This window comes from Aulonocara stuartgranti (genome assembly GCF_965226115.1).
Source record: "Aulonocara stuartgranti genome assembly, chromosome: 10".
Taxonomy (NCBI): Eukaryota; Metazoa; Chordata; class Actinopteri; order Cichliformes; family Cichlidae; genus Aulonocara; species Aulonocara stuartgranti.
In genome coordinates this window covers 24,268,197-24,484,792 of record NC_138946.1, presented here as the reverse complement: position 1 = coordinate 24,484,792, position 216,596 = coordinate 24,268,197, and the positions used below count along the sequence as shown (strand labels likewise).

The window sequence follows — 216,596 nt, the reverse complement described above, 5'->3', positions numbered from 1 at the left end:
CGGTTTCATTATCTCTGGTGCTTTTTGCACCCTAGGAGTAGGGTGGTCCTCCATATTTTGTCCCGTTACACTGCATTTGGCACTCTAATCAGCTAAAGGGGTACATGATTTACATTTACGTCAATTCCCCCCTCATGTATCAGCACTCCAGACATAGCCAAGGTCACTTGGCACCCAAATCCAACAGATTGTCAGTTCAGTCTTAGTTATTAGAGTTGTTGTTAATATTTGGTGCTCTTCTGTTCGCCCCTTTCTCTCTTAAACTGAAATGGGATTCATAATGTATTTTCTTACCATCTAATTTATGACAGTCTTATGTAACACAGTGATATTTAACAACACTGTTAACATTGTTAATTATGTTAAACATAATTAACAATTGGACCTGTCTAATCAGATCCTAGCTGGAATTATTGAGGAGCCTGATGGTCTGAAGCATAGATTAGGTGTTATAGATGCAAATGACAGAAAGATATAATAAAAGTTCATGAGATATGAAATGGGACTAATTTCACTCTGATATTTCTGTAGGCATTAAAACTTGTTTGTCGTGTCAGGTCCGTTTTAGGCCAACCTAAGCTAGCATGTCTATCAGAGCTAAAGCCTTGTTTTCCATGGTAACAGTAAGTGCCTCCTGCTGATTAGCTGCACCATGGGACCAAAAAAGAGGAACATGTGTCTCATGTTTGGTGTTCCCTAACAAGTTTGAGAAACAAGGCATGAGAAGGGAGTTTTTGGTGACTACACAGGGAATATACACTGAAAACATTATCAGTCATTTGAGCGTATAACCTACAAGTTAACTGTTGTACTGACCCTCATTAGACCGCGAATCCTTTGCAGCTGAGCTCTGCTGTAACTCTGATGCATTCTCTGCGGGGGGCAAATATTCTCTGCTCGAGTGAGCTAAACAGTTTAAAGGGATTCCTATATATTTTTCAGACTAAAAAAAGTATTCATTTACATAGTGTTCATGGCAAATTAGTCATACTTAACTGTGCCAAGAAGTAGCAGCTTTGAACAATGGATGTGTGTTTTTGTGAATCTGGCTCTGGACACTGCTGTAAGAGAATTAAAGGCAAAGAAAAATATACAACCATCCATTTTCTTTTCTCTCTTGTACTGTGCTCATTACTTCAATAAGCAATGTGTTGCAGGAGATGGATGTTTACTGTGGTAAGGGGTAAGCGAGCAAAGCAACCAGGTCAGCAGCAATTCATTTCTATTATCTATTATTCTGCATAACATTTTTCAGTGTGGGGAATTCTTCTTCCTCAATAAAAATACAAAGAGCTGAAAGAGTTTGTTCAACCCATGTGCTGTCCTCCAAAGCTTTTCTCTGCTTAACAAAATAGAAATAGTTTGCAGCAATGTGAGACAGTAGAAAGCAGAAGTTTGGATTAGCAGGCATTTTATGTCTTTGTCTGAAAATAAAAGAAATAACTGAAATAGCTAAAATTACTTTTCTATCACTAAGTATATTGACCAAAATATTTCAAGGCAAATCTTGCAACTTGGCAAACGTTTTGGTAAAGTCTCTGCAGTTATTGCAGATAATCATTTACTCTGCTGCACGTTCACTCATGTCTTGGGGAACGTGTGTCCTTGAACTGTTATCTTTGGTGTTATAGCATTCAATGATTAAAGAATTACTTATTCTTCAAGTGTTGAGTCTAGAACTTGAAATGTCTCTGTTTGACGGACTCGTATTTCCAGCTCTAAACATGCAACATGTCATATGTACGGTGGCCCTGGGAGGCCAAACGGACTGCAACTTAAAAAAACACCAGCAATACAAAAAATGCTGCAAAAGCACACAAAACACAACGGAAATAGGAAAAACAACAATGGAAATAGGAAAAAAGAAAACAGAAATAGGAAAAAACAGATTTCCAAAAGCACAAGGGAAGTGTTTCCTGGGAGACAATAACCCGACAGACCAGTTGCAGGAACCAAAATATGCTAAGAATTGGGCTGGGAGACACTTAAAAGAAGTGGAGTATCTATTAGTTTTGTGAGGAAAGAAAAGACGAGAGGTAAGTGTGTTAGCCCAACTATTAGCCTAAAAATCCATCATCAGTATTATATGAATCATGATAAAACACACCTACCATTTTTTCAGTTCCGGCAACTGGTCTGTCGGGTTATTGTCTCCCCCAGAAACACTTCCCTTGTGTTTTTTCCTATTTCTGTTTTCTTTTTTCGTATTCCCATTGTCATTTTTTCCTATTTCTGTTGTCGTTTTTCCTATTTCTGTTGTATTTTGTGTGCTTTTGCAGCATTTTTCTTATTGCTGGTGTTTTCTTAAGTTGCAGTCCGTTTGGCCTCTCAGGGCCACCGTACATATGGGTGTTATTCCTGCCTTGACATATTAATGTTCATGGATCAACCCCCATGACTGGTAACAAGCAACTTACCAATCATGCGGGTGATACTAGTGATGGGCGGGGCAACCTTTGTTCATATAGAACTGTGTTTAAAAACAAGTAGTAAGTATTTTAAGTGTCTTAATTAGTATTATTTCTTAATTAGTTTATACAATATAATAAATATATTAGCTTTCTTATTAGCCAAATTTAGGTTACTCATATTGGTTTGTTAGTGATAGTTATTCCAAATATCAGCTAACTTCTTGACTAATGCTAACTGAAAGCTCATTGATCAGCATCATTGTTGATTGTTGTGGAAGTTTTCCATTAAAATAAAGCCTGCAGACGAGCGGTGAGCGGTAGCTAACATTCTTTAATCCAAGCACACAAAGACAACAGACAACCAAGCTTGATGGAGCCCCTGCATGTCCGCGGGACAGACGGTCAGCAGAGTTCTCACTGAGCCTAGCATGGCTCTCAGTTAAATACCTTCTCCAGGAACAAAAGGCAGTACACAGCTGTTTCACACCTTAAGGTTCACACTCCCTTGCTACCTCCCAGAGTCCTCGAAGAGACAAAAGACTCTTCCTGTAGTCTGCTTCCCCCAACTTCCTTACTACGCCCCCACCATTTGTCTTACAGTATGGGTGTCAGACATGTTAAAATCCAGTGGCACCAAGGCATTATACAATAAAATAATGTGATTAATACATAAGTAAAAGAAATTCCTATACATGATCCTGAACCAACATTATTATAGCAACAGTGGAATAGCAGATTGTGATTAGTATGTAACAGCAGTGCTCCCCCTTGTATTAATACAGTGAATTAATTGCAACATATTGAACATTGAATAGAATCATGAATGGCTAGCCTTGAGAGAATGGCTCCCTGTTTATAAAATAAATGCATTTCTTTACGTAGTCCATAAAAATGCTTTATCTTTTAAATTTGGCTAAACCTGCCGATTGTGTAATATATATACTGCTGCTCTGTCCTGGATGAAACATCTTACTTTATGTCTGCCCAGAGTCTCTAGGCAGGCAGTTTTACATTCATCAATATTTGCTTAATATTTCCTAAGTGTATTGAATTGAATGAATCAGCCAGGAGCGGAGGCCCTGGAGGACTGACCCCCGGCTGCCAAGACTGGCAATAGGGACATGGAATGTCACCTCTCTGGTGGGGAAGGAGCATGAGTTAGTGCGTGAGGTTGAGAGGTACCGGCTAGATATAGTCGGGCTCACCTCTACACATGGCTTGGGCTCTGGAACCAGTCTCCTGGAGAGGGGCTGGACTCTGTCTCAGTCTGGAGTTGCCCCTGGTGAGAGGCGGCGGGCTGGGGTGGGTATCCTAATATAGGGGATATTAGGATACCCACCCCAGCCCGCCGCCTCGGCTTGCTGCCGGTACGTTGGGGTTTTTCCCGGTGGACGAGAGGGTTTGTTCCCTGCGCCTTAGGGTCGGGGAACGGGTCCTGACTGTCATCTGCGCTTATGCGCCGAGTGGCAGTTCAGAGTACCCAGCCTTCTTAGAGTCCCTGGGGGGGGTGCTGGAGGGTGCTCCACCTGGAGACTCTGTTGTCCTGCTGGGAGACTTCAATGCTCACGTGGGTAACGACAGCGAGACCTGGAGGGGCGTGATTGGGAGGAACAGCCTCCCTGATCTGAACCCGAGCGGTGCTCTGTTATTGGACTTCTGTGCTAATCACAGTTTGGCCATAACGAACACCCTGTTCGAACATAAGAGTGTCCATAAGTGCACGTGGCACCAGGACGCTCTAGGCCGTAGGTCGATGATCGATTTTGTAATCGTATCAGGAGATCTGCGACCATATGTTCTGGACACTCGGGTAAAGAGAGGGGCTGAGCTGTCAACTGATCACCACCTGGTGGTGAGTTGGATCAGGTGGCGGGGGAAGACGCTGGACAGACCTGGTGCACCTAAACGCGTAGTGAGGGTGTGCTGGGAACGTCTAGCAGAGGCCCCAGTCCGCGAGATCTTCAACGCACACCTCCGGCAGAGCTTCAACAGCATTCCGAGGGAGACTGGGGACATTGAGTCCGAATGGACCATGTTCAGCGTCTCCATTGCCGAAGCTGCTGCATTGAGCTGCGGCCGCAAGGTGGTTGGTGCCTGCCGTGGTGGTAATCCCCGAACCAAATGGTGGACACCAGAGGTGAAGGGAGCCACCAGGCTGAAGAAGGAGTCCTATCGGGCTTGGTTAGCCTGTGGGACTCCGGAGGCAGCCGACAGGTATCGACAGGCCAAGCGGAATGCGGCTCGGGCAGTGGCTGAAGCAAAAACTCGGGTGTGGGAGGAGTTCGGAGAGGCCATGGAAAAAGACTTTCGGACTGCCTCGAAGAGATTCTGGCAAACCGTCAGACGTCTCAGGAGGGGAAAGCGGTGCTCTACCTGCACTGTGTATAGTGCTGGCGGAGCACTGCTGACGTCGACTGAGAAAATTGTCAGGTGGTGGAAGGAATACTTCGAGGACCTCCTTAATCCCACTGACACGTCTTCCGAGGAGGAAGCAGAGTCTGGGGATGAGGGGAATGACCCGCCAATTTCCGGGGGCGAGGTCACTGAGGCAGTTAAACAACTCCTTGGTGGCAGAGCCCCTGGTGTTGATGAGGTCCGCCCCGAGTTCCTGAAGGCTCTGGACGTTGTAGGGCTGTCCTGGTTGACACGCCTCTGCAATGTTGCGTGGAGATCAGGGGCAGTACCTGTGGACTGGCAGACCGGGGTGGTGGTCCCCATCTTTAAGAAAGGGGACTGGAGGGTGTGTTCCAACTACAGGGGATCACGCTCCTCAGCCTCCCTGGGAAAGTCTATGCCAGGGTGCTGGAAAGGAGAGTTCGTCCGTTAGTCGAACCTCGGATACAGGAGGAACAATGCGGTTTTCGTCCTGGTCGCGGAACACTGGACCAGCTCTTTATCCTCTCCAGGATACTTGAGGGTGCATGGGAGTTTGCCCAACCAGTCTACATGTGTTTTGTGGACTTGGAGAAGGCATTCGACCGTGTCCCTCGGGGTGTCCTGTGGGAGGTGTTGCGGGAATATGGGGTGTCTGGCCCATTGCTACGGGCCATTCGATCCCTATACAACCGTTGCAAGAGCTTGGTTCGCATTGCCGGCAATAAGTCGGACTCGTTCCTGGTGGGTAATGGGCTCCGCCAGGGCTGCCCTTTGTCTCCGGTTCTGTTCATAATTTTTATGGACAGGATTTCTAGGCGCAGCCAAGTGGCGGAGGGCTTTCGCTTTGGTGGCCTCTGAATCTCATCTCTGATTTTTGCAGATGATGTGGTTCTGTTGGCTTCATCGGGTGAGGGCCTCCAGCTCGCACTGGAATGGTTCGCAGCCGAGTGTGAAGCAGCGGGAATGAGGATCAGCACCTCCAAATCTGAGGCCATGGTTCTCAGCCGGAAAAGGGTGGAGTGCCCACTCCGGGTCGGGGATGAGTTCCTGCCCCAAGTGGAGGAGTTCAAGTATCTCGGGGTCTTGTTCGCGAGTGATGGGAGAAGGGAGCCGGAGATCGACAGACGGATTGGGGCTGCAGCTGCAGTAATGCGGACGCTGCACCGGTCTGTCGTGGTGAAGAGGGAGCTGAGTGTAAAAGCGAAGCTCTCAATTTACCGGTCGATCTACGTCCCTACCCTCACCTATGGCCACGAGCTGTGGGTAGTGACCGAAAGAACGAGATCGCGGATACAAGCGGCAGAAATGAGCTTCCTCCGAAGGGTGGCTGGCCTCTCCCTTAGAGATAGGGTGAGAAGTTCGGCCATCCGGGAGGGGCTCAGAGTAGAGCAGCTGCTGCTCCACATCGAAAGGAGCCAGCTGAGGTGGTTCGGGCATCTGACAAGGATGCCCCCTGGGCGCCTCCTGGGTGAGGTGTTCCAGGCATGTCCCACCGGGAGGAGGCCCCGGGGCAGACCCAGGACACGCTGGAGAGATTATATCTCTCGGCTGGCCTGGGAACGCCTTGGTATTCCCCCAGATAAGCTGGAGGAGGTGGCTGGGGAGAGGGAGGTCTGGGCCTCTTTGCTTAGGCTGCTGCCCCCGCGACCCGGCCCCGGACAAAGCGGATGAAGATAGATGGATGGATGGATTTATTAAATACCAGCAAGCACTGATAACATTTTCAATACTACAGCTAATTAAAACTTAATACAGTTGCAGTAAAGAGTGACATGAAAAAAATATTTCAGGGAAGAAGTTTGTTCCAGGAGAGAAATACTACTAGCACTCTTTCGACCACTGAAACCAGCTGCCTCTTCTACATGTTGTGCACGTACATTTCTGTTGTGATATTGCAAGCGTGGCATCAAGCTGTTCTGTCATAAAACCTTAAAGGACCAATCAATAAAAATTTACCAAATACTAGCATACTGTGTGCAAAATCTGCTGCCCTTTAAGAAAAACTAAGAAGCATGAACAGTTTTTAATTCTAGTGATGACATATCATGAATACAGCATTGTTTAAATTTACATTAAATGTTTGTTGTTGTTCCATCTTTCATCTCCATTTACCCCTTTTCACTATATCACCATCATGTTCCCTGCTGCACCACCAGCTGACTTGCTGGAGACTGTGGTGATATGTTGCAGTTCACCAATGAAAGAGCATCAAATTAAAATAGGGTGAGTGTTCTCTGTTTGAATTCTAAAGCAGGACAGATTGGTTACAGCCATTCCCCTTGAGGTTCATTAAATATTGCAGCCATTTATTTTGAAGGATGGCAACAAGTCGGTTCCAGGCCTCATCCTGTATTTGTCCATGAGAGCTGTACAGTATGCAGTATGTCTGCAGTTGTCTTCTGTGGATATTTTCACCTATCATACAGCAAAAATCAGAGGTGTAACTAACAATATGAGGATTACCTGTACAACTTGCTACATAATGCATCATATGAGCTTCCAACCTATTTGCACTCACTAACAACCTCTTTGTTAAGGCATTGGTGAATGTATGCATCGTAGCCCTGAACACAACATGAGAATATCCATCACACCACTATTGTAATAATGGAAGAAAGGCATCACAAAGAACTGCTGTCACATCAGCTGTCAGAAAAAAAGAGAGGGAGCAGACTACACAGAAGCTTTCCCTAATTCAGTTTGGATGGTAGGTGCTGATAGCAAAAACAATTACTGTAGCTATGGGAAGTGATTTCACTGAGTGCTCTGGTGCTGCAAGAGCACAAATAGCAAGGAAACAGACCCAGACTGCCACTGCAGATTAGAGTGTACCAATGAATAAGTCCCAGAGTGAACAGGACAGACCAATGAACCCGTGTGGCCACAGTACTATGATGAGTGGGAGCTTTACAGGCAGTAAGAAAGAAAACCTCACCTCTCCATTATAAACTTTCTTGTTCTTTATAAGGCTTATATTTTATAGTCGCATGAACCAGTTTAACACAGTACTTCTTAGTATATTTTAAAGGTAAAAAGACACTGGGTTGTATAAATGCTAAAATACTGAAATGATAACAGTGTAGAAAATTGTAAAAGTGTACAAAAATGCTAAGAACAGCACTCATACACACACTAAAATACCTTCTGCTTTACTGCTGTGCAGCGCTTCCCATCAAAGCTTAGTATTAAAGTCGCACCATGTGTGTGTTGGGCTCCTGTGAGATCACTGAGGGCTGTGGTACTGTAATAAAGAGCCAAAAAGAAATAGGCTGAAGAGGGGAAAGGAAGACACATGAGGAAGCAGAAAAGCTTCTGTGTACTGTGAGAAAGGGAAAAATGGGCCAAGGCTAATCCCCAACTTTACAGCTCAACATATGATTATGTGGTGCTGGAGTAATTGGTTACCAAGTAAAATGCCTTTAAGTCAACGAAATTATGTTATTTCCCTGATTTAACCTTTTTGATTTTACATTTCTTACATTAGCAGACCTGCAGTTCTTTAAACATGGAAGGATCTAGAGATTATGTGAAACCCTTTAAGCATTTAATGAAGAATATTCATAGTTTGGGCCATGAATATCTGGAGTTCAGTGAACTGCCTTTTATTTTATTTTTTTAAGTATGCAAGTGCAGTACAACTTAAAAAGCAAGAACTGTTTTCTGCATTTCTTGCTTCATTAGAAAAAAAAGCATGAAGCACATGTAATAAACTAACTCATAAAAGCCTATTATAATGCAAAATGAAACTTGTGAAACTCAGTCATGCTATGCCAAAGTAATTGAGTAATAGATAAACAATTTAATGACAGAAGAGTTCTTGGTTTTTCCACCATCTGCTATAGAAGTTTCTGTTTTTTTACGAGCAGCATTTCTTTATCATGTAGATAAACTAAGACATACTGTCGAAATTACATTTCTTTTTCTTATATTAAGACATCTCATTTAAAGGTGTAATTAACTTATTTTCACTGATATTTAGCAATTTTTGTGAAAATGTCCAGTAAAAAAAACTGGCAGCAAAACAACAAATAATGGTTTTTGGGCTTTATAGCTCATTTCTTCCTTCATGACCTCTGAGAGAGGGATTTATTTTATAGCTTACCCAATTGGATTTTGTTTAGGTTTAAAGATAGAGGCATGGCTGCTTTGAATAACAGGTGTGCCTTCAAAGGAAACTGTGGCCTGTAGCTTACTTGGATTCATAATGAATTAGCAAAGCATTTATTAAGTACTGGGATGTGATGAGCAAAGACTATGATCATATCAGCACCCAGGATTGAGCCATTAACAAAGCCATAATGCACATGTAATATTTTAGCCTACTAAATAAGGTTCACGTGTGAGTTAACCTTATTATTCTCACAGTACACAGAAGCTTTTCTACTTCCTCATGTGTCTTCCTTTCCCCTCTTCATCCTATTTCTTTTTGGCTCTTTATTACAGTACCACAGCCCTCAGTGATCTCACAGGAGCCCAACACACACATGGTGCGACTTTAATACTAAGCTTTGATGGGAAGTGCTGGGAAGCGCTGCACAGCAGTATAGCAGAAGGTATTTTAGTGTGTGTATGAGTGCTGTTCTTAGCATTTTTGTACACTTTTACAATTTTCTACACCGTTATCATTTCAGTATTTTAGCATTTATACAACCCAGTGTCTTTTTACCTTTAAAATATACTAAGAAGTACTGTGTTAAACTGGTTCATGCGACTATAAAATATAAGCCTTATAAAGAACAAGAAAGTTTACCAAATTTTAAGCACTTTGTATCAATTATCATGAATTGTGAGCTTAAGACCCAAATGCCACCTGATGAAGAACAGAAAGCTACAGGCACATAGTGTGGATACAATAAATAAACATCCAAAAAAAGAAAGGCTGTGAATACAAAAGAATGACAAAAAAAATACTCGCTGTCTCACACAGACACACACACTGAGGACTAATCAAGGGAATAGGACGGTCGGTAACAGGACACAGCTGAACATAATCAAGGAAAATGCCAGATATACAGTAACAGTACAGACAAGACACGAAGTACCAAAGACTACAAAATAAAATAGTAAATTATAAAGTGAGATACTGTATCCAAGGTACTTGACACTCAAGTTCCGAATGGCTTTACTTGAATATCTAATTATGAAAAAGCAGAATACCTAAAGCAAAGTCTTTTCATTGCGTGGCTTCACAATCAACAAGCAATGGCTTTTGTGTGTTCCTAGTATAGACGTGCTACCAAGTCTTTGTTTATTTTCCTTTTGTCATCACAGTCATCAGTGATTTAAAACCTGATCAGTTTAGTATTAAAATTAATATAATTTCAGCTATAATGATTGCAATGATTGTTGCAGTGTTGCAGTTTTTTGTATCCCGCTCTCTGCCAAGTTTAGCTGTATTTCAGGCTTGGGGGGATTGTTCCAGTTAGATAAAAAGAAATGTCTAACACATATTCTGGCATTTGGCAGTTGATGCTTCAGTAATGCTGCTGGGAGAGTCATGCATGCACGGCTACACCTAAGCCACCCTTGTGATGTAAACTATGGGAGGTTTGCTTTTTTCCCCCCCTTTTTTTCTTTTTTTAATGAAATCACACTTTACAGTTTGTGATCGTGTTGCAGATACATGCTGTGGAGTTTGAGCAGCATCCTCCTGCATTATCAAGCTGTGCTCACTGCTCCTGGGACACCAGATGAGAAAGTAAGTGCTCAACAATTCCACAGAGCTTACTGGGGGCTAGAAGTTAAGAAGTAGATTATCCCCACCCTCGGTTATCAAACATGAAGAAATCAACTGATTGCAGCGTTCGCCTTCGCTAAGGTTCAGCTCTCTCATTTTACCACGACATACCTCAGTTGGCATGAGATATTTTTTAAGGAATAAACAACTGAAAAATGTTTTACAGGAACCTTTAATATAAATGTGTTTTCTATCTAATACAGGAAAATTATAAATCAGGCAAAGAAAACAGCTGAACAAGAAGTAAAAATTTAACACTGGACTTCAGAGCATACCGGGAGCTCCTTTATATGGTAACGATATGATCCTGATGCTTTCATTTAAACATATAGTGGCAGCACCCCACCCCTCCTCTGCACAAACACATCCTCCAACCACATACACCCATATTTAGTTTTCAAACTCCACTGCAGTTTATTTCACACCTCAAACATTTAGTAAACAATTAAACAAATACAAGTAATCTGCAATAAATTACAGGTAGTAATAAAATACACTAACAACTCTTTTACGCTACATCTGCACCTACACGGGTATTTTTGAAAACGCAGCTGTTTCTATGTGTTTGGGTCTTTCGTTTACACGTAAACGACGTTTCAAATCACCAAAAACTGGGATTTTTTTTAAACTCTTTTTTTGCGTTTACATGTGGATGAGGAATACAGAGTTCGTCACCCAACATCAAAGGTATGTGCCTTTTTTCACGTCACGCCGCCATGTTATTGTTTACATGAGATGAATTGCATAATGGCAGATAGAGACAAAATACTGTTACTGTTAATCTGACTATCTGCAGGTTTTACACGCTTACATATACACACACAGTTACTGTCCCTCCATTTAGAAAGGCAGAGGCCTCACGGTGTAATCATTAGTGTGGATACTGATTAAGAATCCACAGTATTGTTCTTCTATTCTTTCTTCTATTTAGTGTGAATGCTTGAAAAGCATTCATTTGCAGTTCGGAGGCATAGGTGTGAACATCTTCTGCCCTGATAGCAGCTGGGGGGGACTATTCTCCGCCCGTGAGCACTTTGGAACGGGCAAGGTACCCACGGCAGCACCCGCTGCTTGTTGAGAGTATAAGCGATACCCGCTTTCACGTCAAAAAGTCGTCATAAATAAGTCTCCAATAACACCAGAAAAAGTCGCTAGATTTGTCGCTAGTCGCTTTTTAGAAAAAAAGTCGCTAAGGGGGTCTGAAAACTCGCTAAATATAGCGAGAAAGTCGCTAAGTTGGCAACACTGGTCACAGAGTAGACCCGCTTTTTGTATGCTATTTCCTTTATCACCATTCAACTTAGAAAAACCATTCAAGCACCATTAGATTCCTCTTCTTTTGGAGATGTGTGCTTGTATTTTTCTCATTTTTGGCTGTTATGTTGTTTTTTAAATTATTCAACTTTATTCAACAAAAATTTCCCATGTATTTCAATGGAGAGACCCTTCAAATCCTCATTCAACTTACTCATTTTTAAACTCTTACTACTTCCACATACGTTGACGTAGAGCCACCATTCAAACTTTAAAACGAAGACAAGACATTCAACTATTCAACTTGTATTTATCTTTTCAATATCTATTATACTTTTTCTTCAGTTCCAGTTTAAGTTTCATGATGTTTTTTTTACCCGTTTCAGAGTTTATAATTGTTGTGTATGGGACGGAATGTTGCGGCTAGAATGAGACAGCTCAACTGCTAGAGTGAGAGGAGCAAAAAAATTAATCTTCAAATCTTTTTTAAAACTGCTGCTGTGTCCGCAGCGTTTGCTCTACAGGTATGATTTTATCCTCAAAACGTAGCCATCGCTGTCCTCTTTTATCCAATGTGTTTATTATTGTACTAGGTGTTATGGTTCTTTCGTAAATGTCACCAATGCACAGCCTCCTCCCTCCAACTCTTCCATGGACTCTAATGTTAAAATGGCTCAGAAGGTTAGTTTGAAAATCAGAAGAGCATGGTGTCTTTCCACTGTCACCACGTCCATATAATAAACTTCACAGGCATGAAAACTGAGAATTCAATAGACTAGAAATTGCTGTCGCTCATGGTGAAAGAATTTCGTCAATACGACTTGTACTTTTCATTTGGGAACGATTTGTTTCGGCCTGACTTTTCTGTTCATTTTAAGCAGCAAAAGTGGGCAACTTTAGCAGGCCAATTAAATAGGGTATTCTGATTGGCCTGTTAAATTCAAACTCATTGTTCATTGGTGGATTTTTCTTCCGCACGCAGGTGGTTCAGATCTGGGCATTTGGAGTCAGATGATGACTTTTAGAATCATTTTTTCTGACTGAATGATTAAGACTTACTGCATTTAGCTGTCTGTTTTCCCACATTTCAGTCATTCAGTGATTAAAATAATATGAGGTTTCAATTTTTTTTATGCAGATGTATTCTGACTCTACATTTTCTTTTGTCATTACTCAGCTTTTTCTAATTTACATTGTAAACATGTTCGTCTACTTTTTAACTTTTTCTGTTAGAATGTCAGCTTTCAATAGTTCTGAACTTTTGTTTTCAGGTGAAAATTTCTGTATTTTTCATCTCATTCAACATTTTTAACTTAACATTCAGCAATTATTTCATTTCAGCTCAAAACATTCAGCTATCAGCATCCACACTGCAGTTTCTTCAGAAAATGCATTTTCTAGTTTTACGTGTAGTTGTTTTTTTCCCCCTGTGTAATAATATTCAACATTGCTATCAATACATTTTTCAAAAAAATGCCTCTCTGTGCAAAATGGGTTCAAAAACATAAACAACTGTGGGATACTGTTTGTCCGTGATTTGAACCGGGGGAACAAATTACGGCAGGATCAGCCTGATATTATTTGTATCCCGCTATAACTTTACTGTATAAAAAGCTAACATCTCCAAAATGTCAGGAGTAGTTGGTTATTACAAGAAGTGTTTGTGAACTAAAAATCAAGAATGTGGGATACTATTTGTCCATGATTTGGACAGCCCAGCGCGTGCTCCCGACGCAGGGAAAACCAATTCTGCAGGGGAGACCTACCTTGGCACTTGTGCAGGTGAATCCACAGGGAAGATATGCTTCACTATATTTTCTAGTCTTTGGCTTGGAAGGAAGTTGGTTTGGAAACATATTCAGCTATGCTTCATCTCCTGCTTTGCGTTTGTGCAGGAGCCCCATCAAAAACCTGTCCATTATGCTAGCAGTGTCCAAGCGTTCTTTTTTTTTTTTCCTTTTCATACGGCTCTGCGCCCCCCTAGGGGGCGGGCCCCACACTTTGGGAAGCTCTGGCATAAGGCATCTTGAATCACTGAGAATAGAGTCCATGATAAGTTCAACTAATCTAGACCACAATAGATGAAAGCAAGGATTGCTTTCCTGAGGTCACCAAGGGATAATAAAGGAGAAGGAGAAAGAACGAACCATCCTCTTCATGTTATCATTAAAAAGAGAGAATAGAATGAGCGTTCTTGCGGGTCAGGTCACTGAAGTATCTAGCCTGAAAGCAGCATCACTGAATTAAATCCAATATGAGACCACCTCCTGTCTCTCTCATTTCATTGTGTATTTCACTTTAAGCTCTAAAATAAAAGCCAAATTGATGTTACGTTATAAAACAGATTGAGATCCTGCAGGAAATGTGCAGTTTCAAATTAAAGACAACCATCACTGTGGGGATGAACATTCTCAGCTGGCAGAAAACAAAATTTACACATTATATTCTTCCACACTAACTGCACTGATGTCTGTGGCAAGATCCCTGACAAGCTCTCCCAATTTATACTCTGTTCCACCATCTGCACTGCTGTGCCTAGTGTACCTACAGTATGCTGTCAGATGAAGTGCACTGCAACATGTCAGTTTTTATTCCAAACAGGAGAAAGATGTGTTGGGAGCACACTGTAAGGCAGAAATTCTACCATATGTATTTATTTTTCATATTTCTTATTTTACATGTTTTGTCCTCTGTCAGAAGAACTTACTAAAGTCCCATTTGGAAGACAGTGTGGAACGAAGCTGTGCAGTGCAAAGTCAATCGTTCTTAGTCATCTGTATAGACTAGAAAGACACTGTAGGGCTAGGACAGCTAATGTCTAATGAAAACTAAGCCTGATAACAAGCGCCATGGCCAGGTAAATGTCACAGTGTGGCATTCATGTCAACTAAAGGATCCACATACCAAAGGTATAGTTGTGACATCCTTCACCTGCCAGGCACTCACAAGAGATGTTTTTCTTTTTTATCAAATGTATCTATCCAGCCTAACCCCAGCAGTCCATGTATTTTTTATGATTCAAGTCTGCTGCTTTCCTTTAAGCCACATTTGATGTGGATTCCCAATAACAGCCTACAGCTGTCCTAGTAAGATCTTTCTTTTAGCTAAAAGTAAGTGATCAATATGCTAACATACTCATTCTAAGATAAAAATGTAGGAGTACACAAAGGCACAATGAAATGAGGCACTGGAAGGGATTGTGTTCTGTACATGCCACAGGATATTTGCTACCATCCTCCACATACAACTGAAAATGCTGCAAAACCCCAAATGAGAGACAGCACCTCTTTTTCTGCAATCAAATAGTTTGACTGGTAAGAGTTAAACTTTCTCTATAAAGACGAACTACATGGTCAATTGCGGTCTCTTTCATCTGCAGCAGACCATCCCCAGCGCCTGTTAGCATGCATTTGTAGTTGGAAAAAAAAAAGATGAAAACTGAGGCTCAGTGATATGTGGGACAGTCAAAACAGCAGAAATCAAGACCTCAGTGTCCTCAGAAAGCTTTTGGCAAACAGGGGTCTCACTATAGTATCGGACCATGGCTAAGAATCACACACGGTCTTCTTAATTGCAAGATAAGATCAAACTGATTAATTGTTTGAACTTTGGATCTTGCAGGTCAAACTGTTGTGTTTGAGATTTGTCAAGTGCTACCTTATTGCTTTGGGTATTTAACGTTGCGGTCAGACTGTAAGTTTTGTTGCCATGTGTTGCTGTAGACAACAGGATCAAACAGTGCAACCCTCCAACCCAGCAACTAGAACATGACTTTGTACAAATGTGAACCAGAAGGTGTTATGAAACCACAGGGATCACTGCAATTAAAACTGAAACACTTTCCAAGACATTAAACTATAAATGTGAACCTAGAGTTCTGGGGAACATTTACTGACATCCTCAGAGGTTCATGAATGTTTGTAGAAAATGTTATGCATTGATTTTAGAGTTATTTTAGCGAGATACACCAGTATCAGTAGACAGATAGGCAAACCTTTTTTCTGGAGTGTTAGACCCTTTCTGTGGCTTAAAAAACAGAAGCATTAGGACCAGTACAACCTGACTGTACTTTGCTATTATATAAATTTGTGGTTTGATTTTCTGAACTTTAACTGTACCAACCACTGAAGTAAGCAATAAACTGCATTATGAGGTGCGTAGCCACCCCCACAATTTATATTTTCAACTGTGGAGGAAAAAGTGAAACCTTAACCATCAAAAATAAGAGCAAAAACCAGCCATTTATCCCTTTTTGTTTTCTTGCTTGCCAAATAATGCTGCTTTCAGTGTGGGTTCAAGACCACTCTTGACTGTGTGACTGCGTGAGTGCGTGCCACTGGGAAAACTCCCCACTGTGTTACCTAAGGTAGAGTGTTACTCATTCTCTCCTCCACACAGAATCCGATCAGTAGTGGGGATATCTTCAGGGTGTGAGTCTGAATTTCCCACCTTGATGTCTGAGCTCCATTGTCCCAGTGGTAGGGGTTTAAATGTATAGCAAATCAGCTCACTGCTGTACTCCTACTTTGTGCTCACATCAAACAGTGGGTATTTTGTTTGTATATGTTATTCACAACAGCATCCCACAGTGTGATGGAACAGCCGCCTCATTATCAAAATAGTCATTTATCAAATTCAACATAGGCTCCTTAAATGTCAGGCCATGTGCACATTATCAGTGTGCACAAGTAACAGTAAAAAAACAGATTCTGTTTTCTGGTAATTATCCCTCATGGGAGTTTCGAAAGAGAAATAATAGTTCCGCTGCACTTTGCTATATCCAGATAGTGTTATTGCATGCAAGTTTTTTACTCGGTGCACAGAGTATCTTTGCTCTGTGAAGCAGTGCAATCAGAGAAATTTAAACATTTGGATCCACTAAAATAAAAGAAGCACTCGGGTCAATAGCAATCTAAAGTCCAACAGCAATATAAGCCTTTGTATAATTTAGCAGCTTTGGAGATTTTCACAGCAGACAAAGAAATCTTTATATCAGGACAGAACCAGTGAAACAGAATCTAATACTTAAAAATATATTCTTTGTTAAGAACATAGTTTGTTGGTTTGGATGCTTTTGTTAAACATGTTTATATGTGACTCTACAACCAGAGGTAGGCTATAATTTAGGACAAATATTGGGGGGAAAAAGAGAAACAGGTGCTCTGGCTTCATCTAAAGGTCACAACTTGCATTCACTAGCAACCCAAATGTTCACCATTTAACACAGTGTTAAAAGGTTTCCAGTTATTTTGTAAAGCAAAGCTAACCAGCTCTTGGGATGGCTTTCTCAGTCTTACATGTACGAGGAGGGTATCGAGCTTTTTCACCTTTTTTTTCTATCACTGGTGCTGTTTGTGTATTAATTCTTGTATAGTTTCACTTCTATAATACAGTCCTTTTTTCCCCCTTTTCTTTTTTTTCTCAGTGCTGTCAGAAAATACGCTGCAAAGAAAGTCAAACCTTAATTCTGTTTGGGAATTTGGAAGATTTTTTCCGCAAGTCTTGGCATTCACGACTGTTATTAGACTGGCAACAGGTTAATGTGCAGGTTTCTGTGATTTACTCTAGTCATGTTGCAAGAGATCTTCCTTTGTTAGGTTTGCAAAAGGACACAAAATCCTTACAAGACTTCATAAGACCCCTTTATGACACCTTATGACTATTTTCACTTGTAATATCTTGTCCTTACTTTACATATTATTCTTTTATCTTAGTTAGCGCCTTAGTTTTGCTTAATTTTTTGGGATAGGGTTTTTAGTGTCCTACCTCTCATATTTATACTTTCAAGTGGGCGTCTGTAACAAAGCAATTCCCCCTGGGACTAATAAAGTATTCTGATTCTAAAAACAAATCAGAATCTCGTTGTTGTCATTGTTCATTTTCATATCCATATGTAAACAATAAAAATTGATTAAAAAAATTATGACATTAAAAGCCAAACCCACAAACAGGTGCAGAACTCCAAAGTGTAGAACAATTATTTGGAGTAGGAACAGCGAGTGCTCCCAAGTATAGCTCGGCTTTTTTATTCAAACAGGCAGCACAGGATGACTAAGCCCTTCCATGGAGTTGGTTTTGTTGATTTAATATGCTTCACTGGAAGACGAGCCACAGTCTTGGCTGCACACGAATGCTATCTTCTGTCACACCTATGCATCCTTCTCTGAGACACACAAATGTTTCTCAAACCAGCGCTTCTTTGTATCTCTGTATGTGTGTGTGTGCTAGAAAGTGTTCCCTTTGATAACTGTAACTTTGTCCTTTAGTATGTGCTGAGGCTTTGCTGATGTGCTTTGAGTTGTGACATTTGAATCTGGGCTTAAAGTCACCCAAATTCCTCGGGGTAAAATACAGCACTGCTCACTTTGACACTCAGGGGTGCGCCGAAGACTTAAGGTGGATGTAGACATCAAGCCATATTGTTTCATTGATCATACAGAGAAACCCGGAGCTGACGAGATAATTGCTTCTGTGCCTTTCATTACCGCGCCTCCTCCAGTCATTGTAAAGGTCACGACCCTTCCTGTCAGCCTCTCTTTCCTGCCACGTTGATCAATTCCAGCCATCAGACAGGTTTTATTGATTGTCAGAAAATGGGCAATAATCAATAATTTTATTTTATTTCCTGGAAATAATAATAGTATTCATTAAATTTCTTAAAAGAGCTAACAGTGATTTATGTCGAGGTCATCCATCTTAATAAAAACATCAACTTTCCACCACTCCCACAAACAGAGATGAATGCATTTAGAAATACAATGACTGGTAAATGCATATTATAGCACATTATCTATTCCTGTAAGGCATCCATTGCTCGTGATAAATTTCCTGACTTTGAGTCCCAGATTCAATAAAGTCGTCTCTCTTCCACTTCAGCCACCCGCTTTTCTGTTCTGTATCTGCCTCTGATGATGTCTTTGGCTGCTGATGAAAGGCCCGGCCACATCCACATCTTTTTTAAGATGTAAAGTGTATTCAGCCTTGGCTGCAGGGTCAGGGTGTGTTTTTTGTTTATTTGTTTGTTTAGTTTTTGTCATATTTCTAATTTTTTTCTTCCATATGCCTGATCTAAAGCGTCCGCCTTCCAGTGTAAACAGAAAGCTGAGTGATGGGCAGGATAGCAAGTTGATGTTTTTAATACTCGCGTTTTCCTTTCCCTGGTGGCTGGCCTAACTAATGCCTACTCTATAATTCTTTCTTATTTGCTTTTCCATCTAAAACGCCATAATGATGTATGGTTGTCTCTCATAACACATCAATAATTAATTTCTCTTGGTTTACTTTGAATTACTACATCCTTGCGTAGCTAATGCCAGTGCTGCCAGCGCCAGCTGTATCTACAAAAAGATAGCTCTCATGTGTCTCCCCTTTTTCTAGATAAGCTTCTTTTCCTCTTCATTTTCAGAATTCATAACATTTTCCTACTTAACATGGAAAACCTTGTCTACAACAAGGGATTTGTAGAAAGCAATGTTTGTTAAATAAAAAACTTTCTTTGCCGTGAAACGTTGGAGGGAAAGAATCACGAAAGGAAATCTGTGCAGATAAAACCCTACATTCACGTAATATGGACAAACGAGTTTTGTTAACTTGTAACGAATTCATTTGATTCAAATGAAAGGGTGATGTCAGATCCACGGTGTAATTCAGTGATCTAAAGCTGTTGTGTCAGAATGACTGCTGCAGGAAATAAGAAGTCATTCTTCTGGGTATTCTCCAACACCCAAAATCATGAAAGCATAGCTTCGGCTTCATAAAATCCAAATCACAACTGCAAACTCTTTGAAGCCTATAGAGCTGACTGGCAGGCAGGTTCTCTTTCAGTGATGCTCCATGTAGCTGAAATCATCAGGGCCAGTCTGAAGATGCACATCTAAGAAACAGACACTATGTGAAGTCTACAAGTGAAAGATCAAACCTTATGTTAAGAGAATAAAATAGTGCTCAACATCACAATCTTACTAAGGCTATCCAGTCAGGGTGCATGCATCTGCATCATCAAAAAAGATTAAGAAAAAAAAGTGCAAAATGTACAGCAGGGCTCTAATGTAAGTGGCCTTGCAGCAGACATGCAGAAGGCTAACCGCTACAACGTGCAGACTTTCAAAATTTGGACCCTCTGCGATGTTTGTCCTCCTTCTAAATCTCCCTGATTCATAGAGATTTATAAAATAAAATAAAAACCACTACTCGTAGATTCAAACTCTTTTACCAATTTCACTACTAGATTACGAAGAATGTGTGTCATAATTCTCTCTTGGAATAGAAAGAGACATTTAGAATGCAGCTGCTCTTCCAACATTATTAGAATTTTATGAGCACTGTCAATAGTATTCATCGTTGTATCACTATCACAGTGGCATTCGTACAGAACTGAGCTTTTACTGAATGTCTTTCCTTTAATATTAACATTAAATGTGCATTATTCATCGTGTCCTTATTATTCTATTTGGCAACAGCAGCTTAAACCGAGAGCTAGCAGTTAGGATTGCTGTAGCTACGCAGAAGGAGTTCTGTGTGATCCAGTTTGAACCCTGGGATCTATTATGATACAAGTTTCCTAAAAAAAAATTTTGATATCTTCCAGTAAAATGTCAGGAAAATTATTGCTTTCTAGGAATTTCCACATTCACTTCAAACCATTTCATATTTAAGGAAAGGTTGTTTTTTTTAACTTGAGCATTTAAATCCAAGGATTTATAGAATAATTATTAATTATTAAGATATTTTTCCAAAGCCATGCTTAACAATACTTAGACCTAGTTCATGACTTGTAAAATGGGATTCTGATTGAGTGTTTTTGGTAGTAAAATAAGACTGGAGATGTCCAGTAGTAGCCTTAGCTATTAGTGGTAATAATCAGCGATAATGAATGATTATGGCTGTTTACAGATGTTGTCATATTTAGCTGATTAACCAAATCTCGATTGATTGATTGATTGATTGGTAATTTATTTCAACATGTGAACAATATACAAGTACATTTAGAAAAGAAATGAGAGAAAAAAATATATATATACTATACAAATTACATACAAAAAAAACATTCTGATTAATTTAGTTTTGGATAGTTTTGGAATTGATCTTTTCTACTCTATGAAATTGCTTCGTGTTTTTTGCCTTTTTGCACGTCAGACTTTTGAGGGTTTTGTGAGCACAAAGTGTGTAAACTGAGCGCCAACACAAAAACTCATTTGAGCATTTGTCTCCTGTCAGAATGTCAGAGGTCTGAGATGTAAGTTCGCTCAGCCACTTGAACATTAGTTTCCTCCTTTTGCCACATGCAGCAGTGAACATCCAGACCCTTCTCACAGTGTCGGAGCGTTCCCCAGCAGCTCAGACAGCCTTGGAGATGCTACGTTTTTTGAAGCTTCAGCTAGACACTTCTAGTTATTCCAAATGCAGAAGAAATGCATAAGTGTTCTGGTAGATATGAGGATGACACAGTTCACAGACTCTCTATATTAATTTTGCTTACCACAGCTTTTTTGACATAGGCTGGTCACGCTGTCACACTCATTCTGCCTCCCTTGCATGCCTTGCAGCAACAGCGTAAGAGACTCTGAGTGTTGCTAAGGCTTAGCTGTTGATTGTTTATAACTGAAGAGGTAAGGATGAAGATTTTAGGTGGGTGGGGGGTTAGATTACTAAGTAATATATAATAAAACCAATGTTTCTACAAACTGTTGTGTGAGTCTTTAGTCTGCCTTATGTTGCAGCTTTTGAGCCTGGGTCGTAATAATAACTTCTCATCTAATAAACAGTACATTTGTACATAAATATAAAAATACTTACTGTATCTGTGTATGTATCAGTTAAGCGTTGCTGTATCATGGCAAGTTAGAACAATTCTTTGTAAAATAAAGAGCACAGATTCACTACTGGGAACTCAAGTCAGTCTGATCCAATAGCTCAACTGTGCGGTCTCTGGAGGACTGTTTTTGAGACCAAATATAAACTTCTGTTCTGTGCTCAACAATCAAATAGGCTTCAACACACTTCTGGGACAAGCAATACTTATGTAGTCTCACGAGACCTGTTTTACATATACATCTGGGGACGACTGCGCACGGGCTTCTATTTAAATAAGTTCTTGGCCTTCTTTTCAGCCATCTAATCAAGGACTGATTAAGGACCAGAATACTAAGAAAAATGCGATGAGCTTCAATTAAGGAGTTGATGGAATAGAAAAGCAGCCTGTAGCCCAAGCGCCAGGCACCGGATTGAGAAGCATTGCTGTAGTGCATTTGGCTCTAAGCACCTCTTGTCCTCAGAGCAGCTACACATCTTGTGTAGAAAATGCCAGAGTCCCATCTGGGATTATTTTGAGCTAAATGGTCTGAATTCAGATTGCTGCCGAGTCTTTTATTTGTGCAAGTGGTAGTCATGGCCTCATTATACATTTAAATCTCACCCCAGCAAAGTCACTAACTAAATGAAACTGCAAAACGAATGTGGGCACAGAAAAAAAAATTACTCACACAGCAAACAGGCCCTATCAATGAGGCCTAATGGGAAGCCATGCAACAGTTTTATAGCATAGTGTAAGGGAAAGAAAGTAGGTGGAAACTGGAATTGTAGATGGGCAGCTGGCCATTTGGGCTTCCGTTGCTTCCGTTGCATTTGAGTGCCTTTTTTCTTCTTTAACAGTGGGTCTGTTTTTCACTCCCAAAATACAACTAGAAAATCAGTTCATACCACCACTGAATGTTTGGTGGTAAACTTAATTATCCTCACCGCATGCACACGCAGTGCTCTGATCTCCAGCAGCAGCAGCAGCAACACAGTGTCTTCTCACTCTGCTCTGGAGAGCAGGGCAGACAGCTTTATAATCGTAGTGGGGCCATAAAGAAAAGGAGTAGGAGTAGGAGGTCTGATATTGTGGCTTTATAAATTAAAATAAATTAAAATAAATTAACTTATCATTGATGTGAACTGGTGACTCATGCAGATTTAAGCAGGTTACTTCCCCAAAGCAAACGGAGCCTAATATCCGACAAAACTGTCGACTCCTTGTGCTCTCTGTCACATCTGGAGTCTTGCAAACAGGGTGGAAGAGCTAAGCATGTGTCTATAAGTGTGTTGAGAGGTTTTCCACGAGAAAAGTCGATGATAACTATTTGAAAACGACACAGAATGGCCAAGAGTCTTCCGGACATTTCTACCATAAACAGAAAGAGCAGAAAGGGTACAGAATGGTGCATAGAAATTCACCAGAATGTAGGTAATGAAAAGTCTGATGCTCAAATTGTCCTGGGGGAGGACCTCTTGACCCCCCCTTCCCCCCCACCCCCACACACCACACACACTGAATGTTTCCACCCCAGCGCTCTGACAAAACAAACACACACACGCGTAAACACACACAAACACACCAAAAAAGCTGTTTCTTGCTGGAGATAAGCAAAGCTGCTGAAAGTAAATAGACTGATGGATGATGTGAGGACATATTAATGAAGCAGCAATATCTTTCAGTTAATTGCAGGACTGACAATGATTTGTGTGGCTTGATTTCGAGGCGATGATGCCAGCACTTCCTCAGGAAACAGTCACTCCAGCTGAGGCATCATGCAGCAGTTGGATGTGGTGTTTTGTGTCAAATGTCCATTTATATAGATTCTGCTTTCCATTGGGGTTTTTTTTTTCCTCCCATGAGAATAACACACAGTTCAAGATGAAAACGACCAGGGTGCCATGAGATGCCTGCAAATGTCATCGTCATAGGAGACAGGTCTGCAGAAACACACCACAAGCTGCTGTATTTGATTACTGACAGAGGAGATAGAACAGGAAGTGGCCGGGCGGTGTTGTAGAACCGCCGCAAGACGGGGTGAGCCTTAAATGAAGCGCTGACAGCTTCAATGAAATGCTTGGCACTAAATGGTGAAGGTAATTAACGCTAATAAGGATCAGCTGATGGCAAGTCGATGCGTTCTGTTTCCTGCCCAAACTCGCGGAAGGTTTCATCTCTAAATACCCCGCTTCTTCACATTTAACGCACCACGCACACGCTCCTGCTTTATGAATGGTGATGGAATGGAGTGTTCATTTACTTAAGCAGCTGCTCAAGGATGCCACAAGGGGGCTCCGCACTTGGTTAGTTACAGCGATGATCTAATCTGACAGGGCAATGCACACATCTGCAAGAACACAACACCCTGCTCCATCTTCATGACAGCAAAGCCATCAGGTTCCACAAATCACTTGTTTACCGGAGCCTCTGAAAACCTGTGCACCTGTGGCTCAGACCTGGCTACATATACACACACATCCACACGGCGTAATGAAAAGTGAGCCACCTTTGCCTGAATTTTCAGTATGAGATCATTATTGTAGAAAAAACACAGCATGGAGACTCATATTCGAGAATACGAAATGTCTAAAAGGTCACACTCATTAGGTGCTGGGGGGGGGGGGGGGGGGGGGGGCCAAAGGGTTGGATGTAACAATGAGACAGCTTAACAACATATTCATATTGGCTATGTACATTCACATCCTTCACATGGGATGCTGAGAGCAGACTTTTAGGCCAGCAGCACCTCTTGAGGCACAAGTGCCTCATTCAGGGTGACCCCAGAAGCTGTTGTTATCAAGCAATGAGAGTTACTAAATTGCGACTAAACTATGGACAGTGACTCCTCTTTAAATGACACAAAACATGTCAAATCTATTTTTAAATACACTGTGGTCCTATTTCTGCATACCCCCCCCCCCCCCCCCCCAAAAAAAAGAAAAAAAAGGCTGATTCATCTTTGTCCGACTAATTAAGAAAAGCAGCCCAGACGCACACACACACCTCAGTGTCGGTCTTTCCAGAGTTTATAATTATTAGCTGGAGGACATGATTATGCCGGCTCAAGGAATTTTTGGGGGGAGGGAAATAAAAATATAATATAAAGCACTTGGTAACTGCAGAAAGCATGGAAATGGCACATTGTGCTCAATTCATTTTATCGCCGTGGGAAAGAAGTGAAGCAGATGTGAAATGTTCTCGGCTGGTCCCCTTTTATGCGAGGCGTCGACTCTTACGCGCACATAAAACAAACAAGCTTCCGCGGCTTGTGGCGTCCGTGATGTAGACACCCGAGTGGGGAACGTTATAGCTCTGGGATGCGTGGCTGAGAAGCAGCCTGGATCCTGTACCAGCGCTCTCTCTCCTCAGCTCACATGCTCCTTTGAAGAACTGGCCAGCACCTCTCTCTCTTTCTCCTTCCCCTCGCCCACAGCAGCTCCCAGCAAATCAAGTTTATTACAGCCTCTAATTACAATTACAGTCTCGAAGGGCTTCACAATGAAACAATAAATGAAAATGATAAATGAAAAAGGCACACCACCCCAACCTTAGACCCCCAGTGAGAGCGGGGAGAAAAGCCTTTCAACGAAACCTAATTAGGGACAAGATGCGAGATGCCTTAGGCTGGACCACACAGCGAGGAATTCCCCTCTTTCCAGGAAAGCAGTGGTGGATGTAGTGAAAGTTTGTGTAGTGTATTTCGTTTAAAAAATAATAATAATAACAATTTGCTGACTTGGTGTTGCACTGTTTCCATTTTGCACTGTTGATGTAAGCAACAGATAGTAGATGAAGACTGACAGGAGGCACAATTTGTGGTCTTTTTTATTGACAGAAATACAGAAGTGTGCGGATTTGTACTGTGAACTGTGAAAAAAAAGGTTCTTATATCGCCTGCAGACTTAAAATGCAGGCTTCACTGGCAGGTCACTTGCAGCAGTTTTGTCTGTTCTTGACAGATTTGTGTATGGCACGGCACACCCGGGAGTTGCAGAGTACAAGAGCAGTCTTGTACTATTTGCTGCTGACTGAGCAGAGGTTAGAGGTGGCATTACGCGCCATGCAAAAAGGGCACTTTGTTCAAACAGAGGTTGAGACGTCTTGTGTTCCTACTGCCTTGCCCAGATTTTTCCCATCTCCACTCCTTGATCAGACCACAACACCCCCCCTCCAAGGTCACAGAGTGGGGATGATCTGCTCCCATTTCCTACCACTGCAATGACTCAGATGAGATTGCTGTATCACTGTCAGCAGCAGCTCTTAGGCTTGGCATCTCTTGTCTGTCGCGGTTGGACCTTGGGCACCTGCGTCAGTGCTCAATCCGCCGGAGTAAGTGGGCCCACTCACTGCTGCCTCTCGCCTGGGAGGTTGCTGTGCAATAACTGCACAAGAGGGGCGGTGGGGGGCGGTGTGTGTTTTGGGGGGCTGGGGGGGAGAGCCCCCTTCCAGCTGTCGGGAACATCAGTGACGAGCTGATCAGTTAACAGTGAGCCCTCCCGCAAACATCCACGCGGGATTTGATCAGCGCGACAGATCACCCCTCCTAAACCAGCCCCCGTTCAAGGTTCAAGGTTTGCCCCTCCCGCCCAGCGCCAATCTGAGATGGGCAGAAGGAGGGGGCGGGAAGGTTAGTTTGAAGAGGGCAGAGCTCTGCGAAAGGACGCCGCTTCCCCCCGTTATTTCACCGCTGGATTAAAAAAAAGAAAGAAAGAGAAAAATTATCCAAATCCAGTGGCCGGTAACAGCTGAGGGAGAAATCAGTCGGACCAAACGGCAGAACCTCATCAACTCCAAGGAAAGCCAGGAGTGAGAGAGAGAGAAGACACACACACACAACAGCAGGAACATCATCCTCATTGCTGCTGGTGAGACTGTTGTTATTTTTCTTATTATTAGTCATTACCTCTACTGTGTCTTCTGTGATGCGATTTTTTTTTCCTTCTTCTTCTTCTTGTTAAGATCTCGCACACGTCGCCGGCAGGATAATTGCCGGAGACGGTTGCAAATGGGCTCAGCGGCAATGTTTCATTCACATGCAACAACTGCTGTTTGTGTAGCTACCGCAGTATAATTGATGGTTTAACAGGTCTCCCCTCGCATGCTGAAGTGGAAAAGATGCACGGTGAGGGGGATGCGCGGCTTGCATGCGACTAGCTCTGGCTCTGCTCAACCGCGACGATTTCGCCCGCGAATTAAAGTAGTAAGCAACAAATGTGAGGGGGTTGTTTTTGTGGAGATACACCTGTCACAGGGGTGGTTGAATTTTATTTATTTGTTTGTTTATTTAAAAGCTTAGGTCGACTTCTAAGGACAGTCAAAATAGCAGCACAATGCGACACTACTGCTTGAGCGGCTGTTACTTTCCCTTAATGGGCAATTAGCGGTGAAGACGCGCGAGACGTTTCTGGTAATGATTAAAAAAAAGAAGGGGAAAAAAAGCCGCACCTGCACAGGAACTCCGGGCTCGTGCTTTGACCCCGCGTGCTGGGAATCGTGTTCGGAACGAGCTACCGCAACCTGTGACAAGACTGTTGAGCACAGGCTAACTTAACCTTGGATTAAAAACCGTCTTCCATTAAAGCGAAGGGTCTCAACTCCACCGCCAGTGAAATAAACACCACTGCGGTTTGTCTTTTATTAATATCAGTATTTTTTTTTTCTTTAATTCACCGGGACTGACAAGTTTACCAAAAAAAAAGCAGATTAAGAGATGACGACAGTGGAAAAACAGTTCCATGTGCATGCGCGTTTTTTATTTCTTATTTAAACGATTTTCTTGCTCTTAATCATTTAAATTCGGCGTAGTTGTGTGCTTTTGCCGTAGCGCAACACGAGAGGGAACACGACTATCTCTTTCGTCATCCTCTCTGTCAGTTAGCCACGCGTGGTGTAGCTTATGGAGTGTCAGTGGGCGCACATGCTGAGCGATGTCCAGCTGGAATGATGCAAATGTAATAATGACATGAGCTTCCCAAGTGCACAAGTAAATCCAGCAATCCCAACCCCTCTTTAAAATCATGTGAAATTGGGTCAACACACACAAACAAGACACAATTAGAGAATTTGCATCTCCTGTTTGTTTGCTGCCTGAGACAAGGGTGACAACAAATGGTATCCATGCTGTCAGAGTGCTGAATGGAGTCCCTGACAGGGTAGTCCTTTGGTTCTGATCTTTTCCTTTTTTGTAATAGACAGTGTGGCACCTTTTCAGACATCTGCTCCTGCATGTCTTTTTTTTTTTTAGTGTCATGGTGAAAAGGTTAACAAGCAGGCTCCATATGCAGACACACGTCAGGAAGAGCTGTGGTACACCTGCATGAATCCTTGCATTCATCTTTTCCACGCTTGAATCCAGCCTGTGTCAGAGGCCAGGAGCTGGTTTTAATTGCCAGACCTGGGAGGCGTCGCTCAAGCACAGCACTGAATGGTGCTCATCCTTTCCCTCCCTCACCCTGATGTTGCCACGTTTTTTCAGGCGTTTGCTCCTCTGCAACATCATGCATGAATGTTTTTTTTCTTCCTACCACACCTCATGTTTTGATGTGATGCACAGTCATCCGGCTCTCAGTCTTGCAAGCTACAGGGCTCGTAATGCGATGACGCCCGTGAGTGTGACCACAAGTAAATGACTTTTCTCAGCCAGTTTCTTCATCTGTTGAGACATACGGAGAGAGAGTCTCCGCACACACACAGAACCCTTTTCGCAGTGCATGGGTGTGTGGTGAAAAAGGAAGTAAACTCAGATTTATTGTCCAGCAGGGAATGTGTCAGCCAGAGCAGATTTTGTTTGAAGGAGAAGGTGCTGTCTCATCCGAGAGCTACAGATGGATGTGCCGTGCTTGTGTGAGACTTGTGTGAACCCGTTGCATCTGAAGTGATTAGAGAATCTATTTTGTAATTGCTATTGTTGGGATTCAGCATGCAGATGCAGGCAAATAAAAGACAGAGGCAGACTGTTGCAGGGATTTGCATTATTGTTACTCGAGGCACCGTAAGACGTGATGCAGTAAAAATGCAAAGTATCTTGAGTGATTAGAAAATAAATGGGGGTAATGGCTCCCAGGGAAAAGTAGTATAAGTGTTTATATTTATATATATGTCAGTGTCAGTCACGACCAATAAGCTCTGAGGGGAAATTTTACAGCTTGGCTCCACAGAGTGACAGTGATGATGAGAGGTGGAGCAAAGCAGGACCATGGGAAGGCAGAGCAGGGTTAGCACACAGATTCTGGATGCTCTCCTCATCCCGGAAAAGCCTAATGTTGTTGTTTTGGATGAAGTCAAGAAATGCAGTATGTTGAAGCTGCTGACTTCTTTTGTCTTAACTTTTTTTTTTCTTTGTCTGCATACTTGGAGCTTCCAAGAATTGCACTTGCCTTAGTCTTTTTCCCTTAATGTGAGATCCAATCATTTCCCCATTTCTGTGCACGAGAGACGATTAATCACAGAAGCTCCGTTCACACAGGAATAACGTTACCACCAGACGCCCGCTGATTTATGCTAATTCCCATGATTGTCACTGATTTTCACCCTGCGAGCAGTTGCTCCTTTAAATGTAGTTTATGTTAAAGCCTCCGCCAGTGCGGTGACTTTTATTACTGTATTTTTGGCTGAGACAGAACAGTCCTGACGAGGATGATCATGTGTGGAACGCAAATCCCAGTCATTTATTTAGGAAGTAGAGAACCGCCTGCCAAGGCTGCATAAAGCATTTTCAACAAGTGCATTATGAGCAGAGCAAATTATCATCTGCTGTTTGATAAAAGACTGCAGGAGCCCGAACTGTAGTTGCGCAACGCGCCAACAACAATTCCAACCTTTCTTGTTAGATCATCAGAGGTCAGACTTGATGTTTTATTTTTTGGATGATTTCTTTTTCTTTCAATTGAGCCGTTTTTCATAAAGGCTAAGATAACCTTTAGACGAACATTCAGCATGTTGCAGGATTCGGTACACTTCTATCTTTAATGAATTCATTATTTTTTTCAGTGTTTCCAGCTGAATGGATTTGTACTGGTGGGGTGGGGTGGTGGATATAGATGTACACACAACAAATCAATATAATCAGCTGCCTCTCCAGTGAGTCTCTTATCTTGCGGATGGACTCCACCTCCACCATGTTGGACTGCAGCTGGTGATGATATTCGCCACAGTTCACCCATCTGCTGCAGGTTGGCCTTAAAGTGGCTCTCCAACTATGAGTGGAGGATCGCTATCACCAGCTGCAGTCAAAGATGCTGAAGTTGGAGTATGTTTCTCTGAGGAAATATTCGAATGATATCAGGACAGCGGCAACATCAACCCGGCCAACAAGACAGAGAAAATACTAAAAACACAAAACATTCAAATGAGTGATCTTTAATTTATCTGAGCAGTGTACCCAAATGAAGTCTGTGTCAGGCACACGGTTACTGTTAAATGAAACGTTCTTCAGCTTTGGAGTCTCTATATAATCTGTATGCTGTAATCCCTGAAATAAAATTGTCATTTAGGGACTTGAATGCATAAGAAGCTGAAGGTTGTATAACATATAGCGTCACCTTGCTCTGACTTATTTTCACCCACTCTTCAAAACCCCACGCGTCTTTCACACTGTCAATGACCTTTAAGATTGACAGTCAAATCTTTCAAATGTCAGAATCTTCTAAGAGCCTAAAGCTTCATATTGGGACCGCCTGTTCCTGAGAGGCAGACTGTCTTTGCAGGTCCTGAGATACTCATAAAATGTCAGCGATTGTTATAGACATTCAGGATCTGAAATGGTGTTTAAAGAAGGATACTTTCTTTCTTTATAACTTTAAAAATGCGTGTGTCCGCTAAGAAATTACCTAAGTCATGCATTTATTTCATCATCTATCAGTGGAAGGGATTTAAAGTATTAAATCGGGGCTTTTGATCGAGGCTGGCAGTCGACTAAAAGGTATTTTTGGCTTTTTAAAGCAAAGACATTGAGTAGCCTGATTTTTGGTTATGATCCAGATAAGCTGAGAAACATTGCTTAAAGGTTATTGGCAAAGACGGCAAGTGTACTTTTCATGAATCAAGGTGCTTGGTAAAAAATGCAGTGAAGTGTAATGTGTGCAGAGGGAGTGGAGGCACACGGGCAAAGATTTACATGACTACATAAATTTCTTGCACACTAGTTTTTGTCTCCTGTCGTGCATGTATGGAATTTAAACCACACACTTAGAGACACAGAAATAATTCAGCCCCAGTCATCTCTGCCACAGGTCTGCCTTGATTGCAATTATAAGTGTGATGCTTCAGGTACCGCTTTTGTCACACACGCTTCCATGAAGCTACACCATCAATGCAGCTGTTGCCCTGGTAACATAGTGTTTTCGGCTGAAGATAGTGGGGATTATTGGGAACCAAAGGTCCTGAGGGGTGAGAGAGAGATGCTTTAATTGTCTCTTCTTTATTTCTTTCTTTCTTTTAAGTATTATATTTAAGTATTTGACTATTTTTTTACTGTATCAAGTGGGACTGTGTGTGGAACATCAAGATACAAGAGATCAATGTGAGGGGCATGCATGTTTGTTCATTATTATGTAACATCCTGGTGTTTGCAGCTGTAATTCTACTGGCAGTTCTTTTATGCATATTTTTGACTGAGCTGTTAAATAAAAAATAAAAAATAAAAGCAGAATAATCAAACACACAAGAGCAAGGGCAAAATCTGACTGTGCCCTTTCATCTAGATGGTGCCTGTTGAGTTTGGGCTTTGAACCAATTTAAATGGCTTCATATTATCTACCAAAAATGTGTACGTGCAAATGACCCACAGACGTTTTATCTAACCCTTCGCTGACTCGAGGCTTGGCACTGCCCTTAAGATAACACTTACTGTAGGCCTCAGCTGGAATATTGAATAGCATGGAAAACAGTAGTATTTTATCCTCTCACTTAATTCTTTTGCTTGTGTTTAGTGTGGTAGTAAAATACCTTCGAGTTGCAGAACAAGCAGTTTTAAGATGACATCTTGGGCTTTAAGATACAGCGTGCTTCATTCAGGTGTCACTAAAATTTGATTTATCAAGAATATATAGCCCGACTGATATAAGATTTTTAAAAGTTATACCGATATTTGGTCCTTTAAAAAATCAGATATATCAACTAATACTTAAATAATGCAGTAATGTGTAAGTAATCCAATGACTAGTGTAACAAATGACTTTTTCTGCTGAGTAATTAAGTAATTTATTGCATTAAATGTGGAGTAATATGTAAAACATTATTTAGGTAGCGACTAATCAAAACTCATAACAAAGTTGAAGAGTAAATCTTTACTTATCATCCATTTTCAAAAGTTTTCATGACGTTTTCACACAGCCATCTCACTGTCCAATATACATTATTCTTTTCTGTAGCCTGTCTCTGCCTGTCTCTGTAGCTTGATTTGGTGTGTGTTGCCCTATTGAGGAGACAGTGGCTGTAAGGATCTTTCTTGACTATAATGGAACTGGGTGCCATGTTTTTGTGGTGTTCATAAGTTTTTAAAAAAGAAGCAACAACTGCAGTAATATCTGTTTTTTAGAAATTATGATCAAGGTTCTCAAAAAGTCCACAAACCTTTCCATGGGTGGTTTCATGTGAGAAATATTTTATTTAAATGGAGCTACATCTGGCAGTCAAGCAGAGCTTACACTTAGCTAACATTAAAGCTCAGTCAAAGGAGACACACTCATCATTTACATCCTGTCAGAGTAGTCGAAGCATGAGCATCTTGTCATTGGTTGATGATTGCTTTCTTCTCCAGAGCAATATTGTTTGCAAAAGTGTTGTAGTTCAGTAGTTTATACATGAAAGTACTCACTGCAACTTTGTGGTCTTTTGAGAAACTAGGTCAAGATTTCTAGAAAGAGACGTTGTTGCTGAGTTTTTAAAAATGTAACTTTTTGGTGCTTTGAGCTCCCCAAGCAACTGCCATCACATCCCATTATATCTGTACAACAGATAGACCCAAAACTGGGCAAATTGCAGCGAAACAATCTCGATGGATAAATGGCGCTAAAGGCGAGGGGAAAATATGTAAATCATTTTGGTACCGTGAACTGGCCCTTAAAGACATAGTCTATGCAAAGTACTGTAAAGATTTCTATGTGATTCAAAGCATATTTGCATGCAGACAGTTTGTCTTTTTGCTCTCTGAGACCATAGTGTTTATTGTTTTTTATCACAAGCTGCCAGATGATTGTGTCTGGTTTTATTTAATGTGTGTAGCTTTTGGCCACCTTCATGTCATCTCAACCCACACTGTATTACACCAGGTACCGCACAGTAAAAATGTATTCTTCACAGATTATTTTACATCACTGTTGCATTGCTGTGCGCAAACATAGAGTAGGTGTCATTATAGCTGCTGAAACATATCTTTAAGATGCAAAAGGGGATTTTACAGTTTATATTACAACATAAAGTGTTCCTGTCAACAACTGTGACTATGAGATTTCTCGCCATTCGCCACAGGAAATTTGTTAGTCTAGGTTATAATGCCTGACAAACATAAATGCCTTAAACAAAGGGAGTCATTTAGGGATAAGAAATGCGACATCCTGAGAGCCGTCAAAGCAGCAGGGATGCAAGAAGAATAAATATCAAAGATGATTTTTTTTTTTTTAAGAAAAAAGCTTTAATTGTGACACGATCTTGCTGGAAAGTGGCTCATAAGTTTCGGAGCTCTGACAACAACAGCATGGTCACCTTTAGTCTTTAACCTTGACAGAAAAACTGTCAGGTTGCTCCTGTCTGGAGGATTTCAGGCTGCACACCGAGCCATAAGGCAGCTTAAGTTGAGAGACAAGCCAGGGCTAGGTCATTCAAAGACTACTAAACATTAGGAGCTCTAAAAAAAAAATCTATGCTAAAACAGGCGTCCAGTGAGATGGTAAAACAGAGGGGATGCTCCTGTCCTTTTCACTTTAGTGAAAAGCTTTCAAGCAGCTTAGACAAAGCAGGCGCTGCAATATTAAAGCAGTCATTGTGAGCACTTAAAATGCTATCTAGATATTTGAAAGATCATTTTACTGTGTTTTTTATTGCAGCTATAAATATTCAAAACTTACTGAGAGGCAACAAAAAAGCAAGCATGGATTTTCTAAAATGTTATGGCTTCACAAACACTTTTATCAAGAGACAGTGCCACTTTATTAGATTTTGTATTTGCCCATGAAAGTGCATTGTAGACACAATATACATCAAAAACAAAATCTTTTATATCTCAGGTTTTCGCTGTTTGGTTGCAGCCTGCCACAAGCTTTTATTGATGTGATAGTGCATCTTGCATAAAAAATATATACTACACTAAAAACACTTTTATGAAACCTTTATACAAGAGCCAAAGGAGAGACCTGTGAAGGGTTATTCACTGTGAAACTAGGGCTATACAAACAGCAATCCCAGCTGTCAGCAGTGTCAGTTTGTCCTCTAAGAGTGATGGGAGGGTAGTGATATTTATATAAAACAAAGCCTTTAACACACGATGTGCACAAATGTGAGTAGCAAACCCAACTGTGGAAAAGATGATGAAAAGATGATGTTTTTCTGTAATCAGCAAGAATACCACTGTAATGTCCCTGAGCTGTGGAGTCAGACCTTGGCTTTGCCTCGACACATATCCATGAAAACCGCAGACAGGCAAGGTGACAACTTTGCTGGATTGAGACGCCCACCTTGAATAGGCCTGACTTCTTGCCAAGAATGTGAACACAGTTCCCCTGGGAGGACAGAATGACTTGCTGTGGTGATTCTGTCCTCCTGTAAAACCTGTCGTGAGTGACCCCCAGATAACGTGGTCATTTCTGCTACGTGTTTAAAATAGGAAGAGCTGGCAGTCCTGCAAAGATGCAGTACATTTTCTGTCAGTGGAATTATATAGCTCAATGATTCTGTTGTCTTAACTGGGTGGCACAGTGGTGGAGAGGACACTGTTGCCTCATCCCTGAGGGTTCCTGGTTCAAACCCCACCAGGCTGAGTTTTCTCCTGTTCTCCTTGTGCCTGCAAAGGTTTCTTCCAGGTACAGCTTCCTCTCAAGATATTGTCTAAGCAAATTGGGGCTGTTGATGCATATTCATAGTTTAGCGTCACGTCAGTTAAACTTGTGGGATAGAGTTGGCAGAGGGGTTTGTTAATCAGTTTCAGCTACTTTGGTGTTAATGAAATTAAAAACATGTCCACTAGAGGGGCAACAATGAAATAATCACAAAACAGAAATAGTTTTAAAGATGGAGGCCATTGACATTTTTTCCCTCCACATCTTTTTTGACTGTTCAGACTGTTCTAGTTTTGCACTTGGCTAGGGTCAGTGTAACTACCGGTGGCATAAGGTGATGCCTGGACCGTACAGAGGCTCTACAGGTAGTCTGGCACAATACATGCCATCGCCAGAAGGTTTGGTGTGGCTCCCAGCGAAGTCTCAGACATGGAAGCGATTCCAGGAGATAGACAGTTACTCTAGGAGAGCTGGACAGAAGGTCCTTAACCCATCAGCAGGACTGGAATCTGCTCCTTTGTAGAAAAAGGAACAGGATGAGCACTGTCAGAGCCCTACGCAACAATGTCCAGCAGACCATTGATGTAAATGTGTCTGACAAAAAAAAAATCACAAACATGGTGACTTGAGGGCACAACATCCTCCATTGGTTTCTGTGCTCTCTGCCCAGCATCCTGACGCTCAATTAGCATTCGGTCAGAAAATACAAGACCTGACAGGCCCACCATTGGTGCCCTGTTCTTTTCACAGATAAATGCAGGTTCACCCTGAGCACATGTGACAGACAAAAAAGGGTCCAGAGAGGACGTGGTAACATGACCGGTTTGATGGTGGGACAGTGGTAGTGTGGGAAGGTATATCCATGAAGGGACACAGACCTCTATAGGCTGGGCCACAGCCCTGTGACTGCCATTACATTTTGGGATGTAATCTTGGATCCACTGTCAGTCCCTACACATCCTACCTGGTGCTCTGGGTCCCGGGGTCCTCCTGGTACACGACAGTGCCTGTCCTCTTATGGTGAGTGCAAACAGTTCCTGGAATGGATACCATTGACTAGCCACCAGGCTCACCTGTCCTCAATCCAATAGAACACCTCTGGCACATTATATTTTATTGCCATGAAGTTCTATGAATCACATACTCCAGTGAGCCAAAAGCATCCATATCTAATGTGCTGCTGACCTTTCACATGCTTCCATGTAAAAGGTCAACACGCTGCCTAAGTCTGGACTGAAAAGAGCTCTAAAGGTGCACTGTGTTATCTGGCATCAAGACTGAAGCTACAGAACCTTTTGAGGTCTGTCTTTCCTCGTCATTGTGAATACCAATGCCTATGAACAAGCCCATAACCTCCATAACATACTGCTCCTTTTTGCCAGGTCCTTCCCACACAGTAACCACAGATATACTGGCTATTTTGAGTCATCTAGTCAATCATTAATGTATCGCCTCACCGGTTCTCTCTACCCACAGCTTGCTGTATATTGTAGATTTTAATGCAGAATGTTTATGTTTTTTTAATCTGCATTTTCAAATTTCAGACCTTTTGAGCTATCCTCTTCATAGTTATTAACTGACTATAGTTTCATAATTATTATTGAAACAAAGGCTTCGTCTTTTATTCTATACATTTGTGTATTACACAAGTATTTGAATGACATGACATGCTTATTCAGATGTTAGTCAGGTTTATTACATTTTCAGTAGAAAAGAAATGAGGATGAAGTGAAATTGGAAGCTTGCGTATCATAAAAAAGAATGCCGTCTTTTTCTCTTAATATTGCCCGTTCCTGCCCTCATGAGCTCACTCCTATTTTTATTTTTATTTTTATGTAGTTGACTTGAATTTTACCTGCAACACACACACACACAATAAACTGGAACGGCCCAGTGGTCTGTGTTTAGTGTTGTGTGACGAGTTACGGTCAGAGTTTTCAAGAAGTAAGTCTAAAAGTTTTCAATTATGGATGAGGAAAGCAGGAAAAAAGAGCAGGGGAGCTTTAGTGAATACAAACTCACTGGAAGCCATTGTTGGGAGTTTTGCTGGCCTTGAAGTCTATTCAGAGAGAGGGCACAAAAATAAATTGTATGTACTCAAGATGCACGTCAATTCAAATGCAGCTACTGAGCTATAATTTAAAAAATGCCAAGTAATCAATGCTTACAATTATTGTTTGCCACTTGACTAATTGATTGAATGTTTCTGTGCTTAGCTGGATTTTTCTATTGATGGGTAAATACCACTTTGCAGCAAATGTTTTTTAAGTACTTTTCATGATAAAAGGCTGCTTTTGTGAATTAGATTGCTCAGTGTTGAAAGCAAAAGACTAAAGCGGTGTGACCTTACACGGACTGACTGCAGTAAGCTGCAGTAACCAAATAATGCAGGCAGGAAGGAAGGAGCGGAAAATCACGCTCAATCACGATATCGTTTTTGTTGCGATGGGTTTTTTGAGTGTTATTAAGAATTACACGTAGAAGCTATATTTTATTTTGATGATGTTAGGTAATGTAGACAGAAATAGCGGTGTTTTATACTGTCATTTTCCATAATGCTGATAGTACGATTACTATGTATATCTCAGGTGCATTCTGTGAAGCAGATGAACTTTGAAACATTTACATCTTTGAACTGATAGACGAGTGAAAAGATTAGTCATTGTGAGCGGTGCCTCGGGAATTGGAAGCACTCACAGCTTTGCTGGGAACATTGGCTGCTGTTTATTTTAAGACCAGACTGTAACCTCACAAGTTTACTTTCTATCAGAAAGAAAGAAAAGAAGGCAACCATACAAGTCAGGAAATTACGACCATGGTGCTGTCCAAGATTTATGAAGCTGGTGAAAAACTTTGTTCTTTTTTTGTTTTAGTTAGTTGTGTACATTTTGGGGCCCTGAATAAAGCAAGAGTACAAGGAGTCTTCTTTCTGTATGAAAAAAAAATATATAAGCCTTTTTTAAAAACAGGTTAGCTGTTACTTCTGTTAAGATTAAAGTCCCAGTCAAAGATTATGAAGTGTAGTGATGTTATATGTGATAACTGAGCCCTGTGTAGATGTCCTTGGTGTGCATTAGATAAGTTCTTTTCCAGGACCATTAAAGCCAGTGTTCTTTATGAATTACTTGTATCTGTTATTTAAGTTACATGTTTCAAAGTCAGGATAACTATCTTCTAGTCAGTTGCCATAGCTACATTAACCTCTGGTTTTATCCTAAAACTAAATTCAAGTGATCTAGGCCACATGTAAATTAATGGATGCTTTCTACCTTTGTAACCACAATAATAGTCAACTGTGTGTGTCCAGACTGAAGGTGCTGGAGCCCAACAGTCCACCACTCCATTTGTGCTTGAAATAGTGTAGCTTGAACCATGTTCTACTGAGTCGCATTCACCACTGCTGCAGTCACACTTGTTGTTGTTGTTGTTGTTGTGTTCATCGCAGCCTCTGCCCAACCAGCAAACTCCACCAGAGTGATAACTTGCTGCTCCAGCAGTCAAAGCTGCCGTGATCACAAAATCACCCTCACCAGTTTGCCAGCTTGCGTGGCAGCAGCCTGCACTTACGCCTTCCACAGAAACTCAGTCGCACTTGCCACAGTTGGACTAATGCAGTGACAATCTCAAGCATCCAGATGCACCAAGATGATGTTTTTGGTGAGGTACAGTCAGGGTTGTGCTCACCCCTTGCTGCGTTCAGCATCATTCTCGCCAGAGACGTGCTTACCTCAGCCACAATCGGTCGTGCTCACTGGAGTGCTACTCAGCCTGAGCAGCTGGCGTTATACTCTACATGAGACCGAGCAGCCATAGTCGGAGTCACACTTGCCAGAGGCACCCTCACAGCTGCCATCATTCACACTAAGTGGGATCCTACTGGCCACACAAAAAGCGCCAGTAAACAGCTCATCCACAGAGACTCACAGCAGGGCCCAAAGCAGATTGCAGCTCTGTTCAGATTCACACGCACCTCATCCAGCTGAAGAGAAAAACAGTTATTATCCAGTCCGGGGAAAGACAACATGGAGTGGTAGGGGACACTGGAAATGCTGCGAATAACTTGCTGTACATGCGTTTGTGCACTGTAGCAATGTCTCTGGATCAAAGTTGTCTTTCCATCCATCTGTGTGGTGTAATAAGAAGGCAATGAAACTCAGTGTGCAACTTTAGATTTGTGGGATCCACATTTGCAACGTAAGGCCTTTTTTTGATGCAGCGCATCTGCTCTTGAGATAAGATTTGCTATTTCTTGCAAGCCTGATGTACTCCATGGAAGAACACCATCAGTAATATCTCTCTGTGTCATATGGAGAAATGGGTTGCCAGCTCTTGCCTATGGCAGAGCCAGAGCCTACATAATGTATTCGGCTGACTGACGATAAGTCTAAATACGAATTGCCTATTTAAAATTCAGTCCGATGACGGTGCTTGTTAAATACATTACCATTTGAAATAATATTCTTCTTGCTCACTTGGGTAATCTGTATCAGATTAAGGTAATTATTCAGGTTTCAGTGGAAATTGTTGAGTTTTTAAGATTGCATATTTCTGCAAATACTCATCAAGGTAAAGCGTTGTGACTGATGTTTTATTCCTTTCTTATTTTATAATTAATTCTTTGCAAGATATTAATAGACTTTCTCTAATGTTAAAAATGCTCTTTTCAAATTGAAATTTAGGTCGATCTTAACTGGAACAACAGATCACATTCAATTTATTTCCGCAAATGAAACAACTGTCTCGCCTTTGAAACTATCCCCATTCACTCTGCTGCACATTTATATTGTGTATTGTTATATAATACATCCTTGAATCCTTACAGTATATCCTTGTTTAGGTAGGATACAAAAACAAGAACTCATATTTAACACAATTTAGCACTAAGTGGCAAAGACAAGCCTGTAGAGCTTCAAGGTGAACTGCTGCATGGATTTTTGATTTATGATTCAAATTATTCTGTTGGGCCAGTATAGTGCGTGTACTGAACTCTCCTGCTCTTTGTATGGCTATTACCTGGGAGTGAAACCTTGCATTCCAATTACAGTTGGGCTATATAGCTGTCATGCATGTTAGTAATGACTATAGCTTCTACTTACTCTGAATCTTAACCCTGCCTGTGAGTACTTTCCCTTTCAGTATGATCGATGATACTCTTAAGTTACAAGACTTAGCTCTCAAAAATTATTTTAAAAAACAAAGAAGAGTGGGATTTAATTTGTAAACCTTGCTATGTATGTTCCAAATTGATCTTCTTTTCATTGCAGAAGTCAGTATTTACCTTGAGGTCTATCTCGATATTGGATTCACCACGACCATCTGTCTTTGGCATCTAAATTTGATGACTCAATATAATAATTCAGCTCTATTACGTCATAGCTTTAGCACAGTTTTTCGGACTTGATCCTGAGGACGGGGCATGTACGCTTTCAAAATTTTTGGCAACCAGTTCAATAGACATTTAGCTCCAAATCACAAATGCCAACCTCATGTTTGTGCTTTAGGATTTGTAAGTCATTAGAGTTCATCGTCCGTACAAAATTAGCTCTTTTGACTTGCTGCTGCTGTAGAGGAAATGTCAGAAGATGTGTAAAGTCAGCCTCGCTCCTCTGGGAACACAAATGCCTGTCCAGTATTTCACGTCAATCCATCGGACAGTTATTGAAATATTCTGGTCTGGTCCGGAGCAGCAAATTGTCTGACAAACTGACGCTGCCGCACCGAAAACCCTGCAGCTAGCAGTGAAGAATCCCTGACATGTTAATGCACGGACCGTCTTTCCTACAATAGTGATTCAAAGTGACATACAGAGCATTTGATTGATGGCAATGACATGGAAGACCCACTGGAGAATTAACAGCCCGAGTCGTGTTTTTGCACTCATGCACCTGAAAACATGGAAAGAACCACACAACTCTACGGACAAAATGAAGTTGGACAGATATTTGCGCTGTGCCCTGCTTCTTCAGACCCTGTTTAACTGATGACTTTGGGGGACTATCTGTCAGTCTTATGAATGGTCTTTTATGTTGAAATATTAATGCTGTTGCATTTTCCAGACTCACTTTATGTCCTAGAAAGCTTTGATGTAAGTCAGGGTGCACTAGGTTAATGGACCAACAAATAAATGATTCTGCAGTGGTAACAGACAACTTGTCAGTATTGCTGTCTAAAAGACCAGGTCACGTCCTCTTTTAAAACACCCAGTCGTATTAGGCTCATAAGTAGGCACCTTTCCTTACATAACTAGTCAACTTAATGCTGTCTGAATTTCATTTAGCCTTTGCAGGCTAGGGCCTCTCTCTAGTGAGTGCAAGCCTGTCCAAGACTCACTCTTGTTTCACTTTCCCTCTTCACCTTCTTTGTCTCCTTAGATAATGAGGTTCTTTTTCACAGGTACACCAGTTGTTCCACTAGCTGCTATTTAAGCTACCAAACAAAGCCTACAGAATAAAATAAAAGCACTTACCTCTTCGTGTTTGTGCGTCTTCATTTCCCCAGGTATGTAAAACAGGCTGGTGTAAAAGACTTAAAGCCAAGTCTAAATGCAAGCGATGTCATTATTTTATAGCCATTAGACTGGACAATCCACGTTTATTGTTATAATTAAAAATAAAGCAGAAAAGTTTCCTAGGTGGCACATTGTGACTCGTTTTAGGTGTCGGTGATAGTGACCGTATGATTTCTTTTAACCTTTTTGCGGCAACCAGGCCGTGGGTGCCGTTCAGCCCTTCACCAATTAGTAAAGCACACCTAGCTCGGCAAAATGAAATCCGCTGTGATGTGACAGCAGATTAAAGTAATGGTTCATTAGTGTTTCAGAATGTATTGAAGTAGCACTTGGAAAAAGCATTTTGCATAGTGCCTGAAAACTTCAATATGGTATGGATGGTACAGCTCATTAACAAAACTAGACGGTGTGAAAGTGTGAGAGGCTGAGCTGCTGTTGCTCCTGGCCTCATCTTAAAATTGTCTTGGTAGCCGTATACTTTATTGGATGTGAAAGATAAAAATGAACAGGATTGTGAGCTACTCTGTACAGAGTGATTCCTTGTTCATGATTTATTGTGTTCTGGCTTGCAGCCATTGCTCTTTTGGGAAGCGTATTCGATGGAGCTGTGACTTGGCATCTGACGGTGAACAACTGACTGTTCATAGCTGAGTAATGGATATTCTTTCCTCGAAAGCCTTTTACAGATAATTATTCTGAGTTCATAACATGACCATGAGATTAATCTGATTTCTTCGAATCTTTGATGACAGCTGTTAGCATGGTAATTTTTAATATGGGTTATGGAGAAGAAAAATGAACTTGGATTCATTGTGAAATTTCTTTCAGTGATGAAAGCCTTGAAAGCATCCCCTCCAGGTACCAAGTGTGTTGAGGCTGCTGTGAAATCCAACACTTTAGACGGTAATAAGGTGAGCGAGCGCTGTCTCAATGTATCTGTATCTACTTGTTTTTCGATTTCATTTTCCCCTGAATTTATTGGCAAAGGACCGCGATAAAAGGATTGGTTTGCTCCAACAATCAGACATCGGTGAGGTGCTTAAGAAAATGTATCAAGCGAGCAGCCAGCAGGTTAATCATATAACAATTACTGCCATCCAAACAAGTGGAGCATGCTGTGACATGAATAATGCAGGTTACCCCCACCCCAGGCCAGTTAGCAGGGTGCATCGTCACCTAAATCTGATTTCTCACGTGATAATTTAAATGCAAATGGATTTATAGTAACGAAACTGGGTCCAGACTTTGAGCCTTATTGCTTATTTTTATTAGCCCAGAGTTGCCTCAGGGCAATTTATCTTCTACCGTATACGTTATCTTCCCCATTTCATTATATCTGAATTCACATGTCCTTTCTCTCTGGCGAGCCAGTACATGGCGTATCTATTGCACGCTTTGCCAGGCAACGCTCATTTGTATTCCCATAGCAATGTCACTGTTAACTGATTGGCTAAACATGTCTCACTGTGTTCAGCCTTAGTTCTGTGCAGCAGCATCAATATAGCTTCAGAGTAAGATGACGGCAAATCTATCAGTCCGGCTTTCACGTACATCTAAAGAGATATGTTCTTTTTTCTTACTGCACCGTCAATAATGGCTTCTGCAAGGATGTTTTAATTGAAGTAGAAGACGTACACAGTCTCAGATGTGGACTGCCACCATGATGAAATTGGTTTCTCCATTTTTGCGACTGGACCATTTTTTAAAATTTAGAAATATGTAAGGAAAAGAAAAGGCAGCATTTAAAATAAAGCATTTACACACAAAAAACAGATGATCAAAGTGTCTCCAGCCTAATAGAAATCTACCATTAGTGGGGGAACTCTGTAAACAGTCAATACTTTAAACTGTTCATCTTCTCAATCCTTTCCTTCTGGTGCCTACTTCTTCTGATTGTCAGCCAATTTGATTCGCCTCCTACTGGGCAAAGACTTTGTTCCAGCTGTAATCATAATCCACTGAGGAGATGCAGAACTTGTCACAGTCTGAACTGGGATATTAATTTTCCCTCCATGTGGGGACCTGCTTTGCTGGCCATGTAATGCTTTCAGCTTTGAAGGAATTTTGCCTGCTTAAGCCGTGTGAAAATACTCCATTTGACATCTATTTTCTGCTAAGAATATATTTGTGCTAATGGTCAGAGAAAAAACATCTCTTATTTACAATGAGCAGCACATTTAAAGCTCGCGTGTTTTCGTTTCCAGTAGCATGCAAAAAATTTGTGGCTTTTATTAGGAACTATAAACGATCCAAATGTGGTACTTTCGATGTCTGTTAGTAGATCTAAAATTTGTGCCTCAGACAAAATCTTCTTTTTTTCATCTTGATAAATTAATGCTCAAGGAAATATTAGTTGACAATCAGTCTTCTAGTGATCAAAACATGTAGCATTTCATGCATTTTTGAAAGGACACCAGATGGAAATTTCATTTCTTTATGTGATCTAAAGTTATTTTTTCTCTTAAACAACCTCTGATCTTGGACAAACAGGGACTTGGTTTCGTTATCCCAAAAAGCTTTGTGAAGACTTTTTTCTATTTATTTTATGATGGTGTTAAAACTGCATTAGCAGAAAATTACTTGATTGCTTCTCAACAGCTGACAGCTGGGATAGGCCTCTCCGCAACCCTGAATCGGCTAAGTGGTTAAGAAGATGAATGGCTGGATGGATGACTGATTAACTTTTTCTGTCATTCATATTTTTCTATTATTCACACAAAGCATTTACATCCTCAACGATACCATAGAGGACAGAAATATTTTGCCTTTTGTAAAAAGTAAAAAACATAAACAGATTCTGGACAACATGGCGATAAATATATCTGTGATAGAGCAGACGTATCAGTGAGATTCTATCAAAGGTGCAGAATGGAAATGTCAAGACTCAAGGTCTTCATTCTGGATTGTTCAGGCTTTGAGCTGCACACAGTGTAACAAGGCCAGCGTTAACGCATGTGCACAGGTGGTCAGTGCTAGAAAAGGTAATGCTCTTCACCAGGAGTCCTTGATGAACTCTGACAGATTACACCTACGAGGCAGCCACCCTGTCTCCGGTTTAACATCTGCTTTCCAGTTTTTCAAGCTGTGGCGGCGCTGACTTGTGTGCAGAGCCGCACTAGTTTAGTTATAATTGTAAAAGTCGCACTGATTTACATGATTATTCTATTTATCTGATGAAATCTCTTCCTCCCAGCAGAGTAATGAATGTTATTGCAGGCAAAATTGCCCCATTACAGTATCCTTATAATCATGTTTGATTTCAGCATTTATTTTCTCAGCTCCACTCTTATAATAGGAATTACTTTTACAAATAATTGATAGCGACTGGAAAATATTGTGAATAATGGGATGCTCTCTATGACATATTAGCTTTGTTCGCTTTGCTGGGTTAGAGTGGGAATGCATTTTGTTGAGCTCTGTTGGAATCAAATTCCAGCCATTTCTTTATTGTATGCTTTGCAGATTTAATAAATGGATCTCAAATATAGTCGACTCAGCAGTATTTATAGAGAAGCTGTGCTCCATGTGTGCAAATGTGCTCAACTGGGTAAGCTTTATGCTGCAGATCTTTCCCATTTGTAGCTTGACAGGTGAGAACTTTTGATGGTGTATAGAAATATTGAATCAAGGTGTTAGCCAAATCGGCTTTATTCAGACCGAAGGGACTGTTGGATCAATCTGGCTGTGAATGTATTCTGCTCTCTCACTCTTACATGTGAAAGGGGAAGTAAAAATGGGTCGTAATTGATCAAACTGGCCGGGGAGCGGCCTTATATGGCTCACTGGTGCATTTGAACAGTGCGGTAGCTGCAAGTATGTACAGGAATTTGCACTTTCTCTCACTGTTTTATCACTTGTTTCCTCGAGAGAAGCTAAATCCCATGAAAGCTTTGCCTTGTGGAATATCAAATCTCATTTGATGTCACATGCACGTACTGTCACCACACTGTGTACATTTTATTTCCGAAAAAGTTTCAAGTACTCTCTGAACATCAAATGACAAAGGTTTAAGGGCTGTGACAGTGTTTTGCTTTCAACCACTTTGGTCTCATTTTTTTGGAAGCCAGATATCTGTTTTTCCCTCTCTGCTGTCATGTAAATGTGTGCGCTCGGCATGAAAAGTCCAAATCCGTCTCTATAAAAATAACTCCATCTGTTATATATTTTTTATTATGTCCTTTATGCTAATAAACCACTGATGTCATACATTTTTCTGGCCCTGTTAACATTCAGTCAGGAGAGGATGTTTCCTTAAGTAGAACTCGGTAAAAGCAGGAAGTGAGAGACTTCGATTCCTGCCAAGTTCAGCACTAATAAAACCTCTTCGAAGTCACTTCGCTTTATATTCAGACACGATTAAATATGTTTAGCTTTCATTAAACTGGACCATCAGGCCACTTTAGCTGTTTCACGCCATAATTTTATCATTCCTTTCACCACTTGTGAACAACTCTGCAAATGAGTCAGCCAAGCCTTAGCAGTGAGATGGAAATAACTGAATGAAATATATCGTTCTCTCTCCTCCCTAAAAACAGCAACATAGACTTATTGTCATGTGGCGCTGTGTTCATAATGGATTCATTTTACTCTCATTACATGTCTGTGAGGAAGAAACCCAAATCTTGACAAATTATCTCTGGCGTAACATAATCGTGATGGGTCCCAGTAGAAACTGTTTTGCCTTGCAGCCCAATGCATTGATCATTTGGTTGAGAACAGTCTGATGATCATTATATCACACACAGTCCCAAAGCAGAGAGGAAAATCGTGCTTCTTCCCTTATTAGAGCTCCACCTGTCTGCTTTGTAGAAGGAATCATTTACAATGGTGGTTCCCAGACTTTTTTATTTGTCAGACATGGCCGCAGACAGATGAACTCACTCCACGTTCCAAATAGGTTATTATGAACTGGACCACATATCATTAATACACATAATACATCATTTGCTAGGAATTAATAAAGTATTCTGATTCTGATTGCACAGCAAAGTTTACTCTCAAGCATTTTATGGTTTTTATTTTTGTTTTTCCAGTTTCAAATTTCAGCCATATTTCACAATATCTACGACTGCAGACCTGCTGATGGTTCCAACACCATCATTAAGTTTGCAGATGACACCACGGTGATTGGCCTCATCAGTGACAACGATGAGGCCGCCTACAGGGAGGAGGTGGATCGTCTGGCTGAGTGGTGCGACAGAAACAACCTGCTGCTTAACACCGAGAAGACCAAGGAGCTCATCGTGGACTACAGGAGGAATGCTGACCCACATCCACCCATCCACATTAAGGGGACGGCTGTGGAGCGTGTGAGCAGCTTCAAGTTCCTGGGAGTCCACATCTCCGAGGATCTCACCTGGACGACCAACTGCTCCAAGCTGGTCAAGAAGGCTCACCAGTGCCTCTTCTTCTTGAGGACTCTGAGGAAGAACCACCTGTCCTCAGACATCCTGGTGAACTTCTATCGCTGCACCATCGAGAGCATCCTGACCAACTGTATAACAGTCTGGTACGGGAACTGCTCTGCCTCGGACCGGAAGGCGTTGCAGAGGGTCGTGAAAACTGCCCAGCGCATCGCCGGAGCACCACTTCCTGCCATAAAAGACATCTACAGGAAGCGGTGTCTGAAAAGGGCTGGGAAAATCATCAAAGACCCCAGTCACCCATCACATGGACTCTTCACCCTCCTGCCCTCTGGGAGGCGCTACAGGAGCCTCCGGACTAAGACCACCAGGTACCGGAACAGCTTCTTCCCCACAGCTGTCAGACTCCTGAACTCTGCCTCCTGACATCTGACCCACGTTAACACATGGACTGAACATACACACACCCACAATGGACAATTGTACCCTCAAACACACAATAATAACATGGACTGAACCACCACTCACAACCACTAGCACTTTATAGCCTCTGTAGAAACTATCTACACCCTCACTTATCTTAACTGCACTACTGTATAGCTCTGTGTAAATAATCATTCTGTACATTCGATAATCTTTAATCCTACAACTGTTTACAATTTGCATAGTTCCCATTTCTGTATAGCTGTATATCCCAGATTCTGTAAAGTTATTTATTTCATATTCTGTATAGTTTTTCATATTTATATCCTGTTCATTTCCTGTACATAGCTTGTACTCACTACAGCCTGTACATACTTATAGTTATAGAATATTCACAACATACTTCATACCGTGTACATTATAACATACCATAATAGACCCATTTCTGTAATATACTCACATATCTATATTATTGCTAATATATATTGTAATATATCTATATCACTAAAGCACTTCTGGATGGATGCAAACTGCATTTCGTTGCCCTGTACCTGTGCATGTGCAATGACAATAAAGTTGAATTCTATTCTATTCTATTCTAAAGTTTCACATTTTGCATTTAGCTGGATTCATACTCTCAAGCCACTTAATAGCAAATAATAACCAAAACCCATTTTTCACTGTTCACTGTACTTTTTCAACCATTCATTATATTTTGCAAATACAGTTAATCGTTATTTAGTATTTTAGCTGCCAAAAGAGCATAAATGTTTGAAAGTTTTACCATTAATATTTCAAATGACCACGCTGTTTCAGCTCTTATTTAAGCTAACGCTTTGAACTATTTATCAAGTTATTTTTGCTAACTTTCCAACTGTCTACTAGCATTTGCTATTTGAATTCCTTATCCAGGAGGCTACATTAAGCTACTTAAACACCTGTTGTTTACTTTAAGCTATTTTAGCTGTTCATTTATTTTCTTAATAGCTCAATCACACTACAGCAAAAGTACGTTGGCAGCCTCCTTTCAACTTTGAAAACAGTCACAGACTGAAAGTGAGTGCAGACTTGGTCCCCATTTCCAGAGCAACCATTTCAAAGGCAACAAGATCATGAGTTCATTGCACTTGGTGATATCAGCAGTTGATAACCAGTTAATGTTTTCACTGGTCTGACTGTAGGGAGTTATTTCAGCAAACCAATCGATGTGTTTTTTCTTGATCTTTTCTAATTATTGTTCGTGTTTGTATTCATGTTATTACTATTAATTACCAATGACATGATTGTTTTGTTTCATTACTTTAGGACTGTTTTATTTAGTCAATGATTTGTTTCAAGAGAAAGAAACGTATTCAGTTTCAGTACTTGTGCTTTCTTACGACTCTAAATCTGTGGGTTTCTCTGTATTAACTACACTGAATGAAGCTATTTTCAATTCCTAACTTATCACTCGGTTTTGCAGCTGGGAGTAGCTCCACATGAATGTACGCTTTTAATTCTCTGTGCTTTAATATGATTTTAGACAAACCCCACGATATTAATGTGTCCTGCTATCCTGAACACTAGTGATTCCCTCAACTTTGAAGCAATGAGTCTTTTTTGATGTATGTTGTAAATAATAGACTGCTGGTAGATGCACAGTGCATAATCATTGCATCAAAGCAAATATGACAGGATTTGGGGCTATTTTTAGTTAACAGCCACATGGATTAGATAGCTATAGAGCTGTGCCCTGAATTCAACAATTACTGGAGTGATTGGTATTTATTGGCTGATTTAGATTTCCTGTTTTTATTAAATGTTCCTCGTCGTCCCGGCTGTGCAGTAGCTGCAGCGGTAGTATTTTGCACACCGTGAAATGGCCTGTATAATACATTCAGTTTGAATTTCACTTTCTTTTATGTTTCAACTGGCAGTGTAACTACGAACAATAAACAAATTTGTCTCAGAGTGACATTTCGCTTGTAGGAAACTAGGCCCTGACACTTTTTATTTTACCACCTATTATCACTCAGCATAGTTGCCCATTCAGATAATTCACCTCCTTTGCGTCAAAGGCATTTACAGCCTTTAATTCTGTAAAATGTGATTGCATTATTCATAACATATGCTTTTATCCCCAGGAAAAAAATAGACTGACAGCAGAATTGAAAACAAATGTTAGAAGAGCAGGAAACGGAAAGTGGTTTAGGTCTACTGTCACTTTAGGCGAGCTATTTTTAATTTGCCAACAAAAGCACCATGTCTTTATTCCCCCTCCTTCGTTTTCTCTTTTTCAAGCCCAATCTGAGCCCCAGGGACGGCTGGAGCCCTCATTTACATGACAGGTATTGGTAAATCTGGTGCAGAATTGTATACAGTGAATAGAAGCCAGCCTTTTAGTGCCTGTTTGCCTTTTTTATTGGAAAGGACTTAAGGACACTTAATAAGAGTGATGTCTCGTATGCTTTCTAGATGAATTAACAGATAGATTATGGAGTTTATGGGCTGACTAATGAAAATAATTAGGTCATCTTTTTTTTTTTTTTACGTAGTCATTTGAAATAGTCAATATTCTGTATTTTCATCTTTTTAACTAGAAAATACTTTTTCAGCCACAAATTACAAAGACTACTTGTGGTGAAACCGTGTTATGACTGAGCCTAAGGGCACAGAAATGTCTACATATTTTCAAAAGATTTATTCACCCCGGACATTTGAAGCCTTAAAGATGACACATATGCAGTGATGAGTATGAGTGGAAGTGACTCGAATAGGTGGTAATATATGTCAGGAAATTAGCAATGCAATTTTCAGACAGACGTTAGAAGACAAGGAAATGATACCTCTGGTACCAGAGGGCATCAAGTAGCTTTTATGGGAACATAAAATCTTTAATGGCTAACGAGCCAGGATTATTTTTAACAAAAACACAGCGCAGAAGGGAATGAAAGAGAGAGGCAGAGCCTGGAAACCGAATGTGATGTGTGTAAAGAATAAAACAAAATCTTGCATGGCAGACTGCAGCTTTCTGTTTGACCAGCATTTCTTAAGCACAAGATTGGTATAATTTGACACTGGGTCTTGGCATGGCCTCAAGCATGACATGTGTTGAAATGATTAAAAGTAGCATTTCAGCTGATTTGCATGAACCATGCTCAATTCAAATGGCTACATTTACAATTCACCTCCTAATGTGGCTGCTCAAGTAACCCAGTTTTAGGTGAATTCATGTGAAATAATGAGAGTGCTCTTGAATTCTGGTTCAGTTGTCCTGATAAGATTATGTGATAGGTGGGCATGGAAACATGTTCAGATCCCGTCTCTTTCTTCTTTAAAGAGACCATCAGGATTGCGTTTCCATGTTAGAAAAAAGCCCCACTGTAATATTTCTCATCCAAAGGTATACGTGATGCTTTATTTAACAATGACAGCCACTGGTTTATAACAGAGACTGTAAGCATACATCGATTAGGCATATATGACCACCTTCCTAATATTGTTTTTGGTCCCCCTTTTGCTGCCCTGAGAAGTCGAAGCATAAACTCTACTAGACCACTGGAGGTGTGCTGTGGTGTCTGGCACAAAGATGTTAGTAACAGATCCTTTAAGTCCTGTAAGTTTCAAGGTGGGGCATCTTGTCATCTTAATAGGATTGAGATCTGGGGAATTTGGAGGCCAAGTCAACACCTCAGACTCTTTGTTGTGCTCCTCAGACAATCCCTGAGCCATTCTTGCTTTGTGGCAATGCTAGTGCAAGGTGTTCCCCAGGTAAGCGACGCAGCTGGCGATCCACATGATGTTCTTCCATTTCTCCAGGGGTCACTTCTGATGCTCGTGCTTATTGTTGGCGTTTTCGTCACTGGACAGAGGTCATATAGGCACCCTGTTTGGTCTGCAGTCTCTTCTGCAGGCAACAAACTGTATTCTGACATCTTTCTATCAGACCAGCAGTTTTTGCAGGTCTTCAGCAATTTGAGGTAGTGTAGCTCATTTATTGGACTGGACCACACGGATCAGCCTTTGCTCCACATGTGCATCGGTGAGTCTTGGTCTCCCATGACCCTGTCGCTATTCCTACCTTGGACCACGTTTGATAGATACTGACCACTGCAGACCGGGAACATCCCACAAGAGCTGCAGTGCTACTTATCAAACAGTTTGTTCATTGCAGTTTGCATTGTGATGCGGTCTTAGCTATTTAATCTGACAAGGAAATTGTGAAGGCTTGTCCTAAATGCCACCAGCAGCAACACTGAGGCATCTCTTTATTTGCTACTTCGGGTCTTGGAAAAATTTAGGTGACAAACTGCCAAGAAGCATCAAAGACTGTTTAAAATAATTGCCAATTCTCGCAAGCACAGCTGCCAGTATAAAGACTTAAAGTAGATGTGGATCTTGGCTTATCTTGGTGCTTAGCTACTTCAGTCAATATTAAGACACCCTTATTGAAACGGCTTCACCTCAGCTCCATCGCAGATATAGTGTAGGAAGATAGTCACAGGTTGGAACACTGTTAATGCGACTGCATGTTTGAACACCAGCCCCAGTTGTATTTTTGCATCCACTCATTTGTTTACTCCTCCTGTAATGATCAGTGCTCTAAGGTAACATAGAGATCAGTGATTCCCCTGAGGAAAGGGTTTGATCTTCTCTCTGTACGGTGGCAATGGAGAGGGAGGGCTGAATCTCACAAAAGCATGATGAAAGCCTTGAAATTGCCACACGCCTGCTTCACGTGTGTGCGTGCATTCATGTGACTGCGTGACTGCTGTACCCCAGTCATCGGGCTTCTTGTTTCTCATCTTCTCAGTGTTTTCAGACTGCATTCAGTAGCAGCTTTGCCAATTTTTGAATGCATTCATTTTTAATGCAAGGTAATACCTTTCTGTAAATTGCCCCGCTTCTTATTAGCTGCATTATTAATGACCGTTTTAATTTTAAGATAGCAGTTGTTCTGCATCATAAAGAGAGCGCATATACTGTATAAAGGAAACTGTTTTATGTAGGTGCATGTACTAATATGTTTGTTTGAGTGCAACAGCAAATGCAGAAGATCCTAACATGAAGCAACAAACTGAACATGTGTGTCATGCAGTGAGTGGTAATAATAGCTTGTATGTTTTCAGCATCATTTGTTTTGAGAATATGTATTTAGAATTTTATGAATTTAGTTTCAGTTTAGCTGTAGGTAATAGTTACATAGACATGAAGGCATAAATAAAGGTTAGTTTTTTTACTCTAGCCTAACAGCTGTGGAAAGAGTCACAGTATGTGCGTGATTTCACTATGAAGTTGCGTTTATATAGTGTATATGATGTCCCTCACAGACAGGCCCAGAGAGAAGAGATCTCCATTTTTGAGCTTTTATTTACATGCATATCCAAGTCCTTTATTTGGTTTTTGGATGCAGTTCTTTAGTTGTTGTTCTGGGTTCTTTTCTGACCTCCTGATGGGTCGTGAATGTGCTCTTAGATTAATTTTGGTAGGCCAGCCACTCCTGCAAAGGTTCACCACTATTTTAAGTTCTCCATTTGTGATAATGGCTCTTACTGTGGTTTGCTGAGGTCCGATGACCTTAGAAATGGCTTTATAACCACAGATGATGTCTTTGTTTCCCATCTGTTCCTGAGTTCCTTTAGGCTGTGGTACGATCTGTTTCTTTTTGAGATCTTTAAGCCAGCTTCACTTTGTGAGGCTGTTTAAGTGATTTCTTGATTCCACATGTGTAGCAGTAATCAAACCTGGGTGTGGCTGCTGAAACTGAACTCAGCTTTCCAAAAACGAATTTACTAATCACAGTTACAGTTACTTTTTCAGGTAGATTTGGATGGACTTCTTCCTCCTTTATAAATGAAATCATCATTTGAAGACTGCATTTTGAAACATTAATGTATAAGAAATATGAACAAATCTAAGAAATTAACAGGGGACAAAATCATTTTCACGTCATTGTACATTTCTAGTTTGTGCTGTGTTAAACACTATGGATAAATATAGTTAGACATGTCCTTGTAAAATTGATGTTTGGACATTTTTACAGCAGAATTAATGGGCCTGCTCATTCTGGAAACCATGTGTTTATATACTGTTAATCCAATTATGAACTATTACTTTCAATATCTGCCACCAAAGACATTCATGACAAACAATAAAACAATGAATTGAATTTTAACTAAGCACATGCATCACTTCTTTGTCTACAGATGGGCTTGAGCCCAATAATATCATTCCAGCCAGGTCTCAAATCATAAAGTAAATTGGATGTGGAGTAAGGGATAAAAAAGACATTCAGAAAATTAAATGAATGTTACTGTTGCGATAATAGAATTTCAGTCAATAACAATTCTTGATAAAGTGAAGCATTGTTGCAAACAATTTGCAAACACTTGAAACCTGAGTTGAGTGTTAAACTCTGTTCTCTGCCGTGTTGCACACCTGCAGAACAAGTAGAATATAAACCTGTGGTGGCAAAACAACAAACTAACAAGCTGTCTTTGATAATTACCACAGCAGTCTTTATCTAAACCTCATCACATTTTCCGGCAGATTATTTTAAAGCAAGTTTCTAACAAGTGCAGGTTGCGTGTTCACAGCTGAGCCTATGGAGCTACATTTTAAACTTTGCTGAAGTCAGGAAGATGATGTGACTTCACTGCAGAACCCAAGGGAGGAAGATGAAGGAGAGGATGAAGGCTGCCACAGAGCCGTTTAGGTTATCCTCTCATGCACACAATGTCTTGAAGACGTTTTTCCCCATCCTGTGCCCCACTTAGACTGGCAGCCACAGTTTTACTGCATGGCCTGAGTTCTTCTCCCAGATAGCCAAAACCCTTGGGCAACCATTAATTAGCGCACAGTATGCGAAGTTGTTTATATAGCCTATGCATGCTTGTTAAAGAGATAAGGTCTAATCATTAATTAAAGTAAAGTATATATTAAGTACTAAACCATGCAGTTTACAATAAGCATGTGCTTAAAGGGATTCTGAAGGCTGTATAAACAGTATTATTACTGACTATTGTAGTCAAATAATTATGTAGAAAAAATAATTATTACTGGTTACAATTTCAGTTCCATAAGTGTACATCTTTAGCAAAGAGTCGTGCCTTATTTCATTGTCTGGTGTGCTAACCAGGCTCGTTTTGGATCAGCAAACGGAAACTCAGAGGGGACTGTTTCCAGCACGGAAGAAAATGAAGTCTTTGCTGATGGGGAACAGCTGTCTGTGTTCTTACTCTGTGCACCAGTAAGCTGCAGTTTTGTGTGGTTGGTGCATTAAACTGCAAAACTTCTGCAAGGTTACACATGTATACAAAGAGTGTCTTTTGAGATCACCTGCTGATGCAAGGAGATGCAAAATGCAAAAATACTGTGAAATCTAACTGTTTTTGACACATTTGTCTTCATTGCTGTTCTGTTTTTGTGGTGATGCAAAAGAACCTTATAAGCCCATGTCATTTCAAATCACTAGTGTCCTAAAAGAAATTCTCTATTATGATAAGAAAATAAAGGCGCAGAATAAATGAAGCCAGCTCTCGTAAATAAGTCAGGCCATCCCTGTTAAGCACAGAGGAAATTTATACACATTGCTTTTCTGAGTATTATTTGGACAATGTGTCATTTTTTTCTTCCACACTGATCATTTAAACACTGAGTTGGACATAAAGCGTCTTTTGATTTTAACCCACATAATAGACAGACTCACAGGATTATGTGTTTAAGACTGAAAAACACCATAAATACCATGAATATAACTTATCGAGCACAGGAGAACAGGCAGGTTATTGTTGAGGCTTTGGTGAGTAATTTAAAAGAAAAGCAGTCTTAGGTTTGGTTTGATCAGTAATCAATTCTGTACTTACAGTTGCAAGAAAAATTTTGAACTTTTCACATTTTCACTGAATAAATTGTAATGATTCAAAAGGCAGGCTGGGAAAAATAAGTGAACCTTTGTGCTAAAGCTATTTAAAGTCAGGCATTCAAATTAAGGAGATGAGATTAGAAGTGTGAGTTTTAGAGGTGCCCTGCCCTGTGAATTCAGCCATGCAAAACCCAGTTGCCGAGTCTGCTTTTCTTGAGAAAGAATGACTCGTGCAGCCATGCTTCAATCACGAACGCTCTCATCGCACCTTAGAAGAAGCTGGAAATCCTCCAAAAGCATTTCTAAAGACTTTGGTGTTTCTTTATCCACAATAAGAAAAGCTGTCAACAAATGGATGAAATTCAGTAGAGCTACTAGGTGTGGGCGTCCTACTAAGAGCACACCAAGAGCACACTGTGTAATTTTAAAAGCGTAACAGAAAGAATAGAAAGAATAAACACCTGCAGAAATCTCTACAACTTGCTAAAACATTTGTTCACAGTAGAATCAGTCAATTGCTATTACAAACCTAAAGAAAATATTTTTGCTTGTTGGTGTCGATTGTTGGTGCATCGCATGCAAGAATTTTAAAAAGGAGATTTGGGTTTGTGTCCAAATTGCAAGACAAGCTTTGTCAGTTTAGAAGTATCTTCTCTATTTTCTCAATTTTGCCTCAAGAGCCTTTCTGAAAAGATCAGACAAAAGAGTTCTCCTAAGTGGCCCTCATCAAATACATTCACTGCTATCGTTTTGTTTTTTGGAGTGGGGGAAAAAGGAGGCTTTGCGCACCAACATCAAGAACTAGCCCCAACTGTGAGGCAAGGTGGAGGGAGCAACTTGGTTTGGAGCTGCTTTTTGACCTCAAGGGCTGAACAGTTTGCAATAGACTGTAAAGTAAATTGAATTAAACAGTGTTACAGTGTTACAGAAGTATGTCAGGGCAGTCTGGGACCTACAAATAAAGAAAACCCTAGGCACACAAATAAAGAACCGAATAGTTGAGAAAGAATGGAATTCAGACCAAGACTCCTGAACATAATCCAACTTAGATATTGGGGCATCACCTATGGTAATTCACGTTAATAGAACCTCTGTCACCTAGAATCCATAGTTTTGGGTCCAGTTCAATTTGGATCCCCATTACCCCTGAGATTATTTGAATGGCCCGTCTGCAAAATTCTTCTATCACTGCGCAATTCCACAGCATGTATAGGAGATTGCCATCTGTGACCTTACATCTCAAGCATCTGGGGCAATAATTACTATCAATTTTATGTCGTATGTAAGGGGTCTAATATATCCTATGAAATATGTTAAATTGCATTTGCCTGTTCCAATAAGTGGTGCCACTCTACCTCTTCATAGACATAGTGTCATGGTCCTGGGCCATGTGGGCCCAGTATTCTTAGTTCCTTGTATTTTTGTATTTCGTTCCTTATTTAGACCATGTTTTCTGAGTTGCCCTGTTGTGTTGTTCCCTAAGTGTTTTCCCTTCATGGCTTTTACCCCCTGTGTGCCCCTCTGTGTATCTGTGAGCCCTCGTCTCTCCTTATGTTTTATTCCATGTTTCCCCTGCCCTTTATGTCTAAGTTCTCCCCGTGCTCTCTCTTCCCCCTGTGTGCCCTCTATGTATTTATGAGCCCTCGTCTCCCTTTGTGGTTGTTTCATGTTTCCCCAGCCTGTTATGTCTGTGTTTTCCCCGTGCTCTCTCTCCTCCTGTCTGAACCTCTGTGCCTGTACCCGTCAGTGTTATGTTCACCCCGCCCTGTCTCGTTATGGTTATCTGTGTCACCTGTGTTCCCCGTGTGTTCCCACTTTCCTCGTTAACCCTCTGTGTATTTCTGTCTGCGTCTTCCTCTGTTCGGCGTCGCGTTCTCCCTCATGCCGTGTGTGGTTCTCCCCGTGTCTTCCAGTATATGTTACTTTAGCTTTTCCCAGTTTAGTGTAGTTTCGTATTGCTTTTTGTATCATCGTTATTGTTTATCACTTATCAGCAATAAAGCTGCATTTTGAGTTTATCCCCCGTGTGTGTGAGTCTGCAATTTGGGTCCTCATCCTGCCTGCCACGCGGCCGAAACATGACAGAAGAACGCGACCTCGACATGGACCCAGCGATTCACAACCCCTCCGCTGAGCTCCGTGAGGATCTAATCCACACGGTGGTATATGACTGTCAGAAGTGGTTGACGCTGCCAAGGGGAGGATACCGGGAGATCTTAGCCAGCCGTCTACAGCGGATGGTGTCCGGACTCCCCTGGTTATTCGGCGCGCTACACCCCCGCATCCGGGACTTCCTCGTGTCCACCATGGGCATCCGCCCGGAACTGCCTCTCCGGTGGGAAGAGTCGGAGGACGTTCAGTCCGGTCCGCTGGAGGATTCGCGGCCCGGCTCAGCTCCTCCACCATCCCGGAGAAAACGGCGTTCACGCCGCCTGTTTCAGTTCAGGCCCCAGTAGCTCCAGTGCCGCCTGTTTCAGTTCAGGCCCCAGTAGCTCCAGTGCCGCCTGTTTCAGTTCAGGCCCCAGTAGCTCCAGTGCCGCCTGTTTCAGTTCAGGCCCCAGTAGCTCCAGTGCCGCCTGTAGCGCAGGCTCCAGTAGCTCCTGTAGCCCAGTCCCCGATAGCAGTACGGTCCGCTGGTCAGCTCAACATTCAGCCAGGGGTCTCAGGTCTCTCTGGCTCTACTTCAGCTCCTGCTGGAAGCTCGGATGAGCTCATCCAGGACTCCGCGGCTCCCACGCCGCCATCTACCTCGTCCGCTGGGGGTTCCAGTGAGCCCGGCCAGCACCTCCCTGTCTCCGCTGGAGGGTCCGAGAGGCCCGTTCAGCCTCCTGTCTCCGCTGGAGGGTCCGAGAGGCCCGTTCAGCCTCCTGTCTCCGCTGGAGGGTCCGAGGGGCCCGTTCAGCCTCCTGTCTCCGCTGGAGGGTCCGAGGGGCCCGTTCAGCCTCCTGTCTCCGCTGGAGGGTCCGAGGGGCCCGTTCAGCCTCCTGTCTCCGCTGGAGGGTCCGAGGGGCCCGTTCAGCCTCACGCCGCATCAGCTGGAGGGCCCGAGGAGCCTGTCCAGCCGCCATCTGCGACCGCCTCGTCATCGCCTGGCCCGGCCTCCGAGCCTTCGTCTGCCGCAGCCTCCTCTTCAGAGCCTTCGTCTGCCGCAGCCTCCTCTTCAGAGCCTTCGTCTGCCGCAGCCTCCTCTTCAGAGCCTTCGTCAGCTGCAGCCTCAGAGCCTTCGTCAGCTGCAGCAGCCTCCGAGCCTTCGTCAGCTGCAGCAGCCTCCGAGCCTTCGTCAGCTGCAGCAGCCTCCGAGCCTTCGTCAGCTGCAGCAGCCTCCGAGCCTTCGTCAGCTGCAGCAGCCTCAGAGCCTTCAGCCTGTGCTTCGTCTGGCCCAGCCTCAGCGTCTCCAGCCTGTGCTTCGTCTGGCCCAGCCTCAGCGTCTCCAGCCTGTGCTTCGTCTGGCCCAGCCTCAGCGTCTCCAGCCTGTGCTTCGTCTGGTCCAGCATCCTCATCAGCTGCCTCGTCTGGTCCAGCATCCTCATCAGCTGCCTCGTCTGGTCCAGCATCCTCATCAGCTGCCTCGTCTGGTCCAGCATCCTCATCAGCTGCCTCGTCTGGTCCAGCATCCTCATCAGCTGCCTCGTCTGGTCCAGCATCCTCATCAGCTGCCTCGTCTGGTCCAGCCTCCGAGCCTTCGCCTGGTCCAGCCTCCGAGTCTTCTGCTTCGTCTGCCGCAGCTTCGGCCTGTGCTTCGTCTGCCGCAGCTCCGGCCTGTGCTTCGTCTGGTCCAGCCTCTGAGTCTTCGGCCTGTGCTTCGTCTGGTCCTGTGCCCACCGGGCCATGGCCGGCGCGCCTGACGCTGGAGAGCCGCCGCTGCCTTCCGCGCGGCCGGCCCCCTGAACTGCTCCGTCGTCTCCTTCGCCGCCGCCGCTGCCTTCCGCGCGGCCGGCCCCCTGAACTGCTCCGTCGTCTCCTCCGCCGCCGCCGCTGCTTTCCGCGCGGCCGGCCCCCTGAACTGCTCCGTCGTCTCCTCCGCCGCCGCCGCTGCTTTCCGCGCGGCCGGCCCCCTGAACTGCTCCGTCGTCTCCTCCGCCGCCGCCGCTGCTTTCCGCGCGGCCGGCCCCCTGAACTGCTCCGTCGTCTCCTCCGCCGCCGCCGCTGCCTTCCGCGCGGCCGGCCCCCTGAACTGCTCCGTCGTCTCCTTCGCCGCCGCCGCTGCCTTCCGCACGGCCGGCCTCCGGACCAGCTCTGCCACCTGTGCCACCCGCCTGGTCGGCCCCCCGACCGTGTGACCCGTGAACTCTTGTGCCTGTGGGCTCTGGGTCGGCCCCCTGAACTTTATTTTGACTATGGTCATGTGCTCCTGTGTTTTCTGTTGTTTGTTTTGTTTCCCGTTCTGGTCCCTCCGTCCTGGTCCCCCGCCTCCCGCCCTGGGTGGGTTGTTTTCTGTTTTTGTTTTTGTTTCTCGGGTTTGGGCTGTCGGGAGCCAGCCCTTTAGGGGGGGGTGATGTCATGGTCCTGGGCCATGTGGGCCCAGTATTCTTAGTTCCTTGTATTTTTGTATTTCGTTCCTTATTTAGACCATGTTTTCTGAGTTGCCCTGTTGTGTTGTTCCCTAAGTGTTTTCCCTTCATGGCTTTTACCCCCTGTGTGCCCCTCTGTGTATCTGTGAGCCCTCGTCTCTCCTTATGTTTTATTCCATGTTTCCCCTGCCCTTTATGTCTAAGTTCTCCCCGTGCTCTCTCTTCCCCCTGTGTGCCCTCTATGTATTTATGAGCCCTCGTCTCCCTTTGTGGTTGTTTCATGTTTCCCCAGCCTGTTATGTCTGTGTTTTCCCCGTGCTCTCTCTCCTCCTGTCTGAACCTCTGTGCCTGTACCCGTCAGTGTTATGTTCACCCCGCCCTGTCTCGTTATGGTTATCTGTGTCACCTGTGTTCCCCGTGTGTTCCCACTTTCCTCGTTAACCCTCTGTGTATTTCTGTCTGCGTCTTCCTCTGTTCGGCGTCGCGTTCTCCCTCATGCCGTGTGTGGTTCTCCCCGTGTCTTCCAGTATATGTTACTTTAGCTTTTCCCAGTTTAGTGTAGTTTCGTATTGCTTTTTGTATCATCGTTATTGTTTATCACTTATCAGCAATAAAGCTGCATTTTGAGTTTATCCCCCGTGTGTGTGAGTCTGCAATTTGGGTCCTCATCCTGCCTGCCACGCGGCCGAAACATGACACATAGCCCAGGTCTGTTTTAAAGAGGGCTGTTTAATCATTAAAAGGTTTAAAAAACATTATTATCTGGAGCTTTTAAACAGCTACAAGAAAACACTGATGAGGACGGTTTCTTTTTTTTCTTTTTTTTCATCAGAATTGTTGTCTAAAGGCAAAGAAAGATGCCCAACGGATTTACTTTACCAAATGGACCATTCCAGCCTTGCCGTAATGGTCCATTTGATTCACCTTTTATTGTTTATTTTATTTTCACTTGCTGAATACGGGACAGACTTGACTGGGGGAAAGAAGGGGAGAAAGAAAGAGGGAAAGAGAAACAGCTGAGAAGAGGGACGGGGGAGAAGGGCAAAAAACAAAAACCAACAGAACGGGCAGAGAAAAAAAAATGCATATATCAATCACCTGGGTCACCTGCTGAGAAAGAAAAAAGAAAACAAGCAGAAGAGAACAAGAGTAATAGAATAAACAACATCACAATGATATATGGGAATATGACAGTAAATACTAAATATTAAACATTATTGTGCAGCACATAAGATCAACAGAACACAGTGTGCTTTGAGGTAGGAGCCAAAAAGGGTGTAGTTTGATGAGGACGGTTTCTACTAAAAGAGGTTCTGAGTTACTATATTTAGTCCAGTTGTTTGTGTTATTTCATCATAGCGTAGTCATGTTGTTTGTTTATAATCATGACTTAGATCGGACAACATTTTGTGAGTAATACATTCAGAAGTCTGAGTAATTCAGAATCACATTTATTGGCCAAGTGTGTGCACAAATACAGGGAATTGGGCCTTGTTATTTTCTTTGCTCTCAATGTATTTTGCAGAGTAGACAGACTAGAACAGCATCCATCTATCCATTCTCTTCCGCTTGTTCAATTCGGGGTCGCGGGGGGCTTGGAGCCTATCCCAGCTACCATAGGGAGAAAGGGCTGGATACAGCCTGGACAGGTCGCAATAACAACATGTATAGCATATTTATATTGATATGTGCAGTGGTGCAGAGTGCGAAGATGAAATAAATTATGGAATAAATAAGGAATGGAAAACTGGATATTTTGGTTGAGTCTCCAAACATAACACCATCCACTTATGTCTCCTCTTTCCTTCTGCAGACCTGCGCAGAGACTATGGCTGCTGCACGTTGGAAGCCTCAGTCAGTGGATATTGGCTTTTGGCTCCTCCTGCTCCTCAGCCTCATTCCTGAATGCAGGTACACAAAAATATATATGTCACGCTGTAATGCCCATTCAAGTTCAGTACTCGGGTGTCTGCTGCTGATGTGGGGTTGTTTTTTTAGGACCTGTTTGATCAGGCTCGCTTCTGCAGCCTAACCAACTTTTTTTATTTGCATGGAAAATTTAAGAAATGTATGAAATTAGAATCTTAGTTGTGACTGTCAGATGCAATAACTGTAATGCTGTATGGATTACTGAACCACCTATACATTGCACCTGCTCTGCCATGGGAACCCATGCCATGAAGCTCCCGTTGCACAGTTTTTGTGCTGATGTTAACACCAGAGGAGATTTGTTACTCTGCACTTATTCCGTCCGCAGAGCATTGGCAACTTGTTGAGTCTTCATTTAATTTTCCGTGGTCTGAGTTGCTGTGGTTCCTAAATGCTTCCATTTTGCAATACTACCACTTTGAGATTGTAGTGGAACATCCAGGAAGGCAGAAATTTCACAAAGTGAATGTTGCAACAGTGGCATCATATTACAGCACCCCGCTTGAGTTCAATGAGTTCTTCAGAGCGACTCATTCTTTCCCAAATATTTTTACAGTAAAGGCAGACTGCAAGGCCAGATGCTCAGTTTATTCACCTGTGACAGTGGGACTGAAAACACCTGAATTGAAATGTTAAGAATTATGGCTCAATTCTTGTGTATATAGTTCTGCAAGAGCTTAATAATTCAGTGTATAGAGAAAAACTCATCTTCTTTTGTTCTTGCACATATTGAAGTTTTTGTACCCAAGGACCTCAGAGCACTGTGACTCTTAAAATAGAATACATGACATGTGTCCTCAAGAACAGAACAGACATAAAGTGAGTTATCCTCCCATCTAAATGCACCTAGTGCTGTCTTCACCACTCGTCTAAATTTCACTGACTGCTGAGTTAATTTGCGTTGTGCAGCACAACATAGCTATGATTGTCCATTCACAGCATTTTCACTCCTGCATCCTGTGCATATTTCTTCAGGCTGCGTGTTACGAGTCAGCGAAAAAAGAAAACTCCAGCATGTCTAGGAGTCATTTTAATCATACTCCTTGTAATTTCAAACGCAGAGATTGCACAGGTTGCCTTGTTTGCATTGTTGATAAGGTAGGATGTTATGGCAGGCAGACGCGACGGAGTGTAAATCACTTTAAGATTTTACACGCTAGGAAAGGCTTGCCGAACCTGGAAGAAAGCCGGTCGGGGAAGGAAATCAGAACACTGTGACAGGGATTAGCCCAGTTTGCTTTGTCACTGTGCCACTTGGCTCTTCTTGCTTATTAGGAGCACACAGTGCTTGTAATTACATATATTAAATAGAAATGTGGGACCAGGGGAAGGTGCTGGCCAAGCCTGGCAAGACATCTTTTTACAAGAACCTGTGCCCTGGTCTTAAAGTAGCTTTCAATTCAGCCAGGTTCATACAGTGTATGTAGATCAACAGATCTTTAGTCAGTGATGAACACAGACTAAACTGACTGAAAAAGTGTCCAGACATATAAGACAGAACTTAACTCTAACAGTCAGCTGCACTTGTGCCACATTGTTGTATTTATAAAAAAAAGTTTGACATTTATCTAAATAGATGCAGCAGAACCAGGCAAATTACTTTATTTAAGACATTCTTCTTCTTCATGAAGCTCTGGAGCCTACTTCTTTCAGCCGGCCCAAACACACACGCATGCACACAGTTCTTATTTTGCAAACTTATTGTCTCCAGTAAACAGTGTCTCAGTGACTTCACTGAACGTTTTTCACAGCTGATCTCTGGAGGTGTCACACTACCTCGAGCTAGAGTTTGCATCAAAATTTGTATCCGTACCATAACTCAGTCAAACAGGAGCACGCCGGCGTAACACACATTTTTAGAAAGGGTGTTACCTTTTCTTCTCGAGGTTTTGACTAAACTCCCCTGGTCTTAGAAAACAAGGTGTTCCCTTCATCTGCAGTACTTGGCTAAGACTGATCTAATTTTAAGGTTTACTTCAGTTTAAAAGCATCTGGTGATGGCAGCCATATCTCTATGATCCAAAAGCTCAGGCTGCAGACTATGCTAACGTTTAGTTTCTAACATATCTGATATGAGAGCACATATCCCTTGCATGGCCATCTGGCTTTGAGCACAGCAGCCCTACCCACATGCTGCTGCAGCACTGCCCGAGCAGTCAGAGAAGGTTTTAATGCATGTGCCTGATGTGACACGTGACAGGGACTCACTAAAAATCATCTTCCAGTTATTTCAGACGCAATGTAGCACAGCAGTCTCTGCTTAAAACATTTTTCTTTGGTTTAACTTGTACTACATGAGGCTTCACATTTGCTTATTTGAATAAAGACTTTTTTTATGTGTTGCCTCTCCTGAAATCTAAACCTAAACTGAAAAATGGATTTTTTTGCATCTGAAAGTAAAAGTATATTTTAATTGTCCATCAAACTTTGGGTATAATCCTCAGACCATGAGCTTGCACATGCTCCCAGAATATCTGCATATCAGCAAAGCTGTTTCTCTCTGAGAACTGCCACCTCCCTGATGCCCACTGATGCTATCAACAAGCTCCAAATCGGCTTTACTACAGTTGAAGCAGGAGACTTTCCTAATGGATTAAGGTGTAACAGACAAATCCTCTATATAAGGATCTGTCATTCTGCACATCAACAAATTTCCTCACCCCACACTGAAAGTCAGGGCATGATTAAGCTGTTATTCCCAGCAATCCATGGACCACATATAAATGAGAAGTCTGCATAATGGCGAAGGTCCATCAGTCCTTCAGCTTGCCTCGCTTCCACTCTGCCTTCCACTTATACAGTCAACGCTTAACAAGTGTCGACAGTCAGGCCATCTTGTTGTCTGTTTTGTTTGTAATCTATTGCCAAGCTTCTGGATAACATGGCACATAATCAATAGCTATAAGAATGAAAGTGCTATATGTACACTTTGCCTGTATATTAGCTCTGAAGTTGCCCAGGCTCTGCTGGCTTTGTAAGCTCATCCCACATGAATTATTTACAGCAGGGCAGAGAGGGGCATCACTTTGAGAAGTGACCAGGTCAACAGTTAACATTCTGTTTCAGTGGTGTTGTCAAGGTTAATGTTTCACGGGTCTGGACAAGGGTAAGGTATTCATGGCGGAACTGCTTTCCTGATTGAATGACCAGCCAAATAGTTTCTCAGAGGAGTCAAAAGAAATAGAAAGTCAGAGGTTTGAGAATCTACTTAATGTCAAATCATAGGTTACCTGTCAAGATTTGCCAATTGTATACACCGCGTTTCCTTTCTAATTTGATTTAATTAGTTGGCTTATCAGTTATTTTGGCTTAGCCAGTGTTATAGGGGCCTCAATCATTTGAACAATTGAGTCACTGGTCAAGTGGTCAAAGAGCACACACACACACACACACACAGATCTTTTTTCAATCAAGTTTTTCATTGAACATTAACGTCCTTTTTCACATTCAGGGGATTTTTTTAGTTTGTTTGTTAAGCAACTTAACACTGACCTATGAGCCATTCAAGTTTCGACCATAAAAAGGCACTTATGGGATGAAACAGTGTTGTGTCTACACATAATAGAAAACTTGGCAAAGAACCAATGACGTCTCAGGCACTTTTTACCTGAAGCCTTTTTGCAACACACAAGTTCTTTTCCAATTTCTTTAGCTGAAGCTTTAAAAAGGGGAAAAATAGCAGAGTTTGACATGAAGTAGTAATTCTGCACCAAGCTGATTCCCAGAAGTTGATTTATCTCAGCATGATATGCAGTGCATCCTCCAAAAATATGAGGAAACTGAACAAATGGAGGACAAACAAGTGTCAGGCCAAAAAAAACACAATGTACAGCAGATAAACGGTATCTGAAAGTCATGTTGTTAAGAAATATGAAAAATTCAAGTCTGAAATAAATGGTACAATAAATGGACTGGTCCTTTTAAAACACATTTCTACTCTAGCTGAGTACCGTAATCAAAGCGCTTTATACAGCTTGCGTCATTCACAGAAGTTCTTTTTATCTAACATTCACACTCTGATGGATGCATAGACGAACATTTTGGGGTAAGTATCTTGCCTCCAGGAATACTTCGCATGTAGACGTGAGCAGGCAGGGATTAAACCAGCAACCTTCCAATTAGTAGATGACCTGTTCTACCTCCTGAGCTACAGCCACCAATAGTACTTGACAGGTGTAACTTGGCCTTCTGCAGATCCATCTAACATGCAGAAAAAACCTCATCAAAAGTAGTCTCAGGGGAAGGGTGGCTGTCAAGAAGCCATACTTAAGGAAAGGAAGCAGGGAAAAAATGTATGATAAATTATACAAGAACTAAACTGACAGACAGTGACAGAGGTCTTATGGAGTGATGACTCCAAATTTGAACCTTTTGGTTTAAAATCATTGTCAAAATATGTGGAGGAGGTCAAAAGAGAGGTACAAAAGTGAGTGTCTACAGCTGTAATAGATGTTGAATACAGATTTAGATACAATACATGCTCCGTCATGACAATGATCGCAAACATACTGCCAATGCACTAAAAGCATAGATACATAGATAGAAAAACACACAGTGGATCATCTAGATGGAGAACAGAACAAAAAGCACACAGCATCCAAAGACGAGTTTTGAATGTCCTTCTAGAAGCCTGGGGAACTATTCCTGAAAATCTCTTCACCTAGTTCCAGTTTTCCTAGCAAAATATAAAAAATTAAGGCGTGGCTCAAGAGGGAGAGAGAGAAAATTGCAGGGGCAGGGCTGTAGGTCACTTGGACCACAAACCAGCTCAACCACAAACCGTGCCAAACTGGGTCCTTTAAGAGCACCAGCAAGACGCTAATATAGAACTGAACAGGGATCATGGACAAAATATACAGTTAGATCAGGTACAGCATGAAAGGGAAAAAATTTTATTGATCCGTGCTCTAATTACTTTGAAGTTTCAGTCAATTTTATATTGATATACTGAAGATCTGGTCAATAATGTTCCAAGCAACCAATTAGCTGACATCCCCAGCAGGCATGAATCAAAATGAAGACAGAATAGATTTCCCAGTGTCTGTGCAGCTGGGTGTTAGACACAGACCGCTCATTCCTGAAAATGCACAAATGTTGAAAATAATGTGTGATCCTTGTTAAAATGGCCCCTCAGATATTACCAGTTTATAGACTTGTTGGATTCAATTTTGCTTTTGTTGTTTTAACATAACTCTGTGGGTTCTGTTCCTTTCTTTTTGGGAAAAGCTCTGACTCACTTTCAGTGGAGCACAATCATTTTCAGTGCATCCCATATTTTTTGCCACCAGCAACATCCACCCCCGACCCCTTCTGAAGTTGAGTCTGAGTCAGTAAAGCTATGGATAAACAAGCCGTACAGATTAAAATACTTAAACGTAGCGGTGCCTTTGAAATTGTCACGCCGACTCCAGTGTTGTGAACAAAAGATTGCAATAGGTTTTCATGGACTATATAGACGTAGATATACAAAAAAAAGTGTATAAAAACGTTTTTTTACATCTTATGAGCTAATTTGTATTTTTCATCAAGTGATATGCATCAAAGTTTATTTTTTAGATCATCATCATAACTGCATCTGTGAACTCTGTTCCTCAGAGTACATGGGCTGTTTCAGTTTGAAAGTGATTTTTGTTTTTTTTATTTAGTTATTTTTTATTTTATTTTATTTTACTCTTCATCTGAAAACACAGTAGAAGTATTACAGTTTACATACTGAATTACACATTATTTGCTTGAAATTTAACAAGCAAACAGGTTCAAATAGCTGTTTGGTCAACAGCCAAAGACTTTATACAAGAAGAGCAGCTTTAGGGTTTGGCTACCAGGGGAGAAGTATGTGGAAGTCAAAGGGAAAGATTTTACTGAAAAAAAAAAAAACCTAATGCAAAGAATAGTTTATGGTGAACGAGGCAGGAATAAATAGCAATCGGGAGAAATACATATATACAAAACAAGAGAAATGCAAACAAGACAGGAGGAGCTGGCGATGGCCTCCAGGGATGGCAGAGGGCTTTCTTTACCAGGGCATTTATAATGAGAGGAGATTGAACCTGTCTGTGCCTCCTGAAGTCCATTATGAGTTCTTTTGTTTTAAGCAGAGGTGGGAGCAAGTCATTGTTTTGCAAGTCTCAAGTAAGTCTCAAGTCTTTATCCTCAAGTCTCAAGTCAAGTCTCAAGTAATGTCAGGCAAGTCAGAGTCGAGTCTCAAGTCACTGGTGTAAAAGTCAGAGTCAAGTCACAAGTCTGAAATTTTGAATTTCAAGTCCTTTCGAGTCTTTAAAAAAAAAAAAACGAAAAAATAATGTTGCAGTTATATGCTAAATGTAAATATTAGACCATGTAATTTTTAAATCTGTGTTTTTCTCAACACATGACAAAATAGTGAACTTAGAAAATATACACAAATTGTGAAATTGCACCTCTTTAGAATGCAGCTGAATTAAACCTAGCTCCAAGAATAATTTTCACCGACAGTTCTGAGATAAGCTGCATGTTATTCTTGGATGCGGTTGTAGGACCAGCTTTAAAATCGCATGACAAAAATATCATACATATTAAAAAAAACTGCATCACCAACGTAGCCTGGACAACATTTGCTAGTTAGATGAACTCAGCTATCTCATTGTAGCATATTTATATGCATATTTATAATTATACGGTTCTTGGAGTGAGTGCATACACTCATGAAGTTTAGTAACTTCAGGTCACTGCAACAAGCCCAGGTACAGTTTACCGCCGGATGGGTGCAGGACCTTGAAATGCACCGTGTAGAACGAAAGACCATCGTACCCAGGGCCGGCCCGTGGCATAGGCCGTATAGGCAAATGCTAAGGGCGCTGTCCATCAGGGGGCGCCACGCCAGTGCCACAAATGTTGAAAAAAAAAAAAGTTGGTACTATTATTTCTAAATACAAAAAATAATCCCACGTTAATGAAAATGCAAAGTAAAGCTTATTTAATAGAAATATTATTTGTTACAACATTACACTACACTGCTGATGTAGGGGGGCGCCACCTAAAATCTTGCCTAGGGCGCCAGATTGGTTAGGGCCGTTTCTGATCGTACCTATCATAAGTTTACCAGTCTCACAAATTGTCTTCATAAATACACATTCGTTAACCGTTTATTAATAGGACCTTTGAGCTCAAGGGTAATTAATTAGTAGTGGAAATAATTTCTGGTACGCGTTACAGAAATGTAGCAGTGACAATAATATTGTATGCTGTAATCGTACTGGGCAATTAGTGATACAAAAAACCTGTTTTATCCTGTGAATAAAAGTATATGTTTTTGTCAATGTACCATAATAACAGAAGCGAAACGCAATATTGTGTCAGGACAATTCACTATTTATGCACAATAAATAAAGGAGCATAGCGCGACAATTTCTGTTCAGCGCCAGACTTGCTTGTAACCTATATCACCAATTATGTTAAGAACATACGTATTAACTACTAAAAAACACTGACCTTCGTGTAAATGCTTGGAGCAGACTAACCTGTGAGCTGGAGTGTTCTGGGACGTTATATTTGATCTTTGAATGGCTGCAATCCAGGCCACCCGTCGCGTCTTTGTTACTTCGGAAACATGGCTCGAACAATTTCTCTTCAACGACGTGATCTGATAACAACCGATCTCTTTACCCGTCGGCTTCCCGTGGCTGTCATGCGACCAGCTATTGCAGTTAATAATACAACGGCTTCTTGACATTTTTGTGTTTCTTTTTATCGCTGTGTGACTGATTTCAATTGAAAGCCTGCGTGCGCTAGTACCTCTTGCCGCGAGTTCCCAGAATCCTTTGCGGTTCTACCCCTGAATGACGTCACATTTTCAATCTCTATATAATATGCATGTTAAATTTTATATTTGGGGTGAAATATCAAGTCTTTTCAAGTAAACCGGTTCAAGTCCAATTCAAGTCCCAAGTCATTGGTGTAAAAGTCCAAGTCAAGTCACAAGTCTTAGAACATTTTTTCAAGTCAAGTCTAAAGTCATAAAATTAATGACTCGAGTCTGACTCGAGTCAAAGTCATGTGACTCGAGTCCACACCTCTGGTTTTAAGAACGTTCAGCTTCAGGTTATTTTCTAAGCACCAGTGGGACAAGTTCTCTACCTCCATGTACGATGTCTTATCCCCATCGGAGATGAGCCCACCCACAGTGGTGTCATCGGCATACTTGACAATGACGTTGGTTGGATGGGTTGGTGTACAGTCAGGGCAGACCGATTGAGGCCAGTTGGTTAGGAAGTCCTTGATCCAGGATCAGGTGGCGGGGGGATCTGAAGGTGGTCCAGTTTGGTGGTGAGGATGTCTGTGATATTTCTTTATCACAAAATCAAAGGGAGCACAGTATCTTTTGCTTTCAAATTCAGTTACCACAGAATCATTTTTAATTATCTAAAAATAATTATCAGCAAGCTCATAACTTGCTCACATATTAAGTTTTACTCTCATTAATATTAATGTGATATTTACCTTATAGTAAAACTTAAGCTACGTTCACACTGCAGGCGAAAGTGCATCAAATCCTGCTTTTCTGACCCTATGCGACCCATATCCGATCATGGTATGACAGTTTGAACAGCACAAATCTGATATTTTGAAATCCGATCTGGGTCACTTTCATATGTGGTACTGAATCCGATACATATCTGATGTTTTAGAAAGCGACTGCTGTTTGAATGGTCAACATTAAATCCGTCTTTTACGTCACTGACACAAGACAAAAGGCAATTATCAGCGCCGGAGAAGACAAACAAGAAAGCATGGCGGCGGACACTGGAGACGGAGCGAGTCAGTGGACTTGATTAGCATGTGGGGAGACAGTTCTATTCAAGCTAAACAACTCTGTGTCCATATATGCCTCTGCACGGAGGTAGCAGCCACTACTCCAAACAAAGCCATTGTTAAAGCACGGGCTCTCTTTTTTTCTCAGTGTCCTTTTTTCTCTAATTAATTTGTCAAAATTCTGTCAGTTACGACTGTGCAGAAATCGATAGACTGCTGCAACAACACCTACTAGCTCTGTAGCCACCATTTTTACTTCCGGAAACAGAGTGTGTTGTCTGCGACGTTTTCTTTTGCACATGCGGGGCCGCTCTGAGGGCCATGAACCGTTCACACTAGAGCTGTTTGCTTTCACATTTTATTTGCAGTGTGAACAACCAGACAAAAAAATCGGATTTGATCAAAAAGTTGGAATTGAGCATTAAGGCCTGCAGTGTGAACGTAGCCTTAGTGTTCCTGAAATATTCCTGCAGCTCACTTGAATTTTGGTCTAAACGTGGTAAAAATGTTTAACACAGTCTGCAGAAAGATGAACAAAATACAATGGTGCTACTAGGTCTTATGCATGAGCATCACTATAATGTTTTGGATGAGGTCATGTTGATCTGGAATAAAGTGGAAATATTATTCCAAGGTGCCTTATGTTGTCATTATGCATTACAGTTGTATATTTGGAGAACAGTGTGTGGTTTTTACAAATGCATTTTTGATATGTGGGTTGGACTTGATGCATGAAGACCTTATAAATGTACATATTTTTTCGTGTTTTGAGTCTGTCTTTTCTACGTATTGTAGTGAAATCTGTTTTAACAGCCAACAAGGGGGCAAACAGAATGTGCGTAAGGTGTGTAATATTTAAAATCTTGCATCTATTTACCACTAATAAAGTGCTATTTTTACCACAGCCCTACACCTTCAAGACATCTCAATATGTTGACTGTTTATAAGGCTGATACGATACGACACTTGAAATTGAATTTAAGACGAGAACATCTGTGTGTTCAGTTTTCCGTTCAGTCAGAGCTGTGCACATTTATTCTTGTTATATCACAGGAAAAGATTCATAAAATATGGGAGCCGGTGTCGTTCTGGTTATAATTAGCTATGGGAGACTACATGTCTTTAGGAATTTCTTTTTAAATGACTTGCAGATTTAAATGTGGTCAAGATTTTGTATCCACATGATGGGCTCAATGACTATATGGGAAATTACAGTGACTGGCTAGTTAAAGCTGTGCAGCAGGAAGCAATTTTTCCTTAAAGAGTGAAAAAACACATATTGCTGACTATTAGATTATTAATCGATTACATAGCACTTCCTTCCTTCCTTCAGCTGCAGTTGTACCGGTAGCTTTAGCACATGTGGTGTCGCAGGTGGTGGTGTGATGTACACCACCAGGTTGTCACATCTCATTGAAATCGGCAAGCACAATGTTGCCTGGAAGCTTTAGACAGCATCCAGGTGTGCCAGTTGATCTGGGTTTACAGTCCACTTCCCATTTTTTTTATTTTCTCATTAACCAGCTGGTGCCCATTCTTCAGACGTAACATATTTCTGTACAAATTACTTTGTACAGCAGATGGAAACAGACTTTTTTGTTTTTGTTTTTTAAGCATTAAGCGAAAAGAATAGAGACTTCTTCATAATTCATTTAGAGGGATGGGAATCAAGATCTGGTTCTTATAGAGAATCAGCTGATTTTACTTTGGGTCCCAGGGGAGGAAAATAGTGGCGCAGTTACAGCGTGGATATAGATGCATATAGATATAAATATTTTTATTTGGCTGAATATTTTCTATAACCAAGATATGTACAACTTCTTTTCCTATCACATTCAAGAGCTCATAGTGCAGATTTAACCTACATAGTTATTTAACGTTCTTAACAAATTCAGTAAGTTAATCAACAGAAACTTACTATACAAGTAAGTTTTCATAGTATCTGAAGTACTTTTTTACAGGTGACAATATGCAGCATTTTCAGGCTTGATAACATAGCTCAAACATTATCATTTTATTATTAGCCAAAGCCCCTAACCAGTACCTAGTACCTTAAAGATGACTTAATAGAAAACTAATATGGCTCCAGGTTATTACTAATAGTTAAACAACTAAGGTCAGTATTCCATCAAGGTCATGAAAAGTGTTTAACACTTCAATGTTACTGAACTTTTGAAATTCTTCCTAAAATGTTGTTCAGTGTTGTGGACGTCAACTTTAGCTGCTAATGAGGGGCGGAGCTGTGTGTCTATCTGTCTGCAGTGGTTGTGTGTGAAGTTGTCAACTGGAGGGCGTGAAGAAGTTGTTGGTATAAATACTGCTGCAAATGAGTATCTAATCTGAATTTTTGGTATCAAGTTGTATTTTGTTGTTTGTTTGTTTTTTGGACAATGCTACATTGGGTAGGTCCTCCTTGTGACGCTAGCAGCAGAGTAGGGCTTGTAGGGATCCAACTTGCTTTTTTGTGCACATGCCAAAGGAGCTTGATCGTGCTGCCACCCAGACCAGTTTCTTGAGGAATGATTTTCTGTTGTACCAACCACTCAACTTGGGTTAAAACAGGAACTAAAACAATTATGGGGATTCTTCTATAGTTTTCTGCAGAACATCTCCTCTTTCACAGCTGTTACACTAAATCTGGGATTTACCTAATTTACTACCTGTGCTCCTGGATTGATACATCATAGAAATTCTACACAAATGAGACCAACTTGCTTCCAGCTTCGTGACTTTTGCCCAGCCCACTTGGCTGTTTTATGTGACAGATTGCAAAACTTTGCAGGCACATTGCAAGCCAACATAACTCTAGTGGCATGCTGCAGGCTTTCATGCACAGAAACGGCAAAGATGAGAAAAAAAAACTATGTAATATATCAAACTCCCTGACAGGTGGCATTCTAATGAGATCATCAGGGTCACTTCAGCTGTCAGTGGTTCTAATGTTGGAGTTTATTGGTACAAACACTGAATAAAACAGGACTTGATCGATCTATTAATTGAATACTGAAAAAAAGTACATAATGGATATTTTAATTAATAAAGGTATGATAACGATGATAATCTTTGGGTGTAGCATTATTTCGAAAACTCGCATCACATGTTTAAGTTCAGCCAACATCAGGACATCAATGGCCTCCTTCAGAAAAAAATAATGAGACATTTTTTCATCTTACTCTTAAAGACAAATTAGTTTGATTTTCAAATTAAGAGTCCATGATTTCATTTCTAATTCTCAAATGGACCTGAGTACTGCAGATGTGCGATTGTGCGCATGGATGGTCAGTTGAATGTCCTGGATGTTGCAGTGTAGCTGCTGTGACTGACTCACTGACCACAGGCTTTTACCGCAGGAGCTATTCTGCCAACACCCATGAAAAATGTCACGTCAGATGGTAAATGTTTGCTTCACACATTTACCTTCAACACATGATTGGATATATTGTAATAGATGACACAGTAGTGAATAGTATATACTAGTTCAATAACATTTACATTTTTAGAGGTCGGAAGATGTTTGTTTCTGCTGGAGGCAGCTAAAAACAGAGAGGGGGATATCAAGTTGAAAAGAGAGTAAGGCGGGAGAACATGTGATTCTGAGATGGAAAACGATGAAAGGATAACACTTCTGTCAAGGAAGAGAAAAAGTGCCGTTCCAGTGATTTCACCTCGCCGTCAGATGGAGATACATATGTTGGTCATAAAAGCTGCAAGATTCTGCTGTGTATACTCTTTAAAGATGGATTCCTAATCAGTAAATCATGACAATCTAAGAAACGTAAAAAGAAATAGACACCCATTTCTTTGCTAGAAATTCCATGGATTGCGACATGTATGACCGAGATTTTAGGTGTAGACTTTACTGCAAAGCGTGCTCCCATGAAATTAATTCTCTTGTAGCTGCAATATATTCAGAAAGAAACTGTGAAGTAATTCTGAATTTAAAGGTGGGAATTGTCATCTAGATCCTAGATGGCACCCAAACGCATATCTAGGATTAAAAATAAAATGAAAATGCCATATTTTCTGCACTATAAGGCACACTTAAAGTCCTTTCATTTTCTCAAAAATCGACAGTGCGCCTTATAATCCGGTGCACCTTATGTATGAATTCTGGTTGTGCTTACTGACCTCAAACCGATTTTATGTGGTCAAAAATCTGTCAAAAAATGTTTAGTCTTTCATCTTTCATCTTTACTGAAATGATCAGTGTTGCTGCAGGAGTAACAATTAATTTTAACATCCGTTAACGTTAGCAGGAAGTTAGCTTGCTAGTTTCCACTTAAACATGATATATCATGTTCTGACTGAGAGATTTCTAAAAAAATTAAAAAGTACAGCTCTGCTATCACTTCCAACATAAATAAATACAGAAAACTAAAAAGCAGTGACTTTTGTAGGGTTACTGAAGTTGGGCTAGCTGGTATATAATGATGTGCTACGTGATTGCTAGCGACACAGCTATGTTAGCATAACATAAACACAGTGAAGCTGGAGGATGAAAGCTAGCTTTTTTCCACTTGATAAAAGTTAACATAAGGGTTCACTAAGATAGGAGCAAATGCAATCACATAGCAGGATGCTGTAAACAGACCAAACTTCAGTCAGGAGAACAACTGAAATAATTCATCCACAATACAAGGTTAGTCATTAATATACTACAACAGGGGTCGGCAACCTTTCTGATGACGAGTGCCATCTAAAATTTCCTCAGAAGTCAGTGTGTTATATGATTGCATTAGCAATAAATTTAATAACACTCTATATTAACAGTTACACAATATAGAGAACCACTTTATAGAATTATATTTATTTGCAGATGTTGGCAGCTATCAGCGAAGTTATCAGCTATTTTGAAACAAAAGAAAGACACTTTTTATCCATAACAAGAATTCCATAACAGCAAATGAACTGTACAACAGAAAATGCAAATGCTATTTATGGTCTCCTCACAACAATCATAAGAAAAATAAACTGAGCCAATATGGCATGTTTGTTAATACACTCGGATCTCTGGTCTCCCACTGAGAGACACAGGTCTCCGAGTGTCCAGCATTCAGACGGCTACCTGAAGACACTCATGTGAGAGAAAATCTGCTCACACAGATATGTAGAGCCAAATACTGTCAATAGGGCCTCTGCAATGCTCTGAAGACAGTTAAACTTGTCAGGTAGTGATGTTCAGCAGGTGAAAATGCAAGCTCCATGAGCACACACAGCTGTAGATTCCAGCTGCTTCGATGTTGCATTAACTGGCATTAACTGAGCCAGTTAATGCGAGACAAGTCTAGCTGCTCATTAAAGCTTTCTGGTTTGATCAGAAAATAAAACATTGGTCCATACACCTGAAAGTCCCAAAAACGCATTGTGAATTCTGTCTCGAATCTACAGATGTATCCGTGTATTTCTTCCTTCCCTTATAACTTCCCTTCAACTCATTCATGTCACCTAAAAGGTAAACCTGTTTCTCCATCACCTGTTCAGCTCTGATGATTCAGTAAGGACATCTCCTGGTTTCATCTGCATGTTTCCCTCCCACCTGATAACCAAACCAACATCATGACCAGCAGCTTTTACAGCTGTGGCTCCAGCAAACATCAACTGATACTGGAAATTAATGTTAAATAAATTCTAACAACAGCTGATCAAGCTTAAACGTGCTGCTGTAGTTTAACGCGACCTCCGGCGGTTTCCTCTTTCTGGCGAAAAGTGGGCGATAAACAAACGAGAGAAAAGCCGATCAGCTGATCATTGAACGGTTTCATGATTGAAGTAGAAACAGGAGAGGGAGGGGGAGAGAATGACAGAAGACGAGGCAGCTGTGCAGTGTAAAGACACAGAATAACTCCAGCTTTGTGTCAAGACGAAACGCGTAATATTTTCTCTGAATACGGGACGATTCTGTCTTTTTACGGGACGGTTGGCAACTCTACTAACTAACCTTATGAATAAAATAAAGTTCACTATCAGTAACATCATAGCACCGACCCAGCTGTATAGAAACTCCATCATGCTAGCTAGTACGCAGTACGAGTTATTGTAACTGACTGTAAAAAGTCAGCACAATGAAAATAAACTACCCCTAAACTTGGTTTATATCTGACCCAGATAAACTGCAGGTCATAACCTCTTACCTGAAATTCAGTTCACCTAACACTCGGACCAGCGGCCGCCTCGGGTCTCTCCTCCTCCTGCCTCCCCGGGTCTCTCCTCCTCTTGCCTCCCCTTTCCCTCATCCACCTGCTGGCCTCCACCACTTGCTAATGTTACTGAATCTGTGGAAGCTCCGCGATAGCCACCACCAAACAACTGAGTTATTTTTACACACCGGCCAGCATCTGGCCAATCCACAACCTTTCATTGTTTATACCGTTACAAAAAAAAAAATCATCGGCCCATAAAAACGGAAAATCACCATTGGGCATACCGGGCATTTGCCATTAGCCCAGCTATGGTCGTGCCAGCTGTGGCACGCGCGCCTGGGGTTGCCGACCCCTGTACTACAACAACATGTGAATGGAGCAGCTGCGAAAGAATTTAACGTAATGAATCAATGGTATGGAAGTGGAGGAAACGCATCCAAAATTTGCCGTTTTTTATTCCGCGGGTGCTCTCTAAGTGTAACCCTCAAAAGTTTCGGGAGTCGGCTGCACTTTGGTATACAGATAAGTTCATGGTCGACTCTTTTCCTGTGAATGCAAAATAAGCTCAAACCATAGCCCCTCCACCACCGTGCTTGACAGTTGTAGTGCTGTGTATTATGGCCAAACAGCTGTACTTTGTCTCGCTTGCCTAAAGGACATTGTTCCAGAAGCTTTGTGATTTGTTCAGGTGAATTTTGCAATGGCTGCTACTTACTGTTTTTAATTCCCATGGAAGCAGAAATGATGTGCTTAGACTCCGAGATCTCTCTTTTTCACACGACTGCTGTAATCATGTTTCATAATGAAGACTAATAGTTTGTCAGTTGTTTATGTTTTTTCTTGGAGAGTAATTTGCAAAATCCAGATATTACATATTTTGCAAGCAGAGAGTTAGGGATTAGGGTTACTTAGATGTGAGAGGGTTAAAGTTGTAATTGATATCTTCATTGCTGCTGATGGTGCTGGTAGAGCTTTTGTAATCCCCGATGAAATCAGTAGTGCAGGTGAAACTCTGGGCCTCCAAAGCAGATTGGTGTCGCAACACGTTTCAGATCATATCTCTACGTTAGATAATTTCCTCCTGTTGTAAGGAGTTGTTACACCAAAGCATATATCTATTGTGGTGGCATACTTCCAAATAAAGCATCCAAGGCTTTCCTCTTGCAATGTCTCATCACTACTGGAGTATTAAAGCACGTGTTACTTTAAATTCAGTATGGTATAACCTTGCTGTGGATCTCTGCATGGAGTCCAAATCTGATTAGACTCAAATAGCTGTTATGACAGCAATACTGAACTATGCTGACCTTGCTCTCATTATTTTTGAGATTTCATTTCTCTGGCTTTTCTTTTTCGCTGCAACTCGATCATTTCTGATTAGTCAGTTTTTTGTCTGCGAGCTGAACGGACACCAGAAAGACATTTCTCTGCCCTCTCGCCGACCTTGGTTGTCATGGCACTGAATTAAAGCTAGTTACAGATCAAGGACAACAAGAGAGGCGAAAACTGTTAAATTCCAAGATCAAGTAAGTCAGAGGCTTTTACAGCGATGGACTGGGGAATTCAGACTGTGTGTGGGATGACGAAGCAAGATGAATGTGTGTACTGAATGGAAAGAGGAGCTAGTTTTTCTAAAAATGAGCAACTACTAGCTGAAACATACACCTGCTGTACACTTAAAGAAATTACATATTAATGGTTTTAACTCCTATCATAGTATAATATACGTGTAGCTTTTATTTCTGGTGACAGAAATGTCACATACATACAGTGGGGCAAAAAAGTATTTAGTCAGCCACCGATTGTGCAAGTTCCCCCACCTAAAATGATGACAGAGGTCAGTAATTTGCACCAGAGGTACACTTCAACTGTGAGAGACAGAATGTGAAAAAAAAATCCATGAATTCACATGGTAGGATTTGTAAAGAATTTATTCGTAAATTAGGGTGGAAAATAAGTATTTGGTCACCTCAAACAAGGGAAATCTCTGGCTCTCACAGACCTGTAACGTCTTCTGTAAGAAGCTTTTCTGTCCCCCACTCGTTACCTGTATGAATGGCACCTATTTGAACTCATCATCTGTATAAAAGACACCTGTCCACAGCCTCAAACAGTCAGACTCCAAACTCCGCCATGGCCAAGACCAAAGAGCTTTCGAAGGACACCAGGAAAAGTATTGTAGACCTGCACCAGACTGGGAAGAGTGAATCTACAATAGGCAAGCAGGTTGGTGTGAAAAAATCAACTGTGGGAGCAATCATCAGAAAATGGAAGACATACAAGACCACTGATAATCTCCCTTGATCTGGGGCTCCACGCAAGATCTCATCCCGTGGGGTCAAAATGATCATGAGAACGGTGAGCAAAGATCCCAGAACCACACGGGGGGACCTGGTGAATGACCTGCAGAGAGCTGGGACCAAAGTAACAAAGGTCACCATCAGTAACACACTACAACGGCAGGGAATCAAATCCCGCAGTGCCAGACGTGTTCCGCTGCTGAAGCCAGTGCATGTCCAGGCCCGTCTGAAGTTTGCCAGAGAGCACATGGATGATACAGCAGAGGATTGGGAGAATGTCATGTGGTCAGATGAAACCAAAGTAGAACTTTTGGTAAACTCAACTCGTCGTGTTTGGAGGAAGAAGAATACTGAGTTGCATCCCAAGAACACATACCTACTGTGAAGCATGGGGGTGGAAACATCATGCTACGGGGCTGTTTTTCTGCCAAGGGGACAGGACGACTGATCCGTGTTAAGGACAGAATGAATGGGGCCATGTATCGTGAGATTTTGAGCCAAAACCTCCTTCCATCAGTGAGAACTTTGAAGATGAAATGAGGCTGGTCTTCCAACATGACAATGATCCAAAACACACCACCCGGGCAACAAAGGAGTGGCTCCGTAAGAAGCATTTGAAAGTCCTGGAGTGGCCTAGCCAGTCTCCAGACCTCAACCCCATAGAAAATCTGTGGCGGGAGTTGAAAGCCCGTGTTGCTCGGCGACAGCCCCAAAACATCACTGCTCTCGAGAAGATCTGCATGGAGGAATGGGCCAAAATACCAGCTACTGTGTGTGCAAACCTGGTAAAGACCTATAGTAAACGTTTGACCTCTGTTATTGCCAACAAAGGTTATGTTACAAAGTATTGAGTTGTATTTTTGTTATTGACCAAATACTTATTTTCCACCCTAATTTACGAATAAATTCTTTACAAATCCTACCATGTGGATTCATGGATTTTTTTTTTCACATTCTGTCTCTCACAGTTGAAGTGTACCTCTGGTGCAAATTACTGACCTCTGTCATCATTTTAGGTGGGGGAACTTGCACAATCGGTGGCTGACTAAATACTTTTTTGCCCCACTGTATTTCTGTGCAAATCTGGGACTGCAAACTTCCAAAAATACCGATGACACAGCAACCACAAGAGACAGAACAATTTTCGACAAATCTGATGGTAGTACAGCTGGAAATTAACGTTTTTCAATTGATTTTATTTTCCTCTTCTTGTTCTTCTGTCTGAACAGATTGTGCCACAGTCTCCAACTTTAAGCCTAATGGTAATCAATGGGCTGAGGAGGCTCCAAATTGGCCTGCTCCTGTTTCTTTAGTGTTAAACAGATGTTGGGAAGAATTGCTGGACATGCCTGTCATTAATGCTGAACAATTATTGAAAACCTTTTTCCAAAGGTTTCTTTCACTCTTCTGCTCTGAGTGAAAAACTCAATGTAAATCTCCCGACATCGTATGAAATCTGTAGCAGTTTCTCATAAGTCAATACAGTGATATAAAGCTCAGAGGAAATGTTCCCAGTGGACACATAACCTAAGTTGGCATCTACTCCAAACACACACTAGAAAAGTATGTCCAGTACTAAAAATGTCCCCGAGGTGCCTGCCTTAAAAAGAGTGCCTGGTGTGGCATACTTGGTAAAAGGCCTAGGGGGGGCTAACTGAGAAAATACTGGAGGGACTCCAGCCCAGCTGCCAGGGGAGTGCCTGGAGTTCCTGTGGGAAGAGCGCCATAAGAAACTGCATAGGGAAAGATTCAAGGTTTAGTAGAAAGATGATTGGATGAGATGGACTGTAAGAGGAAAATTTATCAGGCTGCATGGTATAAAAAGTCTAGGAATTTAGCACATAATAAGTCCGACATTCTTATTTCTTTGAATCTTAACCAATGCACTGGATGCACAATATGATCGCACTTATAACTGTAATGATGGTAGGAACTGGTACTTATATAGTATAAATATGTCATTAAAAAAAAAGGTGTTATTGTAAAATGGATTCTTTGTACAGGGAGTGAGTGTGTGCACAACAATTTCACAGCATCTGAAATGATAAGTATCAGGGACCAAGCAGTAAGGCATAAAGGACACAACTGTTTAATTTAAAAAAAAGGGGTTTTATTGACCCCAAAATATGAAAATATATTTAACAAAGCCAAAAAACTTAAACAGGCAGACCAATAAAAGAGGTCAACTCAATAAACTAAACTCAAGATAACAATTAACAAACCCTGAAACAAACATAAGACAAACTGACCTGCTGAAATGACACAGGGGGAACATAAATACTGGTTTAGCTAAACCAAATGACACATACAGGGGGAAAACAAAATGGCTGCCATATAACCAACTAATACAAAACAATTAAACAAACTTGAAACACCCCCCAGGCAATGAAGCATGTGGTGCTATCCAATTAGGCTGTCAGTGGTACTTCAGCCTCCCAGTCCTTTGCCACACCTTTAGCCAGACAGGAGGAGAAGCCAAACCCCAGGTAACTCAAACAAAGAAAGATGTATTAATATAACATAAAACAGAACTTTGACCTTGCAGTGTTAATATGTGTGCACACCATATAAACATTGGAAGGTGCGATGGAAAAATAAATAAATTTAATAAAGAAACAACATTGAACAATAAGTAGAATATATTTAAAGTAGTGACTGCAAAGTAAACTAAAGTGGCGGTGAGGTGTGGAGCTTACCATGTGTGGCTTGCCATCACAATGAGAAAAATGCTCCCAAAGAAAGTGATGGACAACAAGAACACCGTTAGCACGGCCAAAAGGCCTTTTGTCATTCTGATGTGTTTAAACGCCTGTTTATCACATTTTCAAACAGTTTCCACTCCAACAGATTCTGAACTTCTTTGACTAGCTCCTCTCAAACACTTCAACTACAGTGAGTGAAAGATGTGAGAAATCTTGGCCTAGAGGAATGACTGCAGATGAGACATTTGCAGTCGGGCAAAGGTACCGTTTGATATTACCCAAAGCACTTCACCCCCACCCTCCTACTTCAGCTTCTCTCTGGTGCATATTATCTGCTTAAACCAGGCGAGTGGATGACAGAATAAAGATGCAAGCAAAGAAAAATCAGTCACATTGAAAAGGCTATGAATGATACAAGGCAAGGGACAATATACTGCATAATGCCACGCCGGATAATATTATCAATATATTGTTGGTAGATGTGGCAAGAATATGAGTGGGAGGATCTGGTGAGGAAGATTAGTTATAATGTAAAGGTTATCTCATGCATAAATGCAAACTTTAAATTCAAAATTTATTGACAAAAGGCCTGTAGAAATCTCTTCCCATCATGCCTTCTTCCCAGGAAGATGGAAATATTTGTCTTCATATGTTTAAATTAATTAATTAATCAGTCCCTCCCATAGCTGCAGTCAAGAAAAATGATCAGCTTCCAGTATATCTTTTCTCCCAAAGCTCCAAGCAGCTTCACTAATCCCCTCCATTCGATTTGAGTCGCCTTTGGCTCTCAGCGGCAAGACAGCGAGAAGTTCAGCGGGTGCGTCGTCAGGCCACTTTGGATATCAGGATTCTTATCAGTCATCCGGCAGCTCTCACGTCAACTCAGATGGGGTGACGCACATTTGAGATAGAGACAAGGTAGTTGGACGAGGATGCTGTGGCATTTCCTGAGGTGCCCACTTGGAATTCAGACTGTATGAGCAGTAACAGCAGCAGCAACCAAATGCTTAAGAGATTAAAAATTTGTTGGAATGGAAGTTAATCAACGAGACCGTTTGTTTGTTCCTTCCTTTTCTCCTGTTCTATTATCAGGGTTCAACAGCTTTTCAAGCCGCTAACTTTAAAAGGGTGCTCTCGGTAATATACGAATGATGCAGCACTACAATAGGTGCGTCAAATCCACATGTACTGCTTTAATATGAGCTGTAGAGTGCTGCATTTACTGTCCAATATATATTGTAATTCTCCAGTGTACAAGTATGTATTCACTATGTGCACAGGAACAAAAATCATGCCCTTCTTTCTTCATTTAAAAACAATCCAAGGGCACACACTGTTGGGGATTAACATATGAAACACAATTTATGAAGTCCATTGCAAGTACTAGTGTGAAAAGCATTGCACTGTTGTTATTACAATGTAATCTACCAGGAATGAGCATCTATGTGACATCTTTCCAGTTGTTGCCTCCTCCTGTTCCATCAAATGTTAAAGGGGACCCGTTCTGCTCTTTTCCAGCAATATATTTTTTTTATTTTGGGACTCCACTAGAGTAGCTTTGCATAATTTACTTTTAAAGCTGCAGATAGAAAAAGAAAAACCTTTTATTTAACTGATACTGGCCCTTTATGCAGCTCTCTAAAAGATGACTTTCTTCTGATTGACTGACTGCAGAAAAAGAGGCTCCTCTTCCTGCTGCTGTGGAGGTTTCAAACTGTTCCTGGCAACTAATTTGTTTGTTAAGGCAAGATAGATCTATGCTTTCATGCTATTTACACCTAGCTTTTGACCCTATCATCTCAATGTCGCAGCAGAAATCAGACCAACATTTTTCACATCTTCTATCATCCAATTCTGGTGGAATCACTGTGTGAACAGTAGCCTCAGTTTCCTGTTTTTAGCTGACAGGACTGGCAGTTGGGTTTGAATATCAAGACAAGACATTTGTCTTTAAGTGATTTAATGTTGCTTCTACCTCAAAATTCCAGAATAGCTCAGTAGGTATAGTGTTTGCCCCATGATCAGAAGTTCGAGGGTTCAAATCCACTGAACGGCTACCCTGAGGTACCCTTGAGCAAGGTAACGTTTCTACACACTGCTTCCTGGGCTCTGGGGTGAATTTGATGTCTGTGAAATATACAGACAAAAACTTTGGCCGTTAATATCAGCCACGGCCAAAAGTAGAAAAAAATAGTTGGAAAGTAGTTCCTTAGAGCAATTCAATTAGATTTTATTCATACAGCTCCAAAAAACAACAACAGCCACCTTTATATTGCAATACTCGATATTGTAAAGCTAAGACTCAGAGAGAACCCCAACAATCAGACGAACCCCTATGGGCAAGCATTTGGGAATGGTGGGAAGGAAAAACCTGCTACTTTAAATTTTGCCTGTGTTTAATATGAACATCCAGCACTGTAACAGAATCGATGACAGTAAGGAAAAGCAAATAGGTCCATCTATTTTGTATTCTTCAGCGCACTCTGCTTCATTGCTAGACAAGTCACATTCTTGTTAATGAAAAGGCTGGTTTTTTGTTTGTTTTTAAATGGGGTTCAACATGGATTTGGTTTGTTTAGCTGTGTTTAGGTCAAAGCTACTGAGAACCTTCAGGAGAACAAAGCATTTTCAGAGGTGACTCATGCTGCACAAGTGGGTGTAACCTGAAGGTTCAATGAATAAAATCCTCACAATTTTTCCAGCGGCCTCACCTTTCTGACCCTTCTCTCTAATAAAACCACCGAAGCTCATTGCCTCACACTTGAGATTCGCCCCTCACTGTCTTCACAGACATCCTGTTTGAAATGAGGATGCATCACACTGAGGAAGTGACGGGGCGTTTAAGTTGGTGGTAGGTGTATAGCAGTAAATCTTCAAATCCAATCACAACTTTTCTCTAAAATCTGATTTGGTTACCTTTTCCTCTGGCCAGCCCCAATGTAACCTCAGAGCTCCTTTAGCTGGTAATGAAATTCAGTCCCTGTTGTGTGTACAGCGAAGATTTAATCAAATAGTTTGAAACTGCTTTATATATTCAGCATCCTGAGGCTGTGGGATAAAATAACTGGCCCCACAAAACGAGGCAGATCCGTCACCGAGCGAAGCACACATTTGCACACAACAGCACACTTGAACTTTAGCTTCCACAATTACTCCTCTTCACTAAGGTTTATTTGCCATCACTCTGTCAGCTCATGAAGCACCTTCATCTCTTCCTGCCACCCGAACAGCTCTCATTACCGCTCACTTCCCTCCAGCCTCGCTGCTCATTCCACACCTTCTGGCTGCCAGCAGGCACCAGCATGCCCTGGGAGACCAACACTACATCTCTTCCCCAGCCAAGAGTGCAATCCTTCACCTGTCAGACTGGTTCAGTGCACTAACCTTGGATTGGCGCCAGTCCACTCACTCAGTGCATGCCCGTTCCACTAACTCAGACTGCTGGGCCCACACGCATTTTGTTCCCACCACCAGCCCAGCGAGTCTGCTTCTTCTTCTCAGGGTGTCAGTCATCCATGTAAGACGCTAACACTACAGCAGAAAGTGACCACATCGAGGTTAGCTTTCACAAACAATATGGTGTGCCACTAAAAGTATCAAAGGCCTTTGATGTTTAGTCCCTTTCATTTCAGCTGAGGAATATTGGAAATCAGGGATGCCCTTCAGAAATGGGACTAAGTAATAATTAATTAAAGAGACGCCTTTTACAGAACATTGCTAATTAAGAAACTTTCACAGGATAACATTTAAATCCATAGTGTCTACTACAGAAAGTAAACTTCCCAAAAAGTTTATGCATATATGATTAGGTTAGAAACTTGCCCCTCCCTTCCTTCCCTCCCCATCTCCAGCTGCCTCCCTCTTCCCGCTCCACCACAACCACCCACACATGCAGGGCCTTGGAGTAGGGGTATGTCACCAGGGTGCAGAGGAGGCTACCCCCCCCCCCCCCCCCCCCCCCCCGTCCCCTTCTGGCTGCCTCTGCCTCAATTTTATCCCACAACTTAGACATTCACATTACTCACACTCTCATTACACATACATATAGGATCTTGGGGGTGGGCACGATACACGGACTCCAAAGTACCATCAGGGTGTACACCCCACCCCTGGCATCGTTGCCCACCTCTCAATTTTAAATACACGTAGACATTGAGGGCTAGCAGGAGGGACCATGCGCTTACCTGCTGCTCTCTGGCAGGTAGCTCCAAGCCCTCCTGGGTTTTAAATGCACCTTAGAACACACATGCATCAACATTACAATGAGCGGGTGGAGGGAGGTTTGGAGTCTTCTCTCACCCCCATTCTCTGCGACCTGCTGGAGCAGGGGGGCTAGGACTAGGAGGAGGAGTTGGCCGTCCGACTGCGGTCTGGAGTGTGGAGCCTTCCTGCTGCTGCGGAGTCGGGGCGGTCTGCCTCCCCCCACCGCAGGGAAAAGGGAAACACCACCTGGGTCTGGGTGCAGTTCCCCCCTCCAGGGGCGGGGGCACCTAGACCCGGTTTGTAGAGTACGCTTGGGGAGTGTGATCGTGTGTACAACGTCTCTTTATGTCTGTCTCCACGTTGGTTGAGTGTGGAGTAAGTGCATATGAGAGCATGAGGGTGGGAATGGATGTTTGTATCTGTGTGTGCCTGTATGTCTGTGTCTATATGTCAGGTTGGGTGTCAGGCGCCACCTCTCTGGGGACATCTCAGGCCCTCCAAGGTTTGGAGGCCTATCTCCCCCTACCACCACTTCCCCTGCCAGTGGCGGACTCCCTCAGACATCGGTGCGTTGGTGGTTCTTTGTGTCCGGGGATGGGCGTCCAGGTACACACCGGCTCACTCCTTGGCGGCCGCTTATCGGGGCCTGGAGCCTGGGGCTCGCTCGGGCCACTTCGGAGGTGGGGTGCCCCCGGCCTCTCGGCCTGGGGCTCGGTCACTCAGGCGCAGCTGGCTGCCGGCGGAGCTCACGGGCGCGTCACTGCAACTCCCCCTGGCTTCTGCTCCGCGGCTGCTGAGTGAGCCCTCATCTGGGACTCTCCTCAGCTCTTTCTGGGACAGCTGCCCCTCTGTTGGTCTTCCTTGGTCTCTTGTGTTCTGGGGGCCTCTGGATGTGTGAAGTTTTGATCTCCTCCACACCTGCTTCACGCCCTGGAGGACGGGGCTGTGGCCCCCCCACACCCTCTAGCAGATCATTACATGAAGGAACCTTTTTAAAAAAAACAAGCGCATCCATGCTCACAGGTGTACACACGGGTGATCACACCCACAAACTACACCCTTTTTGGCTCCTACCTCAAAGCACACTGTGTTCTGTTGATCTTATGTGCTGCACAATAATGTTTAACATTTAGTATTTACTGTCATATTCCCATATATCATTGTGATGCTGTTTATTCTATTACTCTTGTTCTCTTCTGCTTGCTTTCTTTTTTCTTTCTCAGCAGGTGATCCAGGTGATTGATATATGCATTTTTTTTTTCTCTGCCCGTTCTGTTGGTTTTTGTTTTTTGCCCTTCTCCCCCGTCCCTCTTCTCAGCTGTTTCTCTTTCCCTCTTTCTTTCTCCCCTTCTTTCCCCCAGTCAAGTCTGTCCCGTATTCAGTAAGTGAAAATAAAATAAACAATAAAAGGTGAATCAAATGGACCATTACGGCAAGGCTGGGATGGTCAGTTTGGTAAAGTAAATCCGTTGGGCATCTTTCTTTGCCTTTAGACAACAATTCTGATGGTAAAAGAGCCAAACGGGACAGGCCAAAAAAAAAAAAAAAAAAAAAAAGAAACTTTTCCTTGTGCTCCAGGAGGCAGAATACCCTTGATTTAATACCCGTGTTTATCCCATCTAATGATGCCATCAGAAAATATGCCACCAGCAGCTTGGTTTTAATGCGCTCTCCTGCCTTGTACTGCAACCATGGAAGTGACAAAACAGCCAATTTAAATTCCAAATTAAAGCTTTCTCTGCAAAAGTACTCAGTCAAAATCTAAGCCAAAAATCCAAACTAAATTAAAGTGATTAAATATTATAATTTAGGCTTTAAATATTTTAAAACTATGGTAACACCAACCTCAGGTTAACGGCGTGCACCATTCGCCGCTCCAGTGAGTCGGCGTTTTTGATATCATTAATTTGGTGACAAATGCTGCAGCGTTGGGTTTTTAATTTTAGGGCTGTAAAATGCTTTACTATAATCTGTTTCTGCAACACTGTGTGCTTGCTGCTCCTAAACATCGAGGATAAAGCTCTGCAAAAGTCCATGCAAGTTTGTTTCCTGTCTATAGAAAATAGTCAGTCGTCATCACTTTAACAGGGAGTGTAGTGCTGTTGTGTACAAATATTAATTACTGTCTGGATTTTGAGATATAGCAGCTCACTGTCTGCCTTTTCATGTAAGTGAGCAATTGTGCAGTGTGGGGAAACTGAGACTTTTTGTGGAAAATATGTAGGAATCGGCTATCAAGAGGACCAAAAGCACAGAGTGACTCCTGTTAATGGTTGTTAACAAGTAATCGTTCAGTGTAACACTTCACAGTTCAATTCTTTTTTTAATTTGTGTCATCAAAATAAATAACATAAAAATGGGCTTACACCACCCTTTTAAATAAATAGACAAATGGATATTTTACATGAAAAAAACATGGACTGTACCATTGTCATGTAGGCAGTAATAGACTGCAACTAACAAGTCTTTACTTACATTTCTCTGTCTATTCATTTAACTAGCAGTAGCTAGTCATTGTAACTCAGATATAAGGATCGTTAAATACACAATATATTCAAACCCTCTGCGGTGTGGAAAGAGAGGACATGCTCAAGGTGGGCGCTTTGAAGGTTACTCTGTGTCCTCTCATCAACAATACTTCACTGGCCTTTGGATCCAGTCCACGAGTTAACATTTAATGCCTTAGTGTTGCTGATAAATTAACATGTGTTCAAATGCACATATTACGTCATATTTTCGTCAAGTTAGTGGGTTTAGACACCCCCGGAAACTGGTACAGTCCACTCCCACAGACAAAACAAAGCAAAGACCAGGTGGCGATGTTACAAATGAAGTGAGGCAACCAGGAAAATAAAATGGATAACGAGAATTTCAAATGCATTTTTCATATGGATAATTTTGCAAATTGAACAAAGAACTACAAAGCACAGACGTTTGTTATCCTTTTGAATTGAATACCATTTATCTGCTCCTGTTTCAGGCTCCTGCTGCTGCCATGCCGTTTTCTGCAGCACGATATAACAGAGCCATTGTTAAAGTTAGTTGTAACACCTGTGCTCTTCCTAGATACAAGTCAAGTACCCACTGTGAAAAAGGCCCATTGTTAGCTTAAAGGTCCTGCACACCCACACAGCTGTTTCCACTTATCCTTATTATTAAACCTGCTCAGGCTGGAGAAGAATACAAGCCGAAGCTCCGAGCGCTAGCGCACTGCACCTTTTTTAGAGCAGTCATATCGGTTTCATTTACAGTCACTGCCTCAGTAAATAAAACACGAGCCACTTGTGTTCAATGTCACAAGTGGCTCGTGTTAGTCTGTGTTAGTCACTCATTTGATATGAAAATGGTCAATAAGAATTAAAAAGTACGAGGTCCAACTAATCTTTCCATGTCTTCCTGCAGCCACTAATGAAAATTAATTAATTCTCACAATTCTGTTGCAAACTGATCTGATGATGAATTGGGGCCTTTTACTGATAGTTTTCCGGGCTGTCTTCACACAGCATCGGTAAATATCACTCATCTCATGTTCAAATATTCATAATTCACTTTTAACCATCAAAGTCCAACTTTAGAGTAGCTACACAGAATAATGCGATCAGACATCCTGGAAGTCATTAATAATTAACAGTATTTATATGCTGAGCCTATGACTAATATCAATGTTTAATAAAAGAAAGTATTTGTCAAATTTGGCGTTGACACGAAACTAAGACATACAGCAGTAATTGTTTTTTTCGGGGGTCTTTTTGCTCCTATTGCAACTCCCCCCCCCGAAATTCAAACATCGTGTTATGTGCAGATATAATGGCTGTTTGGTTCTTTGTGCTTCTTTTAAAATTGGATTCATGTGCTTGTGTTGAGATGGTGTGAATAATGAAGGGGGTTGAGGGAGTGAAACACAGCAGCTGGCACGATTATAAAACCTCTGTGTTTCAATAAAAATGATGTCAAATACAGAGGGAATGTCCCATTTCTTTAGTCCTCATCAGTGAATTTAAACAGCTGGCGCCTACTGGAAGAGGTTACAAGAGTGTGTGTTTTTGTGTGTGTGTGTGTCACAGAAAGCGTGTGTGTTTCAGTTAAACATGCAGATGCTACACGCCACACATTTGCTTTGTTTTTTTTCTGAAGTGGATATATGTGCAGCAGATGTTGCTCGAACGGTTTCTTAGCGACTAAGGGGTTCTCATTAATTTTTGAATTTCCATCGGTGCCGTCTGAGAGGCCACAGAGGCTTTTTGTTTGATATATGATTCATGTTAAGTGAGATATCACCTATTGCAGTTAAACTCTTCCCAGCCATTTCTAAAAGCTTTTTTTGTATTTTGGTGTTTTCGGTGTGTCTGAGCTACTTCAAACACACATGCCTGTCCATTTTTGATAAGTTGCGTGAATGGAAAATCCAGAATTATCCAGTATTACTTCATTCAAATATTTATGAGTACACTGTTATGCTGTCATATTTTAATATATTTTTTTGCCAGAGCATAATTATAGAGGTAGGTGCTTATTTGACAGTTGGAATATATCAAAACATGCCCTGCTCGATGGGGTTCAAGTCGTGAGCTTGGAGTTAAAAGGCTCGGTCTCAGTGGAGTGCACTCACAAGTTACGAAGCCTCAAACATCTGACATCATCTGTCTTATCACTTGCCCTCGGTTCTGGAAGTTGCATTCTTTATTATTTTCCATGTTCACCTTGGTGCAGAGGTGGCATTAGGTTTTGATTCTGTCATTTTGATGGACGCGGTTGTAAAAAGAAATCCATTGTAATCAGATTTTGTCTTTTTTTAAAATATTTTTTTAATGGTAAAATGATGAGTCATACTAGAAGAGTCAATTTTGTTACAATAACTAATATACAGCATAGAAAAGAGTGTCCATTTATGAGGGCATGAAAAGGAAAGACGAACAGAAATTCCAGTTGTGTCATGTCAACAAAACGAGAAGAAGATTAATGATTTTTTAAAATCTTGTGCAGTTACAGCAGAAATGCACAAAAACACCACTGTCGTTGTTCAAACAAAACGTGCACTTAGTGAACTCGGTGTACTTGCGCCTGCTTGGCATCATCAAGTCTATCAAGGGAGATTGCTGCAGAGGCAATTTCTTCCATTTTACATTTTTCCTCTGGGTAGACAACTTTTTTGGGCCCTATTTGATTTTATTGTGAAGTCTCAACTCGTCCCTCTGCTGCCACCCTGAATGCTAAAATTACCAGCAGCATTTCAGCACAAGTTTCATAACTGAGGAAGGTTTTCACCCGGGGAAGTGATATGAACCCTCTGAAAGTTTCCGACTTTCTTGGGACTTTCTGAGCATGTGCTGTTAATACTTGGGGGTACAGCCAAACCTGTGAACCTGTCGTGGTCATACAGTTAGTCCCAGGTGCACAACTTTTGTACACAACCTCAGTGAATTTTAAATCAAACAACCAAGATGTGATTGAAGGGCATACTTTCCAGCTTTAATTTAAGGGTTTACAACAAATTAGTAACTGTTTAGTAATTGGAGCCATTTTTACTTGAGCCTCAGGCTCAAAACCAGTCGGACAATTGGCTGTAAGCTGTTTGCTGCCCAAGTGAAACCACTGGTTTCAAACAGCTCTCGAACAAGACATTTCAAAGTTCTGAAAAAAATAAACTCATTGGACAGATAAAACCAAGATGAACTTTTCAACCAGAAGCTGTAAAACTGACAGGACTTCACATTGTAAATGGATACTGACCCAAAGCAATCTGCAAAAACAACCCTAGAGTTTCTCAAGGCAGAGAAATGAGAAATTCTTCAGTGGCCAAGTCAGTTACCTGATCTCAGTCCAATAAAGAGCTTGCTTTTCTGCTGTTAAATACAAAACTGGAGGCCGAAAGAAGCACAAACAAGCAGCAACTGAAGGCAGCTGCAGTAAAGGCCTCGAGGGAGGAAACACAGCATTTGGTGATGTTCAAAATAACAGAAAACAAAGTATGAACCTAACTGTAGACATGGTATGAGACCTCAGTGGAAGATTTTACAGCACATGTTGAATGCTATGTTATTAAAGACACAAATCACTGAGTGCTGCAAGTACTTTTCTCAGTAGTGTTGTGTGAGAGTTATGCAATGTACTGGTAGAAGGCCCCCAGTGTTCTTATTTCAAAATGAGCAGCTTTCAGATGAGTTAAATACTTAAAACACACAAGAGCAACTTGTTTCTGTTTACTGTGAAGTCCAACAAACAATGTTTCAAAGAGTCAATCACAAATAATTGGAAGTGTAATTTGCAGACAGTGGAGGTGTGCCGTCTTTCGCCTCCGGCTCTTCATCTAAGAGCTCACCCCATTAAACTTCTATTACTGTCGTCCATAATTAAAACTGATCCACTGTCAAAAAAGAAAATAAAATGTTATTTCATACATGCATTTTATGCAATAACCATCTTGCTTCATTAGCTTTTCACAGTAAAAGTCACCCAACCCAAATGCTTTCCCTGTGAGGCGCCAACAATTTAACGCAGCCCCCAGTACATGTTAGGAAATCGATTAGTAAACAGTCAAGGTTTCTCTACTAATGCAGAACATAAAAGAAAGTTAAAAGCAATAAAAAACACATTGTAAAAGAAGTGCTAACTGTGCCGCATTACATTACCTTTATAATCAATATAAATACAAAGTTCCCTGTAATATTGATAGCACAGTATCCTTTATATAAACCAGAGGGTTTTAATGTTTAATTTAACACCGAATAAAGTATAACTGGCAGAGTTTACATATTTCAACCTGCCTAATATAAAAACAGCACTTATATTTTGTAAAGCTTTAAAAGCATTTATGCTTGGTGTATTGTACAACATGAGTGCCACTACATTATGGAGGGAATAATCGCTAGAACACGAAGGAACCCTGATGCTTAATTGATATTTTTTATTGCCCACACATGCCCTCATAATGGCCACTTAGCTAAACTGAAGTACTTTGCCCAGATGCCTCAAAATTATGATGCGTTTTGTGTAGGAAGGCCATTTTTAAGATCCCTAACTCCCCGAGCTGATAATAATTACAATTGCATACATTTAAAGAGGTGACCTTCACCCAGTAAGTGTTTTAATGGATAATGCTGTAGCTCCAGTGGACTCTTTATATTGACTTGTTATTTTAGCAGGCATTAAGCTACAGAAAGTCAAGAGAAAACACAGTTTCCCAGTTTTCTGGGATTTCCTTTGAGGATCTTTCACGGAATATACACGATTCGTTTCCTTCCTTACAGAAGTGTGAAGAGCTGCATGTGGAAGAGTGCATGTGGGCATGGAGGGGTGGTTGACGAGGATTACTTTTATATTATAGGTCAGCTCCCAGGGGGATTTTAACTTAAATAAAGATGGTACTCATTAACTCATCACTGTTCCACATATAGTGGCCTTTTCATTTCACTACAGTATTGTTATGTTGGGGATTGTGGGTCGTGTAAATTAATAACTAATGGTTGATAGCATATGATGAATTCTCTAACAAAATGCTGCTGAGTGTTTTCTTTTTGGGAAACAACTCATTACTATAAATGTATTCTTTTTCTAAAAACGGAGAGTCCACCCAGTCGAGACAGTGGGAGATACTAACAAACAGCAGGCTTTCACACTGTTGTACGCAGTGTCAGCATATCAGTGGTTTTGCTAAATCTGACAGCTTTTGTTATTCTTGAACTCCACTTTCTTTTCCTTGTTTTTCCCTGCAGGGCAGTAGTTGGACACAGAGAGCCGTTGCCTGATGACAGTAAAGACAACATCACCATTTTCACCCGAATCTTAGACAGGCTGTTGGATGGATATGACAACAGGCTCCGTCCCGGGTTGGGAGGTAAGCAGTGCTTAGTTCCTAAACAGCTGTACTGATGATGGATACACAAAAATGTTAATCACACTGTAATCCCAAATGCTGAAAATCATTAAATACATTAATTAATCTACTAGGTCCTATGTCATTTCCTTCCTGTTGCGTTAATGAAATGGATTATTTTTGATTAAGTTGAACTTCTTTTGCAGATTAAGTGAGATTAAGTCATTTTACTTATTTTCATACTTTTCTTTCACTGTTGTGGCTTTTTCCCATTAATATTAGTTAATATAGAGTGGGTGTGCTGGGTAAGTTCTGGATTTAAGTAGCAAATTATCATCGTGTTTTGCAGAGTGATGTTTGCTGTGCAAAGACAGAACTTTGATGTAAACCTCAAGCTGTCGTCCTGATGCGTGAATCATTGCGTACAGTAGAATAAAGCGTAACAGTCGCATTTAATTTAAATATCAGGAGTTTATGTTGTTTCATTTCAGAATAGAATTACTTACATCTTCCTAAGGGAGTGGGAAAAAAGTGCTATAGTGCAAAATTTATTAACATAGTTGTGTAATAGAATATGAGTCCTGTTAAAGAAAATGTTGAAGTTGAATTATTGGCGTTTTTGTAATCAAGGGGTGTGTGAAGCATGAATCCATCTATTTAACTTGTGACTTAAATGCATGGGTTACAAGGTGTCAGATATTTATGGCTCTTTAGCCATTATTAGGGTTGGCGAAAAATAATCTTAATTACAGTGGGGCAAAAAAGTATTTAGTCAGCCACCGATTGTGCAAGTTCCCCCACCTAAAATGATGACAGAGGTCAGTAATTTGCACCAGAGGTACACTTCAACTGTGAGAGACAGAATGTGAAAAAAAAAATCAATGAATCCACATGGTAGGATTTGTAAAGAATTTATTCGTAAATCAGGGTGGAAAATAAGTATTTGGTCAATAACAAAAATACAACTCAATACTTTGTAACATAACCTTTGTTGGCAATAACAGAGGTCAAACATTTACTATAGGTCTTTACCAGGTTTGCACACACAGTAGCTGGTATTTTGGCCCATTCCTCCATGCAGATCTTCTCGAGAGCAGTGATGTTTTGGGGCTGTCGCCGAGCAACACGGACTTTCAACTCCCGCCACAGATTTTCTATGGGGTTGAGGTCTGGAGACTGGCTAGGCCACTCCAGGACTTTCAAATGCTTCTTACGGAGCCACTCCTTTGTTGCCCGGGCGGTGTGTTTTGGATCATTGTCATGTTGGAAGACCCAGCCTCGTTTCATCTTCAAAGTTCTCACTGATGGAAGGAGGTTTTGGCTCAAAATCTCACGATACATGGCCCCATTCATTCTGTCCTTAACACGGATCAGTCGTCCTGTCCCCTTGGCAGAAAAACAGCCCCATAGCATGATGTTTCCACCCCCATGCTTCACAGTAGGTATGGTGTTCTTGGGATGCAACTCAGTATTCTTCTTCCTCCAAACACAACGAGTTGAGTTTACCAAAAGTTCTACTTTGGTTTCATCTGACCACATGACATTCTCCCAATCCTCTGCTGTATCATCCATGTGCTCTCTGGCAAACTTCAGACGGGCCTGGACATGCACTGGCTTCAGCAGCGGAACACGTCTGGCACTGCGGGATTTGATTCCCTGCCGTTGTAGTGTGTTACTGATGGTGACCTTTGTTACTTTGGTCCCAGCTCTCTGCAGGTCATTCACCAGGTCCCCCCGTGTGGTTCTGGGATCTTTGCTCACCGTTCTCATGATCATTTTGACCCCACGGGATGAGATCTTGCGTGGAGCCCCAGATCGAGGGAGATTATCAGTGGTCTTGTATGTCTTCCATTTTCTGATGATTGCTCCCACAGTTGATTTTTTTCACACCAAGCTGCTTGCCTATTGTAGATTCACTCTTCCCAGTCTGGTGCAGGTCTACAATACTTTTCCTGGTGTCCTTCCAAAGCTCTTTGGTCTTGGCCATGGCGGAGTTTGGAGTCTGACTGTTTGAGGCTGTGGACAGGTGTCTTTTATACAGATGATGAGTTCAAACAGGTGCCATTCATACAGGTAACGAGTGGGGGACAGAAAAGCTTCTTACAGAAGACGTTACAGGTCTGTGAGAGCCAGAGATTTTCCTTGTTTGAGGTGACCAAATACATATTTTCCACCCTGATTTACGAATAAATTCTTTACAAATCCTACCATGTGGATTCATGGATTTTTTTTTCACATTCTGTCTCTCACAGTTGAAGTGTACCTCTGGTGCAAATTACTGACCTCTGTCATCATTTTAGGTGGGGGAACTTGCACAATCGGTGGCTGACTAAATACTTTTTTGCCCCACTGTATGTCTTTTGACTATGTTTAGTCAAAAGAGCAGGTCTAAGGAGCAGCATTTCTATGCTTCACTGAGGCACTTATTGATCCAACTGAACACTGTGGTTCAGTCCAGATGTATAGGAGACACATTTATTTATAAATAGAATTGATATATATTTTTTCTTTAAAAAAAAACTGTTACATAACTGATATGTGTCATGTTCTACATCTCAAACTGGTGCTTGAGGAAGTGAGTTAGGTGAGGTCGGAAGGCTAATTTGGCCCCTTATCAACACAGTCAGCAGTTGCTGCAGCAGTGCCTGACACATATTTATGAAGGTTATAAACTTCTAAGCCTGTAGCACACTCCTGTTCATCAGCACACATACTTACAGGTGCCATTGGCCCAACATGCACAGGGTGCAGGTTATTTTATATATCCTTATGCAATTTTCATGTTGCTCTTTTCTAAATGTATATATTCAAACAAACTACTGACATTTTCTTTGTGGTGTAAATATCAGATATTAGACTAGTGTAGCTGAAACTTCAATTTTCTTCTCAACTGAAGGTTTTTGGCTTCATGAAACCAAACTGACACTATGCACTGCTAGTGGACAATACGGAGCATTTTTTTTTTTTTTACATCACTCTTGTGGAAAAGTGCGTTCCCTTGGGTGAACATCTTTGTTCAATCATGCCCAAATGGCAAATAAGCACACACGTCAGTGGAAATCCCACTAATTGATGCCATTTCATCCAAATATCCGTGCCCTAAAGGACAACAGCAAGCCCACATGCTCAAACGTGCTTTACCATTTCTCAGCCAGTCAGCTGGAATGTCCAATTCTGCTCTACTGCTTGATTCACATGCCATGAGCATACCTACTGGGCAACAGGCCTACCATGCTGGATGACTCGGGCTCTGTGGCAGTAACCAGGAAAAGGAACCAAACATAGGTTGTTCGTGTTATATTCCCATCTCCAAAGGCAAAACAGATGATCAGGTGTCTCTCTGTACAGAAGTGACTGCCTATAGGTTAAAGCACAATTCTATCAACACCTCTTTACTCACAGTTCTTTAGGAAAATTGTCACTAAGCAAAGCAAATAGTAGGACTGAAGCTGAAATGATTCTGATTGGTTAAAATATGTCAGTTATTTGTATGTAAGTAGGGTGCCATAGCTGTACATATTTCTAAAGTTGCTTTATGCACTGGTGTATCATAGCTTTATTACTTTTTATGAAGGCACAGAATGGGGACCTGTTTGAATTTTTCATATTTGAAATCCTCTTTGATATTTAATAGACAGGAAGGTGGTGACATTTATTATCCTCTTATTTCTTTATTCATCAAAAATATGACAGGAATATATAAAATATATAAATTATAAATTTAACATTTTATGATATATTTTAAAATGTATTTTAAATGTAAAATATTGTAAAACTATTTGACACAGGTTTAAATCTGCAGATTAGATTAGGAGCATCTGGCCTTCACACAGACCAGGCGCCACGCTTTTGTATAGCAGGGACGCTTTAATGTCTAAAGCTGCTGCCTGCACAAGAAGAAAAGCACCAATCTTCCTCCTGCTGGCCACCCCATGCCTTCTGAAAAAACAGTCATGTGGGACCATCTCAGACAAGCAGACTGGGCAGAAACTGGAAAAATGCCATTTCATTTTATTTTCAGCAGCATCTATTAGCTCTGCCCTATGCTCCAGTGCTTTGTTGTAAACAGAAACAGGGCAAATCATTCTGTTCCCCTGCCTATGTCTTCCATGGAAACTGCTGACTTGGTGTTGTGATAATCGTGTATTTGTGAGAGCTATTTGAGTCACAGAAATGATTAATGTGGAAGTGGATCTCCTCCCTTGGGATGGAAAGGGGGGGGTCTTTGCTAAAGGATTAAAGACCTCACCTGTGGGTGGCCATTTAGATCTGGGACACAGTTAGAGCGAGGATCCATTCACTTTTGGAGAAAAGCCTCATCACTCTCTAGTCGTTGCACCACCGGGAGCAGCTATTTGTCTCGCCAGCGGCCCAAGAGCCTGCTTTACACGGTTACCCCAGAGGAGCTGATTCAGCCCACACTGAAGAGGGCAAATTTTGATCTGTCATGACTTTCATCTCATGCCCTACTTAATGCGATGTTAAAATCATTAGTGACGTGTTTGGAAACAATCCTTCCACATCGCATATTTCATATCACAATTAAAGGTCTGCACTAGCATGCCGTATAATGATCAGTGTGATCGGTGTTGCAAATTCAGGAATCATCTATAAATCATTATGACAGAAAAGCAATTATGGGGCTTTTATTGTTACATAACATGCAAGGATGCATGTCATTAAAACTGAAGAAATACATCTTCCTTAAGAATAGACACAGTAGAAAGTCTTATAGAGTTATGACAGAATCAGACTCAGTGTTTGTATGTGTGTGTAACTGCAAAACATGTGTACATTATCTGAGTTAAAAAATGCTTAATGTTAAGCTGCTGCATATTATTCCTGAGCCAGTAGTCCTTTAAGGCTGACTAAAATCATTTTGGGTCAAAAGGGAATCTCATCTCTGAAGATACAGACTTGGGCGTGGCCCAAAGCAAATTTTATGCCTCAGTGGTCAAAAACGAGCTTGAGCCAAACAAATGGTAGTTTTACTGAATGGATAACTTTCAGAAGCATCTGTGAAGCTGCTCGCAGCAACATTTTGCCTCCGAATTGAGGTCAAGGAAGAAGGAAAAAAAACAAACAACAACTCCTGGGCCAAATCCTTAGGACTGTTATAGCCAGTGCTGTGTGTATTTTAGAAAATGTCTTATATTATTGGTGTAGCATTATGTTCTTAAACCAGCAGCCTGTGCTACAAGAACACGGATTTGATGAAATGATCCATAAAGACAGTTTGAATCCAGGTATTAAGCCGTCCAGGAGGACACAAATTCCTCCCTGAGCATGCATAAGTCTTCTGCATTTGTTTTATTTTTTTTCCTTCAAATTGAGATGTTTCTCTAACCGTTTAATACTCTAGGCTTTTTCTAAGGTAGCTTAGTTAAAATCCAACCAGCAAACTTCACTGTCATGCACACAAACAATCAGCTTAACAAAGACAGAGCTCCAGCAATGCTTTTTTTGTGTACAGACTGAGTAATGACCGTAATGTGTTCTGGTCCTCGTTGTCTCTTTTCCTCAGAGAGCGTAACAGAAGTGAGGACAAACATCTATGTCACGAGTTTTGGACCCGTTTCAGACACAGACATGGTGAGTATCAGTTTCCTCAGCTTCCTCCTCACTCTGATCAGAATCATCAAACCTAAGAAGGCTTTCATCCCTTTACCTGTTACTGTTTGGCAGAGGTGCTTAGTGTGGCATTTGGATTGTGTAAGCATCTTTGCTTCAAGGTCCTTGTAGAGGATGTTGGATTTGTTGGTCTTAGCTATTCATGCATTTTTTATTATTATTATTAGTAGTAGTAGTAATGGTTTTGTGTACATATATTTATGTTATATACTAGCAGACAACTTTCGGATGGTGCTTTTCCTTGTCAAAGTGGTCTCCCTGTAAAACACAGCCTTTAAAAGCCTCAGATGACCCTCTTTAAGCAGCAATTGCCTGAGAATTTTTATGCGTTGTCATGAGACCCTGTACAGCATTTGACATATTTGATCATGCAGCTCTAATTGACCACCTTGAGCTCTGGGTTTGTTTCCGAGGCTGAGCACAGAGCTGGCTTGACAGCCTGCATGACATAGCAAGATTAGTGCGTTTTTGCCAAACTTTGAGTGTTTCGGTCTCACTGGAGCTCTGCTTCACTCTGTTCTGGGGCTCTAAGCGTAGCTCCTCTACAGCAGCTTGTGTTCACACTGTCAGACTCGAACGCGAGTCGATGAGGATCTCCTGAGGATGTCATAAACTTGTGTGAAGACGGTTACAGAGGATGTTAAAGGTGAACGGCTTTACTTCCTTAATGGTATATGACAGATGTTCTTTATGTTAACTAACTCAACTGTAGAGTACAGAGACACATAAATATTCATGCTGTCATGGTTAAGTGTGCCGGGTAACAAAGACACAAATAAAATGAGTGGGTGTATATCTGTATATAATTAGATAATGGCTTTTTATTTTATTATTTGAGACTGAGTGGGAGCTGACTTTTGATGGATGCTTGTTTTAAATTCTACGTTTGTTAGACTGGGACTTCTTTTTAAGCCCCTTGGGCTCTCTAGTCCTTTGTTCTGTAACGCATCTTTTTGGGGCAAAAAAGTATTTAGTCAGCCACCGATTGTGCAAGTTCCCCCACTTAAAATGATGACAGAGGTCAGTAATTTGCACCAGAGGTACACTTCAACTGTGAGAGACAGAATGTGAAAAAAAAATCCATGAATTCACATGGTAGGATTTGTAAAGAATTTATTCGTAAATCAGGGTGGAAAATAAGTATTTGGTCACCTCAAACATGGAAAATCTCTGGCCCTCACAGACCTGTAACGTCTTCTGTAAGACGCTTTTCTGTCCCCCACTCGTTACCTGTATGAATGGCACCTGTTTGAACTCATCATCTGTATAAAAGACACCTGTCCACAGCCTCAAACAGTCAGACTCCAAACTCTGCCATGGCCAAGACCAAAGAGCTTTCGAAGGACACCAGGAAAAGTATTGTAGACGTGCACCAGACTGGGAAGAGTGAATCTACAATAGGCAAGCAGCTTGGTGTGAAAAAATCAACTGTGGGAGCAATCATCAGAAAATGGAAGACATACAAGACCACTGATAATCTCCCTCGATCTGGGGCTCCACGCAAGATCTCATCCCGTGGGGTCAAAATGATCATGAGAACGGTGAGTAAAGATCCCAGATTCACACGGGGGGACCTGGCGAATGACCTGCAGAGAGCTGGGACCAAAGTAACAAAGGTCACCATCAGTAACACACTACAACGGCAGGGAATCAAATCCCGCAGTGCCAGACGTGTTCCGCTGCTGAAGCCAGTGCATGTCCAGGCCCGTCTGAAGTTTGCCAGAGAGCACATGGATGATACAGCAGAGGATTGGGAGAATGTCATGTGGTCAGATGAAACCAAAGTAGAACTTTTTGGTATAAACTCAACTCGTCGTGTTTGGAGGAAGAAGAATACTGAGTTGCATCCCAAGAACACCATACCTACTGTGAAGCATGGGGGTGGAAACATCATGCTATGGGGCTGTTTTTCTGCCAAGGGGACAGGACGACTGATCCGTGTTAAGGACAGAATGAATGGGGCCATGTATCGTGAGATTTTGAGCCAAAACCTCCTTCCATCAGTGAGAACTTTGAAGATGAAACGAGGCTGGGTCTTCCAACATGACAATGATCCAAAACACACCGCCCGGGCAACAAAGGAGTGGCTCCGTAAGAAGCATTTGAAAGTCCTGGAGTGGCCTAGCCAGTCTCCAGACCTCAACCCCATAGAAAATCTGTGGCGGGAGTTGAAAGTCCGTGTTGCTCGGCGACGGCCCCAAAACATCACTGCTCTCGAGAAGATCTGCATGGAGGAATGGGCCAAAATACCAGCTACTGTGTGTGCAAACCTGGTAAAGACCTATAGTAAACGTTTGACCTCTGTTATTGCCAACAAAGGTTATGTTACAAAGTATTGAGTTGTATTTTTGTTATTGACCAAATACTTATTTTCCACCCTGATTTACGAATAAATTCTTTACAAATCCTACCATGTGGATTCATGGATTTTTTTTTTTCATATTCTGTCTCTCACAGTTGAAGTGTACCTCTGGTGCAAATTACTGACCTCTGTCATCATTTTAAGTGGGGGAGCTTGCACAATCGGTGGCTGACTAAATACTTTTTTGCCCCACTGTAAATGAAATATAATTAAATGAGATGAAGTAATTAAATGTCAGTATTAGTACACAAAAGAAGAGATTTGTTGGAAGAATCAGAAAATTAATTAATTAGTGAAAAGAAAAAAGAACAAATAGAGGAGGAGACCAGCCAACCGACGACAAAAGAGGTACCGCCATGCAAGTCAGAATTGATATTAGTCTACGTGGTTGGTGGCTTCTTTATTTTCCTATGCTATGGAATCCCTGAGTCAACACACACCTTTCTAATGGCCCAAATCAATCCAAAGTTATTGCGATCATGTGCAGTCAGCTTGCAATCTCAATACTTTAGATTCAAAGACCAGGCCTGCAACCACTTGCAGTCATTCGCTTTCTTTCAAGCAACTTTGGTGTCTCAGGATGGCGATAATCAACAATAAATCTATCTCTCTATCAGTTGAATGGGGTCTGAGATTGATTCAGATGTGTTGGAAATCTGTCCACATTTATAAATTAGACAACAGTTATTTGCAAATGTTTCCAGAGTCGGGACTCAACTGTTTGGAGACCAGTTGCTACCTGTTCAGTAACTCTGCAGTCAACTGTGGTTGTTTCAGCTACTTACTTTTGATTGTCAAATGCGAAAATGTAATGCAATAACTGGGCAGGCACTGGCTTTTGGTAGTCACGAGAAAATTGCCATCCTGTTCTTATTCTACTGTGACTGAGCGATAATCCTGACTTTTAATAATTAGAAATTATTGTAACTGTAATAAATAATTTCATTATATTAGTGTTTAAAATAGGGTTGCCACTGTAGTAATCATGGTAGTTAAATGACTTCTAATCCCAAATTTGATACCTGAAAAGACTACAAATTATTTGTGTATAATGCACTTACCCATTTATATACTGTATAGTGCCGGCATAGTGATGTGTCACTAGTCAAAAAAAGGTTGTGGTCTAATGATGAAAAAACACCTTTCCACATCCAGGGGTAGGTCCAGTTGTTCTTTTTGCTGTAATTTTTTGTTTGTTTGCTTGATTTGTTCTCTTTTAAGCAACAAAATGACAATATACATGGATACATAACAAGGGCAATATATAAATCCATTCACCCATTCGCTTATCCTTTTCAGGGTCGCGGGGGGCGCTGGAGCCTATCCCAGCTGTCATAGGGCGAGACGTGGGGTACACCCTGGACAGGTCGCCAGTCTGTTGCAAGGCGAACACATAGAGACAGACAACCATTCGCACTCACATTCACACCTATGGGCAATTTTGGATTAATCAATTAACCTATCCCCACAAGCTGCATGTCTTTGGATGGTGGGAGGAAGCCGGAGTACCCAGAGGGAATCCACACAAACACGGGGAGAACATGCAAACTCCACACAGAAAGACCCCGGCCTGATGGTGGACTTGAATTCAGGTCCTTCTTGCTGTTGCTGTACCGCAACAGTGCTAACCACCGTGCTGCCCCGCAATATATAAATATTCAGCATATTGATTGGATGTTCAAACAGCGGTCTTTCAACATTTATTTCAACATAATGTGAGCTACAGTGTGAACACACTGCTTATTTGACAGATGAAATGATAGTGTAGCTTCTGATCAAGCACAGTTCATTTCATGAGCTATTTCTATGTCGATCTAAATAAGCATATCCATAAGTATGTGCTCTATGAGCTATGTGACTGTCATGTAAGGCTGATACAACAGCTGTGTCTTTTGTATTTTGCAAACAGTGCTGGCATCATTTCAGTACATGAACATGCTGACAAACTGTTGTAAAGAAGGAACACTCTCACATCAAAATCTTGATAAATCTTCTCTAAACGTCTTGGAAAAGCTTGAGGCTCTTTGTTAACATACTGACTTGGTTATCCATGGCTCCAGTCACACGGGCTTAGAGATCAGAGGCGACAGCCTGGCAACCACCAACTGTTACAGGAATATTCCCCTGCCAGTTGCTGGAGATTGCAGGCAGACATTGTGATATCGATCGCTAATACCCTCAGTTTCACTGAGACCATTCAGGTGCCCCCTGTCAACAACCGATCGCTAGGGAAAAATGTGCATTCCCTGGCCAATTGATGAGTTGTTGCTGAAGGTTGCCGAGTGACAGAGGGTTTTGCACCAAAAACCTCCTTGCCGTTTCCTTGGTTGCTAGCAGTTTGCCACAGTTGTCTTTAGTTTGCATGGAAGACTCATCTGCAAACTCTTGTTTATTAACCACAGAGCAAAAGTGAACATTCATAAAGTGCAGATCTGCTGACAACTCTGTATCTTTCAAACAAAAACTCTAGGCCCATAACTTTTCAATGATCATCAAATTCACATGTAAAATACTGCATTTCCATATGGGACTCGTTCTTTGCATTTTTTTTCTCAACATATCGCAGGCCTTTTGATACACCTGCACTCACAGCCACCTTTTCACACATGCCACATTCCAGCTGCCACAGCTGTACGCAGCCTGCTCCAAATCCAGTGGCAGGCAGTAACTAGCTCGTGAACATAGCATTAAGCAATAAAGGAGACACTTGGCTCATGTGTTGGCAGACACCAAATAAAGTGCTAGAAGAGTTTCCTGGGATCAATGTTCACTATATGGACACAAATAAAACAAAATAAGAGGAAATTTTTATATGTGAATAAGTACCCGTATGCTAACAACTGTGCCATGTCAACTAAAAGTTAATGACATATCAATGTCCCTCCTACAACTAGCCTAAAAAAAGTGATTACTCATTTAATGTTTGCATGTGACACTTGCTGAGTATGATTATTAATATGAGAAAGACAGCTTTGAGAGAAGGGCTCTGTTGCATTAGTACAGAAGACAGTGCTTTCTCTTTTTCAGGACATGTCACCTTTGGGGTCTCTCAGAGCTCAGTTCTAGACCCAGTCTTTTATTCTCTTCACATGCTCCACTTGGCAGTTGCATGAATCAACAGAAAACACCTCGGGACACAGAAGCCCACTTGTGGTAATGCTTTGGTCAGAGCTGCAGTTAGCTAGGTCAGTGCTGGTTCACACACGCTGGCACCTTTGTCTTGCTGTCAGTGTATGTGGAGTAGCAGCGTGGGAAACACAGCATCAACATATTATTATTATTATTTTAATTTCTTCATTTTCTTGTCAGTTTTAGGTCATTACCCAAGAAGGACTCATCTTGGCCCCAGGCTACACTGGGTTTTCTTGCTCCATGAAAGCTGCATAACGGCTCCAAGTACTTCCTTTCAAGATTTTCCACAGCCTAGTCTGAAAAGATGATCAGGCTTAAGCCGTCAAAAGGCATCCCACAATGGAACTGACGTCGAAAGTCAAGTGTCTGAATATCTGCATTGCAAATGTGTTTATAGGACATCTTTTGCATATGTAGTGCCGACGCTCTTTTTGTTCCTCTCGCTTGCTCACATCTTGTCTGTACCAGTGAACTGCTTAAAGTGTTGTGTTTGCATTGTTGTGCATACATTGCAAGGGTCCAGTTCAGATAGCAACTTTTTGGAGATTAACATCTCCTTTTTTTTATACTCCAGTAATCTCCTCCTACACTATCTACTAAATTCTGTCTTCAAAGGTTTTGTGTAGCATTGCATGAATAAAATGTTGGTCATAGATCAGCACTCTGAGCTTTTTCGGTTCCTTTAAGCAGAGGAAGAAATAACACAAGACAAGAGCAACTGCTGTACAAGGAAAATATGTGGATAGTAGGCTGGGTTAAAATCCCCATTGTGCATTTTAATAAGGAGTTGTCTGAAATTGGTGCCTGTCTCCACATCGACGGGTGACTTCTAGGACAAGTGAAGTTGGCGTAGTTTTTCTTTCAAATTTAGAAAATTAGTGCTGTCTTATATATAATCCTATAGGGTGGGTTATTTTATGGTTGTATATTTGAGCTTTGAAGACACTCGTCAGAGCCGACGGTGGCATCTCTAGAGTAGGTTGAGGTCGCGGGATCGTGTTTTCTGGATGATGAGTTTTCAGGCTAACAAGCTGAATGAGCGTGGAGCAGGACAGCCTCTGAGTAGGGCATTGCAGTAAACAGTACTGGGGAAGCAAAAGCCTGAACCATTTTTCTAGGTCAGTTAAAAAAGAGGAAACGGCTAATCTTGGAGGTATTTCAGAGGTGGAGAGAAGCTTTTTGAGGTATTCCCTTGATGTGTTCACACAAGAGAGTTTTGTTTTGTCTACAGCTAACCGCAGTTTAACTGATTACTTTGAGGCAGCTGCAGAGTCACTGAAACAAAAAGGCAAACCAGCTCTATAGGAGCATAAGATATCTTTTGAATTAGCCATTAAAGTATCTTATCGTGCAACGCTGTCTCCTAAAAAAAAGCGTTCTCATACTAGACCTCATTCTTATGTGTATAAGGGGAAACAAACAATTTCAAGAAGAACAATATCACCAAACAAAGTCTCATGAAATCAGATCAGGCAATAGGTTGATGTGGGATCATGAAAAAACAAACACTATACTTGTAGAGATATTTCTCTCCAAACTGTTACAAGAAATTCACAGTCAGAGCACACTCAATGACCTCTTAATCTTATCTTCTGCTGTATACATCCAACTACCGATCTCCGTAACATCAAGTGTCCTAGAAATGTCTGCTCGCCCTGGGGCCACACATTTAGACGTCACTTGTACCCCTTTCCGCCACATCTACCTTTAGTGTCCCATACTGGAAGAAGAGGAACGCTCACATCTGCGTATTCATCGTGCTTGATTCAAATATTAGGCCAGTAGCAGGGCACTTTGTACAGTTGTGTCTGACTAAGAGAAGATTTCTGCACTTTGTCACACTAAGACACAGAATGTAGGTTACGATCTTGATGCTGATCTCTAGTAAGTAGGTTGGTGTGTTTCTCTATCCCGAGCTCCCCCTTTCTCACTCGATCTGGTGGATTTTTTTCTGTCTTTCGTATGTGTCTTTCTCCTGCCCTTTCGGTAAGTCAATGGAGTCACGTCGTATCCACATGCATGCTGTGTCACAGCACATGTACCTGTTTCATGGTGGGATTTGACAGGCCTTTGCTGATGAAATGGGAAGCGATTTAGGCTGTCACATGCACTGTGCTGAGGCTCGGTTTGACAAAGACGGCAGTGATGGCCCGATCTCACCAGGGCTGCAAAATTTTCTGGGGATAAAAATTACTGGGTTATGTGAAAAAATGACAGCCTATATTTGTATGTTTACAATTCAGAAAAAATTTGCTCCAAAAACAAACCCCCTACAAGTTAAAATTCTGGAGAGAACAGATGAATCTTTGTGCTGCTAAAATTTGAAGGTTAACTCCTGGAATCTGTATCAATCATGTTGTCCTTATTCAAGGACTTGCTAACCCAGTTATGCCATTTTTAGAGAATAAACCAAATTTAAATTGGTCATCACCACCACCTTTTATAAAAAAAAAAGTGAAAAAAAAAAACTTTACTCTGAAAATAGAGCTTTTTTCCACTCACTGTACAGGTCATTGTATTCCCCAGTGTCGCGGCATGATTCATGTGTCGGACAGGAACAACTTGAAAGCAGAACAGGAAGACTTTTTTGCAACCTAAAAGCCTATATTTTTCTTCTAATAGCAGCCAGAAGTAAGAAGGCTATAGCATCCTTCATGGGGATGGGAAGTGATAAGAATTTAGCTATTCCAGTTCCATTATCGATATCACTTATTCATTCAATTGCTTATCGGTTCTCACTGGGTTTTCGTTGGCCTCGATGTCACCACACACCATCGCTAAGAAGCATATCCAAGACATTACATTGGTGCAACTTGACAGCATGCTGTGTGGTCAAATCTTTGTGAATGTTGGAGGTATTTCACCTTTTTGTTGTGATCAGCATTAGAGTCATTACTCAAAAAAAGTAATGTATTACAAATATGCCACAGAACAGAACTCTTTAAAGCAATACTCCCAGAATAAAGTTTTCTCTATAAAATGACCCAAAACACAGTCTCATGTGGCTACAGATCTATACACCGAGACAAATCATTATCTGAATGAGGCTACACATATGATCTCTCTCCTCGTATTTAGGTATGAACACAAAGCAAAGACAAAAACCAGTACAAAGAGACTATAAAGTGATCGCCACAGCGATTCACCTTAGAAACATGAATAGGTAGAAACACAGGCTGGAGTCTGACTGCTTATCAGTTTGATACCTGTTGAGGTTTAGGGTCTGCCTGCTGGGCGGGGGTTGGCTCAGCTAACGTTGCTTTGGGTTCTTGTCTAGCTTAGCGTTAGCATGATGTCTGTGCAGATGCTTGCAAAGAGCCAAAGTTGTGTTAGCCGCATAGTGCAATTGTCCCCGATGCACTTTGCACCATAACACTCTTGTTTTTTTGTCCAGTAAAAATAAAAGTAATGTCCATGTTCACGCTGTAGACTGCAACTCTATAGTCGTCCTTCAGCACACAAACTGAAATCAGTTGATTGTAGCGCAAGTGAAAGTGGAACAGATAAGCAGGATCGATAGGCTAGCAGACTACCAATTCCAAGGAATTGAACTACTAACTTGAAACCCCATGATTCCCATCCCTAATCCTAATCCCTTAGCAAGTAAATGGCAGTGGCGGATAGCGTTTTTTTGATTACAAGCAAAACTGTTGTATGGCTTCTATGCTTTTGAGTCTTGCAGCTGCAGCCATCTTCTCTTTTTTTTAAGGGAAATCTAATGTTAAATACTGGAAAAGTTATAAGGAGCTCATTGTATTGTTTGAAATTGTAGTGAGCCGGTAGCACAGGCTTCAGATAGCTCTAAATGTACTGTTCTCATACATTCAGACAGACCCAGAGTATCAAAATTTACTGGATACTTTCCCAAAGTGCTGAAAGTGCCCAAAGTGACAGTGAACACAGCTCAAGGATGGAGATGAGTTGGCACCGGATAGTGAAGGTAGTATCCCTGAGATGTCCAACCATTCTGACACAGAATCTGCCTATGGAACCAGAGCAACGCTTCACCAACGCAGCCCAGAGCAAAGCCACAAACAAGTCATACTTTATGCAATTGATTTTTAAAACATAAATACACGCAAGATGTGAACTTGACCAGTGAAACCTTACTCGAGCTTGTAGGCAGTTATTCCATATTTCTAGATATTTCAGTAATCTAAATATTTTGAATGTTTCTGCACAAAATAGGTTAAATCTGCAGAAAAAAATCTTTGTTTGCACTTATAAAGGATGAGAAAACTGTATTCTGGTCATTTAAAATACCAGAATACTGCAATGCATTACTGATTCAAACATACCTCAGGTTTTAAAAATGAAATATTATTAGTATTACAACAAGTAGCATTAGATTCTGTAATTAAATGTAAATGTGTTCATATAGATTTACATTTAAGTGCTTGGTTGCTTGAGGGTTAAATAGAGGAAAGCTAATCAGCTTCTTTCAAACAGGATGAATTAAGGGACTGCACCAAAGGGCAGTGTAAGATAAATACAGACTAGAACTCAAGGGAAGTTCAAGGATAAAAAAAACATCCATGTTAAAGTAGTACAGCAGAGCCACTATAAATCTAATATAGCAGATCTACTATAATGGTATTCAGTTTTTATACATATGCCACACATCAGTTTACATATATTCCATAGTGTGTCCTGGGGGTGGGCGATAGAAACGATATATAATAGAAACGATATAAATCGTATATCTAAATTTGGCCAACGATAGAGATTTTGACTATATCGCTCTATCGCGATAGCGCATGTTGATGATGTCATCAAGCTGTGCCTGTTTTGGTCGAAAGCATCGCAGCGGTTACAACCATTATCATCTGCAAATTATGGCGGGTGACAGTCATAGCAAAGAGATTAATCACTCTTGAAATAAGGGGAAAGCCAAAAACTGCGCTTCCTCCACTTCCGTAACATTGATTCATTAATGTTGAATTCTCTTGCAGCTGTTCTATTCCCATATTGTTGCAGTATATCAATAACTAACCTCGTATTGTGGATGAATAATCTCAGTTGTTCTCCTGACTGAAGTTTGGCCCGTGTATAGCATCCTGCTATGCGATTGCATTTGTCCCTGACCACCAGAATCCCTCACGTTAACTTTTATTGAGTGGAAAAAAAGTTGGCGTTCATCCTCCAGCTTCACTGTGCTAAAGTTATGCTAACATAGCTGTGTCACTAGCAATCATGTAGCACAACATTATATACCAGGTAGTCCAACTTCAGTAACCCTGCAAACGCCACTGCTGTTTAGTTTTCTGTCTTCATTTATGTTGGAAGTGGTAGCAGAGCTGTACGTTTTAATTATTTTCAAAAAATCTCTCGTTCAGAACATGGTATGAAATGTTTAGGTGTAAACTAGCGAGCTAACTTCCTGTAACTTCTAAAACTTAATTGTCACACCCGACAAAGCAGCAACGCTGATGATTTAATTAAAGATGAAAGAATTTAGACCGTTTTTTAACTCTCAGTGTTCGTTTGACTTTGGGACCTGAAATGGACGGAGTTTTGGACCCAGATTACTCCGCGAAGCTCCTCACTACGGCAGCCGTAATGCTCTGACAATCCATCAAGCAGTGCGGCTTACCAAAGTTGTACTAAAACATTTTTTAACAGATTTCTGCACGCCCAAATCGGTTCAAGGTCAGTAAGCACAACCAGAATTCATACATAAGGCACACTCTCGATTTTTGAGAAAATTAAAGGATTTTAAGTGTGCCTTATAGTGTAGAAAATACGTTATACAGAAGAAAAGAATATATCGTGATATATATGCTTCAAATTATATCGCGATATGAATTTTAGGCCATATAGCCCAGCTCTAGTGTGTCCTTTGTTCTGGCTGCCCCTCCCTGAGCTGGGTTCTGCCGGAGGTTTCTTCCTTTTAAAAAGGAGTTTTTCCTTCCCACTGTTGCCAAGTGCTTGCTCAGAGGGACAGATGTCTGGTTGTTGGGATTTTCCTCTGATATTGTAGGGTCTTACAATATAAAGCACTTCAAGGCAACTGTTGTTGTGATTTGGTGATATATAAATTGAATTGAATATGTTCCATCTAAATCACGTGATTTCCATTGGACACAAGATGGAAACCCTGATCTCTCATAAATCTCTCTTGCATTTTCTACTGCGGACTGTGAAAACACTGTCAGGGGACACTACTTATGCATTTTTTTAACATGCATGGATGGATTTATTCTATTTTTGTAGTAGTGATGATGGATAAACCAAAATTTCCTTTCTAAATGTAATTCATTCATGTTTGCATCACTGCATGCAGCTCCAAACAGTCATAATTTGCTAATGAGTCCCATTTCCATATTTGCTTTTATGTGATTACTGCTACATACTTGACTTTATATTCGTGGAACAAAATGTTCCTATTTGAAGTGTGATGCAGTGAAGTGCTAAAACATGTTTACGGCTCAGAGCTGCAGAAGCTTGTGAGCTCTGACAATAATTGGAGTTGGTATGGGATTCACAACTCAATGCAAGTCTCACGCAGGTTCTACTCTCAGCAGGGAAAGGTGAACAGCAAACAAGAATCCAAGTGAGACAGAATAATTGGCAAGGGGAGAGAGAAAGGCGAAATTGTAATTATTAATCAAGCCTCTGACTGATCGACACGATGCCCACAGAAGAGAAGAACTGGGCCCAAAAGCTGTGTTAATTCTGTATCATTACCACACCAGCGAACCAGTATCTTATCTCTGGGCTGCTGTGCACTGTCAAAAACAAGACATGATGACATATTGTGTACCACGCATAGCATTTCTGCACAGTAAATTGGGGAAACGGCGCTTGTGCACAATATGCTATCTTGTCAGAGGCACTAAATCAAACCTGTCAAACCAGTCTGCTAATCTAAAGAAAAAATGTCTCCAGTTGTAGTCACGAATAACAGTAGCATGGGTTACCGAGTGGAAATTCCCTGGCATAAACGGCTTGTTCAGGTTGCTTGGCTAAAAACTGATTTGATAAAAAGAACTCATTGAAACGAAAAAAAGAAAAGAAAAGAAACAATTTAAAACAAAGCCATAGTGACATTATTACAAGAGGATGTAATAATTAAATGTTTAGAATTTAATGAACTCATTAATTTATGATAAAAGGCTGCATTAATATTCTATCAGATATTAGACACAACCTTCCTGCCATTACCAGAGATCCAGACACTCGATCTCGTTTTTTAACATCTAGACTCATTTAGCCCAGTCTCGTGTACATCCTACCTCAACAACTGTTCATATTTTCCTAATTTCCTTTCATTCCATAATTCACTAATGTGAATTATTTTTTTTACTGCAGTGGCGAGCCCTTCAGTATCTACTGAAATTTCTCAGCCATTAAACCCAACTTGAAAACATTAGAGACCCATTTAGTTGTGGCATGTGAGAGAGTGGCAGAGATTTGGTTTTACCTAATTCATTTTAGTTCATTTGGTTCTGCAGTACCCAAGGCAGAAAAAACATGAACACAAATATGTTCGATTTTATTAAGAGTTGTTCCCATAATGCACTGTGCTCTTTATACGCAACAAATAAAATGAAACCTTATCTGATTTCCCCAGTAAACCTTCTCACAAGATGGTGAAACAGACATACAGTGGGGCAAAAAAGTATTTAGTCAGCCACCGATTGTGCAAGCTCCCCCACCTAAAATGATGACAGAGGTCAGTAATTTGCACCAGAGGTACACTTCAACTGTGAGAGACAGAATATGAAAAAAAAAAATCCATGAATCCACATGGTAGGATTTGTAAAGAATTTATTCGTAAATCAGGGTGGAAAATAAGTATTTGGTCAATAACAAAAATACAACTCAATACTTTGTAACATAACCTTTGTTGGCAATAACAGAGGTCAAACGTTTACTATAGGTCTTTACCAGGTTTGCACACACAGTAGCTGGTATTTTGGCCCATTCCTCCATGCAGATCTTCTCGAGAGCAGTGATGTTTTGGGGCTGTCGCCGAGCAACGCGGACTTTCAACTCCCGCCACAGATTTTCTATGGGGTTGAGGTCTGGAGACTGGCTAGGCCACTCCAGGACTTTCAAATGCTTCTTACGGAGCCACTCCTTTGTTGCCCGGGCGGTGTGTTTTGGATCATTGTCATGTTGGAAGACCCAGCCTCGTTTCATCTTCAAAGTTCTCACTGATGGAAGGAGGTTTTGGCTCAAAATCTCACGATACATGGCCCCATTCATTCTGTCCTTAACACGGATCAGTCGTCCTGTCCCCTTGGCAGAAAAACAGCCCCATAGCATGATGTTTCCACCCCCATGCTTCACAGTAGGTATGGTGTTCTTGGGATGCAACTCAGTATTCTTCTTCCTCCAAACACGACGAGTTGAGTTTATACCAAAAAGTTCTACTTTGGTTTCATCTGACCACATGACATTCTCCCAATCCTCTGCTGTATCATCCATGTGCTCTCTGGCAAACTTCAGACGGGCCTGGACATGCACTGGCTTCAGCAGCGGAACACGTCTGGCACTGCGGGATTTGATTCCCTGCCGTTGTAGTGTGTTACTGATGGTGACCTTTGTTACTTTGGTCCCAGCTCTCTGCAGGTCATTCACCAGGTCCCCCCGTGTGGTTCTGGGATCTTTGCTCACCGTTCTCATGATCATTTTGACCCCACGGGATGAGATCTTGCGTGGAGCCCCAGATCGAGGGAGATTATCAGTGGTCTTGTATGTCTTCCATTTTCTGATGATTGCTCCCACAGTTGATTTTTTTCACACCAAGCTGCTTGCCTATTGTAGATTCACTCTTCCCAGTCTGGTGCAGGTCTACAATACTTTTCCTGGTGTCCTTCGAAAGCTCTTTGGTCTTGGCCATGGCGGAGTTTGGAGTCTGACTGTTTGAGGCTGTGGACAGGTGTCTTTTATACAGATGATGAGTTCAAACAGGTGCCATTCATACAGGTAACGTGTGGGGGACAGAAAAGCTTCTTACAGAAGACGTTACAGGTCTGTGAGAGCCAGAGATTTTCCTTGTTTGAGGTGACCAAATACTTATTTTCCACCCTGATTTACGAATAAATTCTTTACAAATCCTACCATGTGGATTCATGGATATTTTTTTTTTCACATTCTGTTTCTCACAGTTGAAGTGTACCTCTGGTGCAAATTACTGACCTCTGTCATCATTTTAGGTGGGGGAACTTGCACAATCGGTGGCTGACTAAATACTTTTTTGCCCCACTGTAACCCCAGCTGTGCCCTTTGAAGCTTTCACTTCATGAAATTTCATTTTTTTATGGTCTTAGAGGGGTGCAGTCAGGCAGTTTAGGAGGAATTTAATTTACATCTAAGCCCATTAAAAGAGGACATTTATTATCAAACATCTGCAGCTGGTGATAAATCTGTTGATGATATAGTGAGAAAAAAATCAAATGGAAACTGTTTGTACTTACACATCTAACTCAAAAGTCATTATTAGCATTTATTTGGAGTCATCGCTGTGTTTATCAGATCAAAGTCCAGATTTTCTCGCCGTTTAGCCACATTGTGGTCCTTTCACAACATGTGAGAAAAATGTCAGTCTAATCTATCTGTCCATCCCAGCTCGTTGCTATCTTTGGTGAGCAGCGAGGGTACAGAGGCTTCATCAAAGCTCCGTAGCTGAAAATTGCTGCTTCTCGAAACAACTAAGGGCTTGAAAGATAATTTGTGACTTTGTAACTGTGACTGAATCCTTTCATAAAATACACTCACTGGCCACTTTTTTGGGTCCACCTGTCCAACTTCTCTTTAATGCAAATATAATTAGCCATTCACATGGCAGTAAGAGTGCATTTAGGCATGTAATCATGGTCAAGATGACTTTTGGAAGTTCAAACCAAACATCTGAATGGGGAGGAAACAGTATTTAAGTGACTTTGAATGTGACATGGTCGTTGGTGCCATATGGGCTAAACTAAAAATTTCAGAAACTGATGATGTGCTACAATTTTCCCACATATACTGTCTATAGGGTTTACAGAAAATGGTCTGAAAAAGAGAAAATATCCATTAAGTGTCAGTTCTCTGTGCAAAAACACCTTGCTAATTCGAGAGGTCAGAGGAAAATGGTTTTTTAGCTGATATGGAGGCAAAATTAACTCAAATAACTAGTCTTTACAACCAAGGTATGCAGAAGCTAATATGTTACAGCAACAGAAGACCACACCAGTTGCCACTTGTGTATACTAAGAACAGGAAACTATATTTGCGAGTCTCACCAAAATTGGGCAATAGAAGATTTGAAAAGCATGACGAGTCCTGATTTTTTCTGATGAGTCTGAGTCTTGTGACATTCAGTTAGAATTTGGTATAAACAGCAAGAAAGCATGGATCCATCTTGCCTTGTATCAATGATTCAGGCTGTCGGTGATGTAATGTTGTGTGGAACATTTTCCTGCCACCTTTTGGGTGTTTAGTACCAAATCAGCATCATTTGAGTATTGGTGTTGTCCGTTCCTTTATAACCACATTGACAAAGGCGCATTATCCCAGCAGGATAACCCACCATATGACAAAGCTCAGATCACCTTAGATTGGTTTCTTCAACGCGATATTAAGTTTATTTTACTTAAATGACCATCAGATTTATATCCAGTAGTACCTGTGGGATTTAGTGGAACAAGAGATTCATATCATGGGTTACAAACATGCAGCTGGCACATCTGCAGCCACAATCTCTGAGGAATGTTTCTATCACCTTGTGGATTTATGGCATGAAGAAATAAGGCAATTCTGAAAGAAAAGGGGCATTCAGTGAAGTGGCCAGTGAGCTCATCTTAGTTTACTTTAGTCTTGGTTTAATTGTTATTCTAATATTGATTATAGCAGTCATTTACGGTATTTTGTTGTGAAGTACCTTTCTTTAGTTCTTTTTCACATTATGTAATGACTATAATAAGGGTAGCCTTAGATAATTACTTTCTATAGTAATTAAACTGTAACTTCACCCCACTGCTAAATTACAAAAGAACAACAGTCCAAGACTGCACACCCACACAAAGGCTGACTATTCCCTCCACATCATACCTGAACTGAGTTCCTGCTTCCAGAAGTATGTCATCAAGAGAATGTCTCCCATTTTTTCCTGTGTTGCTGCGGTAATTAATCCTACTGAAAATTCATGAACCCAAATTTCAGTCAACTCCAAAAGTAACAGTTTCATGCAAATTGTTTTAGAATTTTTTAATAGATCTGCTCGCAAACAGTGGGCTAAAAATTGGTTGTTGCGGAAAACTACATCTCTATCAATTAGAGTTGTTGCTATATCCCCAATAATGTCAAAAGCAGGGATATTTTTTATTGTTTAGTCAATGCGAGACCAAGAGAGGAGTAAAATGAGTCAAGGAGCCCATCCTGCCAGCTGCTACCTTTGCCAAGTCATCTAAAAGTCTAGGTTAGGGTTAATGTCTAGGGTTAATGTACAGTGATCCTTCTACAGACATCAGAAGTCCAAGTTTAAACTATAGCTCCAAACATCACTCCTGTGAATCGGGAGCCTTGAGGATTAATTGAAAATGAGCGCCGTTTCACAGACCTGCCACTGAAGGGTGGGCAGCTGAAGGAAGTGGACCACCCACCTCTGATTGGTCTCAAGCTGTTGACTTTATGTCAGCACTAGCTTTACAAGGTGACCCTTCATCTGCTCATTTTCAAAACTGAATATCCAACTAGGATTCCAGGGAAATAGATTCAGTCTCAGCTGATAGTGAACAGATTAGAGTACATCCTGTACAGGTCAGCAGTCCTTCACAGGTTATATATACATGTCCACAATACATAACATTTAAAGGCACCTTTTTGTTTTAAGGTGAGCTTATACATCCTGTTGAGGAATTTTCAACCCATAAAATGCAAATCTTTACATTTTTTTTATCAGAGCCCAATCAAATGATTTAATTTACAGCTCAGCATGCTCCACAAATTTTCTTGTAGTCTAGATCCAGTTGCCACTTTTATGATGTCATTGGTTTTTTAACTGCAGCAATAAACATACATCCTTAGCAAATATGTTTTTACAGTTATGGAATTTGTACTTATTTGTGGGCTGTCTGGGTAAAAAAAGGCAGAGCATCTGCACCTTTCACTTTGAATCCATCCAGGGCACATCAATCACCCCAAATATCCATCTTTCTAATAAAGGCAAGATGCCAGCAATCTTGTAAAAATGGTCTGTGTATTATGTGAAGACAAATAATGAATGCAGTTGCAATACTTGTGTCATGTGTTTAAAGGGGTTCTTTAAATTAGAGTTGTTTGCCATAGTTAATCTATTCATGATTCTGACTGCTGTAAAAAAAGATATTTGACAGCCACTGTTGGGTAGACGCTCCGCTCTGTCTCCTCTGTCAAGGAGAAATCAATCACTCAGTCCCTGGAGGAACACCAGCTGGCATCTGAATGGTTTGTGCCATTTGGCCTTGTGGAGATTGACTATACTTTTCCTCACTTCTGTCTTTCAGTCTTCAAATTAATTCCCCATGTTTACAGAAGGTTCTGTCCAAAAGAAACAAACAAATGATGGCTTCACCCCAGCTGGGCCAAGCTCACTATTGTCAGTTTACATCACTGCATGTTTTACACTAATTGAGGCCTGATTTGGCATCTCATAAAGACGTGATTAACATGCATAACAAAAGGATAACCTTGGCGATGGGGATTTAAATGTTTTACTAGGGTTCCTTTTTTGTATGCCAAGATAGAGCAAACTTTCTTAGACTGTGCAGGAAAGTTTTTGTTAAAGATGCACAGGACAGAACAATAAATCAGTGTCATGGTTGCCCTACTGTCCACATGTGTTTGGTCATTAGTCTTTTTTGTGACCTGGAGAGTCCTTTGATGACAGCACTGAGAACTTAATGCATGAAGGAATCAGTCTGACATAATTAATGGGAAAAACAGTTAACGATTTACTTTTTGAACTCTTTAGTAGGTGATTGTGGCTCAAGAGTTGGGCGTTCGTCTTGTAATCGGAAGGTTGCCGGTTCGAGCCCCGGCTCCGACAGTCTCTCGTTGTGTCCTTGTGCAAGACACTTCACCCGTTACCTACTGGTGGTGGTCAGAGGGCCCGGTGGCGCCAGTGTCTGGCAGCCTCGCCTCTGTCAGTGCGCCCCAGGGTGGCTGTGGCTACACTGAAGCTTGCTGTCACCAGTGTGTGAATGGGTGGATGATTGTGTATAGTGTAAAGTGCTTTGGGGTCCTTAGGACCAAGTAAAGCGCTATACAAATACAGACCATTTACCATTTTAAAAAAAGAAAGAACCAGAGACTGCAGTTAATTAATAAATGGGGCAAAGATGAAATAAAGTGATTGAGGGTTGCGCACGTTAGTCACATTCTGGCTTTTATCAGTCTGTGAAGCTCTCTGTGGGCTTTATTTAGAGCACTGCTGTGAGGACAGATGCGATGTAATTATTGTATAGCATTGCAAGTTTGCAGGCCTTTAGGAGGTCAATCGCATCAATTAACAGACATCCATCCTGTGCTGTTTAGAGGAGACCTGTTGCTGTGTTGAATGAAAGCTGCACACCCTCTCCCACTGAGCATGATGGGATCCTGTTGTTAAAACCAATGGGAAATGACTTAATCAAGGTGTCACTCAGGGGGGCAGCCAGTTACAGTTCACAGTACCTGAGCTGTTTCAGCGAACAAGCAAAAAGCTCCAAAATGGCTAGCAACACGTGGACCGTGCCTTTGTTGCGCACTGTTGTGGCATAGCTTCCCCACATCTCACTCTGTTCAAGCTTCAGTTCTCTGTCTGCAAAGCCGCTGTACACAGCTGGCGAGGAAAAGCAGTTGCTAGGACACAAGACCCATTGAATGAATAATGTGAAATAAATTCATTTTGAACAGCTACTTCCCGCATTTGTTTTAGTTTGTTTGGTCTTTCGTGTGTTGGTGACGATGCAGAAATACTGTGCCGCACATTAATAAAACATGAAACAGATGTTCTACAAGCTTTCTCGCTGAGGCTACAACACCTTAAGTGTGAGAGAAACACAACATTGTTAACGGAGCAGTAATCGTGTTACACAAAAAAGGAAATGCACTTTGACTCATTAAAGCAGGAAAAGCAAAAGTGGAAATAAAGGAACAAAAAAGGTGGCTCAACTTAACATCATGTAGCCTTTTTTTTGTATGCTTTCACAAATAAGAGCATCGTAAGGCTTGAATGAGAGCCATGTTCCCAGTTTTGTGAATTGTTGCCTTGCTAACTATTTCTTCAAACTCTCTTCCCATCAGGAGTACACCATCGATGTCTTCTTTCGCCAGAGTTGGAGGGATGAGCGGCTGAAGTTCGATGGGCCCATGCAGGTTTTACCCCTCAACAACCTCCTGGCCAGTAAGATCTGGACTCCTGATACTTTTTTCCACAACGGAAAGAAATCTGTAGCCCACAACATGACAACTCCTAACAAACTGCTACGACTAGTCGACAACGGCACGCTTCTATACACAATGAGGTGAGCATTTTTTGTGGTGATTCGGAGGTCAACACCATCACTTGAAAAAAAAAAATCTGCAGGTGCTGTTTAGTAGATATATTAACCGTCTTAATTTGGCATGAGAGCATCCTTATTTTGACATTCCTAAAAGAAAAAAGAAAACATAATAAAAGATTTCACCCACTGGCACTCAGCACTTTTTACAGCCAGAAGTTCTCCATATGTATGAAAGGGTGACTCGCTTCCTTATAAGCTTATGCTAGGAAGCTTGGGATACAGTTGACTGTGACAGCATTCCTCTCCTATCATTCAGCCTCAAATACACTAACCGGTCGTTAAGTGATGACATGACGAATCCTACTTCTGGGCCTAAAGTAGTCTGTGTTTAATATGGCTTTTGTGTTGTTAACATGTTTAATGTTTTGTATTTTCTTCTATTTAATCTCAAAAAGCTCCTAAAACAGTCAGTGATCACTGTTGACCTCCCTCGGCTTTTATTACCGCTAATCATTTATTTAAGCTCAGTTTTTAAAACCTTAGGATGTAACTACAGCTCAGCACTCACGTTAACTTTTATCGAGTGGAAAAAAAGTTAGCTTGTTTATATTATACTAACATAGCTGTGTCGCTAGCGGTCATGTAGCACATCATTAGCTACAGCTAGCCAAACTTCAGTAACCCTACAAACGTCACTGCTGTTTAGTTTTCTTTCTTCATTTATGTTTGAAGTGATAACAGAGCTGTATGTTTTAATTTGTTTCCAAAACCACGCAGTCAGGACATGCTATATTGTATTTCGATGGAAGCTAGCAAGCTAACTTCCTGCTAACTTCCAACTCCGTTAAATGTCATAAATTCCGTTTTCATGGATGCCTGGATGTTAAACTCAATTGTTACACCTGGTAGAGCAGAACGTTGATCATTTTATTAAAGATGAAAGACTTTAGACAGTTTTTCAACTCTCAGTAATGCCATAGTGATCGACCTGCAGCGGAGTTTAGGCCCAGACACGGCTAGTGACGTCAGACTTAACGACTGGATTATTATTATTAGTTGTAGTAATAGTAGTAGTAGTATTATACACTACCAGTAAAAACTTTTAGAACACCCCAATTTTTCTAATTTTTGACTCATCAAAGTAGCCACCTTTGACAGATATAACAGCTGAACACACCCTTGGCATTCTTTCTACAATAGACATCAAATGTTTTTCAGAAAGTTTTTCATATATCTGTTGCAGAAGTTCTCATAAATGTGTGGCACTTAAAGGTTGCTCTGCTTTCACTCTTCTGTCCTGTTCATCCCAAACGATCTCACTGAGGTTTAAGTCCGGAGACTGTGCTGGCCACTCCATGTTTTCAAGCTTACCATCTTGTTCTTTTTTCCTGAGGTAGTTCTGGCATGTCTTGGACTTAAGTTTTGGATCACTATCTGGCTGTAGGATGAACCCCTGACCAACTAGGTGCAACCAGTGGGTACTGCAGAATTCTGTGGTAGCTGTTTTAGTTTAGTTTCTCACTCTGTACAAGTCACCGACCCTGGATCCAGCAAAACAGCCCCAGACCATCACACCTCCTCCTCCATGTCTGACAGTTGATGCCACACACTGTGGAACCATCCTTTTCGTCTGCTTGATGGCATACTGTTGAACCTTATTTTTTAAATCTGAGCACTTACTTTTGTAACATTTCAAGCTATGCATTGGACTTAAACAACTTGAATCACAATAAATAACTGAAAAAAATGGGGTGTTCTAAAACTTTTGACCAGTAGTTTATGTAGATGGGTTGATTCAAACAAAATTGACCCACCATATGAAAAGGAAAACTATCCATAAAGATCAAAGCCATTTTCTGTATCAGTGTGTAAAAATGCTTCTTAATGTTGTTTTGTTGGACGAATAAAACTCCAGCCTGTGGGCAGTTTTTGCCAGGCCTGTAATGGTTTTTCAAATTCATCATCCTGTATTTAGTCAAGTCAAGCAAAATTCTGTCGCCAATATTAAAACATTTTTAAAAACTTAGTTTTGATTTATAATAAATGGGGTTTTTTAAAGATCATATAGAAGTTACTGGAAGTTACTGTATGTGTCACCATGTCCATGCAAAGTTTGGCCCAATGTTAAGGGTACATAGAGGCATATTTACATAAATATGCTCTAATCATTATATACAGATATTTGAACATGGCAGTCTATTGACTCACTTTCCCAGCTTGCCTCAACTGGCTATTAGAGGAACAGCAGCAATAATAGTCAATATTGAATCATTGAAAACATTTTTCAAGCTGAGAATTTACAAAATTCTCATCCTTCATCAAATGAAATCGGAATGTTTGTCATATTTTTTTCAGTTAGAACATGAACATTTGATAGAAAGAAAATTGGAAACTATAGTCCCGGATTCCAAAGAAAAGTTAGAAGATTATGAGAGAACCTAGTTTAGCTTTTACAAGATGATGTGTGTATATCAGCAAATTCAATAGCTAGAGACATTTTATTTAAAAGCATGAATGCAAACACCGTGGTGGCACTAGGGTGAAAATTAACATCTTAGGAATAAAATTGTGCTTTTTACCTGTCTGTGAGTCAGATAGCTGACTTGCAGCCAGTCTGGCCCATATATGTATCACACGCAGACAGCCGAGTGAATAATACTCACTTGATCAAAGGAGTGTCATTGTGTGTATGTCATGCGTAAAGTACACTGTAAATAGCATCAGCAAGACAGTCATAGTCACTGAATACCATTATGTACTGAATAACAGCAAAAATAATTCTGTGATTGCTTTGGCTGGAAACACTGAACCTGTCGATCAGCATTCACCAGCTTTGCACTAGGCCGTGAAAAGGCTGCAGAAATGTTTTTATGATGCTCGTGCACAAGGTCAGTATAGATTTTTAGGGGTGAAAATGAAATGGTGAAAAAATCATTTTGTGCTCCCACATGAGTAGATCTGATGCTGTGGCAGTTCTGCCAAGGCCAACAAAGATCCCTGAGCTCTGATGTAGTATTACAAGGACTAACATGTTTAAATAAGCAGGGAAATGTATTGTGAGATGATGAAAAAGTTGCATGATTAAGTATGATAATCCTTGGCATCCTTGATAATCCTTAGAGGCCCAAAAGCATTTTTGGAACCAGCTTAGTTGTATTATGGAGCTAAAATAAACACCAGCAAATAAAACTCATTTATAGGAATTCTGTATTTCCCATTGCAATGCTTTTGGGGGGGGGGGGTATGGCATACTTTAATATTATTAACACTATTATACATTAGAGACCTTAATATTATTACATTATATAATATTAGCATTAAAACCATAGTTCCGCAGTGTGCTATTTGTCCTCCCATCATCCCCAAATGGTTGCAGCACATGGCTACCCCTCCTTCCTGTTAAAAGGGAGTTTTTCCTTCCCACTGTCGCCAATTGCACGTTCAAATGTGGTTATTTGATCGTTGGGGTTTTCTCTACATTATTAAAGGGTCTTAACTTAAGAATGTAAAGCACCCTGAGGCGACTGCTGTTGTGATTTGGTGCTATATAAATAAAATGGAAATGAACTGAATAGTTCAAGTAAAAATAGTGTTATTACATAAATCCAAATGTTGTTAACCATCTTTACTGCCTGAATAAAGAAAATAAACACTTACTTCATGCAAATTTACAACTGCATCCCCCTCTATCATTGCAGAGTTGAGCCAAAAAAGTAAAAACACTAAGATCTGGAATTCTAATGTGTGAGCAGTCGGCGAGAGAGATTAACTGTTTTGAACCGCTAAAATGCATGTAGGTGAAAATCTGCGCGCTCAATGTACAGCATCAATAATGTCATGTCTTATATAAAATTCTGTCAAATATATTGATATCTTGCCAAGCCCTAATGAAAAACTGCAAAGTATTCTTTAGACCATCCCTACTTTTACTGACTCTATCATAAAACTCATATCATAAACTTAATATGGAATGTATTTTTGAAAGCACTGGCAAAGAACTTTCTCAATTTTAGGGCTACCTTTCATCTATCTTAAGCTTTGGGTGATTAGTTGAAGGGGATCTGCATGAAAATATTGCTGTGTTATTAGAGGTACTGGAAAACACTCCCAAGGAGAGACTGATACCTTAAATTTCCACATACTGCACAGGTATTAGGCTTTAGAATATAAATCTGTCTCACGGGAAGTTTAGTGCACAGTGCGTCAGCATAGCGCCCCGCTTTGATTGACATTCCTCACTAAACAACTGCTTAAATCCATTTAATCAGCACGTCTACAGGATCTGAACTGACAAATGCTATGAAGGCCTCGGCTCTGCAGGATTGCATCATTATTTCTGAATTTAGAGAGCTGGTATTGTCTGCCAGCGCTGCTGCGGTTATTTTTTGTGAAAGCATTTGTCACTCATTTACAGTTCACCTCATTTTAACTCAACCTCCTTGCTTCTTCTTCGGCATTTCTCTGTCCCTCACTAATATTAATTTGTGAGAAGACTCAGGTGTACTTTTTAAAGAGAGAGAGGTTTATGCAGGTTTATATTTGTCATTAAAAGCTGTTTCAAGAATTTATTGTATGCGAATGTATCATTTACTAAGTGGACTTAACAGCTTAGAGACCACCAAAAACAAATACAACTGTACAGCCGTACTTGGGGATTTACAATGCCAGAAAGCCCTTTCAACACGGCCAAAGCTGAGAAGTAATGCTTCACTTAACACGCTGCTATGTGACTATAAAAGCAACACAATACAAAAGCAATGCTGCTAAGACACAAGTTTTTGTCTTGTCTTTAAACATTTGGTATATTTAGTATATAAAAAACTAAATAAATAGATTGTTTTATATGATCTATAGCTTGCTAGTAGCATGACTCCTGTGTCTCCCCCCCCTTTTCCAGAGTGAAATACATTTTTACTTTAACAAAAGAATTGTATTTAACTAAAGAAAGACTTCAGTGATGGCAGTGGGTGTGATCCACATGAACAAATAAAGACAGGCATCAAACAAATATAAAAACTGGTATCTGTGAAGGCAAGTGTTGTATTATTGTACACAGTGAATACACTGCAAAGCAGCTAAGCAGTGTGAGGATTAAAAGTCTGAAGACATGGTTCTCTGCTGGAAGAGGGTGGACTGATCACTCTACCTTGAAGCAGCAGGTTGATCAGTGGATCAGTGCAGCTATAGAGGTCTGTTGTGGTGAAAACAGCCACAAGGCATAGCTGTTGATTTTCTGGGCAGCAACTGTTCAGACCCTCCCTTATGGCCACAACCAGTCAGTAGCGAGCAAAACAAAAGGACCGACACAATGAGCTTTTCCTGAAGGATGTCTGGGTTCACTCTAAGAAGGGAGTTCAGGAGGGAGAAGATTCCGATGAGGTTCTGGGACACACTTGGGAAATTTTTACTCCCTGGTGGTTTGGAAGCTTTCTGATATCCGAAACACACATATGCACACATACACAAGAAGTGGAGGAGGTGGTGGGGTTCTGCTTAGACTGCTGCCCCCACAGTCCTGGATTAGAAAATAGTTGGGTGGTACCCATCATGTCTCACATTGTTCAAAAGAGCACAGTGGTAGCAGTCGCCTCATTAATTCTTTGCTTTGTCTTCCTTTATTATTGTTCTAGTCTGGCTGTTCTTGCATATGCCTGCAAATGTTTCAAGCCCTTCAAGAAATTAAGAATTTCTGTGGGGGCAGATCAAAACGATGCTTTCCAAATGAAGCTTTCTACTCAAATTATACTAATATTTTAGTAACATGTTTTAACAGCTATTCAGTCGATTGTCATTCACTTTGCACATCAATATTTACTTTGTAATAACGATCACTTAACTTGCACCAGTCATCAGATCCAATTTCAAATTGCCCAGTGCTTTGGTTTATGAACAGTGCTGCCATTCCTGTCACCCGTCATCAGCAGTACTTTAATAAATTAATACTGGAAGGAGTAATACTGTTAAATTAAATTTGAGTAATCAGTCACTGTCAATCAGTTAAGTGTTTTTGTTTGATTTGATAAGTCTCGGGTTATGAAACAGAGCATAAGTGATGGGTGAAATAATACTTTTTTATAATATATATACATTTTATTTTTTTTGTCCGGTTGCACATATAAGTGTGGCCAATTCTTTCTGTATATATTTAATTATCATATGATTTTAAATATATACATATATTTTAATATATATATGCTAAAACTAAAATTAGGCATGAAAGGTTTAATAAGGCTTTGAAAGTATAATAAGCTAGGTCTATTTAAATACATTAAAGTGGAATATATTATTTTAGAGAAAATGCCAGAACAAATTGTAAGGCAAGAGGAAGGGTTAAGAGAAGAAAGGCAGAAATGTCGGTTCAGACAAGAATTCCATTCAGCGGCTTGAAGGCAGCAAAGAAACATTAAGCAAAATACATTTAACTTAATTTTTAGACGCAATCACACTGTAATGTTAGACAACCCTACCAAAAAACTACTAGTACTAATTTTATTTTTGCAATTTTATTATTTTCGTTAATTTTTTTCTCTCTGTCATATATTGGAACATGTGGTCCATTTCACCTGATTACAATCCTGAGTCTGAAATGTAAACACCTCTAGAATATAAAAAATACCATTTACTAGGTTACTAAGGGTGGCTAAGGAGAAGTGGCTGACAGAAAAAGGAACCTTTTTTTAGAGGTTTCAATGTGTGTTCATTGGTGTTTTATGGTTCTGTAAACGTTGCCAAAGTTTATCAGACTTCACCTCCCCAAAAAACACCAGCATGTCTGCATTGTCATTGTGAGTACCATAAATTGCTGACACATGCTGTGTAAGGTACCTCTATGCCCAAGCGCTTCTTTGCAAGGCTGATGATATAGTTGTAAGCTCTGTATGAAGACAGCTTGCCTTTTTGTCTTTAATCAAAACCATTCTGTCTTCTTGTAGCCTTTGTTTCTGTCAGAGTATAAGTACAGCGCGTGAATGTTGATTTTAAGTGCCGTGTGATGCAAAAGATTCTCACATTTATGTTGTAAAGCATTAGCTTGTGTAGATAGTGAGCCACTTATCAGTAATGAGGCAGCAACAGAGAGCACAGAAGCGAGTTAGAGGCAAAAACAGGCTTGGCATTGTTGTAAATACAACACAATGAGCTAATTGGAAACAGAAAGTTTGTCTGTGGAGGCAGCCCGCGATGTTACACATTTTAAGGCTGTGGCTACAAATAAACTTGTGGGACTTTCTGCAACATTAAACAGTGAGACCAAAAGAATCTACCCAATAAAAACCCAGTTTTCAATGGATGTACAGGGTAAATATGGTATAATTGAGTTTAAATAACCCAGTTTGGGGGGTTTATGTGTGAGTTAGTGCACCAAAGGATGGCATTTAATTAGTTGCTGTGTTGTTTGAACTCGGCAAATGTAGCCCCGATGTTGATTAAACATGTATGAGTGAGATAACGTGCACAATTTCTCTGTTTACTTGCAGAGTGCCTTTTGTGGCCTGGCCATTTGACCAACTGAAACAAATTTGGGTGCTCTCTGGAGATTTAGTCCATGTCTGCCTTCTAATTACCACTGACAGGGTGGTGATGCAAAGGAGGAGAGAGAGAGAGGATATAATCTGTTCTCCTTCAGTTTTTATTCACACGTACACAAATCCCTGGTTTTGAAATAAACTCAGAGATTAAAGCATTATTTGGTCTACATTTGGATTTGTGGGAAAGCCAATTTTGATGCACGATAAAGCAATTTGCATAAGACCTTCCCAACATGTCTCACATATCTCTATGAAAATGCTCCAAATTATGTTTCTGCAGAAATATTTGACATCATTATGCATCATCATTTGTTTATAATGACCTGTTCAACCATCCTGCAGACTGAACAGTGATGCATTTTCTTTCCCTCTGCCCCCACAGGTTGACCATTCATGCCGAGTGCCCCATGCACCTGGAGGATTTCCCGATGGATGCACACGCCTGTCCTCTGAAGTTTGGAAGTTGTAAGTCAGTCCAGATGGTCAAAACAAAAGTGTTTTATATAAGATCAGACATCTGAAACAGTGGGGATGGTTCTCTGCAGGTGTTAGGAACCTTTTCCTGAACTATAAAAAAAGAAGAAAAACAAAACAAAGGCTAAAACTACACTGCAGTATGATGTTTGGTAATATAACAAAAGCAGTTAAGAGAAAATTTTATTAATAAAGATCTTCTCCCTCTTTGGGCTGCACCCTTTAGGCATCGCCACAGCGACAGTTAATGTGCTTAAATTACTTTCAGTATGCTCATAGTGCGGGGCATGTAACCATCCATACACAAGCATAGGCTATTTACTGTTTCAAACACAGCATTAGATATAGTTTGATGTGTTAGCATCAATGCTTATATCTCTCAACATAAAATGATGCTGATAGGTAGAGCATTCATTTTGGATACATTTAGTTTAAAAAGTGGCAATGGAGGAAAAGTCAGTGATCCCCTGAAGCGTGAGGATTAAATCTCAGGGTGGTGAACACAGTAAAAGGAATTTTTTTGTGAAACCTGATATCATTATCGGCCGCAGGTCTATCAGCCCGATCAATACTGGATGGACGCTGCGTATTATCATGAATGACTTACTGGAATTTAGGAAAAATGTCTTTTAGATCCTGAAGTCAGCAGTTAACTTTTTGCCAAAGCAAATGCTGATAATCCTACAATGTGCAGAGGTAGGAGAAAAACAGAAAATATTGCACCCATATTTTGAGCTCTCACCTATGCTGTCTGTTTTTTGGGGGCTGTCTTCTGTTTGCTCAGATGCTTACACAAATAATGAGGTGATCTACCTGTGGACCCAGGGTGACGAGAGGTCTGTCGCTGTGGCAGAGGACGGCTCCAGGCTGAACCAATATGACTTACTGGGACATGTTATTGGCAAAGAAACCATCAGTTCCAGCACAGGTATGCCATTCTGGGTACAGACAGCAGCATACAATACACTGTAAGGGAAATCAGAGTTTGTCTGGAACAGGCAAAAAGTTGATTTTGAGTACTCAAAAGTGATCGAATTCTCACTTTTGAAAGATAAACTGCATATAATCTATTCCACTGAGATATAGTGGCTCTTGTGTAATTTGTCTTCCAAATTAATAAACAGTCTGCAGTTTCTCAACAGTTTCTGTCAGTTTAAATTCATCTTGCATTGTTTGGCTCCATCGAGAAAATGATGACTGAAACTATTCAGCATATTTACCAAGATAATATGAAGACGTTTGCCAGAGGTGAAAGTTTCTTTTTGGTTTTTTTCACTTTCCTTTGGGGTTCAGCCAAGAGTCAACTATGATAACCATCGTCTAGCCCTTTCTTTTGATTGCATATTCATTTGATCTTAAAATCTTATCTTCAAAACTGTTGCAGAATCCTTTTTATCTGTCACACAAAAATAAATGTTTTTGTTATTTCCCCATTGGAGGGCTTAAAGCTTATGTTAGCAATTTAATATAAAGGGATGAAATAGCACGGTGAGGGCAGGGTACTCACATATGCTGAAAATATTTACAGCAGCAGCATCTCACTGGTAATAGATCATTTGAGTTCAAACACCTTCAAGAATGTGCTGCATTTTTATTATACTTATCAGTCACTATCATGTACCGCTAACATCAATCAGCAGCTTTAGTTAATGGTGTAATAGGACTAGATAAAGTACCAAAGAGCTTGTAATGGTAAAGCTAAAAATAAAAAGTTGCTTTAGTGGGGCATTTGGAAATCACAAGAGTAAAACAGCTTACCAGCGAGCCACGCTGCTCTCAGTTTTGAGAGATTTAACCTTTGCATTCAAGCTGTTTGCTTGTGAAACTTTCAAGAGGTGAGCCACAGAGTCGCTGATATCTGTCAGACTTCAGTTGTCTTTGGAGACTAAAGCACCAAGAATCCACTTTGTTAGATGGCACTCCTGTTTTCCAAGAAATAAAAGTGTGTGTGTGTATGTGTGTGTCTCCTTTAAATAACTGCACCTGTTTAACTCTACAGAGGATGCGTTCCTTGAGAGTATCTTTATTGTTTGTGCTGTTTGGTGGGTTGAATGTAAGTCAGGAGAATTGCAGCGATGGAAAAAGACCAACAGAAGTCTGACAAGTACCAAAGATTCATGATAGAGTCAGTGCGATTTCTTTCATAAACCACTTCAGCTTATGGCGGTTGGAAAAGCTTTAAACTTTAAACCTAATGGACTATAGTGATCTAGGGGGATGGGAGGATTTGAGCCCGTTCAGCTCTGGTTTGATTCTCCTCAGAAAAAAACAAAACCAAAAAAACACCTCAGGGATGGAAATCTGTTTTTCGTCCTATCTTCGTAACACAGATTGCAAACATGGCACTGAGAGCTGGCAGTTGGAGAAGATGTGAGTTTATCCATTTGCTAGTATAATTGACATATTTATATGAACAGCAAAAAACATCCCAAAGAACATGTAAATGTGCACTTAAAAGAATGTGACACTTTGTATATGTCTTATTAATGACATCAATGTGATGTCATCTGCCAGTCTGTTTGTTTACAGTCTTTATTATTTAGTTATTATTATACTTTTTTGTCTCTTACGGTTAAAAACTCTTGCTGTAAGTAAAAGATGGACATAGCTTCTCATCTGAGCCAATGCAAGTTACTTAAACTTACATTCTTACTATCAGCCAGCAGGTGGCGACTCCTGTTGTTCCAAAATCAAATCATGTTGTATAGAAACCTTTGAGAATGCAGTCCTTCAGCTCATTAGGACCTAGCATTCTCAGCTTGAGGCATTAAGGCCAAACTAGCCAATGGGTGTTGACACAGTGGCTATGTCCATCTTTTATATACAGTCTGTAGCTTAAGGTTTGGAAGTGTGCATCAACATCTTTGGAATATTTTAAGCATCTAAGCATTTTCTGTCTCAATACTGCTCACGTCTTGTCACATGCACGTTAATGTTCAAACATTAATGCATCAATTTTCAAATATTTTTCCTTGTGTTGCTCTGAGCGAGGAACAAGTATATTAATAATCATGACCCTGTCTGTGTCTCTCCATCTTTTTCTGTTTGTCTCTTTTCCCCTCAGGCGAATATGTAGTGATGACAACATATTTCCATTTGAAAAGGAAAATTGGCTATTTTGTGATTCAAACCTACCTTCCGTGCATCATGACTGTCATACTGTCTCAGGTCTCCTTCTGGCTAAACAGAGAATCCGTTCCGGCGCGCACAGTATTCGGTGAGTGCTATCTCGTGTTTTAAATCCAGCTCAAATAAATGCATTAAATGATTCATTGAAGAAGCTAGTTAATCAGAGGGCTATTAAATGATGAGGTAACAGAAATGCACTGTCTAAGGACTTGGCAAACAAGTAAACGGTTTGAAAAGGTTTGAGCATGAAAGTTCTCTTTTTTTAGCTTTAGTTAGCTTTGTACATTCAGGTGCACAGGAGCACTGAAAATAATTTATTTTATCAGTTCTGACTTTATTCTGCTGTTAATACAGAGAACATAAAACAAGATTTAAAGCATTTACATGTCATATTTTTCCTTTATTTTTCATAACAATTCCTCTTTAATATAGAGACATTTCCCAGTTGCCATCGCGACAATTGACTGTGTTTTCTCCCTTTAAGCCATGAATAATAATAGATTCAATTTGTCCATCGAACTTGATTCATGCTAAGAACATTGCGTCAGATGTGATCAACTCAAAGGTACTCAAATAAGGAATGTAATTTTCCTTCTCCTGCAGTTGTTGTTATTGCGCTGCATAATCAATATGAGTAGTCTTATGTAATTCTAAACATGGTTAGCATTTTTGCATTTAGACAGGTACATGCAGAAGCATATATTGCGCAAAAGATTTTAAAAATGTATGCAAGGCAAAGCGTTGCTGAGAAGATAAAAACTGTTCCAGCTCCCTTTGTGCAGTCTGAATAACGATATCTCCTTCACTTCTGCACAAATACACCCACTATTAGATTTTTCTTACACAGTCGTCTAAGAATCACTTCAGCCCCATAAGAGGTTGAATTTTTAGGGGACAATTTCCTTCACATTATGATAGTAATTTTAATCAGTGCCGTTTTCTCAGTGGACAGTTTCAAGCTGTGTTGGTTTTAGTTTTCTCGCCATCATGCTTACAGTCCCTTGGTTTATGAGAGCATGTGGCTGTCATTACCTGCGTAATCTAATTTATTTTTTTTGTTTTTGCATCCTCAGTCACCTTCCAAGTTATATTTCTAGTTAAGACTCGATACTTTTTGATTTATACCTGCATTTTATATAAGAGCATTACTCACTGTTACCGCAAGCACCAGATGTCCTCGTCTCTGACACCAGTTAATTGCTGTTGTAATGAGGACTGCTTTTTGTACAGATGAATATTCTAATTTTATGTAAATGGTGGAACAAAGTCAAGATTAGAAATGCATTACCTGCAAATCAATCAGCCCATGAATAGCCATGTATCACTCTTTTGTTGCAGCCTTTTTAAGCCTCCTTTGTATCCGTCTTTTATCAGATGAGAAAGGTTGGAACAGATAAAGCGATGCGCTTCGATGGGCGAACATTGTCCGAGCTGCCTTTCATTTCCATTCGCCCTGACTGTAAAGGCCAGGTTGTGAAATGATCTGCGAAATTTAGAAAGTTTTAAGACATCGTTTTCGCCTTAATTAATTTTAGCAGATGTAGATCTGCTGCTCATTTTTCAAAAGTGGTGTCATTTAGCGATTTACCTTTGCACGCAATCCTGCAGCTTAGACAGGTTGTGCTTTATGTATGCAGGTCAATAGCATGTCTCTTTGTTTGTGTATAAGCTAAAGGAAACTTTCAATATTTTCATTCGTTGTACTGTAGATAAGTCTAGTAAGAAAATACATTCATCAGACTGGTTTGAACAGAAGAACATAGCCTGAAAAATCCTCCGTAGTGGGTCATTACAGAGATTCTACATTCTCATTGTTTGAACTTGCAAGACTGACCCAGTGTACTTTGAATGTTTATGCACCACTGAGTTATGTCATCTGTATGAGGCTAGACTTTTTGATTTCATACAGTAGATTATGTAAAGCTCTGCAATGCAGGGAACTACACCATCATTTTTAGTTTATAACTTACACCTAATACCAAACCCAGGAAAGTGAATCTATATTAGGTTTAAAGAGACAGTACGCATTAACATTTCTTTTTCTAGCCATAATCCAGACTATTGTTATGTTGCAGTGCAGCTTTCTTTTCTCTTAAATCTCTAAAGAGATGTTGGTCAGTATAAAGTGAGAGTTTAGTGCCAGGATAGCAAAACCCAAACAAACCATGACTGAGTTGTAAGTAACTTTCTTTTAAAGGGACAGTTCACTGCCACATTGTTATTTATCCAATTTTTGAAGAGAATTTCCCAGTGACTGAAGACATTGGTAGAAAATTTCCTTCTCTTGAATGCACAGGAACTACATGGCACTTGCTTACGCTTAATATAAAGCACCTTGAGGCGACTGTTGTTGTGATTGGCGCTATATAAATAAAATTGAATTGAATTACCGCAAATGTTTAATTTCAGAAATAATGAAATATCTGCTGATCTTTTATTTTCTCCTCAGGTGTCACCACTGTCCTAACCATGACTACCTTGAGCATCAGTGCTAGAAACTCCCTTCCTAAAGTGGCCTATGCCACCGCCATGGACTGGTTCATGGCTGTGTGCTATGCCTTTGTCTTCTCTGCCTTGATTGAGTTTGCCACAGTCAACTACTTCACCAAGCGCAGCTGGGCATGGGATGGGAAAAAAGAGGGCATGGAAATAAGGGTGAGTGATTCTCATTTGCAACAGTTTCATGTAATCAAAAAAAAAATGATGGATGTGTGACGCCTGCTCTTTCGATTCATCGCAGCGCACCAACATTAACTATCACCAATATGTGAGGACAAAAACAGAATGAAAGGCAGCTAGTTCAGGGGAAAGGCTCACGCAACTTTTCTTTGCTTACTAAATTCAAAATTAATCCAAAAAAAAGAAGTTGCTAAAAATGTCACTTGATTCTGGAGGAGTGATGAGGGGAAATTGCAGTTTGGAAACACATAGAAAGTATCCTTAATGCAGCATGGAGTACTTTGTAAAGCCTGTAAAGAGACCTTTTATTTATTCATTGCCAAATGGAACAGAGACAGTGGGGCGGAACAGTGAGAGCAAAAACAGAGGTAAACTCCCAGAGACGCTGGCCCTGATTTATGATGGCAGCATATGTTCAACTCTCATCCTAAAGTCAATGCAGCCTTATTCTCCCCAGAAAAGATGGTGCATTTACATCTATATAGTATATTGTTTAAAATGAATCACGTGATATTGAAGATAAATCACATCTTGTACATTATCAATAGCCAAACAAATAAAATAAAATAAAAAGATCTCCGTGCCTGAGCCTATTTAATGGTTTATATTGAGGGAACAACCAGATATGTATCCAAAGAAGTTGTTGTTCAAAGAGAAAAAAAAAAACCTAAATCAAGCCACATGTTTCTCATGACAGCTTCAGCCTTTAAATGCAATATGATCTGTATGATTACCTTACTGGAAAGATCATTCCGTCTGTAATCACGACAGCTTGAAAAGTTTTCAATGAATTCTGATCAAACTTTTTTGTAGTGTAGAGCACGAGCCATTAAAAAGTGTCTTAGATCCACCACGGTCTTCATGGTCACCCTCGTGATTTATTGGTCGAAGAGTGACAAAAAGCCTTATAACTTAAAACGTATGGCAAGCGTTGTGTTTGCTGTCAACATATAGAAAGATTTAAAATATCATGTCACATTTGACCTCTGACCTCTTCTTTAACTCAATGATTTGAAGGTCAAAGTGATAATAACTGATTGATAATAATTGAAATAATAATAATGGTGATAAAATAAGGCCAGACCTTCATAAAATGACCTTTATGTGCTTAAAATTTCACAGCCTTTGTTTGTATTGGAAGATTTAGGAAATGCTGCCAGTATATGGAGGTTCTAAATATTAACACTATAGTTTGCATCTAAATGTCATGTCACATTTGACCTCTGACCTCACTTTTACATCTGCCTTTTTTTGAAGTTATTTGTCGTATGTTTAAAGTATTGTCAAAATCTGCTCAGTTAGTTAAAAATATATACAGTAGTATAATATTATATAATAATATAATAATTATATCCAATTATTTACAAATCCATACCTATTATCTATTACCTACTCCCACATAAAATACTCTGCTGTTCCCTTAAAAGTTAATCCTGCCCAGGGCGAGCCTCTCTGGTGGACTTTTCATGTGTTTGTAAATGATAGCATTAAATCAAAAACAATTGTAGGCACACAGACGTAGTGAAATGAAAGAAACTAAGTCAGATTAAAAACTTACATTAAATATCAAAATAGTCTTCTTTTCTTTTAACATCAATCTCACCAGGCACTAAATACCAGTTTAAAATCAGGCTGTGTCATTTACTGTTATGATATAAGATTCTCATGTTATTTAGCTCTTTTACAAAAGCCTTAGATAGACATATGTAAAAATGCTCCTAGAAAGTCAAAAGCAAAAGACTTTAGCATGTACTGAACATCACCTTTATTTCTCTTAACTTACATAGTGAGTCACTGACATTGGAACCATGGAGAGATTCTTGGAGGAGCATTTTGCATGTCAGCCAGTTAGAACTATAGACTGCATATAAAACACTGACGTAGCTTCCAGGTCTGAAAAGTGAAAGTGCTAAAGTCGCTCAGGTTTGGATTCTTTCTTGTGGCCAGCAGGAGGCAACTTCTCTGGATGCAAGAAGAAGTCTCTCTTTGGGGAAATGACCCTACTGCTCACTTAAACTTTGACTTCACTAAACACTTTTCTGCAGTCCCCAGCCATGAGAGCTATAGTTTCAAGTCTTACTGAATGTGCATGATATTCTTTTTACAGCTTTTTGTCCTCATTAGACTCAAAAAGGAGCAAAAGGCTGGGTATGCTTTGGGGTGATCAGTCAGACTTTTCCTGTTTTTGTCAAAAAAACAAAAAAACAAAACAGGGTCTTGGTGGCTACACCCATCTTTTATATACAGTCTATGATCAGAGTGAGTTCATCTAAAAAAGGGGGGGCTGCATGAAGAAGTAGCTTAAGTTCAATAAGGACAGACCTGGTACATAGAACTGAACATTAGAACAATAAAAACAAAGCACACCAGCATAAAAAGACTAATATAAGTTAGTAATTGTGCAGCTAAAATGAGTTTACCTGATATATGTATAACACAGTCCATTTCAAACTGAGAAAAGGAGTATTAACTGTGGCTTATAAGCAAAGCTATATTAAAAGGACAGCCTTCTGGGGTGCTTGGAAAAACATATAAGACTCATATAAGAAACATTATGAAGCTGTGCCAGTGGTAAATAGTGGCAGTGCTATTACTGTATTGCTGTGAGCGCATAAAAACACAGCCACAGACACAACATAAAGGGAAAGTTATTTCTTCTGTGACAGACAGTGCCACGAATCTATTTTCTGCTACCATTGTACAAACTGTTTGACACAATCAGTACAGCCTTTTCCCGCTTTTTCTATAGTTTGACATTTGGTCCTCGGAGCGATTGGCAGAAATGCATATTGCTGCCACAGAACTTTTCAGTTGGTGGGGATAATTTGCTGCGTTACACTGCTGCAGAGAGGAGGTTTTTTTCTCTTTTCTTTTTCTTTTTTTTCCCCGCCCCTCCTCTTTGATGGCTCGTCTTAATGGCAACAGCCTGGACTGGGTTCTCAGGGACTGTGCTGAGCATGCAGTTGTCATGATAGATAAAATAGAATGGGGTCACAGAGGGAGACGTGACACTCCTAACACACTGCCTGCTAGAACGAGCTACTGGAATCCAAAGCAATCAGGCACTGCATATATTTCCCTTTTTTTTTTTAGCAAATTTAGAAAAATGACTGTTAATGAGCACGAGCTACATAAGCAAAACCTCTTCTTCAGGAGAGAAGTTTTAGCTAGTAAGTCTTTTTTAAAAATCTAGCCCCGCAGCCATCAGAGCTAGGGTTTCAGCCACCACTCCTACCGGAACCAAATGATGACTTCATCACCCTTAGGCTGCTTTCTTTTTTTAGGTCTCAGATATGATCCACAGATGAGTGTGTGCGCACTAATTTACTTTACTGGTTATGGAGCATCGATGTAGTTTTCCTTTGCTTTTATTCGACCATTTTCTGTGACAGGCAATCTGCCTAATTAGCTCTCCCCTCTCCGGCTGAAGGTGAGGTTATTACAGAAATTAGCCGGTGGGGAGTTTGGTTGGAAAAGCCTGCATATTCTCAGCACTCTGTGACACATGATTGGACACTGCTATGTTGGATATCATGTGCTGTTTTATCAGCAGAGGCAGAAGCACTGGCTGTGGGTTGCACTGGCTGTGGGTTGCTCTGCTGCGGCCAAGGGGTGATCGCGGTTTCGTGTGTGCGTGTGTGTGCGCATGTGTGTGTCTACGCACCTGCAGTACATAATAACTTCATCAACATTTTACCAGAATAATTCATTATCTCTTATTAGCACAAGCACTTGCATGTCAGTAGAATGTATTCTGGAAGTTTTGATGCACTCAGGTGGAAAGAACAAAGGTGAGTTGACATTTCTGGAGGCCAGGGGTGCACTTTTGTACTTTTTCAGTCCCAATAATGATAGAGATACTTGGGTGTTAAGCTGTGTTCCTCACTGCAAGGAGGATACTTGGAAGCATTCTTTTGTACAAGTTTTTTGATGTAGCAAGCATGAAATACCACTAAATTGCTGACCCCTTGTTGTTGGCGTTTTCCATGCGATGCTATATTAACAAATGTAATAGGCCGCCTACACACTAGACCCTACAGGAACTGCTCTCCTAAAGAAACCCATGTCATGAAGCTCCTGGTGCACCATTTTTGTGCTGATGTTAATGCCAGAGTTAGCAGACTGTTGGTGGCTTTCACACCCTATGCACCTCAGCACATGGCAGCCCCACTCTGTAAATTTACGTTGCCCGAGTTCATCCAGTTCTCAAGATTCTCACAGCTCTTTGTGGAATAGCTTGCAACTTTTACGAACTGACTTGTTGCCATCATGGCACCCTATTACAGTGCCACACTTGAAATCAGTGAACTCTTTAGAGTGACTCATTCTTTAACAAATGTTTGTAAAGGCAGACCGCATGGCTAGGTGTTTGATTTCATAGATCTGTGGCAAAAGGACAGAAAACACCTGAATTCAAATGTTAGAATCCTTTTTTTCCATATAGTGTACATTAACACATCCTTAAGTGAAATCAGAAAGGTCTATTTCATGTTTATATATAATATCATAACTAAATGACATAATTATTAAGAGAGGCCACCCATGCAACTAGCAAGTTCCTCCAAATTTTGATAGTGCAAGTGCCTCTACCTAAATACACACTTAAATGCTCACGTCAAAACGTGTCCACAGGAACACAAACAGGGACATCGTGGCTCCCTATAGACAGTCTGCACACTCACATACCCACATGCTCACATACTTGGGGCTATTTATTACGCCAACACTTCAGCTCCAGTCTTAGAGAGGGACAGACTGTCACAAGGTTCAGTTACACGCACACATGCACACACTGAGCTCCAAACAGCAGGACACAGCAAGGCACAATTACCCCCAGGACACTTAAACACACTCATCAAGAAATTCTGATGCAACAATTTTCAGAAGTTACAAAGACAAGGTCAATAGATGCATTGTATTCATGGAGTATTTTTGCCTGCAGCTATTGAAATGACTTTGAATAGTACACAGGAATCTGTGGCTGCTAGTGAATTATGTGCTCTGTTACATAAGGTTCATAAAAACATGCATACAGCCCAGTGCTACATACTGTTCCCCCAATAATTAGACCATATAAATTATTACCTACAAGGACAATGGAACAGCAAAAAAGAAGAGAAAATTTGCTACATTACTGTGCAGATAGCATCCATAGTCTAAAAGACTGAACAGTTTGGGATGGTATTATTAGAGCTTAGAGGTGTAAGTGCAGAACATTCACTGATCAGTATGAAAATTGGTTTTAGAAGTTTGGTACACAGCCTTCATAATGTACAGCAAGTTAAATTGAGACGGCCAAACACTTTTAGTACTCACTGAAAGTTTCACTATAAACAGACATAAACTGACCTCTAATTTAGCGACCATAAAATTGCAATTTATGTTTTCTAAATACAGGCTAATAACCACTTTCATTCAGGCTTTCTTCTCCAGACTGGTGGAGAACTCTAAACATAGTATTTCTGTTGATTAAAAATGCTCTTAAAGGCAGCACCGCAGGAACATTTGAGAGTTTTCTCAAGTTAGCCATTCAAGTTAACTCAGGGGAAGGCAAACAGTCGGTTAGCAACTACAGAATCCTTTGTTAGCACCCACCTGTCATTCAAAGCGGCTACATACTTATTAATTTGAAGCTCCCTCTCCAAACATACATACCGTAGGCCTCTTATACAATTTCCGTGAAGATACTATAGTGGCCAGAATGGTAGCATCTGTTAGCATCTGTTAGCTGTTGAGGACAAAAATATAGCATCTGTTAGGTATCAACTCTAAAAATATACTGTCTGCTAGCAATCAAAGCTAAAACAATAGCGCCTGACAGGTACAGTGGCAAAAGGTATAGCGGTCATTAGCTATCGAGGCTAAAATTGAGTGTCTGTTAGCTATCGAGGCCAAAACTGATTTTTGTAGCAGGCTGTGAAAACACAGGAGTCTGTGTGGACTTGCGTTTGGAGCCAGTCTCAAGTGGCCATTATAGGAAATCAAGTTGTGGTTTGGCTTCATTTCTCAGGACTGGTGTTTGCCACTTCGGATACACATATTCATCAGCCAAGTCATTCTACTGTCGGACATGACACTCACCACTGGCAGTGACTGATGGCTATCTGCTGTGTTCCATCCATTTTGCAGTCGATCCAGTTTCACAAATTTTATGATTGAATTTCTGCTCTTTAAAGATGCGTGACGGGTAGCCATATTGAGCTATATTGTTACTACAATTGATGTATCCCTGATGCGTGATATTGTAGTAATTTGCCTTTCCTGCTGACAGAAACCTCCAATAGAGCAGCTCATTCTGTGTTAGAATTAGGGTTGCCAACTCCCTGAAAAATAAATAAGGGACACCTCGTGGCCAGGGCCGGGCGACCGAGTTGTCTTCACCCTTCCCAGTGTGGTGAATTTTCTAGCTCTTTTTTTGTGTGTGAAATTATTTTTTTAACCATTTGACTTGAAGTTGATTTAAGTAGATGCATATTCTATTCTTTGTGATATGAACACATGTGAAACAAATGATCATTTAGCCATTTGTTTTTAGCTCAAAATGACAACATTAACACAGTAAAACAGGTCTCTTTCTTAAACAGAAGCCTGTCATGCTTAACTTTTGAGAATATAAGTAAATCTTTCTTTAAAAGCACTCTGTCCTGCTTAACTTAAAATAATAGAAAACAATAGAAAGAAAAATATTATTGTAACAGTGCACATTTAGTGCATTTAGTACAATTGGCTTCAGTTGAGGTATTATTTCAGCTTTTCTAATGCTAATCAGCTGCTCCTGTTTGTAAACCGGCTTGTTCCCATGATTACGCATCATAACTCATCATCATTATTCATCTATGTATTACTTTTATGTATTAGTCATCAATTTGTTGTAATCATCTATCCTTGCAGTTGTTTATTACACAAAATAAATTATATTATCACACTTCTGGCCACATAGCGCTGATATTCACTGCACATGCCCATATTAACGTTTTCCAGCCAGGTGTTTTCCTTTTCCCATTCTTCCCTTTCTCTGAGGGGAACAAACATTGCTGCTCTAATGCTGGGCTCACACTGTGCGATTTTTGGCCCATTTTGAGCCGATTTTTGAGTATTCGGACCGATTTTGGCCTTCATCGTGCGTCGTGTAGTATACGTGGGGTAAAGAGAAGTGATTAACACCTCACGACCAGCTCCCGATCATCAATCGCTCGTGAGGGTCTCACCACAGGGGCTCACACTGCTCACGCGCCAACGTAAACGTTGGTGAAAAAGACGGAGCAGCACGGCTGTGCAGCGTGTGATCTGGACACAAGCGATGGAGGCACAACTTGTAGAACTTTGGAAAGCTCATCCGAGCCTTTTCGATGTGGCATCACAAAATTATCACGACCACAACAACCGTGAAAATAGTTGGATCTACATCGCTGCTCAATCACAGCTGCCTGATCAATGTTTTTCATTAGCAATTTAGCAAAGTTGATGGTAGTGGTGTGTCTGTGTGAGTGAAAGACAGAGAGAGAGCGCGAGCGACAGATTTTCTGTTATAACCTTCATTTTATGGAGGCACAGTGTGAGCTCTCAGGTCGCATCAGAGCATCGGGCGGTATAGTGTGAGAGTACATCGTGACATACGAACTTCTAACCCCTGCGAGTCAATCGTGCAGTTTGAGCAGGAGCTGAATAACGTGACTGAAAAAATCGCACAGTGTTTGCCCAGCTTTAGGTGTACTGTCATCCGAGACTTGCACCGCAGTGTCTGCGTTTGTTTCCCTGTTGGCCATGCTTCTTGTTGTGGTCATCTGTTGTCTTCCGGTATTTTCTCCGCAAGCGACCTTTCCTCGACCAATGAGATGAGCGGTAATCTGAATTGTCATACTCGAATTGTCATAAGTGTGCTGTCAGCTCATTGGTCACAAAGCAGGAGAGGGGCTGGGAATTATGTTTTCAAACAAAGTGTTAATTCCATTAACATTTATAGACTACTTTTGATTCTCACTGTATTACGGGACAAAGTGCGTCCCTTATTAGCTCAATACGGGACGTGTACTTTTGTTTCGAAATACGGGACGATTCCGTATTTTAAGGGACGGTTGGCAACCCTAGTTAGAATCAATATCATTGAAAGGTACCTGGTTATCTGGGAGCAAGAGTGTGACTCTTCTGTCTTTCTTTCTTTTTCTGTTCAAATTGACTTAAGATAGCAGGTGCTTCAAGCACCGGTTTAAAGCAATCAACTGCCTGCAAGTTTGTTAGCTCTCCTCAAGGTTGAAGGATCATACTCATCCTGTTGCCCTGCTCACTCAAGGAAACACACTTATGACAGTAAATATATTTCCTCCTCAATCCTGCTGCCTCCAGTACAAAGTAAAAAAAAAACAAACAAGCAAAACCTACTGGCAGACATTAAAAAGGACTCCCTGTGAGATTTACACGCACTCGAGACACTGAACATAGCCACGGCACATGTCTTGTCACGTGTAAAACCATTGCTGTGCCTCCATTCGTGAGTATATGTGAACACTGAGCATAAAGACCAAACAAAATATTTGGTGATGAGCTGTGCGCTGTAAGAGATTCACCGTGAAGCACTTTGGGGTAGAGGGGACATTAGTTATGCTAATTAAAAAGATGGAGAGAAGCAAAAAGGAAGGAAAATTAAATGAAGCTAAAAAAAAAAAAGTGGAGCAAAAATTAAAACTGGGCTCAAAGCAAAAGTGAAAAGGGGGAGCTGTGAAAGTGAAAATCTGTTACAAGACACGCACTGAATTAGTTTCTTAAAGTGGCCACAGTGGGGATGAATGGTGTGAAGGAAATTACCACAGTACAGACTCGCACACTGGATGCCACACAGGAAACTAAAACTCTGCCTGGTAATCAATCTTAGTGTCCTACTTGCTCTCCCACATCTACTGTGTGCGCTGTACTGTTCTTCGCTAGGCTGACAGGATCCTCTAGTGATGCAAGTTTAGCTATTTGAGCCAGTACCAATTTAGCAAATAAAATTCTGGCTCCCTGTGCGACTTCAATATGAAAGACAGTCTAATGATTTCCCTCTAGTAGAACTAAGACGGCAGTCTCTCCAGCCAGCTTTATCACACAGAGCCTTTGTCGTGTTTGTTGTATCGCAATCTGTTTGCCTGCAGAGGTCTGGCTGCTCTCATTGATACAGTTTGTCAGACATGTTTTCAGGCGCTGTTATTTTGCTTTTCCTTCTAATCCTGCTCTGTGCTGCTACTGCTACTGCTAGCAGTATCAGACGCCAGTCCAGCCTGGTTCTGCAATGATGCAAATCAGAACTGTTCCTATTCCCATACTCTTAATTTCATCATGATTTTCTTTTTTTCGATCTTGGTCCTTTACGTTCTGCAATCCAGATTTGTATGATGCAGATTTGATTTGACGGTATGTTCAAAAGTAGTTCCAGCTAGATACTGATGAATACAGTATGTAAGTTGGGTAATTTTAATATAATTGGTAAACTTTTTTTCTTTTCTACTTTTCTTTTCAGGAACCGTTTCAGGCTAACATGGCCAGGATTAAAGATATGGTTAGGCTTTTGTTTTGTTCTTGTGTGTGTCGTGTCTCGTGGTGTTGCTTCTATTTCCTCTTTATGAGTTCAAATGGAAGTATGGTTGAGTCTGGTGCCCCCCCCTTCCTAACGACCTTTGCTTTACTTCCTTCTTCCTTTTCAGAGAAGAGAATCTGCGACTTTGTCCAAAAAGGCGAACAACACCTTCAACATTGTCGGAACCACCTACGCCATCAACGTAGCTAAAGATCAAGGTTTAACGACCATTTCCAAGAGCGCGGGAGCATCGGCGAAGCATCCCTATATGCCTGACCCCTACATAGAGGCCAAGAAATCCTACAACCGCGTCAGCAAAGTGGACAAGATATCACGCATCATTTTCCCAATTTTGTTCTTCATCTTCAACTTGGGTTACTGGGCCACATATGTCAACAGAAAGCCCGCTATCATGAAGGCAAACAACCTAAACTGAGTCTGACCAAATGCTCGGCTTGATTGGGTTTGGTTTCGGTGTGCCAAGTCCATTACATCTTTTTTTGTGCGTGTGTACGTGTGTGCGCGCATGTTTTGTGTGTCTGTTTTTTCTTAGGCATCTGATATTTTGCACGTCCGTATAGATGGAAGGCAAATTTGACCATACAGTAGATTCACATAGAGTAGTGGACCGTGGAGTCTGTGTGTCACGTCAGTCTGTGTTTGTGCAGCATTTCTTTTTAGTTTCGTCCCCTCCACACTTAGCTCTGGCCCTGTTCTCTGTTGTGAGTAACCCGGTGATCTTTGCTGTACCTTTGACGGCTTGCTGTTTTGTAGAGTAGTCAAATTGCATTTTCCACCAAATTTGGACATGTTTGCGCTTTTCTTATGATAAGTCAGGGCAAGCATGCGTTCAACGTTCTCGTTGTAGCTCATTACCAATAATAAGACTGTCACGTGCATTGAGTTGAGATATGCATGCAGACATGCACACGAACACATGCATCAGAAGACACCAAGAGAGCCATTTGCTGGTCGCTTTACTGTTATTCTGTTAGCTGGGGGCAGCCTGTGTAGGTCCATAGGAACATCGTTAATAATCGTCAGTGTCTGACCTTCAGCTTGCGGTGAAGTTCAACAGTCCCAATACAGTATTATCTGCAACTGCTTTCGCGTCTCATTGGGCTGCCTGTACATTTTCTAGTTCAGTGGCTCTTTGAGGTTTAATTGGCTATGTCCTACGACAGAGAAGCTACGTGCCTTGGTAAATACACACATCACGAAGCAAAAAAGGCTTTGACATGCTTACACTTGCATTTCCACACATATAGACGACGGTCTGTGTGTTTACATTACATACAAACATTTACAAACTGGCATCCATGCTCTGCAGTGTAGTGCAGTATGGGCTGTGCATCACGCACCGCGCCGGGGGAGATGGGTATAAAGTGTAAATGTTTCCCATGAGTGCCGAAGGCTAACAGACCTTTCAGCACTAGTGAAAAGCTGAAGCAAAGATATTAAAGGATATATCATAGTCCGTGTGCCATTTATGTTTTGACATCTCTGTGAGCTGAGCAGTCATTACAAACTACCGCCATTACCTCAGACTGAAGTCGAATTCACACATTATTTTTTTTCGCCGTTCAAATGCAAATAACGTGACACGTTTCACAAATTAAATCATAGCAGACACTCGCCCTTTAAGTAAACTGTGAGCAGGCACCTTGAAACCTTTTTTTTTTATTGTTTTTGTTTTTCACCCTTATTTTGTTTCCATCGGTCACCGTAGCCACACTCATGCACAAGCGTTTTGATTCGTGCTGTATTTTTTGCCCTTTTATACTTTATCGTGTAAAGTCGGTCGGTGTTGATTTGATTGTCTCCATATACTGTGTTTTGTAGTAAAAGTCGAGTCACAGTCATGCAGCATTTCTGAACACATTTCGGAGACACTGCCATCGCTGGCGACAGTTGCATTGCAAAATTCATAATAATAAAACAACAACAAATTGTTCTGATCGCGCCAAAGAGCCACTAACGATGGAGCGATGATCGCTCGTGCATTGAATTTGTCTCTGATTTGTTTAGCGGTGTCTGTATTCCTGTGACACTCTGTGTTATGTGTGCTAAGCATTTATGCAGGTGTAACTCTAAAGCCATTTCTGTTGCTTTTTATGCTAAGCAAACTGTTTTTCATCATGTTAAATACCTGCTCTGACAACCACTGTACTCGATACTCTTTCATACATTAAGCTTACCATTTTCAGTGGTAAGCTTAGGACAGTGAGTGAACCGTGTTGTGGCACCTGTAAAGGTTTGTTAATACAAACCACGTAGAAGTGTTCAGTCATAGCTTAATGCATGGTGAAGTCTGTACACGTTTTTTCGTCTTTGGCCTCAAATATTGGTGTTTGTCACTAAGGAAATAGGGCTTGGTATCAATGTGTTGTACTTCATCCCAGTTACTCATAACCTCTCATAACCCAGCATCTGTATAAACACGCATAATTCCAACTATTTGTGCATACTAATGCAATGTTTATGCTTTACAGCTGGTACAGAGTTTTGGGAGTGTTTTTACCCTTATTTGGTCACACACGCACAGTTCGCACATACTGAACTGGCTCTGCAGTCATCTTAAATAATGTTAAGCCAGTTCATACATGAAGATACAGGACAACAACAATACAATAGAAAATTTTGTTCCATGATTGAAAGAATTAAGTTAAGTACATCGAACAAGTTGTGAATTTAACCGACATATAACATGATGAAAACAAGCTATTCTTATCAAATAATGTGTATAATTTAACACAAGATGTATTATTATATTTTTTAAAAACTGATATATAATCAAATGAAGAACAAATGAGATATTTACATTTTTATTATTATAAAATGTAATCAGTGGCTATTTGTAGAGCACTGACTCTTTTAGCCATTACGATAAATCAGTGCGTCTAATTTCAAGCCATACATATGTGGACATACACACAAAGCTAGACCCTATCTCTCTCTTCCACATGCAGCTAAATTGCAACAGCATGTGCATTTCTTTGTAAACCTTATACAGACATTAGAAACACAGTGGCTATAATGGCAAAATAAGGCGTGATACTAACCTCTGCACTGAAATCGAGGAATAGAAATTCATTTCATTTCATCGGGCAAATTAAATGTATAATAACAAACAGGGTGAAGCACGTCGCTGTGTCTTAATGATACGTATTACCTCTAAATATTTCTGAACACCACACATCATCCCGGCGCGGTATAGCTTTTTTTAAATCCGATACATTTCATTGATTTATACACTTTTCAATGAAAACACCCTGTTTCCTCTTCTTTATTTCTTCTTTTTTTTTAGAATTTAGTCTCAAACAAAATGATCCATTTTACACATCCACTGAGGGTTTATAAACCCTGCTGGCTGCTGCTAAACAGCATTAATGTTTGTGTATGACTCTTCTGGGTAGTGGGATAAATGTACTGTAGGTACGTACTTCTAAGCAGAAACAGTCACTTTACTTAATATGCCCAAAGACCCTTGTCATGTCAGGATCTGGTATAATGGGATAACCAAAGATCAATTTGCTTTGTGATTTCATGTGTACTACAGCATTCATAAACTCATGTCTAACCCCATTCACAACATGAAATTAGTGTGACTGCCAAGCTGTACTGACTGTACTGATCAAGTTAAATATTTACAGAATAACATACTTCTCTACACCTCGTCAATTATAAAAAAAATTTAAATCCGCATATGTTGTGTGTTTGTGACTAGCAAACAAGGGTAAAACACTTCCGGAGCTATAAGACCATGACCACTTCACTCTGCCGCTAAACTACAGCGTAATCATCGTCATCCAGTCTGCTTGGAAAGACCATAGCAGCCAACACATGTCATAGTGCAGAAATAAGAATCTGAGCAGTTTTTAAAACTAGAAATTGTAAGAAAAAACTGTGTTTTGAAGAGTCTGCATGTACACCTGTGGTAATTGTTTTATTTCGTTTTGATTGATTGATTGATTTGAACATTCCTGGGATGATTTCGATGAGCAGGACTCCACTGTACTGTTGCCATTTAGGCTCTGCTATGATTGTGTTAGTCACGTGGTAAATCCTTTTCTCACAGGGCCAGAGTTAACTTCAGCAGAAACATGTCATCCATATGAGATAGAGTATATTAAGACTATATTACTATATTAATATATTTATGCTATTCAGTACAGCATTAAATATTCTATGTTTTATACGACGTAACCTCAACAGCATTTATGCAAAACTCCTGATGCGTAGAAAGCTGTAGATAAAATAGGCAAACTAAACAAATGATTCAACTAAATGGCAACAATTCTAATTGCGCAGAATAATTGCTCAGAATAGTACTAAGTTGTGAATTTGTAGATATTGTGAAATTAATTCCGATAGTTTTTGTGAATATTGATATGTCATGTCATTTATTTTTACATTTGATAAGTACTGCTGTCTTACATTGAGCTCTGTAACACTACGTGTTATGGTATTATAAAGATGTACAGTAGAGATAATACTCATCGAGCTATTAACACGATCCGTACCTTGTGTGCACTTTTCAAACCTAACTGTGAATAAGCAGCTGTCTGCAAGCAGAGTCGTACACACTGTGTTCTCTCTCCAGCAATTTCACTGCATGTCTCTACGCATTGAGAGATCAAAGACTTCCTCTACAAAGACAGCTCCGGGAACTTTGTGGACTTTGTGTTTTCGTTAGGAAGTGGTCTCTATATGCTCAGTGACTGGACTCTGTGTTGCCCTCTGTCATTCATGTGCTTACTGTATGGGATATAGCAAATGGAAATGAGGATTAAAAGGACCGTGTATTTTGTCTTGGAGTTAAAAGGCCCTTCTTGGTGACATCCGAGCCTCAAAGGTGCACGCTTTCAACACGCTGGACTCACCTGATGCTCCTTTAGAGGCTCATTTGACGACTATTGTTGTTTAACCCTTTGTGTGTTTGTCTGTGCTGTGCATGCGGGTCCTTTTTGTTTGTGGTTGATTAGGGGAAAATTCAGTTACAGCTTGAAGACATCCTACAGGGAACAAACATATTGCACACATTCAAGTCAAAGCACAGTCACCTACAATTTATTATATTTCACAACATTTATAGCCACTGTAGATTACACACAAATCAGACAAAACAGCAAGGGCACAACATCTGGCTTAAAGTGTATGCTGACGATTTTAATATATGTCATGATAAATAGTCTATATTTAATGTTGTACCTCATTTATATGGTTATTTAACATGTGCTGCCTGCTATTAATGAATTGTCCAAATTAACAGATGCAGTGTTATTCCCATACATTTTAATGGTCAGGATTTATGAAATTACAGTTTTCTATTACACACAAAAAACTGTTGGTAGATGTACACACACTGGAGGTTACCTGTAAAACTTGATTTAATGCTGCACATTGGCCAGAAGGCACATGAGCCAGACATTACATTACACACATTACGTTACAAAGTAAAAAAAAAATGCAACCCTCGAGAGCCTTTCACTATGAGTAAACTGCCAAAAACTGCCAGACGGCTTTTAGAGGGGAGGGAGGCATCAGTGTTACAAAGAGTAACTGCAACTGAAGTGACAGCAGAGAATTAAAAATGAAGTAAAATCTGCACAGCACAAGAGTTTTGATGATGAACATTTGATGAACACTAGCTTGTGTTTTTGACAAAGGCAGCTGTGCTGTTGTCCACAGACTTTGAAAGTTGTTGCTGTCTGGCTGGAGTCCAGTTCTGACTGCCCTGTAGGTGCCTTCAACTGCACAGGAACGGCGTCATGTGTAAAACTACAACCTTTAAATTTAGCTACAACCGCACGCCTGAGAAAATTAGACCACCACCCCGCCCACGACATAGACACAAAAGGTTGTTTTCATGCTTGTGCAATGATAAATGAAGTTACTCATTAACACTAAAAGGATATTGTGCGCGCTATCTCTTAGCCCGTAAAGTGCTTTGTTTTTCTTTGTTTTATTGTCTGCGCGCCTGTTTTGTTCATCTCCCAGAGCTCAAACGTGGAAAAAGGCTTTGACTACAGCAACACTAAAGACCTGTTCACACTCAGTGGAGTGAACACCATCTTCCACTGGGATAACCACTCCGTTTGCTAAAATGAGAGTCCCGACACACATCTCGGAACAACGTGATGACACACAAATGTTTTGTGAACCCAGTGGAATTAGCAGGACACTGAGTAAAGCATCAAAGATAAGTTTTATTTTCACTTCACCAGTGACCTGACATCACACAAAGGATGCTTTTCTTTCAGTAAGATGCCAAGTTGCATAGATCGCACATGCCATCAGTAAATTTATTGTATAATTTATGCAAACTGGAGACCAGTTACTATGGTAAGCCAGTAGATGATGACACCTAACTTGCTAATAGGGCTAATGCGCTTCTTTTTGTGACGTGAAGTTGGTTTGATGAAGGATGGAACTCACTGATGTAAAAAGAGAAGAAAGAAAAAAAATGGGTTGCTGTGGTAAAGGACGCTCATTTCTAATTACTTGTGAAGCAAAGCTGTTAGGCATAAGCTCTTTTATTTTAACCTTTCACCTTTCTATTACACAGGGTTTGTGTGGGGCTGCTGACAAGCTGTCTCCATCCTTTTGTCCGGGAATCGCTGTTCTTTACAGTAAATAAAGTTAAAGTGCTTTCATGCTTCTGCTAGTGTGACTGAGTGTTTGGTCAGATAAATGTCTGATTTCAGTTAATGAAAACCATTATAGAGAATAGGCTACTGAACCTCAAGTCTAGTCCACCAAAAGCCACTCAGGGGAGTCTTCAATCTCACAGACGTGCAACTCTGCACAAGGGACAATACCGTCAGAATGCAGCTAGCTCAGGGGGGTGACTTTAATGTAATTCAAAGGTGCAGAAACACATCTTAACATTACAGCCAGCCAGCTCACGTGGAACAGATTCATATGAATGCAGAACGGACAAGGTTAATAGGGTTTGTGTAAACCCCAGCCTAGTCATTGCCTGAAACCAGACACACCACGTTTAGAACAGCAAGACAGCAAAAACAAAGTGGACCAAAGTCACATGGATTATGTAGAAGAGAGGAACAACTGCAGCTGACATGTGACCACTGCAAAACAAAGCACAACCAAACATCCCAGAGAATTTGTTTCAATTCAATTCATTTTCAGTTTAAGATAGATAGATTGATAGATTGTCTCCATGAGCAAGCGCTTGGTGACAGTGGAAAAGAAAAACTCTTTTAACAAGAAGAAACGTCAGGCAAACCAGGCACAGGGAGGCCCTGTCATCTGCCACAACCAATTGGAGGCGAAAGGAGAAAAGACACACTGTTGAAGAGAGCCAGAGATTAATAATAACTAATGATTAAATGCATATTAGTGTATAAACACATGGAGAGTAAAAAAAAAGTTAAGTGAAGATGAAACGGTCAGTGCATTATGGGAAGTCCACCAACAGCTTAGATCTATTGCAGCATAATTCATTGATCATTCTGGGTCCAGCTGTAGCTATGTGTTTTATCCCAAAAGAAAGTTTTAAGACTAATCTTAAAAGTGGAGAGGGTGTTTGCCTCATGAATCCAATCCGGGAGCTGATTTCACAGAAGAGGAGCAGGAAAGCTGAAGGCTCTGCCTCCCATTCTACTATTAAATAGGCTACTAATAGGCTAATATAATAGGAACCAAAAATAAGGCTGCAGTCTGAGAGAAAAGTGCCCTGTTGGGATGATAAGATACTCTGAGGTCTTTAAGATAAAATGAGGCCTGATTATTCAAGAGGAGAAGTCTTATAAAAGAAATAATAATTAAACAAATACTGGATCTTCAAAGGCAGATGGAAAATTTAACTCGAGAGCTATTCTATGCTAAGTAAACTATATTAATATTTCAGAAGCTCTACCATTATACAGCAAATGACCTTCAGTACAGATACGAGTGAAGCTATGAATGAGTGCAGCTGAGTGTGGCAGTAGCATAAACTAACCTTGACAGAGAAAAAAAAAGGTATAAAAAGATTGTGACATTAACCCAAACATAATTATGTGACAACCAAAAAGACTAGAAGAGTCTCCCAAGCAACAAGAAGCAGAGAGGAAGTAGCCAGCTCTGCTGATGTAATCCTGTAATCCAACACTTGAGGTTATTCTTGTTTAGTTATGGTTCAACAATCTGGCCAAAGGATTGATAGAATTACGATTGGCAATCTGACTCACAATTTAGGACTAATTTGTTTATTTGAGTAATTCGGCATGCTGCATACTCTGTTAAGTGGCACGGCAACCACGTGAATAGGCTTTATACTGAATGGGATGCTAATTAAAGTTACTGAAAACGGGCACAAAAAAGTGTTCTTACCAGAAAAAGGGGAATAGCCAACTCTTTAACACACCCGAATCTAGAACGTTATATACTGTTGTGTACAACACGTCACTACTTATTGTGAGTTTTTGCCACATTAAAGTGAGAACGTGCACCATGTTGGGTTTTTTTGGATTGCTTGATTGTTTTTTGAGGGGTGGGGGGGTGGTATTTAGATGAGATGTTGACTGCTATCTTATCAGTTAATGCAAGCAAGCTCACTTAAGCTGTGTCCTTTCCCTCTTCACACACATTATATATCCTTTCATTCATCCATCAAGTTTACCACTTGGACAGGAGCTGACACCAGGAGAGAGACGGAATACAGCCTGGATCGCACGCCATTCATCAGATACTTAATGTATAACACAGAAACTTGTAATATTTGTCCATTCATTCAGTTAGCGACTCAAATTAGTATAAGTGAGACCTGGCCATGGACTGCAGCTGCCAACTGTCAATCAAAGCAGCCGTGTTCCCATTGTACGTGAAACTGAGATGAAACCATGATTATTTTGAGACAGCCTCAAGTTGCAACTCCCACAACTGCATTTTTTTTGGCACTTGTGCTTTGGCTTTATTTTTCAGCACCAGAGGTTATTGCTTGCTTAATGTTTGACAGTCTGCACTCCTCGTCCTTGGACGCAGGTGCCTTTGCTGGCATGGATTTAGTATCAACAACCAATCACAATCAACTACAACCTCACCTTGAAGTTTTTGTTTAAAACAAGAGACAAGTCGAACTGCAGTAATGCAAACATCTTCAAAACACTCCGAAAATATGGTGCTTCTGCAACAATAGAGTCACACAGTCGAATTATCTCTAGTTTAATTCCACTAATCAACCACTGACCCTTTTTAAATTAAGATACAGATATATTTGAGGTGTTATTACTTTTCCAAGTTGGTTATTTGTAATGATTTAGCCACCAGAACACCTATTCAAGAGTTCCCTAATTAAGAGAATAAGTAAAAAAAAAAAAAAAAGTGGACATAATTCTGATGCAGGGGCTAGAGGTCAGGATTTGTGATGACACACAGGAAGGAGATCTGAAGCGCAGCGAAAAACAAGACATGTCCCTTGATTTAAAAAAAAAAAAAAAGCACAAAGAATCACAAAAAAAACCCCCAAAACATCAGGGAGCCTGACTGATACAATCACAGAGCTGGCAGAAAGATCTGGCAAAGAGTGGGTGGAAGAGCTGGTGTTTAAATTCAGAGGGTGAGTGAGCAGTTAACGGAGAGCAGGTGCACCAGCCAGAGAACCAGCGTGACCAGCAGAAGCCATGCCTCTTGGGACGTAGCAGTGACAAACACCACAGACAAGGAGAGACAGAAAGGGAGCAAAAGAGGTTTAAAATGTTTTTTAAGAAAAAGAAATAAATAAATAAAATGAAGCACGAGAAGAAAAAAGGGACCAGCACATTTGGCTTTGTTTGTCCAACTGCTATTTAACGCACCAAATAATATGTGTTTGCTACTTTGAATGTTGTCTACCATTTCCTTGGGTGTGTGATAGCTGAAATATAGCAGTATCTATAGAATTGAATTTTAGATATCAAAAATCATTTCCACTGGTCACTAAAGCTGTTATCCACGAGTTTAAAATCTCAAACAAATCTGCGCTCTTGCTAAATGTGGTGGAAGCAGGTTAAAAACACCAAATTACTGGGTGTCAACATTTAATTTTCATGGTTAGCTGACATTAATAGGGGCGTTTTGAGCGTGCTCTTACACTTTCTTGAATGGTGTTCAGCAATCTGGTCCAGTGTATCAAACCAAGAGCTTAATAAGATCCAGATGACTCAAACCAGAGCTGGTTATCTTCCTTCTTGTTGCTCAGTGAGGGGCAGTATGGAAGGCTGGAACAGAGACCTGCCTGCTGCCTGGTTCAGTAAATTAGGGAAAATTGGTGCTTTATTAAAACCTCCTTGCAGATTTTCACATATAACATAGACATTATAATGGCACCAGATGGGTCACTTACCCTAACGCCACACTTGCAGTATAGGCAAATGTGTTATACTAAGTTTATTATATGTTTTAACTATTTACTCTTGTCATGAGGCTATGAATGTAAAATGACCGTTTATTATTTTCCCTTTAGTTTCTATTTCATTTTTTATTGATGCTATGGATTGTCATTTATGTGATGTTACCTAGTTTTTATGCGTAATAACAAGCTGAATTGAATTAAAGCATTTAAAAAAAAAATACTTAAACCAACATATGAATCACAAATATGCTACATTTAGTTGACATAACTTAAAATCCCAAATTAATACGATTATTAAAATGACATATCTGCAATGATGAAATGGTTTCAGGCTACATATCCAAGCTGAATATATTCATCAGCATGAACTATCTGCAATGATTAAACAAATTTAGGCCACGTATCCATAATGCAAATGCTTAGGGTAAAAACTAAAAAAATGAATGTGCTAATTATTGTTAGCACTACTTGCATTAGCCTACAGATGACTATTATTGAATTAAAGATATCTATGAATTAGTTTGGACAAGTTAAAATGTCACTTCTTTCATGCATTAGACACCTTCAGCCATGCATGGAGGAATAGATATCATAGATATCCTTATGTAAACTGGAAACCTCGCAAAAATATTTCTTACTTTTTGAAGTAACTGCCTGTGAACCAAGTTTGTGACTGCAGCAAATTTGTTCTATAAAAAACAGTTTTTTAATATGCCTTACTGCATGACTTTTATCGCTAAATACATATCTCCTGGGAATGACACTGTCACAGCTGTCAGACGGTTGGAAAAGCATCTATGTGGACTGATACATACTTCGATCAGCTTTCAGCATCTTCCTTACTGTTATTTATCGTGGTGTCTCTGACACTCATAGAGATATTGAACTTTATTACTGATAATAGCCTTGAAACAATAAAGGGTACTAGCTTGCTATCTTGGAGCCATAGCTGTGGCTTCTCATGAGTATTAACTTTAGTTTTTGCAAAGACTGGTGTTAGCTGCAACTCACTTTGGAACAGAAAAAGGAACTAAATTGCTGAAAATGACTGGATTGGAACAATCAGTATAAAAATGATTCACTGTCCACTGCAAGCAGAAGACCAGGCACAGTGTGACATTTCTCTTTTACTAACAAAAAAAACTTTACAAACAACATATGAATGAAATGTAAGTAGCTCTGTCAATAGGGTATAGTACTTTCTTTGGTGTTGACCTTTACTAACATCCATTCTATTAGGCACACTTGGTCAGCTGCTCTTTACTGCAAATATCTAACCAGCCAGGCACATGGCAGCATGATCAAGGCAACCTGCTGAAGATCAAATTGATAATAACTTAAAATAAAGAAGAAATGTGTTTTAAGTAACTTTGAACATGGCATGGTTGTTGGTGGTAGGTGGGCTGGATCCAGAAACCGTTGATCTGCTGGGATTTATCTGTGCAATCATCTCAAGTATTTACAGAGAATAGTCTGAAAAAGAAAAAGAAAGAGTATCCAGTCAGCTGCTGTTCTATGGGTAAAAATGCCACGTTGATGCCAGAGGTCAGAAGACAAACTGTCACACTGCTGTGACCTGATAAAAAGGCAACAGTAGCTCAAAAACCCCCACTTGATTCCAAAGTACACAGAAGACCCTTATCCTATAAAAAATTATTTTGAAACAGAAACATCAATGGTAGGAGGTGGTCCGTGTGCCTCCACCCCAGAGAGAAGGGTTACATCTCCTGTGTCTAGGTGCGGCTTGCCCCTCTGAGGGCGGGGGTACCTGGACCTGGGATATAGAGTATGTTTGGGGAGTGCGACTGTCTGTGCAGTGTCTATTTGTGTCTGTCTACACGTTGGGTGAGTGCCGAGTATTTGGTTGTGCATATGGGGTGGGAATGCACGTTTGTGTCCGCGTGCGCCTGTTCGTCTGTGTCTATATGTCAGGTTGGGTCTTAGACTCAACCTCTCTGGGTACATCACAGGCCCTCTAAAGTACGGAGGCCTATCTCCCCTCACCACACTCCCTGCCGGTGGCTGATGCCCTCAGACGTTGGTGTGTTGGTGGTCCTTGTCGTCTGGGGCTGGGCGCTCATGTATGTACCGGCTCACTCCTGGTGGCCGATTGGCGGGGCCGGGCGCCTGTGGCCCAGCTGGGCCCCTTCCGGGGGGTGGGATGCCCTCGGGCCTCTGGGCCTGAAGCTCGGTCCTCTCTGGCACAGCTGGCTGCCAGCAGAACCTGCGGGCACGCCACTGCAACCCCCTCTGGCCTCTGCTCCGTAGCTGCGGGGTGACCTCTCCTTTGGGGCTCTACTCAGCTCTTCCCAGGAGGGTGGCACGGTTCCCCCCCTTTGGTGGTCCTCCTCGGGTCCTTGTACTCTGGGGCCTCTGGATATCTGGGGCCTGGATCTCCTCCATACCTGCTTCATACCCTGGTGGACGGGGCTATGGCTCCCCACACTCCCTAGCAGATCGTTACATGGAGAAACCTTTGGAATACAAGCATGCTGATCCACACAGGTATGCACACAGGTGTACACACGGGTGTTCACAGACGCGGACTACAGCTTTCTTGGCTGCTGCCTCAAAGCACATTGTGCGCTGTCTATCTTGCGTGCTGCACAATATCGTTTATTATTTAGTATCTACTGTTATCTACTGCTAGCTAGTTTATTGTGATGGTGCTGTTTTTTATTATGTTGCTCTTTGTTGTTTGCTTTCTCTTCTGTTTCTTTTCTCCATACACCTGATCCAGGTGTTTTGTTTGTTTTTCTTTCTTTCTTCCCCCCCTTCTCACCGTCTCTTCTCCCCTTTGGTTTTCTTTCTCTCCCTCTCTTTCTTTCATTCTTTCTCCCTGTCCTATCCCCCAGTCACGTCTGTCCCGTTTGTAGCAACTGAAAATAAAATAAATTCATAATTATAATAAAGGTCAATCAAATGGACCAATATGGCAAGGCCATGATGATCCACTTGGTAAAATAAATCCGCTTGGCATCTTTCTTGGCCTTAAGACAACAATTCTGATGGCTAAAGATCCAAACGGGACACAAAAAAAAAAACCAAAGAAAAGAAAAAAAAAAGAAGAGCATCTGTGAACCTTGAAGCAGATGAACAGACCAGCAGAAGACCACACCGAATGCCACTCCTGTCAGGTAAGGACGGGAAACTGAGGCTAGAAGTTGGAAGTCTGGAAAAAACATCTGGTCCTGACTCTTGATTACAGCTGCAATATTTGAATAGTAATAGGTCAGAATTTAACGCTTTCCTGCCTTCCATCATTGATTTGCGTTGTAGTTGGTGCCGTAATGCTGTGTGTGCGTGTGTGTGTGTGTGTGGGGGGGGGGGGGGGGGGGGTTTCTTAGCACTTTCTGGACCCCTTAGTACCAACTGAGCATGATTCAGAAACAACAACCTACTTGTGTATTGTTGCTGACCGTATCCATCCTTTATAATCACAGTGTACCCATCTCCTCATGGCTGCTTCCAGCACAATAACACACCATATCACGCAGCTCAAATCATGTCAAAGTGGTTTCCTGAAGACGACAAGACAGTAACATGACATTCATTGTACTTAAATGGCCTCCAGGGTTACCAGATCTCAAACCCATCCAGTCCAAAGCGGTGGAATGGGAGATTCACATCATGGATGTGCATCTGATGAATCTGCAGTGACTGTGTGATGCTATCATGTCAATATGGACAAAAATCTCTCAGCAATGTTTCTAGCATCTTGTTGACTCCATGCCACAAAGAATTAAAGCCAAAAGAAGGCCCAAGATGGTACTAGCAAGGTGTAACTAATACAGGGCACTAATTCTTCATACATACCTAATACTATGTAAAATTCACAGTACAGTAATATGACCATGTGGCAGTGGGTCATTGTAAAGACTTGTTAAGACTTGTTGTTAATTGTTATGTAGGTTTTCTACGAAAAGGTTGTGAACAAAACGTGTGAGGCGAAACTCAAATATCGAACCTTTACATCAGCTTCGATGTCTTTCATCCACCTTCAGTCACACCTTGCAATTTTAGCATTTTTCTCAGTTACAGAACGTCAGCTCAGCTCGTCGGTTTGTACTGAAGAAGACACCGCTGGCACTTGGTGCTTTTCAGTGATTAGTTTAGGTACTGTAACCCTGCAGGCAGATACTTTGCCTGAAGGCTGTTTCAGGGCTGCCTCTTGTAGCTTTGTTGTTAATTAGCTTGCTTGTTTGCAATACAAGTGATAGTAATGCTGGAATTGCCTCTATCCATGCCTAGTTTCTTCTACTATGGAGCGTTCGATGGTTTGTGTTTACCAGAAAAGAAGTATGCTAATCTGGAAAAAACATGCGAGTGGAAACAGCTCTGTGGAAAACGTTTCATCAATCAGTAAATATTTTGGAAAATAAACATAACAGGAACTGAAAAGCATCACGTGTAGTAGGCATTTTAGTGGCATGATAGGCATGTACAAAGCAGAATTAGCCTGATTCATAAGGACTAATTTAACTTCACAGTCAAATCACAGGATTTATCACCCAGAGAATAATTTTAGAATTTCTGTTTTAGATCTTGGTTGTTTGATAAAGAATCAGTCAAATCTTTTTTTAAAAATTCCCTTTGAATAAGCTGATTTTTTTTGCTCAGCAATTTTGTATTTTCAATCAAGCCATGCTAAATTACGCCTTTGAAAATGGTCCAAGTTACAGGCCCTCATAGCGTACATGGGTGGCCCAATTTTTATTAGTAGCACATGAAACTCTCATGGCTGAAAAACACATTAAAGAAAAGAAAATTAAGAAAAGAAAAGAAAACCAGCCACCTCTTAACAACAATATCATGTCATATGTTATGACTGCAATAGCACCAGGTGCTACCAGTTGTTGTTCACTGGTGAAAATGTTTTTTAATTATTAATATTATTTTGGCTAAACTTTCAGGGGTCATATCACCATAGATGGCTGGTCAAAATAAGGTGCCGCATTTCAAAGGTCTCCTTTTGCACCTATGTTTTGATCTTCTACCAGTGCTTGTTTCTTTAACTCTAGTGCAATTTGAAATTTTCTTTAATACTTTCCTGCTTCAGACCTGATAATTTTATACAGACATCTCCGGTACTTTATAAGTCGTTAGGGCGCAAATATGCTAGAAAAAATTAGTATCAAGTAGTGCCAAATTCTGACTCACTCCTATGTTCTTGGAGGGCCTGGACCCCCTGCAAAGTAATGATAGTATGAAAAGTCTTCATCAATATGCTAAAGTCACAGCATGAAAACATCAGCTTATCCCGAGAGGTCAGATGGGCTGCACACATTAATTTATTTTTTTTTACGCAATGTCCTATCTAATAATACTGAACTATGATGTCCATGAAACAAGCTGTAATTTTCTATTACATGCCTGTGTGTGACACATTTCACTGTAATCTATCCATAAAGAAAATTGTCCCCCTCCAAAAAAAACGTAGCCCCCCTCTCTCTCTCTCAGGCGTCTCATTTGATGGTTTGTCATTTTATCTGCCTGGGAAGAGACTGCCTCGCTATCTCTAATGATTTATCAAGCATATAAAAGCAGACGGACTGTTCTAAAGATTGCAATGAGGCTGTTCATCTGGCTTTAACTTGTGATGCTGCACTCTGCTGATGCTGAAACGAGTTAAAGTCCCCGTGGCTGCACGCTGTGAGCGACTATAAGGAACGGGGCTGGAAAGAAATATGTCACGACCACAGGAAAGATAAGGGAAGAAAACTTGATTTGGAGAAAAGTTGCCTTGTTTACTTGTCTTAAATGAAGTTGAGACACTGGACACATAAGAGACGTGAGCTGAAGTCAAAGGAAAACCATCAGCATTGTGATAAAGTTTGTCCTTTTTTGTGTGTGTGTGAATTGTGCTTTTATAATGCAAACAGAGTGGACACTTTTATTTATCAAATGGCCAGAAATGCAGAGATTGCTGTCATGTAAGGCAACACAAACCTATTGCCCTTACTCGAATGCTCTTGCATGTATATCCCCCACCCCTCCTCTGCACCGCTCTGAGTCAACCAAACCCCTGCAGACAGCTGTAACAATACCCAGTGAGTTCTTACTCTCTGACTTACAGAGCAAACATAACAAGACTTTTCTGAAATCTCTGCTATTACTTTACATTTTCTTAAGAAATGTATTGATCTTGTAGAACAGATACCACAGCAGCAATATGGATTGGGTGAGAAAGCTCCCCCCTGCTCTGCTGTACCGTGTCGCTGGGAGTTTCATTTCAAATCCCCCTCCTATGCCCCATGATTTTTTGCCCATGTTTTAGTATCGATTAGCGGGTAAAAATGAACTATGTTGGCCTGTTTCTGTAGCTGTTAGCACACTTGACAGTTGCGGTACATTAGATTAACTGCAGAGTGGAAAGCTCAGATGCCCTGCAGTCAGTGTGGAGGATCCTCGTAGAGGAAACAGCTCAACAGCTGCATTCGTCCTTGGAAAGATAACGCAGTTCGAACGGCTTAAACAGAGAGGCAGAAAGGAGAAAATGAACTGTGGCATATTGGCGGTAATGAGAAAATGAACCCTGAATTATAATACTACCTGTGTGGCTTTTCAGGGATGGCTGGAGGATTAGGCTGCAAGCAGAGGAATTACATTTACATATAAGAGAAATAAAGCGCAGCATTTCCCACACATATTGTTCTTTGCTGTTCGCAGTTTGAACTGTGCATTTCTCAGCTTTATCTGACATTATAATGTGGCTCGCTGGGTTTTGATGGTGCCAGCATCTGCCTCGGTTTGAGTTTCGGCCCACATGGCATCTCCCGAGATGATACCCTGACGCATTTACCCATTCCAGTCCCTCCTCTAAGCGCCCCTACCTCCCCCCAGGAGATGCATGGATGAGCAGGCTCATTCACCTCGTGGGGTGTTCCCCATGCATGACTGATGTTGAGATTAATATCCTTGACTGAGTCCCGCTCTGCAGTGCAAAGAGGAGGAGCAGGCCTATGAAAGCAAGGCCTCCCCACTCAGGAGTCCATTGATTTTTCTCACTATTCTGCCAAACACAAACACAGAGTCACAAAACTGTTTATCTGTTGTTCATGTAGAAGCCATCACCTCGAGGGCACAGCTGGCCATGTCTGATCCCCCTTTTTTCTTTCTTTCTGTGTGCATGCAAAATTGAGACTGCTGCAAGAAATGAATGCCAACCAGCTCATCAAGGAAATTAGCCTAATTTAAACATATATACATGAATTGTAAACACATAGACACAGAATGTAGGAAGCAGAATCCAAATGGAATGATAATTCATGTTAAACTGAAATGTCTTACAATTATTTCTATAAATTGAATTTTATAATGGGAGTTGAAAATGAGGTTTGGCAGCTGCACAGTGTGGAGTTGGCTCCAAGCTCTCTCTGTCAAAGTGAAAATGATTCAAAGACAACAAAATACTGTTTGCAGTCTTTTCACTTAAAGCACATTAACCAGCTAAGGAGCCAGAACTATAAAAGCAATTGGCCTGTTTTCTTTTTAAGAGGGTTGGGATTCTCAGTAAAGTGAGGCTTTTTCAAACATTAACAAAAAAGAAGAAGAAAAAGGGCCTCATGTGGAGTGAATCCACACAGAGCAGGGAAAATGGTAACATCGCCCCCTGGTGACACTGACAACACCGAGAAACTGCTTGTTCTTTTTGAAAGAAGTTTAAACTGTAGTCTGAGTGAAACTGAAATGAGGACTTGCTTTGTTGAGAAAGCGATGCGATATGCGCAGATCCAGGACATTACAAATGGCTTTGATAGCATAGAGTGGGACAGGATGTTATGTGTCTGTGTGTGTGCTTTTATAGGACAGTCCGTGTTATATTTTAAAATGAGGTTGAGTAGTGACAGCACTGTCATGTAAATCCTAAAGCGTCCGAATTCTAAAGACTTTTCGGTACACAAATTCTTCTTTTTGCAGATAATGTATCGTGGAGGGAACCTTGAGAGGAAAAACATGTGTTTAGCGGTGCAAAGTAAATCTCAGGCTAATGTTAAAATGGCAGCTTTGTTGAAAAAGCTTCTGACCAAAAATATTCTTTTCAGTTTTCTTCCTAAGCTTTGATATTCTGTGTGTACCCACACAGCCTTGAACCTGAGTCATCAAATAAGAAGAGGTGCATTAACAGTCCCGAAATCCATTTTCTCTGTAACAAAAGCCAGGCTTCTGTTTTCCTCCCTGTTTCCTGCTCATCTTAGTTTCATCTAAATGATCTCTTTCCAGCAGACCTAAAGGGTTAGATTCACTAAGTTGCTTCTATCTGACTGTTTTTTCTTTTCTTTTTCTTTTCTTTTTCTTTTTTGAGGTGTTCAGCATCTATCTACTCTATCTACTTAGCACTTTTAATTCTTTTATGTCTATTTAAGCGTTATATGACAGTATGTTTGCACTAAGTACCGCAGCAATTTCCTAATGTTGTAAACCTGCTCAACATTTGGCAATAAAACCCTTTCTGATCCTGATTCTGATTCTGATCTCAAGCCAGGAAAACGTTTCACTCTTTTCCCCTTGAGATCACGTGCAAGGAGGCCAGTTGATCTTTAGCCCTCTTTCCGCTCTGCTCCACATCCTGAAGCGAGGCCTGTTGGACTTTGTAGCTTGTAAACTGAGTCAGAGCATTTTCCCTCGTGGGACTGAGAGAACATACTGTATTACCCTTTTCACGATGTTGAAAATTGGGTCCAGTTTATTTTCCTGGACAGCACTGTGAGAAAGGCTCTGCCGAGTTGCCTTATCAAATGTGAGCAGCTTCTCTGGTACCTGAATAGAAGCCTGTCTCCACAGCAACCTGTTTCCATACTGCTTAGTTACATTTTTACGTGGCTTTTCCGATAATAATAAAAGATAGATAAATGTGGCTAAAACAGAGCTGGAGTAGAAATGAATGATCAGATAATGGCACTCTAGTATACAGGATGATTTTATGCAGGTGCTGTAATACCGCTCTAACTGGTTTTAACTCATATCTTTTCTTCCTTATGCGATCTCACTGTTGATGTCAGGAAATTAGATAACCAAGAAATTATATCTTATCTATGTCATAACTTTTCAAATGAACCTCCAGTGCTCATCCTTTCCATTTTCCACAAGGAAGCAGTTTTGGCCACAACTACAAGTAGTCAAACATGCCACCAAGCTATGGCAAAAAAAAAAAAAAGTAAGTACATGCAAATCAAAGCGAGCACCTTAGGAGACACATTAGTTTCATCCCCGGTCTTATTTTTACTGCTCTTTCTTTCCTTGCCTTATGAGTCCATTTTCATCCAATCCCCACGACATCATCCAATCCACAGCGTCTCTCCTTGCATGTTTGTGAAAAATATTTGCTACACTGAAGTGCACTCCAAACCAATTAGTGAGGAGAGTGCAGACGTCACTACCCTCTTCTAGAATGGAAATTCAATGCTAAGCAAGGAAGAAAGAAAGCAGCTTACAAATGAGTTCTCCGAGGACTTTCATGAGCCTGTTCCTCATCCTTAATAACCTGGTTTTCGAAAGGCAGTATTTTGGTCCCATTATAATTTTAATCATATAGCCTTTATGTTCCTCTGGCCTTTCTTGTCCATAGATATGAGATGATGGAGAAAAGTTTGGTGGCATGCATTGGTGGGGTTTACATGGAGAGCTGAAAAGATGGCAAATAACTGCATGAATTCAGTTCAGTTCAATTCAATTTAATTTAATTAAGTTTTATTTATATAGTGATAAATCACAACAACAATCACCTCAAGCTGCTTTATATTGTAAGGTAAAGACCCTACAATAATATAAAGAAAGCTCCAACAATCATATGATCTCATACAGTGGGGCAAAAAAGTATTTAGTCAGCCACCGATTGTGCAAGTTCCCCCACCTAAAATGATGACAGAGGTCAGTAATTTGCACCAGAGGTACACTTCAACTGTGAGAGACAGAATGTGAAAAAAAAATCCATGAATTCACATGGTAGGATTTGTAAAGAATTTATTCCTAAATCAGGGTGGAAAATAAGTATTTGGTCACCTCAAACAAGGAAAATCTCTGGCTCTCACAGACCTGTAACGTCTTCTGTAAGAAGCTTTTCTGTCCCCCACTCGTTACCTGTATGAATGGCACCTGTTTGAACTCATCATCTGTATAAAAGACACCTGTCCACAGCCTCAAACAGTCAGACTCCAAACTCTGCCATGGTCAAGACCAAAGAGCTTTCGAAGGACACCAGGAAAAGTATTGTAGACCTGCACCAGACTGGGAAGAGTGAATCTACAATAGGCAAGCAGCTTGGTGTGAAAAAATCAACTGTGGGAGCAATCATCAGAAAATGGAAGACATACAAGACCACTGATAATCTCCCTCGATCTGGGGCTCCACGCAAGATCTCATCCCGTGGGGTCAAAATGATCATGAGAACGGTGAGCAAAGATCCCAGAACCACACGGGGGGACCTGGTGAATGACCTGCAGAGAGCTGGGACCAAAGTAACAAAGGTCACCATCAGTAACACACTACAACGGCAGGGAATCAAATCCCGCAGTGCCAGACGTGTTCCGCTGCTGAAGCCAGTGCATGTCCAGGCCCGTCTGAAGTTTGCCAGAGAGCACATGGATGATACAGCAGAGGATTGGGAGAATGTCATGTGGTCAGATGAAACCAAAGTAGAACTTTTTGGTATAAACTCAACTCGTCGTGTTTGGAGGAAGACGAATACTGAGTTGCATCCCAAGAACACCATACCTACTGTGAAGCATGGGGGTGGAAACATCATGCTATGGGGCTGTTTTTCTGCCAAGGGGACAGGACGACTGATCCGTGTTAAGGACAGAATGAATGGGGCCATGTATCGTGAGATTTTGAGCCAAAACCTCCTTCCATCAGTGAGAACTTTGAAGATGAAACGAGGCTGGGTCTTCCAACATGACAATGATCCAAAACACACCGCCCGGGCAACAAAGGAGTGGCTCCGTAAGAAGCATTTGAAAGTCCTGGAGTGGCCTAGCCAGTCTCCAGACCTCAACCCCATAGAAAATCTGTGGCGGGAGTTGAAAGTCCGTGTTGCTCGGCGACAGCCCCAAAACATCACTGCTCTCGAGAAGATCTGCATGGAGGAATGGGCCAAAATACCAGCTACTGTGTGTGCAAACCTGGTAAAGACCTATAGTAAACGTTTGACCTCTGTTATTGCCAACAAAGGTTATGTTACAAAGTATTGAGTTGTATTTTTGTTATTGACCAAATACTTATTTTCCACCCTGATTTACGAATAAATTCTTTACAAATCCTACCATGTGGATTCATGGATTTATTTTTTTTTCACATTCTGTCTCTCACAGTTGAAGTGTACCTCTGGTGCAAATTACTGACCTCTGTCATCATTTTAGGTGGGGGAACTTGCACAATCGGTGGCTGACTAAATACTTTTTTGCCCCACTGTATATGTATGAATTGCATTTAAGTGAACAGCTGTTTTTAGCCTAGATGTTGCCCTTGTGGAGAAGTGTTGATATATGACTAAAGCATGTCATTTTCTCTCTCACGCACATAGATTGTATTTTCTCTTGTTTGTGTCCTTGTACTCGTGTTTTGGTGTCTTCTCATTCCCGTCATTCTCAACCAGCTACAATAGATGGTTTGGTAGCAGAACTAGCTTCTGATGGATTTCTTACACTTCAAGAAAATCTCTTCTTCCCTACTATCACTTTCTGAGTGCTTTTTCATAAGGACCATGACTGGTATTCATCTTAAAAAAAGAAGCACATTGGGGATTTTTGTGAACTGGTGCCAAATAAATAAAGTTAAATAGAACTGAATTGAAAGCATTAGTGATTTGTACTGATAAAGCAACGGAGACTTAAACAGAAACATTACTATGCCTGTATTGACTGGCTGCTAAATTTTTCCTCTCCCAAATGCAACGAGATGCTTAGTATTAGGTTTCCGTATTTTCCCTGAACGCCCCATCGGAAAGTGTCACGTGTGTCAAAGAAGAGACTGTTTTATGTGCCCTCAGAAGAGAGACTCAGGCAGTGTGTATATTCATTGAACCAAGTTAATTCCTCGGGTCACTCAAACTTTTTTTTTTAGTTTCTTTTGAGTTTTTTACAATTTAATTGCACATTCAAACAGTCGTAAATATCACCTGTGAACATCAAGTGATTAATGAGACGTAACAACATAGCTTAGATATACAGACATCAATATCTCGAACTTTAATATTAGCATATAATTGAACATGGTATCGATTAATTTGGAAATTCACATAAGAGGAAAACTGCATTCTTTTTTTCATTTTGGATGTAAGATTTATATTTCGGCTTCCTTCTGTACAGCTGTGTACTGTATTTATTCTTATTGTATTCTAATTTTTGCGTCATAACTTTTGCACTGTCCACTTCCTGCTGTGACAAAACAAATTTCCCACGTGTGAGACTAATAAAGGTTATCTTATCTTATCTTATCTTATCTTATCTTATCTTCCTTTAGCATTGTGATGAGCCTGTAAGGCAAAACTCGGGGTCAAATCTATAATGTATACCTGTTCGTTTCAGTAAGGCTCGGTAGATGAGCTAGCTACCTAACGGCTGTCGGCGCTGTTGCTAACACATGCTAACTATACCAGCTCTCCAGCTTGATGTGTCTGAGAGCTGATAGCCAGCGCACTGGCTTGCTTTGTATGATGCCGACTACAGTTTAACTGTCCATGCTAGCGAGCGAAGTGTGTGAGGAACGTGAAAGAAGAGAGGCTTGGCAGCACCCTCTAACACCACCACCACCACCGGCAGCATCCACTGGTAATCTTGACTACGGCTGTCTGTTGTCGCTAGCTGAAGTTCCTCCTCCGTTTGTGGATGAGGTAGTTTAGCTAGCTCAGACGAACCGGGGCGGCAGTCTATACATGTCTATCTGTCGACCACGAGGCGAGCTGCGAAAGGCAAATCTTGCAGTTCATGTTTCGCCAAGAGGTCGGTGTGGCGTCTTTTATTCCATCCTGTTCGTATCTTTTCCAACACGAGAAGAGGAATATGTCCAGATATAACATATACAGCCTGCTGGACTGGATCTACGGCGGGGTGGACCCCAAGTTTGAGGGCAACGGGGGCCCCGAGTGTGCTGCCTTCCTCGCTCCACAGCAGCGCATCAGCGAGAGTCTGGTCATCGTCCTCATCTCCTTGGTGGAGATTCTGGTGGCACTGAAGAAAATAAACATCTCCAAAGAGCTCAGAGTAGCCGGGAAAGACTGCATAAGGGCAAAGGAGGATAGTCTGGGCAAGAACCTGTTGCTGGTTACCCTGTGCATGACTTTCGGAGTGGAGGTTGGCTTCAAGTTTGCAACCAAGACTTTGATATATCTGCTGAATCCTTGCCATGTCGTCACCATGGTGCAGGTAAGCATGACACTGGAGGGAAAGAGCTGATGTGTGCCCTTTAGGATTACGAGTATGACTAGTGGGGATTTATTAGAAGATGTCATCTTCTCTTCCGAGCTGTCCTCTCAAAGCTGATGGGTTGATGGGGTATAAATTTTAGTGTGCTGGCTGGACTTCGAAGCCCTTGTTTTCATTAACTGGTTGTTGACCTGATCTCACCCATCTCCAGCTCTGGTGGAGCACCCTGATCGATATTTTGCAATCACTGTCTCTTAATGGCTTTATGGCGCCTTGAGATACATGAGCATGCTTTTTATTGAGCCATGCGAGGCTTAGAACAGGGGAAGAAATTATAAACTAATATATGTAGCACATTTAAAGCTTTTTAATAAAGTAATAGAAGCAAATTGATTCTAAAAACCACAGGAAATTCGGTAAGAAAGTACAAGTTTGAGCCTTGTTTGGACATCATTGTTCCGTGTGTTAGGGAGTTGGTCCAGTGCTGCCACGAAAGAAGACATCTCAAGTTCATTCCTTGGCTGTGAAACCAGAGCTGTCCCCCTCTTTGTCTCCAAATATTATTTTATGAAGCTGTTGTATCAACAGCCTGTAAGCCGGTGAGGTCAATTCCAGCCTGAGGTCGATGTCAAACTCTTTAATCAGCATTAGGGAGCTGTGTCTTTGCTTTTATGTGTTAAATAACACTTAGATCATGGTAAATGGACTGGTTCTTATGTAGCGCTTTTCTACTCATCTGAACACTCAAAGCGCTTTACTCAACTTGTGCATTCACCCATTCGCACAAGCACATTTTTCTAAGTGCTTTATAGCTAACATTCACACACATTCATACTCCGATGGATACACCGGAGAGCAATTTGGGGTTAGTATTGTCGCGAAATCGATCAATGTAGAGCAGTGAGACAAACCATGGAGGGCCCAGAAAAATAGGTTCCAGACATTAGTCACAGTTAATGGTACATCTTGTACATCTTTAATGGCTACAAACAGACATAGAACTTCTCTTTTCTATAACACCTTCCATACAAGGTAATAAACTTCAAGCCCTCAGGGTCTCTGGGGCTAATTATTGACTGTGGTCATCTGTTGCCAAGTAGAGTAAAATATAGTGAGACACCAAATGAGTTAAGGCCTCAGGCCTGACACATTCCTAGATTATATGTGTTATATGTATTGTAAGCATGCATGCAATCATCCTTCTATGTTCTAGTTTCCCTCAGCATGTATCACCTGGACAGTCACGCCAGTGACGCTTAAGACCCTTAATGAACCGAACATCAACTCGAAATAAGCACAAATATGCAATGTGTATGAAATCCTTCTGACCGTACTTGTAATAAAAGTTAACATAATGGAAGGATCCTCAAATGAACATCTTCAATAGACAACTTTAATGCAATATCAATATCCCAATAGGGCTGCCACGATTTGTCGACTAGTCACGATTACGTCGACTATCAAAATCGTCGACGACTGATTTAATAGTCGAAGCGTCGTTTGAAGCTTTGTAAGAGCACAAAAGACGCAGGAATAAGTGGCAGGATTTAAGAGTGTAATAACGGACTGAAACAGAAGATGGCAGCATTGCATATACAAGGATGCCAGCTGCCGTTAAACCCCGAAGAAGAAGAAGAAGCAGCTGTGTCCCAGAATTCATAGCGCGGCCCAGCGCAGTTTCCAACAATGGCGGCAGCTAGTTAGTTTTAATGTTACTCTTATTATTCTTTCTGGGTCACAAAATAAACGTTTAACATATTTTCAGGCGAGAATGTAGCTATGTAAACTCAAATATCTGCTCAGTTTATCAGGACACCACATATTTTCAAAAGCGCTCCGACGTTTTCGGAGACATCTGTTACCCACTAGCTCGTTAGCGAGCCGGGGGCTAGGTCACTAGCGCCGCGAGAACACCGGACTCCCCGCAAATCGTTTTCAAACCCACCGCCGTCTTTCGCTACTCAGGTTAAATATATATGAGTCACTTAGATAACTTAAAATGTTATTGTTTGGCTTTTTTTTTTAGTATTTTATTTGTTCCTGAGTAAATCAGTTTGTCTGAGATTAAAGTTATAGTTTTTACACAGCTGAATAAACTCAAGCAGACAACTGATTATCAGAAGTGTGAGATGCTCCAGAATATACCCCAGTGTCCTGGGGTATATTCTGGAGCATATTCTGGGGTATATTTTAGATAGCAAGGAGTTTATTAAACTTCACCGAAACAATCTGCAAATTTCATTAAAATTTAATAAACTATCATCTTGTCTTTATTTTTAGTTAGCACAGACCTTAAACACTTAAAGCTGTAAGCTAATGATAGTTATATAAGAGCAGATGCTGCTGGTGCAATAAGCTGTAGTTTTACGTCCAATGGATGATGATCTGATTAGTCGACTAATCGCAAAAATAATCGTGACTAGTCGACTATCAAAATAATCGTTTGTGGCAGCCCTATATCCCAAGGATATTTGGCATGCAGACTAGGGGAAGCCAGGAATCAACCACCAACCTTCCGATCAGTAGATGACCTGCTCTACCACCTGAGCTACAGCCGCCCCATCATGAGTCAAAATATGCAGTACCTGCTTGTTTACACATGCAGACTGCTTGATCTTCATGGTGCATGACTGCCATGTGACAAGTCATCATGAAAATTGAAGAGTAGAGCAAAGCTGATGTGCTCAATGATGATGGATTTTTCAGGTTTCAGGGAGGTAGCATGACAACCAGCGGACACTGAAGAATTGCTGGCTGTGATGAAAAATTGACTGACTGTAGTAAAATGTCCTTGATGTAAGGGCGAGTTGGACAGCAGTGTATGTGTTGTTGGTGTTAAAAGGGGCGTGATCAAATGAGGAAATGGGTTTTAAAAGGAAGTTGTACAGCTTTCACAACTTGTGAAAATCATCTGCGTATAGATTTTTTTTTTCTCCCATCCAGAGGAGGGGTGGGTGAGGGGGTGTTGACACTGGCACCAACTGATTATTTGTAGCACGTGCTTGCTGGAGCTTGAATCTCATGTGGGGAGAAAAAAAGCTGGAAAAGAGAAGGCGTCATGCATTCCTGCATTCTTGCTTTATTAAAGGTAGTGCCTGTGGGCTCGGCTGTCTTTGTTGAACATTCTTCTAAAGAAATCGTGGCTTATTAATTGTTCTTTGTTTTGTTTCATGCATGCATGAGCTCCTATCGTGATCACACTTTCCTCATGTTGCATCTCTAGCGTATGGGTGTGGTTTTAATCCCTTTCAGGCCTGATGGAAACCTCAGATAAAAACATCTAAAGAGGGATGCAGAGCTCTCCAAGCACCCATTTATTTCCTGTCTCATTTGAGCTTGTTAAAGCTGTGCATCTGGAAACAATAGTGAGTTTCAGTTCACTCTTAAGTACACTCAATGAGGAACGAACACCACCTCTGTGCTGTTGAAAAGAAAATACCCTCTCGTTGCTACACTGCGTCAGTTTGCGTGCCTTTCAGTGTTGTTATGCAGCAGCTGGTTTTCATGACTGTTAACCAAATCCACATTTTGAAGAGGACTGGCATTATTCTTGAAAACACAAATTTGGTGTGCTAGTGAGTTTGATATTTTCCTTCTCCGAGCACAAAGCAATGCGACTTTGGGAAAATGTGGTGCTTGTTGGCACAGTCATAGTATTTGATTGGTAATTTATTTCAACATGTGAACAATATACAAGTACATTTAGAAAAGAAATGAGAGAAAAAAAATATACTATACAAATTACATACAAAAAAACATTCTGATTAATTTACATGTTGAAAGGGAGTGGGAAGAAGTATACACTTATTTAATCCCACCCCTGTCCCATAAATTATCAGTGAATATTTAGTCAGCTTCCTTACTGATATAATTTGTAATAAAAATAGTGAACAGATTTCTGATATACTATATACTATAATATCACATCATGAATTTTTTGTTTGTTTGTTTTTAAATAGAGACATTCACTTAATTTAAATATTTTCCTTTTCTTTATAGATCGAGAAGATCATATTTTTATAACTCTTTTTGAACAGTTTTATGTTTGGACATTGCTTTATGGAACAAACTGAATATGGAATTAGTTTCACTCCTTGAACAGAAACACAAAAGCCTTTTCTTGTAGTACGTACCTTCATTGTTTTGAAGTTACAAAAACCCCTTAAATTATAACTTCCTTCTTTCAAAAAAAACATACTCTGAATATTACCTGGCAGTTCTTTATTTTTTGCTTTGAATAGAATTTGTGCTGTTTGGAATTTCACTATATCGTCAATTTTCAATATTTCAGACTGCAAAAATAGTGAGTTTGTATGTTCCCTATAACCTGCATTGTGGATGATTCGAATTGCTTTCTTTTGAAGAGTAAAAAGTGAATGTAATGTGGTTTTATAGTTATTGCCCCAGACCTCTGCACAATAGCTTAAGTATGGTGAAACCAGTGAACAGTAGAGAATATGAAGTGATGTTCTGTCGAATACCTGTTTTGCCTTGTTTAGTACTGCAATGCTTCGTGATACTTTGGAATGAATATATCTTACGTGAGCTCTCCAGTTAAGTTTTTCATCTATTATTACCCCCAGAAATTTATTTTCACTGACTCTTTCAATATCAACACCATTTATTTGAATCTTTGCATTTGTATTTAAACTACTATTTCCAAATAACATAAGTTTAGATTTATTCAAATTTAATGATAATTTGTTTTTATCAAGCCAGAACTTCACTTTACTTATTTCATTAGTCATATCCTCCAATAAATTCTGCAGATCATCACCAGAGCAAAAAATGTTTGTATCGTCAGCAAAGAGAACCATTTTTAATACTTTGGACACTTTACAGATGTCGTTAATGTACAAGTTGAAGAATTTTGGACCCAAAACTGACCCTTGGGGTACACCACAAGCAATGTCCATACATAAGGAGCAACCACCATTTATTTTCACAAACTGCTTTCTGTCACTTAAATAACTCCGGACCCAATCTAAAACTACCCCTCTGATAGTATCTGTAGGTGGAGGAATAGAGGCGGTGTCAGTAGGAGCTTTTACAGAGCAGCAAGTATGAGCAAATATCAAGGTGAGAAAGCCCCACAGGGGATGGAGTTTAGTGTGTGATGACTGAGTGCTTCACATCCAGCAGCACGGGTTTTTCGTACGTTTTCCACCACATAGTACCGCAGTAGTCATCGTGGCACGCTGAGGGTCTCCCGACTGATCAGTTTATTATCGTGTATTTCCGTTTGAGGCCAGCGGAAATGGGTGTGGTTCCATAAACAACTAAATCACATAATGGGTATATCAAGTTGGAGAAATCGATATATGGAGGGGCACGCACTTTATGCTTCTTCTATGGCTTGCGATTGGTGCTAATACGAAGACAGTACGAACTTCCCCTGCCGTTTTATAGATTTCTAGATTTCAGAACTAGCTTGCACAAAGATAAAGAACAAAGAGCTTGAACATAACAGCTATTAAAAGACCTATTATACAAATTTCCAGGTTCATAGTTCTGTGTTCTGCTTATGATGGACCTCTGTGCAAACTGTTCATCAGTCCGACCTTACTGATTTACACTTCAATGGGGAATGAAAAACACCATGAACCCAGAAGGAGAAAAGTCCCAGCATTTATTTTTGTTTGTTTCCATCACGTATAATGCCAGCACTGACAGGTAGTGTCAGTGCTGGCATTAACTACCAAATGCCAGCACTGACATTTATGCTTGTAACCGCTTATGTAGGTTACGTTGTATGTTCTACATAGATTCTGTGTTGAACTCTGGTGCGGTCCCTCTGCTGTCTGAAACTGAAACAAGCCATTCTGTTTTTATCGACATAAAGAAGTTTTTTCATTGGCTCTCCCTCATAAATATGTTTGTACGTGAGCCACCTGCAGCCCACTATCACCTTAAGTGGATCAAACCAGTGAAACATTTAGAGTGAAAGTGTTTACACAGCAAGTCCCACAAATATCTTCATATAAAAAAGTGCAGTTTTAATAACAAGTCTGGTTTTCTACATGACAGAAATTCTGCTGTAAATGAAAGAAATCTGTCAGCATTTCTGAGCTGTAGCTCTAAGCTGTGTAAAATGACCAAAAATGTTGGTATCCAAGTTTTTCTTAATTCACAGACAGTGGATTCGCTCTGAAAATGGAAAATTATGTACTAAATAGTCATTATGTTATTTAAATGTTTATTTGTTACTTCAGTGCACTATAAATGGCCATGCAGGTCTTTATCAGTAGGAAAAGCTGTAGGAAAAAAATCCTATTTAAAAAATACAGTTAGTCTAAAATCCCTCTTTCACATTTTCTAGTGGGCCAGATTGGAGTCTTGGCAGGCCAGTTCTGGCCCCTGGGCCTTATGTTTGACACCCCTGGCGTAGAGCCTTGGATTCTGTCTGAGCTCTTTGCTTGTCATCATGAGTGTTCAGGGATAAAGGTTAAAGGTATTTACATCCATACAGTGTAACGTTTATACGCTGTCCAAATGAGGCATCGCCTGCCACTGGATTCTCCCTTTTTCTTTTTCTTCTTTTTTTTCCCACAAGTTAAAGACACACGACCTTCTTTTATCAAGTGAACTTTCTTCCCTTGTAGATCTCGCCAGGCACAGCTGAACTCGCAGCTAACAGATATCACGTGGGCACGTGATAAATGTTGCCGTCGGCTGCAGGAAACGTCAAGTCATCTGTCTGCAAAGCAGGTATCTTGCATTTCTGCAGCAGCTTTGAATGGATGCGCGTAGGCTGCCGATAAATGGATGTATCGCAGTATTAACAGTCTGTGTATGGCAAAAATAATCAGCACCATTATAACAGATCATCGGCCTCATCGTTAGGTATAGCCACATTTAATGTAGCAGCTGTCGCAATAACCCTGAGCATCACAGTATGTTTACTCATGTGCATCGCACTCGAAACACTGCGGCATGTCACTCTATGGTTGCACTCGTTATAAAAGGAAGTCTGACTTATTAGCAATGATGTATTTTAATCTATAAATAACTCCTTTATCTTTCTATGCAAACAACTTTCAGCTGTACCCTTACCTTGACACAAGTTGGTACACACTGTGAAGGTAGTTTAAATGTCCCCATCATATTCGCCCATGCTGAACTATATTTGTCTGCAAGGTCATGTTCTCAAATTTTTTATTTATTTTGTCTTGTTGAATGACTGCTTTCCCTTTTACTCCCTGTAATTCCAGAAAATGCTTCGAGTCAACACTACTTAATTATTGTTATATTTATTTCTGGTCTTTTCCTTCTCCACTGCTAGTAGAAGGGCAACAGGAACCTGACAATATTTGGGGCACAATGTTCCAGCAAGCTGTACCTTGAGATAAAATTGTGTTTCAGCTGTAAAATTAATAGGGAGAAGCAGCAGTTAGACTTAACAGTGTCTTTATTAGTACAACAAGAGCATCAAGGCTGGTTTGACTCATTACTGTGATTATACAAGTGGAGATAATTCTATTAACTGTTGTTTTTGTTGTTGTTGTTGGCCGGGGGGGGGGGGGGGGGGGGGGTATTATTGGTGCTCTGAGCTTTCTTTGCAGTCTAGACCCTTTCCCTGGCATTTATTTACATAGTCATATTTATTTCCTCATATTAGTTCTCCACATTGTGGACACTCTGCTCCGTTTAGCCATGGGTGCACCGCTGCTCTGCACAGCCAACAGCAACATGCCTGGTTCTCCGCTCATCCACTTAAATATAAAATATCAAATATGGAGTTACCTATAGTTCGTTGTATGTTAATCCTATCAATTGCTTCATCTAGCTAGTTCTGGCTAACGTTAGGGCCTTGATATCAAAATATGTTTAAACAAACAACCTGTTGCTAGGCAACCAAGGATGCCATGAGCATTTTTCATTGATTTCTATGGGTGTCAAAATGACTCTTTTAGCAATTCTTTGTTTCTTGCACACCCTGAAATTCACTATATGATGAATGAACCCATTTTAGAGTGAAATCTGACATGCTGGTATTTTTATTTCTAACAGAATTACATGGGTTTGAAAATTACAAGGGTTCTATGATATGGGAGCATTTTGATGCACTTGTGTGGTTGAGGTTTGCATGTTTTAGTGTGGTTGACGACTACAAAAACACCCACTCGCAATGCGTTGCTTTTTGAGCACATGACGCACTGTGTGATGTGTTTCCTGCAGAGAAATCCTACAGCTGTAAACTGTGTAATAGACCACAAAGAACAAACTGGACTTATTACAGATTAGCTTCACCAGCTTTAGCTTCAGTGTATGTGAGGAGTGGGCCCAGTTCCAGCCTTGTTAATCCATCCTACAGCTCAGGTAACAAAACAGGCTCTCATATTAATTATGAAAAACTTGCTTCACACAATTCCGTCAGCACGCTAAATAGTTAACCAGCCCAGTTTGTTTGCTTTCAGCGGCAGAGCGAAATTCACACTGCATACCAGTCTGTCTTTTGTCACTGAGCTCGCCTCCTGGAAGGTTCATGGTCACAACTCTGTCAATGTTCACAGCAATCAGGAAGTCATTTCCTGTCAATGCCAATTAACTCAATGAGCATCGAAGAACATGCCAGTGACGACGCACGGGAGAGAACTGCGTTTCCTGAACCAGGAAATAAAAATATCTAGTACCTACTTATTAATTGATGGCCTTTCTCAGAGAGCGCAAATATGATTCATTTCTGTACCTTTTAGTTTGTTCAGTGAAAAAATGAACGTCAGATCTGGCATTAACTGACACCTAATTTTTACTGTGCATACCTGATTTGCATATTTTTGTACTTGCATCACAGCAGATTTTATACCTTTTTTTTTTTTCCTTTCTTTGTTTTTTAATCCAGGACTTCTTTGAAAATATACAGCAGTCACTGGATTACACTTAAGTAGTCTTTCTCACCTATAAATAGGATCATGACTTCTTGGGCCAGTGTCCCACCCAGAGATCAATCCTAGTTATAGGCTTAAGTGGGATTTTGAATTGAATTAACACAGAACGTCTTTCCCTGAATACTTCTTGGATCAGACCCAACCTTAGCATAATTTCAAATGAACTCAACTTATTTTGATTGAGGAATATCAGTGTCCGTCCAAGGTTGGAGTGCCGGCATGACCACATGAATTTCTCTTTCTTTTTGCTTGCATAAAGTCAACAATCAGAAGTGTTTATGGGCTAAATCTTCTTGCTCAGTAATTTGCATGAAATCCATTTCTGAGTCTATTCTCTTGTGTGCTGTTAAAGTAGAGCTAATGGCACCGCTGGAGCCAAGACCTTTACTGCTGCCACATACAGAAAAGCATCCACTTACTTCTCTTAAAAATGTGTGCAAATACAACCCTTTATAACATTTGACATTTTATGATATTATGTTAATGTTATTTGCTGAATGTTGACTGTCAGTTTTTTTTTTTTTCTTAGTTGGCTCGTACTGCAAAACTGTGGAAGTTGTCGTTATAAGAAAAATACTTCAGCGAATGTTGTGAATTATATACTTCTATCCTTCACGGCATTAATGTTCAAATAAAACAATATTTTGCAGTGAAGGCTGCCCTAAGGCTCTGGCTAACAGTCAAGCAAGGAGTGACAAACATAAGAAAGGCAAATTTAATGTTCTCCTCTGATTCCTCTGATTTATTTTTATTCCTATTTATTCTATTTATCCCCTTCGTATATTTTATTTATATTGTCTCTGTATTTATATATATGTGTGTGTGTATAACTCTGTAACTTCTGTCGGTGCTGTGCTTTTTTGGAAATCGAATTTCCCAGAGGAACCCACCCGAGGGATTAATAAAGTTCTATCTTATCTTATCTTATCTTATCTGATTCTGTGATGCAAAAAGTGAACAAGGTCAAGCCGTTACAAATAAGTAAAGGATCAGAGGGTAAAGTGACACTAATGCCAAAAGGGTAGCGTTACACTAGCGATTAACAGGTGCCATAAACTGGTGATTGGCTGAAAGGTGATGGAGAAAATGACGGCATCACTGCCACGTTCAGGCAAAATATTAAATCGTCACACAATATCAAAACTGATTGACACAGAAGTGTTCATATGAGACTGAAATGAGCTAAAGAAACCTTACATAGTCTGTACAACCAATTATATGCAACATTTATTTGATAATAGCTCGCAACTCTATGGCATGTTTATTTTATAACGACTTCTTATTCATTTAAAATGAGAGACTTGAGGGCTCCAAGTTGCAGAACGTTGTCTAATTGCTTTGATAGCTCAGACATGAGACAAATTATCAAAGTGACAACGTTTAACTGCCAGCAACGTATTGCCAACCCCTGTTTACAATGGAGGCTGACAGTAATGACATCTGCAGGAACCAACAAACTGTCAGCTTTGGCAAGCACGTTTTATCCACGGCAAAACATTTTCACGCATTGTTTCCTTCTCGTGACTTTATTGTGGTGTTTTAAAACGCGAAACATGACTCACGTGTTAGAATGAGGGGGAAATATGTAGAAAAGACTGAAGATGTAAATATAACTATGAAAGTCTGAGTGTTTTTTAATAGTCCCACACACGCTGCAGATTAATAAAGTTGATAGGCACGCCACAGATCAATCCCGGAGACGCATTTAAAACAAAAAACAAACCAAATATATCAACTGTGTGTTTGGAGAATGAATCTCGGGTCAGTTTCTTTTCTGTAATTCTGTTTCCAGCCTTCAGGCAAACTAAGTTTTCGTGTGTCAGATGGTGTTTTGAACAAATTCCTGTTTGAACTATTCTCGGGGCCCAGTAGCCCAATCACCATGCACAGATTGCAGGCTGTCTTTTGATCCACTCTCCTTTACAAGAATAAAGTCAGATTGTTGGTAGAAATCATTTTTGGCAATGGAAACATATCAGGAAGTCACTTCACCTTTGTTTTCAAATGCTGCCTCCCTTTTCTTGTGAAAGCTGACTTCCAAGTAGTGAGCTGTGAACTGAGATTGTTTAGCATGAAATCAGCTCATTAGTGCCAACACCCAGCAGCTCTAATGCCTCAAATTCCATCCTAATTGTGGGCCTATCCTCTTGTCTGAACCTCTTCTATGTATTTTTTTTTTTTTCTTAATTTGGACTAAGGAGACCTCACAGTTGCCTTTGGGATGTTCTGTTCAATGCTTCTGCTCTTGTGTTAGCACAAACTTGTTAAAGCAGTTCATTTTCTCTTGCAGAACTCGGAGCTGAAAGCTCTTAAAAGCCTTCGAGCTGTTCCATAACAACCGTATGAGCTTAATGCAATAATGTCGTTGCTCATTTCTCTCTGCTTTCCTCAACAGATCTTCCTGCTGGCCTGCCCGCCATGTAAGACAGCTATGGTTGTGTTCAGGTGAGCGTACGTGCACTCCTGGGTTCTTCCTGTTTAGTGTTTTCAACTTGTCGTCTACATTTAAGTTAAACTTTAAAGGTCTGAATTGGCAAAATATAGAGTTTTTTAGTGCAGACTGTAGAAAGGCCACGACTGCCATATGAGCCGCTTGTCCTGCTGAATGTAACGTCTAATGACTGGGCAGACAAAGCTCATGGTTTTTGTTTTCATATAATCCAAATTGTGGTTGACGTTGATTGTAATTACTTATTGGTTTCCCCCATAGTAAGCAGTTGTATAGTAATGTATTTGGGTTTATAGTCTCCTCTTCAACAACTCATCCGGTCTGAGCAGTTAATTATTCAGCAGAAATGACTCTGGTTTTGCCGGTGGGAACACGATGTGGGATTTACTCAGAAATAAATACAAGCAGGGTCACTTTCTGTTCCAGTAGCCCACGGGAGCCTCACAGTGAACACAGTGTACAGAGTCATAGCAACTTTATGAAACCACAAAAAGCTGGTTCTTACATGGGATAGAAATGTGAAACATGCCCCAATAAATATCCAATCGTTTGAAGAATTACTGAACTGCCAACATTATTTATCCACCAGGTCAAGATGTTCATTCACATAGTCGGCTAGTTCATTTGTTGTCGTAACAACATATTTTAATTTGTCTCATTTATGTAAGAAATAGAGTCATGGCCTTTTGTTCGAGGCGCTTGTCATTTGTTTGTGTAAACATGGCATTTTACTCTGTGATGGTGGTGTGGAACCAGGCCCACTAACTGAAACATGCAAACCTCAAGTTTATTTCACCACATTTACAGTTTCAAAGTGACTGCCGTGTAGAATGCCCCAACTAATCCTGCTGCCCACCAAAGAGGGTTTGGTCTTCTACCTGCAATGAGCACAGCACATAACAAGTTTAAAATAGATCCTTTTTTATTATTTTAATATTTGACATTTTTGATGTGCTACATTTCCTGTGACTGCTTCACAATAACAGTCACTGTACCTTTCTGTAATGTGAAGTAGTAGCTGCTGGAAACGTTTGCTTGTAAAGCTCAGATTCTCCTGCAGTAGCAAATGGTAAATCTATGTTTAAGATTACATCTTTATCCCTTTTATGTATGAAGGCAGTTCAACAACCACTGGACTGTACTTGCCAAATAAAAATTGTAAAATTAGCAGGAGCAGCGTCATATTAAATAGTTACTACATAAAGTAGAAGTTTACGCTACAACAGTATCAGAGGTTCAGGTCTTGGCCTATGACATGCAATTAATTACAGTGATGGAAAAATATAAGGTCGCTAATGCTCGTTACGCTTTGTAAATTTTGAATTTGAATGAACCGCTTTTCAGAAGAGTGACAGCCGGACTTATTTGAAGCGGCATTACTTCGGCACTGCTGTTTTCCCGGCGACCTCGTCTGTCACAACAGTTATTTTGGCTCATTTGACAAAAAGAGCAGTCACAGGAGATAGATGGAGCTCCACACTCTGACACACATGCTCCTTGGCTTCTGTTCTGTATTTGGAGCCTCTTAACATTAATGTTAGTTCAAAAGACACATTTTTCCTTATGCTGGGTTTATTTATACAGGTTTACTAAATAAGCATCGCAGCTCCCACTAGGAGCAGATAGGCTATATGTGTGCGCTGGATGGTGCAACTAAAAGCTTCAAACCAAATTATACTAATTAGTCTGAATGAGTAGATGGATGCACTGATTTGTTAAATCGTGACATCAAAGCAAATTTATTTTGAGAGTGATCGCCTGAAACTTTACTGACCTGACTTTAGACAATAAGCGCTCCCACAAGAAACTGACCTTGACAAAGAGTAAGAGGCAGCTGCTGCTAACAGCATCAGGGAGGAGTCTGATTGGTTTTCGGCAACATGGGATAGAATCTAAGCTGTCCTCCACCTGTTCCTCTGTCCCTTATATCAGCTGGAATTGATTCATATGTCAGTAGTGGCAGAGTCTTCTATGGGTTGAATGCTTTGGGGAGGGCAAATGGCCTGCAGAAGTCAAGAGGGGAGTGTAGTAATAACAGCCCTTTTCCCTCCCTCTCCTATTCTGTTTTTTCCTCTTTTCTTTCATTGATGATAAATCTGAAAGAGATGCTTTAGACAGACTCACACTTGTTAGAAAGCCTTTATTGTTTTAACCATAGCTCAACCCCGGTAACTTCTCTCCTCTGCGCTGCTCTGTGTCTGGAGAGGGAAGAGAGCAAAGTGAAACCAGAAGGACAGGAGAGAAACTAACATGACTCAGAAAGGTTTACACAGATTAGGTAAATAGCAAGTGACCTTGTAGGTATTTTTAATGTCTGACATTTTTATTGTTTTCAGGCTGCAGGTCCACATGTTGAATGGTGCATTACTTGCTTTAATGTTCCCTGTAGTCAACACCAGACTGGTAAGTAGACCGTGATCTTCAGATCTCATTTATGAGCAGCCCTCTTCTAGCCTTTGTTAGGTCTCCAAGGTGTACAAGGTTAAGTGTCGCACTCACTGAGCAGCTAAACGAATGTTATCACTTACCTCTGGAACGGCGATGTTGTGTTGAAAAAGACTACACTGTGTCTGTGCAGGTATCATTGGTTTCCTCTATAATATCGTAAGCTCTAGAACTTGCTGTGTAAAGAGACCTATGATGATGATTATGTTATGATTTGGCGCCGTATAAAACGATTGAATTAAAATTGAAAGCTCTGACTCACTCAAGGCGCAGCTTGAGTGGGTGCAGGAGATATTTCACAAATTTAAACTTGATCTGTTTGAATGAAGTCACTTTGGTAAGTTTTAAACTTAAAAAAAAAACCCCAGCATAGCCATTAAGACTAAGTGCTTTTCCTTTTATAACAGTTCTCACAGAAATAAGGCTGAGCTGTTCTGCCATATCTGCAGTTCCCTATCAGATAAACTTGTTTTTCTCAAGCAGGGAATGAAGGCTTACACAGCTGTTTTGCATTTTATAACATCAATAAACTTTATGTCAGTATTTCTTACAGAGCACAGTAAACTATGATTGCACCCTGAACATTACGTGCCTGCCAACCAACAGGAAAAGAGGCAGTTTACATCAGTCACTTGTAAATTAAAAAAAACACTGTGGACAAAGATCTCATGTGTTTCTTGAGTTATACCATTAAAGGGAACCCATATTATGCTTTCGTGGTCGACACAGTGGATCATCTGTCTCCATCTAAGCCTGTTCCTACCATTCTCCTCGGTCACACCAACCCTTTACATGTCCTCCTGCTTTACATCCATAAATCTTCTCTTTTGCCTTTTCCTGCTGCCTGACAGCAGGACAAACAAAGGGTGTAGCCATATTCAGCATCTGTTGTTCAATATTTGCACTGCATCTGTCCTCTGCACATATCTAAACCATCTCAGCCTTCCCTCTCTAACTTTTGTCTTTAAAATGTCCATGAGATTCACTTGTTTCTAAACTATCCATCTATCTTGGGCTCTGCAGCTCTTCCTGCTGTCTTTTTGGTTGCGCCACTGTTTCTAAACCAGACATCATAGCAAGTCTGACTGCAATCTTGTAAATCTTCCCTTTCACTTTTGCTGCCATTCTTCTTTCACAAATCACCGCGACACTCGTCTCCACCCACTCCACCCAGTTTTAAAAAAACAAAAAAAACATGGTCAACATATGTACACGTAATCCCTGAGAAACGAAAGCTCCAACTTCAAACTGCTGTAAACACTCAAGTTTCATACAATTTTATTATTATTATTATTATTATTATTATTATAGATTTTGTATGATGACAGTGATCATTAATGAGGCCATACATTTTTAGAAGAAAGGTGCCTTATAAAGGCAGCTAAAATAGACAGACGGTGTACCTGCTGTTCTTCCATCTCTTTGTTCACTTGGGTAATGTTCTGTCATGGTTGCTTGTTAAGCAGTAGCATAGCTGGAGACTGTGAGGCCACAGGTCTTTAAGATTTCAGGGCCCAGAGCAAGTTGGGGGCTGTTCTGCTGTATCTGGGTGCTGTAAAAGAATTAAAATGGTTTGTTTGCTTTTCATTTTCTCAGCTGCCATTTGAGAAAGAGATCTATTACATCCAGCACTCCATGATGTACCTGGTGCCTGTTTATCTTTTCAGGAAAGGAGGTAGGTGTTTCTTCATTCTGACTTTTCACATGTCAGCCGAGCAAAGTGATAATATCTCCATGGATGGATTCACTTTTTGTCTGTGTCATTTGAGATGCTGTGGATACCAGCTTTTTGTTTTGTCTGTTCAGTGTCTGTTAATGAAAGATTGTTTGGTCATTTCCACTTACATAGATGATACTGAAGAGCAACTATAAAACCAGTTTAACTAAAAGGAGTTCTCTAAAGAGCTTGGAAGGAAAAGCGTCTGGACTTCTTTAAGTTGCTTGAAGACGTTTCACCTCTCATCCGAGAAGCTTCTTCAGTTCAAAGTTCAAATGGTGTCGAATCCCAGATTTAACATGTGTCCTAGGGGAGTGTCCCCCCAAGAGGGTCATGAACTCCCTGTTGATCCTCCACCTAATCACACGAGCCAAGATGTGAAAAGGGGTGTAGGTCACAATCAGCCAAGGTTTCGGGTGAACCCGCTATAAAAACCTAGCTCTTTAGACTACAATGACCTGGATGACATAAAAGGAGTCTCATACAACCATATACAGGAGGCCCTTTAATACAGCTAACTTTCAAACAGTACTACTAAATTGCTCAATCTCTATATAGCAGATTTCATACTGCTTATGGCTGAAAGTACTGCACCTCTTACATGTTACATCTATAGGAACTGCCATTGGTGCTTAATGTCAGAGAAACCCATACTACGAAGCACCAACTGCAGTTTCTGTGCTGACGATAATGTCAGAGGAGGTTTGGGACTCTGCAGTTATCATGTAATTTTGACAGCAAATTTTGATTTAGTTAGGACCTATTTGGACCATTAAAACAAACACACACACACACAGGGGCAGATCAAATGTGCTCATCCAACCTTACAGTACAAGGAGATCACTTCCAAACTTGTCCTTTCTTTCAACACAACTTGATTATGTCTGATTTGAATTGCATCTCTCCAGAATATTTTCGTAAAATGTTTAATCACTGAAGTGTCAGTACATTTCATCATAGTTTTTGCCCTCCTACATTTGTTTTTATTTAGCCATCTTCTTATTTTCGCCCGATGATAAAAGTCATGGACAAAAACTATGACGAAAATCATTGGTCAACAAAATTAACAGTGGTGTCAGAAGAGTGTTGGTGAATTTTGCATATAGTGCATTTCAACAGTTGTGAACCCCACTCTGTAGCTTGGCATGGGCTGAAGTTTCTGTCGCTCCTAGATGCAATAAGACCTTTTACAGATAACTGTGAAATTTCATCCCTCCCAGACATTTCAAACACTGACTTGTTGCAACGGTGGCTTCGTATTACAACAGAGCGAGTACAGAGCTCTGTAAAACAACCTATTTTTCTGCAAGTGTTTGTGTATGTGGTAATAGGCGCCAAAACACCTGAATTTCAAAGATTAAAAGACTTTGTCCCCCTTGTCCATGTGGTGTCCCGACTGACAATGTCTGTGGTAAAACTTTGTGCTTACTTGTAATTGTCCACTAAGGGAAAAACCAGTGTGTCCAAGCCATGTGACTGCACAACTTTGAAAAAAATTCACTGACAGTTATTTTGTTCACACACCATCACTTGAACCCAACCACCAATCCCCATCCCAACCCGTCATGGCAGATGCCTACCCCTCCCTGAGCCGCCTTGTGCCAGAAGTTTCTTCCTGTTTAAAAGGGAGTTTTTCCTTCCCACTGTCGCCAAGTGCTTGCCCATAGGGGGTAATCTTTTTTGATTATTAGGCTTTTCTCTGCATTATTGTAGTGTCTTTACTTTACAGCGTAAAGCTTGAGGCCACTATTGTTATGATTTGATACTGTATTAGTTAAAGTTTAACTGAATTATTGGACTAATTTTTTGATTATTTGGCAACAGTAGATCTATTATGCATTAGACATTATTGAAAGCTCAGTAAAGCACAATAGAGAGCCTTTGAAAGCTGGATATGGACTTGGGTTTAAAAAAGCGACCAGGTTATAGTTTCTGATTATGGACTTGGTGAGTGATGCCTTTTTTTGTAGCTCATGGTGATCCACACTCAGTTATGTTTACTCTCTGGAAGTTTCACTTCTAGTTTGTTAACTAGTCTTATTTCCTTGTTGTGTGCCTCTTTTTGATTTTGCCAATCTCAGTAAACTAGTTAACATGGTTCCTAAAAATTGTTTATGCAACGTGTTGTGAATGCAGACAGATTTGAACATGAGCACAGCTCTTACTGAAGACATCTGAGCTGTTAAAACCCAGGGGTTGATAAAAGGAACTAAATGAGTGAGTCTAAAGCAGGACATCAGTGGGAGCAACGTTTATTCAACTTTATTCAAACCTTGATCTGTAAGCACAGATGACAGTTCATCTTGTTTAACTGGTAAAACTGACATCGATGCAAATTTTCAAGCTTGTAACCCAGTAATAGAATAGAAGTGCCTGATCATGTTTATTAGCAATGTAACAGTAGAGCTCAACAGATGGGGTTATTTTCTTGCCTATGCAAATCCAATTCCAGAAAAGTTGGGATGCTGTTTAGCATATAAATGAATGCAGAATGCAATGGTTTGCAGACCTCAAAGCTGTAATTTCTTCACAGTAGAACACATTTTAAATTCACACATTTTACATGTGAAAAATATTAGCTTGTTTTGACTTTGATGGCAACAACAAAAAGTGAAAATGGGCAGCGGTTCTCCATTCTGCGATAAATTGCATTTCAGATTAATGTTCCTCATCTACAGTGCATCTCTATCATCAAAAATTCAGAAAATCTGAAGAAATCTCTGTGCGCAAAGAACACAGAAAACCAATATTGGAAACCTGTGATTGTCATTCCCTCAGTGTGCATTGCATTAAAAGCAGGAATGATCCTGTCAGAGCCTAATTTCTGTCCCATTCATAAATGCAGCTTAAAGCATTAAATTGCATTACATTTACAGCATGCCAATATCTTCAGAATTAAGGTTGTACAATTAGAGCACATTTGATACGACTTCCTGGTACTTGTCCTCCGAATGCCAGCAATGAGCAAACAGGAAAAGCCAGTTTGACACCATATCCTGTTTCTTGTTTTTTCTGCGGTTCCACTTTCTCTCTATGAACTCTGCTGACGTGTTAAGGACACATAAAAGAGGAAGTGTATAGAAATAGCTTTTGGTTCTTCTCTAGTTTACATGTCGTCAAACAGGTGGCCAGGACTGGCACATATGACACATTTTGTGTGTTTGCTGTCTCTTTAACTCAAAGTGTTTCTTTTTGCAGGTGTGTACAAGCCTGAGCCTCTGGGAGATATGTGGTGGGCTGTGCTCTCTACAGGCATCCTGTTCTTCTATCACTTCACCTTCCTGCAGCTCCTTGGCCTGGTAAGATGGAGCCCTCTGCTGGACACTGTGTGCTATTTCACTATATTTTTATTACACCATCACTGCCTTAGACATAAAGTTGTGGTAAAGCTTTAAGATTTAAAAAACAAACAAACTGAAATTGTAGGTTTTTGTTTTTAAAAAAAATAATAACATAAACCTAAAAAATAGTAGTTACACAGGTACAGAGGGAAAAAAGTATTTCAGCATTGGCCTAGACTGTTAAGGTCTAAGCTTAATGAGCAAACCCTTGTGAAAATACTAGATATTTTTGTTTAGAGTTCACAGTGTAGCTAGAGCTGTTCATCCATTCACCCATCCACTCTGTCATAGGAGGGGTTGGAGCCTGTCTCAGCTGACATTAGGCGGGGTACACCCTGAGCAGGTCAACACTATCGCAACCATTTACTCTCGTATCCAACTTAAAATGACCAACACGCATAACTTTGAACTATGGGTGAAAACCCACACGAGGAGAACTATTGGTCAATTTAAAAGTGAAGAAAATGTATATTTGGATTTAAAATTATGGCCTTTTATCTAGAGCTAAAAAACATTACACACTGCAGTTGATAAAATGGAGCTTAGTTAAGTACTCTGGATGATTTCTCATTGAGCAACATGCATACTTTTCCCCCAATATGTCCTGGATAGTTAATCATCTGCCAATTTTTGGATTGGTCTGCAGCAGGCAGCTAAACAGAGACAGCAGGTATAATCATTGTCATGTTTTTAATCCATGCATGTCTGAACTGGTCCCCACAGTGATGCACACATGTTAGGCCTGTTTCTGAACATGCGACGTGCTTATGAACACCAACAAACAACCTCTTTTTCCCATTTTACAAAGTTAATACTTAAATTTTCACATAAATAATTTACAATAAGTAAATATTAAAACCGAAAGAGCTGATTCAGATCATTTTATACCAGCTTGTACAAGCAAACTGTAGGTGCATTTCCTTTATACTACTCTTAAAAATAATAAGTGAGTAATAAAAATAAACTAAACAGGGTGTCACTGGGGTAGAAAGGGAAGAGTGAGGTTTATTTGTAATAGAAGCAGGAAAATTTGGCAGGCGTAGGCTTCTGAGCGATGAGGGCCAAACTGTGACAGCACAGGCTCAGAGCTTCATGTGGACTGTTGTCAGCATGCTGTTGGTAATACTTATCAAAATTCTTCAAGGAAGGACAACCTGTGTACCAGTTGCTGCAGTTGCTGCAGATGATACAAATATCCTGTTGTATCAAATCCCAAAGGTTCTCTATTGAACTGAGATCTGGTGACTGTGGAGGCCAGTGAGTACAGTGAGCTCATTGTTGAAGAAAGCAGATTACGGGGTACGCTGTGATTATAGAAGGATGGACACGGTCAGCTCCCTGTTTGGCTTGTTCATGCAGGCTGTGGTGTTTGAATCGTGCTCACTTTGGTACTAAGGGGCCCCACCTGTGCCAAGAAAATATCCACACCATTACAGCACCAGCAGCCTGAACCACAGTCTGACTCTGACTCTACCATCTGAATGACACAACAAAAATCAAGAGATCAGACCGAGCAACGTTTTTCTAATCTTCTGTCCAATTTTGCTGTGCAGTGAGAATTGTAGCTTCAGTTTCCTGTTCTTAGCTGGCAGCAGTGGTAGCCATCCGGTTAAAGGTTTGACATGCTGTGCGTTGAGAGATGCTCTGCTGAATACCTACAGTCCAGCCATTCTCCTCTGACCTCTGGCATCAATGACACATTTTCACCAGCAGAGCTGCTGCTCACTGGGTATTTTCTTCTTTTCAGACCATTCTCTGTAAACCCTAGAGATGGCTGCGTGGGAAAATTCCCAGTTGGGTCAGCAGTTAATGAAATACTCAGACCAACCAGTCTGGTGCCAACAACCACATTCAAAGCCACTTAAATCACCTTTCTTCCTCATTCTGATGCTACGTTTGAACTCAGATTGTCTCTACCATGTCTACATGCCTAAATGGTATTGAGCTGCTGCCACGTGATTGGCTGAGATATTTGCATTAATGAGCAGTTGAACGGGTGTACCTAACAAAGTGTGTGTGTGATATTGTTAGTCATAAATCCTGAGATATTAACACCTAATTATTGATGATCCACTGATGCTCCCTGTTTGGCTTGTTCACAACTTTAGAGTTTATAGTAAAAAATTATGCAGCCTGTTGCCTCCAAATTGATCTCCTATTTTGGACCAACATTCAGTTTATTTTCTGCTGGATGCAAATCAGCATTATTCCCTAACAAAGCAATTCATCAGCTTTAAGTTCCAGGGTGTTTCTGGCACAAAGAGGGCAGAGAGTAGCTGCTTGATTGAAAAATGATAGTACAGAGTAATCAATGAATTGTGATTGTAAGGCCCACAGTGCTGATGTTTGTCTTTTCTAGCATGTGCTGACTAAATGGTTGTAAAACCCCTGAAAATCTTTAGTAATTACAATGATACGACTCATTCAACAGCCGGTTAATAAGTCATGGAGGATTTCCAGGCAATGAAGTCTGACATCAGTCAATTAGGTGTCTGCTTTTTGGAGCTGAAATCTATTGGAAGAGAATGATTGTAAAGATATGTACAGCAAAGTCAACCATAATGTTTGCTTAAAAAAATTAAAATAATGAATTATCCACTGGATAAATTTGGATTCATATTGGCATCAAATTAGGTCTTACTCTGTCTCGTCTCTGCTCTCCTCCAGGCGACTGAGGTCAACTTGAATAACATGCTCTGCCCGGCTGTGTCCGATCCATTTTACGGCCCTTGGTACCGGGTTTGGGCGACGGGCCACCAGACCTTGCTGACGCTCATCCACGGGAAGCTCCTCACACTCCTCTCGCAGCACAGCGGCACCGCCTGCAGATACCTGCTGGACACACTCAGACTGCGCAGCAAGAAAGTTGACTGAATGTCCACGAAGGTGCATTCAGACCTAGCCTTTCACTCCTTTTACTCCAAATGCCTGCTTTTACAGTGTCTTTCTTTTTAAATCAACATTTTAATGCATCTTTTAAGACTTGTTTCACAGAAACAAGCGAGCATTTCAGGGCCAGTGAATCTTCGTGTCATTCTTTTAGCGTTGTAGTTGGCTTGCATGCACAAACGTACCGGGCATTTTAAAGCTGGCACTTAGAATTGTGGCGTTGGCCAGATTTTAGCCCTTGTTCGTTTTTTGTTTTTTATTTTCAGAAATATGTCAGCGAATTTGTGGCAATTACTCCAGCTGCTTCTTTTTAAGCTTTGAGGACAGAAAATAGGGGTCACCCAAATGTCACTACTGATCTCCAGCTGTTACACTTTTCTGATTGTTGTCGGGGGGGTTTTTTAAAGTTGCACTAGATCATATGTTAGCGAGTTTATTTGCTTCAAACTTGAACTTTGGAGCTGAATGAAAATCTGAGCAGTTGTAAAAGTTACTGCCTGTGTATAGCGTGAGGATTTCTGTTTGACACTCTCAGTGTTGTTACGACTGAAAGCTTTCTGGCGTTCTTCTGTTCCCACTTGACTCCACGGCTGTGCGGGTTATGAAAGCATCGCCGTGGAGGTTTCTTTTGCCTTTCTGTCTCCAACTTGTTCAGATCATTCCAGTTGTGATAATCAGGGGACAGACTGCGACTCAAAGCAGTGAAAGAGGATCCAGAAATCTACAGTGGGATGTTAATATTATCTCTGTGAAGGAGTTTTTTTGTTTATTAGTCTTTGTTTTATTGTGCCGTTAGACCATAATAAGTGAGGTATAATCTCGAGTGGGAGGAATTCGGTGTTTCCCAAGATAAAGTGTCTTTCTGGGTTGGATTAATGTATCTTACAAAACATCCATTCTCTCCACCGCAACTGTAACGAGCCACACTCCAGTTTGTATTTTAAGAAATGCATCTGATGTTCTGCATCAGGTCACTGTGGGTCATTTATTCATGGCCCGTTTGAAAGGAAGTATTAACTGATAAGTTAGAAGATGTCAGTCATGGTATGTATCATTTCAAATATGAGGGATGTGTGTGTATATTACTGTAGCATATTCTAAACTTCACTGCAAAGAAGGGATAAGAGGAACTTTTGTATTTCTATCAGTTTGAGTGTATGTGCTGTATTGAAAATAAAGGTGATTGTAGCTCATCACAGTTCTCCTTGTGTGTATGTTTAAGCGTGTATTTTTTGCCTTTTAACCATGTTGCTTGCGTTAGTATTAAATCTGAATTTATTCTGCTGACGACCAACAGATATTACCACTTTGTGTCTCCGTTAATACCGTGATCATGAATTGGAGCTCGCCAAATAGACTGGCATTGTGGGAAATGTGCATATTGTTACAAAGAGCTGAGAAGATTAAGAGGATTTGCCATGCAGCCAGCATGGAAGTAAAAAGGTATCTAAGCTCTACACTGCAGAAAATGCCCTGCTTCAAACAATATAAATTATAATTCAGGATTTCACACCACAGCGCTCATGCTGATAATGAGGTCCATAGTTTTTTGTGGGGTTTTTTGGAACTGTAATACATATTTTTAAAGTTTTTCCTCTGTGCACTGTCACTGTGGATTTTAAATCAAGTGTAATGAAAATAGAGACTTTTAGCTTTAATTTAAGGTTGGCTAAAACAAAATTTGCATCAGTTTTTTAGGAATTTTTGCAGAACTAACTGTGCAGACTCTTTTTGTCTGCCACATTCTAATCTGACTTTATATTGGAGCGGTTTACACCGTGTTTTCACATTTATGGGGCAGGACGGTGGTTAGCACAGTTGCCTCACAGCAAGAAGGTGCTGAGTTCAATTCCACCATCACGCCAGGGCCTTTGTGTGGAGTTTGCATGTTCTTTCCGTGTTTGTGTGGGTTCTCTCCGGGTACTCCGGCTTCCTCCCACAGTCCTAAGACATTCAGTTAGTGGGGTTAGGTTATTGGAAACTCTAAATTAGGTGTGAGTGCGAATGGTTGTGTGTGTCCAGGAGACCTGTCCAGGGTGTACCCTGCTGGGATAGGCTCCAGCGCCCCCCGCGACCCTGAAAAAGGAGACGTGGAAGTGAATGAATTAGGCATGTGTTGATTTCACACTGAGACAATTTTAAAGTCTAAAAAGTGTCCTTGGGTGTTCATGATTTGGTTGATGTTGTTTTTCTGAACCAATGAAAGAATACTGTAGTTCTTCTGTGACCTTACAGTGAGCTGCTCACTGCTTTTCTTATTTGCAAGAATGTTTCAGATTGTTGATTTGGCCACTTCTACATTTCTTTTTTTTTTTTTTTTCTAAATTTATGAGGGCCTCCCTCATTTGTACTCGTATCTCTTCGTACATCATATTGAGAGTTTTGATGAAAAGCTACAAATTGCACATTTATCACTTGGATCAACTCTATTATCTGCTTAATTTCTCATAGAATAACAAGGGAACCGGTCTGAACCTGCCCTACTTGCCCATCAATTATCCAATTGCTTTTGTCTGACAATGGGAGACTATAAAAATGGATGTAATATGCTTGTCAAATATCTTGAATTTATTTATTTTTAGAAAAAAAATTACCCAGCATGACATACTAAGTTCATTATTTTTATGAATTGACTTAAAACTCAGACAGAACAGAGAGACCGCAAAGTTTAAGAGCTGATCTAATTAAGCTCACTAGAAATGAGCGATGGAGGTGGCAAAGACCAAATTACTCATCTTGTTAGATTCAAGATTGACAACCACCGTCGGCCTATTTTAAAAACCGGTTTTCTCCCAGTCCCACCAGTATTGTCTGTTACTCTCTCTGCAACCTTGATATCCGTAGGAGCATATTTGACAGGCAGCAAGCACAACTCGACAACAAACAGTGACATGCTAGATTAAATTTGGACAGCCATCCATCAAACATTCTGCCCCTATTATTGTTGCGCCTGTTAATAAGGGTTGCACACACGTTTCATACACTGAGCACAAACTGTAGTAACATAGCCAGTATAAAAGGGAACACCACAGCCAAAAACCAACTGGATTATTCAAACCAAATATCAAACCAAGTTGAGAGAGAATCCTAAACAGTGAGCTTGTCAGAGACGGTGGTGCTATGCTACAAGAAGTTACTAACAAAGTCTCAATTCATGTAGCTACAAACTAGGGAAAAAATTTTTTTTATTTTTTTTTGTTAAAAAGCCATCATCACAAACCAACTGAAGGCTAAGATTAAATAGGGAGACCACAAAATTCATTTCTTCTCATTTTACATCTCTGCAAGAAGGGAATGAATTTGTCCTAAATTGTCAAACTGTTCTTCAGATAATAAGACCTTCAGATATACTACAAAATCCGTTTGCTGCCAAGTTGCAGCATGACTCATGAGCACTCAAGCCTCAGCACTGTACGTTACGGTTGGCTGTTCTCTCTGAGGCCAGACAGGGTAAAAAGCTTTAAGTGCAGCATATTGACTGAAGTGAGCTGCAGAGAGTCTTCACGGGCCTGTAGCACCTCATGATTCCAGACAGTCAAGAGTGGAGGTTGATCTAAAACCACCGCAGTGGCTGCAAAGAGACGCTGGATTACAATACACGTTGCTCTCCTTGAAATACTGGTAAGCAAAGTAACATACTGCTCGGCCAAGGAGGGAACTTTTTGATTTGTTACGGTTGATTACGGAACTCGATGGCACGTTTTGTAACTCTTGGCACATGACGTATAATAATTGCTCCGAATTATAGAAAATGAATCCAAGAGAAATTGAAAGAGGTGGCGTTTCTTGCATTTACACCACCACCATTAATTTCCCTCACTCACCGATATCATTTATTCTGGCAGATGGAAGCCCGGAGGCAGACTCAGGAGAGAATGTGATGTGTCGGACAGATTTGACCTCACGCCAGGGTTCACGTGTGCTTACATGCAGGCAGCAGACTGAGCCACTCAACTGTCTCTGAGCTCTTAGCCCCAAAGTGTCATGTAACAAGTATTTTCAGATACACTGTGACGGGAGTGCAGCTCAGACATTTCGGTGGGAGAAATAGTAGAAAAGTAGAGCAAGTATGTGAAATCTCTTATTATGTTCACAGCTCCACACAACCCCTAACACACACACATTTTCTTTTTTTTTTTTTTTGATTTATTTTCATGAGAACACAAATATAGAAATCTGTCAGATGATGCATTAATAATGATATCCACTTTCTAAATATAGTGTAGATTCTACATGCATTTTACAACAGAGAGAACCGCATAGCGCTGCTTTTATGTCTCATTGCAGAGATGCTTAGTTTGACTTGTATTTCCTATATATAATTAGTATAAATTATAGCATATGCAGTGCTATGCAAAAGTCTTGACCCACATTTCTTTACAGTTTGCAAGGAAAATGGGATATCAGTGCAGGGATTTATTGAAATGTGCCAACATACTTGGAAATACATTGTTAGGCACAACCTGAACTCTTTTAGACAAGCTCTCTTGTAATTTCTTTAGGTAGCCTTTAGGAATAGTTCTCCCGGCTCATCGAAGGACATTCAAAGATACAAAGGAGTATTATGGCCAGATTAAGGAAAAATAATATTATTGTTAATTTTGAGAAAAAGTCAGAGTCAAAATTTAGAATTTAAAGTAGTCGTTTCAAGTCAAACTACTGCCATGGCCGCTCTACGCATGTGACCAGCTCTCATGTGGCTTCAACAAACCATAGACGGATCAGCTGAAGTGCCAGAGGTGACTGCTGTTTTGAATTGGTGCTATGTAAATAAAATTGAATTGAACAGAATTTATGCTACCACTTCTTCTTGTTTCCTGTAATGTCCAGTTTCCTCAGTTTCTAGGGAGACATTGCACACCATGCTCAGAATCACCTTAGTGTACAAATACAATTTTGTGCCTGTCAAAAGTGTTTTTGTGACTGGTTGCTAGCACCTAAAGATAAAATTAAAGCTGGTTCTTTGCTAAGCTGTCAGTTAAGTTTAGGCACAACACTGGTTCATCCCTCGAATTTTTTTATGCTTGAGGGATTAATAGGTCAGAAAAACATTCCTCTAGAAATGGTCAGGTACAAAGAAAAGCCGTGTCCAAAAAAAGACCTTCAGAAAGTCAGGGGAACTGCTGCTCTAGGCCACTTAAAAAAATTGAAAGTGTGTCCTTTGGAGCAAAATATAGAGAAATGAGAGGGGCTGCAGACATTTGCACTGTACTGGATCCTGTTAAAAATAATTGCATTAAAAGGCTAGTCATGCTAGCTGTACTGACCTAACTGCTAAACAGGTGCGTTCTGACTTATTGTAAACTGATAGCTTGTTATAGAGCAATACAAGTGCAACCAAAGCTAATGTGGATGTCAATCATTTTGTTGGTATTTCATCATAATGTATTGAATAAATGGAGAAAAGTGAACATTTTTGCCATGCTATTTCAATAAATTCTTGTGGAGTATTAATTATTTCTACAAAATTCGGTAGTTACATGTCCAAGTTGAAGTTGAAGTGTCGGATAGATCAAAATTGTTACTAGCTATGCATGTTTCAGCCCTTCATCCCATAGGGTGCAGGCCATCAACAAGATCTGTTGTTGGGTGTTATTTAGAGTCTTTGCCTTTAGCTGGTTCCAAGTAAGGCCCACTTTCTGGGAGTTTGCCTGGAGGTGTAGCTTGACCTTTCTTTCTTTCTTTTCCCTTGAGGAGTTCTATGTCAGGGCCTCTCTGGTAATGCTCTGGATTCCATAGAATGTGCCCAATCCAACCTCATCATCTTCTCACTCATTCCAAGCAGGGTCATGTTGTACTTTTGCATTTCTACTCCTGTTGGTGTAGTCTTCCCACTCTGGTACACAGTCTTCCATATCCCACGAATTAGGGTGTCAGAGAAAGAGTGTTTGGTCCTGTGGCTTCCAAGAACTCCTGGCTTTCATTACACAGCATCATATTCTTCAGATGCCCATCTTAGAGTCTTGGAGTTTTCTACCATTGATGTTTCTTTTTTTTGTGTGTGTCCCGTTTGGATCTTTAGCGATCAGAATTGTTGTCTTAAGGCCAAGAAAGATGCCAAGCAGATTTATTTTACCAAGTGGATCATCATGGCCTTGCCATATTGGTCCATTTGATTGACCTTTATTATAATTATGAATTTATTTTATTTTCGGTTGCTACAAACGGGACAGACATGACTGGGGGTTAGGACAGGGAGAAAGAATGAAAGAAAGAGAGGGAGAGAAAGAAAACCAAAGGGGAGAAGAGACGGTGAGAAGGGGGGGAAGAAAGAAAAACAAAAACAAAAACAAAAAAACACATGGATCAGGTGTATGGAGAAAAAAAACAGAAGAGAAAGCAAACAAAAAAAGAGCAACATAATAAAAAACAGCACCATCACAATAAACTAGCTAGCAGTAGATAACAGTAGATACTAAATATTAAACGCTATTGTGCAGCACGCAAGATAGACAGCGCACAATGTGCTTTGAGGCAGCAGCCAAGAAAGCTCTAGTCCGCGTCTGTGAACACCCGTGTGTACACCTGTGTGCATACCTGTGTGGATCAGCATGCTTGTATTCCAAAGGTTTCTCCATGTAACGATCTGCTAGGGAGTTTGGGGAGCCATAGCCCCGTCCACCAGGGTATGAAGCAGGTATGGAGGAGATCCAGGCCCCAGATATCCAGAGGCCCCAGAGTACAAGGACCCGAGGAGGACCACCAAAAGGGGGGGAACCGTGCCACCCTCCTGGGAAGAGCTGAGTAGAGCCCCAAAGGAGAGGTCCCCCCGCAGCTACGGAGCAGAGGCCAGAGGGGGTTGCAGTGGCGTGCCCGCGGGCTCTGCTGGCAGCCAGCTGTGCCAGAGAGGACCAAGCTTCAGGCCCAGAGGCCCGAGGGCATCCCACCCCCCGGAAGGGGCCCAGCCAGGCCACAGGCGCCAGGCCCCGCCAATCGGCCACCAGGAGTGAGCCGGTACATACATGAGCGCCCAGCCCCAGACGACAAGGACCACCAACACACCAACGTCTGAGGGCATCAGCCACCGGCAGGGAGTGTGGTGAGGGGAGATAGGTCTCCGTACTTTAGAGGGCCTGAGATGTACCCAGAGAGGTTGAGTCTAAGACCCAACCTGACATATAGACACAGACGAACAGGCGCACGCGGACACAAACGTGCATTCCCACCCCATATGCACAACCAAATACTCGGCACTCACCCAACGTGTAGACAGACACAAATAGACACTGCACAGACAGTCGCACTCCCCAAACATACTCTATATCCCAGGTCCAGGTACCCCCGCCCTCAGAGGGGCAACCTGCACCTAGACACAGGAGATGTAACCCTTCTCTCTGGGGTGGAGGCACACGGACCACCTCCTACCATTGATGTTTCTGTTTCAAAATAATTTTTATAGGATAAGGGTCTCGACCTGGAATCAATCCTTGCTCCAAGCTCCTACCCTTTAACCTGTCCATCATGGGTGACCATAAAAGGCACAGCTCTTAGTGTCCCTATGGCACGCAAGCTCCCTGCCCATGACAAGGTGGCAACCCAGAGAATGCAGAGACTGAAGAAGCATGAAGAAAACATGCAGATTGGACAAACTGATGCCAACAGTAGTGTATTATGAAAATAATACTTGTGTATTTGTGAGCTTTACAATACATTAATGCCACGTTTGTCAAGTTTTCTGTTCTTAATGTTGAAGCAACCAGCTGTTACATGCTTTGAACAAGACAACACAGTTTAAATTTACACCTTGCGTATCAAGTTGTTGGCACATATTTTTGAGATAGATATCTTTAAGTCGTTGTTAAACACTTTACTAGGAACATAATGCTAATATTGGGTAGAGGCTCCTTTTGCTCAAAGGATCCTTAGTTTTGAGCAGATTGTACAATATTCATACCACATCCCAAAGATATTCAAGGGATTCACATGTTGTGACATGTGGGGAGGCCATTAAAGTCCAGTGAATTCACTGGTATGTTCGTGAGACCTTTTGAAGACAACATGATGTATTAACTTGCTTTAGGTCATAGGTGTCAAACTCTGGCCCGCGGGCCAAATTTGGCCCGCAGCCTAATTACATTTGGCCCGCGAAGCCATACCAAATTACTATTAGAGCTGGTCTACTGGTATTATACAGCTAATATATATATTGTTTAGTATTAAGCTTTGCTTGTTCCATATTCAGTTTTTCAGCAAAGCTTGTTTGAGTCCATAAGAAAAGATTCATTCTTATATCTGGAGGAAGATTTTTTTTTTTCAATAAATATTAACGTTAGCCCGCGACTTTGTTCCAGTTTTGAATTTTGGCCCACTGTGTATTTGAGTTTGACACCCCTGCTTTAGGTATTCATTAAAAGATAAAAGCTTACAGAGTAGTAATTCAGCATGTGTGGACTGTAATAACGTTCAAACCACGATTGATTGGTATTGAGGGGCCAGAGTCTGCCAGGAAAACCCTGCACCATTTCACCATAACCTGCCTACACTGTTAGCACAAGGCACAGTCAATGAATTTGCACTGTTGAAGCTAAATCTTGATGCTTCAACAGTAATTATCTGCTTTTAAAATTAGGCTTTTGAAAAAGTTTGCACTGCATTTAATCATTAGTTGTTTTTAATCTATGGCTCTTCTACAGTGTGTCTATTGTCCTGTCTTCCTCACCTCACCACAGATAGCTTCCCCCTCCCTGAGCCTGACTCTGCCACAGGTTTCTTCCTGTTAAGGGGAGCTTTTCCTTCCCGCTGTTGTCAAGTGTTCACTCATACGGGGTTTATTGCTGAGGTTTTCTCTTTTTTTGTAATATATCTTGAGGTGACTGATGTTTTAATTTGGTGCTATATAAATACGACTGAGTTGAACTGAATTGAAAATAGAGATTTATGAGACCAGACTACACTTTTCCTGCCTTCAACTGGCCAGTTATAGTGAGACTATGCCTACTGCAGCCCCAAAGTTTTGTTTTTGCCAGGTGGGAGTGAAACCTGAAGTGGCGTTCTGATGTAATCTATCTGCCTCATGATTGGCTCTGATTTTATGATTACCACATTGTTCTTGGGTTTTAAAGTGTGATCTGGCGCACATTTTCCTAGCAAAGATGGAACTTTACACCCTGGTACAACACAGCAGGACTTCAGGGAAATACTTAAGTTTTAAAAAAGCAGTTATGATTGTGTTGATAATTTGAGCTTTGGATCATTTCACGATGCCTAGTGGTTGCAAAATGCAAATATGGCCCAGTTTTGCGTTAAATTATTGGAGCCAGAAATATCACATCTTCATTTAGCCCATTGTCTCAGCATGTACCCAGCATGCTCCATTGCTAATCCAAACATCATAAAAGTATGTGTTGCCTGAAGTCATTTTGAATAATTATAGAAAAGCACTGATAGAACACTGCATACTAACATGAGGCTACAGGGGGATTGAAATGTGATCAAAATTTAAAGGGCCAATTCACATACGCTTACAGCCAATTTATTAGGTATACATTGTCATCTGGTTGTTAACGACAAAATCTTAACAGCCAATCATACAGGCAGGTAGACATGGACCAGAGAACCTGCCAAAGTTCAAACTGAGCTTTAGAATGAAGAAAGGTGATTTAAGTGGCATTGAACATGGCTTATGGTACCAGACTGGCAAGTTAGAGTATTTCAGAAATTGCTGATCTAGCTGGGACTTTCCCACATAACAATCTCTAGGGTTTACAGAGAATGGCCTGAAAGAGTGAGCAGAAGTTCTCTGGGTTAAAAATGTCCTTGTTGTTGCCAGAGGTCAGAGGAGAATCAACACACAGCCTCTCAAACCTTGAAGCAGATGAGCCACTACTCCTCTGTCAGCTAGCAAAAGCAGAAGCTACAGATCTCACAGGTGCAGACAACAGAAGAATGCAAAAACGTTGCCTACTCAGGTGAGTCGTGATTTCTTCTGCGACATTCAGATGGTAGGGTAATAATTTGGTGTTAACAGTGAAAGCATGAATCCATCATGTCTTATATCAAGGGTTCAGGCTATTAGTCATGGCTTAATGGGGTAACTCGGCCTCAAGAGTCGGTGTCATGCAGGTTTTAGATGTGTCCTTGATCCATCACAGCTGATTTAAATTGCTAAATTAGCTCCTCAACATGTCCTGAAGTTCTCTAGAGGCCTGGTAACGAACTAATCATGTGATTCAGGTGTGTTGACCCAAGGTGAGATCTAAAACCTGCAGGGACACCGGCCCTCGTGGACTGAGATTGCCCACCCCTGCACTAGAGCAGCGTTGGGATCCGCAGCATTAGTAGATTTGTATCATGTGTGTACAACAACTGTGTCAACATGGACCAAAATCTCAGAGCAATGTTTCCAGCACTGTGGTGAATCTCATGGATTTTGTTTTTTGAGGATTTGCCTGGAAATTGCCCTCCACCCCATCACAGCAAGGGTAAAGGAAACATAATGTGCTCTTAGTAAACATACCATTCACAGTTTTCATTAGGGGAAACCTCCATGTACAATGCAAAACAATGAGAATTGCTGAGGGCAAATTTGGTGTTTAAAAAGAAAATAAGATGCCAGTACACTCACGGGGGATCACATTGTTCTGCCAATTACACCAAATATTATCCTGCTCCATTACTGAAGACCATACAAGTTAACCGGACTCTTGCCCATGCTGCTGCCTTTAAACTGGACCATGTTCCCTGAAAAATAAATGTTTAGGCATACATTAGTTCAACACGTAATTAAAGCAGGACAAACTGTAACTGTCCAAACAGCATAATGCATAGGTGTAATATAAAGTTTAGACCACCATCAGTCAGCTGAAGATACTGGAGGTTAGTTTAGCTAATTTAGTGTACATGCTGCAAGAAAGTAGAATGACACGTTCTCTTTCAAGTTGATTTTGTAATTTTTTTTATTGAATAAATGATTTTAAAAGGTAACAATGTTTAAAACTACATGATCTTCACAGCCATTGCTTACATACTCAGATAACCCATCTATATATATTCTTTCAACCCTCCCCACACTTGTCTTTTGCAATTTTTTGCTAATTTCTTTTTTTATGGTTTTTTTTTTTTTTATTGAGTCATACTATCATAATAAATGCCCATTTCAAGTCTTGTCACACTAACAGCTATTCAATAGGAAAAAAGGAAGGGTCTAGCTCTACAGGGGTTGGATTTGAAGTTCCCAGTTCATATTATTCCATCAACAATTTGTCAAGTTACTAAAGCAGAAGGAAAAAAACAAGGATCCAAAATGTTTTTTTGTTTTTTTTAAAGAAATGAAATAAAAGTTGGTATGAGGAGTTACACCAGGTAACCCTCCCAGCCCATCAGGCCACTGCAACAGAAAAAAGTCATTTTGTACAGTGACACGTCTTAAGAAGTCAGTGTCTCAAAAATTCAGAACATAGAAAACCACTAAAATAATTTTGAAACTAGATCCAAAATATTCCTTTGAAAAGAATTTATTTTGATGTACAAAAACAGTCATTTTCCTTTTTTTTTCTTAGGTTTTTTTTTTTATAATAAAACTCTCAAACACAAGTTTATTGTAGTTCTTATTTCTTTTGTCATTATTATTATCATTATTATTATTATTATTATTATTATTATTATTATTGATTCATTTCTTCTTTTTTTCTAAATTCATCTATCAGTGCGATTGTATACCAGTGCAGCTACTGGGTCCAGAGTAAAGAAAACAGGCTTTTTCATCTTTAATGGCATAAAAAATAAGGAATAAATCCATAGTTCATACAAAGTATAACTGCTGGTCTTTAGGGGGAAAAAAAAACATTTATAAACCCATAAAGCTAGGAGGCACACCATGGGATTTTCATTTTTGAAAATTATAGCAATAATAATAATAATAATAATAGTAATAATAATAATAATATTAATAAAACAAAACAAGTAACAACAACTTGCAACCATTTTTAACCATCCTTGAGGCCAATTACGGCTTCAGAGATAGAGTCAATGAAAAAAAATCATTGAAAAATTGAGTTGCTTATTAAGTCAAAACAGTTGAGAAAAATCGCACATTTAAAACAAACGAAAAGAAAAGAAAGAAAAAAAAAGACAAAACATTTTGTCAATTGCAGGGTTTTTAGTTTTTTTTTTGTTTTTTTGGAAGGACAGGAAGCCAGGCCTGAAGAGCAGCATTTGGGCATGGCCGCTGGCATCTTTGGTTCAGTCAAACATACGAAGGTAACACGAGCTTGAGCATTCCACGAAATATGAGAATGACCACGCAAGGAATGCTGAGGCTGAACTCTAACCCTGGTATGGAACCAAAACACAATCTGCTACAGACAAACTACAAATGTCGTTCCATAAGATCCCATGAGGTATTAATGCTTTAAACAGTTAAACCAGTACAGAAGCAGGACTGTTTTCTGTGTCCTCACGTAAAATATTAACTCTCCGTCCCATTTTAGGAGATGCTTTCCTTCAACGTGGCTAAAAAAAAAAAAAAAAAAAAAAAAAAAACAGGATCGTTCACTAGTCAACAACTCAAACTCTTTGAGGAGGTCAAACGATTCAGCAGCTAGAAGAAAAACTAAGGATTTGTTGTTTTCTTTTAAAAAAAAGAAAAGGGAGAAGAAGAAAAAAAAAAAAAAAAAAACAGCATCAAATTTTGCAGGAGGAGGCTAAAGACGACCACGACTACTGTCACCATCTACCGAACGACATACATCACACACCTTGACAAACTAGGCCATGAGGCTGGGCCACAGTGTAGGGAGCGATCAAGGGGAATGAGGTTAACTTGTGACTTCTTGTCCTTTCAAACCTGCAAGGTGTTGACTTGCACTGGTAGGAAAAAAACTAAACAAAAACAAACAAAATACAAACAAAATAAAAACACCTGTTGAACAGATCTGCATATATCAAGGATAGTAAAGGTAAAACATGTAAGATTTTCTCTTAATATATCACTGGTAAATTGTAATGACGACCGCAGACAGTACATTCCATAGCCCCTGTAACGTGTTGCTTCTGGGACTTTTCCTTCTTCACTATATTCCGTATTTCCCATAGGGAATTGATCCCAAAATAACCCACAGTGAACTTCGTGAAAGCAGAGGTTGCTGGGGGCTACTGTATGAATTGGTGACTATCATACTTCGGTATTAAAATGTGCCGTCATGACTCATTTCACAGGAATGTACTAAAGAGAAAATCTTATATGTATCATCTTTAAGTATGATATGATCAATGAGTCCGCATGACCAGTCACGAGATGTGACCACCCCAATATGAGGTCAGATAGCACCATATTTGTCTTAAATCTCTTAATGGTTAATAAGAGTGTGTAAGCCATAGATCAAGCATATCATGGATAAAACCATAGGTCTCATACTCATACATACATGCAACAAAATACATTGCATGTGTATACAAAGACATATGTAAAAGAGCATGGTCAATTTGGTTTTGCAGCAGAAAAATTCAGGTTGTGCTGTGTTTAAATGGACCAGGAAATGACCACCTGGCTGTTCCTCCTCGTCATGTAGTGTACAAGGAGACGCAGTTTGAACACCACAGCGGCTGACGTCACCTTTAAGAGCAGGGGTTGGGTTTTTTTTTTTCGCCAGCTGGGTGAAAAAACTGAAGGCTGCGGGCATCCAGCTGCCCTCTTAGAGAGAGCACTGGCATTCTAAAGCAGGAAAACGTCATGTGGCTCTTTCCTACGCTGTGGTGTGATGATGGAAAAGAGAAGAGCGACAGAGGGACACTCAGGGCATCATCTACTGGTCCATTGTTTTTTTTCCTTTCTTTAAATCATTCATTTAAGGCAACACAACTGAAATCTGGGTCATTTCGGGTTACTGTGGATGGAGTGCCAAAAGCCCTTGACATTTTTGCATAAAGAAAAAAATACCTGTCAGTTAGTAAAGGCTGTTACAAAGAAAGATGTTGGTCAAGTAACAAGAACCTCTCAAAAATTCCAGTTAGCGAACTAAAACCCGAAACAAGCGACCCGCACGACGATCCTCCAAGACTCAAACGTTCTGACAAGTAAAGCCAACTATCCAGGTGTGTGTGCGGATGAGACTCACAGCAAGTAAATATCTGGATGGGAGATGGCTTGTTGAGTCTTTATGTGTAGGCTTTTTCATATATACGTAGACCTCGACTGCGAGCCACTGAGCCCCGTGCAGAGAATCTGTTCCAACTAATTCAACTGTGTTTGCTTCAACCTGACTGCCCATACAAGCTGACAAAAACGTTACTAGCGCCGTGGACACACAAACAGGATCAATGGGATCTCACTAAAGTACCGGAGCAGAATGGCAGTAGTGCAGTTTCAACAACTACGTTGACTGGCTGCACTTCTAAACAGCACAATGACATGAACGTCTACATGACACAAACATGGTAATGAGATCACTTCCTTTGTGCGTCTTCAATGGATCAAAATGACAGCTTTGATACATAATACTTTGTGGACGAGTGACCATTGTTAGCTATAATGTAAAGAGACGAGACAATCTTTCCCCATTAGCGTGGGCAACATGCAGCACATTCAGCAAATGACTAAACCCACCTGGTTTGACAAGTATATCAAGTGATGCGGTCTGTCTCGAAACTGGTTTTGCATTCAGAAGCTGGAGACTTGATACATCTACCAGAGGTTAAAGAATGCAAAACCAAACAACGGACTACAAAGTGTGGAATAGAGAGAAGACATTATGGCTTTGAGTAGTTATAGCATGTCCCTGTCAAGTGACTCCCTGCCAGTAAACTCAGAAACAAACACATACGTTCAACTTAAATCTAAGTATTACTCAGCCATGCTTTTTGGGGTGTTTTTCCTCCCCTCTGTAGGGACCTGTAGTTGTGCCCGCTCCCCCTCTCCAATGCAGAGAATTTTACACTGTTTATTAATAAATCACTGTGACACGATTATCCCTGGACAAAATGGCTTCCTCCAGCAGTTACTTTAAACTGAAAGAAGTTAAAAAAAATGATTAAAACTAAAACCGATAAGGGACACAGCTGTTCATGGTTTAGAGCTTCCACACCAAAACACTACAAATACTCAGAGGGGGAGGTTTCCAAACTCTTTTGTAGGGGAATCTTTAAGTATCATCCAATTTCTACTAGTTTTTTGTCTTGTGGCAGACCAATGTCTATATCCACACACAGAAATCACACACACGATTGTGAGCTCAATCAATAAATATTGCCAGCAAAAGCTGGTCAAGAGGCACCACAATCCTACCATCTATACTTTGGAGTATACATATTCCAATACATAGTTCCAACTACAACACTACAAGAGTTTACAAGCTAAAACAAACCTCAGTCTTTTTTTTTTGTTTTGTTTTTTTGAGAGGAATCAAGAAGAGACGACAGCCTTTGAAAACTGCAGTTGCCTTGCTACATGGTGTTACATGTTTAAGAGTAGGTTAACGTAAAGATTAAGAAAAAAAGAAAATTCTTAGTAAATGTAAAAATTGTAGCAAAGCTTAAACAACAGAAGCGCGAGACTAATCCACTCGAAGAGACTTCCTTCCATCCACAGACTTAAACACCTGATTAGGTTCGCTGAAAAGATTAATAAAATCTAACGTTTGATTAAATTTCCAAAAATATGAATGAACGGGGGGTTTCAGATATAGGAATACATATGCTGCAAAAACGTAACCACAGGCAAAGAAAAGGAAACGTGTGGATTTCTTGTCAGAATCAAATAACGCTTCGTTGCCACCCGTTGCCATGTCAACGTCTGGGAGACGGCCAGCATGGCAACGGAAACTATCATCATAAAATGGTACAGTAGTAGAAATAGCTAGACCAGGAGGGGGCGGGCTCTCCTGGGAAAAGGTCCGCGGAGAGGTCCAATGATTGGTCATGCGGCTCGCTGTCAGGAATAATGGTTGTAGGGTGGTAGAGGGTGCCCAATGCCATTCTGGTAGTGATGGTGCTGGCGGTGGGCGATGTACTCTGCATAGCCCATCGTCATCTTCTCGCTACGGTACCTGGGGACAAAAAGAGATGTGTTGTGATGGCTAACTGCTCTAATCCAGTGTTAGGAGAGTCATGATCACTCTCACTTTGCTCTTCATATACAGTCCAGTGTCAGTGCTAAAATAGGCTGCATGTTCAGTAGCTATCAAAACTAAAGCAGCAGGCCCACAGATGATACTTTACTTGTATGCGTGATTTCTTTTACTAAACCTGACTCATACAATAACCATGATGCAACTTCCTGGAAAGAATTACGTTTAAAACAAAATTTACATAAAAGATGGATGTAGGCAATGTGCATCACACGTTGGCTAGCAACGTGAACATTTTCTAAACTTCAAGCTCAGCATTTCCACTGTTGCCATCTTAGCTTTTTGAAACCAGACATCAGTATCACTCAAAGAGACAGACAGCGCACACACTGCAGTAAACCATACATTAACTTTCTTTTTTTTAACTAAAGGGGACCATAAGTTACTAAATGAACATCCTGTTATATTCAGCAAGGCTTTTAACTAGTAACTGAGACCAAACAGGAAGATATTTACTGAGGATATAGATTGAGGAAAGTCAGGGACATCTTTCCATATATTTCAGTACAACTGGTCTTGTTTGCCATTAGGGGTCAACCCTTGCTGGCCATTAAAAGATTACAGATTTCTAGCACTTCTGTTAATACAGTCTGCTAATACAGTCTACAATATGGACTTTAGCTGTGTTATGCTAATGAGGGCTAATGTGGCCTCAAGAAGGGATATTCAAGCAGAGGAGAGTCTTTTTTTTTAGTGTCCACGAAGTAGCAACGAAAACTGCAGCCAGAAATTTCAATTTCACTTAACCTCCTAGGACCTGGTGTCCGCATATGTGGACATCACATTTTGGGATGTCTAGACCAAAAATACTACATTTTTCTCTACAAGAAAATACAAAATTTAGGTTAAAAAAAAATAAATCTGCTAATTCTTTGTTTTTACATTCATCAGGTCCCAATCAATCCAAATAGCAAAGAAAAATTCAAAATGCATGTCATGAAAGAGTTCGGGTTTTAGGAGGTTAATGGGAGCTCTAAAAGCAAATGAGTCACCGCAAACTGATAGTTTTATACCAGAATATATTTAATATTTTATATTTACATCTAAATATTTTATAGCCTAGTGCAAGGCAGAATGCATTACTGGTGAAGTTATGATCCTGATTTTTATATTACTGAAGAGTAAATAGCAGCTAGCCACAGTAACTGGATGCAGCTTGATAGTGTTAGCTGAAACTTTGTCCAAAAAACAAAAAACCCTTGGACAAAGCCCCTTGAGCTAAGGTTTTAAACCATTACTTCACATAACAAAAGGGTGATGTCACTGTGGTTACACCCATCTCTTACATCCTGGGTTTTCTTCTTTTTCCTGCCACTGTCTCACTTCAGCCTCAACAAAAGTGGCATGGCAGTTCCTGGAACATTTGCACATAGTTTCCTCAAGAGCCACAAAAGGTTTAATCAACAGACTCAACATATGCCTTTTCACATATGCACATAGGTACATCCAGACACACTGACGTATACAACTATTTGTGCTGGTTCTGTTAAGCCTTGTGCACGTCAGGTAAAAGGATCTAAATGAAAGTGTGCTGCAAGAACAGAGTACAGCAGTGACGCATTAATGTTTCAGCATTAGATAATTCAATCAATTAAATGTAATCTTACCTGGTTAACTTAATGGTCTTCCTGAAGTCATTTGTGATGGGAGCTTTGTAACCTCCCTTTCGTAGTAAGGAATCTATGGTTTGAATGTGGTCCCAACCTAGTTAAAGTAAAAGGAGTGAAAAGCAATTCCACATATTCCCTACTCTGTTCAATACAACTCAGTCTTTATTAAAAGCAGAGGAAGCTAGATTGTTAGAGGCACAAGAAGATCTTACCTTGCTCCTTTGCAACCTCTGGTAGGTAGGTGGCGGTGCGTTTTGATCCTTTTTCATTGAAAAATTCTATCCTAATACCGTGAACACCCACCTAGAATTCAAGACAGGCACAAAAATAAATCCCTATAAATCTCTTCATCCAATGAAGACAGAGCTGTGGAGAAACAGGTTATTCCATTCAAAATGCACTTCCAAGTTAATGATGGAATCTGTTTTACATTTTTCATCTAAATGCAATGTACTGCATGGTTGAAGCTCCAGTTTATTACACGATATTCTCATTTCTGTTCACATATTATTCTTAATTTTCAGTCTTCTGCTGGAAATTAAAACTACAATTAAAAAATGGTACTATTGATCAAACTGTAGCTCCAAATCATATTTATTTTCACAGATAACAGCTGGTAAAGACATCTACTGATGTTTTGGAAAAGCATACAGCACCCAATCAAACTAATCCAATTTTGAAAGCCAGAAAACTTTAATTTAAAGCAGACTTTTTTCTCTTTTATAAATACAATGCTTTAGAACTATGCTGCCACTTCAAGAATGCTGGGTATGCCTTCAAGTGACAAACCCAGAAATAACGTGTGGACACATTCGTGTACAATAATAGCTTGAAGAATGAGATGCACGTGAGTCTGCATCAAAGCTGCAAAGCACCACAAAAGTGCGGGGGCAAAAGCCTGTGCTCAGCCATGTTCAAGCAAATAACATCTCTTACCTCCCAGTCAAGGTAATCACCGACGTCTTCAAAGTTGGTGAGAAGAGACACTGAGCAGAAGAGGCGAGGCAGCTCATCCCTTGTCATAGGGGGGAAGCGGCTGTCTTTAAGGGCACTGGAGACATCAAAGTACAAAAGCAAAACAGCATTACAAGAGGTGACTCAGCACAGGGATGCAGGGTGCTGGTATGTAACAGATATAGTAGCACACTTTGCAACAGAATGAAATATGTTTTGCTTGTTTTGGGGGGGGTTTTGTCTTTTTTTTTTGGGGGGGGGGGGGGGGGGACACGACTAGTGGACTTTCCATGTCCACAAGTCTGTGTGATATAAATTTCCTCATCAGACAGTGAATGTGAAGACCCATTCGGATGGCCAGCTGGCCTGTTTTGTTTTTGTTGACTTGTCCACAGAGAATTTACATTACAATGTATCAACTGCACATGCACCTCAGGTGGCGTTCTTCAAAGGAGTATGACAGGAACGACTATTTAGCCATCGGGTCTCCAGCTGTCCGCATCCGCAACAGAGTATAATCGAGGCAGTCTCAGTTACACCACTTGCACCGTTTAGTTGTGACTCAACTTCTCTTCTACGACTGGCCATAAACAAACCAAGCCTATTTAGGAGTGGGGATACAAGTGCACAAGCTTGTAATAAAGCATACTTGCAGCCATGTTGAATGTCGGATACTGCCTTTCATGAAACCAGACTATTTGAGGAAAAGGAAAAGCCATCTCCTGAACATATTTAACATTTACAAGCTAACTGACAGGTTTTAATTCTATATGAGCTATTTATCTGTATATACTACAAGGATGTCAAAGGAACAGAAGCAGGTCAGCACTGCTGCTTTCCACAGTGGCAAAAACCAGTAAAAGGTGGTTTAGCCTCACCAAAAACATGAATTACACCACTGTTTACTGATAACACTAGTGGAAGATCCATATGTCTGATTACCCCACCTTTCTTGAATTGATTGGGAGGATCTGACGCTTTTCCCATGATTGTTTGCTTAGCATAAGATGCTCCATTCCCAACAACTTTCTATCTATTTATTTCCTAATCCACTACGGTTTCTTGATCTTTTGCCACTCAGACAAGTTTTTGTGCAGATTGCACACTTTTTAATTGTCTTAGGCCTAGAGCTGGGCGATAGAACGATAACGATATGTATCGCGATATAACTTTTACTCGATAGAGAAATTAAGCTATCGCGATAGACCTCGCCGCTCTTGTCCTCTTAAAAAAATAATAATAATAATAATGTCAGCCAATCCAAATTAAGTAGCGCAGAGCCGAACCAATCACAGCCGCAGCGTCACGTCGCGTGACTTGTTAGTACAGCACAAGTGCCAAGCCGCACGTGTGTTTGTTTGGGAAGCAGCCAGCGGGTAATGGAGCCAGCGCGTAATGGAGGAAATGAGTGTGCCGACTAGAAAAATCAACCGAGCGTGACCGAAGAGAAAACAGATGACGGTTCCAATGCTGGAGAGATTGTCGAACGGAAGAGCCATAGAAGTTCCGTAGTGTGAAGGTATTTCGGCTATTTCAAGTCTGACAAAAAACAGAGTAGCGTGCACTGTAAATTGTGCCGAAAGCAAGTCTGGAAATACAATAAACTGGTGCATGCGTCACACTGCGCCACGTTATTGTTTCGGTTAAATGAATTTCTACAATACTGTTACTGTTAATTCTACTCTCTGCAGTGTTTAAATGCTTACATATACACACAGTTACTGTCCCTCCACACATACGACTCGGTTCTGCTTCTATGCCCCAGCTTTGTTTACTTTTTCCCACCGAGGCTTCTAGACTTCTGATTGGCCAACATTTCTGCACGGTTAGGAATCTAGCGCCACCTGCTGCTTTGGCATGTTCATAGCAGCGTTTTCCTTCATTTCTGCCTTTATGTGTGGACGGGATTATTTTTTAAAACGAAAACTGAAAATCTCCGTTTTCAAAAATACCCGTGTACGTGTGGACGTAGCCTCAGTCTCTGACTGGAAGCGCTAATTCGTCATTCGGCTTTTGTCAGACTAAAGTAACTGTTAAAACTGTTTGAAAAGCTAAGCTATACAACAAGGAGAGATTGAGAATTACCTTTTAGTTCTCAGTTTATTTGATATTGACAAAAGTTAGTCAGTTTTGTCTGTTCTTCTGTAAAACAAACTAAGATTTATTTTTAGAATTAATATTTTGTTTCTAAGTGGAATTGACAATTTAGTCTGTTTCATTTGTTCTATTTTGAAACTTAAACGCTTTAGCGGCTGCCTTTTGTGTAGTTTGCAATATTTGCCTTTTATTTATCTGAAAAAGTCTCATGTTCCTTAAGTACATCTACCCTGTTGAACTTATTATGGGAAATAAATATTTAAATAAAAACAAGCTGCTGATTATTTCACATTTTACTTGTGAGCAACGGCACATTTAAATCTTACAAATATAGTTATTTGGCTTATATCGTGATAGATATCGTTATCGCCTGAAATGAAAAAAACATATCGTGATATGAAAAAATCTCATATCGCCCAGCTCTACTTAGGCCTTTTTTCAGCGATTTTGCCTTTTTCTTTCTTTTTTTGCTTTGGTCATTCATAATCATCACAAACGGGGGTAGTTAAGACTTGGTGAATGTGAGTGTCATTCTACAGACACGTCTTAGCAAAGACCAACACAGCAGTTAAGACCAGCTGTTGAAACTTATCCAAGATCCTAATGGAGATAGATTACATGCCAACACATACCACACACAGGCAGTGTAGTTCAAGAACAGTGATGCGTGGCACAAATGTCCTAACAACTGCTAGTGAATGGTGCACTTTCGTGTTGTTTAGCCTTGTCGCATGGACAGTGTTATGGCACCTGCACTGAGACAAGACAACTGCATTTTTGCATGAGCATAAATGGTTATGTAGCATTCTGCTTGACAAATGACAAACACAATCGTGGCATGCACATTCAGAACCTAAACAGTATTTTTATTTGTCTTCTTTAGACAAAGGTAAATCTTTATGTCGCTTGTTTTTAATACCAAAAGAAAAGGTGGTCACAAGATAGGAGACCTCCATGTATCTCCAGAACAGCTTCAGTCCATGTTGGCATTGATTCTCTCAGTGTTTGGAAGTCTACTATAGGAGCAAAAACACTGTCCACAGTGTTCGGCATCTGATAACCGAGGGGAAGAACTAACGTCTTTCCAAAAAGCCTACGATGACTTCTCCTTATTACACCCTTCAGTGATCTGCATTCCTGGGATTCAAGGGTTCATGTTTGTCCTTTAATCACACTACTTTTTTTTTTCCCCAAATAGATGTCATTAATTCAAACCTTTACGGAAAACTAAAGAACATTATTGTGGAATATTTTCCAAGCCCCAGGATCAGGAATCAAAGACAAACATCAGTTCCACTCAAAACGCAGCACAAATGAAATTTAAAAAATAAATGAATTAAAAAAAATAACCTTCAATATGACTTCAATTTACTCTTTTTTTCCCCACTAATAACATTTTGTGCCGTTTCTGAATGTTTCTTCTCTGTGACAGAGGTCTGCAGCTCTGAAGCACAAATTAGCGAGTCCCCATTTTTGCTTACCTGGTAAGGGTGTACTCCCTGAGTCCTGAGTGCAGATTCATGGCAGAAAATGTACCTATACAACCCCTCAACCGCTTGTCTCTGCCTATTTTCCATGTGACAAACAGCGGGCTGAAAAACAACAGACGAACAAGATACTGTGTTAAAGTAGTTGAACATTAATGTGTTTACACAAGATGAGAAATGCCTACTCAGGGCTTATAAAAGCTCATTAGAAGTACACATCGGCGAGTTTTTTGCAGCTAGTAAGACAGACCTTTTCACATTGGACTGAAATGGGACAAGTGTCTCACATTATTACGGATTAATTGTCATCAAAGACTTTAGCCCATAGCACTGGGCCATATGTCCAGCCACAACAGAATAACCCAAATCTCTTTTTGAAACAATGATTTTCTACACTTACTACATTTTCCAGCTTTTATGGTAGCGGGTAAAAAAAAAAAAACAAAAAAACAAAAAACATACTGGAAAAAAGAAACCAACTACACAAGTTTTTTGTTTGTTTTTAAATTCCTCATTGGACTCACTGTGTGGAAAAACACCGAATTACTTAGTTACATGCTGTTTCACTGGAGCCAAAAGTGCATTAGGCAGAGAACAGGACAGTAAAAGGTACACACCTCCTTTTGGTTTGCATACATTCATCAAGCATTGCTGAGTACAACAGTCAATGCTGGAAGGCATCATGGCATGTCCATGGCAAAAACCATGCAAAACCGGGTGTATGGCCCATGGAGAATTATGGAAATAAGAACACACACCCCATCTACCCTGCATACCTTTTTGTCATCTGTCCAATGTGTGTCTGAAACACTATACTTAAAGGGTTTTTTTGTCATCTATAGCTTCACATTGTAAAAAAACGAAAAGAAAATAATAAATACATAAATTTTATATACACACACTATATATGTATATTGCATCATATACAGTCATTTGATTATGTAAAGTTTTATTCTCACATGCCACTGTAGGGCTCCAAATGATCTCTTTCCAGATTAAAACCACCAGTCAGATTCTAAGTACAGATAAAAATAATTCAGCATTCAATTCAAAATTCAGCATGACACTTTTACAGTTTAGCTACAAAGGTTTCACAGTATTATTATATCCCTGCCAAATTATTCAGTGACAGAACAGTCTTTTCCAGCATCTCTGAGTTCACTCCTAAAATATTGGACATGCGCAAAGCCTAAGAAAAAAAAAGGGTGTGTTTTATCTGAAAACATTTAAATGATATTTTATACAAATCAAAATGACTCCTGGTTCAATGAAGTTTCATTTATCTAAAAAAAAAAAAAATACATTTAAAAAACTAAAACTTAACTAGTTTAAGTGGCTTCAGCTGGCAACAGAAGTGAATGATTTTCTTCCGTTAGATGGTAATGTAGTCAAAAAAGGAGCCATTATTCATTTATTCTGGTAACGCAGTGGATCAGTACACTCAGAAACTTAGCATGATTTCTACATTTTAATTTTATTTTATTTTTTTAAATTGTAAACCTTAAATTTCAGTGGCTGCTTCACTTCAAAACTTTTACAAAATTTGTATCCAATAAAACATTTTATTAAGCAATGCCTACCCATTCAACATTGCTCATTCCTACTAGGGGTCCACTATGCGTGTAGTTCCCAAAGCGCATATGGATGCATCTCAAAACCAGCTCTCTGCTTTACTAACAACACACGCCGAGTCTATTTTTAATGGGAGCCGGGTCAAGCTGCACAAACCAGATGGTGAGGGAAGGAAGTCAGATGCAGGAACGGCACAGAGCATCCGGTCTGGAGTTTCAAATTAACCTCACCCAGACTAAAGGGTCTGGTATGATTTGAAAGAACTGAACAAAACGGTCACAGTCACGAGCACGCCATATTCCTGCTGTGTCAGCTAGCAGCTAGTCAGCTAATTTAGCTGACGAGCCTTGCTAACATGACTGTGGGAGCAGCTGGTGGACGGCATAATTTATTAGTCTCCTTGCAGTAAAAATACAGCAAATGTATTTTAAATACACTCAAATATTTCATTACATTTAAAGCGGATGCTAAATAGCTGTAAATCCAAAACTAGATAAACAGAAAAAAATGCAGACAATGTTTAATGTTGTTTGATCATTGAAATGGATGCACGGGAAACACAACAAACTCATGTTTATGTCTTCAGAACACACATTTTTATCCCTCAAAATTTTGATATCATCACAACTAATGTGACTTTGCAGAGCTGATCGACTAACTGCGCAGAGCAGTGCATCTATGTCAAATACAGCAGCATTGTTGCAGCATTTAAATAATTCAAACTGACAATGGCCCCAAGAGAAGGGCATGTCAAGGGCACCCAAGACCATGAGTTGCTCAAACCTGTGGGAGTTTTTCTGTGTGGCCATTAGCATGCTACATTCCTAGACACGAGTACATGTCTGGGTTTAATCTGAAGGTTAAGCCCTAGCCCAATGCTCAGCCTTAAAGACTGGCCAGCCAGAGTTAAAAATGGACAAGATTTGTGCCTTTAAGAGAGGCTCCCAAATGTAAATATTGCATGATCACTTCAGTAAATTTGTTCTGCTGTGGAGAATATACCCTTACTGCAATATTTAGAAAGTCAGCACCAAATACTCGCCATTTATTAAACTGCATGACACTTTGCTGGACACGGAAATATTCAGTAAATATGGGATTTACCAAGGTCTGTGCCCCATTGCTGGCATTTCAAATACTCATACTCACACTCATACTTGCAGTGATGCACTTATCCTGATTACCAACGCAATGTCGCTTAATGTTTGAGGGGTTTTTTTTGCTAAGAGTGGACAAGAGACTGTGGAGTAATTTGCACTAATTTTTTTTTCACAGTTTTTCCTTCTCCATAGTCTCTTATTGGGAGGTACAACAGAAAATGTGGGCTTGAGTGTATCATCACTGGAAACACCTATATAGGCTGCAAGACCAGTATGGGGGCCAACATGAGGAGAATTCTCTTATGAAGGATTTTTGCATTTGTCAGTGCAGTCCTGGAATTAATGAGCAAAAAAATGACTACAACTTAAATATGAAAAATAAACATTTTTTAGTTTTACCACCAAGAATGCATTTCTTATTTAGCTTATTGTGCATTAGGTAAGTCTAGCAACATAAACTCTGGCCTAACAAGCTCTATCTATTTTGTCAGAGACATGTCAGGTGACACCCACCACTGAGTTTTGAGCAATCTGTATATTTGAATGTGTAAGCATTTCTGCCTACAGTTTTCTGACATGCAGTTGAGAGAGACTTGGAAATGTCTGACAGACTTCGAGGATGCCCTTTTATCATTAAAGATTCCTGCAAGCTGGATTTCCTTTCAGAGGTCAAGATGTCAAAATCAGCATCTCTGCATATTCAACACAATAAATGCAAATAAACACTTGCAAAAAGCAGTGTGTGTGTTACATATGTATAACAGTGTACCGTTTGCCATGGTAGGTAATGATTTCCATAAACACTGGAATGTTTGAGCTGGTAGATACAAACAACCCACAGCATGCATACACCCAACATGTATACAGCAATGTAATTTATTGTCTGTCTAAAGGGATAAGAATGCCTCTGTGTCACGTGACAGTACAATGGAAAGACAAGATTTCTCATTATTTTAGTAATGATCACACAAGATCAAAAAGTTATTTCAAAGTCATCTGGTCTATTATATTTATAATGGTTAATGAAATTGTTGGGTAGGGCTGCCAATGTAAACAACCGTCTTACAGGCTTATGTTGGGTTAAACAACCGCAAGCCAGACGCTATAACATAAGGTGGAGACAAAATGTCTCGGTTGAGGGCGCAGGAATCATACATTTATTGATTTTTTTTTTAAACAATTAATACAAAAAACACATCGTTCAACGAATGCTTCGCATGGTTAAACAGCGAAACAGTTAAACTATCTTTTAGCTCTATTTATCTAACGCCGCCACTGCTCTTCTTTTATCGCCGGTTAAATTAAGCAAAGATTAGTGCTGCTAAGTACTTAGCAAGCACCACCTTTTCTTTGTTGTTTGGTGCCAAAAATCGGGTATTTTTATGTGTTTCTACACTGGTCTTGTCCACACTACACAAAAACTTGCTGTGAAACCCGCCGGCTGGTTTCGTAGTCATGGTAGCCGAGGTTCTCAGCATATTTACCATTAATTTAATTCCTAAAAGCTTGTTAATACTTCGTTACTAAGCTAATGTAGCTCAAAGCTAAGCCTAGTATGTGGCAAAGCAGAGTTCATTCAGGGCGACTTAAAATATTCTTGATATTAACATACAAAATATTAAAAGTTAACACGTTGAGTCGTATGTTTCACCTAACGAAGCTATCGGTGTTACACTAAAATAAAGTCAACGACGTTATCTTCGTTCAAACCTCTATGATTTTAGACTAAGTGGCTAGCTGGTAACAGCTAAAGCTAGTAGCAAACACCCTTAGCTTACGTTAGCAGTGTTATTAAAGAGTTCGTCTGACAGCACTGTAAACGGTTTCTTTCGCAAAGTGCCAACAGGAAATATAAGAGTGACCTTTCACTCTATCCAGTGACATAAAAGATTACTTTATAAGCACTATATCAAATTCGCTGTAGCGTTAGTGGTCAGCTAGTTTAGCGACAGGCCAGTGTAGACAGTCTCTTCGACAAGGCCCGATATTCCAACTTGGCCAATTCAAGCTGTATTCGCGAGCTTTTCGGTGTAAATTCACGAGAAGCAAAAGGGTGTTTCGAAGTGACAGTTTGAACAGAACCCGGAGCTGAAGCCACGAAGCGTGCTGCCACATACATTTTCTGGGAGAATAGCATAGTGAGCCTTTGACATGCAGCAAACAACAGCAGACAAGAAAATACTCACTAGGGATCATTTGTAAACCTGGGTGTTCTCGGAGGTTGGTATCCGTACAGATGGCAATAAAGCACGTCAAAACAGAAGCAGCACATCTCCGCCGAAACGACCATTTTTCTGCCTCCACTTCCCGAACCAGGTCCTGGGCTGAGATTCGGGGAGAGGCCGGATGTATTATATCCGGCCGGGGCTGGGGACAGAGCGTTTGTGCCGCTGCTACCACTACTACTACTGCCGCTAACGTTACCCCCGGGTCCCCCCAGGCCGTTGGCTCGGCTCACGTTCGCCGCCGCTGCAACTGTCGCGGAGGAGCCAATCCCCAGCTCCGAGCCACAATGTCCGGTTCCTGCCACCCCGCTTCCCGCCCCCACCCCGCCGGGACCCCCTGATCCGGGCGATCCCGACAGTTTCTGCTTCTTCACCCCGCAGCACCCGGCCGCCATCTTGGAACAATCTGCACCGACACACCGCTTCCGACCCATAACCGTCACCGCGGGAAGGGTGGGGGGGAACGCCGGCCAGACGTAGAAATCCCACTGCGTTGATACGTACGACGGACAGTACTCCACTTTCACTCTTTTATTTTTTGTCGGACGACGAAATAACCGATGTGGCGAGAAGACTGCAGTGTCACCCTAGCGTTGCCTTTAAAAATGCGTGACTTTGCTACGGAAAATCCATAGCTGGGATAAGCAGTTTTTTTCTCGAGTAGTCAGCCAGTCCAGCTTTGGATCTCGGTGTTCCAGTGGATCACCTATAACGTCAACTCCCAGCCTAATAGCCCCCCGTTCTCCCTAACACGACACCATCCGCATCCGAGGAGATCACAGTCAGTCCCCCTTAAAACACACAAGTTCAGGGTGGGCACGGTCCGAACAGGCCGCAGATGACAGTAGCCAAGCGGTCCAGATGTGAAGCCGACAGCCAGTGCGCTGTAGCCCCGCTGCACACCTCTCCAAGTGGAAGCCGGGAGCTTGAGTACGCAGGACCCATAAGCTTCAGCACAAATTGCGCACAGTGTCTTGGACAGCGTAGCCCCTCATTGCACCAGCTTGTTTGCTACTGCCTCACGAACTTCTAATTACACAACAGGCCCAGTATGTTGGAATTCCAGACGCTGGGATAGCGCAGAGTAAAATGGCATCTGACAATGCAGGGTTGTCATGGCACAATGAAACGCGTCAGCGCCCAGCGAGTCATATCAGTAACGTTAGCCCACAGTTTGCACCTGCATGATGCCTTTTTCTTGAATCTGGTGAGAAGGAGGGGGGAAGAAATCTCAATAACACCCCCGCGTCAAACGGACAGCTGAAAGTTTTCAGTATAGGTTTGTTTGGAGGTTGTCATCCGTTCATGGGGATACACAGAGAAGAGCATTCTAGTCCGTGAGCCGTGAGAAATCCTCTGGATTTGACGAGCCCCGCATTCGTCTCTCAGCTGCTACAATTCGGTGCTGTTCGGGTAAAAGCCCTGTGATCAGTCTGTGGGCACGGGCATCGGTGTCGTCGGCACACCGGAACCGGATTCAGAAAACGTGTTGCGCCCACTTGCTACACATAATGCGTAGCTTCTGGGATATCAGATTTGCAATTCAGAAGAAGTGCACGGGGCCGTGGAAGCATGCGCGCTCTTGACGTCCATGCGTGTGTATGTGTATATGCGTGCGTGCATGGTAAAGTATCGGTGCCGACGCCCCCCAAGTTATAAAAGGCATAGGAGCCGACTGACTGCTGTAAACTGATTTGACAGTGTCTGGATTTCACAGCGCTGTGAGTTCGGATAAAGTTACGCACACCGATGCACGTTCTTTTGAGAAACTGCCTCTAATGTAATCTATTCCGAGTGGCCGATTTGAAATGTGGCACACAGACATATCATATGGCCGCTCTCGGGGCTGCTGCTGCTGCTAGAAATGTCGTGGCTTCATCTCATCCAGGACCCTGGAAGAGTAAACAAATAAATACATCCACACACGTCTAATGTCGAGTTCTGTGTTTCCTGAATCGTTCTCTTACCCCACCTCCTTCCCATTCTGCCCTTCAGTCAGGAATTAATATATCAATAAAGAACGGAGTGGGTAGACATTAA

General features: G+C 40.8%; 3 protein-coding genes and 2 long non-coding RNA genes across 9 annotated transcripts; 2 read left to right on the top strand and 3 right to left on the bottom strand.

Annotated features, from left to right (window-relative positions):
* Positions 1 to 26,061: 26,061 nt before the first annotated feature.
* Positions 26,062 to 148,673, top strand: gabra3 (gamma-aminobutyric acid type A receptor subunit alpha3). Of its 4 annotated transcripts, XM_082548064.1 has the most exons (12): positions 26,414 to 26,436; positions 41,900 to 41,982; positions 61,025 to 61,122; positions 92,988 to 93,109; positions 98,613 to 98,680; positions 118,467 to 118,687; positions 126,575 to 126,657; positions 127,451 to 127,594; positions 129,731 to 129,883; positions 132,245 to 132,450; positions 141,968 to 142,006; positions 142,152 to 148,673. In XM_082548064.1, exons 2-12 carry the CDS (start codon positions 41,902 to 41,904, stop codon positions 142,458 to 142,460), a joined length of 1,524 nt encoding a protein of 507 aa, XP_082404190.1. In that variant the 5' UTR covers positions 26,414 to 26,436; positions 41,900 to 41,901; the 3' UTR covers positions 142,461 to 148,673. The 4 variants fall into 4 exon arrangements, with proteins under 4 accessions (XP_082404192.1, XP_082404193.1, XP_082404190.1 ...); XM_082548066.1 differs by lacking the exon at positions 41,900 to 41,982 and having other exon boundaries at positions 26,062 to 26,436; XM_082548065.1 differs by lacking the exon at positions 141,968 to 142,006.
* Positions 148,674 to 164,868: 16,195 nt separating this feature from the next.
* tmem164 (transmembrane protein 164) lies at positions 164,869 to 188,643 on the top strand. The gene is made up of 6 exons (XM_082550080.1): positions 164,869 to 165,721; positions 177,005 to 177,054; positions 179,395 to 179,461; positions 181,100 to 181,178; positions 184,419 to 184,519; positions 187,229 to 188,643. The coding sequence occupies exons 1-6, from the start codon at positions 165,284 to 165,286 to the stop codon at positions 187,433 to 187,435; spliced, it is 942 nt and encodes a 313-aa protein (XP_082406206.1). The 5' UTR covers positions 164,869 to 165,283; the 3' UTR covers positions 187,436 to 188,643.
* On the bottom strand, positions 179,179 to 181,134 carry LOC309716325. The gene is made up of 2 exons (XR_014279404.1): positions 180,907 to 181,134; positions 179,179 to 179,256 (listed from the first exon to the last, which is right to left on the bottom strand). It is a non-coding gene; the product is annotated as an uncharacterized lncRNA (long non-coding RNA).
* Positions 187,502 to 198,058, bottom strand: LOC309716326. Of its 2 annotated transcripts, none has more exons than XR_014279405.1 (2): positions 198,015 to 198,058; positions 187,502 to 189,526 (listed from the first exon to the last, which is right to left on the bottom strand). It is a non-coding gene; the product is annotated as an uncharacterized lncRNA (long non-coding RNA). The 2 variants fall into 2 exon arrangements; XR_014279406.1 differs by lacking the exon at positions 198,015 to 198,058 and adding an exon at positions 191,275 to 191,355.
* A 426-nt stretch (positions 198,059 to 198,484) lies between these two features.
* ammecr1 (AMMECR nuclear protein 1) lies at positions 198,485 to 216,105 on the bottom strand. The gene is made up of 6 exons (XM_082549834.1): positions 214,518 to 216,105; positions 209,654 to 209,764; positions 206,058 to 206,172; positions 205,334 to 205,424; positions 205,119 to 205,215; positions 198,485 to 203,430 (listed from the first exon to the last, which is right to left on the bottom strand). The coding sequence occupies exons 1-6, from the start codon at positions 214,988 to 214,990 to the stop codon at positions 203,316 to 203,318; spliced, it is 1,002 nt and encodes a 333-aa protein (XP_082405960.1). The 5' UTR covers positions 214,991 to 216,105; the 3' UTR covers positions 198,485 to 203,315.
* Between the last annotated feature and the right edge of the window lie 491 nt (positions 216,106 to 216,596).

Excerpts from the sequence above, each read along its gene's own strand:
- gabra3 (XM_082548064.1), top strand. The coding sequence starts at position 41,902 with ATGAAAGCCTTGAAAGCATCCCCTCCAGGTACCAAGTGTGTTGAGGCT. Across the intron at positions 61,123-92,987 it reads AGCCTCATTCCTGAATGCAG|GGCAGTAGTTGGACACAGAG; the intron begins GTACACAAAAAT and ends TTTTCCCTGCAG. Across the intron at positions 118,688-126,574 it reads ACGCTTCTATACACAATGAG|GTTGACCATTCATGCCGAGT; the intron begins GTGAGCATTTTT and ends CTGCCCCCACAG.
- tmem164 (XM_082550080.1), top strand. The coding sequence starts at position 165,284 with ATGTTTCGCCAAGAGGTCGGTGTGGCGTCTTTTATTCCATCCTGTTCG. Across the intron at positions 179,462-181,099 it reads CTGTAGTCAACACCAGACTG|CTGCCATTTGAGAAAGAGAT; the intron begins GTAAGTAGACCG and ends TCATTTTCTCAG. Across the intron at positions 184,520-187,228 it reads TCCTGCAGCTCCTTGGCCTG|GCGACTGAGGTCAACTTGAA; the intron begins GTAAGATGGAGC and ends GCTCTCCTCCAG.
- ammecr1 (XM_082549834.1), bottom strand. The coding sequence starts at position 214,990 with ATGGGTCGGAAGCGGTGTGTCGGTGCAGATTGTTCCAAGATGGCGGCC. Across the intron at positions 205,425-206,057 it reads GTGATTACCTTGACTGGGAG|GTGGGTGTTCACGGTATTAG; the intron begins GTAAGAGATGTT and ends CTTGAATTCTAG. Across the intron at positions 203,431-205,118 it reads AAGACCATTAAGTTAACCAG|GTACCGTAGCGAGAAGATGA; the intron begins GTAAGATTACAT and ends TTTTGTCCCCAG.